The sequence below is a fragment of the Argopecten irradians genome, chromosome 6, assembly GCF_041381155.1.
Source record: "Argopecten irradians isolate NY chromosome 6, Ai_NY, whole genome shotgun sequence".
NCBI lineage: Eukaryota > Metazoa > Mollusca > Bivalvia > Pectinida > Pectinidae > Argopecten > Argopecten irradians.
The window spans coordinates 6334728-6590452 of NC_091139.1; the positions used below are offsets into that span (position 1 = coordinate 6334728).

Sequence of the window (255725 nt, forward strand, 5' to 3'; positions counted from 1 at the left end):
TGCACCAGACATTTATCTGTTATGATGTCTGAAGTCTGGTGTCAGGGCCAGAGCATCTCGGGGCTAGTCCAAGCCAATTATGTATTCATTACACAATTCAAGTAAGCTTAAATTTCAATACTCAAAAAAATTTGTAGTGTATCATGGTCCTAACCATTCGCTGTCGAGATTGTATGTGATTGGAACCCCTGGAGGATGAGGATAGGTCCTACCAGCTGAGTTAATAAGGTTTTACTACTATTTATAAGATATCCAATGGGAAAATGGACGTTGCAAATATAAAATCCTGTTTTCAATTTAGACTTGAGGATTTACACTGGAAGTTTTCATACATTAAACATATATATGCACCAATTCTACCTGTATATAAAAATCACTAACTTAGAGTATCTGGACAAAAATAAATAATAATCGTATATAGATATAGGAATAGAGATCATGGCATAAAAAATGTTATCTAGTCATAAAATGCATCATAATTTGGACATAAATTACCTCATAATATGGACATAAAATTATTGCAATCTGGACATGAAGTACATAAAAGGGAATCGGGACATAAAAATACAATGTAACCTGGAAGTAAAATCTACTGTATTGCAATTAGGACAATCTTCATTGAAATCTGGACATGAACACAAGCCCATTGAAATCTGGACATGAACACAAGCCAAGCATACACAGATCATTGTTTTGAAACGCATCTTAATCTGGACCAAAAATATATCGAAATCTGGCCATTAATACCGGGGTAAATCGGAAAATAAAATATATGTACTATATTCAAACCTGGATAGAAAATATATTGAAATGTAAAGAAATTATATATTGATATTTAATTTTTTTGCAAGAAGGCGTTCGAATTTTATTTACCAGGTACATGTAGATCTACACTGTCCTCCAAAAGTTCTGTTGCATACGGTATATTAGAATTTCCTCCCAATTTATCTCTAGGCAACTAATGAGTTAGAGTAGATAATTAATTTGGTAAATAATATATACCGATGTCTGTATTAACAAGATTTACATATTTCTGCATTTAATGTATATCTGTAAAAATGCACGCGTAACAGAACCTTTTGAGGGCAGTGTATATTTTAAGGCATCCTCTATACTCCGAGGCTTCCGATCACTTACGATCTCTACACCCCTAGGCTATCTCCAAAGAACTTTGTCTGGGACCATGTCAGATCATTTAAGTCTCAATTTAACAGAAGGCAGCTCAGGGGAATAAATCTGAACCAACCACAGGCCTGCAACAAAAACTATCTTTGAAGAATACAGAGAGCAACGCAGTCAATCACAGTGTTCTTTTCATGTACATCAAATAACTAAATTGCCTGTTCTGTTCTGTTGCCCCCCAGTTAAAGTGAACAGTCGGGCAAGGATGGCTAAAGTCGGTAAAAATGGTGTGAATGTATCCAGTATAATTTCTTATGAAATGGAAAAATAAAATCTCTCGTCAAAATCTGTCTGCGTACGAAGAAATTAATTTGAAGAATGGGAATTCTAAAACGTCCTCCCGACTCACTATGTCCGTGGTTACATTTCCACACAGCCTCGCTTTCAATGCTTTCAACTTTTCTTTACTTTTATGGTCATTTGAACAGTCTGGCAAGGATGGCTTAAGTCGGTAAAAATGGTGTGAATGTAGCCAGTATAATTTCTTATGAAATGGAAAAATAAAATCTCTCGTCAAAATCTGTCTGCGTACGAAGAAATTAATTTAAAGTATGGGAATTCTAAAACGTCCTCCCGGCTCACTATGTCCGTGGTTACATTTCCACACAGCCTCGCTTTCAATGCTTTCAACTTTTCTTTACTTTTATGGTCAGAACTGGGAAACTAAGCAGAACTTGACTGTCGTATTAATTTGTGAAAACTTTTGGAAGGCCAATGAACGCATTTAGACTGGTTTTCTTTGCCCGACTATTCACTTTAAATTACTGTGAGAAAGTCCAGGGATGTAGAGATCGTATGTGATCGGAACCCCTGGAGTATCAGAGATGGAGGGATAGTTGTTATAACTGTAGTGATAAGTACACGAAGTTCATACCTGTACTTCTGGCAAATTAACTCGATGCATAGATTTCCTTTAAAGACTACAGAGAGAGAGAGAGAGAGCGATGCCAAACTTTAAAGCCACAGTCAACCTCAGTGTACCGTTGTACGGCTCTTTTGACAAAACCCCTGGAGTATTGAGGGTGGTTTAAATGAAGATCGGTATTTATTATTAAATTAAATCCTTTTACATTTGAGCATTTAACAACTACTAAGATAACTGCACAGATTTAGAACTATCTATTAATTAGATTTTTAAAGCACTATTTGATAGCCATTCTACATAATAATAATATATGTTCTGTATGCCCCGTGGTAGACTTCTCCCAAAGAAATAAAATGTTCTGGTTTATCCATGACATGGATAGCAAAACATTTGTTTAAGATTAAAAAAAACCACACCAGCAAGTCTGCGCATTCATAGTTTCAAACCAAAAGGCAACAACTCTTACAGGGAATGTAAAATTCAAAGTTACAAGAGGCAAACGTTTCAAATTTCAATGTAAAACATAATTAGACACAAGAATGGCTTGTGTGGATGTGGCACTCAACTCATTGAGGTTCAAAGTAATATACAAATACTGAGTAGATCCGGCATCACCATTTCCGGACCTAATAATGGAAGTCATAATTATTTAAGGATTATTAACTTGAATAGATTTTTTATGTTATGGAGATATAAACAATAGTGAGTACACTCACAGATTTTTGTGTTATATCTCCATAACATAAAAAAATCTATTCAAATTAATCCTTATAATTCAATTTAACAAGCAAAATTGAATTATTTCTCGTATAAAGACAAAATTGCCAGTTCAATCAAGATTACATTTTGATTTTCATTGTAAAATATCAGCGACCGGTTACAACAGAATCTAGCCCATTTAGATACTTGTCTATTTGTTGCTGTATATCTCTTTGCGGTTTTGTCCTGTTGATGTGTGAGGCGATGAAAGCGACGATTCCAACGACATACACACAGATTGTCGCCACAACGAACCACATCGCCCCTAAACTATCGTATCCCAAGTCCTGTGCTGTGTGATCGACATCGGTCATGGCAGTTGTATAATTAACAGTTTCCATGGTTACTGAAAAGAAATAAATCATATCAAATAATTGTCTTTATCCAATGATTCCTACAGGTCCATAATAATGCCGCTTATCAATGTCATGACCTTGAACAAAGTGGCAATGTCGATGATAATAAGGGCATTGTGGGTCCTCACCAATGTACACAGATTGGACAAATTTGCATATTTCTGTGACATATTGTTATCAATAAGAGCTGTTTGAGAACTGCAAAGTTCGCCTCTGGAATTTTGTTGATTTAAAACAAAATACAGCAATGTCATTATATAACTTAACATTTTAGTTCATAATGCCCCTTGAAATCTTCAAAATTCGACATTTTCTCCCTTAAATCCCAATCACCACAATTATAATACAAAAAAAGATTGCAGAAATCAATGTCAGTTGTGACAGATTTAAACAGTATAACAGCACTTGCACCAAAACTTTTACCTTGCTATTCCGGCCCATTGGGCCTCTTGGAATAAAAAAAAATGATTTCCAACGCCGACGCCAAGGTGATTCCATAAACCCCCTATCTTAGAGAGAGGAGAAATAAGAGCTGTTTGAGAACAGCAAAGCTCGCCTCTGGAATTTTGTCATCCTCGATATTCCAGGGGTTCCGATCACTTACGATCTCTACACCCCTGGACTATCTCATAGTAAAACTGGAGGCAACAGAATAGAACAGGTAATGTAGTCATTTGATGTACATCAAAAGAACCGTATAACGGTACAATGTGGTTGACTGTGTGGCTTTGATGTTAGGCGTCGCTCTCTCTGTAGTCTTCAAAGGAAATCTTTGCTGGCCTGCGATTGGTCAAATGTTTTCAGCTGAGCTGCCTTTAATTTCACTATGAGATAGTCCAGGGGTGTAGAGATCGTAAGTGATCGGAACCCCTGGAGTATCGAGGATGGAATTTTGTTGATGTAATTCAGATTCCTTCTAATTTACCAGTACTCTCTTATAAAATTATAGGGATTTCGTTTCATTGTATCGTCTTCTATACGATTCCGAATTTGCATATTACAGAGTTATCTGCACTTGCGGGTAAGTATTGATTGTGGCATCATGTATTTGGGAGCGTAACGTCATACTTTTTGGAGAAAATGACGTGAATTGCGTTCACAAAATAATGACGTTACAATCGATACCTACCTGCAAGGTAATAGGCAATGACGGAATATCACTGCTGTTATTTCCAAACAGTTAGCGTCGATCCGACAAGGGGAATAATAAAATCAGTATGACTGTCACTTTTCGCAAATTATCGGTCATTTTTTGGTCATTCTCAAACACATGGGTTCAAAATCCAGTGAAGTAAAATCAATCCTGAATGTTTCATCTGGATTTCACTTAGATTCAAAGTGTTTTAAAATATCCCAAAAAGTTGAGAAATTGCGAAAAGGAGACAGTCACTATGCATGTTCTGAACTTACCAGTATATAATAAATTACTCTCCAGTGCTCGGGAAACAGTTTAAGTTCTATGGTTGCAGCTCTTCAATCTTGAATGAAATTGCAAAGTAAAACAAAAGATAAAATTGTACAGGAACATGTAAGATTCGGTGACACACCATTCATGGTTACAAGTATAAATCATGTGAGTTTTCATAGCAGTGTTTCACTGCCTACCCGAGTATACATTGAGCAGAAATCGACAGGTGAGTAGTGTTCTCATAAAAGAATAATCAACTTGTCAATCAATCACTTATGAATCCTGCATCAATCACTTATGAATCCTGCATGGATTGAAACCAAATTTGGCCAGTAACATCCTTGAGGGAAGGGAACAGATTTTGTATAAACTTTGGCTTTGACCCCCGGGGGTAGGCTGGGAGGGGTCCAATAGGGAAATAAGATGTAAATCTTAAATTTCTTCAGAAAAGAAACAACGATCCTGTAATCAGAACATTACTTGGCATTACAATAATCAGGTGAGCGATACAGGCCCCTGGGCCTCTTATTTTTTTAAAGTCCACACAGAAATATTTACCACATGAGCTTATACACTTATTTATGATTTTGAGATAGCAATTAACATAATATATCGTGTTAATAATATTATTAATAATATATATAATATATAATATTATATAATAATATTAATCGTGTATACAGAAGTCTAATTAACACAAAAAATAATATAAAATAATTTATTTTGCCTTTAGGTCATGCGCAATCAATACTTCATTCCATATAGGATATAATGCCACGGAATTTTTTCGGGATGCAATTTTTTTTTATATTTTTAACTTGAAGTAAAATTAGAAGCTCAAACTTTTCAACGACGGTAATGGTGTAAAGTAAGTAACTTTTGTAACTGAAAAAAAATACTAAATCGTCTGCTGCTGTTTTTGACAGTGAAAAAATACCATTTGTCAGCAGTGGAGCATCTTTAAACATTAAATCCGTGACGCTATTACAAAAAAGGTACTCATAGTATTGCTATAACGAAAAAATAGCGTAGTTAGTAAGTAAAATCATTTTATGAAACATGCAATTGTATTACTATTTTTGCTGACATATAAACTATACCACATACCTGTAGTTCTCTGACAGCCTTCGGTCTATTGAATGGTCTATCAGTTCATGAAGCTAACTTAAGCATCCATCGTTACGTTGCCATGGTGATCAGCTGTTCCCGAAATTGACGCATTAATTACAAATGTACAATTCCGTACCTTTTATAACTTTGACTGGCATGTGACAAAAATTAATGTTTTTTACGTCGACCAATTAACACTGCTACAGCTGTGTCAATCGTCAGTCGCTAAAAAAATTACAGAAGAGAAAAATCAAGCACAAAATATCAAGGATTTATAAATTCTTGAAAATGTGTTTGAATAAGAAGTCATCAAACATTTAGGTTTAAATAAAAAGAGCATCCGAAAACTGACAATGAAAAACGTTATTTAATCTTTATGCTTCAACGATATTCATTTTTTTTCTTTGCTTGAGGTATTGTATTTGGACACGCTTTAGTAAGTGAAATTGCAGTTTATAACTAATTAGAGAGAACGTGTTTTCAGACGACCCGGTTTGGCCCTTTATTATAGGAAAAAGAATTGCTGCCTGAAACACCGTAATCCGATATTAACATGTTTGATTGCCATGAGTGGTGACCTTATTCATATGCGCAAAAAACGCGTTTTGATTTGTCTAAATTTGGTAATTTAAAACTTTTTTCCATGTTGGTTTCAACTGTAATAAACACACTGCTAATTTCAGCAAACACGCGTACGGCCACATGATTTACCAGCCACGTGGACGCACCTATTGGACATGTGACTGAGAAAACATTCCACAGTCTTCAGCGAAAGGGGAGACTGAAAAATACCCTTTTGCTTCTTAAAATAATGATGTCACTTACAGTTTATCGCAACTTGTTTCATTCCATTTACACATTGACCTTTCATCGTAATAAATTACGATGAAAGGTCAGCATTTTCTATTGCCATTGGTCCAAAGAGTGGTAGGAAGCATCACAACAAAAAAACCACTGGATCCACCAATGGAATCACAACAAACATTAATACTCTGGCATTTCTTTGGTGACTGTGATAAATACATGAAACATCCTTTATACCATTATGAAGAATGTTTCAGAATATTATCACCTTGACCCTTTGTTTGGCAACGATGACCTTAAACGGACAATTTAGTCTCACAGTACATATTTCGGAAACAAACCAGTTCTAATAGAAATTAGATTAGCTGGTTCACAGTGATATGCCAGAAAAAAACAACTCTGTATTGAAATGTATGTGAAATGTTCAAACTCGCTTACTGTCCGCCATTACACATAGTGCTGTTTTTTTTAGTATGACAGCTTATAATTGCCGACCTTTATCCTATCATAACATTTTTTAAATTTGTTTATCACACAGTCGACACGTTTTCTAGCGAAAAATATTGTTGTACAGTTGTCCTCCGGAAGGAGGAAATATATATAATTTAAAAGAGTACGAAAATGTAAAATCCATCTTGAACAAAATATATTTTACACCCAACATAATCCCATATATATGCAATATGCCATGTACATGTAAAATGACTTTATGAATTATCTTAGATCGCGGAATGAAAATTTTTTGAGTTTTTTTCTTTGAAGTTATGAAAACAAAACCATGCCATCTATCCCTAATGAATTAAACTTGTCATACATGCTGTTGATTTTTCCCCCCAATATGCATAGTTTCGTCATCATGGACTGATCGTTACTGTAACATAGCTCGTGCTCGCAAACGCACGTGTACCTATTCAAGGTGATCTGTCAAGTACGTAAGCCTTCGGAAATGAAAAGGAGGATATCATTTTAACCTTTTTGCGGCCACTCATTGATAAGTAAAATATTTCCAGTTGCACATTGTAAACTACCCAAAACATCAGCTGTGTATCTGGGCTCATGATAATATCTGAGATCATATGGTGAAGTTGGAATTTCCATTGTAACCAAACTTATATTATAGTAATGATAATTTTGAAGTTTCTGCCTACGAAGCCTGGATTTGTGAGTTTCAGTTTAGATAACAGCTAATATATTGTAGAAGTTACTCTTATCAGCAGAATTATTTTTTACTGTCAACAGCAGAGCAAAGGCTAACTAGATCAGTTTTATTTTTGCGTGGTCTTTGAAGCGCCTATTCTTGTACAGCACTAAAGGCCAACTACCTTTCTGGAGCAAAACATAAAGGCTTCTCAGAAACAATAACACTCAGAAAATATATACCGATGGCCTAAGATGAGGTCACAATACCAATCATATGTTATATTTCCTGCGTAATATATAATATGATAACAGCGTGGAGTCATTTCGCTGTTTTGCCGTCAAGCGCAGTTATAGTCAACTACCGCGCGGTATTTAGGACGACGGCGGGAAACATAAGACGACCCGCGTTATTAAAATTAACATTTCATTAATTTCCATTGACATTTGTTTCGGAAAGGTAGTGAGCCTTTAACCACCGAACATAAAATTGAATTGTGCCAATATAAGCAAATTCATAGTATAATGCCAATTACATTTCTGAAACAAAAAAGACAATAACAACATAAGAAACTTAATATCGATGGCCTAGGATGTACAACACTAAACAAATGCAATATTCTTTGTGTAATCCATGTTTTCTGAGAAATGAGGTAACAAGAGTCATCAACAAAGGATACGAGGACAGACGAGGAACCAGGGACCATGGATGAAAGACAACTTAAATCTGATGATGGTGGGCTGAAAATCTAAAGTCGTTTCGAAAGGTAGATGGCCTTTATTTATTCAACTGAAGAAATTCTTTTGTTGGTAACATGTAACAGGTTTCCAGCTATCTTATACATAACAATTCATTCAACAGGACAAAAGGAATAAGACAGAAAAATACCATTTTAACATATTTTTTATTCAAATGCAACAATATAACAGTAATAGCATGGTCTACTTCACTCTACAGTAGAATTCAGTTCATCCACAGGCGTTTGGCTCTATACATATTTCTCTCCCTATATATGTAATACTGTGACACAGTACAGTATTACATATTATTTAAGATAGAGAAAATGTCGATAGAGCCAAACACCTGTGGTTCATCAGCTGTCGACACATACCACACAAAATACAGTGTCTTCAATAAGGACCACTATGACCAATTAAGATTTTTAAAGTGCGGTCTTTCTTCTTTAACTATTTCACCCCTAAAAATGTATAATGGACTGTTCCAACCTTTGAATTAGAAGAGTTGAAATGGCTTTTAGGGTGAGTTAGGGGTAATGATGAGTTAATAGCAAAAAGTAATCACAAAAAGTCATGATTTTTGGAGGAATTATGACATTGTTATGTGTAATATCAATTTCATGAATTCTGAGAGAATAAAATCCAGTCTAGTTTCGTCCTCATAATCATTATTTATGATATTACCTGAGGATATCAATCCTTCAAATATTTTATAAGAAATCGTCCAATACGATATCATATTGCTAAGGAGCTAAGAAACGATTATTTCTCTCATTGAGCAATTGATCACAGGAAATGCAATTTTAGTGTTGAATTCAAAAGTTTCAATGGAAAGCACTTTCATTTTGTCTTGGTAGGACAACATCCTCTTACTACAAACACAGGGCCTTGATACAATTCTGCATATTATTGTTAATGTGAAAATTTTGTGAATGTATGAACTGTGTAGCTAAAAGTACGAAAGTACATGTATATCTATTGTGAAAATAACACCCCCACAAAAGGTTTATGCTTGCAAATTACTAAATGAAGCACGGAAATTTCCACTTTTACATTACATGTTTACCATATCTAACCCAATAATTCAGACATAAAACTGGTGTTAGCCAATAATCATATTTATTTGCTCAGGATTTTGTTTTTGTAAGCATTAAGTTTTTTTTAATTTTGATTGTTCCATTAAAAGAATGGATGTCATTCTTACGTGTAGTAATAGAATTTGACATTGGTAAACTACTTTTACATACAAGAGCACTTAAAATGTCAAATATGGCATATATTACATGTATTAGTTCAGATTCTGCATCAAAACCCTGTGATTACCATATCTTAGCACTATGAGTATACATAATTGTCAGACAAAACGTCAGTTTCTATATTTCTTCAAAACACTTTTTAAATCACATATTCCTCAGATACCAATTATTCAATAATTACTACCCTGTTTTGTGTGATTTATGAAAATACAATTACCATGATTCCTTCATGCTTGACCCAAATTGAAACAAATCTGATGTAAATCTCTGAAAATTCAATCAACTAAGGAAACCCTATATAACTATATATATATAAAATAATCAAATAGAAATCTGATTTAGGATGTTCGATGACTCGGAAAGAAAAGCATATCTAACCAAATTTTTCTCCTAGATTTTTCACAAAAAATTGTTGAAATCTGAACCAATTGGGTGATTAAAAAAAAAAAAAAAAATTCAAGTCTTTTATTGACCCAATCTTATCAAAATTAGACTTCACTACGATACTCTACGTTACGCTCCAATACAAGATCTAACGATGACCTCTGGCCTCGAATCGGAACATCTCGGGACGTAGTATTATCAGTTTACACTTCGGAATGAATCAACCACACCAAAGATTCCGTAGACGACACACTGATTGGCTAACCATAGGGGTCATGCTGAGGTGACCCCGAACGGGGCATTGTTAGATCTTGTATTGGAGCGTAATGTAGAGTATCGTAGTGGAGCGGAATTACAAGTCTAATTTTAATTAGATTGTTATTGACCACTCTTGTACTATTTTTATTATTGCACTTTGATAACAAAGAAAACCTGCTGTACAATGCATTTCAATCCACTGTGTGTGTTTTTTATTCCATATGAAAAGATATACCTCATTCAGCACTTTCAAAATATACACGTCTTAGAATTCAACATATTATATTCTGTCCTAAATATGTCTCAATGCCCTTATCATAATGTGGATATTAAGCCTTCAGTACTGAGAGTTATCTCCCCATTGAAGAGTTCCGATTGAAAGAAAAAGAAGTGGTGATGATAGTCACACACTTACCATTATCCTCCCTGAACGGATATACATGTAATTACAGGACTTAATTAAGCAGGATGTCCAGACTAATTAGGAACTTGGACAAAAATAAAATATCCCAATGAACTGGGACTGCATGTTTACATTACTGGCCATATTTCTTCTTCATTGCAACATACATTTCTTCTCACCTCACATTCACACACAAAAACAATATGGTATTACTTGTTAAGTTATTTCCCTTGAAAAACTCTTGTAAGTATATAGAGAAATCTGGTGTCCTACTTAATTTTGTCTACCTCCAGAACTTCAAGACAAATACTTATGACTTGTGGAGATATATATAGGCCATATACATAAAAGGATTAAAACACAAATAATAGTAGACTTCATCACTTCATTAGCAAGTCTATTTACAACCCCTGTAATCTAATTTATAATGAAAAAAAAAAAAAAAAAAAATTCAAAATGATATTTTGAAATAAGGTAATGTAAGGTTACTGTAAAACAACTTTCTTTTGTCTGCAATTTATTTTTGCGAATATCGTGATCCAAATAAATTCGTGAAAGTTTATCTCTGAGAACTGACATTTACATCATTGATAATGATAGGAATGTCCAGTCATATTTAAAAATCGGAAAATGTTAATCTACGCGAACTTGTTTTGGAAATGGAAATCGCGAAATTAAGTATCCACGAAAGAAAGTTGATTTACAGTATCCATGATTTGTATCCTTATATCCTTGTAATATTCTCTCGGGTCATACCACACCGTACACACTGCCCGGGGTCATCTTCATTCTACTCAACTGAAATATCTCATACCTGGTGTATGATACATCTTCAATTTTACTTATCTGGAGCATTTCAAGCCTCTTCAATTCTATTTATCTTCATATTTCATACTACAATGCACTTACTCGCTACTCACCTACACCATTTCATGCCTCTTCAATTTTACTATGTAAAAAATTTCATCCTTAGTCATTTCATTCATCGAAAACGTTCCAAACTCTTCATCACCTCTTATCTTAAACAATTAACTGCTATTGATTCTTCATCGCTAATTCAATCTAAAACATTTCACACTTTTTCATCGCTACTCATCTAAAACTCTGAAACATTTCATACTTTTTCATCGCTACTCATTTAAAACTCTGAAACATTTCATACCTTTACATTTCATTTATCGAAAACATTTCAAATCTCTTCATCACTTCTTATCTAAAATAATTTTCTGGTACTTATTCTTCATCGCTAATTCAATCTGAAACATTTCATACTTTTCATCGCTACTCATCTGAAACTCTGAAATATTTCATACCTATTAGCTATTTCTCCTAGCTTAAAATTTTCTTATACTTCATTGCTACTTATCTCAAGGCTTAGATGATTTCTCGGCACCAAACACACAACATCTATTTCAGCATGAACTATGCAGTATCATATCACAGTCTAAGGTCAAATCAGATTCATGTACATAATCATGCTCTTGAACTTTATATGAATGTCATCAACATAAAAGGCAGAAACCTTAACACTTATATCGTTTATACACCGGAACAATGTGCAGAATAAAGGGACTGCATGTCAGCACTATTTTGTGTTAATATAGAAGTTGATTGTGGCAGATCTCAGTGAGCTGGTAAGCAACAACTTTGTGGCATATCTCAGTAAGCTGGTAAGCCACAACTTTATGGCGGATCTCAGTGAGCTGGTAGGCTACAACTTTGCGGCATATCTCAGTAAGCTGGTAAGCCACAACTTTATGGCGGATCTCAGTGAGCTGGTAGGCTACAACTTTGCGGCAGATCTCAGTGAGCCGGTAAACCACAACTTTGTAGCAGATCTCAGGGAGCTGGTCAGACACAACTTTGTGGCAGATCTCAGTATGCCGGTAAGCCACAACTTTGTAGCAGATCTCCGGGAGCTGGTCAGCCACAACTTTGTGGCAAATCTCAGTGAGCTGGTAAGCCACAACTTTGTGGCAAATCTCAGTGAGCTGGTCAAACACTCCATAGTACCAAATCTCAGTGAGCTGGTCTGACACAACTTCATGACGGATCTCAGTAAGCTGGAAAGCCAATGCACAGAAAGCAAGCCGGCAATTTAAAATAGTAGACCAGTGGAATTAGGCCGAGGCTAAAATCCCGTTTGTTGGGCTGGTACCATTGGTCAGGGGCATGCATGACTGGAAGTGTGGGGCAATCAGATCTGCTATCTTCTCTCTATCACTCTGTCAAAATACAAAATAATTAACATATTAAAATGTTATCTATCTCTGGAGCAATCAATTAAAAATCAGACATCAATAGATCAAAATGTAATTAATCTCTTGAGATCTCAAATAAAATACAAAGTCATCAAAATCTATCAAAATGTAATTAATCTCTTGAGAACTCAATTAAAACCACAAAACCATAAACTTGTAATTATTTATTTAAATCAGATTAAATTCTCAGTCTATTGGCTGATGGAAGAAAATTCCTAACACAAGTACAGATAAGAATTCAAAAAGACTTGCTTGTTTGAATCTAATCCATAAATTAATGTGCTTTGAAAGATGTGTTCTCATAAAAGCAAACAAATATATATAAGTAAAGCTTGACACATTTAGCTTAAGATGTGCTTATTTGGTAGCCAAGTGCATCCTGCAGCAAGCAAATTTTACAAATGATCTGAACTATACGAGTATGCATTTTCATTACTGATCTAATGCCTTAGACCTATCAGATGAAACGGTTAAACTTACCTCATTTATAAAACCATATTGCACAAGTTCTTGGGCCAAAATCTGTGAGTTGTCCTCAGACGTAACTTCAGCTTGTAATTTGCGATTTATTTTATCGTCCATTTTTAATATAAGTGTCAACATGAAATTTGAACTATCATCCACTTTTTTCATTTCACATTTCATATTCATCACAAGTCTCTGTTCGATATCCATTCGTTCCGTGTCCTCCAATTTCTCTGATTCTGTCACCTCTGGAGTCTTGGCGCGTGGTCGGGAAGGTCGAGGACGTTTCAAGGTGAAGGCAGTCAATGGGTATATACCGTTCCTGAAATAAAATTGGAACAATTTGCTAGCTTTTTTTAAGGTGCTGTCCTGTGAAAAATATCGGTCATTTAACATCGGATGATCTTCCCACTAGTAGCAGGCAGCACATTTGTGTTGGCTGAATAAAATTTTTTTCATGGAAACAATTTCCATTTCAAAACAAAAGAAGTTACTTGGATTTGGAAAAGAAAGTTGGTTAACATTATTGGGTAAGGAATAACTATATGTACAAATGTATTGTATTTCGAATTTGTCCCTTTTGTTATTACTGTGCAGTCCTCAGAGTCTTTAATAACTGATCTTAAAGACGTTAACTACAACATGGTACATATTCGCCGTAATTAGCACCCCTCCCCTTTTCTGGATAAGGAGTTTTAGTTGTATAAACACCCCCATCCCATGAATTTAACAATGTTTTACAACACACCATGCCTCAAACATCAGCATTGTGTCCATATTACATAACTCACTAGTCATTTACATGTAAATAATGACATACCGTAATAATGCGTCTCATAGGTTAAAAGGCATGTTTACTGTTACAGATTAATGTACCTTGAGTACAGAAAGAGTTAAAATATTGCTTATTTTTTTCCATCTACCACTTACATCTTAGTTCACAAATAAGGGTCCCCTATGTTACAAGTTGGGTGCTAATTACAGGGAATACGATAAGTATTAGTTGTCTGTGATAGATATCCTTTCCAATGAAATTGGAAAATGTTTCGTTGACTTACCGTACATCTTCTAAAAATTTCTCCATCTCTAGGGGTGGACACTGGGACAACCTGTAGACAAGCAAAATGAGAGCTACACAACTACCATATCACACAAGGAAAGAGCAACAACTTCCATCTCATATAGTATATAATGAGATTCTAATCTCATCAGTTCGAACGTGTATACATTGTAATTCAAAGATGTCTTATTGGTTGGGTCCTATTATTGTACATTTTTGTAACTGCTTGAATCCAGTTTTTATCACAAGTCTTTAGATACTACATAATAAGTGAATACATTATGAATATGTTTTCCCTGTAAAGGGTTCACCAGAAACTTACTTATAATAGAGAGGCTCTCGCTCGTCACTGTGTTTGATCTCCGCTATCACCCGGTTTGGTTCCAGCTTCTTTATATTTGCTTCATCTGACAGATTTTCAGGAAGAATTGCTGCAAAGTAGAAAAACATTCATAGTCTACAATGCCACAATAAGTACACCTGTATTGATAATGATAAACTATGGAAAGGGCAAGGGTCCAACTATACAAGGGGTCAGAGGACACAACACAAATATACCACAGTCTCTCAAAACACGCACCTTGCGCTTCACATACCCAAGCCATAATATAACCATATACATGGGAGGCAGTCCTTACATGACCCTGGCTGTTAATAGGACTTTAATGTAATCAAACAAACAAACAAGACAGTGATACAATGTAGGTACTAACTGAATGATATACTGACGTCATCCTCAATTCTCTAGGGGTTACTATCACTGTTGTTAGATCCACCCCTGTACTCTGTCATAACAAACCTGAAGGCATTAGGAGTAAAGTCTAACCAAGCAGTGGCAATCATAGGCCTGTACAGAGACCTCTTTTGAAGATTTCAGAAAGCAAACTTAACTTCAACTCTATTTAAGATTTCAGAAAGCAAACTTAACTTCAACTCTATTTAAGATTTCAGAGAGCAAACTTAACTTCAACTCTTTTGAAGATTTCAGAGAGCAAACTTAATTTCAACTCTTTTGAAGATTTCAGAAAGCAAACTTTGCTGGCTGCAGATAACTTTATTCCCCGTGTAATATTGTTAACATTGTATAGATTGTTGAAATACTCTTATATAAAAACACTGCGGAATCATTAAATCCTAATATATATATGCTTAACTGCATTACTTACAGAGACTGTTTACAAATGTATGTGCTGCTAGCAGCTGGAGTGAGTGAACCTCAAACAGAACAGCATGGAATAGTAGTTCTCGAGCTGATGGTCGCAAACCTCCGTCTCTCTGTATACACTTGGAAATGAAATCCTGGGAAGTAAAATTAATATTTTTTTTATTATGTCAATGAATATTGAGAAGCAATATTTGCATATTATGACAAAATGGTGATGACAACGAAGGAAAATTTAAGTTGAGTAAAAGAAACTACTGTATTGACATAATATGAGGTGCGTGCGGGATAAAACAAATTGTTATATGTGTATACAAATTACTCATTTGTTGAAAAGACTAAGGTAAGTGGCAATTCACGGTGGTAATGTATTGTAATCTGATTAGGAGATGAATTGGTTCGAAACCAAACCTTTTCATGCAGTAGTGTGCACTGGCCCTACAACAGACATTTATCTGTCTATAATGTCTAAGTCTGGTGTCAGGGACGCGCTCTGGCCTTACACAAGACATTTATCTGCCATAATGTCTAAGTCTGGTGTCAGGGCCAGAGTACCTCTGGCTAGCCCTCCCACTCCTCCTCCCTGCCACAACCCCAACATGGGTAAACACCCTAATACTTACCCTTTGTAGACTGTTATCTAAGGATTCTAAGGTACTCTTAACACTCTCCTCACTGATGTGATTACCACCGCCATCACCTCCATTTCCTTGGATTCCAAGAGCAGCGATCTACAAAGCATTTTAGAATTAGGTGATAAGGGGAGATAATTTTCAAAGGAAGTTCTATTATCTTTCCAAATATTGCTATTTTCAGGAACATGTTTTTGTTAGATTTTATCCTAAAACTGTATTTTTTACTGTTTACCAGAAAATCATATTTTAAATAGGTTTGTCTTAATTACATAGATAATTCCATAATAATTTCTTGGAGAGGGCTTATAATATTATAGGCTTAGTCTGTTGCCCAATCCTATTGATTATTATCGACAAAATTGGTTGAAATGAAATAGATAATTCCAGATGATTACTGCAAACGTGGACATTTTCATGAGTGCTTAATTCTGCGACTTGCAAGCATAAAACTTTCAGGGTTTTATTTTCGCAATAGATGCACTTTTTCACTTTTAACAAATAAGTTTATACATGTACAGAATCTTACACAGGGAGTAAATTTTCCCGATAAAGTGATCTTCCATATAAATTAGCTAAAATTTCTCCCTCGTGTAAATGTCAACGTTTAGAGTGCATATCCAATGAACTCACCTCCAGAGCACACATTCCAAAGGAATATATATCTATAGCAGTTCCAAAGTTTTCTGAAACAAAAACAGCTGGCAAATTACTATCAAACCTAAATCAAAATATTCTTAGCATTGAATAGATAGAAAAAATATTTCCTTTTAAATTACTCAATATTTTTTGAAAGACATACCAAAGAAAAATTTCATATAAGACAATACATTTTGTTTTTTCTTTTAATCATTCTAACATCAGTATAAATGGTGTTAATATACCCAGTATAATTTCTTATGAAATAAAAAAATAAAATTTCCTGTCAAAATCGCTCTGCATGCAAAAAAGTTAATTTATATTATAGGAATCCTAACATGTCCTCCCGGCTGGCTATGTCCGTGTTAACATTTCCACGCAGCCTCGCTTTCAAAGATTTATTTTTAGAAATGTGCTAAATTTACAAAGGGTTTTTCCATCATTTCAAAAGTCAAAACTGGACATCGTTGGCAGAACTGGACCATTGTTTTGATATGCAAAGACTTTTAAAAGACCCATGAATGCATTTAGACTGGTTATCTTAAACCGACTACTCACTTTAACTGTTTTATACTACATAATATGACAATGGCAATGACTGCAGTCCTAGGCCCTACCTCCGTATTCTGGAGCCACACAATGCATGTTACGGATATCTTTTCTGTAGGTCTTCACGTGGTGCATAGCATCTGGAGCCACTGAAACATTCAAACATTAGCAATGAGAATGATGATCTCATCTTCATAAGAACATGTGCCCGCGATTGACTGCATTAAGTCACAAACAATCAGTTACAACCCCTTCAGCAAAGTCTTAACATAGTATATATGGACATAGAGTATTTAGTGGTATCTTTGTCAGAACTAGTAAGACACTTGAATCACATGCACTACAGCATACAATGCAAATGGTGACAGACACCAATTTTAGAAGTCATTTTTCTTTCATAAGACAATTACAATCTTTCTTCTTATTTTTAATGTTACAACTGTATATTTGTTGAATGTTGAGATTTTTTTAATTACCTGATCCAATTTTGATCAGCCCATTGTGCTGTATGAAAATGGTATCGCACGTCAAGTTACCATGGATAACTGGTGGTGTACAGGAATGTAGGTAACTGTAAACAATAACAAATATATAGTCAAGTACCCAGAAATGTAGGTAACTATAAACAAAACAAATATATAGTCAAGTACCCAGAAATGTAGGTAACTGTAAACAATAACAAATATATAGTCAAGTACACAGAAATGTAGGTAAACTGTAAACAAAAACAAATATATAGTCAAGTACACAGAAATGTAGGTAACTGTAAACAATAACAAATATATAGTCAAGTACACAGAAATGTAGGTAACTTGTAAACAATAACAAATATATAGTCATGTACACAGAAATGTAGGTAACTGTAAACAATAACAAATACTAGTCAAGTACCATGAAGGTAACTGTAAACAATAACAAATACATAGTCAAGTACACAGAAATGTAGGTAACTGTAAAACAATAACAAATATAGTAGTCAAGTACACAGAAATGTAGGTAACTGTAAACAATAACAAATACGTAGTCAAGTACACAGGAAATGTAGGTAACTGTAAACAATAACAAATACATAGTCAAAGTACCCAGAAATGTAGGTAACTGTAAACAATAACAAATATGATAGTCAAGTACACAGAAATGTAGGTAACTGTAAACAATAACAAATATGTAGTCAAGTACACAGAAATGTAGGTAACTGTAAACAATAACAAATATATGTAGTCAAGTACACAGGAAATGTAGGTAACTGTTAAACAATAACAAATACGTAGTCAAAGTACACACAAAGAAATGTAGGTAACAACTGTATGTAGGTAACTGTCAAGTACAGTCAAGAATACACCAGAAATGAAAAATGTAGGTAGGTTCTGTAAACAATAACTGTAAACAATGTTATTCAATAACAAAATATATAGTCAAGTACACAGAAAGTGTAGGTAAACTGTACGTAGTAACAGATTATGTAGGTAACTGTAAACAAGTAACAGAATATTGTAGACAAGTACACAGAAAATGCAGGTAACTGTAAACAATAAAAAATAACAGAAATGTAAGGGTAACAATAAGATTAACAGCAGAAAGAATGTGTAAATTACCTTATCCTCAGAAGTGTTAATTAAATAAATCAGAATTAACAGATTTTTCAATATTTTACCTTAAAGCAGAAAGGATCTGTGTACACCATCTCTTCCAAGCCTGAAATGGTACAGTCAAAAAATCTGTTACATGAAACCTCCACAATTATGAATGAACTACATACTAACAACTGTATATCATATCATATAATATAATATGAAAATCGTCTCTTCACCTTCTTAATAAATTCAGTGAAAATAATTAAAGTTTCCTTTTCATAACCATCTCAGCTTGTTTTATCAAATACATTTTATGTTATAATTATGAAATGTGTCAAGACATTTAGAATGAAGTAATTCAGGGTATGAAATATTTACCAAGAACTTCAACAAGAAGTTTTGATAACTTACTTTTAACTGGAATGTTTTGTTGTTCTTCTTTGTTTTCTTCAGGAACTGCTTTAAAGAGCCTGATGACATGTACTCTGTTATAAATATCACCTGTAACAACAATGTCAATAATATAGTGTTATTCAGTATATAAATAGAGGATCTTACATGTGTTATGAAATTTATCAAACAAGTTTCATTTCAACAAATTTTATTGCAAATAATATGCAAATGGATTTGGCAACTGGAAAAGTCTATATTAGCCATCTCCAGAAAATCTCAAACAAGTTCAATAATTTAACATGCAAAAAGTCATTTGGCGAGTGCCATATCAATTTTTTTAAACAAGTTTGATAAATTTCATATCACATAGTCAGGAGTGTAAGATTCTATTAATCACATCACTTTTATTCATAGAAATGTAACTAAAACTTTAAAATTTTGTCTCTATATAAAACAGTACAAATACTGCTCTGATGTGACGTTTCCGTCTACTGAGACAATCATGCGACGTTATATATCTAGATAATGATGTCAAAACTACAAGTGATGTCATAATAGTGTTAACATATCTTACGATATTTATGACATGGTCATATGACATGGCTGGATAGGCCAGTTATGTAATACATTTTTCAGTACTCTAAAAAGATCAGCCTTATGCTATTACATATACTTCTTTGGAGATTCAATTCTACAATCCTATAATCTGACTACAATGATTTATTAAATTTTTGTTAATTTTGAAAATGTTGACAACTTTCAATTTCACACTCAAGCCCCAAAGATGACACAAATCAGTATTTTGTCTGACGGTTGTAGCAGTTCAAAACATAATTTACAAATTCATGAAAGTTTCTATTTAAGTGAAAAGAATCCAATTGAAACATTTTCTGGTTAATAAACAAGTTGAACTCACTCTTGGCTTTCCATCTTTATTGTCCGTCCAGTACTTATGAAACTTGACAATGTTTGGATGGTCAAGTTGTATGAGATTATCAAATACTTGTCCAATCTTTTCCTGTAACATAAAAGAAAATACATTGTAATACCATTAAATAATGCATTAATATAATCATCTAGTTTATGTTGTCTCCGTATCCTTTTTAAGCACAGCACTTTTTTATAAGTCCATGCCAATTATTCAAAGGTACCCCTTTTTTATCTGAAAAGCATCCCATTTATGGACCAACCAGTGCAAATCTCATGACATGAATTTGTTAACCTTCTTCAATCAATTATTCAGTACATCTGATCTCATTCCCACTGCATCTTTCAGTTCCATGTTTATAGACAAGTGGAGATCTAGATGATCTCACTGATCATGAGCCATTAACTTCTAGCTTTTAATGTGTCAAATAACAAGACTCAGAAAACTTAAAAGTTATATTCAGACTCCATTATTTAAGGGGCCTGTACATGTACTTTCTAAAGGAGGAAAATGCATTTTTCTATCTTGAAAGATTTCGGATTCTTTCCTTTATCCGTATTTGAAAATATATATGCACATAAAATTGCCAAAATATAGTGATATTTGGCACAAATATATCTCCAAAACTTCACTGGACACTCATTTAATAAATTCAAACAACGAAAATGAAAGCTACCTCCTGTGCTTTGAGATTCCTGTTTTCAGAGAACTGGACTTCATTCCATACCACCTCCACGCCTTCTTCTGTATCCATGGCCAGGAATGCATTGTCAATGCTGGGCACATCACGCTGCTCAACCTAAAAGTATCAAATGACAAGAAAAACTTAATCCAAATGGCTCTTTACAATGTTCTAACCAGGGTAAAAATATCATATTTATTAAATCTTTCAAATTTATTGGTTTTAAAAGAATAAAGTAACCTTTATGCGAAGTTTCTTTGAATTAGGACCAGCAAGATTAAAGATGCTCCACCGCTGACAAATGGTATTTTTTCACTATAAAAACAGGAGCAGACGATTTAGTATTTTTCTTCAGTTACAAAAGTTACTTACTTTAACCATTACCATTATTGAAAAGTTTGAGCTTTAATTTTACTTCAAGTTCAAAATATGAAAAATAATTAATTGCATCCCGAAAAAATTCCGTTATCTTTATGGAATGAAGTACTGATTGCGCATGCACCAAAGGCGAAATAAATTATTTCATTTTTGTGTTAATTAGGCATATATATACACGATTAAACACCAATTAATGTTCAAATGATTAATATAATTTATGCTCTGTCGGCGGTGGAGCATCTTTAACAGTTCAAATAATTACAGCATTTGATTTAATTAGTGCCCCTCATCCTTTCCGGAGACCCCCTCTAATGGAGAAGGAATTGAAGATATGAAATGACCCCATCTAATGGATTAAATGATGTGTTAAAACTGTATAATGTTTATAACATTGGCATTGTTTTGCATATTATGAAATTCATGTTATTATATTTGCATTTACTCTTTCATACTGTGTAGTAATGTATGTATTGTAATTAATCTTGCCCCGGAAATTTTGGAGAAAATGTCCATGGTGTTGTGTGCTTATTTATTGAATTCGAACATGCTAAGGTAAGTGCAATCATTCAAACTGACTTAGAAATAATCTTATGAATTATTTAAAGCCTGCAACAAGATTTTATTTTGACATTGCAATCTTGAGTGAAAGTGCAACAAACCATCATTATGTTGCTGATGAAGGTCAGCATCCAGAAAATTTATTTTGAATTTAAAATACTTTTCATATATCACTGTATTGAAAATTTGAATTTTGTAACGTACATTTGTCTCAGCCAAATGAGCAAACGATCGAGATTAAACGTCAACATATCGACATGCATTTGCTTATAGCTACACATGCACATGTGTAAGAAAATGGCGTCAGGTTGAAGCCATGCTTTCATATTTTCACACTGGGTCGTGTTTGGGAATTCGGTCAGTATTGATATTGATGCGACGATAGTTTGATAATATTTCATAAATTAATACAAGAATTAACTGCATTAAAACATTGTAGCAAGTATTTTTGTATCCAGAACAAAATACGAAACTTTGCAGTTAATCATTTTAAAATGACTGTGTAAACAAAACAAATGGCAGCCGAAAAGTAAAACATGGTTTCTCCAACTGATCATGAACTACAGGTATGTTACGTTCACAATTAAACATATTTGAAATGGCAAATGCCTTAAGTAGATGTTTTAGGTAATGATTGTATTGAATTAGAATCCAAGACTGCAGAACGTGTTCACCATGCCGGTTTGAAGTGAAAACAGTGTCTACATGGAAACATATATCAGTGTATTTGGTCAAAAATAAAATTCAATTAAATATAAGCACTGTCCACAATTCTTAATTCTTAAATAATTAAAATAAATAACCTGTGAATTAACTTGAACTAAATGACAGAAATAAACAACAAAAACAGTTGTTTACTACGTGATTTTTCTTTGCCAATAAAACAAATAAAAAACATTCCCGGAACACAATCATTTCGGTGACATTTTTAATTACCCCATTCTTCAAATCCCCCATCCAATGGAAAAATAGGTGGGGGTCTTATTTTCAGACATCCCCCTAAGTCTGGAAATTTGTCAAAATAGGTGGGGGTCTTATTTGCGGTGAAATACGGTAATAGGAAATTTATTGTGAAGAAAGAACGTCAATATCGAGTGTTGACTGTATAGTCGACAACAGGGAAAGGATGAGGTAAAATCCTGTCGTAGAGTCGATAACAGGGAAAGGAGGGGTTAAAATCCTGTTGACTGTCAACTATAGAAGTCGTCTATATAATCCACAACAGTACAGAAAGAGTTAACATTTGAATCACAATGCAGTAATTTCTCAAAGGAAAGAAGGCATAGCATATGTAGGTTTACCGTGACGGATTATATTTTTTTTAATGTGCCATTATTAGTATGGAAAGATTGAAAACATAGTATTTTTTCATCTTTAAGTTACGTTTTGGTTTCCTATACAGAGGACTCCACATAATCGAATAACGGTTATTTGAATATTTCGGTTATTTGCATAAAATTCTGCGGTCCCGATTTTTTCCTTCTTTATCTTTGTTTTTCAACTCCGTGTATTTGCATAGACTTTTACATGACCTCCGGTTATTTGAATCAAATATTTGGGAAATTCTAAAAATAAAATCGAATAATTTTCAATTTTGCAATTTATTTTTAGCGAAATTCGACGATATTAGTTTCAAGATACTTCGCTTTTACTTGAAATCATCATGGTGACAGATTAACGTTATCGTATGGCTCGTTATTTTATGCATGAATCTGCAAAGGTATTCGACGCTGTTACGATTTACATCAGCAGCGGTTGATCATAACTTTAGTATAATCACTGACTCAAACATCTAATTAAAGCATTTGCACTTTCAAATATGTTTATTTATTAACGTAAAGTACCTTAGTTTGCGATCGGTTGGAGAAACTATGCTTCCTTACAACAATCGCCATTCATGAGTAGTCTCGTTCAACCAGAGTCTTGTTGACTACGACAGACATGTGCGAATCAAGCGTCTCGTTGAACGAGACATAAAAGCATGCAAAGTCGGCATGCAATGACTACCGCAAGTTTCGTACAGTATGTAGGATACAAAAGATACTTGCTACGTTGTTTCATTGCTACTTGAATATGCATTAATTTCTGAAATGTTATCAAGCTATTCGCCGTATAGATCAACAATACAGAGAGAATTCTCAAAACACATTTAGGTCCAGTGAACGCATGGCTTCATCACCTGCCGCCATTTTCGAATTCATACACATGTGTAAAAACAACACTACTAGTTGATCGGCACTTTGAAGTTTAATCACGATCGTAAGTTCATTTTGCCAGGCAAATGTACGTAAATTTGTTTATTAGACCTATTTAGGTTCAGAATTGTAGACACAAATTCAATCCTGTTTAGTTATTGCATTTGATATCGATCGTTTAGCTGTTTCTCAAATATTCACGTGTCGATCTAACGTAAACAAGAATCTAATATTGGAATATTTTTTTGTTATTAAACAATTAAAATCGATTTACAACTTCGAAAATAATAACTTGTTGTTCGTTTTAAGTGTAAATAATTTACGTATTTATCAAGTTAACGAAACGATATCTATTTGCCTGTTCACATACATATGTGCGAGGTCAAACGAAGGTGCAAAATGTCATCACCGCCTATTCGAATACTCCGGTTATTTGCATATTTTCTTCTGGAAAATGACTTATTCAAATAAACGGAATCCTCTGTATTTACCGGTAATATATTGTTACATTTTTTAAATGCTCTTGGTGCTAAATACAGCAAATACAGTAAGTTAAAATTCAACATTCATCCATGCTGTATATTTCATATATGTTTGTTGGAACTAAATCTGCTTGAATCTAAATGATACACTAGCTAGAGACAATGGTATTTCATGAAATTATATATATTTATTATTTCAGCATCCCTTCAGATTTTTTTCAAGTGCGCTGGGTGCTTATTATGTCAAATACAGTATCTGTCTATATATTTTTAAATTAACTAGAAACTCTACAATTCATCAATGTTTTTGAAATTTTGACACTTAGGTAATTGGTTATACAAACAAAGATCTGGTGGAGTGAGTAGAATAAGATCTTTAATTAACGGCTTGTGATCATGCATGGGTTGTACTGAAATGTACTGGGAAATATAAGAGCCAAATACACAATATTACTGTATCATTCATGCATCCCCATGTCATGATCATAATAACTGTGAAGCAATATTGTATCAAAATGCAACTATCAAGAAAGATTAGAAATAAGCATAAGGATTGAATACGTAAAAGAAGACAATTTGGATAGGCTAAAATGTAAAATTCATCAATAAAGCCCATATATCAACGAACTTCTTTTACATGCTCGAGTTATTTCCCTTACATCGTCGAGACCATTTCATACAAATAAACATGCAAACCTCTTCGCGTCGTTTTTGCCAACGACCACATGGACTTTCTTCTAAAACCTCGCTTTCATCCTCAGACTCATCAGCACTATCTGATTTAGCAGGGTTTTCTGGATCAACCTCTGCCATTTTGACAACTGAGGGGCACTTCCTCAACTGTCAAGATTTACCAATCATGCGAGAATGGTGGAATGTGATTGGTCATAATACCAATATGGTCGTTTAATTTTCCTTCTAATCGTTATTTACATTATTAAAACTACATGTGTAACAGATAAATAAATATTTTGTTCAAACATCATCAAAGTAACTTTATATTGGGTATTTTCTTTCAAATATCGTCCAATACACGATACGAGAATATTTGCTGCTTAGATGATGTCACGTGAGTCCATTCGACAAACCGCGAAATACACACATGTAGGGTTTTAGCATACACGTAAACTTAAGTGGAATCACACAGTGTCTGCCTTAAACATGGGTGTGTATCTGTCTACTCCAAACACAGATAAAGATTCTACTGATCAAGAATGCAGCAATTTCACTTACGGAGCGTCATCGATGCAGGGATGGCGAATGTCTCAAGAGGTATCACAATGACAACACATTTTCCTTGTAGAGGTGCTCCTACACGGATAATGGTGTTTACTCGTTGCTTTGTGTTTTCATTTTTGACCAGCCGTTTAATTATGCACTTCTTCATGTATCAAAATTCTACAATTGTATCAATAAACCCTCTATTTGGAATCGTGACAACCATGCCAAGTGACCTCTAGCAGTGGTAAGCTTCATGGAATTTCCCATGGGTAGTTACCTAAAGTTGGTATCATAGACTAGCTATTGAAGCATAGCTGTGATGTCATCATGATCTATGGTCATAGCATGAGATATAGTCTGAGACGAGATCTACTACTTTCACCTTTTAGTTATATACCTTTGACTGTGGAATAGTTTAAAAGAATATCAAGAATTCTACAGGAAAAGGTAAACTATTCAGAATTCCACGGTTGATGTGAAGTGTCTGTGAACATAAAAGTTCTCAGCAGCTACTTGTTTTAATGCGCAATTGGCATTAAATCGAAAAATAACATGTAATGATTTACTTTATATCCATGCATTCACATTTATTGAATTCATTCCTTACCTATGAAGGGAAAATTCATTAATGTCCAACTTTTGGCAAGCTTTGGGTTGAAAGTTCACAAATTATTCCACGGGTTGTGATTTTGTTGTCACACCCTCTTAGATAGGGAAAGTTCTTTTATTTAATAGATTCAGAAATATAGGTTAGTTTTCTTGATAACTAGATATCCCAGCATAATTCTGTGAGTGGCCCAGTGGTTAAGGTGACCTGGCTTAAAAACCCTCGCTAGATTGTGAGTTTGAATTCCAGGTACTGGCTCATTGGATTTGTCAGTGGTTTTTTCTCCAGGAACTCCCAACTTTCCTCTTCCTCCCTAACCTGGCACTTCCTTAAATGACTCTGGTTGTTAATAGAAAGTTAGATCAATCAAACTAAGTCAGGCTGTGACTGCAACTACCTATTTCCATTTGAAAAGAAATAACAGTTCCTTGATCATGACACGTGATGTTTCTGTATTTTTAAGTCCTTTTTAAATTGTCAAAAATGTTTATCATTTTAAAGACCTTTGTAACTGTTACCACTGGACCAGACTGTTGTGTGGTTCCTATAGTGAAACAAGAAATAACAAGATTACTTCACTTCACAGTTTAATGTTGAGAACAGGGACTGGTCCAAAGTTTGGTACAGATGTTTTGGAATCAACTGGAGTTACCTCCCTTGACCAATAAAATCTATATCTCTCCACAAAAATATAATGTGGGGTCTTTTTTTAAAATAGCAATAAGTAAAAGCCCACCTTAGCATATAGCTTATAATATCCATCAAACAATTTCATTTTACACTTTTCAAGAAGATACTGGTAATGGCTAATTAAGATTCCTTTGTCAAATGGACTAAACAGAAGAACATGCCATGATATCGCATGGCAATAATGTTTAGATTTATTAGGTGTATTTAATTTAATTTTTGCTCTTTTAACAGGATGCCCACAATTGTATTCCAAACTTTGATGGAAATAGTACATCATTCTTTGCTGTATATGATGGCCACGGAGGTATGTTATACTAACTGACTTTGTTTATACAGGGATCTCTATACCGTTGATCTCTGTTAACTCAACTCATATTCTGTAAAACTCATTTGTGTCAAACACACTTGAATCAAGCACATTGGACAATGTTTTGTTAGCTGGTCCCAATTATTTTTTTCTTTCTGTACTAAATTGGTGAAAATACTCTGTTTGATTAAATTTAAATTTTAGAAGACTGATTTATCTTCAAACCATGTATGTTTTTCTCAAATGAAGATGTGTATATCCAGGGATTTTTTTCAGCCTGATTTGTGGCCGAATTTTGGCCCCATTCCCCATGGCAAAACCTCTTAATTTTTCCCAATTCAAGCATTAAATTTCCCAAAATCAAATTTTATTGAAGACTATCCAAAAACATTGCATGAACTTAGTTGGCTAAGGCTTTAAATATTTGTGAATTGGCTTCAGAAAAGTACATAAACTACACTAGAAATAAAAAGTCTTATTTGTTATGCTTTATTTCATATTTAATAATTTTCCCCAAAATCCAGGTTTTGTCGCATATTTTCCCAAATTCAAAGCCAGGGGCCCCATTCCCAAAGGAGTGAGAAAAAGCTCTGATATTCTTCTGTACATGTACATGCTTGGTTTTACAGTTGAAGAAAATACTAAGTACAATTTCAGGTGCTGAAGTTGCGCAGTATTGCGCAGAGCATTTCCCCGGGTACTTAAAAACACTTGACAAGTTCAAGAACAAGGAAATTGGTCCTGCCCTGGAGGAAGCCTTCCTGGGTTTTGACAGCCATTTGCTGACAGATGAAGTTCAGAAAGCTCTCAAAGTGTCGGCTGGGTTAGATGATGTCCTTGATGATGACGAAGGTATAAATTCCATGATTCAATTATATGCACAATTTGAAAATAAATATTTCATTTGTCCTACACTTTCATTTCACCATCAATTCATATTTGAATATAGATGTTTCTGTAAAAGACATCCATGTACCCGGTTCTTCCATTATACCAAATAGGCTATTTCATAGGGTGTAGGATTACAGTTAAACCTTCATTAGTGTCCACCTCTGTATAAAGAACACCTGCCTAATAAGACCTTTTCTAGGGTCATGGGCTGTAGGATTACAGTTAAACCTTCATTAGTGCCCACCTCTGTATAAAGAACACCTGCCTAATAAGACCTTTTCTAGGGTCCCTGGGACTGTAATGACCAAGTGGTTAAGATGTCTCGACATATTACCACCAGCCTGGTTGAGAGTCTGAATCCCATGTGGGTCAGTTGCTAGGAACTGATCGCTGGTCGTTGGTTTTTCTCCAGGTACTCCAACTTTCTTCCACTGACCCTGGCTGTTAATAGGATGTTAAACTAACAAACTCAAATCTAGAGTCCCAAATGACCAATTTCAATACTTTAAAAGTTTACCTGTGTAAAGATAACTTGGCTATAAGAACTATTTTCCTCTGTCCCTTGGAAGGTCTTTATAGACAGGTTTGACTTTACTTGTATTGCTGACAAATATTTGAATAAAGCAGCTGGTACAGGTATCACAGGTAATATATTTATTCAGCTGCTGGTTTCTTAAGAAGGTGTTTGTTTGTACATATTTATTGTAACAGAGTTTGTGAATATTTTGACGATGTTCATTGTAACAGAGTGTGTGAATATTTTAACAATATTCATTATAACATAGTTAGTGAATACTTTCACGATGTTCATTGTAATAGAGTTTGTGAATACTTTGACGATGTTCATTGTAACAGAGTGTGTGAATATTTTTACAATATTCATTATAACAGAGTTTGTGAATACTTTCACAATGTTCATTGTAACAGAGTTTTTGAATACTTTCACGATGTTCATTGTAACAGAGTTTGTTGATACTTTGACGATGTTCATTATAACAGAGTTTGTGAATACTTTGACAGTGCATATCTTTATATTTTCTAACAGAGAAGGCACGACAGAAGAATGAAGCCGAGATGCTGAGGCAGGAAGCGGACATGCCAATAGAGGAATTAATGGCACAGTATGAAGGTGCTGGCACGCCTGCAGAAATAAAAAATCTTAGAAAGAAAAAACAAATTAATTCACCAATGATCCGCGCCAAGAGGCCTATGTTTGGTCAAGGAGATGAGGAGGAGGAAAGTGATATAAAAGACAATGTGCCACTGGACGGGTCTGTCATCCCGCTTAGGGCCACAGCTGACATCCAGGAAAAGCTGGCAAACGGTCATGCAGAAAATGAGAATAACTTAAACAGAGAAAAAGAACAGAGTGACATTCTACAGAAAGCCCAAGGAGGTATATCGGCGTCTTCTGGTAGTAATGTCAGGAAGATGGAGTGTGATAGTGTGGTTAAAACAGACGAGGAGTCAGTAGAAATTCCGGCTCAGCAGGCCGAGTCATCAGAGGCTTGCTCTTCATCTGTGTTATCGTCATCTTCATCGTCATCTAGTGGGGGACAATCGGTACAAAATGCGAGTGTTTCTAGCACGGACAATAACCAAGAGGCAGTGTCTAGTAAACGCGAGGTCGAGGAATCGGCAGAGGCAGATAGCACATCTCAAGAAACAGGAGTAGCTAAAGTTGGTGGGTCGTCTAGTCAAAACAGCGAGGTGGACGAGAAACCATCGTCCACTCACGCATCAGATGGTAGCGTGGATGGATCAGCAGGATCTACACAGGTCAGCAATGGAGGAGGCTCAGCCAGTTCTGCTCAGGTAAAGAGTTGTCTGGCTTAATACACAGTATATCTGATTTGACCATTTCTCAATAGTTCACTGGCTAAATTTTCGCATGAAAACAACCGACTTTACATTATATATTGAACACTTGTTCAAATTGACATTGCTCTATTGTCTGTTCCTCTAGCTGTTGATATCCTTAGTGTGTCCTTTCCTGGATAGTTGTCTATTTTCAGTTTGACCCTGGAAATTAGATCAGGTCTCGATTTCACGGAACAAAAGTGACGACATAAGTCAAAACTAACTTGAGTTATTAATATTATGTAATATATGTTAATAATTTCAGACTTAAGTTGTTTTTTTTACTTAAGTTTGTTTTGAGAAATGGGGGCCTGGTGTTTTGTTTAACCATCCAACTCCTACATAAGAATCCACTTACAAGTTTTGGGTATGGACAAAGAAAAAAATGATATTTTATTGAGTTATTCATATGATTTTACATTGCCAGAATAATGCTGGAGGATCATCATCGTCATCATCATCGGGAGGAGGAAAGAAACAAGGCAAGAGCAAGCACTTGGAGGATATAGAAAGTGAGGAAGAAGAATTAGATGAAGAAGACAGCGAAGATGAAGATGTAGAATTCAACAGGTATATTACCTGTCATTTGAACAAATATTTTATTGTTTTGTGTGTGATCTTATCAACATTTAAAATTAAAAAAAAAATATAAGAAACTACACTGGATATATATATTTGTAATTTGTATTCAAACTTGATTAACTCGAAGTCAGTAAAACCATGGTTCAACTTTTTAAATTGTGTTAAAAAAGTGTAGCTGAAAAAATTGTAATAAAGTGTAGCTGAAAAAATTGTAATAAAGTGTAGCTGAAAAAATTGTAATAATTTGACTAAGACTAATAATAGAAATCAAATTAAACAGGCTCTTATGATTAAAATGAATTTGAGCTCACTGAAACCCTGAAGACACATTTGAATCCTTCTATTCATGAGCTGGAACAGTCCATTATGGAATTTTAGGGGTGAATGAGTAACCAATATCTCATTTACACTTGTGTACATTAAATAGTTACTGCTTGGTAAAGTATCATCTGATAATATTCTAGTCTTTTCCTCTGAAATCATTCATGATTTGTTGATTTAACATTTCAGTAGTGACGAGGAAGATGATGAGAGTGATGATAGCGAGGAAAGCGATGAAGAAGAAGATGAAGACGATGACATGCTATACCCAGTTGGCAATGAGCAAAACAATGATGAGGTATATTTAGATTTTTGATCTGCATAATAGACTTGGATTCCAATAGGTTTTGTAATACAGAGGACTCCACATAATCGAATAACGGTTATTCGAATATTTCGGTTATTTGCATAAAATTCTGCGGTCCCGATTTTTTCCTTCTTTATCTTTGTTTTTCAACTCCGTGTATTTGCATAGACTTTTACATGACCTCCGGTTATTTGAATAAAATATTTGGGAAATTCAAAAAATAAAATCGAATATTTTTCAATTTTGCAATGTATTTTTAGCGAAATTCTCCGATATATGTTTCAAGATACTTCGCTTTTACTAGAAATCATCCTGGTAACAGATTAACGTTATAGTATGGCTTGTTATTTTATGCATGAATCTGCAAAGGTATTAGACGCTGTTACGATTTACATCAGCACCGGTTAATTATAACTTTAGTATAATCACTGACTCAAACATCTAATTAAACCATTTGCACTTTCAAATATGTTTATTTATTAACGTAACATACCTTAGTTCGCGATCGGTTGGAGAAACCATGCTTCCTTAAAACAATCCCCATTCATGAGTAGTCTCGTTCAACCAGAGTCTTATTGACTACGACAGACATGTGCGTATCCAGAGTCTTATTGACTACGACAGACATGTGCGTATCAAGCGTCTCGTTGAACGAGACATAAAAGCATGCAAAGTCGGCGTACAATGACTACCGCAAATTTCGTACAGTATGTAAGCTTAGGATACAAAAGATACTTGCTACGTTGATTGTTTCATTGCTACTTGAATATGAATTAATTTCTGAAATGTTATCAAGCTATTCGCCGTACAGATCAACAATACAGGGAGAATTCTCAAAAGACATTTAGACTTTGAAGTTTAATCACGATCGTAAGTTCATTTTGCCAGGCAAATGTACGCAAATTTGTTTATTATTTAGGTTCAGAATTGTAGACACAAGTCCAATCCTGTTTAGTAGAATCTGATTGCATTTGATATCGATCGTTTAGCTGTTTCTCAAATATTCACGTGTCGATCTAACGTAAACAAGAATCTAATATTGGAATATTTTTTGTTATTAAACAATTAAAATCGATTTACAACTTCGAAAATAATTACTTGTGGTTCGTTTTAAGTGTAAATAATTTACGTATTTATCAAGTAAACGAAACGATATTTATTTGCCTATTCACATACATATGTGTGGGGTCAAACGGAGGTGCAAAATGTCATCTCCGCCTATTCGAATACTCCGGTTATTTGCATATTTTCTTCTGGAAAATGACCTATGCAAGTAAGCGGAATCCTCTGTAATTCCATTAACTTGGTTTCATTGCACAGCAAAACCTTAATTGAAAATAAACTTTGAATTTGTTCCTTGGTCAAAACTTACCAGATCTAGTCATGGGTAGCCTGGCATTGGGGCATCCTCAATACTCCAGGGGTTACTTTCATTATTGTTACATCCACCCCATAGTAAATCTGGATGCAAGTCAGGAGAAAAAAACTGACCAATCACAGGCATGCAAAGATTGCAGGGACAGTGATGCCCAACTTCAAAGCAACAGTCAACCACAGTGTACCATTATTTGATTCTTTTAATGTACATTAAAGAAAATCTCTGTAGATCTGTGATTGGTCAGTTATGTCCTCATGAACTGCCTTCAGGTTTACTATGAGATAGTCCAGGGTTGGATTTAACGACCGTGAAAGTAACATATGGAGTATCGAAGATGTTCAGGGCCCATCAGTGACCTTGAAGACACCAAACGGTTATTTGATTCTTTTGATGTACATCTTTTACTTTTCCCTACTGAAGTGCTACAGGTATACCATACTTGAAGTTGAAGTTCACATTGATCTTAAATATGGAATAAGGAAAATTTGAATATTTAATACCGTCACAGATTATTAACTTGTTAAGAGCGTTACCTTCACAGATTATTAACTTGTTAAGAGCGTTACCTTCACAGTCTATTAACTAGAAAATTTTGTTTTCCCAGCCTGGCTTCTGTAGTGGCTGTACAGCCGTTGTGGCTGTGATCCACGATAAGGAAGTCGTGGTGGCCAACGCTGGAGACTCCCGCTGTATACTGTGTAGGGATGGCAAGGCTCTGGACCTTTCCTTCGATCACAAACCGGAGGACGATATAGAACGGAACAGGATAGTGGCAGCAGGGGGGAAAGTCACGAGTGATGGACGAGTGAATGGGGGACTGAATCTCTCCAGAGCCATCGGTAAATATATCCTAGGGTTTTTTTTATCTGTTAGAATACACCCAGCGATGCACAAACGTTTACCGATCTATATGCCTCGCTGATGTCTTTGTGAATTCTTATTTGCATGTTACAGAGTTATCTGCTCTTTGGAGTAAGAATTGATTGTCGTGTCATTAGTTTGTTTGGGAAATGATGTCATGTTTAGGGGTATTTCTTCCTTTAAAACATGCTTGATGTTCTGCCCTTTCAGTCCTTCATAATGATTTGAAATAAAACTATTGAATACACCATCACATTAGAACAGCGTAGACTAGAAAATATTTATTATTTCTAGGTGATCACTTTTATAAAAGAAACAAAGAGAAAGATGCCAAGGAGCAGATGATCACTGCCCTACCAGATCTCCAGACGGCTACTCTACAGGAGACCGACCAGTTCATGGTGCTGGCCTGTGATGGTATCTGGTAAGAACTCTAAATATGAAATGGACAGGGCTGGGGAAATGTACTCGTCTGCTCGCCCAGACTAGTGGATTTGGCCGTCAGACAAGTGAATGTTGATAGCACATTTGTCCATTGGACGAATTAAACATTCTGATACTGATTATGACCTGGACCTTATATAATGTAAATCTTGTTTATCACTCAATATATAGGTGACAATTAACTGAATACAGCTTAAACAACACATAATATATGCACATATGCTTAATTATCAGAAAAATATTGAGGGCAAGTGAAAATAACATTCTGCAAGTAAATTTTAAAAGGAGCACTCACATTTTAAATTTTTTCCACAGCTCTGATGGGAAGATGATAGTGTTACATATGTCTTGTCGTCAGTTTAAGACTTGAGTATTTTAAAGAGGCACCATATTAATGCCCTACAGATCATTCTTGTTCACTTATGACTACAAATCTATCGTAATAGTGTGTAGATATAGGAAAAAAATATTGGAAAAAAAATTTCCTTGACTTATCCATTGACATTCTTAGAATCACTTTATTTGTCCCCCGCGAAACGCGTTTGCGGGGGATATTGATTTGGGCTCTGTCCGTCCGTCCGTCCGTCCGTGCGTGCGTCCGTCCGTCCGTCCGAGTATCGTTTCCGGGCTATAACTCCTAAACCGTTCAACTTGGCTACACGAAACTTTCTGTACATGTTAGGCTAGTGCTCTAGTTGTGCCTTTTGCTAATGGGAACCTTTCATTTTCGATACTTTTTCTGTTACCATGGAAACTTATTCAAAAATACCATATTATTAAAGTTTCCTTTCTATTCCGGGCTATAACTCGAAAACCGTTCAACTTGGCTACACGAAACTTTCTGTACATGTTAGGCTAGTGCTCTAGTTGTGCCTTTTTTCTAATGGGAACCTTTCATTTTCAATGCTTTTTCTGTTACCATGGAAACTTATTAAAAAATACCATATTATTAAAGTTTCCTTTCTATTCCGGGCTATAACTCGAAAACCGTTCAACTTGGCTACACGAAACTTTCTGTACATGTTAGGCTAGTGCTCTAGTTGTGCCTTTTGCTAATGGGAACCTTTCATTTTCGATACTTTTTCTGTTACCATGGAAACTTATTCAAAAATACCATATTATTAAAGTTTCCTTTCTATTCCGGGCTATAACTCGAAAACCGTTCAACTTGGCTACACGAAACTTTCTGTACATGTTAGGCTAGTGCTCTAGTTGTGCCTTTTTCTAATGGGAACCTTCCATTTTCAATACTTTTTCTGTTACCATGGAAATTTATTAAAAAATACCATATTATTAAAGTTTCCTTTCTATTCCGGGCTATAATCGAAACCATTCAACTTTCTGTACATGTTAGGCTAGTGCTCTAGTTGTGCCTTTTGCTAATGGGAACCTTTCATTTTCGATACTTTTTCTGTTACTTTTAAATGTCATGTTACTGGAGAGCGGATATATTGTTGTATGAATTTATTCAAGGACAATTTACTAAGCTCTGTTCAAATAGTTAAACCTACATGGATGACAATATCAAAATTTAAACTCTTAGTTACAATGAGCTTTATTTATTTTATGTTTGAGCTTTCATACACAACTGGGCGCGGGGGATCCATTGACATTCTTAGAATCACTTTATTTGTTAAATGTAACAAACCTGTTTGCAGGCTTCATCTTATAAATATTTTTTTCTTGTTTCACAGGAACTACATGACTAGCCAAGAAGTTGTGGACTTTGTTTCGGAGAGGTTAAAGGATCCAGAGAAAAAGAAAAAACCTTCAATCATTTGTGGAGAGGTATATTGTTTATGCCAATCAATTATATATTTCCCAATTCTGTCGACAGGTTTACCTCTCATCTTATCTCAGTAGGATCATAATAAAACTTCACTTTTTCAAATATTCCTGTAAACGAGTCTGAAAGGGAAATGTCTGGGATCAACTCAAATCATTTTGAGATGATAGGTTCAGCATGATATTTGTGGACATTCTAAAGCCAATAATAGCACAATTTCTTGTTCATTATATTGGCAAGTTTTCTTATTTTCAATTACCGAGGAGAAGCACAAAATAACCCTGAAAGTGATACGATCGAAAAGGAATATATATTTCATGTAGAGAAAACTTTGTCCAAATCAAGTTCTAATGACAGAAAAGGTAAATAAATGTTAAAGATTTTTGTCAAGGAATCTCTAATACTGGCTCCTTGTGCTTACATTCTTCGTCTTTCAGTCAGAGTTCTCTAAAATAAACTAATTTTGGTGAATACAATGTACCGTATTTGGTCCAGGGCACTTAGTTTAAATTTGGAATAACCTTTCAGAAAAAGGTACGCAAAAAAAACCATCAATCAATTTGGAAAAGAAATCAATAAAGACACCTATTAAAACAATTTTCCTATTATAGTCTGCATTAAATTCAATGTAAGTGAAATTGAGATCTTAACAAAGATGGGGGACACAAAGATGGGGGTGCTTATTGTGTTAAATACAGTATGTGTATATGTTTATGCTTGATGATTCTATCTTTTTACATTAAATATTTTTGCCTTAACAGATTTTTGACTACTGCCTCGCACCAAATACACTTGGAGATGGAACTGGCTGTGACAACATGACCTGTATTATTGTAACTTTCGACCAGATGTGGAACAATAATCAAAACAAGCGTGCCGCTGACCAGCTCGATGGACAGCCAGAAAAGCGCGCCAAGGTGGAGCAGACATGAACCACGGGAGCCACTTCTCTGACAGCTTTATAATAGGCAGTCTTATCCTCATGTATAAAGCAATCTTGATGATAACAGCCTGTTCAAAACTGCACAATTTTATCCATGTTTTTATGGATGAAATAAATCTGTTGTGTAAGATATTTTAACAAGATATAGAAGACGTTAAAATGTTAGTGTACTTGTCACATCTGAACGGCAACATGGATTGATTTGTGTTCATTTTTCATGTTGATGTCTTCAGTTTGATTGCCTTGATTGGTTGTTTTGGAGGCACTAGGAACAACCGTCTTGTCGATGAGTTGTGTACAAGAAGCCGTATGCTCCACATATGTCGTAAGGTTTTATGTTTTATGAAAATTGTTTTTTATGCTCTAATGTTGAAGACAGCATATTAAAATATTTAAGGGATATCAGACAATTTTTAAAAATGATATTTCAATGATTTTGTACATTGGTTAGACATAAATGAATTAAGAATTTACACAGGGGAAGACTCGCATATAATACGTAGGGATTCAAGCACAAGAAAAGAGGTCACATGTGAGTTTAACTCCATTGTCCGTTTGTGCTTCATAACTTTGGACATTGTGGAGAGTTTGTGATTTGAATATCTGACCCAGAACGTTTGGGATACAAGCTATCTACAGAGATTGGTCATCATGAAGCGATTCTGTCACATGACCTGGCTAAATTGGTTCCACATCTGCAACACAGACAGAACTTGAATGGGAATAAATAGCCTGAATGTGACTATGAGGAGTTGACTAGTCCAGTGTGTTGTTGCTATAGAGATGTGATCTTAAAAAAACAGATCTGGAGAATCAGATCTTATATTTAAACAGAAAAATACGAACTCCAAATTAATTTTGGTAAGGTCCTTGTACTGTAATTACATAAGTCATGCAATGTTCTTGCATTCACTCTTTCTATTGTATGAAGACGTGAAGACTTTGTTACTAAATGCTGTTAATAGTTTTGTCCTTGTCAGTGACTGACCTGCACTTATTGGTAAATTCTTTTCCTGTAATAGTTTATGCTTGATGCCGTTTTGGATTATTTCAACACACCAATGGAAATACTGGTTGATTAACAATTACCGGACATCCTAAATTCAGTGTTGTACACTATACTTAAAGTGATATTACTGTCCAGTCGATGATGAAACACAAAGTTCTGATACTATGTTACTTATCATTGTCTGATCAATATGTGTAGTGGACTGGAACTTCTAAAAAAAAACCTGATCAACAATTGAAGGCATGAAATATAAACATGTAAAGATCATCAATCCAGTCTTATAATACACTTGTAAATTGATAGTATATCTAGTTTCAGGTTGATGCCTCTATGATACAATTATCAACCATTAGATTTGTTATTTCCCACTTGCGACCAAAGTTGGTGTGTTTGGAGAAGTTGAGGTCTGTTTAACGTGCATAGTTAGTCTCTAGGTATTCCATACACTGTACCCATATAGCTATGAATGACCTTTGGAGTTCCATTTGCTCCCCACTTTAACAACCTAGTGAGTCCTACATGAATCCTGGTTGTCCATTGGACAATAAAAGTAGCATTTATAAACCAATGAAACATTTTCGGATGAATTGGTAGTATTAAAGATGAGGTTTATCAAAATTCCCCTTAGAATAATTGTTCTTAGTTTTATTTTAGTATTTGATTTTTGTTCTGATAGCATTGAAAACAAATTCAATTTAAAAAAAAAAAAAAAAAAAAAAAAAAAAGGATGGTCGGTAAAAATAATATTAAGTTATGTTTTTGTGAAACAAATATCTTAAAGTGAATTGTCGGGCAAAGAAAACCAGTCTTAATGTGTTCGTTGGCCTTCCAAAAATCCTTTCATATCAAAACGATGGTCAAGTTCTGCTTACGTTTCCAGTTTTGACCATTGGAAAGCCCCATGTAGATTTAGTACAATTCTAAAAATAACTCTTTGAAAGCTAAGCTACGTGGAAATGCCAACACGGACATAGCCAGCCGGGAGGACATATTAGGATTTCTATAATATAAATTAACTTTTTCACATGCAGAACAATTTTGATAGGATTTTTTTTTTTTTTTTTTTTTTTTTCCATTTCATAAGAAATTATACTGGCTGTATTTAACACCACTTTTACCGATTTTAACCTTCCATAGACTGAGTATTCACTTTAAAGTTATAATCCATCAGCATTGGTATTTAGAGCCAGTATGAAGTTATTTATACCACTATTCCGTCTTTGCATATTACAGAGTTAGCTCCCTTGCGGGTAGGTATCGATTGTTACATCATTATTTTGTAAGTGCAATTTACGTCGTTTTCTCCGAAACGTATGACGTTACACTCGCAAGTGCAGATAACTCTGTAATATGCAAATTCGGAATAACATATTTGGGTGTCCAGAGTAAGTTACTTTAGTCCTTATTGGTTGTTCACATCCAATGTGATCAGAGTTTTAATTTCCAGCTTTCTTATGCTATAAAGGCTTCTTGTTGCTTTGATAACTGTTTTCATTTTACGACACCTTTGTAAAATGTGTGGCCGTGGTGGCGGAGTGGTTTAGATGTCTTGATGCATGACCACAAGCCCTCCACCTCTTTGTCCGAGTTTGAATCCCAAGTGGGGCAGTTGCCAGGTAATGACTGCTGGTCGATGGTTTTTCTCCAGGTACTCTGGCTTTCCTCCACCAATAAACCTGACATGTCATTACATGATCCTGGCTGTAAATAGGACGTTAAACTTACAAAACCCAAATGCTTGTTAATTGTTTACATTATCATGTATAAGGTTTTTGCCAAGAGACAAACATTGCTCAGACCTTCAATATTACGCTGAACTATAAATATTTTAATGCGATTAATGAGTAATCGTGAAAATAAATCACATAAAACGTGTTCCAAATACAGGAAAATTAGAACCAAATATGTCTTGATCACGAAATTGTGAAAAAAATTGCTATCCATGAAAACGTAAAATTAAAGGCAGCGAAAATAAGTTAGTAAGGAGTTCATTTCAGACTGTTTAGAATATTCTGCTATACATGTATTGTTAAAAGTGCTGTTTATAATTTCTGTATATATTGGTACACATAGCAAGCAGAACCTGCAAAGTCTGAGGTATTATGAAAATCCGTCATAAGTTCATGTACATTAAAATTTTATTAACAGTTTGATAATTATATGATTAGAGTAAGGATTCATTGTGAAATTTATAATATTAGAAGTTACTTTTGTCATGGTAACTTCCTTTTTTTGGGGGGGGGTGATTATAGGTACCTGTAGAATAACTTGTTGCTTATGAATTCAAAGCTTTTGTCTTATCAGCATTTCTAAATGTTTCTCTGCTTTGTTAATTTATTCGTGTTTTTCATATGAATTATGAGCACTGTTTTAATTTTGTTCATTACTGAACTGTTTTATAACTGTTGCAACCATTCTGGACAAATTATTATCAGTTAACAGTATTGAAGTGGTTTAAAACCATCATGTTATAATATAATGTTACTTGACAACACTTATATAGTGTTTTGTAATTGATTGTCAGTAAGTTCTGAAGTAGGTCTAATAAAATTGATTTGGAGTCTCAAAATATTGTTATACTTCTTGTTTTTAGCTAAGTATTCTAACTTATAACCACTTGCTCTCCACCTGGGTTCTGAAATTGAATCCCAAATGTGGCCATTGCCAGGGCCCAGTTTCATCATCGTTCTTTAACTTTAAGAAACCCCTTAAGAGAAAAAATCTTCTGTAATGCTTTCACATCTTTAATTTTATGTTGGACTGTGCTATCTTAAGAACTAGAAGAGTCCATATGTGTCTTTGGGGTACAACTTGCTACTCCTGGAATATACTATCCAATCTTAGTAACATTTGCGCTTTTGGTGTTGACTTTATTAAGAACCCACAATGAGAGTTTTGCTGTATGCTACACTTATCAGCTCTTCTGCTTCTGAGAGAGCTCTTCCATATCAACATGTACCATTAGCTGGAATCACTGGGAGCCAACTGAATGAAAATAGATGTTTGAAAAAATATTAAAAAATCGGGATATTTACTATAAAACAGAGAAAAAAAAATCACATGACTGTCATATATACTCATCAGTCCATCCACCAAATACAAAAAAAATGTACGACAACATCTATTTTCATTAACTTGGCCTCGTGTCTTACTACCTCTTAGAGTTATGACCTTTTGTTCAAATTACCTCTAAAATTTCAAGTGAGTTTCCTGCCTAGATACTAGTAACTTAGGAATCCAATGAGGTGTTGATACATAGTACAGGAGATATTTGATGGTCATTTAATTTTTGTCACTGTGTCAAACAGATAATTGTCAAAAATAGACAGTACTAGTATTATCTTAACAACGGTCCAAAGGACCGAGGTGAGCTTATGGGATACCGCAGCGTCCGGCGTCCGTCGTCCGTCAACAATCGACTTCTTCTCCATAACCGCTGGTCGGATTTCAACAAAATTTGACTGGTAGCATCCTTATGGGCTACTAACTGAAAATTGTACAAATGATGGGGCTGACCCCCGGGGGCCTGAGGGGCGGGGTCAAAAGGGGCCAATTTGGCTATTTCCATATAAACGACTTCTTCTCTGAAACTAAGCATGGTATAGCACCCATAATGCAATGGTAGCATCCTTATAGGGTGGGGATTCAAAATTGTGCAAATGATAGGGCTGACCCCCCGGGGGCCTGAGGGGCGGGGTCAAAAGGGGTCAATTTGGCTATTTCCATATAAACGACTTCTTCTCTGAAACTAAGCATGGTATAGCACCCATAATACAATGGTAGCATCCTTATAGTGTGGGGATTCAAAATTGTGCAAATGATAGGGCTGACCCCCCGGGGGCCTGAGGGGCGGGGTCAAAAGGGGTCAATTTGGCTATTTCCATATAAATGACTTCTTCTCTGCAACTAAGCATGGTATAGCACCCATAATGCAATGGTAGCATCCTTATAGGGTGGGGATTCCAAATTGTGCAAATGATAGGGCTGACCCCCCGGGGGCCTGAGGGGCGGGGTCAAAAGGGGTCAATTTCCATATAAATGACTTTTTCTCTGCAACTTAACATGGGATTACGCTTATAATGTAATGGTTACATCCTTATAGGGTTTGGATTCAAAATTTTGCAAATGATGGGGCTGACCCTTCCGGGGGCCTGAAGGGTTGGGTCAAAAAGGGTTATTTTAGCTATTTCCATATAAACGACTTCTTCTCTGCAACTAAGAAAGGAAGAGCACTTATAATGCAATGGTAGCATCCTTATAGGGTTGGGATTGAAATTGTACAAATGATAGGGCTGACCCCCGGGGCCTTAGGCGGCAATAGATGCGAGGTCAAAAAGGTCAATTAGGCTACTACTTTCATATAAATTACTTTGTTTCTGAACCTATGTATTGGATAGCATATTTGTATGGTATCAATAGCATCATTGTATGGTTGTGATTCAAATTAAACTTTGGGGGTCAATTTTGCTTATTTTTCTGATTGTCAGAGTCTTGTGATAATTACTAACAAAAAATCAGGTGAGCGATACAGGCCCTCTGGGCCTCTTGTATTATCTTAACAACGGCCCAATGGGCCTGAATCGCTCTACTGCTATCCGGTACCTTAGAATCATGGTGCATACAATATGAATGACCCAGGTAATATCAGGTGTCTAGACCTCTTGGTTCTTAATAATTTAAAGATTTTAGACTATTTAACACATGTGACCTTGAATGAATGTCAATGTCATTGATTTGAACAAACTTAGCACTTCATCCTGGCATGCCATAGGCCGAATATGAGGTCTCTAGGCCTTTTGTTATTAAAGAGTCATTTTAAGATTTTCGCCTATTTGACCCCTGTGACCTTAAAAGGTCAAGGTCATTCACTTGAACAAACTTGTAGCTCTTCATTCCAGCATGCCGCAGGCCCAATAATAGGTCTCTTGGTTATGAAGAAGTCGTTATAATATATTTCAGTCTATTTGCCCCTGTAACCTTGAATGAAGGTCAAGGTCATTCATTTAAACAAACTTTGTAGGCCTTCATCCCAGCATACCGAAGGCCCAATATCTTCCGATTCATTTGTCTTCTTACTTCAATAGTGCATTTCCTTCCGTTCCATCTGTTCAAACAAAATCATAAATATTTTCAAAAAATCCCCTTATAACCTTTTTGTTAGTCAAAATCCGATTTTTATTTTGAACACACTGTTTAGTCACGTGCTAGTATAAGATGTCTTTGCACAGCATTGGTCAGCCAAATGTAGAATGTTGCGAAAATAACAATCTAATTAAAATTTGATGTTCATTATCTACTTCGTACACTCCGTGTTCGTACGGAGTGTCAGCGTAGATAATGAACATCGAATTTTAGTTAGATTGCGAAAATAATTGGTAAACTTACAGTTAAATTGTAACGTACTTCCATGCATCTGCATAACTATATAATTACTGATGTTAGATGTTAATCAACTTTTACTAATATTTGTCGATTCAGAGGCCTGGGAATTCGTTACAGTTCGTATTCTACATACAAATTTTACCGACTCCTAAAACAACTCAAAATGGTCTATGGGTCCAAAAAGATATACTGTACCTATTTCTCAGACCCCTGGAGTTGAATCTGGTTTTAAAAGGTGTTGTTTAATTTCACTAGCACTCGCTCCCTTGGCCAAACATTGTAAAGACCTCACTGATGAATGACATGTTTTCTCTATCAAAAACAGGAGCAGACGAATTTGTAGTTTTCTTCAGATACAAAAGACGAATTTGTAGTATTGATTAAGATTAAAATTCAGTTAATGATGAGATTTTAACATAGACTTTTTTCAAACAAACCATGTTTTGATAACTTCTCTATTTCATAGATAAAATATGACAAAAATATTTCTGGCAGCGGTGGGATTCGAACCCACGCCTCAATGAGACTGGTGCCTAAAACCAGCGCCTTAGACCGCTCGGCCACGCTACCTCTGCATCATTATTGAAGATTATATAACAGGAGATTTATTAATATCCTATATATAGAACTTCGACTGATTATTAGTTATTGATGTATAAACTACATACACTAATAACGTCCCATGTGTATGATGTGTTCACCATGTACAGTATGTGTATACATGTATTATGGTAACTGTATAATACTTTGCCATATTAATGTATTTTGACGGATGTCAATGTTGATGTCAGTAAAGATTGGTTTGTTAAAGTACAGCGTAAAATGTAAATCGTAGTATTTCAAGGAGCAAAGTGCAGATAAACTTATAATATAAATGCAAACACGTGACATAGTTTATTCGTGCTCGTCAGATTGAACGCCCGTTAACATCTTCAGAACGCTACTCGTCCTAAACAGCTAAACGGATTTTAACCAGAACTGACCAGAAAACACCAATGGGTGAATGTTGACTCTGACTCCCTAGATCAGGATGCTAGTTAGTCCGCTAAACCTGCCTATATTATTAGCCTAATATATCAGTCTTTTTTTTTTTTTTTTAAGTCGTAGGCAGGTTAAGCGGACTAGATTGTAGTGTCTAATGGGGAAATTTGAGGAAAATTGATTTTGAATAACACATTCCCTCTCGTTTGGATCGAGGGGGGTTGATTCTACTGGATTTTTGGCAAGAATATTCCTGATTACACATATTTCGCATAAAAGGTGACTATAACCATTCTCCATGGCAACCGGTTAGTGCCATGTCAAAACATCGCTATGTCGACCTACGCTTTCTCGACTTAGGTCGACAACGAGATCGCGACAACTCGATGGTGACGGGACGACAATGCCACGACGACATGGCGATATTACTCGTGATATTGCTCTGTCCCCGTCGAGATATTTCGCGGAAATATCGATATTACGATATGGCACTAATCGCCAACCATACTCCTCCGCCCTGTATAGTTCCGGGAGAGGGCTAATAACCTGTGGCTAATAACGGGATGCAGAGAGTCGCTAATGTCACGATACATATATGGCAGCGAAGGGAAATATCGTATAAAAAAGAAACGTGTTTTACTATCATTTCCTATTACCACTATAGGCAATATATAGCCTATCTATGTTTGTGCTATTTTTACCTATATTGATTGTACATCTATTCAATTTTAGGGTGCAATGTTTTATGAAATCGATGTTGGCTCATCCGAACGAAATTGACGCATGGTCGTGAGTTATCTTGGATTGTACACCGCCCTTTTGATCAAGCAGAAAAGTTCACCATTTTTGGAATCAATTTGCATTTACAGCAAACATAGTGGACTAGAAAAGGTTGCTCACGGCTTCAGGTGGGAGCCTTGTCTGGTTCCAGTGGCGTTCTGCCAATCCGAACGGTTTAAATAATGCCATGTCTCCTGTTGGACAGGGGTAAAAGAGTATTATACGCCCGGCCTGGTGATCATAAAGGGAATTCATGTGTTTAAAATGTCGTGAAACAGCTTTTTGTTATCTTTTCTAACTTGAAAGTGAAACGCCTCGGTATTTTGTTACCTATTTTGGTTATGTACATAAAATAACAAACGAAATCAAACAAAGGACGGTAGATCACAGGGTTTTGATGCTACAGACGCCTATGTAATAGAACAAAAGCTATAGAAACAAAAGCCTGTGGTAAGACAATAGCTAGTCCTACAATGTATTCGTTATATAGACTGTCAACGGTAACTTATGTAATACATACTGTCTTTATTGGTCGACCGTAAGTCATGCGTTAAATTTGACTCCAATACTGTTCGTTATGTTAATTCACCAAACAGAAATTCATCTGAACATCGTCTAACCAAGATCTAACTACAGAACAAATCGATTTTACATGCATATTACGTGTAAGTGTGCGGTGATCATGAAAGTGCTTTTAGAAACACAGTCGTTGTGTCTTTTTGCGATAGCGGAAACTTTTGTCTACTTCATAAAGTGGGGTCACACTGCAGTGAACTGTCGAAGACACCAATACATACGTGCGTTAACAGCCAATCACACTGAGAATTTAAAATGTAAGTTATCAATGCTTTATATGTTTTTTTTATGGACAGACAGTATCTAATTATAAGGTTCACAAGATCGATTCATCCAAATTTTATGTAATTATACCACAATTTGAAAAATGTCACAATAAACGATAGAGATTGTAAAAGGAATGGAATGGACTCTGGAATGGAAACATATGTACTTCATTGGAGACTGATAGGATCGGTTTATCACATAAAAATGGACAGATCACAATCTACAATAAAATTCGTCCGAAGAGGCGCCGATCGGCATTAAACCACGTGACTCATTTTCATCGTAGCTTGATATGTCATTTCGGATTACGAACTGATGGACATTGCCAAATAAAGGCGCGTGTCACAACTATTTGGATAATGACGAGCACAAGAATGTGGTACGTGTATCATACACAATCACAAATATAACGATTAGTTCCTGTCCACAATGTATGACATTGGATCCACAGGCTTTTGATATATATATATATACACGTGTGATACTGTGTCATACTGTGAGGTGTTCATATACATATATCTGTAGAGTCAAAACCCTTATGTAGGCTAAAAAAGGAAGAGTTTGGTTCATATTTAATATGCATAAGTAGCATACTCTTGTATGATGACCAACCCAATTATGTGCAAAATCAACCATGTTTATGTGTCCTGAGGGAACAGAAAGGCGTGCTAAATTATTTGGAATTTTGCCTTCCTTTTTGTGTTATATGAATAGAAAGATATGGTTCATATTCAGTCTGCACCATTCTTGAGCAATCAGAGTGAAAGGGGACATATTTTACATACGCTATATAGGTCTGGGCTCCTAGGGGCCGGAGAAGCGGGCCCAAAAGGGAATACAGGTTTCAGTAGGTTTTGATTAACCTGAAGCCTTCTAAAGACATTGCGACAAACCATGTCATGACCACCGGAAGCCAAAAGGGAGAGCTCAATAGCGAAAATACGATAAATTCTTTAAAAAAACATAAGGATAAACATCTACAGTTAAAGTACACTTTTCGAGAGAAAAAGCATATCGCTGAAGCTGTAATTGGATTAAAAAAGAAACGAATTGAGTCCAATTAAGACGAAAATGGCATCACAAGATGTGTAATTTTGATAACTCGGTACAACCATAAGGTTTATTCCAGAGTGCATTTTGAAGCCTTCCTAGCTATAGAAGAAAAAAAGTTCAATGATGTTGAAGCTGTCAACAGCTAGTTTAAAATTACTGTAGTAATATCTTTACTGTTCCATGATGATTATAGAGATCTGACTGGGCAGGTTACAGCAGCTGCTGAAAGTGTCCAATTACATTTGTTAGCTTTACATTTAGTGCCTTTTTACAAGGTGAAGAAATAACTTATCTAAGCACCTGAAATTGTAGACCAGTCTCGCTATAAACGAGTGTGCTAGGGGAGGCGTATGCCCGGGTCTACATGGTAAATAACACGTGCAATAAAACGTGCGTTTGTAGTAACGCACTTAACACACAGGTAAACAATTATAAATATTTATAGTTAATCATTTACAAATATTTATAGTGCATTCCACACAAAACCTTTTGAAAATGCGTGTAAAGTAAAATAAGGTGTAATTTGCAAAGGAAATCAAGAAAGTAAAGAAGAAAAATAAACCCAATTGTTGTCTTTCTTTATAACGCGAAGATCATTGATGATTCGATGATGTTGAAAGACCAGTCATTAGGAGAGCAATTTAATTTCATCTTGTATAGGTCTTGTAGGTGGTGCAGCCAATATTTAACCTATATCTAGTTGTGCTTGGCTTCATCAGTTACCGTCCAGGTTATAGTAGCCAGGGTCATTCAAGGACGTGTCAGATTAAGATCGTGGAGGAAAGCCGTAGTACCCGGCGGAGAAACCATCAACCAGCGGTCAGTACTTTAGCAACTATATCCTACATGGAATTCGAACCCGCGCCCCACAGATGTGGAGGGTTTGTGGTTGTATTTGTACTGTTTTTTTTACATGTGTTTCTTGGATATATTCTACTTGTGTTTCATTGTGATAGCGTGACTCTCAGATGTTCGATACTTGTCAAAATATAGCGCAAATATGTATCTGTCAAAATAATCGTAGGCAAAAAGGTTTATTGATAAAAATATTTATGATTTCTTACATAAATCATCTTTTAAATTTAACCGTTTACATAATTTAACCGTCATTAACAAATAAAGATACAAGTTGTATATTTGTATGTTACTGTGGTGATTTGAAATATTTTAGATGACATGTTCTAAATCATCATACACGTGTATCCCTGATGTCCTCGAACTTTCATTTTGATTACCAGGTACACGTGGTTTTATGTCGAAATTCTGCTAGTTTCGTTCCTATTAGCCCAGTTTAGCCATGACGTAGTACTTGTGTGCACCTTAGCTTTGCGCCTATGAGTTATCGGCACGGGGAACCCCCAACAACCGAGACTACAGTTGTGTGTTGGTTATGGCGGTGTACTATGATGGTACTCTCGCTAAATATCAGGTGTTTTAACGACAACGATTTAGGAATATGATATTTATTTCTTGAGAGGAAACCTTGTACGGATTATGTACCTGGATAATACGTTCGTCGCCACAAACGACAAATTACAGGTACGTATACTTGTACCTGCTTTGTGTTGTTCAGTCACAAATCGATACTGCAGTGTATTCAAGAGGTATTTTTAGGTTCCGGGATGGCATTTACGACCCATTAATTAACTGTAAACTAATTAAGTATGCACCACAGTTCAGAAAATCTGATTGTGCAATTTTCTAGTTTACTAGCTCTATGCTGCAACAGGTAAGTTAGTAAATCACTTATTGTCTTTACAGGTAGATCGATACTACATGATTACCTCCCTTTGCTGGGTTTACCCAGCTAGCTAGGTCTGTGCCAAAAAAGCCAACACAAGAAATTTCCAAATTCCAAAATGGAAGTTACCAGTTATGATCGTAAGTGCTAAAGCAGGTAAAACTCAGGAATTTCAACATGGCTATGCAATGATTTATCAGAAAGATCAAATATATATATATATTTTTTTTATTTTAAGGTGGATCTGTGTAGAATTATAGAATACAGTAATGTATTATTAACAGCTATTTTGAGATTTATTTATGTTTTTTTTTGTAAAATTCAATCTTAATGCTTTTTTTTTGTGTCATGATAAAATTCTTTATTTTTTTTAAAGTACATAGGACATCATTGGAGGTCAATTAGTAGTCAGGAATTGATAGTTATATTGGGTAGTTTTATCAAAAAGTCATAGACACAATTATATATTAGTTTACAATTCATGAATGTATATGTGTTATTAATTTCACATTTGAGATATCAATTTTAGATGATTTCACCATACAGTATATTGTAAGCACTAATTTAGTACAGTCTGTGTTGGCCCAAATCCAATATTTTAATGTTCTGTACAATTTTGTACAAGATACTTTATGTGACATTCAAAGTGCTGACAGATGTTGCTAAATATGACTGAACCACATTTTCATAATATACATCATTTATTAGCAAGGTTTTAATTTGTTTTGAGGCCTGACTTATACTAGTTCCATTGATCTTATTCAGAATTAAATCAGTTTCAAAACCAACAAGAGTCAATTTTAGGTACAGCCTATGTTAATTTGCTTGTTGGTTTAACATATATTTTATTCAATGAAGAAATGTACAATACTAGAAAATATCAACATATTAAGATACAATGATGAGGAAACAAGTACTAGCGTACTTAGTGACAGTCCTTCCCCAGTATGGCTTGTTGGCTTTTCATATATGTAGGGCAATGGAAGTTTCATCAAAGGAATGACCTTGACTGCATGCTTTGGGGGTCATAGGGACATGTACAATTCCAATACACATGGTTAAGATATTGAGCAACTGGCTGTCCATTAATTAGCACACTTGGATGACTTATGACTGTTTTCTCTAGGTTTGTGCAAATCAATGACCTTGACCTTTTATTTTGTTGACAAGGTTAAGATTTTTCTTCTACCCTGATCTTACGTAAAGCAAAATAAAAAAAAAAAAAAAAAAAATCATGTTTGGTCAATTAAATTTTTCAGTACATATGTCCTCAAATGTCAATTTTCCTTATTGTTGTGTACTTTAAGATAAACTCAAGGTATGCTTATATTACTAAGCAAGAAAATCATAGGCTATACTGTACAACCATATTAGAATTCATTATATCTATTCATAGTTCATGTACATGATTTCAGATCTATAATTTACTTAGAGATTTCTGTCTGGTGTCTCTCCTTACTGACTGTTGTGTGCTTGTGCTCAATTTTCATTCTCTGGAGGCATATGCTGTTACTTGTATTTTTTCAGATTTTTTCGTATAAGTTATGAACCTCGATACCAATTACTGTATTTGCTGTAATTAGCACCCAGGGGGGCTTGAAAAATTAAAACAAAAGGGGTGCTTATTAGGGAATCAAAGTGCAAGTTGTGGAAGAAAAACCTCTAAAACAGTCAGTCATATTTTAACTCTTTCCGTATACATAATATATATCCATGAGAGCAGGGGGGAGGGGGGGGGGGGGCGTAACTTCAGTTGTATTTCATATTAGAAGAGGGGAGGAACGCTTATAGGAGGAGGGGCAATAGTTAGGACAAACACGGTAGATGAAGTAACTCAAAGTGCATCAATGCAAAGCTCATAATTGATGCAAAACAAGGAAAAATAACTCAAAATGAAATATGTTTGCGGAAGGAAAATGGCAAATTAATACGCAGAAACCTGTCTTAAAACAGACTAGTATAAGTCTACATTTCAGAGACAGCTATTGATTGTTCCATATAATTGTTAATAACTGTAGAATATCGGTTTACTACGACTATAATGCTAAATGTCACAATACTACTCATCTGACAGTAAAGAGAGATATCTTTAAATTGTTTCTACAAATATAACTTCCCACAGGAGAGCTCATGATATTGATATTAAGAGTAATGCTTGTCGTTGTCAGAAAAAATTGCTGAGTTGCGCTTTTCATAAGACAAATACCGATAGACAGTTTGATTGATGTATGCAGCTTCCTGTACCGATCATCCTTCCTGTACCGATCATCCTTCCTGTACTGATCATCCTTCCTGTACTGATCATCCTTCCTGTACTGATCATCCTTCCTGTACCGATCATCCTTCCTGTACTGATCATCCTTCTGTACTGTACTGATCATCCTTCCTGTACTGATCCATCCTTCCTGTACTGATCATCCTTCCTGTACCGATCATCCTTCCTGTACTGATCATCCTTCCTGTACCGATCATCCTTCCTGTACTGATCATCCTTCCTGTACCGATCATCCTTCCTGTACCGATCATCCTTCCTGTACTGATCATCCTTCCTGTACTGATCATCCTTCCTGTACCAATCATCCTTCCTGTACTGATCATCCTTCCTGTACCGATCATCCTTCCTGTACTGATCATCCTTCCTGTACTGATCATCCTTCCTGTACTGATCATCCTTCCTGTACCGATCATCCTTCCTGTACCAATCATCCTTCCTGTACTGATCATCCTTCCTGTACCGATCATCCTTCCTGTACTGATCATCCTTCCTGTACCGATCATCCTTCCTGTACTGATCATCCTTCCTGTACCGATCATCCTTCCTGTACCGATCATCCTTCCTGTACTGATCATCCTTCCTGTACTGATCATCCTTCCTGTACCGATCATCCTTCCTGTACTGATCATCCTTCCTGTACCGATCATCCTTCCTGTACTGATCATTCTTTCTGTACCCATCATCCTTCCTGTACTGATCTTCCTTCCTGTACTGATCATCCTTCCTGTACCATCATCCTTCATGTACCCATCATCCTTCCTCTGTACCGATCATCCTTCCTGTACCGATCATCCTTCCTGTACTGATCATCCTTCCTGTACCAATCATCCTTCCTGCACTGATCATCCTTTGTACCGATCATCCTTCCTGTACTGATCATCCTTCCTGTACTGATCATCCTTCCTGTACCAATCATCCTTCCTGCACTGATCATCCTTGTACCGATCATCCTTCCTGTACTGATCATCCTTCCTGTACTGATCATCCTTCCTGTACTGATCATCCTTCCTGTACCGATCAATCCTTCTGTACTGATCATCCTTTCTGTACTGATCATCCTTCCTGTACTATCATCCTTCCTGTACCGATCATCCTTCCTGTACTGATCATCCTTCCTGTACCGATCATCTTTCCTGTACTGATCATCCTTCCTGTACTGATCATCCTACCTGTACTGATCATCCTTCCTGTACCCATCATCCTTCCTGTACCGATCATCCTTCCTGTACCAATCATCCTTCCTGTACCAATCATCCTTCCTGTACTGATCATCCTTCCTGTACCGATCATCCTTCCTGTACCGATCATCCTTTCTGTACTATCATCCTTCCTGTACCGATCATCCTTCCTGTACTGATCATCCTTCCTGTACCAATGCAATCATCCTTCCTGTACCGATCATCCTTCCTGTACCGATCATCCTTCCTGTACGATCATCCTTCCTGTACCGATCATCCTTCCTGTACTGATCATCCTTCCTGTACTGATCATCCTTCCTGTACTGATCATCCTTCCTGTACTGATCATCCTTCCTGTACCGATCATCCTTCCTGTACCGATCATCCTTCCTGTACCGATCATCCTTCCTGTACTGATCATCCTTCCTGTACTGATCATCCTTCCTGTACTGATCATCCTTCCTGTACCGATCATCCTTCCTGTACCGATCATCCTTCCTGTACCGATCATCCTTCCTGTACTGATCATCCTTCCTGTACTGATCATCCTTCCTGTACTGATCATCCTTCCTGTACTGATCATCCTTCCTGTACTGATCATCCTTCCTGTACCGATCATCCTTTCTGTACCGATCATTCTTCCTGTACCGATCATCTTTCCTGTACTGATCATCCCGATCATCCTTCCTGTACTGATCATCCTTCCTGTACTGATCATCCTTCCTGTACTGATCATCCTTCCTGTACCGATCATCCTTCCTGTACCGATCATCCTTCCTGTACTGATCATCCTTCCTGTACTGATCATCCTTCCTGTACTGATCATCCTTCCTGTACTGATCATCCTTCCTGTACTGATCATCCTTCCTGTACCCATCATCCTTTCTGTACTGATCATCCTTCCTGTACTGATCATCCTTCCTGTACCCATCATCCTTCCTGTACTGATCATCCCGGCTGTACTGATCATCCTTCCTGTACTGATCATCCTTCCTGTACTGATCATCCTTCCTGTACCGATCATCCTTCCTGTACCGATCATCCTTCCTGTACTGATCATCCTTCCTGTACTGATCATCCTTCCTGAACCGATCATCCTTCCTGTACCGATCATCCTTCCTGTACCGATTATCCTTCCTCTACCGATCATCCTTCCTGTACTGATCATTCTTTGTACCGATCATCCTTCCTGTACTGATCATCCTTCCTGTACTGATCATCCTTCCTGTACCTGATCATCCTTCCTGTACCGATCATCCTTCCTTCGATCATCCTTCCTGTACCAATCATCCTTCCTGTACTGATCATCCTTTGTACCGATCATCCTTCCTGTACCGATCATCCTTCCTGTACTGATCATCCTTCCTGTACTGATCATCCTTCCTGTACCGATCATCCTTCCTGTACTGATCATCCTTCCTGTACTGATCATCCTTCCTGTACCGATCATCCTTCCTGTACCGATCATCCTTCCTGTACCGATCATCCTTCCTGTACCGATCATCCTTCCTGTACTGATCATCCTTCCTGTACCGATCATCCTTCCTGTACTGATCATCCTTCCTGTACTGATCATCCTTCCTGTACCGATCATCCTTCCTGTACCGATCATCCTTCCTGTACTGATCATCCTTCCTGTACCGATCATTCTTCCTGTACTGATCATCCTTCCTGTACCGATCATCCATCCTTTACCGATCATCCTTCCTGTACTGATCATCCTTCCTGTACTGATCATCCTTCCTGTACCGATCATCCTTCCTGTACTGATCATCCTTCCTGTACTGATCATCCTTCCTGTACTGATCATCCTTCCTGTACCGATCATTCTTCCTGTACTGATCATCCTTCCTGTACCGATCATCCATCCTTTACCGATCATCCTTCCTGTACCGATCTTCCTACCCTTTTACTTCCATAAACTCATTCTTTCGCTATATGCCTTCAGTTACCCAATTTTTACCCTTTTCCTTTCCAGCAATGTTCCGAATCAATGTACCGTATTCGACCCAATAAACACTCAGAGCAGAAGAAATGTTTAATAGAAACATTAAGTCAGAAACATTTCAGAAAATTATTGCACCGAATAAACAATTGATCAATTTATATAAGAAATCATATACAGGAATTTCCACAGTTCTCATAGTGAAATTATTGGGAGCCTCAAAACAAGGGAGGGGTACTTATTGGGTCGAATTGGTGTTTGTTAAATGTCTGCCGTACAATCAAAGTTTGTTATCCACGTTTCCATGTCTAAACTCTCTATGTCTGTTGCAATATTCTAAACATTATTTCATGTTTACAAGTACGTTCTCTCACTCGTATTGATCCTATTGGTTTTATTATTATTGTCAGTCGTATATATTGTCACCAATGATATGCCAAGCCATGTGCGTATTATTGCCAATCTTTCAAGCCTTGCGTATTATCGCAAATCTTTCAAGCCTTGCATATTATCGCCAATCTTTCAAGCCTTGCATATTATCGCCAATCTTTCAAGCCTTGCATATTATCGCCAATCTTTCAAGCCTTGCATATTACGCAATCTTTCAAGCCTTGCATATTATAGCGCCAATCTTTCAAGCCTTGCATATTAGCGCCAATCTTTCAAGCCTTGCGTATTATCGCAAATCTTTCAAGCCTTGCATATTAGCGCCAATCTTTCAAGCCTTGCGTATTATCGCCAATCTTTCAAGCCTTGCATATTATCGCCAATCTTTCAAGCCTTGCATATTATCGCCAATCTTTCAAGCCTTGCATATTATCGCCAATCTTTCAAGCCTTGCATATTAGCGCCAATCTTTCAAGCCTTGCGTATTATCGCAAATCTTTCAAGCCTTGCATCTTAGCGCCAATCTTTCAAGCCTTGCATATTAGCGCCAATCTTTCAAGCCTTGCGTATTATCGCAAATCTTTCAAGCCTTGCATATTAGCGCCAATCTTTCAAGCCTTGCATATTATCGCCAATCTTTCAAGCCTTGCATATAATCGCCAATCTTTCAAGTCTTGCATATTATTGCCAATTTTTCAAGCCTTGCATATTATCGCCAATCTTTCAAGCCTTTTCAAGCCTTGCATATTTTAGCCAATCTTTCAAGCCCTCTGCATTCTAAAGGATATATCAAAAGTGTTTTACTATCATCAATGAGCCAAGCCTTCTGCAATGTCACCAAGATGCTAAGCCTTCTGCATTGCTGCCAATGTGCCAAGCCTTAATTCTGCATTTTTACCAATGGGCCATGCCTTTAGCATCTTAATTCAAAGTGCCAAGCCTTAATTCTGCATTGTTGCCAATGTTTTAGCCTTCAGCATCTTAGTCAATGTGCCAAGTCTTTTGAAATATCTTCATTTTGCCAAACTTAATTTCTACATTTGCTGCTATTTTGACAAGCCATAGTTTTGTATATTCGCCAATGTACCAAAACTTTTGCATAGTCACCAATGTGCCAATCTGTTTTCTTTGTCGCCAATTTAACCAATCCTTTGAATTGTAACCAATGTGCAATGTTGTCTTTCACATTTTTGCAAGTGTTCCAACTGTCTTACACTGTGGCCAATACAACATAAGATCTCTGTATTCTTTTGCTGTGGATTTGCAGTCTTTGTCTTCTTTTTCTCTTAAGGAAAAAAATGATAAATCCCTAAACCTGCCATAGCCACCAATACTATATCTGACCCAATAAGTGCACAGGACGCTTAAGAATGGAAGAAAATAAGGCGGTGCTTAATAAAAACGAATTTGGACTTGCCATTCATAAAATTATTCTTCAAAATAAGCCATATATCAATTTGTAAAAGAAATCAGTAAGGATCGAAACCAACACTTTTTTCATCTTTCAGTTTGCATTTAAATTCGAACTAAATGATATTGAAGCTTAAAAAAGGGAGAGGGGCCGGAGTTTATGGGGATAGGGGCCGGAGTTTATGGGGATAGGGGCACTTATTGTGTTGACTACTGTATCTGGTAAATACTACCTGCTTCATAATTATTAGTCCATGTTCTTGGGGTCACAACATACCAATTTCAACACAATTTCTGAGTATTTATTCTTTGTTCCTTGCAAAGTCTTTATAGACAGGTTTAACTTATATGTTCTATCTTGCAGAAAATCGATATCTGAAGTCTTCCATTATATACCACTTAAACTGTAATTTACCTTATCTATGGCACAGATGTGGGTAGCTTACTCAACGCCAGTTTGTTTGTTGTGCGTAGAGGTGTCTGTCTGTAAAACAAGTGATCAGGCTGTCATCGGTGGGATTTATCATTTATCTCGTGATTTCTGGAAGGTGATATATCTGTTCTAGGTAGCAGTTTATTAAATACCTGAGTTGGGAGTCTTACACCAGTCAACATATAGCAGGGGTTCAGGCTACCTTCACCACAGACCACCACACCCACATATAGACTGTATATCATGGGAATACAGAGGTCAGAGGAATACAATAGAATTGTATTTTAAATTTTTACATTATTAAAAAATTCTGTTAGCTAGGAGTTGTTTGTAATCCTCTAGTGATCCCACCTATACATCTTCTAATGTTCTTATCATACCCACCACACCCATCTCTACATGTCCCCCCGCAACATAAACAAGTGTAAAAGTTAAAAATGTAGGTGTCTGAGCCCTATAATACCATAATCAATGCCGTGAACAATACAGTATTTAACCTAATCAGCGCCCCATCCTTATAAACGCCCTTCGTCTTTTTTTAGGCTTTAATTTCACTTACTGTGAATTAAATGCAGACTGAAAATATGAAAACTTTGTTGGTTTTCTTACTGTCTGTGTGATTTCTTTTGCAAATGGATTTACGGCTTAATTTTTAAAATAATATTTTGAGCCTTGGGTGCTTATTTGGTCGAATTAACTATTTTCTGATTTATTCAACTGACGTACATGGTACTACAATACCATTTTTCTTTAATTATAGCTTTAGATTTACAGTGAGAAATCCACGAGGCCTTGAAATACATGGTATATTATTATAGGACGAGATCTAGAGACACTGCAATCTATTTTTAGAATCATAATTTACCTTCAATCATAAGGCTTTTTTTTGAGAGGATGTTTTCCAAATTTCAGTTTTACCTTTACAAGTTCAGTTATAATCTGCACTTGAGAAATTTTCTATTACTGTACTGTATTTAGCATAAATGTCCCCATATTTTCCATATGTATCGGATTTACTCCATATAAGTATTGACAAAGGATGCTTTCATATATTCTCTATGGTATAGATCTAGCAAAACGACCTATAATCTTTTAGGTTAAGTGCCCTTCAAGCACCTGTCTCATTACCATATCAGCATTTAAATAAGGATGGAGGCAAATCCTTTAAATCCTTTATTTACGTCGTAACAATTGAAATCGTCCTGAACTATTCAATCAAATAGGCATCACCACAGCAATACAAGGAAATAAGTGTGAAACCATGAAATTTCATATATATTCTGTTTTGATTGATCTTTATTTCTGAGTACAAATAAACCACAGGTATGAGCTGTTCGATCCATCCTAACCAATGGTGAGGAGTCGCGGTGACCAAGTGGTTAATTCGATGGGAGTTGGAAACTCTGAAGTTGTACTGACTCGAAGTTGCTGGTTTTTCTCTGGTTACTCTGGATTTCCTTCACCTCGTTAACCTGACATGTCCTCGAAATATCCTGTATGTTAATAGGATCTAAAACATAATAAACCTTAACAAATTTCAAAGGAACATCCATTGATTCTTATATTACAAAATGTATTAGAAACATTTGAAGATTTTAAAATAATTTTTTCTTTTACACTTTTCTGTGCTTTATTTTTATTTTTGTTTGTTCTTGTAATTCAGTTTATGCACCCTCCATGAAATGGAAAAGGATGGGTAACATGTTATCTTGTTCAATCAATGTTATCAGATAAGTATCCCCCCCCCCCTATCCTGTGTCATGTCATGTCCCATTCTGTCCTGTTGCTTCCCTGTCATGTCAGATGAGTGTCCTGCATTATCCTGTGTCGTGTCATGTCTCATTCTGTCCTGTCGCATACCTGTCATGTCAGATGAGTGTCCTGCATTGTCCTGTGTCGTGTCATGTCTCATTCTGTCCTGTCGCATACCTGTCATGTCAGATGAGTGTCCTGCATTGTCCTGTGTCGTGTCATGTCTCATTCTGTCCTGTCGCATACCTGTCATGTCAGATGAGTGTCCTGCATTGTCCTGTGTCGTGTCATGTCCCATTCTGTCCTATCGCATACCTATCATGTCAGATGAGTGTCCTGCATTGTCCTGTGTCTTGTCATGTCCCATTCTGTCCTGTCGCATACCTATCATGTCAGATGAGTGTCCTGCATTGTCCTGTGTCATGTCATGTCCCATTCTGTCCTGTCACATACCTGTCATGTCAGATGAGTGTCCTGCATTGTCCTGTGTCATGTCATGTCTCATTCTGTTCTGTCACATACCTGTCATGTCAGATGAGTGTCCTGCATTGTCCTGTGTCATGTCATGTCTCATTCTGTTCTGTCACATACCTGTCATGTCAGATGAGTGTCCTACGTTATCCTGTGTCGTGTCATGTCTCATTCTGTTCTGTCACATACCTGTCATGTCAGATGAGTGTCCTGCATTGTCCTGTGTCATGTCATGTCCCATTCTGTCCTGTCACATACCTGTCATGTCAGATGAGTGTCCTGCATTGTCCCGTGTCATGTCATGTCCCATTCTGTCCTATCGCATACCTGTCATGTCAGATGAGTGTCCTGCATTGTACCGTGTCATGTCATGTCCCATTCTGTCCTATCGCATACCTGTAATGTCAGATGAGTGTGTGGTATTGTCCTGTGTCATGTCATGTCCCATTCTGTCCTATCGCATACCTGTCATGTCAGATGAGTGTCCTGCATTGTCCTGTGTCATGTCATGTCCCATTCTGTCCTATCGCATACCTGTCATGTCAGATGAGTGTCCTGCATTGTCCTGTGTCATGTCATGTCTCATTCTGTTCTGTCACATACCTGTCATGTCAGATGAGTGTCCTGCATTGTCCTGTGTCGTGTCATGTCCCATTCTGTCCTGTCACATACCTGTCATGTCAGATGAGTGTCCTGCATTGTCCCGTGTCATGTCATGTCCCATTCTGTCCTATCGCATACCTGTCATGTCAGATAAGTGTCCTGCATTGTCCTGTGTCATTACATGTCCCATTCTGTCCTGTCGCATACCTGTCATGTCAGATGAGTGTCCTGCATTGTCCTGTGTCATTACATGTCCCATTCTGTCCTGTCGCATACCTGTCATGTCAGATAAGTGTCCTGCATTGTCCTGTGTCATTACATGTCCCATTCTGTCCTGTCGCATACCTGTCATGTCAGATAAGTGTCCTGCATTGTCCTGTGTCATTACATGTCCCATTCTGTCCTGTCGCATACCTGTCATGTCAGATAAGTGTCCTGCATTGTCCCGTGTCATGTCATGTCCCATTCTGTCCTATCGCATACCTGTCATGTCAGATAAGTGTCCTGCATTGTCCTGTGTCATGTCATGTCTCATTCTGTTCTGTCACATACCTGTCATGTCAGATGAGTGTCCTGCATTGTCCTGTGTCGTGTCATGTCCCATTCTGTCCTGTCGCATACCTGTCATGTCAGATGAGTGTCCTGCATTGTCCCGTGTCATGTCATGTCCCATTCTGTCCTGTCGCATACCTGTCATGTCAGATGAGTGTGTGGTATTGTCCTGTGTCATGTCATGTCCCATTCTGTCCTGTCACATACCAGTCATGTCAGATGAGTGTCCTGCGTTATCCTGTGTCATGTCAAGTTTCATTCTGTCCTGTTGCTTCCCTGTCATGTCAGATGAGTGTCCTGCATTGTCCTGTGTCGTGTCATGTCCCATTCTGTCCTGTCGCATACCTTTCATGTCAGATGAGTGTCCTGCATTGTCCTGTGTCATGTCATGTCTCATTCTGTCCTATCATATACCTTTCATGTCAGATGAGTGTCCTGCATTGTCCTGTGTCATGTCATGTCTCATTCTGTCCTGTTGCTTCCCTGTCATGTCAGATGAGTGTCCTGCATTGTCCTGTGTCGTGTCATGTCCCATTCTGTCCTGTTGCTTCCCTGTCATGTCAGATGAGTGTCCTGCATTGTCCTGTGTCGTGTCAAGTCTCATTTTGTCCTGTCGCATACCTGTCATGTCAGATGAGTGTCCTGCATTGTCCTGTTTTCGTGTCATGTCTCATCCTGTTCTGTCACATACCTGTCATGTCAGATGAGTGTCCTGCATTGTCCTGTGTCGTGTCAAGTCTCATTCTGTCCTGTCGCATACCTGTCATGTCAGATGAGTGTCCTGCATTATCCTGTGTCGTGTCATGTCTCATTCTGTCCTGTCGCATACCTGTCATGTCAGATGAGTGTCCTGCATTGTCCTGTGTCATGTCAAGTCTCATTCTGTCCTGTCGCATACCTGTCATGTCAGATGAGTGTCCTGCATTGTCCTGTGTCATTTCATGTCCCATTCTGTCCTGTCGCATACCTGTCATGTCAGATGAGTGTCCTGCATTGTCCTGTGTTGTGTCATGTCCCATTCTGTCCTGTCGCATACCTGTCATGTCAGATGAGTGTCCTGCATTGTCCTGTGTCGTGTCAAGTCTCATTCTGTCCTGTCGCATACCTGTCATGTCAGATGAGTGTCCTGCATTGTCCTGTGTCGTGTCATGTCTCATTCTGTCCTGTCGCATACCTGTCATGTCAGATGAGTGTCCTGCATTGTCCTGTGTCGTGTCATGTCTCATTCTGTCCTGTCACATACCTGTCATGTCAGATAATTGCCTGCATTGTCCTGTGTCGTGTCATGTCTCATTCTGTTCTGTCACATACCTGTCATGTCAGATAATTGCCTGCATTGTCCTGTGTCGTGTCATGTCTCATTCTGTCCTGTCACATACCTGTCATTTCAGATAAGTGTCCTGCATTGTCCTGTGTCATGTCATTTCCCATTCTGTCCTGTCACATGCCTGTCAGATAAGTGTCCTGTATCGTCCCGTAGGTGCAGGAACATTTAGGTATGACTTATAGAGACAGGTCTGGTTTTCAGGAAACATAAAACTTTAGGACAAATACAGATTTAGAAAACTTAAATCAAAAAGAACGAATGTACAACGTTTGCAATAGTAACTTCCTTGTTGGCTAATTCATCTTTAGTTTTACTATCAGAATCTAATATATATAGTGCAAAAAGTATTTTTTGATTGATCACGGACGTATATTATACATCCCACACAAATAAGGAACTTTCTTTCTCTCCTCATTCAGGTCTGTGATATTTTATATCCTGTGTATGTTGCTGTTTTCTGCACTGTGTGGGTGTGCTCTCGACTGTAGACTAATGTGACAAGCTTTATAAATATTTATAGATCTTAGATTTCAAGTGAATAACAGGTTTGAATGACAGGTGGCTTCAGAAATCAGATCACATTACAAAAGGATATTAAAATGAAATTTAACAGTGAATTTTTCTTACCTGGCCGTCAACAGTGCAAGTCATCGCAGTATTTATATAACAAAGGATGTTTCAATTCCTGTTTCTTGTCTAATTTACACAATTACAACTGATTGTATTCTGTCTTGGATGCTAACGTAGGGACAGGATAGGAATTTGAGACACAAGACTTGGTAAGTCTGACTTAAAAATGTTAGAAATGAATGGAAGGATGATATCATGCAAGTATGTGTTGCCTTTGTCCCTATATGCCCTGCCACATTCCTATTCAGTGTAAATGATATCACTAAGGGGAGATAATATCATATCCTGGAAAGTTTTAGGAAAACACTGTTTTTTCTGAGTTGTGTTAACGTATTCGACCCAATAAGCGCCCAGGGCGTTTACAAAATTGAAAATAGAAAATGTGGTTTATAAGACGAAATTATTGGCAAATCTATACAGTTTTGGTCTTATGCCTGGGCAATTGACATGGAGCCTCAAAAATGATAGAGTCGTTTATTTAAGCAATAAACTGTTACCAGATTGGACATACAGTTGATATGAAGCCCATCCGGAAGGAAGATAAATAGAATGGCGCCCGTTAGGGCGCCATGAATATTTATCTTTCGGACGGATGGGCTTCATATCAACTGTATGTCCAATCTGGTAACAGTTTATTACTTATATTTCCATTACGATCCTTCGAATTCAAAACTACACACGTATATCCTTTAAATTTCCCGCTTGCGCTAGTGTTGACGCCGCCAAGTTCAATAGACGGAACAGCAATAGCATCAACTTCTGAATATAGTTCAACACAAAATGGTTTGAAACAAGCGAACAAATGAAAATTATGCGATGACGTTTTTTTTTTATACAAGTGATTTTGTCAACACGATAATACTATTAGATTTCATAGACTACACAACTTTAAAACCACTTTTGAAATTATTTGACCGTTATGTATAGGCGTAAGTATACATTGAATACATTGTCAGTGACGCGGCGGAAACGTTAGATATTCATACGCTTGACCAGATTGGAGTTCATAGCCAGATATTGCCCATCTGATTTAACATAGATTAAACGGGAAACTGAAAGTAGAATGGAAATATAGGGACATGAGCGCTTATTGGGGCGAATACGGTAACTTCCTTGGTGGTATAATGATCAAAGCAGGTAATTTGATTTCAAAACTTATCATTTTCATCACATTACTAACACAGATAAAATGGTTGCTCAAACGTACTTTATGTTGCATGAATTGCATTAGGCAAACCAGAAGCAAGCTATGCATTAGTACAATAGCAAAAATAACCAAAATATAAGATTTTGATTGAAATGGCCGTTTTATTAAAATGACATGAAAAACAACAATTGTTACAAACTTTGTATCAAGTACACGTGTAAGAATGCCCTGGGCGCTTATTGGGTCGAATACGGTAACACAACTCAGAAAAAAACAGTATTTTGACATAGCAATTACCTAACTATTGTAGGTGAGGCGACAAAAACCGCCAAAATCAGTACTTTTCATGAGGGCTAAATTTTTGTGATTTTCATTTTTTGACCTGCAGCAATAAAAAATATGTCTCATCGAAATTTGAACTGTATGAACATACACTACAGAACTCTGGTTACAGCATTAAATTATTTTGAAAAATAACAATAGACATATTTTCAAAATATTTCAAGTTTTTTAATCAAAACAGAACAAAGCAATATCCCTTTAAATTTGTAATGAAATGCAACTGTTTCGATTATTCACACTAAGCACAAAGCAGAAGTTGATGGTCCAAAAATCAGCTAGAATAATTTTGAAAATTAATTGGAATTGTGCAAATTAATGACCTTGATCTTTATCCAAGGTCAAAGAGGTAAATTGTGTTAAGAACTTTAAAAATGTCTTCTTATTCTGTGGTCAAGAAACCTATACATCCAACATATTGGGCATGTAGCATGCTGGGAAAAACGGCTGCCAATTACGCCTGTGCAAATGAATAGCCTTGACTTTCATTCAAGGTCACACATGGTTTGACCTTCATTAAATGTAACAGGCCATGTTAGAAGAAGTTATTTTAGGAACATTTATAGTAAATGATACAAGACTTAACATTTCTCTTGTTTCAAGCTGTCATTTTGGATTCAAATGGTACTCTTTTTCAAGTTATTCTTTCAATTCCATTCGGCCCGGCTCCTTAGGAGCATTCTCGAACGACTTATTTGATCTCTGTTGATCAAAAAAAAAAATTTTCTTGACAAGTTTTATTAACTCATCAACTCTAATGTCATATATTTGAATTAATTCTGGAATTTGATGTGATCTGTTTATGTCAGTCAGTGCATTGTTTAGTATTTCAATGTCCTGTTTACAGTATAAAATATGTGTAGTTATGTACGTTTGTTCTCCTTTTTCATGTTGAAAATATACAAGTTTTGTGCGTTAACTTTCCCACCATATATATATAGACAGTATGATATATGGGAGTATTCACTGAACCATTACATGATCAGCACAAATCTTTAATAAAAAATCTTAATGGCTTGGGATAAGCTCAATTTATAAATATAATATGTGATAGACCTCAAAAGATACTAGATACAATGTGTTTGGAAGAAGTTTCTCACATTTACATATCATTTGGTCACTATTTATTTCTTTAGGTGTATTTCAATATTACGGTGATTTGATTTGAACAATACTAGAAATACAACATTGGACTGATCTGTAATTTCACAAAATGAAAAACAACTTAATTCATACGTGTATGATCTTTAAATATTTTATTTCATATGGCATTCTTAAGTTCAGTGCAAGCCAATTGATTCTCAAAGAAAAAACATTAAATATGGCTCCTATTCACATATCCATGTGTAATAAAAAGTCAATAGAAGTATTTGCTCTGAACGGTGAAAGGCTTAAGAACCGTGCATTTAGCAAGTGTACAGTAATACTGCTAGGTTAGCAGGAATGTTTGTGGAAGATATGTCGCTGTGAACAATTTAACATCTCATCGTAAAGGTAAGAATGTCATTAACAGGTGTACAAAACTTATGTAAAGACATTTTTACAAAATAAGGATTTTTGTGTTTCATTTCAGGATTCTGTAACCTAATATATTTCCTGTAATTGTTTTGCATGTGCATTGTAATTTGAAAATTTGTTTATTTAAGCATTATTCTCAATATCTTTTGGGGTTATGAAAGTCATAGACAAAATACGGAAGGACATTCTTCATAGACGCTAAATGAAGAAGAATGTCCGTCCGTTTTTTGTCTATGACCTTATAACCCTAAAAGATATTGAGAATAATGCTTATAAAATTTAATTCAGATAACTCTATTAGGTACTAATTAGGCATAATTATTGTGATTTTACTTACTTTTACAATAAAACAAAAGGAGTTGAGGCACATTGATATCTTCTCCAATAATTCAGTTTTGCCAATGACTGTGACGCTTTTAAAATTCCCCGCGAAACCGTTCTGTATGTATATATGACGTCATAATACGTGGCGTACCATTCTTTCGGTCTATGGAGAAATAACCTCAATGACCTAACCAATAGAAATGAGTGTAACATATGAAATTGAATTATGAATGAATATTGAAAATATGTCATAAACATACAGATGATTGATATATTACATATACATGAGATAGCGCTCTATGACTTGTAATAAACGTTATAATTGTACATCTATTTTTAGATTTAAGTGGCACCGCATTTATAGTACATTTGGGTGTCAGAATCATAGATTTGTTGTCCTGAAGAAGCCCTTTACACGGGCGAAACCAGTAGACGGAAAATAAAACTACAAAACTAACCACACTGAAGCTGTTGTGAATGTCATATCACCTTTTGATTTTGAAAAAAATAATAGCGATAGTTTAAAAAAAATTTAAGGCATCATTTTTCTCCATTCTATGGTAACAATTGCAAGTCCTTGGAAACTTGTTATCCTATTTACGTAAAAGTTAGAGGGATTGTTTTCCTGTTGTTTTGGAGAAATGACATGTTGCATGAAATCAATGAACTTTGACCTGACCAGGTAAACGTTTTCTAGGTTTCTTCCGGCTCGATTAGCAAACAATCTTTGGTTTTGCTGTCATCTCTATTTTCAGTGCAGAGCTATGTCTGAAACCTTATCATCCGGCTGCAATCTAAAGAAAAAAACTAGATTGTAGGTTTACATGCGCTTTTTAATATATTCTGTATCAGTAGATTTATCTGAAGCTCAGTGTTCTAAACTAGAGACAACGTAATTTTTAGAACTTCCTGATCTTTGTTAGGAAGGAGTTGTTATTTGATAAGAGTGTTTGTGAGTGTTGCTCACATGCTGTTATTTTCAGCATACTGTAACGGGTATTGATGTCATTATCAGAGGAGGATGTACTGTGTACATTGTTCAGCACACATGTTATTTAACTGTTCAATAATATCATATGTGTATATATATCGATCAATAAATTTGATCATTGAATAAACAGATTTTGAAAAGCATCTGGGATTTCTCAGCTAGTACCTCACAGCAGTAAAGTGGGTTAGTGGGAGAAGCTGGGTTCGGTGAGTGGGGCAGTGCAACTGGGGGAGAAGAAGAGATTGGGTGGGAGAGAAGGTGAGATGTGGTGGGGAGAAGGTGGTTAGGGGTTAGGTGATTGGGGCATGGGCCTTAGAAGGCAAGATGGGTTGGGGGAGAAGGCAAGATAGGGTGAGGGAGTAATAAAATCTGTTACCTGTAAGTGATCGAGATCGGGTTATCTCAGTTGAGGGCTAAGATTTTGTAACATAATCCCAACCGAGGCTTGAGAGTTTGACGTCACATGCGCGGACTGTTACATGAATGGCGTAAAATTCCGCCAAAATTCGCGTAAAGGTACCAGACAGATCGGACGGATAGAAAAATCTAGCACCGGGTATCAAGTGAGATTTCCCTGTCCGAGGTGGAGAAAAGGTAAGATGGGGTGGGGGAGAAGGAGAGATGGGGTCGGGGAGAAGGTAAGATGGGGTGGGGAGAGAAGGTACCGTAAGATGGGGGGGGGAGAAGGTAAGATGGGGTGGGGGAGAAGGAGAGATGGGGTCGGGGAGAAGGTAAGATGGGGTCGGGGAGAAGGTAAGATGGGGTCAGGGAGAAGGTAAGATGGGGTCGGGGAGAAAGTAAGATGGGTGGGGGGAGAAGGTGAGATGGGGTGAGGGAGAAGGTAAGATGGGGTGGGGGAGAAGGTAAGATGGGGTGGGGGAGAAGGAGAGATGGGGTCAGGGAGAAGGTAAGATGGGGTCGGGGAGAAAGTAAGATTGGGGTGGAGAGAAGGTGAGATGGGGTGAGGGAGAAGGTAAGATGGGGTGGGGGAGAAGGAGAGATGGGGTCAGGGAGAAGGTAAGATGGGGTCAGGGAGAAGGTAAGATGGGGTCGGGGAGAAAGTAAGATGGGGTGGGGAGAAGGTAAGATGGGGTCAGGGAGAAGGTAAGATGGGGTGGGGGAGAAGGTAAGATTGGGGTGGGGGAGAAGGAGAGATGGGGTCAGGGAGAAGGTAAGATGGGGTCGGGGAGAAAGTAAGATTGGGGTGGAGAGAAGGTGAGATGGGGTGAGGGAGAAGGTAAGAATGGGGTGGGGGAGAAGGAGAGATGGGGTCAGGGAGAAGGTAAGATGGGGTCGGGGAGAAAGTAAGATTGGGTGGAGAGAAGGTAAGATGGGGTGAGGGAGAAGGTAAGGTGGGGGAGAAGGAGAGATGGGGTGGGAAAGAAGGAATGATGGGGTAAGGAGAAGGAGAATGGGGATAGGGGAGAAGGTAAGATGGGGTCGAGGAGAAGGTAAGATGGGGTGGGGGAAAGAGAAGGAATGATGGGGTGAGGAGAAGGTAAGATGGGGTGGAAAAGAAGGAATGATGGGGTGGGGAGAAGAAGAGATGGGGTGGGGAGAAGTAAGATGGGGTGGGGAGAAGGTAAGATGGGGTGGGGGAGAAGGTAAGATGGGGTGGGGGAGAAGGTAAGATGGGGTGAGGGAGAAGGTAAGATGGGGTGGGGGAGAAGGTAAGATGGGGTGGGGGAGAAGGTAAGATGGGGTGGGGGAGAAGGTAAGATGGGGTGAGGGAGAAGGTAAGATGGGGTGAGGGAGAAGGTAAGATGGGGTGGGGGAGAAGGTAAGATGGGGTGGGGGAGAAGGTAAGATGGGGTGAGGGAGAAGGTAAGATGGGGTGAGGGAGAAGGTGAGATGGGGTGAGGGAGAAGGTAAGATGGGGTGAGGGAGAAGGAATGATGGGGTGAGGGAGAAGGTAAGATGGGGTGGAAAAGAAGGAATGATGGGGTGAGGGAGAAGGTAAGATGGGGTGGGGAGAAGGAATGATGGGGTGAGGGAGAAGGTAAGATGGGTGTGGGGAGAAGGAATGATGGGGTGAGGGGAGAAGGTAAGATGGGGTCGAGGAGAAGGTAAGATGGGGTGGAAAAGAAGGAATGATGGGGTGGGGAGAAGGTAAGATGGGGTGGGGAAAAGAAGGAATGATGGGGTGAGGGAGAAGGTAAGATGGGGTGGGGGAGAAGGTAAGATGGGGTGGAAAAGAAGGAATGATGGGGTGAGGGAGAAGGTAAGATGGGGTGGAAAAGAAGGAATGATGGGGTGAGGGAGAAGGTAAGATGGGGTCGAGGAGAAGGTAAGATGGGGTGGGGGAGAAGGAAAGATGGGGTGAGGGAGAAGGTAAGATGGGGTGGAAAAGAAGGAATGATGGGGTGAGGGAGAAGGTAAGATGGGGTCGAGGAGAAGGTAAGATGGGGTGGAAAAGAAGGAATGATGGGGTGAGGGAGAAGGTAAGATGGGGTGGGGGAGAAGGAGAGATGGGGTGGAAAAGAAGGAATGATGGGGTGAGGGAGAAGGTAAGATGGGGTGGGGGAGAAGGTAAGATGGGGGGAAAAGAAGGAATGATGGGGTGAGGGAGAAGGTAAGATGGGGTGGAAAAGAAGGTAATGATGGGGTGGGGGAGAAGGTAAGATGGGGTCGAGGAGAAGGTAAGATGGGGTGGAAAAGAAGGAAAGATGGGGTGAGGGAGAAGGATGGGTGGGGAGAGAAGGTAAGAGTGGGGGGAGGAGAAGGTAAGATGGGGTGGGGGGAGAAGGAAGATGGGGTCAGGGAGAAGGTAAGATGGGGTCAGGGAGAAGGTAAGATGGGGTCGGGGAGAAAGTAAGATGGGGTGGGAGAAGGTAAGATGGGGTCGGGGAGAAGGTAAGATGGGGAAGGGGGGTGGGGAGAAGGAAGATGGGTGGGAGGAAGATGGGGTGGGGGAGAAGGTAAGATTGGGTGGGGGAGAAGGTAAGATGGGGTGGGGGAGAAGGAGAGATGGGGTCAGGGAGAAGGTAAGATGGGGTCGGGGAGAAAGTAAGATTGGGTGGAGAGAAGGTGAGATGGGGTGAGGGAGAAGGTAAGATGGGGTGGGGGAGAAGGGAAGATGGGGTCAGGGAGAAGGTAAGATGGGGTCGGGGAGAAGGTAAGATTGGGGGGGAGAGAAGGTGAGATGGGGTGAGGGAGAAGGTAAGATGGGGGAGAAGGAGAGATGGGGTGGGAAAGAAGGAAGATGGGGTAAGGAGAAGGAGAAGGGATAGGGGAGAAGGTAAGATGGGGTCGGGGAGAAGGTAAGATGGGGTGGAAAGAAGGAATGATGGGGTGGGGGAGAAGGTAATAAGATGGGGTGGGGGAGAAGAAGAGATGGGGTGGAAAAGAAGGAATGATGGGATGATGGAGTTTAACAAGACTGTGCTGGTACATGTTTAATGTGATCTCTTGTTTGTATCTTTAACCATCACTTGGTCCTTCCTAAATTTTGTCATTGAGTTGAGTGTTCGTTCCAGTTAAGAAGGCTAGAGATGAGTTTATATTCTGTCTCGTGGCCGAGACACACCATAGTCGATAAAAGTGATACTTTTTACTCTTGCTTATTGCTCAGCAATAAACGGAATGGGACAACTAGTTTGCCTGTTATGTGTATAATGTGACTGGGTGGGGTGTGATGTTTGATGTTTTTTATGGTGACATGCTTAAGTGTCTTATCACCATAAAAGGGCAAAAATGTCACTATTAAAAAGAGAAACATCTACAAATTTACTGCAGCCTCCCAAAACATACAGACATTTACACACAACACATTATATACAGCGGAGGCCATTATATACAGCGGAGGCCATTCTTAATGAATAACATAAGCTTAAATGGCATCTAGCCCAATTAATTAATTAATCTGAAAACTTCTTGAAACTCTGAATGTTTGGTTAGAATTTCTTCGAATCTGAAGCCATTTTGAAAATCTGAAATGAAATCAAGAAATAGTGTATACCAATTAATTCTAAAGAGTATGCCACAGGTATGATTGAGCATCTAAATGAGATTTTATTTAAAGGCCCATTACCTTTCCGGAGCAAAAAATAAAGGTTTCTTAAAAAACATTAATAACACCAGAAAATGCATACCGATGATCTAAAATAAGGTTACGACACCAAACATATGCAAGATTGCCTGTGTTATATATGAAAACAGTGGAGAGTCAATTTGCTGTTTTGCCGTCTGGCGCAGTGATAGTCAACTACCGCGCGGTATTTAGGACGACGGCGGGAAACATAAAACGACCCGCGTTAAGAAAATTAACATTTTATTAATTTTAATCAAAACGTTCAGAAGGTGATGATAAATGTAGTATTAACGGTAAGTTAATAATTTTTAGGACTCTACAAAATTATCGATCTTGTTTTACATTCCCATTTTAAAAATTAAAAGCCATTTCGGAAAGGTAGTGGGCCTTTAAATGAATGAAAGACAATTAATTTTGAAAAGTGACACTTATTTGAAAGTAATTATTCAACAATATTCGTGCATTTATGTAACACCATGATGCCATTTTTATGTCAATCAATATCAATATTGATGCAAATTTTTGTGTTGCCTGGAAAGAGCAGACTGTTGCCTGCAAAAACAGTACCGATATCTGTCGATGGCATCAATTGGTTTCTATGAGACAACTCAAGTTCTCTCTCAAACTGCATAAAAACCTTTCTTATCAAAAGTGCTTCCCTGGCATTGTTAACGTTCAGACACAAAGGTCACAAAATGTTATGCAAAATAGAAAATCAATTTCTTTCTGATTCCTTGGGGTCTTTTGCCAGAATCACTTGCTTTGGATTGTATGTTAGGTCAGAAGGTCGAAGGTCAAGGTAACTGTTATTAAAAATAGAAAATATTTCCCTCTTAACATCAATTTATTTGGATTCATTGTTTTCTCAAGATTTCTGACCAAACCTCGGTTTCTACAAACCTTCAAATGGAAATGGTGCTACAGCTTTACACAAGATCATAGCTCTGACATAGTAAACCAATGAAATCTCAGTAAGGACCAAAGTATGTGTATTAAAAAAATGTTTTAACTGACAATAGAATCCAGTGAAAAAAAATTGATTCAGAAATAAAAACAATGCTGTTTTAATTGAGGAAAAAAAGCATGGAGAATGCTATTAGATTGAAACGTTTCTCTTGTTGATTACCGTAACTTCCGATGGAGGAAGATACTGGAGCCAACATAACAAGGCTTTGTTCCCATCGACCAATCAAATTGGGGATACTTTATAACAGATGGGAGAGTTTAATGGACCCATTTTGGAGCCCGATAAAAGTTGCTGATAAGCATTTTGTAACATGTTTTAGCAAAACACAAACAACATTAGGGACATTTTGTAATATTCTTGGCCAGTAGGGATGGGAATACATTGTCATGGGTGATTACCTTTTAACATATACACCGAATTATAAATAAAATCTAAGTACCGTAGAAAGTAGTTAATACACTATACATATATACTCCTGTCTCTAAACTTGTCAACATTTTATATACAACTGTAGACACATTGCCGTATATGTAAAATTGGGCCGTTTTTAGTTATTCCCTTTAACCTCTGTGATCGAGGCTAAACGCAATCAATAAAAATTGCGTTATTAAATATGAAAGTTTTATAGATATATGTTTCTTATTTCCTGACATTTTTAAACTTGATGTTAACTGAGATATCAAAATTTATTAAAAGTTACATAGAATTGTAGCAATGATTTTTCTAAATTGATATTAAATATTTTAGAAAAGCCTGTTGCTTGCAAAAGAAAATCAAGGGTAATGTATGACAATATTTTATTTCAAATTTACCGTCAAACTTCTTGTATATGCAGGATGGATGTAAAGTAAAACCTGACATAACGCCCACCTCTGTATAAAGACCACCTGCCTAATAAAGACCACTTTTCTAGGGTTCCAATTAACCCAATATCAAAAAAATTCAACCTGTGTATAAAGACCACCTTGGTATAAAGATCACCTTTCTCTGTCCCTTGAGTGGTCTCTATAGACAGGCTTGACTGTACATAATATTATCCTTTATGTCCATATGATTGGAAAAAATTAAAATTTCATTCTTCCTTCCTTTGTTCTGGATCTTGATTTTATTCATCCCTGAAATTTCATAATGGACTTGTTTTGTCTTTTGTTTAGAAGAGCCTAAATGTGTCTTCAGGGGTGATTGAGTTAATCCTGGATATGCCTATAGTATAGATCCAAATCATATAGCATCTTATGTAAGTGTTCGTTTCATATGAGATTTTAGGTGGCAAGTCCTTGCGAGCAAAAATTAAAACTTGAAGACAAGTTTTATAAAAAAAAACCTTTATGAATTGAACACCAGTTGTAAAACTACCTACACTTTGAAGAATTTCACCATCAAAATTGCTGCAGGTTATATCATACCAGCGACATGCGAAAATATTACATGAGCTTGATATCACTGACTGCAGACGGATTATGTAATAAAAGCATATATGCACGTATATAGAACTTTTATAGTGCAATATTAGATTATTTTCTGAATATGACAGCTAAATAGATCCGAATGATTATTATACTATTATTATTATGATGTCAACTGTGGTGTCGTATATTGGTAACCTGAGTATATTTTGTCGGCAGAATCGGATTATTGAAATGAACAGAAATTATTTCTCATATGTATAGACAAATTGGCTTTGGGATTTGGGGTAAGGCCATAGTTATGTTTTTCTGTGTTTTTCGTTTACATGTTTGTATAACCTATAAATAATTTTTAGTAATTTAATAAAGCAGTAAACAAATTATTCAGCAGAGAAATTATAATGCTTCCTTCCTTCTGCAAAGATCTATAAAAATAAATCCCTCTAAATTAGATCATTCCATTTAAGGTAATCTTTTGTTTGAAACAATGTACATATCAACTTGAACTCCATTTTTTCAGCTAAAAAAATTATGTACTTGCTTATGTGTTTTTCTGAATTGCTGGCTGGTAGATTTCAAAAAATCAAAAAGACGAAAAACAAAAAACAACACAACAGTAGCTTTATATTTAGTTTAAGTTCGGAACAACAACCATATTATTGATTTATAGAACTAGAGTCAAACCTTATATCCTGAGGTTGATAAGACTTCGGTAAAGTTTTGAGTTTTCTGGTGGGGCTGCCGTGGCTAAGTTGTTTAAGTACCCAGCACATCACCACTAGCCCTCTACCTCTTGATAGTGAGTTCGAAACCTACGCATGACAGTGTCAGGTACTGACTGTTGGTTGGTGCTTTTTCTCTGGGTACTCCGGCTTCACTCTACTTTCATAACCTGAGACATTCTTAAATGACTTTGATACCACAATAGGATGTAAATAAACAAAAAACAAATCAAATCACCTGAAAATTATGTTTAATTACTTTAAGTGCATAAAGTCAGGATTATGTACAAATGTTACACAAAATCTGTTTCTACAATTAGTTTTTTTCCAAAAAGAAAAAAAATTAAAAAAAAATCAAGGTTTTATTTTCTTTTTTTGTTCTTAATAGTCAAGGTCATTCACTAATGAGAACATGGCAGGTTTAGGGGGTAAAGGAAAGCTGGAGTACCCAGAGAAAAATCACAGAGTTGTGGTGCAACTGCCTCACATGGGATTCAAGTTCACAACCCAGAGGTGGAGGACTAGTGGTAATATGGCAAAATGTCTAACCTTGGTCTCTGCCCCACTGCTTCCTTAATTCCCTCCTAGCAAAAAATGTTGAAATTAAGTAATAGTTAATTACATGTGTGTTTGATAATACATATTTGTTAATGTTATTGTTCTTGTGGTAGGAACCTTATACATGTGTCTCTCAGAATTGATTTTTACTTGACAGAAACAATATCTGCTGTGACGTCCTCTATAAAATGATGTGAGCGTGCTGCCTAAAGACACAGTACTGGATGAGAAACACGTGGATGGAGAGTTATTATGGAGCGAGGGGAACTTCTCGTAGTCGTCCTGTTTCTGGTCTGTTGTCAGGGCGACAAAGCCGAACCAAAATGTCTATCCGATGGCGATATCTCAAGTAAGTTTTTAATTGTCAAATTTTAAAAGCATTAACATTTCGTTTTGAAAGTTGTCTTTCTTTCAATCAGAGTGCACTATTTTACCAGAATGTATATATATATACCAGATATGTGCATGTAACATTGTTAAGTGTTGTGGTATTATGTAATTTGTGAAAAACCTCAAGAATATTTGATGGGTCGATGTATTATAAGACATACCGTGAGAGTTGGTGGGTAACAAAATTTCGTGATTTTTACATTAAAAACTTCCTGGATCAAAATTTCACAAGCTAGTAACAAGAGTATAAATTATTCAACAGATATATTTTTCACAGATTTAATTTCTGCATCCTCAATTATGTTCCATTTATTTCCGTTTATTTTCAGTTCTCTGAATTACTGACTATCAAGTGAATTATTTTTTTATCGTTTTGGTTTTAAAAACCATTAATTCTTTTTCACCATGTTACAAGGTCGTTTTAGGTTAGGATATTTGATACATGTATACAGGAAAGCCTGTTTTGTGTTGTACTTTTGAAACGGATGGTCAGGTTTTTGTGTTAGAGCTAAAATTTAAATTAGTACCAGGAATTCTTATAAACGCAGTCTGACTGCAGGTAAAGTTACAAATTACAAAAAATCGCCATCTTTTATTCATTTTTGTTTTCAATGTGAACCCGTGCAGTTTTAGTAATTCAAAGGACACTTTTTATATACCCACTATATTCGCTGTGTAATATTGTATACAATGCTGATGTTATTAGCATCACACAGTTGTGAAATATCGTTAAATCCACAGGATGGGGGGGTGGGCATTTATGTATTTCAACTCCTCTAGAACGAGGGGAGGGACAACAGAGAGGGGAGGGGCACATATGTATTTCAACTCCTCCAGAAGAGGGGAGGGGCACATATGTATTTCAACTCCTCCAGAAGAGGGGAGGGGCACATATGTATTTCAACTCCTCCAGAAGAGGGGAGGGGCACATATGTATTTCAACTCCTCCAGAAGAGGGGAGGGGAGGGGTGGTCTTATGTATTTCAACTCCTCCAGAAGAGGGGAGGGGCACATATGTATTTCAACTCCTCCAGAAGAGGGGAGGGGCACTTATGTATTTCAACTCCTCCAGAAGAGGGGAGGGGCACATATGTATTTCAACTCCTTCAGAAGAGGGGAGGGGCACATATGTATTTCAACTCTTCCATGAAAGTGGAGGGGCACATATGTATTTCAACTCCTCCAGAAGAGTGGAGGGGCACTTATAGAGGAAGGAGGTGCCAATTACAGTGAATACGGTATATATCTGATGGGATCACTTGTAAATTGATATATGAACCAGTTCAAAATGAAAATAAAAAATTCCTAAAGTAGTATATTTCCCTTTTATTTAATTGCCCTTACCCCTATTCATAGGATAAATCAACAGAATTATTTTGTTAATTATGTTATTTGTGATAGTACAATGACACTCAGGGCTTCTAATGACTTTTACACTAGAAAATCAATATTATAGTTGGAGGAAAATAGCTTGGGGACTTTGATGCCATGTTAGATTTCTGAAGGAAAATTGATAAAGTTATTGCTGGGGTATATAAATAACACAGGAACATGACTGAAAATGATCCTCACAACGTCAATACAAACTACAATACAGGGTACTGGAATGCATTCAGGGAACAGCTTTAGTGTCTGTAATGCAAACAACAAACACACAAATGTGATGTTAAATAATTATATCGTGGTATTATGTTAATATATTTTTCATTTTAATTTGAAACTAAGAATACCATATAGTTGGTTATTTTCATGGAACAGAATTTTCACAATTTGATCTAAAAATGAGAAAATCACATGTTACAGTTAGCGGCTTAAAATATTCATGACATGGATTTAAGGGTATAGATATAATTCAGCCATTTTTCTATATTTCGCAGATCAAATTTTTACGATCCTAGCAATGTCTCCCATAATCGAGAAAATATTGTTTACGTGAAAATAACCAGCTACATGGTACCATATTTAAATGATGTTTTAAATTTATCAAGTGCAATTCTGCATAATGAAACCAAGTATGAAAATACTCTAGGACCGCGGTGGCGGAAAGGTTAAGATGTACCGACATATTACCCCAAGCCCTCCACCTCTGGGATGCGGGTTCGAATCCAAAGTGGTGCCTTGCCAGGTACTGACTGCTGGTCCGTGGTTTTTCTCCGGGTACTCTGGCTTTCCTCCACCAACAAACCTGGCACGTCCTTACATGACCCTGGCTGTTAATAGGACGTTAAACTAATAAGACCAAACCAAACCAAACCATGAAAATTCATTTTCAGCATCTATAATGCAACAACAGACACAAATGTGATTTGCTAATACTGTTGTTTTGTAAAAGTATTTATCTTTCTTAATTTGATATTGGGATAGCATATTTAGAAAATGATACTTAATTTTACAAAGTGCATCTCTGTCATGGTGAAATATGAAAAATATCTTGCCACAAGGTAAACAAATACTGAATTTTGTTTGTTCTCAAAATTATTTTTCGACAAAATCTGAATGGCGATCATTTAGCAGGAAGTTAACAAATATCTCATGCTTCGTTGCACATGCCCTAATTATAGACCGTATGCATACTATCACAATATTGTCAACGTTAGTGCACAAATGTTTACGAATTAACCAGAGATTAAAGCTTTCAATTATTCTGCTTAAATTGCTTTATTTTCCTTTAATACCAATGAAATGGAACTTTAATGCATCTTGGGGGAGGCTTACTTCACATAATTACAATCTGAATGAACCTTAATTGTAGAGGGAACAGCCGACTGCTTTAAATTAATGAGGGATCTTAATGAAGCAAAAAAGCTTTTGATATTTTATTGGAATTTTTTCCGGTGTTTAAAATCAACAAGATTTTCTCCCCCCCCCTCTCATTATAAACCAGCTAGTGTAGCACCTGGCTGATTTCTTGGTGTATAATTATGGTACTGGATAATCCCTACTTATAGTCAAGAGCCTAACTCGATTTGCTCTCTTCTATTTCTAGAATATAACTTCCGTTCACTCGACTGTAGCTCTTCTGCTACTGGAAGCTCTTCTTTCTATAAGCTGAAACACCTTCTAAAAAACCTCTCTTCTTAGAGGAGAACAAATCGAGTTGAGTTCCAATTTAGCTGAGAGTGAAATATTCATTTAAGTTGGTGGTTGATTTTACTGGTTAAGTTCATTCTTTTGACTTCACTTTTTAAAAATACATTGAGTTATGTTCCTGCAGATTTTTTTCTCAGAATTTCATGTTCACGAAGAATTTTTAGCCCACCATCTATTATTCAAATCGCCTTTTATCCGTCAACAATCAACTTCTTCTTCATAACCACTCGTTGGAATTTAACAAATTTTGACTGGTTGCATCCTTATGTGGTGCTGATTGAAAACTGTACAAATGGTCCGCGTGAATTTCTGAGGGACTGAGGGGCGGGGCAAAAAAGTCTATTTGCCTATTTTCTTATAAATTACTTCTTTCCTGAAACAAAGTATGGAATAACATTCATATTTCAATATTAGTGTCCTTATGGGTAGGGGATTAAACATTATACAAAATGTTGGGGCTGAGACACCCTGGGAGCCTATGGGGTGGGACTAAAAGTGTCAATTTGGTTATTTTCATATAAACATAAGAACACACATATTGCAATAGTAGCATCCTTATTGAGTGTGGATTCAAAATTATACAAATGGTGGGCCAGACCCCCCCAGGGGCCTGAGGGGTGGAGCCAAAATTAAGGAGTCAATATGGCGATTTCACATAATTTTTTCTCTGAAAATTAACATTGAATAACACTCATAGTCATATGATTTGGATAGTATCATTAAATGGAGGGGATTCAAAATTAAACAAAATTATGGGGTTAATTTGCTATTTTAATTGTAAGACTTTTTGTGATGCAGTAGTTACTGAAAACACAGATGAGCTATACAGGCCCTCTGGGCCTTTCTCTAGGCCTCTTGTTCCATTGTCCTGTCCTTTATTTAAAAGAACATGTAATGAACTTACAGCAATGCTTGATGTACTTCAGTAACCTGGCACAAGGAACAATATATGAACAAAGATTTAAAAATGAAAGAAAAATAAAGAAAGACACACAAAAATTTTTTTAGTTACTTGTTTTCTTTTTTAAAAACCACTCTTAAATTTTATTCAAAACCTCATTGAATTGTTCATGAACGCTTTTAAGAAGTATACATATACACTTAACAATTTAAAGCAACATTTATACCAGATTATAATTACTCTCAGTACACCATTATATCATCTTAAACCAGCTTCATCTTTCCATTTTGGTGTTTTTTGATGCTGAAGCATGAGCTGGATATCTATAACACTGCATGGCTATCATGTATACATGTATACAGTGCTTCCATGTAGTAAATTACAATTAGATTTTAATCTATTTTTGTTTTGCCTGCAAAATCTTGAACCTTGCGACAGTTGTAGTTGACCGATGCTAGAACTTGGATCGATTCTATGGTATTCTTATTGATTATTATCTCTTTTATTTTAAAGTGTGCAGACAATATATTTCTCTGCATTTTAGTTAAAACAATGTTCTTCTAAAATCTTAAAAGACTCTTGAAAGACTTAATAAGCATGTTTGGTGAACACATTTCATGAGAAGTTCTATGTATGCCAGGTTGTCATTGATAGGTAATTGGATGGATATTTTTTGACCATCTGTATATAAGAATCGATAGACCTCCATTGATCATTAGAATCCCCTGTGCTAACGCACTTCATGTAAGAATCCCCTGTGCTAATGCACTCCATGTTAGAATCCCCTGTGCTATATATTGCACTCCATGTTAGAATCCCCTGTGCTAATGCACTTCATGTTAGAATCCCCTGTGCTAATGCACTCTATGTTAGAATCCCCTGTGCTAATGCACTCCATGTTAGAATCCCCTGTGCTAATGCAATCCATGTTAGAATCCCCTGTGCTAATGCACTCCATGTTAGAATCCCTGTGCTATATATTGCGCACTCCATGTTAGAATCCCCTGTGCTAATGCACTTCATGTTAGAATCCCCTGTGCTAATGCACTCTATGTTAGAATCCCCTGTGCTAATGCACTCAATGTTAGAATCCCCTGTGCTAATGCAATCCATGTTAGAATCCCCTGTGCTAATGCACTCCATGTTAGAATCCCCTGTGCTAATGCACTCCATGTTAGAATTTCCTGTGCTAATGCACTCCATGTTAGAATTTCCAGTGCTAATGCACTTCATGTTAGAATCCCCTGTGCTAATGCACTCCATGTTAGAATTTCCTGTGCTAATGCACTTCATGTTAGAATCCCCTGTGCTAATGCACTCCAATGATGTTAAAATCCCCTTTGATTAATTTAATCTCTAGTAAAGTAGCTACTAGTTTCCCCTGTGACAAGTCACTAGTTTTTAGAGTCCCTTTTGATAATTCATCAATTATTGGAGTGAAAAGATATTTGAGTCTCCTGAAACTAGCCACTAGTTGTTAGATTCCCTGTATATTTAGTCATTAGATATTGGAATTGAGTGTGATTATCTACATTGTACAACATATTAGAGTCCCCTGTGATTAGTCACTAGTTATTAGAGTCCCCTGTGATTTGTCATTAGTATAGGAGTCCCCTGTGATATAGTACCAAATATTAGAATGCATTTTCATAAACTCTACTTATCAAGTCCCCTGTGATTAGCCAGTTAGTTATTAGAGTCCCCTGTTATTAATCTCTAGTTAAAAGAATGATTAAGACTGAACTTTTTAAACTGTTGATTTAAGCCTTCTATTATTTGATATTCCAATTAATAGTCAAGTTCATTGTCCTTTTGGTATTTAGCTGATAGAGACGATTTCCATTAGAATTTCTGCAAAAATCTTAATATTTGAGTCTACCTAGTATTAACTTACATGTAATTATAGAGTCCTAGAGTATAATTTACAACATGATCTCTCATAGATCTGCTAATGGATATTTTAAATTTCTTTAGATATTATCATGAAAATATATACCTACGACATACCGCTTCCTCTTCTAGCTGCAAATTAGAAGAAAAATTATTAATGGATGATACATTCATTTCATATCATTAGAAGAACACTTGATGCGTGTTTCAGAAAAAGGCGTAACCCCTGAAGATCCATTTGTGTATATTGGCGAGTACTTTAACCTATACTGCACAGTGTCATCAACACCGCAACTTCCTAAAAATTCAATGCTGATATTCGTGACGAAGCGCGATGACGGAAATGAGGAAGAAGTTGAAAACACTATTTTGATCCACACTGACTCAACACTAACCATAGCGATAAATGAAACTATCACTACACCAATTAAAATGACCTCAAAGTCCCTGAACTACCGATGCAGGCTTCACTGTGACACAGGCTTCGAGGAAGTCGGATATCAGTATGTTACGATCGATAGTAAGGAATTCCTTTTTATTTCTTTTTGTTGGCTTTTGCTTCTTTTTGTTACTTTTCTTTTTGTTCTAACATGCTAACATTACATAAATTATAATTCATAACTCGATACCTCTACTGACGCTTACAGATATAGGTCAAAGTTCATAGGTCAAACAATAATTGTGCAGTTAAACCTGCTATAGAATCATGCATCTCTATAAAAAGGATACTTGTCTATAAAGGACATTTATATAAGAGACATGCTCATCGATGTCATTTGATGAAATTTACTATATATAATTGACCTCTGAATAAGGGTTTTTTTTGCTCTGACCTTTAATTGTCTTTATTAGACAGGTTTGATTGTATAACATAATGTCCCTTATCAGAATAAATTAAAGAGAACTCTTTGAAACATATTTCTTGGAGACAGGACATTTCTAAATTGCTCTACTTCTCGAACTCTTCTGTGAGAAATTTTTTTGAAAAAGACTTCAAAATATCCTGGTAAGTAGTTATGCTTGATTGAATATTGCCCTTTGAACTTTGACCTGTATTTTCTGGGTTGCTTTGTGTTGTTTGCATGGAAGGTTATTATTAGATAGAAAAATTCCACAAGGTCTACCCCGATTGGTCCATAGAAGACATGTGATAAAATTTTAGAATATCAACCTGGATTGGTCTATATCAGACGGTACAATTCTACAAGGTCAACCCTGATTGGTCCATAGAGGACATGTGATAAAATTTCAAGATACAAACCTTGATTGGTCTATATCAGACCTTTCAATTCCACAAGATCAATCCCGATTGGTCCGTATTAGACAGTAAAACTCACCTGCACGTTGATTGGTCAACCAGAACTGATAGGTCCATAGCTGCATAAATCGTGCAAGTAGGTAACAATTTCCTACTGCATCAAATATAACTAGAATTGGTTCATTAATTGCAGTAATCTTCGACTACATCAAAGTACTTTATGTATAATAAAAACATACAATTTCAGTAACCGTGGTGATTTTTCCTAACTTGCTCATGTCAATTTGTGTGTACATATAACATAAGTATAAGCTGGTCTCTTATAGATCTGAGTTATAGTTCTTGAACCATTTACTGAACCATATCCTTTGAACTTTAAAAAATTTTTATTTGGTAACAAAAATCTATGTAAAGGAACTTTAAAAAACAAAAGAGAAATAGAAACGATATACTGAAGATTTACATGTAAGCAGTTTAAATTCCATGGTAGTTTGAAAGGTACCCTAGCCTTTCACTTAAAACTTAAACTAGTGTTCTCAGGTTCGAATCCCGTTCTGGCCGCCGTAGTTTCTCCTCTCTCCTGTTACACACAATTAGATAAACAATTCTTAACACATGCATGCAACATCCCATCCATAATTGACTGTTTTCTGTGTGAATGAATTACTGACAATATAACTGGTATATATAAAATAAACGTTCCTTGTTGATGCGGTTGTTTATTAAGTCATCCAAACTCCTCACAGTTTTCTTTGATCTAACAAGATTTATGGAGTGTGATAATGTTATTGTGTTCGTTTTATTGCTAAAAATACACAAACAAATACTTTAAAATATACCAGAAAATATAGCACTTAGGCATAAATGGCTACTTTCAATAGAATAATTTGGAAGTGAAAGGCAACTTCAAATGTTACAATGATTTAAATTACCTGTTAAATTTTATGTGCTATGTTACTGCTTGCCTTTCTTAAGATAATTTTAATATTATTTAGTATAGTCAACAACCCCAAAGTTAAAGCCATTGCAGACTCTTATTGTGCGTGAAATAATGCTTCATGTCTGAACTACAGTATACTTCAGTAAAATATTTAAGTCGGATGCTGTAGTCTGCTTCCCTTTACGCATCATATTTTTGCAAAAAACACTTCAAAATTCAAGAAAAATTTCTATTGTTTGTTAATTAAACGGTTATTTTCTGCCTGCACTCTTTCCCAACACATCAAAGTATTTGTGTTTGACCTCTTTAGGTCAAAGGTCACCAGAGTACACTTGCACTTTTGCTTTCTGGCCAGGTCGACCAAAGACTCCGGATTCCCTTTCTTGTGTGAACTATAACTGGGAGAGCCTCACCTGCCGCCTATCCTACGGAACAGACTACCGCAGCAGTAAAATCAACATCACTTGGGAGTGGACAGTGTAAGTATATACAGTAACCTTGAACATGGTCAGTGTCAAGGTCATGCACATGTCAAAGTTGGGCATGATCTGCCACTGGTCAGGTTCCAGATCAGATTCAATTCTCATTACCATATGAAAGTGATATGGTAATGAATTTAGCTTATTCACCCTTGTATATACATTTGAGCTCTTTTGATTCAAAGGATGGAACAGTTCATTATTTATATTCGGGGGGGAAGGGGGTGTGTGTGTGTGCTGAGTTAATTAATAAAAAGCTCATGTAATCAGCTATAGGGACATAGAGACTATGAATTTAATTAAATAAATGACCTTGACCTAGCTAATTATTAATATCTTTGTCCTCTTTCAATCATTAGAACGCAAAAGAGCATTATGATAATCATTAACTTTGTGACTGAGATGAATTTCACAGTATTTGTTTAACTAAATGACCTAGATTTGCTTCTGAAGCAGTAGAACTCAATGTATTGAAATAAAACAATTATTTGAAAAATCTTATGAAAAATCTTATGCCAAATAGGTCCCTTGTTATCTGAACAGAATAGAAATGACAGAATTAGATGTCTTGCTCGTGTTGACATTTCAGGGGACAATTTTGGGAAAGATGTCCGTCACTGAACACCACTTCAGCTGAAGCTATATGTACATGGTCGACTGCTCAGGTCGGAGAACATGCTTTCCGAATCAACATCACGAACCATCAGCGACCTTTAGACAAACCTGTCTCTAATTTTTTCAAAATCAATCCTCCTGGTAAGATTGAATATGTTGTTCCCTGTCCATGAAATGTGTCATGTTGGTTTCTCAAAAAAAGTCAGAAAATTTACATTGTAAGCTTTTTTCATACCAATTTGAATAAAATTCTAAAAAGTATATTGATGACATGAATTGAAATATCAATCAAAACAGTCATGTTTTTAGATCATGTGGAAATTTTTGCTTGATTTATTGCGATTGCCTTTGTCAGGTTGTGCATCCCAAGCGAAGAACATTCTCTTTTCAATACCCGTACAAAATTGTAATAAACTGGACATTTTTCATCAGAAACCCGTACAAAATTGTAATAAACTGGACATTTTTCATCAGAAATACATAATAATGCTTCTATATTATGATTGGATACTGAGTTTGTGTAAAAGAATTACCTTGACCTTTATTTACTGGGGTCAAATAAGTTTAAGAATATTTAAAAAGGGCTCCTCAATAACAAAGATACCCAGAAACCAGGTATTGGATATGTATTGTAGTAACTTGCATTAAGTGAATGACTTTGAAGATCAATCAGGATTGCAGGGGTCAGATATGCTTAAGGTTTTAAAGGAATATGTATTTTACTTGTTGCATACTGAGATGAAGGGTTGCTATGTTTGTTGAAATTAATGATAACAGCTTTCATTGAAAAAAAAGATATGTGAAATTGAATAATTAACTACAATGTATATTGAACAGGAGGTTACTTTCTGTTTGATTCTTACCATTGACCTTGGATTTTTTACAGTTAAACCTGCGAAGGTAACAGACATCAGTTACATAGCTAATGGTACCTTTGCCAGTCTCAGCTGGAGCCAAAGCAGTGGCAGTAAGAATCTACTCTACACACTACGTTACTGCTCTCGCTGGGATGCATGTAAGGTAAGGTTAAAGGTCAACATTGAAAGTCAGAGGTCAACACCCATCTGGGATATCTGTAAGGTAAGGTTAAAGGTCAACATTGAAAGTCAGAGGTCAACACCCATCTGGGATATCTGTAAGGTAAGGTTAAAGGTCAACATTGAAAGTCAGAGGTCAACATCTATCTTGGATATCTGTAAGGTAAGGTTAAAGGTCAACATTGAAAGTCAGAGGTCAATATCCATCTGGGATACTTGAAATGTAAGTTTAAAGGTCAACATTGAAAGTCAGAGGTCAACATCCATTTGGGATATCTGTAAGGTAAGGTTAAAGGTCAACATTGAAAGTCAGAGGTCAATATCCATCTGGGATACCTGTAAGGTAAGGTCAAAGGTCACAATAACAGGTAGAGGTCAACATCCATCTGGGATATCTGTAAGGTAGGTTAAAGGTCAACATTGAAAGTCAGAGGTCAATATCCATCTGGGATACCTGAAATGTAAGTTTAAAGGTCAACATTGAAAGTCAGAGGTCAACATCCATTTGGGATATCTGTAAGGTAAGGTTAGAGGTCAACATTGAAAAGTCAGAGGTCAACATCCATCTGGGATATATCTAAGGTAAGGTTAAAGGTCAACATTTAAAGTCAGAGGTCAACATCGATCTGGGATATATCTAAGGTAGGTTAAAGGTCAACATTGAAAGTCAGAGGTCAACATCAATCTGGGATATCTGTAAGGTAGGTTAAAGGTCAACATTGAAAGTCAGAGGTCAACATCCATTTGAGATATCTGTAAGGTAAGGTTAAAGGGCAACATTGTAAGTCAGAGGTCAACGTCTATCTGGGATACCTGTTATGTAGGTTAAAGCTCCATATTGAAAGTAAGAGGTCAACATTCCTCTGGAATATCTGTAAGGTAGGTTAAAGGTCAACATTGAAGGTCAGAGGTCTAGATTTCTCTGCAATATTTGTAAGGAAAGGTTAAACATCAACATTGAAAGCCAGAGGTTAACATCTTGTTTGTGATAATGTGAAGTGAGAGGTAATCATCTTGCTAGGATACCTATAAGGTCAAATCTGAGATTCTTGTAAGGTAAGGTCAAAGGTCACAATAACAGGTTGATGTCATTGTCAAAGTTTATAATAGTTCATGTATATATGGTCTTAAATGAGTGTTTATTGCATATGAGATTTTATGAAACAAGTCTTAGATGTTTATATTTTTACAAGGATAGTTGTAAAAGCTGTACAACTTATTAGCAATTCTGCAACATGTGCCATTATAAGCCTTAGAGTCAAAGTTTTTATCTGAAATGGTTTGGTGTTCTGACAGGAAGTGGAAAGTAAACCAAAGAAGGTTGTTCTGTACCAGCTGGTACCAGACACCGAATACAACGTCAGTATCATAGCTCAGTCGGTCTATAACAACAGTGTATTGGGATACTGCAGCAGTCCAGCAGATGTCCACTTCAAAACTCAACCCCAAGGTACGATGTTACTCCGTCAAGATTTATTCCTCAAAGAGAATATATTTATTGCGTCTTTGCATATTGCAGAGTTAGCTCCCTTGCGGTAGGTATCGATTATTACGTCATTATTTTGTGAGCGCAATTCACGTCGTTTTCTCAGGAAAATATGACGTTACGCTCGCAAACACATGACGTCACGATCAATACCTACCTGCAAGGGCAGATAACTCTGTAATATGCAAATACAGAATACATTGTTTGAGTATGATGTTCAGACACAGGGTAAAACACTAAGATTTTGGTTTTTACCGGGTATTTATACCCAAGTTGTAGAGCATTATAGAAATGATATCACATTTAAACATAGGGTATAAAACTAAAGATTTAACTTCAAAATTTCTGATTAGTAGAAAATATTTCTACTGATAATACTATTCAGACACATGGTATCGATTCTACACAAGGGAAGTTTTAAACAAATAGAAAATAAAGTCAAACGTTCAAATTGTGTCAGACCATTGAAAAACTAATTGGACTTAACTGTCAAACCTGTATAAAGCAGCCACTGAAGAGACTGTCAAAACATGGCCACCCAGCTAGATAGATGGCTGATTAAGTTCACCCCAAAGTCACAAGAAAGAACAATGATTCTATGAATTTACAGTTGTAATGTTGCAAGTTACACACCTGCCTTAGTGACCCCCTCTGTATAAAGACCACCTGCTTAATAAGACCACTTTTTTTATAGATCTCAAATGTTCATTTGCATTACAATTTAACCTGTGTATAAAGACCACCTGGCTATAAAGACTTTTTTCCGTTGTCCCCTGGGTGGTCTTTATAGACAGGTTTGACCATATCTAGCAATACACTTACCATTTATTGGGTTGTATATAGTCCCCTAAACCTGCCTATAGTATTATTGCCTATATGCCTATAGTATTATTGCCTATATATATATATCAGGCAATTTTTTTTTAAAAGCTATATAGGCAGATTTAGCGGACTAATTAGGTCATAGAACAACTAATCATACTGTTCCTACAGCATGAATAGATACATTTTACATCTAGATCTTTTTAAAGATATAAACAATAATTTTTGTTTGTCATTAACATTTCATTGTCCTTATATGGCCTTTGATCTTACTATTTCCCTGTGCTTTTCCAGTTCCTCTGTACAACCCCAAGATACAGCCTGGATTCTACGAGAGCATCAACAGTACTTCTATAATTCTGTATTGGAAGGTATGTTGAGCTTATAATTATATACCTGAAATTCTATTCAGTTGTTGCAGACTATTCATTCTTTTTGTATATTTCTGATCTATCAGAGTTACTTAACTTTCTTTCACTTTGTCATTACTGACGGAGTAAAACAAAGGGAAGCAACTCAAGCAGATCAGAACGTTTCATATATTTCGCTTTACATTCATTCAACCCTAAAGACAGTTTTAGACTAATCTTAATCAAAGAATAGACCAGTCCATTATGAATTTTCAGGGGTGAATAAGTTAATAAGGTTCAACTGTAGTGGTATTGATCTCTAAATCCACCTGATATCCATGTGTGATATTCTTCACATATGTCAATACCTGGAGCACTTTTCATTGGCTGGAAATCCTTTGTGATGTCATGACCTGATGTCAGTAAATAATGACATTTCATCAGGATATCATGACAAAATGGCTGCATCCACTGGATAATTGTAACAGTACATTTTGACATAGAGATTCTTCAAAATGTAGGTTATTTTATTTATCTGAAAAAAATATCTTATTTGTATTGAGACATTTCATATGAGATTTTATGAAACTCATCTCGAAGATCATGTTTTGCTCGCCTGTGAATGCTTGCGAACTTAAAAACTTTGAAAATGCTTGTTTTATAAAATCTCAAATGAAATGGTCACTCATTCAAGATCCAGTATATATTTGTGACTTGTATTATTAACATTTTGATTTTTGTTGAACAGAACATCCCAGAGAGAGTACAGAATGGTCCTATCCAACTCTACAACGCCAGTAGCTATCTCCTGGAAAACGACACACAAATTCTGATGGCCCCAAAAATTTACTCTACAGTGAAACACACGAATACCTCCGAGAATTATCTAATTATACATGGGTTGTGTACAGTTTGTACATATCGTGTTGAGCTGGCTTTGAAGAATGTAAAAGGATACTCTCTGAATGATTCATCCCAACTTTATCTTCTTCCTCTGAACCAAAGTAAGTATATAACCTCAATGCTTATGATATGGGCCATTTAAGTGATCAGGACGTTTTAGACAGATTATGTCATGATATCAAAATATCATTGAGCACAAGATAAGGCCAAACGTTGATGAGGTATCTTCGTGTCGGCAAAGTTGTCAATTGTTGATTTAATTGTTTTTCTTTGCGTCAGTACAGTATATTGTAAAACAACTTTGTGGTGACTTACTGGTAATTTGGCATTTTCTGATCCCAAACAACATTTTCACAGGGATTTGATTTACAGGTAAATCATTCTATTTCACTTGTAGTTAAATATTTTTTGTGGTGATTTATTTTCGTGTATTCTAATTGCCTGTGAAATATGCAAACAAAAAAAAGTTAAATATTTTTGGTGGTGTTTTATTTTCGTTAAATATTTTTGGTGGTGTTTTATTTTCGTGAATTCTAAGTGCATATGCAAAAATAAATCACGTAGAAAAATAATACCCGTACCTCTTTTCTCTACAGGGCCTGTTGTAAAACACATAGGAAAGTTTACGGTGGAAGCGCTGAATGAGACTTATGTGCGAATTATGTGGCGAGACCAATCCCAGACCTTCGCACCAACCGTCAGATTCATCACCAACTACAGCATTGTCTGGTGTCGCCGTCAAAAACTTTCTGACCTTTGTAAGGTAAAGTAATTCAAATCAGATAATGATTGCTATGGCAACGGATAGTAGGAACGTAGCCCTTGGGAGGAGGGGATAATTAAGTTATTTATTTTATATCCATGGTGACGGATTACTAAAACTTGACCTTTTACGGTTTTACATAGCACCTTCTGTCCTTTGAATGACCATTTACTGCCGTTCTATCATAAGATTGCACGATTGTGTTACAGTACTAGTGTATCGACTCACTGTAGTAGATTATATCGCTACATGGTACAGGTGAAGTGTCTATGTAACACGCATTGTGATTGGCTGAAGTGTGTATATAAATAAACGTTACACAATGCAACCTATTTGTGCAATCGGGACGTTGTAAGTACGTCGAAACAATTACAAATGTTCATAGATAAACATCTGAAAAATTAATATTTGTAAAATAGAAGTTTTACGCTGTAAAAATAAATAACGCTGATATATAGAATTCGCGCTGTAATATACATGACTGTTGGGTGTTTTTTTCCGTAGTACACCTAGCACATGTGACGAACTTGACTGACAGAGTTTCCTGAAATAGCTGTTGTAAATATATAAATAAGATGATTGAAAAAAAAAATCAAACATGGAAAGAGATAACACACAATCAGGTTATACTAGCTGTAGAAGAATACATAATATTGATTTAAACATGATAATACTGGTACCGTTAATGAATAAATATGAAGGTCAAGAAGAAAGTATCTGCTAAAACAACTGTTCAGTTTCATAATTATAGTAAGGTATATTTAAAATGTCAATTTAACTCTGAATTTGAACTTTATACTGAATAAAAAAGTTTGGAAGTACTAAAAATCGTCGATCGCCAAGCTGCCAACGCGTGCATATTATAAGTTACCGGTAAGTTACATGTGTGTTTGCACATGTGTAACGTTACGTTACTATTTTAATCTCTCGCTAAAATTGCGCCAAAATTAGAAGTGGTTCAACCGATCACAGCCAAAATTAGAAGCGGTCCTCAACCGATCATATGTCGACATGTCAAAGCCACGAACCGATCTAAAAGTACGCGAAAGGGTAGTGAAAATGTACAATGATGGCATGGGGTGTCCTATGGAAATATATCTAAAGCGGGCATCGTTTTTAAGTCACCTGCCGGAGGAAACATCGCAAAGTGGAGGATGTCGCGAGGGAGACAGCGATGGTTTTGACTGTGTCACCATCAATGGTTCTATTCTAGGTCATGACACCAAACAAAGGTCAGTGAATAGTAGTTGTTTAAATTGGTCGAAGAAAATGAGACCACCATGGCTGCAATTTTTCCTTTATTTTATTGTTACACCAGGCATTCAGTAACAGGTAGCGATTGTTTAAGCTCTTCAGTAATTTAGATCAACTGTCACAATCACGGCAATGCGGGTTATCATGATTGAAGTCCAGTAAAAGAACAATTAGGTTAATTCACAAAAATAAGTAATTTATAATTGAGGTCATTTACACCTGCAAATTTAGACTTTGAGGTAATCAAACATTGAAGTAATTTGAGGTCACATCAGATTAGTAATTTGAAGGTCACAGATTAGTAATTTGAGGTCACAGATTAGGAATTCGAAGTCACACATTTGTAATTTGAGGTCACACATAAGTAATTCAAAGTCACACAGTAGTAATTTGAGGTCACACATTAGTAATTTGAGGTCACAGATTAGTAATTTGAGGTCACAGATTGGTAATTCTAGGTCACACATTAGTAATTTGAGGTCACAGATTAGTCATTTGAGGTCACACATAAGTAATTTGAGGTCACACATTAGTAATTTGAGGTCACACATAGTAATTTGAGGTCACAGATTAGTAATTTGAGGTCACACATAGTAATTTGAGGTCACAGATTAGTAATTTGAGGTCACACATTAGTAATTTGAGGTCACAGATTAGTAATTTGAGGTCACACATTAGTAATTTGAGTCACGATTAGTAATTTGAGGTCACAGATTAGTCATTTGAGGTCACACATAAGTAATTTGAGGTCACACATTAGTAATTTTAGGTCACACATTAGTAATTTGAGGTCACAGATTAGTAATTGGAGGTCACACATTAGTAATTTGAAGTCACTGATAAGTAATTTGAAGTCACATTTAAGTAATTTGAAGTCATAGATTAGTAATCTGAAGTCACAGATTAGTAATTTGAGGTCACACATTAGAAATTTGAAGTCACAGATTAATAATTTGAGTTCACACATTAGTAGTTTGAGGTCACACATTAGTAATTTGAAGTCACAGATAAGTAATTTGAAGTCACAGATTAGTAATTCGAGGTCACACATTAGTAATCTATATAAGGCCATGGATTAGGAATGAAACTTTCATTGTACAGGAGATGAGCTCTGTTATTGAGAATACCTGTTCATTATATCAAAGGTGACAGAAATATTATAAATATCAAATCTATTTACTTAATGAAGATTACTGGGTATCTATAAATATTAAAAATTTCAAAATCTATTTACTTTATGAATGTTACTGGGTATCTATAATCATTGTTTAAGTGTACTGATTTTCTAAAATATCTTGTTAGATATCTGAGATTCTGTCAAGGATGAATTAGTCTCATTAAAAGAAAACATCTTTTGAAAAAAAGAAATACACAGCACTTTACATTCCTTCATTCATAATCTTCGTTTTTTTTTTTTGAAGAATTGTTTTAAAAAGATTTTGTGAAAATATATGCAGTGGGTCTCCGATAATTTGGATGCCAATAGTCTGGAAAACTCACAATCCGAACTCAAAATTTGTAACCTGACAGTTTAAGCTTGGAACGAAGGTGTTCGGAATATCGAGGGTCCACTTTTTGTAATCTTGCATTGATTAAGAATACGACCCTGAGAGGTCTCACTTACTGAACATTCTTTGAAATAAGTAACTGTCAGAATAAATATGGATAAATATTTCAATATTTTGAACACCAGGGGGAGCTACAGGACAAGGTCGTGCGTAAAACCGTGAATGAGCTGGAGGTCAATTTGACAGAATCTTTCCGGGACTACCGATTTGGGATGTCAGTAGAAGTCCAGACAACTAAAGGTTTACTGGTCAGCAGTGGAATTGTCTGGGGCACGTCTGTACCCTACCTTAAATATGGAGGTATGGTCTAACAATTTGGTATCATTCACCCAGAGTATAAGGGTAAAACAATATGTCGTTAGGGAATGCAAGTCCTGGTTATTAATGGTCGTTAACATTAGTAAATATCAAATATCTTAGTTTGAAAAATGTTTTTTTTCGGGAGATATATTTAAATTTGCTTGAAGAAAAAAACCTGGTTTAAAGATCCTCAGATTCTATGCTATATGAAAAAAGATAAAAGAGTTTCTATGATTTTATTATCTCACTCACCCCAGAGACACATTTAAAATCTTCTAAATCTGAGACTAGACCAGTTCTTTATGAAATATATGAAAAAAGATAAAGAGTTTCTATGATTTTATTATCTCACTCACCCCAGAGACACTTTTAAAATCTTCTAAATCTGAGACTAGACCAGTTCATTATGAAATTTCTGCTGTGACTGAGTTAATAAATTTTGATGAAGACTTTTTTATGTACCAATATCATAATTATAAAAAAAAAATATCATTTTTTTATTGTTTAAAGACTATTGAATTTCAGTGCTGGTCGGTTACATGTATTTAATAAAAAGAAAATTCTTCCGCAATTGATCCTTAATGTTATATAAGCCATATATCAAGTGTTACTATCAATTGTTTTACAGTACCAAAATATGCACCTCCTGATGTAGAGACCTTCCTCATGGAGCCTAACGGTTTTAACATGACATGGGGTCCGTATGAGGGGAACTCCCCAGATCATGGTGAGGCTGTGGCCTACCAGGTTACCTATTGTAGTAAACAAAACTGTACAGGTAAGTCTGCAATGTCGTTTGCTCATATTTCAGATTTTAGTAATGATAAGTAATTTCTATTTTGCATTGACTGTGAAAGTGTCGTCTGCTCGTATTTCAGATTTCAGTAATGATAAATTAACTGAAGTAATTTTTATTTTGCATTGACTGCTCGTATTTCAGATTTCAGTTTTTATTTTGCATTAGTTGCGAAACAAGTTATTAAACTTATACAAATCATTTTGATGGCCTAAATAAAAGCTTGCAAGGGAAGGAAAAATCAGAGTGCTCTGAAAAAAACCTCACGTGATCAGGCAGGGAACCCCTGATTTTTTTCACATTCACGATGGGGATCAAGCGCTGGCTATGTGAAAGGGTAGTGGCTTAACATTACACCAACCCTATTTCAATTTGATCATGGAACAAGCTTGGAGTCCCACCTTTAAATTTATATGTACATGTATACTTTCATGGCAAGAGAAGACAACAATAGTTATGCTATAATGATCTTCATAATCTCTCTTCTGGTGGCATCAAATCAAAATGGTGCCACAGTGAAAAATACCCATGGTGTTTGTAAGGTGTGTTTAATGTAGCTACAATATGCAGTATTATTTTGATTTTTGTTGAGTCTTCTATGACAATTGTCTTATCATTTCTGTAAATGAGATTTACCGTATTCAACCCAATAAGCGCCCAGGGCGTTTAAAAAAATTAAAAAATATGAAAAGGTGCTAATAAGACGAAATTATTGCAAATCTAGACAGTAGTTTGTAGTTTTGGTCTTTATTTATGCGTGGACAATTGAAATCGAGGCCTCAAAAAGGGGGAGGGCGCTTATAGGGACATGGGCGCTTATTGGGTCGAATACGGTGAATCGCACGAGACTGAAGGATATGGGAAAACCAGGTTCAGATATTAAGGATACAGATTTTATTCCTGGCTTAATGACACTGTTTGTCTGTGGTGTTACATTTATTTTATTGTTTTTCAGCTGTAAACATTACTGCCAGTTACAGCATGATTAAGTTTACGGTAACATCACTGACCCCAGGCTCCTACAACTGTACCGTCCGTGGTGTATTCCATGGGGGTTACGGACCAATGAGCACTTCCTCTAAATTAGTCGTGGGGTCAACAGGGAATGTCGCAGCCTCTGTTTCAGGTAGGAATCATTGATTAGGGGCTTATTCCGTCATCGCAAATTACAGAGTTACCTCCCTTTCGGGTAGGTATCTATTGTGATGTCATCATTTTATGAGTAACTAATGTCGTTTTTTCTGAAAAGTATGATGTTAACCTCTGAAACACAGGACGTCACAATCAATATCTATTTCCCACAAGGGTAGATAACTCTGTAATATGCAAATACAGAATTAAGCAATGCAAAATACACTTTCTCTCAAAACTTTAATTCTTTTGAATTTTTAATTAAGTCATTCACTCTAAAATACATATTTGAACCCTTTCAAATCTGTAACAGGTTCAGTCCATTTTGTAATTTCGGGGATGGATGTGTTGATTAAACGATATTTGACAATAAAAAAATGTAATTGCTGTTTTAACCAATTTTGATCTTATGGTAGCATTACTGGATGAAAAAATGATTATTTTAATGAATTCTATGCTGAAAGAATTAATTTTAGGTGAAATTTCTGGATTTCATATATATGGCAAACAGGTGAACTTACCAAAAATTCTTTGCATTCTCTCACTCATTACTCATTATGTAAATTATACATATGACAACAAAATTGTAACCAGCTAGTGAATGATATGGGTACTATGGGCCTCTTGATTTCTGTCGACAGGTGAAGAAGACAATCCTATAGGTATTATTATTGGAGCCGTCCTGGGTGCTCTCCTCCTGTTGATCATCATCTTTCTGGTTGTATGTAAAGTCAGGTAAGTTTAGTGGACAGACAATAAGATGTGATATTAAGCAGAATATGACATTAACCAGCATGACATTAAGTGGTTTCCACTGTATTACAAAGAATGATACAGAATTCTGGTACAGAATGGAAGTGTATCACCCAGGTATACTCTAGGTATCTACTGACTCAAAGGACTATAATCTATACATAGATTTGGTGCATCAAGAGAATATGATATTAACCAGAATATGACATTATCCAACATGATGTTAAAAAGTTTCCAATGTATTACAAAGAATGATACAGATTTCTTGTACAGACTGGAAGTCTATCACCCTGGTATACTCTAGGTATCTACTGACTCAAAGCACTATACTTAATCTATACATAGATTGGGTGCTTCAAGAAAATGTGATATTAAGCAGAATATGACATTAACCAGCATGACATTAGGTGGTTTCCACAGTATTACAAAGAATGATACAGAATTCTGGTACAGAATGGAAGTGTATCACCCTGGTATATTCTAGGTATCTACTGACTCAAAGGACTATACTAAATATATACATAGATTGGGTGCTTCAAGAAAATGTGATATTAAGCAGAATATGACATTAACCAACAGGACAAGTGTAGGATCCACTGTGTTACTGCAATTTTTAGTTAGGCTATAGAATTAAAATTGGTGAGATCAGTATTTATGAAGGTTTTAGGTTATAGGAGGGTAACTGTAAGGTTAATTAAGCTCAAATGCCACAAAATTCAATCAAAGTCAGATACAGTTTCAAACTTTTTAAGTCATATTAATGTGTCCTTTGAGGTCAACCTCAAATATTATCAAGTTTGGGAAAGTTTGGCAAAACCATGTAAAATTAAAGGTTTTTAAAGATAGGTAATGTTAAAAGTCAAGTAAGTATGTACAAAGTTTATACATATCATTTTGTTTTATTTTCCAGGAAAATTAATCACAAAGCCTACATGGCTACAAAAGAGATTGAGGTACCGGAGGTGGACAAAGAGAAAGTAAGTATCATCACAACCTGGTTAATGTAGGTGGTCACTACTGTAAACTAAATTTCTTTTGTGTGCGATTTATTTTCGCATCATAGTAAATTCATGGAAGTTTATCTCTGTGAATTGACATCTTCGACAGTTCTTGCCCTATTAAATTGAAGAATATTTCCTTTTAATTTTAATCTGCAAAACTAAATCCCCACGAAAATATTTTGAAACAAAAATTGTAAAATGAAATAGCCGCGAAAAAAAGTTGGATTACAGTAAATGAAAGATCTTAACATTTTTTTGGAGGTCAAAGTGGTCAAATGTGTTAAAATAGATATTGCTACTACTTCAGTCAAGATCACAAAGGGACATAGCAAAAATGTCCTTTATAGACAGTTGTCCTTTATTTAGAGGTCAATTATGTAGTAAATTGCACCAAATGGGGTTGATGAGTCGGTCCTTTATAGATAGGTGTCCTTTATATAGAGTTGTCCTTTATAGACAGGTGTCCTTTATTTAGAGGTCAATTATGTAGTAAATTGCACCAAATGGGGTTGATGAGTCGGTCCTTTATAGACAGGTGTCCTTTATAAAGAGGTGTCCTTTGTAGACATGTGACCTTTATATAGAGGTGGTCTTTATAGACAGGTGTCCTTTATACAGAGGTGTCGTTTGTAGACAGGTGGCCTTTATATAGAGGTGTCCTTTATAGACAGGTCGCCTTTTTATAGAGGTGCCCTTTGTAGACAGGTGACCTTTATATAGAGGTGTCCTTTATTAACAGGTTTGATTGTATTTATCAGAAAGTAGGTATCATTCTCCAGGAAAAGTTAAAATCATTTATTCTTTGTTTTAGACAAGTGGTCAGTTTCAAGGAAACAGTATAGGCCCTAATGTGGTGGTGGACAGCGGCAAGTACTCGTCTGATGGAGATCCTACCAAGGTCGCGTTACTACCCCAGAAAGACTTCTCCAACCTTCAGATCCGAAAGACAGAGCCTTCTAAAACACCCCTTATACAACCAGATACAACCCAACATTCCAGTTCTGTGAAAAATAATGTCTACAAACAAAATGACAACAGTACGTTGAACTCTGAAGTCACCAGTGGGATAGGCTCCGGGTTGTCGAGTGACACTGGTCAGACGTTTGACTCCGGACAGACGTGTCCACAAAGTGAGCCAAATCAGACACCTGACCACATTAGGGGTCATCCCGACCAGAGTGGTGGTCAGTCGTGTAGTGTGGACGATAGTTATCGACGGCCAACATTTGCGGATAGTTCAGGGGATTCACTGTATAAACCAATGATTCAGGGCTCGGTAGAGTCCTATACAAGTACACACCCGACCATTTCATAGAAGTTAACAGACAGTAATACTGCAGCGTAACTCTAAGTGGTGATATGTACGCAGAAAGGATCGTAGCTGTATATTTGTATGTGTATAAATTCTTGTGAGTACATGTATATGAGTGTAGTAAAATGTAATTATGTTAGAAAGAGAAAAAATAAGATGCCATGTTAAGTCTTTCAAAAAATACCTTCAAAATGTTGAACAAATATATTTCTCAAAGAAAGAGTTGGGATCGTAAATTTTCCAGAATACAGGCCCTTGAACAAATTGTGTCAGAATACAGGCCCATGAACAAATTTTGCAAGAATACAGGCCCTTGAACAAATTTGCCAGAATACAGGCCCATGACCAAATTTTGCCAGAATACAGGCCTATGAACAAATTTTGCCAGAATACAGGTCCATGAACAAATTGTGAAAAAATACATGCCTCAGAAATTTAGTTTTTGTGATGTGCAGGTCATTTAGTAGTAAACCCAATTCAATGGTTAGTGAGGTATACAACAACAGAACTTTGAACACACAGAAAGTGAGCGAATTTTGCAACCTTTTCTAGGATAGTCTTTGGATAATGTAGATTAAGAAGTATGTATGATGTATATTTATTACTTACTGATCATGATGTGTTTAATTATTCCATATTTGCATATTACATAGTTATCTGCCCTTGTGGGTAGGAATTGATTGTGATGTCATATGTTTACGAGCATAACATCATATTTTTAAGAGAATACAACATGAATTTAGCACACAAAATAATGATGTCACAATTTATACCTATTCCCAAGGGCAGATAACTCTGTACTATGGAAAGCACAGAAAAAATAGTCAAATGCCAATCATGGGAAAGGTTGGAATATTGTTTATTCTCTGCATGTTAGAAATTCTGATTTATCTTTCATTCGTGTAAAATTAGATATGTATACAGAAATATGAAATAAACTTTGATGAGTGATGAACTTTTCATTGGTATTTTTCCATATTGCAAACTTTGAATATATAGATTATAATTAATATAGAGAAAGCATTCCTCAGTTTTGTTTCATTGATTTGTGTAAACTATATGTGTCTATAATTATGTTGTGTATGTAATAGGTTGTACATTTTCAGCCATGAGTTATCATTTAGTACATGAAATAAGCCTTCTTGTATAAAAGCTTCACAGCTTATAAATCACTGTGTGATTATTTATAATGACAATAGATTGTTTGTTGACAAGGGTTTGTTCATAAGAGGCTTATTTGTTAAGAGAGCTCATTTTGAGACAAAACTTATTTGTTGATATGGCTTATTCGTTGATAAGGGCTTCTTGAGAGGCTTCTTTGATGATAGGAGCTTATCTGTTGACAAGGCATAACGGTTAACAAGGTCTTGCTCAGGTTTGTTTGTTGACTAGGCCTTCTTTGATCATAGGGGCTTATTTGTGGATGAATATGCCAAAATTGTATGTAATATATATGTACATACAAAAAGACCTCTTTTTAATATAGTGTAGCGTGTAATACTAAGAATATTGTCTTTTTATAGTGTTAAATGATATGTCTGTACCTGAAGTTTAGATCTAATTATTTACATGTGGTGCAAGCATTTGTGTTACAAGGTACTAGATCTGTCAACAAGTCTACACTCATAAATATCACGACTGTAAAGGTTTAATTGTCCACATTTTTGTGTGCTCCGTTTTTCAATCTGCCATATGTCTGTTTTGAGTTGACATAAAACTTGTACTCAGTTTTGAGTATGTTGTTCACGTTTACATTGTGATTTTTTAAGTTTTGTGTCTGTAACGTCCATTTCAAGGTCACATTTACATTTTGTTGTATATGGATCTTTGTCTGTTGTTGTATTTTCAACTAAGATTTACTCTGGTTCAGGACTATATTATACCCTCTATACCAGACTTGTATAGGTACATAAGTAAAATACATAAATAATATATAAAACCTTATACAAAATTATGGTTTTCTATGATGTTGTTTCGTAATCAAAAAAAATTTCTGATTTTTCTAATGACTATCTAATTTATTCTGAAACGAGTTAATACTAATTAGCTGATGATACTACATGTTCTGGCAGTTCATTCCAAAAAGTTACAGTTCCGATCGAGAAATAGATCTTTCTGAGTTCTTTTATTGAGGCCGCTATAAAGGCTTTACAACTTTACAACATAATTATATGTGAAGTTATATTTGTAAGTTTTATCTTATTGTAGCATTGAATATTATATTCTTATCTATAGAATTTTTAGGAAGTCACTCTAAAATTTATAGTATCACCGGATTACTTAAAGCTATTAAAACACTCAATGAAGGAGAAATTGATGGCTTCTTTACGTAACATGTAAGAAAGGCCTGTAATCCGTGCCATTCTCAGTTATTATGTGGATCCATCAAGATGTCTGCTCAAATCATAATATCAGTTGTCTGCCAGCTATCTGGTAAGGTTGCTACATAAATTTTGATGTACCTATATTGAATGAGCTGGTATCAAACCATTATAACTGATGCTGTGTGGTTACATTATTTTAGATAAGCCAGCCGTATATAAAGACAATATGTTGGAATCTTCTGTTGGGGCAGCAGCAATCTAATTAAAATTAGAACTTCTATGTCGCTCTCCATACCGTCCGCCGGTACAGAGAGCGACATAGAAGTTCTAATTTTAATTAGATTGGGGGCAGCAGTGGCCGTGTGGTTATGATATCTCAACATTTACCACAAGCCCCGACCTCTGGGTTGCGAGTTCAAATCCCATGTGGGGCAGTTGCGGTCAGTGGCTTTTCTCAAGTTACTCTGGCTTTTCTCCACCAACAAACCTGGCATGTCCTTGCATGACCCTGGTTGTTAATAGGATGTTAAACTAATAAGACCATGGAATCTTGTAATGTTGGTTAAAATCATAAAAATAAGTTGACTTTCTTTATCTTTGTACTCCCAAACCTTTTGAAGATGGTAATTATCTTTTTATGGATCATTAAGAATGATTGGGCAATATTTCAATATGTATATATGTAAAGCACTCAAAAATCTCAAAATATCACGGTTGCTATGGTAATGGCATTAGCTGGTTGCTCTGGTATGCTATTTTGCAGTTTGCAAATAATGCAGCCTGCATTAATGCTGGTTTGTATCTGACTTGTTGCTTTCCAAAACAAATCAAATACTCTCACTTTTTGTTGTTATCATTTGTATCTGTGAACATTGTTTTTTCATTTTCATTTTGAAAAAAACTACTTTTGTTGTGAATCTGTCGAGAGTGAACTCTACCTCTGAAACAATTGTAGAAAGCTGAGGAACACTTCACATTTACATATAATAAAATTTTGTAAACCATATTAATTCATGTGTATATGTTGTATGAATTCTTGTAGATAATATGATATACCGTAATCGACCCAGTAAGCACCCCGATCCCTATAAGCTGCCCTCTTCCCTTTTTGAAGCATCAATATTACTATAACCTCAAATTATTTTTTTAATTAAAATGCAGACCGAAAATATGAAAACCAAGTTTCTTTATTTGATTTCTTTTGCAAATTTATTTATGACTTACTTTGTTCAATATTTTTGTGAAAGGATAGTCCAAATTTGGTCATATTATACACCTTTTATTTCCTTCATTATTTGTAGCTCCTCTGTGCTTATTTGGTCAAATACGGTACATTGGATAATAGTATTGTATGCCATCCTTTGTATTTATGATAAAAATGTGTTAACTACAATAAATGATGAAATCCCTACACACATTATTTTTGTGAGATAGACTTTTACTCATTATACCTTTAAAAAATTTGAAGTGAATTACGCCGAAATTTCTTTAAACAACAGTATGTTTTGTGTATTATGAAAAAAATGATAATCAGAAAGTTGCAAAGTTGATGTGTGAAAGTAAAGCAAAAATTACAAAATGCAAAACATAACTGTTATAAAGCTTACAAACTTCAGTATATTTATTTTTTCTAATTTTCATCATAAAAAATGTGGCCAGTACGTACAAGTAATGTGATTTTTTGACATACTGGTAGACGCTTGCTAAAAGTGAAATGGAAATGTACGAATAGTATATTTATCTACATCAGCATTTTTAATTATTTACAACATTAATAAGGGCCAAAAATACACCTTGTCAAAACATTTGCATAAATACTGCATTGTTAATAATGTATCATTATAACATATATATTTTGTATAAGTATGACAAGAGAGTTACCTCCCTTCATTATTTTTGTAGTACCCATAGATATATAATATATTGTCGTCAGTTTACATCTTTTTATTAATTTCATGATAATTTTTCTGTCTTATTTTCTTATAATTTCTGAAAATTTAGCATTATTTTTTTTAACTTAAAATAAACAGAAATTCTCAAGTCATACATGCAAGATGGAGGGAGGTGAGCTATACCACAGGGACCTGGCACGATTTTTTTTAACTAACAGTCTACATATATATTATAAACTATAATATATATATGTACACTGTTGGTTAAAAATTTTTGTGCCAGGTCCCTGTGAGCTATACTGTGTACTTATTTTTAGTTCTGCAGATGTTGACGTCTAAATCATTCACAATTGTAAAGAAATGAAATTGTTTAGAACAAACCTATCATCATCATCATAAAGCATGGTGTCCTTGGTTGTAACAGCCATCCGTTAGTGACTGATAGTACTTTACTGTAGTGACTATGTTTTACATGCTTTCGTACTGTGATAGAACCGTATCATGGTGTAGACTGTTTTATACGATGTTGAAAGGATTTCAATAAAATGTCTTATTGTAGAATTAATTTGTTTCTTAATTTTTATTTTCTTGGTAACAATCCTGCAGCAAATCGATAGCGAAATCAGTCCGCCAGCATTTTGTTGTGACTGTAAACAACCACACTTCAGTCGGCCGATTTCCGAGTATTGTACGTATATTTTTATCTTTATTATTTTCATCAATATTATATCGTAAACATTTTAGTGATTTTCGATGTAAATTTACAAAGCATGTTGTGATAAACAATTTTGAATTAAAATTTTACGATGAACATGCATCTGATATGTAATTATTTTCATCTTTAATATATTTTCATTGCATATTTTATCTTTTAAATACTTTTTACAGTGATTTGGTTGATGTATAACTTAACAAAACTGGCAAGTAAAACTAACGATTTTCACATGTGAATCACGACGTAATCATGCAAAAACATGGTCAGATTTTGGTTTTTCGTCCACGGATAAGCCACACTGATGTATAAGCCGCACTACCGATTTTCAGGGAAAAAAGTAGCGGCTTATACTCCGGAAAATACGGTAGGTCATCTTGGATGAAGTCTCAAGTAATCTAGCTTTTCTAATCGCCTTTTGTCCGTTGTCGTCCGTCGTGCATCGTCCGTTGTATGTCCGTAAACTATTTACATTTTTGACTTATCCAAAACCACTGAAGCAATTTCAATGAAATGTTGCACAAACCTTCTAAGGCATAAGGCCAATCAAAATTGTGAACTATATGACCCTTTCCCAGGGGACTGTGGGAGGGGCCCAAAGGGGTAAAATTGACTAAAATTTCAAAAATCTTCTTCTCCACATTACCATGTATAGACATTAAAATATCTATCAGTGTCATTTAAAATTGAGGTTTTGGTTAATAGACTTGTTCAACTTTAGTTTTATTAAACAACCCCTTATTCATTTAAATACTCTAAGTGCCCTGGGCACTTATTAGGTATATACATGTATTGGCAAAATGATAATGCACAAATAAAAGGAAAAATATTAAAAGTGTTTATTTGCAAATATAATGTGAGATGTACATCTGCTTGTATACGATATCCTTAATCTGTTTACAATTTTTTACATCAAAAGATGCCCGTCTGTTTACAATTTTTTACATCAAAAGATGCCTAATGCGGGCTATCTGCTGATGCAGGCTATCTGTGGAAACTATTACCAAATTTGAAAAAAATGCGGGCTATATATTGTAAACTATTTCAATTATACAGAAAATAGCTCTTACTATTTACTATTTTCATATAAGTTATTTATTTCTTATTTCCAAACAAAAAAACATGCTATTGATAACTTTGGATATCTTTAAAAAAAAACCACCACATTCAGGGTCTAAATGAAATCAATTTAACTGATAGACTCGCATGCTATTAGTTCACACTACATATGTACTGTACTTCCAAGTATTACATTGACATATAACCCGCTGGCAATCATCTGCCGATGCAAGTTATCTGGAGTTTATTTTACAAAATCATAGATAAATGCATGAATTGCTATATGCCGGTGTGGGTAATAGGCAAGAAATTACACATGTACAGTTTATGTATTAGTGTTTGTGTAATTCTTAATACAGTGAGGTAGTTATGTTTCATTTCAAAATATCTAATTAAATATTCAATTTGCAGCAGGTAAAGCCTACATATGCCCTCTCCACAAGATAACTATATGTATACATGTATACCTGTATACAGTGTAAATTGTCTAAACCGGATGTCACTAGGTCCAGCATATTTGGCTGGTATACACAGGTTCTTAAATACCACTTACAATAATGCCAAAATATGCAATCCAATTTATGACGTCACAATGAATTTACAACCAATGAAAAAACTCTAGGTCATATATGTAAAAATATTACATGATATCAGGAGGATCATGTGATACCTGGGGTAAATGGCTCTATGTCACAGTTATAGGTACCGTTAGGTTATTTATCATTAAAAAGTTGATATTCCTGATATTTCCATGTACATACATGATGAAGTCTGAATATCAATTTATAAACAACATGTCCGTTAAACTATTTACATTTTCGACTTCTCCAAAACCACTGAAGCAATTTCAATGAAATGTTGCACAAACCTTCTAAGGCATAAGGCCAATCAAAATTGTGAAGTATATGACCCCTTCCCAGGGGACTGTGGGAGGGGCCCAAGGGGGTAAAATTGACTAAAATTTCAAAAATCTTCTTCTCCACATTACCATGTATAGACATTAAAATATCTATCAGTGTCATTTAAAATTGAGGTTTTGGTTAAAAGACTAGTTCAACTTTAGTTTTATTAAACAACACCTTATTCATTTAAATTTTTTAAGTGCCCTGGGCACTTATTAGGTATATACATGTATTGGCAAAATGATAATGCACAAATAAAAGGAAAAATATTAAAAGTGTTTATTTGCAAATATAATGTGGGATGTACATCTGCTTGTATACGATATCCTTAATCTGTTTACCATCATTTCCTGTGTATTGCCCGTGGGCTATACAATTTTTTACATCAAAAGATGCCTAATGCGGGCTATCTGCTGATGCAGGCTATCTGTGGAAACTATTACCAAATTTGAAAAAAATGCGGGCTATATGTTGTAAACTATTTCAATTATATAGAAAATAGCTCATGTAACCCTCTTACTATTTACTATTTCATATAAGTTATTTATTTCTTATTTTCAAACAAAAAAACATGCTATTGATAACTTTGGATATCTTAAAAAAAAAAACCACATTCCCCTTTCTAAATGAAATCAATTTAACTGATAGACTCGCATGCTATTAGTTCACACTACATATGTACTGTACTTCCAAGTATTACATCGACATATAACCCGCTGGCAATCATCTGCCGATGCAAGTTATCTGGAGTTTATTTTACAAAATCATAGATAAATGCATGAATTTGCTATATGCCGGTGTGGGTAATAGGCAAGAAATTACACATGTACAGTTTATGTATTAGTGTTTGTGTAATTCTTAATACAGTGAGGTAGTTATGTTTCATTTCAAAATATCTAATTAAATATTCAATTTGCAGCAGGTAAAGCCTACATATGCCCTCTCCACAAGATAACTATATGTATACATGTATACCTGTATACAGTGTAAATTGTCTAAACCGGATGTCACTAGGTCCAGCATATTTGGCTGGTATACACAGGTTCTTAAATACCATACAATAATGCCAGAATACGCAATCCAATTCATGACGTCGCAATGAACTCACAACCAATGAAAAAACTCTAGGTCATATATGTAAAAATATTACATGATATCAGGAGGATCATGTGATACCTGGGGTAAATGGCTCTATGTCACAGTTATAGGTACCGTTAGGTTATTTGTCATTAAAAAGTCTGATATTCCTGATATTTCCATGTACATACATGATGAAGTCTGAATATCAATTTATAAACAACACAATAAATTTGGTAAACTATGACAATAGGAGATCCATAGCATGTGTAAAAATTCTAATGCTGAGTGCTTATTTAATACATTGCACATATATATCATTAAACATAAACAATCTCTGTAAAAAATGTTGCATGTAAATTATTATTATATCTACATGTATGCATATATGCTATTACTTCTGTATCAAAAAATATAATGTGCCTTCAGGAAAACTTTGCTAGCCAAGAGTATTCAGTCCGATGCTCTCCCTGCAGAGAGGGCATCGAACATTTTTGGACTGAATACCTTTGGCTAGCAAACTTGCCCTTCAGGGGTAACTTTCGGAACTGCATGAAAAACAAATGAAAAAAAAAGACAAGATTACATACAAATACAAATGTTCTACTAAAAAACCAAGTGATAAATGGTCCTGAACTAAGTATTTAGGTGTGATTTGAGGTAGAAGGTCCAAAATAAACATGTGCAGCATGAGAAAGCCCTATTATAAATATATGTAACATGCAGGCACTTTTTTACATTATTTTCCTCATGTATAGCAGTACCTGTAATTGGTTTAACAGCGTCACATGTCCGTGAAAAATATCGAGTATCCCTTTCGGAATCCACTTCCTTCCATTTTCCTTGTCGAATATCCCTCTCGGAACCTCTCGAGTGTTTTCATACCAATTATTATAAGACAAAAGGAAATGTCTGGACGTCTGGCTTACGTACATGTCTAATGCGCTTATTAATCAGAATGGAATTTCTCTGCATCTTCGGGGTTAATTGATTTACCTACATCTATGTGATGGTAGCTAGCTAGGGGATTATTAGGGCCCCACATCAAAATTCAGGTGCCCCATAGTAATAAGGTTTTCTGTCTGTCTATGTTTCTTTTGTACAATTATAATGATAAGAAATGGAGTATTTTCTGAAATTGGATAGGATTCTAAGAATTTGATACCAGCTAGATATGTTGTGTAGTAATTGGGGCTAATCAAATTGAAAATGGCTGCTGAGTGGATTTCAAAATGGCTGCTCACGATTTCAAAATAGAAAACAATGAAAGCTTAACATTAAAGGATGTGTAGTATCGTGCATTTCACCTGTAAATGCGAAATAAGTCCCTGTGAAAATGTGAAATTAAGTTGCCACGAAAGAAGTTGATTTACAGGAATGACGTTGGGCCTTCTCCATCTGTTATTACCAAATGTAATTATAAAGTAAAACATTTTTCAAGGAGGCACGCTTACAACAAGTTCATGGCTATAACATACTAATTTTCATTCCCTGTCATCGGCCACGGCGCCGACTGGTTATGATGTGTCGACATATTACCAAAAGCCTCCAACCTCTAAGTCACGAGTTTGAATTCCATGTTTGGCAGTTGCCAGGTACTGACTGCTGGTTGGTAGTTTTTCTCCGGGTACTCCGGCTTTCCAACACCAACAAACCCGTCATATCCTTACATGATCACAGAGGATATTAAACTAATAAAACCCAAACCCTCATTCCCCGTCACGATTATTTGAAACATGTTTATAATGAACTAGGTTTCAATGAAGTAATTTCTCTGGTCCCCAGCGGTCTGTTATAACCACGTTTTACTGAAGTATATGATCATGATAGATAATTCACTATGACATAATTATTAATTTATCAGCATGTTAGTAACAAATCAAATACCGTTTTTGACCCAATAAGTGCCCATGTCCCTACAAGCACTCCTCCCCCTTTTTGGGCGCTTATTGGGTCGAGTACGGTATTCATATCTTAATATATATAAATGCTCCTAAAGAATAATCTAAAAAAATAAATAAATAACACATGTGTATATGTAACAGTATTAGTGTATTAGTATACCATATATATAACAAATGTACACAGATAAACAGGGGTGACAGGTGTCCCTCACAGCGATGGTTTGATAAGTCTGGCGTCTGGCGGCATTATTTCTCGTCTGTGATGGTTCCTACCACCGCAATGGCATCTATTTCTACCTTGGCTCCCTGCAGCATGAGAAAAATGGTACAATTGACACAGCAGACCAGTAAGTGATGCAACTAATAAATCAACATAAACCCCAAACAAAAATATCTGTTTAGCGTTAAAATGGCAAAAAAATAGGGTCTAGATTTTAAAAAAAAAAAAATTTTTTTAGTGTCTTTCACTTTAAAGAAATGGCCAGAACCAGAGTCTGAGATCAAAATCCAGACTTTTAAATTTTTTTCGAAGAAAAGTGGGAAAAAAAATTAGGGTCGGGGTTAAAAATTAGGATTGGTCGGGTAACCCTAAACAGACATTTTTTTTGGCCTTATCACATACTGTAACTGGCCTGTCCAGCCATGTCATTAATATCGTAAGACACATGTGTATTAACACTATTATGACATATAGTTTTGACATGAAATTTATCAAACTCATTAAATAATTTGATATGCCATGAAACTTTGCCACTCATTTATTAAAGATCATCTATATCTGATACAGTAAATATACAAAAAAAAATATGAAAAAATATACAAACCCGAGGAAGAGCTGCTACCTGTACCAAAGCCCTTGCTGGGAAATTTGCTGAGAAATCTGAAATTATGAACAAAGTTACATTGGAGGATTTTTGAAAGCTATACCATGATACTGGGCATGGTTTATTGAAATCACCCCAGCTTTAAAGGCCCAATCCCTCTCCAGAGCAAAATTCATATGTTTCTAAAAAGCATTAATAACATAAGAAAATATATATTGATGGCTTAAGATGAGGTAACAACATGCAGCTTATGCAGGATATCCTACGTAATATATGATAACAGTTGGGTTTCATTTCGCTAATTTGCCTTCTGGTGCAATGATAATCAACTACCGCGAGGTATATAGGAAGACGGCGGGAAACATAAGACGACCCGCGTTATGAAAATTAACATTTTATTTATTTGAATTAAATTGTTCAGAAGGTGATGATAAGTGTAGTATTAACAATAAGTTGATAACTTTTGCAACTCTAAAAAATCATCGATCTCGTTTCTACATTCCCAATTTAAAAAATAAAAGCCGTTTCGGAAAGGTAGTGACCCTTTAAATATTTACATACAATGACTTTAACGACACCATGAACTTGACTATTTTAATCAATCGAGCGTATCTTCATTATGATACTTGCTGCTCTTAAATCCTCCAATATAAAGCAGTGAAACTCATTTCAAGAGTTGTGTTTTTAAATCACACCTGTAACCAGTCTACATATACATCCATGAGATACAATATTACCTAATGTCAAAAGATACATCACTCACTGGCCATAACTTCGCTAGCCAAAGGCATTTAGTATGATCGTAACTCTCCCTGAAACTAGGGTAGGGTTTCAGGGAAGGTATGATACTGAATACCCTTAGACAGCGAATTAAAAGTTACATCACCTGAAGATACAACTAACTGAACTGTTCACAATACTAAATATTGATACAATATCATTAAGAAATGGCCAAACTGCCAAAATAAGGAAGATATTGACTCACGTTTAGCATATTCTGTGTTTACTGCTGTAAAGTCGTTGATGTCTTCAACCATCACTGTAGCTTTGACATCTGAAACGAACCATTAGATATTGGAATAAACTATCATGAATCTGATAGTGATACATATTTCAAAATATTTTTTGGTGCTTTATAGATTTTTTTTAAAGTACCGTAACATTGTATTATATTAACATTTTCACTGCAGTCACACTATATTATGTAACCTTACCGAGTGCAGTTTGCAGCGCGCTTCATGAAATTTGCCTCTGTCCAGTTGGCATTCATATTTTCTATGAATGCTAACTGAAAGACGTTACATGCTTAGATAATTATTATACATGTGTTTACAAAAATGTTTTACTTGCACAATAAATTATTGTACTATAACCAAAACAAGAGAGTCCAAAATGTAAGGAAATAAATTTGTTTACCATTATCAAATGAAGCCCCAGCAGCCTCCAATATGGCTCCCATATTTTTCATGACCTGAAATAGCATCATGTCCAGTAAGGTAAGCAAAAAAATGTGAAGAAGAAACAACATGCACAATGTAAAACCATAAACTACTCCTATTTCCCAGTACACTTGTGCTGTCACTCTCAACCTGATCCCCTGAATTTGAAGTACTAAATACTTGGTATCTACCTATAATCAAAATATTCACTGTCTTTCGATGTAAGAGTTCTACAGAAAGTTTGTGCATCCTCATCATCATCAAGTCAGATTTATATTTTCATCTACATATAACTGCATGCCATCAGGGGGCCAAATTACATGTGTACCCCTAACACCCCCCCCCCCCCCAATTTTCTTGTAACATATAAAATCTGGAAAAGGAAACAAAGGAAAAGGTGGCTATATCTTAATTGTTCCCATATATAGATAATGCACAACATTTGCACTGTATAAATATTATTGCGACCAAGTTTCATTGAAATACCTCCAGTAGTTTACAAAGAGTAGCCTAGTTTTAATTGTTTTTTAGGGGCCACAAGTTTGAAAAAGGAGGTATTTTTTCCGATATAGACTACGCACATCTACCTAGTACACTGGGTACTCAGTATAATGCCAACAATTTCCATGTTATAATAAATCAATGGTTATGCAACTTGAATTGACACAAGTGACCTACCTGCTGTGTCTCTGGGACAACTCCGCCTTCTACCATTACACCTGATGTTGGATTTAATCCAATCTGTCCCGATATATACAGTGTCTCGCCTACACGCACTGCTTGACTGTCAAGGTTTAAAACAAGATATTCTTATGAGTTAAACAGTCTGTCTTAATACAACATATACTGTATAATGTAATCTAACATATTTCAGAAATACCTTTTCTTGAAAAACAAGTCATCAAAAATTTTGATTTTAGTATTCCTATTTTGAAACAGTGTTTGATGATTTACATAAGCCACATATCTACATCTTATTCTGGTGGTATGGACGGAGTTCCAATCCATTATAGTTCTAGGGAAAAAAGAGTATTAATATGTCTGTGTGTATAGAGGTGTGTATGTCTTGTGAGGCGGGTTGTAAGGCAGAACTTCATTTCCAAATCAAAAATTTCATCTTCAGCCGTCACATCCTGCTTTATATTACAAAGGAAGCTATCGATCCAGTTGTTAACCTTATCACCGACTCCTTCTACTTTAATCCAAGAATAAATATTAGAATGTCAATTTGGAGACATATTGATCAAAATACCTCTAACATTAACTTTTACTTCAGCTTGTGACGTCCTGTTTCTCCCACCGTTCACTGATTTGTCACCGGTTTTAGCTGTGGGAGATTTGTCTGTCACCCTAGGGTATGATAGATTGCCCGCACTAACCTTTTGAACTTGAAGACAATTACGTGATGTCATGACTTCATGCGGTGTGACTGTGGCATGCATTGTCGATATCATCAATATTGATGTGCAGACGGCGGAAAAATGTTCATATCGCGGTGACAATGCTTCTTTTTAGGCTATTATCTCTTCTTTTTCTTTTGCATATGGAAGAAAAAGAATCATTCCTTACCCATGAAGGTGTGACAACAAAATTGTAACATGTCCAATCCAGTAGTGTTGTCGGATAATATCCTGGTATTAGTTTCTAAATTGTAAATCTGAAATTGTATAAATGCGCACATGTTGATTATGCATCACTTGAATAAAGTCAACCATGTTGTTCAGTTTAAAAGCTGTTGTGCAGTGAAGATTTCTGCTTGTTATTCTGCTTGTTAGAAGACTAACAAGCTAATTCCATGCGTGTACTAGGCCTACAGCATGAAACAAAAATCACAACCCGAGGGGGAATTCCTGAATGTCCAACCCTTGGCAAGCCATGGGTCAGACGTTCATGAATTACTCCTCGGGTTGTGATTTCGTTGTCACACTCTCTAGGTAGGGAAAGATTCTATCAATTCATATTAAATACACTAGAACCACAGGCGTCTGAAAGTGAAAGTAGGTTAGACGAAAGTAGGTTAGTACCTGTATGAGCCAATCGCTGCAGGAGCGTTGGAAGTCTGGATGATTTTTCTCACAATTCCAGCCATTCTGATATGGAAAAATATTTGAGCAAGCCTATCACACGTCACGGGACTATTTGTGCAAACCCACAACCAACACGACCTTCGACACGACACGACTTCTGCAGACGAATTTTTTCCTTTTTTTTTGTCTTTCAATATTGAAGAGTTCCACTAAAATCCAATATGTCTGCGCCCATTGAACAAACGTGGAGCAGAAGTAGTCGGCGCTGTTTTGTACTTTGAACAGTCATATATGAAGATTTGGCATATAAATTATGGTAATATTTTCTTAAATGTTTAATGTAGTAGTTAAGAACAGGCACATACTTACTGTCAGTGCATAATACAGTACACAAGTGATTGATGCTATCTAAAAGCATCTTCATGAATCAATTGCTAACGTAAAAACTCCAAGATTCACAACAGTTTTAGAATAATATTTAAAGTATAAAAACAGACGACAACATAGAAATATCTGCGCCATTTTAGATGTTTTACTTGAAAAAAAGCTGTAGTAAAATTATCAAAAAGGAAATTCATCATAACAAACAGGTTGGGCACAACCTAATCCCTATTGAGATTCCTCCTCTAGACTCTTTTATATTCGGACGTCTGATAGATGTCTCTCGTCCGACGAGAGACATCTATCAGACATCCTAATATAAAAGAGTCTAGAGGAGGAATCTCAATAGGGATTAAGCACAACCCTGCACATGGGTAATAGTAGAGGTAATAGTTACCCATTTGAGTAACAGTTCCTTGTTTGTATTAATCAATACGTTACCCAAATGAGTAATTCTGTGAAAAGAAAACACATAATGTTGTTTTAAAAATCAGTATCAAAAAAGGGCGTCATAATTTTTAGAATGTCCTACAACTGTCGATCTAAGACTCTATGTTTTTGTGGGTGAAATATCAACTTCTGTTGTCTAACTTTGTTGTAAGATGACAATTTAGGTGCTCTCCATTGACTACAGTGTATAGCCATCAGGGAAATTCAGTACTCAAATGGGTAAGTGTTACCCATGACTGCAGGGTTGTGCCCAACCTGACAAAACGTATCGCTATTAGTTTAGGCCTACAATTATAAAAAGAGACTGAAATAATCAGTATAAAAATTCTGTAGTTTTGTCAAAAACCCACTTTTTATCACTCAAAGTCAATATTTTGTGTATGCTTATTGCAAGTTAATTGCCATCAGCAGAAGAAATACAGGCAGAAATATCTTGTTATGATAGGATGCAAAATGACAATAGGAATAACAATTAATCTGGAGGTTTCGAGATCCCAAAACGATGTGGGTAAAGAACAATTAACCTTTGATTAAAGTCACCATTCGGTGATTGACATCATAATCATGTACTGAAATGTGGGACTAATTGACGGTAAATCATATTAAATCCATGTCATTATGGAATCTTGAAACTTCCATATTAAAGATATGTTAAGGTGTTAAGAATATATAGCTTTAGTATTTACTTGCGTACTGTATTATGGCCACTGACTGTAATTTAATTAGCTACAAAATAATACTATTCATGCATAATAGTTTTTTCGTGGTTGTGCAGCCAGTTTTTGAATGGGTGACCGCTACATTGTGTATTCCCTTAACATATGTATACATTATATTTTTACTTAAGCATTGATGTTACTATTTTTTAACTTCATAGGAGTATGAAAGAAATTTTGTTTGCAAACTGTGTGAATCAGAGTAGAGGATTCTCACAAAAGTTTGCAAACAATTTTTTTTTCATAACCCTATGAAGTTAAAAAAATAGTTACATCAATGCTTACAATTAATTTTTCAGACTACTTGATAACATAAAGTTTGTTTAAATTTGCCAATCAGAGTGTTGGATTTAGTATGAAAACAAATAAAAATTAATTATTTACCTATGAGGCATATAGCAGTGATATCATACAATCTGTACATTTATACACTTAAAATACTAATATGGTGCAATACACATTATGTTGAAAGTTTTATCTATATTATGATTATTCTCTTTGTTTCCTTTTGTTCAAAAACATTGTGTAATGGGCAATATTCATTATAGATATGTAATTTATTGCAATAGATAATTTGTTAAAGTTTAAATTTTGTATACAGATGGCCTATCAGAATTTTAAAGGAACCAAGCGTAAAAGGGAGGCTGAAGATGATATACTTCGACAGGCACCTAGAGGTAAATGAGAGATGTCATGAGATGAAAAATGTTAAGAATAATAAAAGAATTCTTATGCCTTAAGAGAAGTTTACACAACTTTAGTACCTTTATATTATAGATAAATGGAATCAGGATAAACTTCATATATCTGCTCATTATAATTATGTTGGTATATACCTTCCATACATTTTGATTCATTTTCAATATTCAAATGATTCATTTGGTTTTTAAAAATCACAAGTATTAGAATATTTTATATGCTTTTTCATATGGTTATACATGTCGTTGTATAAAATATCAGATTTTTAGAGAACATACATTTTTTTAACAGAGATACATGTGGTTGAATATGTGGAGAATCGAGCATCGGAGATTAAAGCTCTGCAGAAGTATCTGGGGGAGTCCAGGGGAAACCGACTGGTCATGCAGCTTCTCCCGAAAGGTCTAAGACGACGAGCCCTCAGTCACAACATCAAACGACTGCCAAGGAGACTCCGCGAGGCAGCTAAAAAAGAAGTATGTCGCAGAACAATCATAAGAATGAGTTTTTACTTCATCGGCTATAGCTATTACAAATGTGTCAAGTTCAGTTTGTTGAACTTTTTCAAAACCTTATACCCAAATTATTTCAATAATTTTTGATGAAGTCCACAAAATAATGAAATGTTAGAAAAATGGAAGATGTTTCCATATAATGTGTTTGCTATAATGTAACTCCTAGAACTTAATATGTACCTACTGTATTCACTGTAATTAGTTCCCGGGGCGCTTAAATAATTGTAACAAGGGGGGGGGGGGGGCGCTTAGTAGTAAACTAAAATGTAACTTGTAAGCGAATAGATCGCCATATTTTAAACCTTTCTGTACTCATGACACATTAATCTGTTTCAGTAAACATATACCTGTCATTTAACCTTTGAGATGCATTATTATGTCGTGAGTCACATGGAAAAGTCTCACAAGTGCATATAATATGGGATAAAATGCTGATGTTAGAGGTATTACATGTTGTAAATCATTGTTATATCCATGGAAAGGAGGTATATATATAACTTCAACTCTTCTCTAGAAAAAGGGGGAGGGGCGCTAATTTCGGTGAATGGTATATGGAAATTCGACAAGTGTGTGTATAAGCATTAGAATGTTTTGAATGTAACAGTTAAATGAAACAATGGTCAACATTGTAACACTACACTACTCTGCACTTACCTCCGACAATGAAAGAAACATAATACTATAATACTTTTTCCACTAGTATTCCAACCAGAATACAACAACCCGAAGGAAACCTCCAAGTCGTAAGTTTCGTCGCCGACCGAAAAATCTACTGGAAGAATACAACAGAAGGCAGAGAAAACATGTCTGGTTAGAGACACACATATGGCACGCCAAACGATTCAAAATGGAGGAAAAGTGGGGATATAAGATTCCGCTGCAGCCGACTGATAAAAGCAAAAGGGCATGCTACAGATCAACTAAACATCACTGTCTTATCCAGGTAAAATATTGACCACAACCGGTTATTTATAACTCATATTCAAAGGTGCCTATTACATACTTGTATATTACAGAGTTATCTGTCTTTGCAATCAGGCGTTTATTGTTGCTGCATTTAGTTTGTGTCGAAATTTTATTTGAGAAATATGATGTTATGCTCAAAGATATTTGACGTAAGAATACATACCTTCCTGCAAGAGCAGATGACCCTTTCTTTTAGACTAGAACACTCTTATTTAAAAGCACATGTCCCTGATGTTATGTTAGTTTATCAATAACCAATGTGTTCCTTGATGTTATTATCAAAATATTGGTAGTTACTATACCACATTTGTTCCTTGATGTGACGTTGAAATATCAATAGTCCATCATTCCTTATTAAAATAAAATGATTGCCATGCTTTTGATTGTGATTGTTGGTGTGTTGTTTCAGGACCATTCATACATGTGCTGTATAGAGTTAAGAGGGCCAGAGAATCAACTATTGGATGGTTTGAGTCACATGACCAATAAATCTACAGGTAAAATATATATGGCTTATTATTTATACTGTCAAGAAGTTTCTATGATTTCTTAAGCAAGATTGATTGATTTTGTGTCTTGAACAGCCATAGTGATTAAAAAAGATTGAGCTCACCGTTATCAGATGGTTTTCTAATTTAAATTGTCATTTGTGGTCGGTATTTGGCTACATATACTATTTTATACTATATACTCTTTTTGTCCAATTCCAGGTCAAACTTTTGCCGCGAAAGGCTGCTTGTCTGGGCTTAGGGAAGGTCACACAATGTTGTACTCCTGTGATAGCTATCCACTCGGGGCTATTGGTTGTGCCTCGTTTCTATGGAAACCTATGACAGGAAGTGATGTCACATCGACAAGGCAGTTATGGATATGGGTCCACCCTGGTTGTCATAGGGAGGTCTGCAAGAACCTGGAGATGTCTTTTCAAGACAGGGAAATGGAGATTGAAACAGAAACAAACAATACAGAAGTTTCTGAAAATACAGAAAATGGAAATGCTGACCAATTGAAGAACAATGAAGCAAAGACGAATGTCAGCTCAGAAAATTGCAATTTATTGGAAAACAGCACTACAGAACCAAGTTCAAATTTAAAGAACTTGCCAAAACAAGAGACTGGCAGTGAGAAAAGTCTCGTGACATGGAAGATGAAAGTTGGTGCGGTAGAGATGGAGTCCCTGAAGGATCGTCTGGTGCGATTCTGTCTGACTGGTCCAGGATCACAGGCAGTTCTATCACAAACACTACAGGTAAACTCTACTGACCTACTGACCTATCCATCAAGTAACTATTTTTAGAAAAATTGTGTTTCCTCTGTTGTCTAGGGTATGCATATCCTATCCTGTCTTTCAGTCTTTCAACATTTATTTTACGGTACAACCATTTCTCAGGAAGTGTCGAAAGCTGAAGGGATCTTTCTCCTTCATAATTGGTTATGTAGGTACCATTTGGTCTGTATATGTATAAACCAAAAACTTGGAGCCGACGGAAATAAATTATGGTTGACAGGCTGTCATCTTGGATCTTGACTACTGATAATACATACCACTATTCTCTAATGCCACTAAATGGAACTTATAGTTAAGTTTCTCTGATCTTATGTTATTCAGGAGTCAACTGATAGGTTTCTTTGATTTTGAGTCAAATGGAAATATGATAATGGTGTGTTACTACTTTATCTCAAAAAAGTTATAGATAGATCAAGAAAACCTTTTTCAATGCTCGAGATTATTTGTACAAGCCATGTTTCATGCCATTCTCGATACTCCAGGGTTACTATTACTGATATGATATCCACCTCTGGACTATCTCATAATAAAACTGGAGGCAGCCCAGGAGAAAAAATCTGAACTTATCACAGCCCTGCAGAGATTTCCTTTCCTTGGAAGACCACAGACACCAAATTTCAAAGCCACACAGTCAACCACAGTGTACCGTTAAATAGCTCTTTTGCTGTTCATCAAAGGACTAAAATACCCGTTCTGATCGCTGCCTCCAGTTTTTCTATGAAATAGTCCAGGGATAAATATAACATCAGTTACAGTAAATCCTTGGTGTATTGGTGTGTGTTCATGCAGGTATCCATGTTTTGTTCTGAAATTTAAAGTTTGTTCATAACTTTACAGGTAGCAGACATCATACCAGAAGGAAGCAAGGACTTATGGTGGCAGCAGTACTACAGCAAGGATCACATGGCTATTGGTCATACCCAGCAGAGACAGTTCTGGAACGAGGTCACCAAGTGCAGATCTCCAGGGGAGGTAACTCCCCACTTGGTGTTGGGCTTGACAGTGAGAGATCCGAGGATACTGATGCCTGATATCAGAACGAAGGCAAAGGAAAATCAGGACGGTAAGGATGTCACATGGAAGGAGGTTAATACATTGTTGTCATACATGACTGCAATGTGATATAGTTTTATGTTGATATTATTGTTTTTTATCCTATTGGTGCTCAATATTGCTATTATGGAAATACCCCCATGTAGTGCTGAATTGTTTTTCTTTCTTTCTTTTCTTTCTTTCTTTCTTTCTTTCTTTCTTTCTTTCTTTCTTTTCTTTCTTTCTTTCTTTCTTTTTTTTCTTTCTTTCTTTCTTTCTTTCATTCTTTCTTTCTTCTTTCTTTCTTTCTTTCTTCTTTCTTTCTTTCTAACATTCTTTCTTTCTTTTTTTCTAACATTCTTTCTTTCTTTCAAATTTTTTTTCATGTTTAAATATTCTTAGGAATGTGGTACAGTTTTATGCTTACATTGTATGTTATTGTTGTTTTTAATATTTTTTTTGCTAAACCAAAACGCAGACAATTTATATGTACGAATACGTATACAAATGTATGGTACATGTACTTATCAGTGGAACATTGTGTAGTGTATAGCATGACATTTTGTGTACTTTGTTTGTGGTTTGTGGCCAAATGATAAAAATACATGTACATATATGAAAATAACAAAACCTAACTCATTCCAAATTCTAAATAATAATTAATGTTAATATTTGTATCCAAAAATGCTGTGTCATACAGTTATTTATTAATAAATTATTTGATTATTTCACAGATACCAAAACGTAGTTTATTTCTAGGCTGCATAATATGACTTATTATTGATTACAGTGGACACTGACCTTAGTGTAATGTCTGAAGCTCCTGTGCCGGACGTCTCCATGTCAGCCATTTGGGACCAAAACTTGAGATCCGTTGTCAAGGAAACCAAAATGACAGACCATCAACTCAACCAGCTCAAGTCTGACCATCTGATACCAGGTAAGTTTTTAAAGGTCAGTCACTACATTCATACAAAACTAGCAGGTGGGCCCTCGATTGTCCGAACACTTTCGTCCTCTGATCAGACAGCCGATTCCATCTACGTGGTAAATAGGTAAATTTGTTCCATGGTAGTTCTTTTTGGGTAGTGAGTATTCTGATTAAGTGATGTCCGAATTATCGAGGTAAACTATATATATATACAGTGTGAATGCCATCTCAGTCACTCTAATAATCCCTCAGGAATTTTAGTTTGGTTCCTAACATCCTATAGTCTGGGGAACTTGACATGATTGTGTATTTGAAATGTTTTCTTACATTTGAATAGATGATGAATTTAGAGAATGTCAATATTCAAAGCGAAGGATATACCGGTACATTCCATTATCACGAGTATGACTCTTCAAATTTTTATCCTATGGTCTTCATTTTAACTTTTTCAACAAAATGTTTTGAAAATTTTGCAGGAACTCCGCTAGAATTGGGCGCAAAGGAGTCGAAAATTCCCATAATTCTTATCCAGAATCCAGGGGTAAGGTCAAAGTCTAAAGGTCAAAGTGGAACAGCTCCAAGTTATGGCTGTGGATGGGACATTGTGATTCCAGCAGGATGGAGCATGGCATTCTGGGTAGCATTTAATTACAGATGTGCACGGGCAGGTGGTCTACTGGAATCAGAAAGTCTGGCTCACGAGCAAGGAGTTCTCCACTTTCCACAGGGCTACCCTGATACCGCAGTAGGGAGAGAGGATGAGAGGAGAGTTCAAAACGAGTTACTGGGTACATACAACAAGAAACCACCGGCCAAGCGTCCTAACTACACCAAGCTGGGCATACACTGTCCATTCCAATTCCCTTGGGGAAATCTTGTAAAACAGTGGGCAAGGAAAGAAGGGATGGAAGGCGAGTGTAATCAAGCTGAAGGTGACTTTTACGTGTTGAGAAACAAGACAATGTTGAAGGAAATGAGTAAAGTTATAAGTGGTGCGACAAATAAAAAGCTGACAAATGAAAACAAGGAAAGTCTGTTTAAAAACATGGTTTCCATGCTGAGTACGAATGACCAAGTTCTGAGTTTCGGAAGTACAAACCCAAACTGTCTGGTACCTGTAGAGATTGCAATGGTTACCCGGGGTTGTCCAGAGAGATTCGCCGACATATCCATTCCAACACAAGAAGATTTGGCTCAACTTGTATCTGACCCCAAATCCGGTGGTCCGATGGAAAAGGTGCACAAAGATAAATCAACAAAGGAAAAGAAAGCGGAAAAGAAAACCAAGAAAAAAGGCAAGAAACAAACAGTGAACAAAAATTGTGGGAAAAGTCCAACAGATTCAATGGAGATTTCTCACACAGATGGAAATGAAGCCTCTTCTGCTATTCAGAGTGAACTTCCTAAAGTCCAGGAAATCAATGTTGACCTGATCGATAGTAGCAGTCGGTCTGTGATTGGGTATATAAAGGAAGGTGGCTTTATGCTGGGAGTAGGGACTGGAAGGGGCCTAGGGTTTGTCACTATGCTAGGCTTGTTAAAACTGTTGGACAGTGTGCCACATCAATTGCCTTGTACAGTGCTTGTACGGAACCCAACGTCATATCAGTACAGATATGCCAACCTTCATATTCTTCATTAAAAGATTAAACATATTATATTGTGTCTTCTTATCTATTCATCTCTGATGCATTTCTTTTTTCTGAAAATGTTTTTGTATTATTCGCATTATTAGAGTTACAGAATATATTAAGGAGTAAAAGTTATAAGCTGTTACAAAATGATACCAAGCACATACATAAATATTAGACTATATCTAATTTGCTTGTAACTTTTGTTTTTGAATGATCTATGCCTTTTTCTCTCTTGCCTAAGTTAAATTTAGCAGCCAGTATACTAAGTTTAGAAAGGGTAAAGTTCAACTTGTCTGCTGCTGTACTTCAACTAAAACTGAAGATAAATGTAACAGTGTTTAGTATTGGTCTATAAAAATCTGTTATAATTAGTTTTCTGATGAACTGTAATGCTCAAAGAAATAAAGAATACAAACGAATTGTCTATACAGGTACACTTTATAGCTAATTTTAAGTTTCACCAGTGTGCCCATGGGCATAAGAGCATATTGTATTAAACAATGGAAAGCATTGTTTTCATAAAAGTCAACAGGCATTGACTAATTATAAGATCAATTCAGTTGTTTCAGGGAGTATGTCCTCAGATTTCCAATGAACTTGTTGTTTTAGGAAACAATCAGAAGTCAATGAATTCTGTTTGATATTCCCAGTAACTGTTCTTTTTACCTGTACAGTCAACCAAGATTTATCTGTTTAGCTCAGAAGCATAAGTCACATTTTTGCTTTAAAAAATCCTGAAATTATATACTTAATTCATTTTCATATATTTAACATGCATTGCATTGTAAATGAAAATTATAAATATAAGAAAAATTACACTGCTGCAGATTTCCGCATTCTCACTAGAAGAATCGAGAATTAGCAATCAGGTTTAAAATACAAATGTATCTACTTGTTATGTAAATAACATGCAAAATGCAGGTTATTGATTAACCACATACGAAAAATGCACATGGTCGTTTCTAAGACACACCAGTTTAAAAAGCATGATGTGGGACGGGTGTAAACTTGAAACTAAATTAGCAGTTTAACTAAATCCAATGAAACTATTTTATATAACTGGTCTTGGGATGCTATCAAATCGTAAAAAGGAAAAATTGAAAGTATTGTGATAGAAGATAAAATTTAATAAATCAACTAAATATGTAATCGAATGTAATTGAAAGTAATTTCAATTACTTTTTGTAAAGTAATTGATTGTAATCGATTACAGGTCAATGGTACCTGTAATCGATTATTAATCGCTGTATAATCGATTAAAGCATTTTCTCCCAAGTAATCGATTATTAATTAATTACATTTTTAGGTCATCTGACCCGAAGGGTCAGGATGACCTATAGTCATCATGCTTCGTCCGTCGTCGTGCGCCGTGCGTCGTCCGCCGTCCGCCGTCCGCCGTGCGCCGTCCGCCGTCCGTAAACTTTTTCACATTTCAATCTTCTTCTCAAGTTTGACCAGTGGGATTGAGCTGAAACTTACATGAAATGATCCTGACATGGTCCCGACAAAGTGTTGTTATTTTTCGGGTCGATCCGAAATCCAAGATGGCCGCCACATCCACCATCTTGAAAACACATTTTGAACTTCTTCTCAAGTTCTACCAGTGCGATTTGGCTGAGACTTGCATGAAATGATCCTGACATGGTCCCGACAAAGTGTTGTTATTTTTTGGGTCGATCCGAAATCCAAGATGGCCGCCACAGCCGCCATCTTGAAAACACATTTTGAACTTCTTCTCAAGTTCTACAAGTGCGATTTGGCTGAAACTTGCATAAAAATGATCCTGACATGGTCCCGACAAAGTGTTGTTATTTTTCGGGTCGATCCGAAATCCAAGATGGCCGCCACAGCCGCCATCTTGAAAACACATTTTGAACTTCTTCTCAAGTTCTACCGGTGCGATTTGGCTGAAACTTGCATGAAATGATCCTGACACAGTCCCGACAAAGTGTTGTTATTTTTCGGGTTGATCCGAAATCCAAGATGGCCGCCACAGCCGCCATCTTGAAAACACATTTTGAACTTCTTCTCAAGTTCTAATAGTGCGATTTGGCTGAAACTTGCATGAAATGATCCTGACATGGTTCCGACAAAGTGTTGTTATTTTTCGGGTCGATCCGAAATCAAAGATGGCCGCCACAGCCGCCATCTTGAAAACACATTTTGAACTTCTTCTCAAGTTCTACCGGTGCGATTTGGCTGAAACTTGCATGAAATGATCCTGACATAGTCCCGACAAAGTGTTGTTATTTTTCGGGTTGATCCGAAAATCCAAGATGGCCGCCACAGCTGCCATCTTGAAAACACATTTTGAACTTCATCTCAAGTTCTACCGGTTCGATTTGGCTGAAACTTGCATGAAATGATCCTGACATGGTTCCGACAAAGTGTTGTTACATCTCTGGTTGATCCCCAGTCGAAGATGGCAACCATGACACTATATCTAATAAATTTCCTATATGATTATTGCCAAGGTACTCAGATGACCGTTAAGGCCCATGGGCCTCTTGTTAAGTAATTGTGCCCATGCCTGCTTGCCTTGGAAGAGAAGGTTCATTTGAAAGTTTATTAGATTGATCTTTAAAAACTTAAACTATGGTATGTACCTTCCAGATTAGGCCAAAAAAAAAATTATGTCTGTTTAGGGTTACATTGGCAAAATTAGTGTCTTCACTCTAAGATAATGGCTGAAACCAAAGTCTGAGATTGAAATCACGACTTATAATTTTTTTTCGTAGAAAAGTGAAAAGAAAAATTAGGGTCGGGGGTTAAAAATTTATATATTTTTTGGCCTTATAATCTTTCATTCAAAGAGTAGACTCCAGGTTACAGGTATGCCTTCATTCCAGTAACGGTACTTTAGATTTAGCCACAGTATAGAAATTTCCTGTCAGGATGGCAATCTTATAGATTTAGTATCATGTACCCTGTTGGTTAACAAAGGGCTGCAGTGGTTGAGTTACCACTGTAGTCTCTCACATTAAAAACAAGGTGAGACATTTACCAAGTTAGACAGTTGGTCAGTGGTTTTTATTCAGGTACTCAGGATGTTAATTATAGGATGTTAATTATAAGGACAAACACACATCACTTATGAGTTATATGTAGCCCATTTTCAGTCTGTGACTCTGTTCATTTGGACTAGTAAAATCCCAAATTTTAGTACCAGTAGTCTGGTTATTTAATTACTATTCCAAATTAAATATATATACAGTAGTCTTGCTTCAGCACTTCAGTCGTCATCACTTTAAGATTTTTTTACCCAAAATACAGTCTGAATAGATGCATTCATGAACACAAAATCTCACAAAATGATTCATTCAGAATGAAATAATCGCATACAGAATACAGTGTGTTGAAAATTCAATTGACCATCGTTATTGTGAATAGAGCATTTTGTTCTGATTTTAATTGGGTGAAGAACCACTGGTCCAATCGGACTATTTCATTTTAATTGGCACTAGTCCGGCCGTAAAATTACTGGGTACTAGTCGTGGGCATCGGACTAGTACTTAAAGTTGCAGCTGCATTTTAAAGTTTCCATTGACCAGGATTTTGTTTTAGGATTTTCTGCCAAATGCTGAAAGTGACAGTTACACTGTAACACATTAGTTTATGAACAGCTTCCCAAATCTAGTTGTGTCTATAAGAATGCTCCTCACCTATACAGTAAACAAACTTCCTTAGCATGCAATTCATTTCTGCAAATTTTGTGATCAAGGTAAATTACCGTATTCCACCCAATAAGCGCCCCTTCCCCTTTTTGAGGCCTCAATTTCAATTGCATAAATAAGGACCAAAATTACATAAAACGGTATAGATTTGCAATAATTTCGACTTATTAGCACCTTTTCATTTTTATCAATTTTTTAAGCGCCCTTTGCAATAATTTCGACTTATTAGCACCTTTTCATTTTTATCAATTTTTTAAGCGCCCTGGGCGCTTATTGGGTCGAATACGGTAGGTAATAGGTTATCTCCACATATTGAATGTTTTCCATCTTCCAAGTTCATATTGAAAGGTATTACATTCCATTTTAAATCTAAGACACCTAATATGTGAAAATGCTCTAAAATCAAAATAATGCCATTTATTAGGCGCAAAAGAAAGCTTGTTTGCAGTAAAAGTGTGATAGAATAAACTCAACCCCTGTTGTTGTTGATGAAAATAACAAAAACAAGAGCTTGGCCCTGAACACATAGTGTTTATTGGTACAAAAAGAGAACAAAAGAATGATTACACAGAGACCCAGAATCATTACTTTGTCTACAATTTTATATATAATCATTCCTATCCTTTTCAGAGTAACAGATTGGAAACAATCAAATTTGACAATTAGGAAGAAATAATGTTATCTCTAATAAATAACAATGGAAAACAAACAAAACTCCTTATTTCATTCCAGCTGTACATTTTTCAGATTCCACTAATGAACATGATTAACTATGTAGAACAAGTGTATTAGCTAGCATGTCTGAACAGTTCTGAGACATTTACTGATCAAGATTTTAATGATCTGAACAACATTATACACACACTGATTTGTAGAATGACTAGGTTAATGTGTACTATATACTATTAAGAGGAGCCGGAAAAAAATGCACGGCCAGACCATAGTTCGAACCCAGAACCTTAAAACACTAGCCCAACTGATGAAGCTTAACTGGTAACTGGAGATTGACCCCATCCAGAACCATTAGACCAAAAAAAAAAAAAATGTCTGTTTAGGGTTACCTGATCGACCCTAATTTTTTACCCCTGACCCCATTTTTTTTTTCTTCAAATTTTTTTTTTTTTTAAAGTTGGGATTTTGACTCTGGTTCTGGCCATCATTTTAGAGTGAAAGACACTAAAAAAAAATTTTTTTTTCAAACCCTCCCTTCTGACCCTGTTTTTTTTGCCAATCTAACTCTAATCAGACATTTTCTATTTGCCTTACAAATGTACTTACCCTTTATGGACTAAAAGTCATGAAAGACAGAAGCCTCAAACATTAATTATACAATAGGTGATTAGCTTTGATAAGAACGGTATATATAATATACTGTGAATATGGATATTTTCCTGCGTGGATATTTTCGCTAAGTCATCTTTCAAACTGTTTGTGGCGTGACAATTTTCACGCCATGCTTCTGTAATCACAAATATATATTTCCTTGTGTGAATATACATAAATGTATTCGCGTAGATTTAATGAAAGTGAAATAAGCGAGAAATTCCATGCTGTGAATAATTCCACTTTTACAGTCTACATTTCTGGATGGAGATAACACTTTGAACAGGCTTCCATGATTGATCAAAACAACATGTATACAATTCACAGGAATGTGTGTTTAACACGATATTTTATATCTATATCAACATCATAATGATTACCAAGCACGAACAATGAGTCGCTGGTATACTCAAACTGAAACAGTGTATGGAACTCCAATTTTGTCATTCTCTCCTAAGCCTATAATAAAAACTTAATGATAAAAAGTGTGATTTTCTTTTATCCATGAAACTTTAAATACCATCTATAAAGGCAATTTGCAATTTTTCAAAATCTTAAGTATCAAAACTGGGATTTTTAAGAAATCTGTAAACAACATGATCGAATCTGTATACCGGTACATGTACCTGAACAGGGCAAACCATCGTTGTGGATAAAAATGCAAAAGAATTTTCATCGTTTGCATCCTTCACAATAAATACAAACTGGTCAAATTTGACAGGATCAAAGACAGCCATTTTGTTTATGCCATTATGTAACTTCATTATTTTGTAAAGGTATCAAAATTATTACAATTAAAATACTGATAAAAAGGTATTCTGACCTATCAGAGTTGCCTCCCTTTATTTCACTCGGCCGGAACAGACAAGTGAAGCTATGGTATCTCTGATTGGTCGGACGGAGAAAAAAAGAAGTTCTAAGGTAACCAAAACTTAACCCCCCCCCCCCCATCCATCCTTCTTTTCTGTCTCAACTACATTAATACAGCACAAAAAAATAATAAACAAGTTTAGTTTCAGAATGGAAATACAGGCATTTGTACCTCCCATTGAAATGTTTTTAATGATGACACTCTATATAGAAATCTACATACTGCATAATAAGAAATATTTGTGTTGTGGGTTATTATTTTGTGGTTTATTTTGTGAGTAGAATATTTACATGGTTAACTGGTAAGAAAACAATCGCAGTATTTTGTACAGTTAGTTTCGTTGCACAAAGTACTGCGAGAAAATCAGTATCTGTGGTTTTAACTGCAACCATGAAAGTTATGAATGTTTCTACACATAACATATTTCTTGAAAATGCCTTAACCTGTAATTGACACAGCTGGATAAACAGGTGCATAGATTTTCATTCAAATTAATAAAGTGTATAAAAGATTTTACAAGGCATTTAGAAAACAGAGCAAAGACGTGGAAAATATACATGGAGATCTAATAATAGCAATCTCGTCTTACTTAAAGCTTAGCATTAAATTGAGTCAACAGGCATACCATATACTACATGTACTAGATATCTACAATGAGAGTGTGTCACAAGTGTTATGCTGAGTGTCAAAATAAGGCATCCCTAGATATTGTCATGCTTTTTGTGAGGATTCCCCGAGGTAAAAATGGGTCCTAGTTTATAAATGAATAGATATATACGTCGCTATATGACTTCCCAAAAGTCGCCGAGCACTCTTAAGAATCTCCAATCACTAATACTTTTAATGAGTAAAGGAAAAGTTTCGCCTGTGGAAGTCCAGATAGACCATACATTTAAAAAAAAAAAGGGCCTTTTGATCAGAGGGTCAGTACATACCCACAGACACATCCCTGTAGTATCTATCCAAATCAATTCTGCATTACAGAGTTATTTGCCCTTGCAGGTAAGTATTGATTGTAACATCACGTTTTTGTTGGTAAAATATTATTATTTTTTGCCAACAAAATATTGATGTCGCACTTTATACCCTCCTATAAGCTATGTAAAGATAAAAAATGAAAGTATGGACCATTCAATTAATCATAATATCTAGCATATTTAACCCAAAAAGCATCTAATATCAATGGTACATAAAATCAAGCATTACATGTCCTTGGTCAGTTCCCACAAGCAATCAAAATACAACAATGATTCAAATAAATTACAAACAAAGCTATTAAAACAGAGGAGTAGGATGGTTGTTTATCGGGGCTAGTTATAACTCACAGCCACAAAAATTGCCAAAATATATTATTCTGTTTTTGTATATTACAGAGTTACCTGTCCTGGTGCATAGGTTTTGATGGTGACATCATGTGTTTGCAGGCGTAACATCACACTTTTTGGAGAAAACAATGTGAATTTCGTTTACCAAATAATGATGTCACAATGGACACCAACCAGCAAGGGGGGTAACTCTTTAATATGCAAAGACAGAATAAACAACAATTAACTCAAATAATGCAGATACATTAGCAGTAATTACTATTAATTAAAGCATTAAATTTTAAAATAAAATATTAATTCTTTATTTCGTTATTTTCAATGAAATTGTGCATCCAGACAATATGTTTGGTGATTTTCTAAAGTTCTTTTTTGGCTTTATATTTAAGATGACAAAAGTTAAGCTTAATCTAAATATTAAATATTCACCTGTTTGACCACAAACATCACATTGATAAGTATTTACATCGACAGTCAGGTAGACAAACGACTTTCAAAAATATGACAAAAAACATGCGCATCTTTTTGATTCATTCACACATTTCTTCCTGTTAGACACATTGCTGATTTTTGGTGTTAAGTTATCTTCTGGTTGATAGTATTGACAATTTGTATGTTTTGTATTTGTATATTACAAAGTTGTCTCCCCTTGTGGGTAGGTATTGATTGTGACGTGGTGTGTTCGAAGGCAAAATATCATACTTTTGATACAATGACATGAATTTCGATCACAAATTTATGTCACAATGCGATACCTATACCCACAAGGGAAACAAGCAACTCTGAAATATGCAGAGATGGAAAAACAAAGACGAGACATCAAAATTACAATGTACATAAGTGTGTTGATATCAACTTTAACAATGCATTTATATGTACTTCCCTTATACATACCAACAGATCCTTTTGTAAAACACTTGCTTTCCACACTTTGGTGTATACTTGTGGTAACACGGAGGATCCTGCTTGAAATTTTTTTTTTATTTCCAGAAAACTTATCAAAAGGCTGTAAGTGAAACCATACTCAACTTCCAGCATATTAACTGATTGTCAACATATCATTAGTTCTCCAACCTAAACTACTTGACAACATTAGCTCTATGCCCTCTAAACAACAAGTTTACTTCTAAAGAGATCAGATACGTAGTGTGAAGTTTTGCATGATATATTCCATGTGAAGTTTTGTTGCATCCCTGGCAGTTTCACCACGACAACATGAGTAACCCCTCAGATACATGTGCTGAACACCGAGACATATAGATGAGTCCTTGTAGTACACTCTCCCACAGTTATATAACTAGCTAGGTTGTCATTCCCGAGGGATCACGGATTCCAAGAAAGCCTTTATATCCTGCATTTCCTGAAATAACAATAAACAGGTGAACATGTACTTACAGGTGATAAATATAAGATCTTAATAGATGAGTTTTCATTCCATATGATAAATAGTATTACACAAGTATAACACAAGTATTACACCCATTGGTATGAAAGAAAGTCTCATACAACACAAGTATATTGTATGGGATAAACCAGTGTTACACCAGTATTACACCAGTATTACACTCGTAGATATGAGACATACAACACAAGTATATTGTTTGGGATAAACCAGTATTACACCAGTACTACACAAGTATTACACCCGTAGGTATGAGAGATAAGCTTCATATGACACAAGTATATTGTATTGGATAAACCAGTATTACACTAGTATTACACCAGTATTACACCCATAGGTATGAGAGATAAGCCTCATACACACAAATATATTGCATCGGATAAACCAGTATGACCAGGTATGAGAGAGAGTTCTATATATATGAAGGTTGGTTTTTACCTGTGGACAGGAAGAATGCCCCATTTCAGGATAGGCCTTAAAGGTGACTTTGGCCGCTTTACTCTCCAGGATCTGACTGGTCATCTGACCATAGGGGAAGGATACCAATGGGTCAGCTTGACCGTGACCTTGAAACACTTTCATATCTTTAAGATGTTTACTTATTTCTATCTGAAACACAAGAAAATTGTAATATCCATATTATTTTTGTTGAACACTGAGAGATAAGAGTTATTATATTATAATAATACATCTGCTATTAAGGAGTGATTCTGTAATAACGTGGGGCAAATCAGTGTTAACACAAAGGGGTTTGATCTGCTTTGTTCCTCTATGGAAAAGTCAGGTTTTGGTAGAGGAGGATAAAAACTTGAGGCTAGAGTCAATAACTGTAACTGTCCAATGTAGAAATGAACTCATTCACCCCTGAAGAAAACTTTAGGCTCTCCTAAATCAAAGACTAGACTAGTCCATTATTAACTTTAAGGGGTGATAAGTTCATTATTAAGAAGCACCTTAAACTGTTTGTGGTGGCAGCCCTTTAGAGGTATATCTGTAGGTACAGACAGTACAGTCAAACTTGTGTATAACAATAACACAGACAAAGACTGATGGTCTTGGAAGCCATTAAAAGTGGTCTTTACACAGATTAATTTGTGTTGATATTCGCCATCTGCGACCCCGAGAAAGTAGTCTTATTAAGTAGGTGGCCATTATACAGAAGTTGTCATCGTTTTGATTTACTGTAATGTAAAAATGTTGTCATTATACTGAGGTGGTCAATACACAGAGGTGGTGACAGGTCATTATACAGAGTTGTCACTAGGGTACTAAGGCAGGTTTTACTACCCTGTGCAGTTAGTCTATGTAAGCATGTGGTCCTTATACAGAGGTGGTCTCTTAGACAAGTGGTCATTATACAGAGGTGGCCACTAAGACAGTTGATCATTATACAGAGGTGGTCAATAAGACAGGTGGTCATTAATGTGAAATCATTTTTTTCGTTGGGTTCAATTTTGGTGGAATAAAAAAAAATCAATATTTTCGTTGGGATTTAAATTCGTGGGAGGACGTTACAAGGTATATCCTATTTTGTGTGTACGTTCATATGTGTGCTTTGAATTGGATTAATTTTTGTGGGGATGCAATTTCATTGATTCATACCAAAAAAAAAAAAAACATGAATACTATAAACCCCCATAAAAATTAATGATTTTTCCAGTATACATGATGATGTACTTACCTCAGAATTTTCGCCTGTAAACTTGCTATGAAGCGGTAGCCATGTGCTGAGTCCTACTAGCCCTGCCAGTTGTATATTTGATGTCAAGGCAGTATACAAAGCTACAGCTCCCCCTTGAGAAAATCCTCCTATAAATACCTTATCTGTTCCTATACTTTTCCCTTCTTCTAATATTAAATTTTTCACTGAAATGAAAATGAATAATGTCACGAATAAAAAAATAAATAATTAAATATCATTCCCAATACTGTAAACCAACTTTCTGTCATGTACTTTTTATTTTCATGAATTTCACGACCAAGGTATTTTGCGAAAGTTTATCTCTGTGAATTGATTTCTTAGAGAATCCGCCAAGTTTAATTTCCGCAAAAATATTTTGAAATGAAAATCGCGAAATTTAGAAGCCATGAAAAAAATTAGGTTTATAGTAATTGATTATCTACTTCCATAGGATAATTCTTTTTTAATAATTTTGGATGATAAACTAGGAAATAAAAACATTTAAGAAAGTTAAAACTTTACCATTTAATTGTAAAGATTGAAAAAGTATAATTCATCCATTTTTCAATTTTATAGGATTAAAATTTTGCAGCATATCAATTTCATAAAAAAACAATCTCTGCAACAATAACCAGCCATATGGAAAACAATAGGCCCAGGGGCCATAATATCAATGACAGAGACAATCAATGGCTACGTGGATCAGATGACCTTATATACACATACATAATGGTTAGCTAAGCATTCATTTAAAATAACAAGAGGTTCAGCTATGTCATACTTTCAAAAGACAAGCAACAATCTCAGTTTTTTGGCCTAAAACGGCTAAAATCAGCTTTTGAAGGAGAAAATGTCAAGCTATCGATTTCTAAATGTTGTGTGTCTTATTCAAATGGGATTACACACTGTAAGACAGCATAAATACTTAAAAACAGAAACTACTGTAAAAGTCATTGACATAAAAATTGCATCATACACATGTATCTGCAAGTTTGAACCTTATATCCACAAACTAATACCATATTCAACCCAATAAGAACCCAGGCCATTTCAATTTTCAAAACAAGAGGCCCAGAGGGCCTGTATCGCTCACCTGGTTTTTTGTTAGTAATTATCACAAGACTCAGACAATTAGAAAAATAAGCAAAATTGACTCCCAAAGTTTAATTTTGAATCACAACCATACAATGATGCTATTGATACCATACAAATATGCTATCCAATACATAGGTTCAGAGACAAAGTAATTTATATGAAAATAGCAGCCTAATTGACCTTTTGACCTCGCATCTATTGCCGTCTAAGACCCCGGGGGTCAGCCCTATCATTTGTACAATTTCAAATCCCAACCCTATAAGGATGCTACCATTGAATTATAAGTGCTCTTCCATTCTTAGTTGCAGAGAAGAAGTCGTTTATATGGAAATAGCTAAATTAACCCCTTTTGACCCCACCCTTCAGGCCCCCGGGGGGTCAGCCCCATCATTTGCAAAATTTTGAATCCAAACCCTATAAGGATGTAACCATTGCATTATGAGCGTAATCCCATGTTAAGTTGCAGAGAAAAAGTCATTTATATGGAAATTGACCACTTTTGACCCCGCCCCTCAGGCCCCCGGGGGGTCAGCCCTATCATTTGCACAATTTTGAATTCCCACACTATAAGGATACTACCATTGTATTATGGGTGCTATACCGTGCTTAGTTTCAGAGAAGAAGTCGTTTATATTGAAATAGCCAAATTGGCCACGTTCGACCCCGCCCCTCAGGCCCCCTGGGGGTCAGCCCCATCATTTGCACAATTTTGAATCCCCACCCTATAAAGATGCTACCATTGCATTATGGGTGCTATACCATGCTTAGTTTCAGAGAAGAAGTCGTTTATAATGGAAATAGCCAAATTGGCCCCTTTTGACCCCGCCCCTCAGGCCCCCCGGGGGTCAGCCACATCATTTGTACAATTTTGAATCCCCAACCTATAAAGATACTACCATTGCATTATGAGTGCTATCTCATGCTTAGTTTCAGAGAAGAAGTCGTTTATATGGAAATAGCCAAATTGACCCCATTTGACCCCGCCCCTCAGGCCCCCCGGGGTCAGCCCCATCATTTGTACAATTTTGAATCCCCACCCTATAACGATACTACCATTGCATTATGAGTGCTATCTCATGCTTAGTTTCAGAGAAGAAGTCGTTTATATGGAAATAGCCAAATTGACCCCATTTGACCCCGCCCCTCAGGCCCCCGGGGGTCAGCCCCATCATTTGTACAATTTTGAATCCCCACCCTATAAGGATGCTACCATTGCATTATGGGTGCTATCCCATGCTTGGTTTCAGAGAAGAAGTCGTTTATATGGAAATAGCCAAATTGACCCCTTTTGACCCCGCCCCTCAGGCCCCCGGGGGGTCAGCCACATCATTTGTACAATTTTTAATCCCTACCCTATAACGATACTACCATTGCATTATGAGTGCTATCTCATGCTTAGTTTCAGAGAAGAAGTCGTTTATATGGAAATAGCCAAATTGACCCCATTTGACCCCGCCCCTCAGGCCCCCGGGGGGTCAGCCCTATCATTTGTACAATTTTGAATCCCCACCCTATAAGGATGCTACCATTGCATTATGGGTGCTATCCCATGCTTGGTTTCAGAGAAGAAGTCGTTTATATGGAAATAGCCAAATGGACCCCATTTGACCCCGCCCCTCAGGCCCCCAGGGGGTCAGCCCCATCATTTGTACAATTTTGAATCCCCACCCTATAAGGATGCTACCATTGCATTATGGGTGCTATCCCATGCTTGGTTTCAGAGAAGAAGTCGTTTATATGGAAATAGCCAAATTGACCCCTTTTGGCCCCGCCCCTCAGGCCCCTGGGGGGTCAGCCCCATCATTTGTACAATTTTCAGTTAGTAGCCCATAAGGATGCTACCAGCCAAATTTTGTTGAAATCCGACCAGCGGTTATCGAGAAGAAGTCGATTGTTGACGGACGGACGGACGGACGGACGACGGACGGACGACGACGACGGACGACGGACGACGACGACGGACGCCGGACGCCACGGTATGGCATAAGCTCACCTTGGTCCTTCGGACCAGGTGAGCTAAAAATGAAAAGATGTTGATGTGACAAAATCATTGGAAATCTATACAGTTTTATGTAGTTTATGTTATTAATGCCTTGGCAATTGAAATCGTGGCCACAAAAAGGGTGAGGGGTGCTTATAGGGACATGGGCGCTTACTGAATTGAATACGGTACTGTGTAAGCTTTCCCTACTACTTACAATCTTGTGATGCTTTCTTTATTCCTTCTTCGTCCTGCTTAGCATTAGGACTTAACGCAAATATATCAAACCTGTAACAGAAATGATACACATTACAGAAAAACAAGCTCATTCCTAAAATTGATACTCCATCCTTCCTGATATATTGTAGATTAATGTTTTCTCATAGCGAGATATATGAAGGACCCATGGCCACATTTCTGCTTTTTGACATGAAAAAAACAAGAATCCAGTGGCATCTTCTAAAAAAAAAAAAAAATAAAAAAAAAAAATCAGTACTTATCTTTACATGTATTTCTGACAAAAAGCAGATCTTTTGCGTTACATATATTTTCCTGAATTTCGTTGGCAAGAATAGTTTGATCTGCGGGAAACATCATGACAACCCGCCATGATTTGAAATAAAAATTTACCTGAAAGCAAGTCGACGACATTTTTATAGTATAACAACAGCTAAATATTTGAAAATTAGTCTTAAATATCCAACATTATTCTGATTGCTTAAACAACCCTGCACTGCGTTATCCGGTACACAGGAGATTCTGATTCCTATTAACTAAATACTAAGTCGTGCTTGCATGAATTCTTGACTGTTTCTTGTTGTTTTTCAATTCAGGGACACTCATTTAATATAAACAATTAGGGACAACAATTATCAACTTAAATCAAATCAATTGGCATTTTTATATACAAATGACATTATATAAGTCTAAAGTTGGTAGATTGTGAATCACAAAAATCATGGGCATTTCTGAAGATAATTTATCAATGGCTTATTATGTCTTGATTGGTCTTATGTGATTATAGCTTTTACAACGAACATGTAAACTATCTGAAGCTTGATGCAGAAGTGTACCTTACCCAAGAAGGCAAGTAGGCCATATGGCCACCCCCCCATCTTTTTTTAATGTGAACTTTCCTGTATCGCTTCTTTGAAAGTTAGCATAGAATTATTGTATTATAATAGATATTATTACGCCCGTACAGCTTACAAATGGTATTGTTATGACATTAACCAAGTATAGTTAATAAATACAGATGACCATGCGTACAACCTGAAATATGCACAACCTCCTTCTACCTTGATTTGAGGACCACTACTTATCTATATCCTCTAAGAATTGCCGACTATTATAAAACTGAAAGTTATTTTTCATTTAATTTTCTTTTGCAAACGGATTTTATGGCTGGCTTGCGGGAGTAGTTAACTTTATAGGAATACGGTTATTGACGAAATCACTCATTTACTATCTAAAAACATACGAATTGCACTTTTCTATAACTAATTCATCTATTTCAAACGTATCAAATACTCATTTGTAGATATATAAACAGACTTTTAAGATACTTGATGATATAACGAGTGATTACTTAGACAATAAGATCCGTCGGGTGAGAAAAGCAGAACAGTCCACAGCTATATATGGAATAAACAAGCAGAGTCGGGGGGAGAAAACCACGAGCGCAATCGAGGAAGCTTGCAAGAAGAGGAAATCTGATTTCTATGGGTTGTATATTAAAGCAAAAATCATAGGCTCACGTTGTCAGGACATATTAACAACATCTTATATTGGTTTGATAAACTTTAGGCTTGAGCAAATCCTTGGGCTGCGAGCCATGTTTCCGCACGTAAATAAGAGGTATTAACAGATAGCATCTGTCGAGACAGTCAATGCAATGTGTGAAATTCTTTCGAATGATCACTGCACCTAAATCTTAATAAATCTACATTATATGAGTTTCTGTATTTTATACTACCTAAATTTCCACTAAATATTCATTATATAAAAATTAATTTTATTAGCAATATGTTGACATTTTAAATAAATTTACTGAAATGGTTTGATTACATACAATATATGTGTGCGGGCGACTGACTTACTGGGCCCCAGATCGCGGCGCGATTATGACGTCCGCGTCGACATAAATGTCGTTATTAAAGTTACGCAACAGTTTTTAGCCAAAAGTCTCCACCACCTTTAATGTTGCGGATAACGGATCTCAATAAACTACGCATTTTCTTTAAAGCCCGCTTTTTATGTATAAATTTAACTACCTGTGGACAGTATCAATACCATATTCATTAAAGGGTAGACTGGTGAGTATCAGGGATCAGTATATACATTGTAGGGTACTTTTCTAACAAAATAAAATACAAATATATAATCTTTTAGAGCTTGCAAACAGGAACATTAGAAAAAAAAATATTGTGAGATTGTTTTCTCTTGCGTTGGTAGAAATAACAATTGAATATATTCATGGCAAATCAATCAAAGATAAGAATGAAACAAATGTCTGTTTTTTTCACTCAATATCAGTTTCGACTGAAATTCCAATATGCCACATGTCAGGGGATCCGGACAAATATATTTATAAATAGAATCTAATACAAGTGTTTTAACATTTTCAAATCTTATCTAGCAATATTGTTTTCTTCACGGATATTCTGGAAATTCCACAGGCTTTGCTCTTTCACAAGTTTGATAATATTTTGCAATACGTCGGAAACAAATTTAATATAAAAATATCGAAAATCAATGTACTAAAAGTTCACTGAAATTATACCGAATACATTGATTTTAATGTAGCAAAACATTTCACCAGTACAAGAAACTTGAAAAGCAAACAACGGATGTTGTTTTAAAAAGCCCAAAATAAAGGGCAGAAAAGTGTGTTAGAAGTATTTCCTTCTGAATTCGTAAAGAGGGACAAGAAAGCATGATTTTATCAGGCGAGAAATTGGATTTCTGTAGATGAACCACAGGTGTATGGTTTTACTCTTTACATTGTATACATATGTATATTCCGAGTAAATAGAGAATAGAACAAAAATATGTAACAGAACCAAACCACCTCGTGGATGATCCTGTTATTTTGTTATGAGTATAAGTTAAGTTTCTGATCAGTGCAAATGAATGTCTATTTTCTGGTAGATCCTAAGCAACAGATGATAACAAGGGAAACTGTGGTAATTTATAGTGGACGTTAGGGAGAGTTCCGTATTTATGCTTTGGACAATCCCCTTCCGATATAGGCTTAAGATGTATTTCCCCCTGGCATGCAATTTTTAGCCATTTTTGCCTGTCCTCCGGACGGACACCGGACATGGCCGGCCGGTGGGACGGACGGGACTCTCAGACAGCATCGGGGACGTGCCGAAACTTTTTTAATTCGAAGTTAGAATATTCCCGTGGTCCCGTAGAATATCTGTTAATCGACGCGGCAATCACATCGCCCGACATTTGGGCCGGGCCTGGGGTAACAAGTGTCCTTCGTTTGTCCGTAAATCAACTCAAGGAGATTAATCAATATACTATGCTCCCAGTGATTAGGCCAGCTATCGCCGGGGAAATCATTTGCATTTTCAGATCGCCATAACCACCCCTCCTTTTAATGTCGAACAAATTTTTTTGACCGTGGTTGTTCCAGGGTCCGGAAATGGCCCGACGATCCATTGTGACCAATAGCATTTAAGTGTTTGTTGTACTTTATACAGTAACAATGATGCAGGGAGTAGTTCAGCGGGCAGAAGATGATTTATATACACTGTAACTGTGCTACACGTTATTTGTGTGGATCCGATAGCACCCCAACCCCACCGCAGTCCTCGTCAAATTCCACTCTCCTAGGGCTTAAATCTTAGGGTGATAACATTATTTTTCCTTTCATTCTACATCATCTAGAAAGAGCTTTATGTAGAAAAAAACCCTTTTAGAAACCACAGGGGTGTGAGAATTAGTTACAATTTATATCATTTTTTTTATCTGTGTACCAGAGTGTACATATATTGGTTTTAGGGGTCTTATAATCAAGGTAAAAAAAAAACTGTGGAACTTCTGATCCAGAGCATTAGGACCTCTATATAGTGATCTATTGGCACTGTGGTGGGTTCAAATTGATATAAACTGTTACTAATTATCAGAACCCTCTGTTTGAAACGTTTTTTTCGTCTTTTTTTTCAATCGTGTGTATTGCAATTTCTCTTAACGTTTTTTATCTGAAATATTTATAAAGTAGAACTCTAAACAATAGGTTTATAAGATATATTGAAAGGAAAGAGTTTGAAATGTAAATGCGATCAATCGTTTCTTAAATTTGATCACTCCATCCACAGGTTTTTGTTTTATGTGCCATAATGGGTCAGTATACTAAATCCAGTAGTATATCTACATGATATAAAATTTAAATTGTGTGAATCGGAGAAACTACGAACACTTCCTTGATTCACAGTTTATGAAATCTAAATAGTTGACTTAAAACACACATTTAACAGGAAAAAAACCAGTAAAAGAATACATCGTTTTAATGTTTTAAATGTTGATCTGATTAAAAAACACAACTGTTATTAAACTGAATTGCCTTTGTTTACCATAATAACCTCCTTCCCCACCACCATTTCCGAGTGCTATACATGTATTATTGTGGCCACTTTGCTCGATCACCGAGTGCATGTATGAAACTGTCCACGTCATATCGTTTAAAAAACCATTAACAAACCAGCTCACTATAATCAGATTAAGAACAACTGATACAAAAACAAGATGGATCTTGAACTGTATAGATATAACAAGTATATATATAAATCCGTATAATTAGGTCACCTGAGACGAAGTCTCAAGTGACCTATTCTAATCGCCTTTTGTCCGTCGTCGTCCGTCGTCCGTCGTGCGTCGTGCGTCGTTCGTCCGTCGTGCGTCGTGCGTCGTATGTCCGTAAACAATTTACATTTTGACTTTCTTCTCAAAAACCACTGAAGCAAATTCAATGAAATTTTGCACAAAACCTTCTCAAGGCATAAGGCCAATCACAAAATTGTGAATTATATGGTCCACCAACTCCTGGGGGCTCGTGGGAGGGGCCAATAAGAGGTTAAATTGACTATAATTTCAAAAATCTATTCTTCTCCACTCACAGATGTGATGGAATACAAATTTACTCTTCATAGATAGAAAAGGTCCTAAAGGTCCTTTACAAACAATTGTGAATTATTATGACCCTGGAGGTCTCAGGTTTCCCCTTAGGGGGAGGGGGTTAGAGTTTAACTATAGTTTATATAATGGGGAAAACACATTTTTTGAGCATTATTTGGTCATTTGTAAAAGGAAATGAGTCAAATGTTAATCAGAATCTTAGCCTCCTATGATATTTTGGTCATTGAATTCCTATTAATCAAATTTTCCCATGGCTGACTCCCAGGGGCCTTATGGGGGGCTGGGGACATAAAGAGGGAGTCAAATAAGCTAGAAAACTGCTACAAATAAATCTTCTTCTGAATTTCTCTCGAAAACTGGTACGAATACTATATACTCTTCATAGATGGAAATGGATTTTAAGGTCCTTTACAAAATATCATGATGTATTATTTCATGACCTCTGGGTCTTGGTGTTCTCCCCTGGGCTCACCCCAGCAGGGGGTCAAGTTTACTATAGTTTATATAGGAAAAAACACAATTTATGAATGTTTATTTGCTTATTTTTCATAGGAAATATTAGTCAAAATCTGGGTTAGAATTATTAGCTCTGAGATAGACATTTTATCGTCATATCCATATTGGTCTGGCCGACTCCCAGGGGCCTGTCAGGGGACGGGCAAATAAAAGGGGTCAAATAGGCTAAAACTTCAAAAATCTTCCTTCTGAATTCACAGATTTGATGGAAACTAAATACTCTTCATAGATTGGACAGATGTTAAGGCCCTTTTACTAAAATTGTGAATTTCATGGGCCTGGGATCTCAAGATTTTACCCCTGGGGAGGGGGTCAAATTTTACTATATTCTATATAGGGAAAAACACATTTTTGAGTATTATTTGATCATTTGTAATAGGAAATGAGTCAAATATTGTCAGAATTATCCGTATAAGATGGCCATTGAATCCTATTAACCAATTTTTAACATAACTGACCCCAGGGGCCTTAGGGGGCGGGGTCAAAATGGGGTCAAATAGGCTATAACTTCAAAAATCTTCTTCTGAAATCCTGGAAATGGTAGAATACACTTACTCTTCATAGATGGAAAGGTCTTGAGGTCCTTTACAAAAATTGTGAATTATATGACCCTGGGGTCTCAGCAGGTTTCCCCCTGGGGAGGGGGTTAAGTTCACTATAGTTTATATAGGGAAAACACATTTTTGAGTATTATTTGATCATTTGTAATAGGAAATGAGTCAAATATTGTTCAGAATTACCCGTATGAGATGGCCATTGAATCCTATTAACCAATTTTCCATAACTGACCCCCAGGGGCCTTTTTTTTTAGGGGTGGGGTCAAAAGGGGTCAAATAGGCTATAAACTACAAAAATCTTCTTCTGAAATCCTGGAAATGGTAGAATCACATACTCATAGATGGAAAGGTCTTGAGGTCCTTTACAAAAATTGTGAATTATATGACCCTGGGGTCTCACGTTTCCCCCGGGGGAGGGGGTCAAGTTTACTAGGGAAAACACATTTATGAGCATTTTTTGCTCAATTTTCATAGGGAAATGAGTCGAACTTGTTTAGAATTATTAGCCTGAGATAACATTTTTAATATCATATCTATATTGGTCCTGGTCAATACCCCTCGGGCAGAGGAGCGGGGCCAAAAGGGGCAAATAGGCTAAAACTTTAAAAATTTTCTTCTTAAATACTGGAAATGGTAGAACCAAATACTCTTCTTAGATGGACAGGTCTTAAGGTGTTTTATGAAAATTGTGAATTATATGACCCATCACGTTTTCCCCTGGGGAGGGGGTCAAGTTTACTATAGTTTATATAGGGAAAACACATTTATGAGCATTTTTTGCTCAATTTTCATAGGAAATGAGTCAAACTTGTTTAGAATTATTAGCCTGAGATAACATTTAAATATTATATCTATATTGGTCCTGGTCAACCCCCTCAGGGCACAGGGGCGGGGCCAAAAGGGGCAAATAGGCTAAAACTTTAAAAATCTTCTTCTTAAATACTGGAAATGGTAGAATCAAATACTCGTCATAAAAAAGGCAGGTCTTAAGGTGTTTTATGAAATTGTGAATTATATGACCCTTGGGTCTCAGGTTTCCCCCTGGGGAGGGGGGTAAGTTTACTGTAGATTATAAAGGGAAAAGACATTTTTGAGCATTATTTAGTCATTATAATAGGTAAATTAGTCAATTGTAGTCAGAATTATCCCCTATGTGATGACCATTGAATCTTATTACCAAATTTTCTATGACTGATCCCAATGGGGCCTTAGGGGCGGGGACCCAAAACGGGTCAAATAGGCTAAAACTTCAAAAATCTTCTTCTGAAATTCTGGAACTGGTAGAATCAAATACTCTGCATAGATTGAAAGGTCTTAAAGTCCTTTACAAAAATTGTGAATTTCATGGCCCTGGGGTCCCATGTTTCCCTGGGGAAGAGGGGGTCAAGTTTACTTTAGTTTTATATAGGAAAAAAACATTTATGAACATTATTTGCCTATTTTTTCATAGGAAATTAGTCAAACTGGGTTAGAATTATTAGTCTGAGATAGCATTTTTAACATCATATCCATATTGGTCCTGGGCCGACCCCCAGGGGCCCAGAGGGGTGGGGCCAAAAGGGGTCAAAATGGATAACATTTCAAAAAATCTTTCTTCTGATTTCACAGATTTGATGGAACCAAATAATCTTCATAGATTAAAAAGTCAAATTTATAAAATCACTGACTGACTTCAAGGGCCTGATGGGCAAATATATAGTGTTTATATGCATGTCTTTGTTTCATTTGTATCTGAACACAGGTGACCGTTAAGGCCCATGGGCCTCTTGTTGTATATATATTATATGCCGTATTGTGGATGAGATAGAACGACATTATTCCGGTCATATGGAAAGGAACATGGGGAATTGAAAAATATATTACTGATTTCCAATGTAATCAGCACTACACGACGGATGTTTAGACATGTACAATGTGGTGTGGTCGAGGTTGTGATGTCCGCTAAAGGAGTTCGGACGGGTTCGGGCTCGAATTCACACTAGTAACATTAGTTTGAGAAACATCATCTAATCCGAATTCGATGTTTCAGTACATTAGTCCTTTTTTATTTGATCAATTATTCCACATTCAATTTAGGTTTGTCGGTTTGATTTACATCATCTACTAGGACTTCGTCATATCTACCTAAGCATCAATGAGGCACATAACGCATGCAGGTGCAATCGATAGCTAAAAGATGGTTGTTGCATAAAGGTGTTAATCTATTTTGACTCCTTCAGTATTTATATAGGTCACTCCCATTAGATTGATATTCGTTTTCCAACATTCTAGTTAATTGAATCTGGATGCATATACATGTAAACTTTAATCAAATGCACAGATTCCTTCTGACTTTTTAAATACGAACATACAAATCAATATCATTGCATGAAATTTTCCTCGTGAAGTTGTTCTTTTGGCAGTTGCTGTGGAACCATGAATATTAAAAAAAAATATCATATTTGATTTATTAATGGTATCATTGTCGAACCATGAATATCTCTACCAACGAAAACATTTTAAAATTCCAAACCATGAAAACTAAATCACACGCGAAAATATTTTGTTACACATAGCACGCAGTGTTTCACCCCGTCACATCGTAGAATTAGATTGTTACATGTACGTGTCACAGATTATCTTGTAGTTTCATGTAACACTGATCGAGCTAAACTTTTTTTAAAAATAAATTACAGGTGTTAAAGACCAGTCCAAAGCATAGTCATATGCACCTGTATGTAACGTCATTGGCAGCCTTGTGACATGACGTCAATGTTCATGACGTGATGATTTGACGTCGCTAATTTTGTCATTAATGAATCTACTTGTTGCCTCATTCAAAGTCGCATATCTCTTAAATGCTTTATCCTACGGCTTTGATATTTTGTAAACGTGATCTACACACCATGAAGTAAATAAAAATGTGAAAAAATGAAAATGTGATTTTTCCTCATCTGGGCCCATTTTGTCAGTCGCTGTCACATATATGTATTTTGGATAGGTAAAAACATTAAAATTACTTACCCAGTATCCCCTAGACCGTGTAGGAAAATCAACTGTAACATAAAAGTAACAGACAATAAATACATGTACAATACCATATTCTACCATATAAATGTCCTTTTTGATGTCACTTTACTAAGTAACACCTCCCCCTTTTTAACACATCGGGCCGCGGTGGCCGAGTGGTTAAGATGTACAGACATATAACCACATGCCCTCCACCTCTGGGTCGCGAGTTCGAATTATATGTGGGGCAGTTGTCAGGTACTGACCGCTGGTCAGTGGTTTTTCTCCGGGTACTCTGGCTTTCCTCCACCAACAAACCTGACACGTCCTTAAATGACCCTGGCTGTTAATAGGACGTTAACTAACTAATCAAACCAAATTTTAACACATCATCTTAAAGATGCTCCACCGCCGACAGAGCATAAATGATGTTAATCATTTGAACAATAATCGGTATATAATCGTGTATATATATGCCTAATTAACACAAAAAATAATATAAAATAATTTATTTCTCCTTTGGTGCATGCACCATCCGTACTTCATTCCATTTAAGATATAGTGTCACAGAATTTTTTCGGGATGTGATTAATTATTTTTCATGTTTTTAACTTGAAGTAAAATTAGAAGCTCAAACTTTTCAATGGTGGTAATGGTGTAAAGTAAGTAACTTTTGTAACTGGAGAAAAAAATACTAAATCGTCTGATCCTGTTTTTTATGGTGAAAAATACCATTCGTCAGCGGTGGAGCATCTTTAACTTGACTTTTAGATAGTTACTGTATTTTTGCACGTATAGTGCGCAGGTATGTTTTTGAGATGTTTTTGAGATCTATTTTAAAAAAAAAAATTATAAAAAAAAAAATCCCAGTTTTTGTATCTTCGTTCAAAACGTTTTGCATTACCTCCAAACACTCTTGAAGAACAAAATCAAACGGTTCTTATTGTATTTCCCTTGCGAATATTAATTTGTGACTAGAGTTGTGGAAAAGCTTGTGAAATGTCTTAAATGGACAGGTGTTATATTTATTGGTATAATTGGACACTTTAACCACATGGTCATTAAAATTGCACATTACTGCATCATTAGTGAATGATTGAAAATTCTTCAGATAAATCCTGAGTTATATATCAGAGAGTACTGCAACTTTCATCAAGCTTAATTTTGTAGCAACTTGAACTTCAACAGACAAATATGATTAAAAACTTGAATAGAGAAAAATTAAAGAGACAGACAATTTCACCCATGGGACTTCATTAAACTAATAAGAGAAAAGAAAACGAAAGAGACTTAAGTATCTCCATTCTACAGTATGTCAATTGATTGCTCCAGTAATTTGCTACCATGTATACTGTACTAATTGTAAAGGAGACACAGTATATTTCGAGCACCTGCCACCTCAACCTGTTGCTTTTACCCATGCGTCCCTATATTGGATCAATACATACAAGTACTGGACACAAATCATGTCTGACCATTAATGTTATAATGAGTGTTTCTCCATCACACGTCAGAATTGCTGACAGGAGACGACATTTAATTATCATCAGTTTTTCATACAATACTACAGAAATGACCTCTTGCAATACTGAGACCGCAGTTTTCAGTACAATATAGAAATGACCTCGTGCAATACGTATACAGAGACCGCATTTTTCAGTACAATAAAGAAATGACCTCGTGCAAAACAGAGACTGCAGTTTTTCGTACGATACAGAAATGATCTTGTGCAATTCTGATTCTAGTTCTGATTGAAGACAGATATATGGAAGCTTTAGAATCAAACTCTCCCAATTCTTATCACACATTTAACACCTCCCAATTCTAGTCACACATTCAACCCCTCCCAATTCTTATAACACATTCAACTCCTCCCAGTTCTCGTCACACATTCGTACCCCTCCCAATTCTAGCCACACATCAAACACATGTATGGAATCTTCAGATTCAACTCCTCCCAATTCTAGTCACACATGAGACAGATGTATGGAAGATCTTTAGATTCAACCCTTCCCAATTCTAGTCACACATGAGACAGATGTATGGAAGATCTTTAGATTCAACCCTTCCCAATTCTAATCACACATTCAACTCCTCCAAATTCTAGTTACACATAGACAGATGTATGGATGATCTTTAGATTCAACCCTTCCTAATTATAATCACACATTCAACCCCTCCCAATTCTAGTCACACATTATACAGAATATAAAGAAGCTTTACTAGTCACACATTTAACCCCTCCCAATTCTAGTCACACATTCAACCCCTCCCAATTCTAGTCACACATTAGACATATATAAGGAAGCTTTACTAGTCACACATTTAACCCCTCCCAATTCTAGTCACATGTTAGACAGATGATATATATAGAAGCTTCAGATATAACCCCCTCAATACAGACTCTATTGGTTGTCAATCAACCCACCCTCAGGATCTGTACTAAAATAAGCCCAATACAATAATCATGGCCAATAGAAGCATATCAGAAAATCAATACCCCAAACAAGATGCTGTTTTTCTCAAGACAGATGGTTTGACTTCTGGTACTCAAGGCCAGAGATTTGTAGAAGGAAAATAGATAGTCCCAGAAAACAATGATCAAGTGCACTATCACACAGACTTAGTCATGACAATAATCGTTATTAGAAATAAGGGGGAAATGGGTAGGGTGTCTTTTATTGACTTTGTAACTTTAGGGGTGGATATGGTGGTAAGCGTGGAATATCCATCGCAGGCACTTAAAAGTAATGTCTTAGAGCTCGAGGAGTATAATGCTATATGAAGCACTATTGTATGGTATTAACGTTAAACCGTACTGATTGTAGACAAAATGTCTATGCTTCCCCGATACAATCTTATAGTTATAGTATAGGCAATGGGTCAGAATGAATTTTTATCAAAATCTTGTAGACGTTTCTAAACAAATATTATAGCAGGAAAAGAATTACAAAATAAAATATTCTTAAATTCAAACAAAAAAGTTAAGTTCAGTAACTTCTTAAAATCAAACAATATCATTATTCAGCTCAAAAAAACCTTAAGATTAAACAACAAAATTTAAGCTAATGGACTAAAAAAAAAACTAAAAAAAAATTGCTCTGGAAGTCTCCTACTTACAGTATTATAAACCATAAAACATTAATCTCCTAACAATTTGATTTTCAATCCAAAAGGACAAAAAAAGACTTTATACTCTTTACTGCAATTCATCAGTGTATGAACAAAATCTCCTTTTTTAAAACTGCGATTCAATAGTGTATGAACAAATCTTCAGTGTACCTTTTGATTCCTAAAATAATCAATATTCATGAAGTGCGTTTCTAAGAAACAGACTCACATTTCCCAGAAACCGACATTTCAGGACCAGCTGTGTTCTTGCTGTGATGTCTAGATCTCCTCTAATTACAGTAATTGCCATGTCAGGAAACTGTTTTGTGTTGTGTAAGCTAGGACTGATCTCCGATACGTCAGTATATAAGTTCAGAAAGGTTATATGCACCACTGATGAGTTCATTTTCACTCCTAAAGTACACTTTAAAAATCCCGATATAGCATGCTGACAAGACTAATTGAGTTTGATCATGGTATAAATATCTATATGTCTGGCCTAAAACAAAATGATACGTATTATGACACAGCTTTTAATTTATTGAACTCAAAACAGGAAGTTCTGTAATTAAAGGATTTTAATTTTGCATTTTAAATCTGACAGCTTTTTCATAGCAATAAAATTCAACAATTTAGAGCCATAGCATTCTACTGTACCTATTTCCTTTATATACTTTTGCAGGGATTCATTTTCACATCAGTAAAACATGTCTATAAAGACAACCCAAGAGACAACGGACAAAGGGAAAATGGTCTTTATCGCCAGGTGGTCTTTTAACACAGGTTGTGATGTGCTGGAATTGGTCATTTTGAACCCTAGAAAAGTGGTCTTATTAAGCAGGTGGTCTTTATACAGAGGTGGTCGCTAAGGCAGGTATACTGTATTTCCCATTGCTGGAATTGGTCATCTAGTGGGACCCTAGAAAAGTGGTCTTATTTTTAAAACAAGTGGTCATCACACAGAGGTGGTCCTTAAGTAAGGTTTACTCTCATTGCTAGTAAAATATGCAAAATTCAACCACACACAAAAATATGCTGGTTTACACTAGTCTTTTTTTTATTACTAATACATTTAAGTAATGCATATGTGTAACTTTTTATTATGCTTGGAAATGAGCATTTGCCGTACTCTACTGCAAGAGATGTTTTCGTCGATACACCATATTATACTGGACACACAGAGTGCCAATACTCTGAGCACTGAGGCTGAAGCATTCAACCAACATTGATTCTAAGCTAGCTTGATCTCAAATCAACTTATCAAACACCACTGATACCGAGTCAATAGGTTTATAACTAGAGTGTAAATACATACAAAAGGATTCCTATGACAGGCAGATGTATAACAGCCATAAGAGAGACCAAGTCCCTATCCATTTTATAGAATCGACACTATCGCCAATAACAAACGGACAAACACTACACACACAATGTTCTATACGTTCAGTGTACAAATATTGAAACATTTTTGCTGCATATTGAGGTCTGCAGTAAATACTGATAGCTACTTGATCTTTTCCTGTTTAATATTGCAAATAATGAATAGTGCATGAATGGAAAATATGGACCAATATAAACCAATCAATAAGGGGCTGCCAATCATGTGCTTTAATTGTTTACCTAGGCCTACAGACAGATCTATAGATAAAGAAATCACATGACAGGTATCTTTGCCCCCCCCCCCCCCCTTCCCCCATCCCATCATCCTGATCCCCACATACCCAAATACAGTCAATATTAAAGCAAAAACACAACATTGTTACAATTACCCTTCATGATTTATCTGACTACCATTGCAAAAATCACAATTCCATATCCTAAGAGATTTTTCGAAGTGCAACATTTGGCTTTTACACGCTCTTGTTCTAATTGCATTACCATCTTTCATGTGTAGGGAGATTATTTTTAAATATTACAAGATTTCAGTTTTAAGTTCAGGTCTTTATAAGCATTGGGGTACCATTATCATGATGGGAGACTGATCTAGAGATTACCTTAAACAATTACCGTATTCGACCTAATAAGCGCCCAGGGCGTTTAAAAAATTAAAAAGGTGCTAATAAGACATAGTTACTGCGAATCTAGACAGTTTTGTGTAGTTTTGGTCTTTATTTATGCGTGGGCAATTGAAATCAAGGCTTCAAAAAGCGGGAGGGGCATTTATAGGGACATGGGCGCTAATTGGGTGGAATACGGTAAGCACACTACATGCTTTAAAGCTGCTGGTTATTCTCGTTTTCAAAAACGAAAAATCAAATTTCAACTATTCAAGCTTTTAGCAATTTTACTAAATTAATTACAGTGTACGTATTTCAAAGATCAATTTTTTTCACCAAAAAAAGGCCCTGAAAAATCATGAAAATATTCTCATGAAAAATTAAATAACCAGTTCTATATGGTCATCATATCAGAACTGTGTATGTAATTTATACTATCATACAATGTAAGGGCTGTAATACAGTTGTCAGAGAAGCCATATGATTACTAAGGCTAAAAGATTCTGCCAAGTCTATTTCCTCAGCTGAATGGAGCATTCGACCCGTCAGTCAAACAGTGCTTCCTTCCATTCTTCCTTCCATTCTCCTTATCGATTGGCATGAGAGGTGTAATACAATCAGCTGTTTGTTCCTGGCTTAATGCAAGTGATCAGAGTCCATCCAAATACACAGTCATCACTATTAGTTCACTCTGTGATGATTTTAGCATATTTAACTAAGTACTGAATCTTGAATTGTAAGGACTTCTCGTAAAACTAATATAGGTCTCGTACATTTAATTGGATAACATTTTCTGACAATGGAATCATGTAAAGCTCTCTATTGGGGATAACTCTTAAGTCAATTACCAGTCAGGAGTACACAGGACCTGGTTGCTCTGTAATGTCATTAAGTTCATTGATCATCCGCAGCTAACATTAGCAAGCTTGCATATTAATATCTGTCCAGTATTCTGACATAACATATGAACATTTTCTCCAGGCAGTTTAATACACCATAACAGGATGCATATGTACAGTATATAGTCAATTGTTTACTTGCGGGCCAGGTGAGCTAAAAATGAAATTTTAGAGGTTTTAAATTTTACAATCTAGCTTTCAGGATATATCTATTATACAAATAGTATATATATGATATAGAGGATTTCACATGAGTAGTTATGTGATATGAAATTTATCAAACAAGTTCAATAATTTAATATGTCACGAGCCTTCAGGCGAGTGACACATCATATTATTTAACGCGTATACTTGAAATAATGACTTTAACAAACGGTCGAATCGGTTGTTCCAAATAAACGAAAACGGCCCAGCTGGTAAAGCAGTAGACCAGTTAGTCCAAGGTTACAGGTTCGATCCTGGATGGCAGCAGACTACTCTCACCCTCTTACATTTAACTTGTCTTTCGAAAATCTCATAAACTCTAGAGATACACCATATTGACTGGTAGTAAGTATTATATTTCTCTATTGCTCTTAAAAAGCTATAGGAATCAGACACAGCCATGAGCTATAATCTTGACATTTCTACAGCATCCAATATCTTCAGCAATGTGGTAGAAATTACTATCCTGGGTATCATTCTGGATCCTATATAAATACACACTGAAGTCTCTGTTCTATAAAATGGCACTGATTGCTATATAAACAGTAGTTTTGAAAGTCCATATATCTGGTTGTCTTGACATTTCAGAGATGTATGCAGCATAGCTACTAGTACTAATCATGATCAATGTATATTGTTTTTTCGTTCCATGACATAAACTGAAGTAGATTTGAACATCAATCCATCTTTAGGCTTCTGTTTCCAACCTCCTAAATTTTATATACAAGTTTTATTTTATTTTGGAAACAAAAACAAACATTTGGTTCTTAGTGAAAATCCTCTAACTTTCATCACTATATAACCAGTTCAGATTTCATACCCTTAACAACAAACTGTTATTAAATTTGAGCCAGGGATCAATCTAGGAAAACTAAATATTGTATCTCTTTATCAAAATATGGAAAATATTGGATGAAATTTTGGGGAATTCAACGGTCAAAAACATATCATAAAACTAGATGTGGTGGCACATGAGCTTTAAGCAATTATATATGAGTATCATCTGAGTTTCATTAACATAGGTATCTTTTTGTTGATTATGGTAAAGTTTTATTTCATTTTTCAACAACTGCAAGAAAAGTTATGCTAATCATATTGGCTGGTCTAAATAGGGTCTAAATGGGGGGAAAAATCAGATTAATATAATTACATACTTGGGAACTCCATGGAAGGTTTAAGGGTCATGGCAGGGTCAATCGTCATAGCTAGGTGACCCATCCACCTAACTGGGGAATCAAACCCCCAGACACCTTCAAGTTAGTAAAAGGTACATGTACCAGGCAAAGCTGTTAGAATGGTTTTCTTTTGTTTAAAGAAGAGACACAATACTGCTTACATTAATGTTTTACAGTTTGCTAGCAAACATCTGACTTAATTTCTATGAAAGCATAGTAATTTGTATGCAGACGTTATATTTAGCTACTGAAAAACATATTAATACCTGCATCATGATTTTTTGGGGATAAAAAATTTCCATATCTTATCAACTATTTCCTCTATAATTTCTCCTTGGTCTCCTTTACCATTCTGAATTTCCTTAATCATGCAAGATACATTTGGAAGTGATTTACCCGGTATCTGTTTGTTTAATCTGTTATCTTCATTGATTTTTTAAAAATCTGCAACACAGACAGATATAAAACATATAGGTACAGGACCATTGACCATAGATAACCCCATCCTCGATACTCCAGGGGTTCCTATCACTTACGATCTCTACACCCCTGGACTATCTCATAGTGAAATTGAAGGCAGCTCAGCGGAAAAAACATTTGACCAATCGAGGGCTAGCAAAGATTCCCTTTGAAGACTCAGAGAGGGCGACGCATAATATCAAAGCCACATAGTCAACCACAGTGTACCGTTATACGGCTCTTTTGATGAACATCAAACGACTAACTAACGTGTTCTATTCTGTTGCTCCAGTTTCACTATGAGATAGTCCGGGTGTAGAGATCGTAAGTGATCGGAACCCCTGGAATATCGAGGATGACCACAGATAACCCATCAAATGTATATACTCTTTGGTACATGTGTATTTTATCTTTGCTGCCTCGTGTTATGAACAAACACTGTGGACATTACATGGAGAGTTTTGTTAATGATAACACAGCCACTGAAAGGCAACAAGATCTAGTCGATAAAACCTGTGCAGTTCAACTTCCCCTTTGTGATAATGCTTCTAACCCTCACACTCATTAGACCAGTACTGGTGCTCTCCTGTAGAAAGGGTAAGCTCTCAGAAAACAGCATAGTTAAATCAATTAGACCAATTTGTAGAAGGCTTAACCCTGCAATCCATTCCATTTACTCAAGCAGCACCATGTCATGTACATGTCAACATCTGTTATCACCAGTGTGGGTTATGTTCCAAAAAACGATCCACATAGAATCTAATCCGGATTTTTCAAAGATGCGTTACCACAGATATTTATGCTTAATATTTTTATTTTCTGCATATATTTTTTATGTTATAAAAGTTATGAAATTTATGCTTCATTTTCATTTTCTGCAAATACACCAGGTATTTCTTTTTTCATTGCAAATACACCAGGTATTTCTTTTTTCATTGTTTTTCACCTTTGATATACAATACCAAATTTATCAAATACCGGTATCTCGCAACTTTAAGTTATTGAAAGCTGGAAATAGAAGAAAATTCATAAACTACCACTATAAATTCTATAAAGGTTTTTGAAATCGAAAATAAGAATTGGTAACAGGTCTTTGCATGAAATCATTTACCTTGATATTTATGTCACTAAGAAAACTAATTAGGAATGATACTATTAGCCATACAAAAATAAGATTGAATTGCCTGTCTATGTATAAAGTACAGACTTCTCATTATTTTTATGCATCCTAAAATGAAACTGGGATACAGATATACTGGTAATGCTAATTTGATGGACTTTTAATGTTTTTCTTAATTCAATATACTCTTGAATCTTTTTTCTAAGATTACTGTATCCTATATAGAAATCAAAGTACTGAAAGTACTAAATGGCTCGGTCTCAATGATTGGAGAATATATTTCTAAAGTCAACACTTTTTTTTGGACAATAAGAAATAAATTTTGCTAGTGTTCCTTCCAGTTTGGACTTTTGAGGATTCCTTGGACACGAAGGTGTTAAATAAGAAAAACACATACTAAACTCTTGGGAGCCCATTCTAATATTTCCTACGATGTTATATGCCAAATGATTTTATAGCATCTTAAACTTTTCCTTGTTCTTCTCATCAATTTCCTGGGACCAAAGTATCAGTTAACAAGTATTGTTTTGCAGCAGAGACAGACAAGAGGCATATTTTTTCTATGCCAAAATGTTTTAAATATAGAATATGTCAGTCCTCTAGAAGCCTTATTAATATAGTCATAACCATTTCTGAATGAATTGGTCAATTGGTCTACTTTTTAACAAGTTTTTTGTAAATATTCTTTGTAAAACAGCAAGTTGATTGATATATCCAAACATGATTTAAACTAGCTCTGGATAACAATATCTTAAACATCTAACACAGCCATTTAAAAAACGTCTCTAGGTCTATTTTCATGTAAAGTATACATTATGCCAAAAAGTAATCATTCTACATTTTTATTCCAATATCAATTGGGTATCTTGTTAGCTCACCATAGACCATGAAATTATTTATTTTGTTTGTTTGTTTGATTAATTAACGTCCTATTAACAGCTATGGTCATGTAAGGACGGCCTCCCATGTATGCGGTGTGTTGCCGTGTATGTTGTGCGAGGTGCGTGTTTTGGGAGACTGCCGCGGTAAATTCATGTTATGTCTTCTTGTATTGTGGAACTATTGCCCTTTTTATAGTGCTATATCACTGAAGCATGCCGCCTCGAAGACACCAAGCAACACACACCCCACCCGGTCACATTTTAACTGACAACGGGCGAACCAGTCGTCCCACTCCCCGTTTGATGAGCGCTAAGCAGGAGCAGAAACTACCACTTTTAAAGACTTCGGTGTGTCTCGGCCAGGGGACAGAACCCAGAGCCTTCCTCACAGGGGCGAACGCTCAACGCAAGGCCAAAAAGTGAGGCGGTGCCAAAGGAGGCATTATAAAAGATAAAGTCAGTTAGGAAGAAAAGAAAAGATAAGATCCTAAATTTAGTCGCCTTTTACGATCATGCAATAGGGGCAGCAGGTACAGTTCTAACGCCCTACCTGCAGGGCTGAATTATATTTAATACACTTTCTTAACTTGAAGGAAATTACAAATGATTTTTTTCTACAATATTTGTATTTTCAAATCCCCCATACTTCTGATGAGTATAATAAAAACTGGCATTTTAAGTGACTAATATTTTCAGTTTAAAAATCAACAGGAAGAGATACTTTCCTCTTGTTTTTTTAAAAATAGTAGACACGGATTTAATTGTTTGTTCAGCAGTTTTTCCTTTTCTTAAAAACGCTAATCATTAATGTTAAAAATATACCTAGATATGTATAACCCTAGCCTTCTTAATCAAAATATTTCTATATCCCATTACGTAAACTGGTGTTGTTGGGCCAATTTACGTGTTTGAGAATATTGCAACTACTTTAATCTTTCTGATATTAGTTATAATTTCCCATGTAATGCAATATTGTTCAAATCCGTTTTAACATTTTTTGTAGAACAGTGTCATTCGGCATATAAAATGATAAAAAGTTTGGGATACATTTCACACTATATTCTGTAAATAATTTGTCAATAGTTGTCAGACAATTAACATTCTTTTTTTCCGCCAGATAAGATTCCCAAGGTAGATTGAAAATAGGAAAGGAGATATAAATAAGGTACCATACTGTGCATGTATATGTTCAATGTAATTAGACAATGTAAAAGCTGATCTTGCAGAATTGCCTTACAGCGTTATAATAAATTCAGTATGTCTCATTGCATTGGATGTAATCGATTTTAAGGGCAGTTTCATGTGGTGACCGAAAAAGGAAAAATTACCACTTTCAGAGTGATCAGAGAAGATTGATAGTCAAGGAGGGAAAACATAAGACAACCTAGTGTTATGCAAATTAATATTTAATTTATTTTGAATAAATTGTGTCGAAGATGATGATTAGTGTATTATTAACCATAATCTAAATATGTTTTCTAAAAATATTAACAACTAATGTCATATTGTGTTATAAATTTAATGTTTTATTTATTCTTTTTATTTCAAGCATGTACATGTCATAAAAATAAACAAATACCAAGTATATGCTTAAATCATATTAAAGTAAAATTCACAAATCACAACACTAATGTGTATTGTATATATGGAATGAAGATGATGATGGTAATTATTTGGATCAAAAATGTTTACAACATTAAAATGTATTATATATATGGAATTTGAATATCATGATAGTAATTATTTTCAGATCAAAAACTATTACAGTATTAAGCTACCACAGTTGAGAATTATTTCTTTCATTTTTTTTCACACAATTTTTCTCCTGGACTGGTTCCAATTGAAATGATACTTGCATGTAGAACATTCTGTAAAAACATAAGGAAACAATAAATGTATTAACAGAGTAATTACTGAAAAGGCTAATATCATATAATTAAACTTTTTTTTATAAATAACAATACCAGTTTTAGAGTAAATATTATTTGAATTTTATTTCCTGTTCAACATTCTGAAACAAAATGGTAAACACATGATCACTAAAAGACAAATTGTGGCAATTTATAATACTATATTTGGTAAATGTTACTTGATGCGAGACTGAATGGACTTTCTAAATGACAACACACATTGCAAAGACAAATATATGGAAGATATTCTTGAAGTAAGACGTAAGGAATCAGCAGAGAGTACGGAACAAAATACAGAACTGAAACAAAGCGATTTTGTGGCATCCTGTTAATCAAATAAAAATTAAACGAATTATTATCAAAACAGTCATCATTTTTCTTTCTATGTCTCGACATTTTGGAGAATTCACAAAACACTCCCAAAGTCTACTTGATGCCATAATATAGGTATTGATATTAGAATCATTGATGATTATGATGCAATGATATACATATTATACAGTTGTTTCTGATATTAGCTGTATGTCGTATATAAAATGCCCTGAAAGTTTTATGTCGCGGAAAAAATGCCCTTTTTTTGCCCAGCGCCCTGCCCTTTTCAAATCCTAGCTGGAACACTGTGTTGTTCTTTAGTCCCTCTGTTCTTTAGAGTTTTGTCCTTCATAAATTGATTGTAATACAGCAGTTGTCATATAATGTATCTGATAATGTGCACAAAGAAGTATAAGTATACGCATAAGTTTATTTTTGCCGAGTAAAAAGTTCAAAGAACTAGTATTGTTCATACCCAAAGATGTAATCTGCACTAAAAACAGTGATCGTGTAGGTTTTTGTGTGATTGCATTTGTAAGATTGTGCCAGGTGGTAGAGAGTTTTTAGTTCCGCTCGAGTGATCACACAATGCAAGTGAGAATCGGGAGTATGTTTATGTAAGTTTTAATTGCTAATCTCTGATGATTATTGATAAAAATATAACTCAGGATAATTGCTAAACAATTTAACAGCTGTCTTCACGTTTGTTGTAGATTGAAACAGCTTTTTAAGTGCCGTTCTACGTAGAATTATGAAAAAGAAAATCGGCATTTTCATCGATCTAACAAAATGTAGTAGTCCAAAATAATATCATTTTCGAACATTTTATGTATGATTTTTTGTCATATCGGACCAAAATTTTACTTCGTTAATTACGTAGTTTACTGAATATGTTATATATATTATCAGAAAAACGTCAAGTTCCTGTAGGCCTACATGTGATGAAAGAGGCTAAAATGTTTTTAGTGGCAACCTCTAAACGTGCTTAATATGTAAATGTGTATCTGATAATGTATATCATGTGCTTATAAAATTGTCGATAATTATGGATGGTGGTAAATATTCATACCTTATTAACTGCCGTAAATTGGAAGATTACGCCACCTTGGACATTTAGAAATAATGTTCATCGTCTGTCATGCGCTATTTGATCAGTTGAACAAAGTTTATCTTAAATTTTCTTAGAGTTGTCTTTCTTCCATTGTGGATTTACACGTAACTGTTACATGTGGCATAACGCAGCCAGTGATAAACAAATATCCATTTCGTCCTGAAATTAATTTGCTCCCCGAACTAATATGATTCAAAATACAAAAATCATTATTGTAACAATTTTGATGTTTGAGGTGAAACATTGATTTCATTTTTTCCGTTGCGGTATAATTGTCACTAGTAGGGACTAAACGCGTGGGGCGAAGCGAAGCATTTTCGGGACGAAACGTCTTCATGCATTGTAAACAACATTTTCGGGACAAAAAGTCTAGAAACATTGTAAACAATTCAAGTGAAAATTTTCCAATCTAAGATCATTTTGATAGTGTATATGGTAAGGATATGAAAGTAACTTTCATATTCAAAATTTGCTATTTAAAATTCCCGGTAAAATCAAAGTTGTTGAATACACTGCCGCTAGGAGCGCTAGTATCTGCGAGCAATTTCTAAGCCAATCATATTGAGGAAATTGACTGTAAAGAGAATTTTGCAACCACGATCACAATGGCAAGGTGACCCTCGCCAAAAAAACAAGAGAAATTTAGCCAGGGTTTTATTTTCTTCACAATATACCGGGTATCTCATATAATAAACAGTTTACGTTACATGCGTATTACACTGTCAAACCTAGAGAATACCTAAAGGGACAAATATGTCTTATAGACAGGTTGGTGGCTTTTCTCTGGTAAATCTGGCTTTCTTTAACTCTTGAACTTGTCCTTAAATGACCTTAGTTGTTAAAAGTTGTTAAAAGGATATGTTACACCAATCAATTGTTTTGGTTTTATTAGTTTAACATCCTAATAACAACCCGGGTCATTTAAGGATGTGCCAGGTTTGTTGGTGGAGGAAAGCCAGAGTACCCAGAGAAAAACCACCAACCAGCTGTCAGTACCTGGCAACTGCCCCAAATGGGATTCGAACTTGCGACCTAGAGTCGAGGTGAAGGGCTTGTGGCTATGGTAACATGTCGGGACATCTTAAGCACTCAGCCACCGCGGCCCCCAAAAGCCAATCAGAACAAGACGGAACACGACTAGACTTTACACTTACACCTCATATTCCATTGATCAAAACTGGAGGGGGGGTCTTATTTGCAGTGCAATATGGTAGGGTATCTCCTTATCCCTTATCTGTTGCTAAAATGTAGTAATAATATAAATGCGTAATATCACACTTGCAATTTTGCCTTTTCTCCGACACAACAAAATAAACTTGTCTCCATATCATTCTTAAACAACTTTGTTCCATCATTAATTATACACACAACCTTAACATAGAAAACAATGATACTATATAGATAGTTGATTTTACTCCTAAGTAAACACAGCATTACTTTGGTGTCTTTGAAATATTTATACTGCTGGCTGCAGGTGTGAGAAAACCTCTAACAAACATGCCGGTGGCTTTGTCTGCGGTTTAACGTCTGCTACTAAGCTTGCGGTAAGCTTTAAAGTAGAAATATTGTACTCAAAGGTAACATTATCCGAAGCAAACTTTCTGTCTTCTGTGTTTTAAATTCTCACATCTAATAAAATTGGTTACAGTACTAGGGCTATAGGCAATATGACAATGTGTAAAGCTTGATGTTTAGTTCTGCGTGCTCATTTATGTTTGACAAATATAAAAGATTAATTTAAATTAAAGAATCTCTTTGTTTTCAATGCTAAAATTAACAAAATGTAATTCAAATAAGCTTAATTCCTCTTAATGAATTCCTAATGGTACCTGCATTTGTTACCCTTCTTATGAAGATATACGCAATTAAAAAAATTCTACACACATGTAGTGTACATTCACCTTCTCAGAGAGTTAACAGGTGAATCTAGCTGAAAACCAGGGGAGATAATACTACATCTCATAACACAAATTATATTTTTCAAAATAATGTCAAAAATAATTAAAGTCATAATGTTTGGCAGATTGGTATGCTGTTCACACAACTTTTAAAACATTTTTATGCACTATGAGTGAATGAGCACATGCCAAAATTGTTGTTTATTAAAAAGAGACACAAGTAATATAAACTTTTCACATATACAGTGGACCCTCGATAATCCGGACACCTTCGTTCCTAGCCTAAACCATCCAGATTACAAGTTTTCCGGACTGCCGAATTCCGTGTTCTTAGTCAATTAAATTGGCACATACAGTTTACTCCCCTTGACCTTGTAATCGATGATAGGCTTTTATGTACTATACGTGTATCATAATTAATACTTCGTTTGTTATGATTTATAGGTATTTTTATATCATTACGTTAAAAATATTGAATAAACGTATTTCTTCTTCAATATACGAAACCTAAAGCCATTGTTAATTATGTACTATGTATGCATATAGCTACGTATCCCACTCTTGATCTATCGTACGGCAAATTGCCTAACAAAGGATCAATATCATCTACGTTCTTGGCATAAAAAAACTATGATAACAAATAGTTGTGAACATTTTATGAACTCATATAATTGTTATTTAGTATAGTGTGTGTTTTTAATGACCATTTCTACAAGTCTTTGCTTTCTGACTTACAGACGTTTGTAACAACCACGCGCCCGTTCACGTCCATTCTCGGCCCCCATCGGCTGTCAAGCTATCGCTGTTACCGTACTGACAGAGTGAAATGAAGGGAAGTAACTCTGATGGATGAGAATGGTTCACGTCTAACTTCGTGCACAATGTCACAAACGTGTAAATGGCATATGCCGTAGCCTTTATATCTTATACCATAGGCGATGAATTCGAATAGATTCACATACATTTAAAATTCGTATTAATTTTGTGAGTATTATCTCACTTTATTGTATCCGATACTCATAGCGATATATTCTGCATGCGAAACAAGTAAGGTATCTACAGCATACGTACCCGTACCCAAGCTCAAACTGCATGTTTAAAAGCGTGTGGCTAAACATATATTGCGTATCTCAATAATAACACTGAAGTTTGATCTCCTATAGAAAACCAATGAACCGTTACATGACTGCATGTACCCGTGTGAAAGGTGTTCAGGTAAACGCCCGTGGCTATAATCTGGCAGCCGTCGTTATGACAACACACTCAGTGTCAAGTGATTGTGTGTATTGTACACATGACTGTAGCTGGCCTTGGATTTTCTCGGCACGTGGCGACAACAAATTGTCCGGATTATTGCGGGAATATATTAACGAAAATGACATTCCGTTCCCAAAATGGAGTTCCGGATTCGGAATACGAATTTCCGGACTAGTGAGTATAAATAACGTTACGGAAATCCGTTCCCTGACATTTCCGTTCGGATTGTGAGTTTTCCGGACAACCGGCGTCCGGATTATCGCGGGTCCACTGTAAATCATTCATAAGGATATAATGAATTAAAGGATTTCAGGCCATATGATCTAATATTTTCAGCACATTTTCTGAGAAATTCATTCATCAAAATCCAAGGTGGATCAACTTTGTTGTTTTTCGGACAAACGGCCCAAAAATGTAATGTAAATAACAACTATACAGAGTAAGGGAAGCCTATAGCTACTTATGATCCCGTTTATAAATCAAGATGGCTACCTCGTTTTTTCTGAACAGTAGTTCTAAAATGCAATTTGCATAATTAAGTACAGACCAAGAAAAGCCTACATATAAAATTGGTAAAAACTTCCTGTTGTACTTTTTGAGATCTAGTGGTAAAAGATAATTGTAGTGGAATTGCACTGTGTCGATCTGACATCGTTGGCCAGGTATACGTAGCACAATCCGAGTTCAAGCCCTGGTTTGACCGCTATATTTTCTTCGCTCCTCTTGCAAAACTGGTGAGCTTGCAATTGACAACCACACTATTTCAAGCATTGACTAGTGAGAGTCTTCAGGAAAGACATGAAGAAAGGAGGGAGGAGACTAGTGAATCAAAATTGGGCAGGGTCAATCATTGGTGACAAGGTAGCTCAATGGGTGGAGCATATAGGCCTGGCTAGTGCATGAAGGGTCCCTGGTTCGAACCTTGGGCTAGCTGGCTGCATGTGCATTTTTCCGCTTCTCTGATAACATACAGTCAACCCTGCTCTAAGTAACAACTGCCTGTATAACGACCACCTGTCTATAATGACCAGTTTTATACTCGCTGTGAGTTTTTTACTTTATATTGACAATGTGCATAATAACCACTTGTTTAATGTGGCTGACAACCGGTGATTTTAGCCTTGTCAAAGTTGTATAACGACTGGTCGCTAAGACCAACTTTTTAAGTTGTATCATGGACCTTTCATGGTCATGTAATAATCCTGATTGGCCATGAATGAGGAAAGAGGTTGCAGAAGTATGCAGTAAGAGCGAAGCTTTTTCGAAGCTCTGTTCCAGTAACATATATGTAGGCAAAAGTACATACTGTGATCAATGACCTAGCTGCATGCATGGATGGCTAAAATTGTTTCGTACTTCTGGTTTAACCTGTTCTGGTTTGTGCGTTGCTCCGGTACTGATATCCGCAGTAAATATATCTAACTAATGCAAATTGTATTAACAGGAGTAATCTAATATTTCTTTTTTTTTTTAAATAAAAACAATAACATGTTTGAAAATTTAAAGCTATAGATCTAGAATGCAGTCAAAATATCCATCAAGCGAAGATGAGCAGAATGAATCATGACGTCACATCACGTCAACAAATGGCATGAAATCATAGGATTCACATACGTGGCACCCCTGGCCTGTTGCACTGCATAGGCACAGAAAATCAATGTCCAGATCTGAATCATTGAGTTCTGTTTAAATTAAAAGTGTTATTGCTAGAAAATTATTGTATCATAGGACTACTTTAAAGTATGTCCTTTTACTTTTAAATTGCGTCTTCTAATATATTGAAATAGAAAAGAAAATAAACAAGTAGAGCTTCGCTCTTCCCATGCCGTGCATGATTTCTAATAGTATGAATTTAAGGCCAAAAAAAAATTATGTATGTTTCAGGTACCCCTACCTACCCTAGTTTTTACCTCCGACCCTACCTATTTTATCACATTTTTCCAAAACAAAAATGTAGTGTGTGAAGTTTTCAATTAAGATTTTTATGCTGGCTTTAAGTTTATCCAGATAAAATTCAATTATAGTAATGAGAAATAAAAGACTTCTAGCCAGCCTAAAGCCTGAAAGACAAATTACTTTGTAATGTAGTAATAAAGCAACTCAACCCCTCCCCCACCTCTCCTAAAAATAATAAATTAAAAAATAAAATAAATTCCCGACCGACTTACCCTATTTTTTTCAGTCATGTAACCTGAAACATGCATATAATTTTTTTGGCCTAAGGCAAGACTCAGAAAAGCGCAAGTACATGAAAAAAAATGTAAATATATATAGTTTGGATTATAATCTCAGAACAAGATTAAAACTGTGTAAACTTGTAGTCCGCTAATTGTTTTTTTTGTTTTCATAAAAAAAATTGTGTCTAGTTGTCGTGATTTACTACCGTTTATGGGTAGTTTCCCCTCAAGTAATGAATTCCCCTCTGGCCTAAAATCCCCCTGAAAATTTGAACATTCCCTTCATTGAAGCTAAAAATGACAGTTTTTTGTAACATTATTTCCCCTGTGATTTATTTTTGTTAACTTTTGTTCAGCTACTGATTTATCATACAGCTATTGCATGCATATTTTATTATAAACTCAAACTTTTAATTATTGAGGTTAAAATGTCTTTTTTTATTAAATCTATAAAAAAAATGTTTTACAGCTCTTTTTCGTCAAAAGGAATATAATTTTGACATATATTATCAGAGGAGTCAAATTCCCCTATATTGCTATTGACCCCTGCTTTGGCACCAAGCTTCCTGACATCATGGCTGACAGTGTCGTGTGTTTGACAACACACAGACAGCGTTTCATTTTGACCAGTACATTTATTGTATTGTTCTTGTCTTTGTGTAGTTCTTTAAAACTACTTACAGTAATTCTTAAGTGTATCCTGATGATACATGAACGTTTTGCCTCAGAAAATTTCAAACCTCGTTGTGCTCATTAAAACATTGGTGCCTGCATGGAGGTGCAAGACTTTTCCACGGGATACCATTTCAAAGTCCAAGGCTATTAGGGGTACTGAAAATGTATTTGATTCTATATGCTCACACACGTGTTGTGGTTTAGAGCTTCGCTCTACACGCCCTTTGGCCGAGCAGAGAGCTGCGCTTTTATTATAATAATATGTACCGCAGCCTACGAAAACAAAGTCATCCACACACCGAAACACATAGCATAAATAGAAAACCAACCTAAATAGACCCTGGCTTTTAATAGATGTTACCAAACCAAATGGTAACTTCAGTTGAATTTGTGTTATTAGGCCTATAAGATGTCAAGATGCACGAGTTCATTATCAGCTGTTTTATTGTAGACATTTGTAGTACAGCTGTAAAAGATGGTGAAGCAAGAATACATAATTAAAGGCCTGTGTCATTGACGCTACCTCGAAGAAAAGTAACCCGCAGCGTATTATCGACTTCTAGGTACGTGACATTAGCCTGCACCCGGAGACAGGGAGAAACTAAACTACTCACCGTTGCTCTGTGAGCTGCTCGAGGGGGGATCACGACTGGACTGGCCATGCTGCTAGACGAACTGTTGCCCATGCACCAATAGCATATGCCTACGCCAATAAAAAGAACGATAGGTGAAATAAGTCCGAGATACTTTAGCTTCGCCAATTCTGTCGTTTTGCTGACAGTATTTTTGTTCCGATCGATGCATGAAATGACTTTCCCTTCCAGTTGCCGGATGTTGTGGTAATCGTTCTGCCTCAACTACGCATGCGCACTTTGAATTTCTTTGCTTGATGCATTTATCAGAATGTACATATTAAATATTCATACGGAACGCATCCAAGATTTTTTTTTTCTTCTAAATTGTAAACTGTACCCAAGAAACCGGCGTAATCATGTTTAAAAAAACCACTCAATCATTGTCCTTATTTGTAGCAAAAATGTCAAAAATATATTTCTGTTATTTGTAAATTTTTGATACACGAATTTGAAGAAAAAAAGAAACATTTTTGCTGTCATTTTTTTAAATGTTTGCGTCTTATACACTGAAGAGTCAAAATTTTACACAATTTGACGCATTTTTGCTTCAAAGGTTTATTCAAATCGCAAGTGTGCTGATTTTTTTTAACTATAATAATGTTTGCTGTAAATTTATTTGCTTATTGGCTTTTTATTTAACATTTTAGTGAAGTTATTTTAACATAAAAAGCTGAAAATATGAAATATTGTTATAATGCAAAAAACTGATAGTTTGTCTTATACTAAAAAGTTGATTATACGGAACATGTATATTTGCTAAACTTTTTCTACTTCAGATTTCAAACTGATTTTATTGTCCAGCAAATTAAAGGTTCATCCTTTCACATAGAACGAATATACGTACCCGGCCTACTATACCTTTCGGCCGGGTACGAATTGGTCCCTATGTGTCGTAGTGGAGCACTGCCTCCGAAAATCACTCGGGCATAGTTTTCTATACTTTTTTGTAGGTTTCCAATTATTTTATGCGTATACATGCATTTACATATCATTTTTGTCCAAAACAAGCATAACTACCATTCTTAATATCTACCGTACCGCTCACAAGACGTCAAATTCACAATTTGTGGACTTGCCGTATAAATTCTCTTCAGAAAGACCTTCATATGTATTATGTAAAAAAAAAAAAGCCTCGATGAGAATTCGATATTTTATGTGGTTCAGTTTAATTGCCTAATAGGTAAGCGATATCAAATAAGTACGACAAAAATGCAAACAAACGTTTTATAATGGTTTGCATAATCATTACCTTGCTCCATTAGCAGTAATAGGCACCAATTGTAGCTCTAAAGACGACACCATTTTCTGTCAAAAAGTCTTTTGAGCTACAATATTGCAGCTACCTTTCACAGTATGTAGATAGCCTCTCACAGAAGGTCTCTACGGTACATAAAATCGAAGTTTTTGACTGTGTGTAACTTTGATTTTTGCGACGAAAACAATGGTTTTAACAGAGATTTAGATAGAAAATGTTCTTAGTTTTGTTAATTTTGCAAAAAGTTATAATACTTATCAGACAATCAATAAGAAACTACTTCATAGTTTGTCGTATGTGTAACAGGAGAGGAGAAAATGTAGCGGCCAGACCGGGATTCGAACCCGGGACCCTCAGAACACTAGCCGAGTGCTCTACCGACTGAGTTACCTGGTCACTGATGATAGACCCAGTCCAATCCCGCTACATATGTATGGGGAAAAAACCCAATGAAATTCTGGTAAAATAGCATTGTGTCCAACAACTCTATCTTTAACAAACATGGAAGGTACGCGGACATGGATTACGCCCATCGATACCAACTACTATATATATGCTAGATCTGTTGGTCCAGAATCCAGTGCTTAAACCTAATCTGTCTATTTTGCACATACAAAACAAAATACACCACATTAATCGATCGAAATAGATTGGCGCGATTCCTCATATAATTTACATTTAATGCCTGCAATTGGAAAAGATTAATACATTTTAGTTAAAACAATATTTTATTCAAAGTTAGACAATACATGTAGAATACAATTTAATGATGTACATTAGGATTTGGTAACAAGCTTTAAGCTTATGTAAAACCATCTCCTTACTCCTTATTGATAAACAACAGTGTTACTATCCGGGTACTGATCCAGATTTCCATAATCATTTACAATTGTGCACAGAAATAGCATATACTATGTCATTTAACTGGAATGGTTATAGACAGAAAATATATACATTGTATCTCGAGCCACTGGGGTGGTAAACCTACATGTAGTAAAGGAACAAAATTAACACAGTTTGGTTCTAAATATGCAAAATAAACACATTATAAAAGTGTCATCGTCCATGAATGTACACTATACCCAGGTAAGTGTTCAATAGACAACATTGGCTAAACTTTCAGAAATGAGAACATAATGGAATTTTCGGAAGTAAATAGAGACATATATTGGTAAAATTTGAAGAAGAAGTTCGAGTGAAGTCGCAGAGAGAGAGAGAGACTACAGTAGATTTTATCTCCGATTTAAGACAAAACCACACATATTAAAATTAATACCATAATATGATCATGGAATTAAAATTGTTTCAGTAGAAAATCCAATCTGGTCATAACCAGCTCTTCAATACGGTTACGCTTCATAGCGTAAGCGTACGTATTGAAGAGCTGGTTTTAATCAGTTTGTAGAAAATCAAAATGACAGAGACGATTTCAAAGTGGAACCTACATGTACATAATGCAAATGGATGTAGCTTTGTTGAAGTCGTTGTACATGATCTTCGGAATTTGTTCGAAGACGGATACTATTTTGGAACATCAGATACCATTCACGTTAATGTAAACTCCAAAATAGTCTCCACATAAATTACAAAATGCATGTTTTGCTCAAGATCTATACCTGTTGTTCTAATAAGGATCAGAATAAATTTATATAACCGATTTTCAAATGAAAGCCGCAGAAAAATAAAAAGGGAAAACAGATAAATAATGACATTATTGTAAAAAAAATCAAGATGGGCGAACATATTTTTAAAATTCCATTACTGAATTTAAATTATCTATATTTGTTTCGATTTAATTTTGCGGTCGATTCCGTAAGATAGCACAACACTTTATTGAAAAATCCAGAGAAGACCCGGAGGTATTAGTTTTGGTGCGAGCACCTGTCACTCGCGATCGACATCTGCTAGTGAAATGTAGAGGCTTTCAAGGATGCTCGCAATGATGATGTGACAAAAACCTGGAATGGATACCACCGAGTACACGCAAACAACCGCGGCGACAGCTCATTCGTCGCTGACACATTTACAGGTATGCATATGACATGCTGTTGTCGAGAAATATTTTCACGCCTAGTATACAATAATCGATGGGATGAGACGAAGCCTGTGATTTAATTTTCACACTGGCGTTGGTGTTATCCAAACACAGCACATACACGTGTATGCATGATGTTCCTGACCTGATTTTGCTTTCTAAATTATTTTGCTACAGTATTCAATTGTTTTAATTTAAATCTCTTAAATTTAGATTAAAAAAATAAATAAATAAAAATAAATGAAAGTTGACAGTGACAAAATAATTAACAGTTTTGGAATGGATTTATCTAGAGACCCTGCATGTATTGCAAGAATGTTAAATATATGTATTGATGTGGGCAGTGTGTTTTAAATGAATGAGGTTTTAAAATGCACTTTATACCTTTTTGAAATTTATATGCTTGAAATCAGAAGCTGAATGGATAAAAGACTGACAATTTTTAATGCAACTAGAACATGTGTTTAATAATGTTAATTTGCTATGAAACTTCACTGTAAATCACATTAGATAATTAGTCCATTTCTGGAAACAGATCCAATAATGCCCAGGTATTCCGATTTTGCTTATTACAGAGTTATCTGCACTTGTGGGTAGGTATTGATTGTGACGTCATGTGTTTGGGAGCGTCAGGTCATGCTTTTAGGAGAAAATGATGTGAATTGCACTCACGAAATAATGACTTACAATCGATACCTACCCGCAAGGGAGCTAACTCTGTCATATGCAAAGACGGAATAGCTATTACTGTGACCTATAATTGTGACTTTTGACCTAATTAAATCAAAGTGGAGATACGTGTATGAATGTACTACCTTTGTTACCATACCTTTGTCTTGACACAATTGTTAGCTATTCACTTAAATTATTGCGACATACAATGTGTTTTTATTATTTATCTATAAAACTTCTTGTTGCACAGCATCACAAAAACTATGATAAAATTTTAATAATACATTGTGCCAAATGAGAGAAGATTTAAAACAGTTCAGTACATTATTTAGTATAGTAAGTTCCAATTATCAATTACCCTTCTTGCAAAAGTGCCTTGTGTATTATGTATTATTACTGTGAAATGCATTATTAGTTTTAATATCAGGGTTTTGAGATCCCAAAACAATGTGGGTTATAAGTACTATTTACAGTCGATTAGTCCCACCTTCTGTTGATTATGACGTAAAAAAATCATGTCAAATGACAACGTCTCAATCACCGGAAGATGGAACTAATCGACGGTAAATAGTACTTTACCCGCATCATTTTGGGATCTCAAAACCTCCGTATTAAATCAAAGTAAAGGTATGAATGCTGTGCTTGGATGGACACTTACAAACTGAGTCATTAAGAAAAGAAGTCACTTTGGTGATCAAGACATATTATATCAGAGTATGACCGGTAGGTTTTGGTATGTTAGCAGTCATCTTGGTTGGTGATGATTATTTGTAATGGGGAAGACACTGAAGCTGTAAATTCAGTTCTACTCGTTTTATTATCCTTTTGTTGGTGTATCATTATAACAGTCGGATGTTATATTGTATTTCAACTCCATGCTCACTTGTTCACTTCCTTTAACTTCCTTGACTGCTGTTACTCCATCCTTGACAAATCAACCTGGGGAATTATTACTCTCTATCCATTCTGACTCTGTCACTCTGTCATTCCACCCTGATGTTCTGATATGTTCTCCCTGATCTGATAATGACCTGATGTTCGGATCTGTTCTTTTAGTGATTTGTTTAATATTCTAGAGACTGGTAGCCAGTTTACATGACCACTTTCTATCACTCTCCCTATATCCTCACACTCTTGTCGGTAGATACCTCAGTGACCTGACAGACACTTTCTCACACTCCTGACCCCTTTGAGTCCTAATGACCCTATGTGTGGTCCTGGTCATCTAAACTGCTGTAACAATGAACTATAGCCTATATTCTATTTTTAATTGCTCTCTCTCTAGTTTCCCAATCTTTCTCACAAGCCACATTTTTCAATTGTCTTAGTACCATCACATCGTTAAAGCTTGGAAGACTTATATTTCTAATGTGCATTGAAGTTGATCATTAAACCTTGAAATTACCATGTAATCACATGTTTCACAATATGGTTAAACTGAGTTCCTGCATGCATGTTTGCATGCATTCAATTTTCGATTTTCCTATACACGTATGTATTACTTGTGTTTTGTTTTACGAATTATGCACTTTATATAAAGACTTACATGAATATGGAAATTATGTGTGTCCTTCTACAGACCGCGCTGTCAATACCCATAGTTCAATAGGATTTGTCTGAGGTTGATTATAACCTGTCTAAGGTAATATGAATTTTCCTTGACACCAAGCCCCTGAGAGCGAGGTCTAGTGAAAATAATCAATGTCTGTGACCAGAGGGTGATGACAATTACAAAAGATATGGGAGTCTCCATTCATATGTTATGTATAACATAACAATGTTATATGCTCGAAAATCATCACTATCATCAAGTTTGGTATAGCTTAAAACCAAAATGGTAGACATAACTGTAAAAAGTCCAAATTACTTTTCCTTCCTTCCTTCCTGTCATCATTAGTCTCCTGCTAGTAACCAAGGATGAGAGAGAGAAGGATCAACTCTACGATTGTTACAAATACTTGATATGTGGGTCCACCTACTAGTAGATGTGACAAATGCAATGTGCCACGTACCAAATCACAGTCACAATGACCTACATTCTGACCTTTGATCTTGCTTTAAAAATAAAAGGTTGAACATGTTCATTCAAATAATTTTGGCAATAGATTTGCTTGATTACTGTCAATGTAGGTTTGCTGGACCATTAAATGCATTAAAAAACTTTATAAACAGGTTGGAGGGTAATTAAATTTATCTATGATTGAATCAGGTTGATATTTCATTATATTCAGTAGCAATAAATGTCAGCTGAGGTTACAAGGCAGGACCGTAACATTCAAGTAAATATCACTATAGTTTCTATACTATATAACTATAGTTGCTAAGAGTAAGTGAGGCCACTAATAGCTGAGCAAAGACATATTTTATTTTTAGAGACTGAAGTATGGTGAAATTTATTAAAATATGTTTTTTAAAATACATGTTTAGCCATGTCATACATAAGGCCATCATGCATATGTCATAAATATCATAAGACACATGTACATTTCTAAATACATTTGTATAATAATATTGTGACATCATATATTGCTATGATGTCATAATCAATATGTGATGTTGCATGAGTGTCTCGATAAAAAGAAATGTCAGATTTTCGGTGGTTTTTTTTAGATCTTGAGGTTGCATTTGAGATTTAAAAGTTTTTCTTATATTGTAAAACAATGTTTTCCTTATACTGTAAAACAACTTTGATTCGCGTGCGATTTACTTTAACAAATTTCACGATACAAGTAATTTTGCAAAAGTTAAAATTTCCACAAATTGATTTACATCATCTATATTGACATGAATTAGCATTCAATTGTAAATTCTGCGAATGTTAATCTTCGAAAACTTGTCTTGAAATCAAAATCGCAAAATTTAGTAGTCGCAAAAGAAAGTTGGTTAATATTACAGTATATTTCCATAGATAACATTTATGTGATGAATAGAGAATCTTCTGCTCATGGCTATATAGCTGCAATATTGTAGCTCAAAAGAGCTACCCGGCCGAAAGGTATAGTAGGCCGGGTACGTATATTCGTTCTAATGGCTATATAATATGAAATTTATTAAACTGGTTCATATTACTTGTTTAATAAATATATACCATAGCACTAAGCAGGAAAGATCAGTCTGTCTGGAAATGCATGTAAATACAATAGGTAAAAGATATTGATTACATCTTATTAATTTTTAAATAGATTTCATATGCATAACAAATTAAATGGGAAAAAAAATTGCCACACATATTAAGGTACATAAATACTAAGTACAGAATACCTATATATCGATCTACCAAATAACACACCTGTTGAACCGGTAATATATAATCATGCAATACACAACATCTGTCTAAAATTTGGTGTATAGACATATTTCATTCCCTACAGGTGAGATTTCAATTCAGTTCAATAGGCATAGAATATAGGTTTTATATTTAAAGTGTTTACCGGTATATACTGAATAACTTAAGAAATAACTGGCAGGATATCAGGGAGAGAGGATGGTTTTATACTTGTGAAATGTTCCTAAATACGGAAAATGAAGATGGAAACTGAGACAAATCCTTGGTGGAGATTTGATATTGAGGTAGTGAGAACAAAACCATCCTACATAAAAAATGTCAGATGCGGATATTCTTGATCAAGAGATTTATAGTAACTTGAAAGATTTGAGATGAGTTTTGTGTCATCAGAAGAGATCTAGTGTTGGTTGTGCTGCGATGGACATTTTTTGAAATATAGAAATCGACTGTATCTATAGTACAGATATAGCGGTATACAATACAGAATGAGTTAATAACATCGACTTTTGATTTTTGTGTACTATCTATCTAAGGAGTTCTGTCTTTTCTGTATTTCCAGAATTTATTGGCAGGATGTCTGCTCGCCATCGGAGGCAACCTCCTCATCAGTGTGTCACTGAATCTCCAGGTTGGTAGCAAAATTTTTTAATATCCTTACTACATATAAGGGGCATAATTTTACTTGCATCCATCCCATCCTCTCCTCTTCTGATTTTATGCCCTTGCTATATGTAATGGGGAGTTGGAGGGGGGGGGGCATATATATATTTTACTTGTATCTGTCCCCAGTGATTTTTGTATATAAGAGGCCTTTACCTATTACTAAATTTTTCCTTCCTTGAAATGCATAAATTTAGCAGAGGTTTTTCTTTAATTTGGAAAATATTTACATAAAATTGGAAAAAATAATAAAATTGGAAAAAATACAGCAACATTTCTGTAGGGGAAGGGGCAGGGGCATAATTTTGGCCCAAAATGCACTAAAAAAAAAATCACTGGTCCCATCCCATCCTCTCCTGTCCTGACAAATATCCTAATTTGATATACGTTGAGGAAGCTAGAGTATGTTCTATATGAAGTGTAATAAGATATGCCCTTTATGTCAGATAGTGTTCAGTGCATCAATACCACCTACCAGACATTTGAATGCTATCCAATATATGCTTCATACGAGATGTTTCCGACCTATTCTTGCCAGAAGATAAATAACGCAACTCTTCCGTCAAGTGTTAATACTTGTATAAATACTTAATAAGGACAGGGGGATAGTGTTTAGGTGTTATTACTGGTATAGGTGAAGGCAGACATTGATTTTCTGTGTTTATATTAGTGGGGGCTTTTAATATAATCAGATTTAGACAAACAATGATCTTGTAAAAGCGGTTAAAGAATCAATTTGTTTCAAATGGCAAGTACATTTGTCTTGCATACAAAGAATAACTGAACTTTGGTTGGTCCTCTGGGAAGGGACTTAATTTTGTAGAGGTGTGATCTATATGTATCTATTTTAGTTTCCATGGTAACAATGAAATTAAGTTTTCAACAATAAAGGGAAAGAGATTATTGTGAAAGAAATTACAATGGTAACTATATGTATGATGAAAGAACATTTCAAAATTGGAAAGTATATTGTCGGAGAAGTTACTATATGCTAATTAAACACAAAATATCTGGTATAAAAATTTGATATGATTAAATCTTGTAAAGCAGTTATTGTTCAATTTTTTTCAAACATTTCTCTCATTTTGTGTATTGTTTTGGAAGAAACGTAATTTTGTGGTGGTATCTAGTCCTCACAGGAGCATTTGGCATGGATAAAGTTTCTGTCATTATGGCGCAATGAAAATGCATCAAAACAACAGATTTTTCGCCATTGTGCTAAAGCATGTGAGAAAAATAATCAAGCAGGGGTCTTTCAGATCGATAGGGATATTTCCAACCTTGTGAAAGATTTTGGCTGTTAAGAATCGGCTAGTCTCGGGTTGACCATATGCATGTATAGTCAAAATCTTAAACTGAGATGGAGATGACAGACCCATGTAAGATTCTAGTAAACCCTTTAATTTTCATCTGAGCTTTATCAAAGGAATTGTATTACAGTACACTGTAGTTGACTGTTGCCTTGAAGTTGGGCATCACTCTCTCTGTAATCTTATAAGGAAGTCTCTGCAGGCCTGTGATAGGTTTTTTTCCCCTGAACTGTATGGAGGATAGATGTAGTGTTACCCACATCCTTCCCCGCCCTGTCTTTCTTGGCCTACCCCTTTTCTGCTTTAATATATATGAGACGACAAGATTTATGTCTATACATTTCTAGTTTTATGACAAATAGTTTATATTTTTTACAGAAATATGCCCACGTAAGAAATGAACTTCGAGTGGATGCCATACATTACACAAAAGACCCTCTGTGGTGGGTCGGGGTGGTACTGATGGGCCTCGGTGAGATAGGAAACTTCTCTGCCTATGGATTTGCTCCTGCCTCATTAGTTGCACCTCTTGGCACTACCACCGTTATTGGTAAGTGTTTAAAAATTTTCAATACCAGAATTTCGATATCTCAAAATGAAGTAGGTAAAGTACAATTTACCGTCGATTAGTCCCACCATCTGGTGATTATGACGTCATCATTTGACCAGAAGGTGGGACTAATTGACAGTAAATTGTACTTTACCCACATCATTTTGGGATCTGAAAACCTGGTATTGATAATTTTTTGATAAGATTATAGTCAGTTATTTTTGCTTGCATGATATTTTTGTGGTTTCGTGGGACACTGATAAGATTGCAAAGACATTGTATGTGAAATATTGAAAAATGGTTGATTTATATATACACAGTAGCTGAAAGCTAGGACTAGTAGATCACAAAGAAAAAAAATTTACAACCACTGAAATTTTTAATTTCTCATTTTTAGCTAAATTAGTGAAAAATTTCCTGCATAAATACCAAACTAAACAGTATGTATCAAAAATATTAAGCAAAATATCATGAGGAGCTTGTCATATCTCACTCAAGATTTTAAACCGACATATATTTCTGGTTCAGACTTGAGATGGCTATGTGAGAATTACTCAATTCAAAGTCAGGTCTGCCTATAAAGACCTAAAACGCAACCAGGAAAAAACCAACTAGACTTTATAATCAAATGATCTTTATACACAAGGCAAACAGTGTTGAAATTGACTATTTGGATCCTAAAAAAACAGTGGTCTTATTAGACAGGTAGTCTTTATACAGAGGTAGTCACTAAGACCTTGGTAACTGACATGAAACATGGGGAGGGGGTATTGTATTACATACATTGTTACTCTGTGTTCAAAAATATGAATGGCTGGAGGAGAAAACAAACTTACTTCTGTTTTCCATTCAATGAATTATTAACTATATAAACTGTTATGTGTGGGAGGAAAATCATCAATTTGTTTATTCGGTGTAGAGATCACTTATATATATATAGCACTTCACTGATACTTTCTCATGCAATGGGAAACTTTCTTTTTCTTCATCATAAGATAATCACTATTCAGATTTGCTTCAGGAGATTCTTGCAAATAGATCTATATAGTCTACATATATCATTATGAATTGTCCCCATGTATATTATTTAACTACATAGTTGACTGGCATCGGGTATATGGCATAATGTGTTTATTGTATTCAGGGAGAAGTAATCATTTGTGTCGTCGTACCCCAGTACGTCGTCTGACCTCCTTTTGTGGTTTTTATTTTAATGTGGCTCAAAAAAGTATGATGTAGAGACATCTATGTTCTGAACTAGCTTGTTTAAGGAGAGAGGGCTCAAATAAGATACCATTGACCAAAAAGATCAAATTTTACAATTATGGACTTTTAAGAAGGTTGATCCAGGATTTATGAACCTTCGGTAAACAATTTTTATCATCACCAGACCTGTTCTAAACACTAATACAACCAAGTCAGGGACGTGCCACAATTGTTATACTTTTGACATTGCACAGTTTTATGACGTGCCTTTTTACTGATTTGCATATTATGATGGAAAAAAATGTGAATAAACATTGTGTTTGTGATATCATGCATAGTCATTGTGACATCATAATGTCCAAATTTTGTGACACTATTCTGTACATGTGAGAAGATCAGAATCACAAATTCATCACATGGGATGAGACAAACATGTCATAATTAATCTAGTTAATACTCGAGCATTAATAAGTGTAAACATACACACTGTATTCGACCTAATAAGCGCACGTGTCCCTATAAGCGCCCCTTTCCCTTTTTGAAGCCTCAATTTCAATTGCCCAGGCATAAATTAAGACCAAAACGATACAAAAATGTATAGATTTGCAATACAATTTCGTTCTATTAACACCTTTTAATTCTTTTCAATTTGTATACGCCCTGGGCGCTTGTTGGGTCGAATACGGTAATGTATGTTTGTTTGATAACACTCGTGGCAGGTCCTGCGGTGGCCGAATGGTAAAGATGTCCCAACATGTTTCCACAAGCTCATTACCTTTAGGTTTCAAGTTCGAATCCCATTTGGGACAGTTGTCAGGTACTGGTTGCTGGTTTTTCTCTGGGTACTCTCACTACTCTGGCTTTTCCCCACCAACAAACCTGGCACATCCATAAATTACCCTGACTGTTAATACTTCAATTTCACTTACATCAAATTGGTTATACCCTGAGAATATTTACAATTGTTTTAGGAATATAAGCTCCATGCAAGATTTCCAGCTAAAATGTCACGACCAGTATCTTATTTAATCTTTATTTCTAATTGATCTATGGCTTACATTTGTGAAAGGTAAGTCCATATTAGGTTCTAATATGTGCTCCCTTGTATTAGCGCCCCGGGTGCATTAGGTCGAATACGGTAAGTGTACATCCTGTCTATCCCAACTGGTGTCAGACATATTTGATCTGTGGTCTCATCCGCTCTTATTTACTGTGATTCCACAAAAGGGATTGCCATCACTGCTAGATCTCACATCCGGGCTTGTTCTAAATCAAAGAGCAGACATAAGCAATTGTTTCTTACTAATCATTTTATTCGCATCTGCCATTTCTTCAACTGACAAATCCTGGAAATAGAATTAGCTAATAGAAGTATATGGAGAAAATTTCATTTGGAGATTTGACCTAATCATTGCTTGAATTTCATTTAAAGCTTTGTATTGCATCAAAGTATTGATCGGTGTTAAAATTAAGGCTCAGGTGTTTGTTTAGTGTGACAGAGATTCTGCCTGATCGATATAGATACAAATGGCCGTCATGAGATCCCTTCCTGTTTTTAGCCTAACTATTGTTCAAGAGCAGATCTTATAGAGCTCACGCTCAGAATTAATTACCTACCTCCCACCTGATGTCCAAAGTACTCACACCGCACGGGCAGGGGCCGTCTATTTCTGTTGGATTTTTATTAAAAAAAGACCTACCAGGTATTTCATGTGTTTGATAACTATACATCATTGTTGTCATCAATAATGTCAAAATATTGACTTCATGACTACCCTGGATGTAGATGACAATCTAAATAACAATAATTAGGTTGAACACTATTATAATCAAGAATAGAGCTACAGGCTGTTTATTGATTTTAACAAAGAAAAGAGCTTCAAGTAATTATTGATAATTTCTTCATCTAGATCTACAAGTTATTACCATATCTGACCCTGTAAGACTATTTAATCTCGTCTCTATAAGCGCACTTCTTCCTCTTTTGAAACCTTAGTTTCAGTAATCTGACGCTTTAAGACTATTTAATCTCGTCTCTATAATCGCACTTCTTCCTCTTTTGAAATCTTAGTTTCAGTAATCTTAATTAAATACAGACTGAAAATATGAAAACCAATTATTTCTGTATTTGATTTCTTTTGCCAATTGATTTATGGCTTACTATTATATTATAAAAGGGTATAGTCCAAATGTGGTCCTACTAGCTAGGCGCCCTGGGCACTCTTTGGATCAAATACAATATTGATAATTTTACCCAAGAATAGAACTTAATAGGTAATTATTGAGAATTTCTTCACAAGATGAGATAATATATTGGACCAGTGTATCGGTCACGACACATACAGATCTAGGGATGTTTGGCTCTGATGTCTGAATATTTGATTGGATATCTTGTATAGTGATACATATCAGAAACCATCTAGACAGAAAGAAGGATTTGCAATACATACCATATATATTATTAGACCTATGGGAAATAAAAGTAGCTTCTAATCAGCCTAAACATATTGTAAATGGGTTCACCATGACATAAGGATCAAGTATTAGTCCTAATTAAATGCAAAGTAACGCTTAAGTACAGTAAAGTACAAAAATTAGTTGTATCTTTCCGCATTATATATTTTGAGCCTGAAATATGATTTTGCAAATTGTATTTCATGTTGTTAGCATAGCAATCATTTCAAATTCCTAAATTGATCACTTGCAAACCTATTAAAAATCAATTTTATGCTGAAATTTGATTGGCCAATATATAAAAGTTTGCAGTACATGTACATTATTATAACCATTGGAATTTCAAATTTGATTTTACATTGTGTAGGCTGAGTGTTCAGTTCACCTGTGTATTAAGACCACCCAAGGGATAGAGAAAATGGACTTAATTAAGAGCCAGTGGTCTCTATACACAGGTTGTATTGTGTTAAATTTGGTCATTTTGAACCAAAGAAGAGTGAGTGGTCTTACTAGACAGGTAGTCTTTATACAGAGGTGGTTGCTTAGACAGGTTTCATTGTATTAGTTGTTAGTGTGGATACAAAATTGACTATAGATGATAGTAACTTATATAGATAGTGTACTTCAACTTAATTTCTTAAAGAAAACATTCAGAGGATTTATGTTGCCAGTATTTCATATATGGATAGGGGCCTTTTGCCTTTGCCCATCAAATTCATTGACCTATTCTAATTTCTTGACACTAATTCTCAATAAGTAAGAAGCCTAGAAACCTGATAATTTGGTCCTGTAGCATCCTAGAATGATGGCTACCAAGTTTGCTCAAATGAATGACCTTGACCTTCATTCAAGTTCGCAGCAGCCAAGTAGGCTGCAATCCAGAAATGACTTCTAGACAATATTTGGTAACGTTAGAGACCTGACATCAGGCCTATAGCATGGATGAAGTTCCTGACTCTCTTACTTTTAAGGTCACAGAGGTCAAATATCTGAAACCAATATCCGAATAAGTAAAAGGCTTAAAGTACTCCGAAATGAGGCTTTTAGTATGCTGAACGAAGCACTTTCAATGTCAAAGTTGTTAAGTGTATCAGAAACTAGCAACTTCTACTGAAAAGTATACAATGTGTTAAGTGATAGTCAAAGAACATTAAATTTTGATATTTTGTATTTTATCCAAAATGTTTTTCGTCTTTTCTTCTGTTGTTTAGGTTCATTGGCTTCATATTGTAGACACAGTCTTGTGGGTATTTTTGTTAGGGATAACAACAGATATATATATATATATAGGTCAAAAAAATGATAGATATTCACCAAAAGAAATCTCATTTGGGTATTCATTGACATTAAAGAGCTAAGGTCTATTCAGAATCTCAGATAAGGTTACCATAGCGACGTTTTATATAGGCCTTTGGTAACCAACATAGTGTGTCTATATTTGGTATCGAGGGGATTGGTCTTATTGAAATAAATGGTACCAGCAGGAAATGTTTACATGCTTTATAGAAATAATGTGAACAAACATCAGTACTGTGATTCCAGAAGTTTTGATGTTTTAAATTTGAGTAAATTAATGATAGTCACATGTTAGGGTAGTGCATGTCACAGAAATTTGAACTAAAAGAATTTGCTAATTACAGAACAGGCACACACAATATGAGTACCACAAAATATATATATATCTTAATACGTTTTTCGTTCATTGAATTTAAGAAATATTTTCTGCTCTTCTTGGTAGATATTGATTATCATATCATCAGTTTCTGTTCAAAATATTGACATTATGCTCACAAATATGTGACGTCACAATGATTAACTTATTACACAATATAAGCAAATAACTAGTAATGCATGACAACTGAACTGTTTCCTCAATACAATCTTACCTTGGAAACTAAAGACTTCAGATATGATCATATTTACAGTTATATTAGCCAATATTACGTTATAGCATGTTTTACTTTCTGACATTATAGATTTGAGATATAAATTATCCCTGTAGGTGGTGTTTATACAGAGGTGGTCACTAAGGCAGGTGGTCTTTATACAGAGGTGGTCACTAAGGCAGGTGGTTGTTATACAGAGGTGGTCACGAAGGCAGGTGGTCTTTATACAGAGGTGGTCAAGAAGGCAGGTGGACTTTATACAGAGGTGGTCACTAAGGCAGGTGGTCGTTATACAGAGGTGGTCACTGAGGCAGATTTCACTGAACTTTCCTTTTAATTTTGTATAACTATTACTGGCATCCTTGCATGTCCACATTTCGTACCAAAGCAAGGGTATAGCTAATACCTTACCATAGACATAGACAAGGCTGTGCCTGACTACACTACCAAACGATGGATCGAGTTATCCAGTCATCACTAATAGGATTAATGGGAAAGGCATTGTAATGGGTCTACACCGGATATTAGGAAATAGCTCCACAACAAGCCAGGCCACTAGGACAGTTAAACCTTGTGTCACCACTAAACAAGTCTATCTGTCACAGTATACCCTAATGTCCCCATCAAACAGTCTATCTGTCACAGTATACCCTGGTGTCAACACCAAACCAGTCTATCTGTCACAGTACCTGGTGTCACACAACATTATCTGTAGTATACCTGGTGTCACACCAAACCAGTCTATCTGTCACAGTATACCCTGGTGTCACACACACAAACCAGTCTATCTGTCACAGTATACCCTGGTGTCACCACCACCAAACCAGTCTATCTGTCACAGTATACCCTGGTGTCACCACCAAACCAGTCTATCTGTCACAGTATACCCTGGTGTCACCACCAAACCAGTCTATCTGTCACAGTATACCCTGGTGTCACCACCAAACCAGTCTATCTGTCACAGTATACCCTGGTGTCACCACCAAACCAGTCTATCTGTCACAGTATACCCTGGTGTCACCACCAAACCAGTCTATCTGTCACAGTATACCCTGGTGTCACCACCAAACCAGTCTATCTGTCACAGTATACCCTGGGTATACCCTGGTGTCACCACCAAACCAGTCTATCTGTCACAGTATACCCTGGTGTCACCACCAAACCAGTCTATCTGTCACAGTATACCCTGGTGTCACCACCAAACCAGTCTATCTGTCACAGTATACCCTGGTGTCACCACCAAACCAGTCTATCTGTCACAGTATACCCTGGTGTCACCACCAAACCAGTCTATCTGTCACAGTATACCCTGGTGTCACAACCAGTTCTCACAGTATACTTGTCACCCCACCAGTCTATCTGTCACAGTATACCCTGGTGTCACCACCAAACCAGTCTATCTGTCACAGTATACCCTGGTGTCACCACCAACCAGTCTATCTGTCACAGTATACCCTGTGTCACCACCAAACCAGTCTATCTGTCACAGTATACCCTGGTGTCCACCAACACCAGTCTTCTGTCACAGTATACCTGTGTCACCCCAAACCAGTCTATCTGTCACAGTATACCCTGGTGTCACCACCAAACCAGTCTATCTGTCACAGTATCTGTCACAGTATATCTGTCACAGTATACCCTGGTGTCACCACCAAACCAGTCTATCTGTCACAGTATACCCTGGTGTCACCACCAAACCAGTCTATCTGTCACAGTATACCCTGGTGTCACCACCAAACCAGTCTATCTGTCACAGTATACCCTGGTGTCACCACCAAACCAGTCTATCTGTCACAGTATACCCTGGTGTCACCAATAAACCAGTCTATCTGTCACAGTATACCCTGGTGTCACCACTAAACCAGTCTATCTGTCACAGTATACCCTGGTGTCACCACTAAACCAGTCTATCTGTCACAGTATACCCTGGTGTCATCCCTGTCACAGTATACCCTGGTGTCACCACCAAACCAGTCTATCTGTCACAGTATACCCTGGTGTCACCACCAAACCAGTCTATCTGTCACAGTATACCCTGGTGTCACCACCAAACCAGTCTATCTGTCACAGTATACCCTGGTGTCACCACCAAACCAGTCTATCTGTCACAGTATACCCTGGTGTCACCACCAAACCAGTCTCTCTATCTGTCACAGTATACCCTGGTGTCACCACCAAACCAGTCTATCTGTCACAGTATACCTTGTGTCACCACCAAACCAGTCTATCTGTCAGTATACCTGTGTCACACCAAACATCTATCTTCACAGTATACCATGGTGTCACTACCACCAACCATCTATCTGTCACAGTATACCCTGGTGTCACCACCAAACCAGTCTATCTGTCACAGTACCCTGGTGTCACCACCAAACCAGTCTATCTGTCACAGTTTACCCTGGTGTCATCACCAAACCAGTCTATCCACAAACCAGTCTATGTGTCACCACCAAACAGTACAGTATACCCTGGTGTCACCACACTAAACCAGTCTATCTATCACATTTTACCCTGGTGTCACCACCAAACCAGTCTATCTGTCACAGTATACCCTGGTGTCACCACCAAACCAGTCTATCTGTCACAGTATACCCTGGTGTCACCACTAAACCAGTCTATCTGTCACAGTATACCCTGGTGTCACCACTAAACCAGTCTATCTGTCACAGTATACCCTGGTGTCACCACTAAACCAGTCTATCTGTCAAAGTATACCCTGGTGTCACCACTCATTCAGTCTTTCTGTCATGGTGTCACCACTAAACTAGCCTATCTGTCACAGAGATGTGGTACCCTGGTCACCAGGATGGTGTAATCTTGTGAGGCCTCATCTCCAACTCGTTTGTCACCGACAGAGACAGCACTATTGGATGAAGCCATTAACAATTAGTGATGATCAGAAATGTCTGTTGGTGGCATTAACACAGCTGAATGGTGTGCCATCTGATAAAAGTCATGTGGTTATATAGGATCAAATTTCCAGAGAATGTTAGTTGGTTCATTACAATTTTATGTTTAACAAGGTTTAGTCAATAATCAGTAATACAGATATGGTTTTGATAATTGAATCCTGTTGGAGCATGACAGTGATGAGTTCCGTGCTGATTAAGCGGTATTGTATTTGCAGATTAATATTGTACCATTCGCAGAATAAACATCTCAAAGAGATTTTGTCAAATAGTGTGTGTAGAATTTTCCCAATTAACAAATCTGAATTAATCAATACATTATTTTAGAACTTTAAAAATTTGATGCTGTGTATTTTTGTGTGGTCTGCCTGACAACAGACTATATGAACAGATTCATATGTTTCTTTCTGATAGAAGAATCAATGTAAAACCTGTTGCAGCAATCACCTCTGTATAATGACCACCTGCTCAATAAGACCAAATTATTTAATTACAAATCATCAATTTTTATACCATGTGACTTGTGTATAAAGACAACATGCTTACTGAGACAACATTCTTTGAGTTTCAAATTGCCAACTTTAAGACAAATTGACCTGAAGACTGCTAAGCTATAAAGACTATGTTTACTGGGTACTTAAGATATATAGACTGCATGTCTTAATGAAGAATCAAGAGAGAAAAATATTTATTTTATCCTTTTGAATAACTTCAAAAATTAGCCTTAGCAATTGCAACCACCTCTGTATAAAGACCACCTTATCAATAAGACCACTTTCTTTGGGTCAAATATGGCCAATATCTACACTACTCGACCTGTCTATAATACCACTTTGCTGTAAAGACTGTTTTCCCCCATTATTTGGTGTTCTTTATAGACAGGTTTGACTGTATTTTATATCTTAATTATTGAAGAATCAAGAGAGAAAAATATTTTTTTGATCCATTTGAATATCTTCAAAAACCTACTTTAGCAACCACCTCTGTATAAAGACCATCTCCTCAATAAGACCACTTTATGTAGGTCTAAAACGGCCAATAGCAATACAATTTAACATCTGTATAAAGACAACTTAGCTTTAAAGACATTTCTTTCCTTTGTTTGTTTGGTGGTCTTTATAGACAGGTTTGACTGCATATGTAACAATATTCCAGTGAAAAAGAGGTTGTAATATATTGTATTCCTTCATCTTAGTATGTTTTGGTTAAAATCCTGTATTCATGTAGCAATGCCAAAGGCTTTGAACTGACGACTAGCAGACTTAATATAAAAGTGTTGTGGTGATGAGAGACCCTCTGTCAAAGATCCTTACAGCACCTTATCATACACTACAGTTGAGAGTTTCTAATGAGCGATTCCGTGTCTTCGAGGCATGCTTCAGTTATTTTATCACCAGTATACTTAAAGATATAAAAGTTTTTCTTAATTAGAAAGTCTACATCTTCCTGCAGGCAATTTATCTACTGCTAGAAAGAGTGTTGCTCATTTGAAGTTTGATCCAAAGCTTTTGAAAGCAAACATTATTGCATTTCCTTCAGAGAGTACAGCTTGTTTGTTCAAGCAGAGTTAATGGAATCCAATGCATGCATTGAAAACATTTAAATGCATCGCCTCAAATAATTTGGCATCAAAGTAACATCTCTGTTTTATTGTTTTTTTATTTCCAGCTAACCTCTTCCTTGCTGCAATATTCCTTAAAGAAAAGATCCGAGCCGAAAATCTTTTTGGTGAGTTGATGATTTAGTCTCGTTGTTTTTTGAAGCACAATGATCGAATCAAGGCTACATGAAATGTATAAACAGGGGGGATAATTTATGAAACAGGGGAAGTAACTACTGTTTAAAATTCAACTTGCTTCATTTGGCATAATAAGTGACCAGGGCAAATTTTAAAATTAAAAAAAAGGATAGGGATTGTTAATGAAATATTATTTCTGGAAGTTTCTCTGGAAGTTTCTAAAAAACCTGAAATATTTGAGGTTGTTGTTTCTTAAAGTAGCTAAAGAAAAAATGTGTATTGATAACTAAAGAACGATGAAAAAATAATGGGTGAGATAACTATATTGACTGAAACAAAACTGCTAGCACTAAAACAAAGGTGATTTCTGAAGCTAACCTTTTACCACTGTAGGCATAATGGACTCGTCCAGATCAATGCTTGGTAGAGTCTAATTTTAATGAAAATGTTTAAAATTCATACTAAAACTGAATCCATAAAGATATTTCAAAATTACAGTGTAGATAGGTGAGATAATTACCTTACACCATGTGCTTGTGGGATTCTTTTTGACAATTTTGCTTTGACACAATACAAATGATGTCAAAATTTTACAGCAAGGGCAGATAACTCATAATGACCTAGAATTGAAACTATATATTGCGCTATAAAAACCGATAGGATAAATGACACACTCAAATAGAGACAATCAATGTTGTGTATATGATTTGAAGAAAAATTAATCCATTAGAGACATCAATGTTGTGTATATGATATTAGAAGAAAATTAATCCATTAAACATATTTCATGTTATCAAGTAGTCTGAAAATTTAATTATAAGCATTGATGTAACTATTTTTTAACTTCATAGGGTTATGAAATCATTTTTTGTTTGCAAACCTTTGTGAGAATTCGCAGATTCACACAGTTTGCAAACAAAATTTCTTTCATACCCCTATGAAGTTAAAAATTAGTAACATTGATGCTTAATTGAAACTGTTTTATATTGAAGGTTCTGCCATGGCCGTAATTGGTGCTTTCCTCATCGTCACATTTTCATCAAAGGTTTGTATGTCCACTTAAAAATTCTGCTGCTTTCATCAAACTTCGTGCTATATAGCACTCTAAACTCGTGGGGTCAAAATTTTGCATTTTCCATACAGGGTATAATAGCTAGGATTAAATTTAGTATAACACTATAAAAAGGGCAAAAGTTCTACTATACAAGAAGACACAACACAAATATACCACAGTCTCCCAAAAAACACACCCGCACTTCATACACGCAACACACTGTATACATGGGAAGCCGTCCTTACATGACCCTGGCTGTTAATAGGACATTTAATCAAACAAACAAACATTAAATTTTGTGGTTCATTGATTCCAAGAATTCTTTGGTCTATTGTTCTTAGGTAAGTTAATGAGTTTCTGAATATTGCACTGCAGTGTTTAGAATTTTAGGATTGCAGTAAAAACATAAAATTAAAGCAAAAACAATCCACCTGCGAAATTTACCTACTATACTGTACATGAACCTGTATAATATATCATTCTCATGATTTTAACTTTACGCTTTTTCTGCTGGAATATTTCAATTAATATGATTGCAATAATTGTATTTTAATGATTATTTTACAATAATTGCAAAAGTGATGAGATCATCATTTCACTAAACTATTTAAAAATCATGTACAATTGCTCTAAAACTTGATTGCTTCCTCAAAGGATATTTACATTATTTGATTGGAATCCTAGAATGAATATCCCGAAATCAAATTAATGTAATACAACTTCAACTTAAAGAAATATTGGTTCACGATAGCCATACATCATAGAATGATATGGGTAACTCCAACTTTACATAAAGTTTATGAATATGACAAATATAGACATGACAATTAAAGTCAGTCTTGTGTCGGAATGTAGGAGAAATTCCTGACATTTCTAATCTGTTATTGCTTGAACATCATAATGCAGCACATCATCAATAATTGGATTGATCGAGTCTTATTATTTCAGTTTAAATTGGCCCCCAAGGGTTCATTTAACTTCAGTACAGCACTAATTATATAATAATGTATTGTCTATAAAATTATCAATATTATAATACATTTCAGTAACCCAAAAATCATATACCATATTCGACCCAATAAGCGCCCAGGGGGTTTAAAAATAAAGAAAAAATTGAAAAGGTGCTTAATAAGACAAAATTATTGCAATCCTATACAGTTATGGTCTTTATTTATGCCCTAAGCCCCTTGCAATGGAAATTCAGGCCCCAAAATGGGGAGGAGAGCTTATAGGGACATGGGTGCTTATTGGGTGGAATAAGGTACATGGATGTGGCTTTATTAGCTCTAATAATTTTGATTGAGATATTATTGAGGCTTCAATCAGTGCAGTAAGGAGAGTTTTATAGATTTTTTACGACAGTGATCCTGGAACAAAGATAGCCAACATTCCATATACACAGAATTTACAGAGATAATTGGATTTCTCAGAAAGAGCAAGTGATTACCTTCTTATAGAGCTTTTTAAGCATTCCTAAAATAGATCCAAGTGTTTGAGTTGGTCCAATTACTATCTGGTTCTATACACTCACAGAATATTCTATAAATGTACTGTATTTATTCAATTAGTCTTAAATGATGAAAAATGTCATACATCTGACGTGTGGTAATATTGACAAATAATTCAACCTACTTTCTACCTATTTCACAATGTTACAAAAACAGTAAAATTAGTCACATTAAATGATATTAATACATATAAAAATAATAACAGTGATAATGTGCTGAAAAATCTATAAACAGCATGCAAACATAATTCTGTTACAATGTACTGAAAAATCCATGAATGTCACTGTATTAAATTGTAACAAATTACAGTTACCACGTACTGCATATATATATGTAAACAAAATTATGAAATGTAATTAAAACGATCTATAGCAGAGTGGTTAAGATGTCCCAACTTTACATCACAATGCTCCATCTTGAAACCTATTTGAAGCATTTGTCAGGCAGTTGCCAGGTACTGACCGCTGGTTGGTGGTTGCTCTTCGAGTACTCCGGCTTTCCTCCACCAACAAACCTAGTACGTCCTTACATGACCCTGGCTGTTATTAGGACGTTAAACTGATAAACATGAAGCATTTGTCAAGTACTATTTGTAGGTCAGTGATCTTTTTCTGTGTATCTGGCTTTCTTCTACCAGAAATATCTGTCACATTCATAAATTACCATTTCTGGTGATAGAAATGAAACAACAAAAATTTGAAGGATCTGGTTTCAAATTTTAGTTACCTGTACAGTAAAGCACATACTGTATTCGATCCAATGAATGCCCAGGGCGTTTAAAAAAAATGAAAAAGTGCTAATAAGATGAAATTATTGCAAATCTATACAGTTTTTTGTCTTTATTTATGCCTGGGCAATTGAAATCAAGGGCTCAAAAATGGGCAGGGGTGTTTACAGGGACATGGGCGCTTATTGGGTCGAATACGGTATATAACATACAAGCTGGTTATAACAAATTCAAAAGTTAAACTGTAATATTTTTCATTCACTGTCGGGGTTCCTATGTAAATAATGTATTATGCTTATAAGGAAGTAATTTTCTTGGTCCCCAGAGGTTTGTTATAACCACGTTTTACCACACAGTTATGACATACAGTGCTAAGCTAACAATAAGCTATGATGTTGGTAATTAATTAATCAATCAATTGTGGTGTTGTAGACGGAGACAGTACGAGACGGAGAGCAGCTCAACTCTGCTGTCACGCAGGTGTCTTTCATAGTTTATATCGTAAGTATATTCCATATCACAGAGTTATCCTTATACAAGGGTGCATAGAGTATTGTCCACTAAGGCAGGGTTTACATATTTATCAATTATGGACCTTTATTGAGGTCGATATGGTGTTATATTGCCTGAGTAGATTAAATAATGACCGAGTGCGTAGCCCGAAGTCATTATTTACAGAGAATTTACTTTGCACTAATAATTACTATGTGACCTTGTGAACACAATAACTTCAGTAAATGTAAAACAAGCTTAATGAAGACTAATATTGGAATGATCTCGGACGAGTTTAAAAATCAGCATGATTTGACTGTAATTTACAAAGTTATTGCCCTTTGCACTGATAATTATTATTAACCCTTGTGAACACGATAACGTGAGTACTGGGTAAATACAAACTGAGCTTAATCAAACTTTTTATGTAGACTAATGTTGGAAAGATCTCGTACGAGTTCAAAAATCAGTTTAATTCGGCAGTAATTTACGGAGTTATTGCCCTTTGCACTAATAATTACTATTAGACCTTGTAAATACGATAATTTGAATAAATATGCACAGTATAAAATTTTCATTTACAGTGTATGGAGCTTGTATTTCTGGTTGTGTTACGGTATAAACTTTATTTTTTCAGTGTATGGTGCTAGTATTACTGCTTGTGTTACTGTATAAACTTTTTATTTACAGTGTATGGAGCTTGTATTTCTGGTTGTGTTACAGTATAAACTTTATTTTTTTAGTGTATGGAGCTAGTATTCCTGGTTGTGTTGTTTCTGATCCTGTACTGGCTGGAGATAAGAAAGGTTGTGGTGTATCTCCTCATAGCCTCTGTTATAGGTAAGTCTTGAACATATGTGTGGAGGATTGAGGAAAATCTATCAGTACCCGTATCAGTTTTCCCTTTTTCCTGTTTTCCCTGCAGGACTTCTTGGTCTTTTATCCTTTTACATTGAATATAACATAAACGATTGCTGTGCAGCATGATTTGCTTTAAGTTTTAAAAGATTTGACTTGGAGTTTACCATTTTGTACGGTAATCTATTGAACATACCGTATTCAACGCAATAAGCGCCCAGGGTGTTCAAAAATTTGACAAAAATGACAAAATTATTGAAAACCTATACAGTTTTGGACAAGAAAATTAAAAATTGTGGCCTCAAAAGGGTGAGGGGTGCCTATTGAGTAGATTACGGTACATGTATTTCACATTAAATGTAGACGTGGATGTGGCGCAGTGGTAGAAGGTGCAGGTATGTTTGGCTAGGCTATTGGGTGCCGTAGATCGTGAATTCGAGGCCCGTATAGGGCACAAGCCAATAAATTGTCATGCTTTGTTAAATTGTGTTTCTTTGATATTTAACATTAAATATACCTATACATTTGTACCAGTAATATGAAGTCAGGGTAATAGAGAAATGTGTCACATGTTATTTATTTCTAAAATTTATGATATATAAAGATGTTAAATGTGTGGATCAGTTTTGGTAGCCTTATCTATATCACATTGTCATTTCAGCTTCCTTTACCGTCATATGTGCCAAAGGTTTGTCGGGAATGATCCAGCTGTCGTTCGCTGGCAACTCCCAGTTTGGCCATCCCATAATGTACGCCATGGCCATTATCATGATTCTCACTGCTGTAATACAGGTCAAGTAAGTTACAACTTTTTAAATAGCATGGAGGAGAAATTGTTTTTGGAAGAGGTTATGTCAAACGTCATGCAAATTTTTAGGTCACCAGAGAAGAAAGTGAAAGAAAGATGAAAGAAAAAAGAGAAAAAAAAAAAACAAATATGTAACCTTGCCCAAATTTCTTGAAATAATTTATTAATAAGTCAAAAACAGACTTCAGTCAAATATTTTTATTAAAGTTAATTACATAATGAAGTAACTTAACTTTTTTTACTTAAGTTCAGGGCCTCTTGTTTCAAGAAATCTGGGCCTGATGCAAAGAGCCAATAAGCTAATGACAGTTATGCCATGATGTGTAATTCGCCACATTTGTCATTCATTGATTTGTACATTACCTTTTCATTTAAGTTCAACGAATTTTGAAGAAAAAAAATAAGAGTAGAATCAACTTATCTGAACAACTTCATCTTTTCTTAGAATTATTTACGCTTATTATATGTTAGCTTCTCTTAGGTATGGGGTTTTAATTTTGTGCAATTGGTTCGCTGACCCATGGGGCGTGAGATACAGGTAAAAAGGGGTCCATTTGGTTATACATTTGTACTCCTTCTCGGAAAGTAGAGGTTCTAAATTGTACAAATAACTGGGATGGCACTTAAATCAGAGCCAAAAACTATCATATTATGAACAATTTCATTTCTGAAAATTGTAACTGGATATATGGTATATGTATATGTGTAATATATTATAATGCTTTTAATTTTCTTTGGGCATATATTTTGCTGAAACTGCTGAAAGAGTGATCAATCCAATCGCTTTTCGCCTTTGTCACTATTTCATTTAAAAAAAAACAACACTTTGCTTTAATGTACCAGCCTTTCTAGAAACTATTTTGTATACCAAATCTACACCAAATTGCATCAAACTTTTGACTTGTCAGAGCGTTCCATAGCTAAAGTATTGATTTTGTCATGGAGCTACAATCTGGTTTGTCTGAACTGATGACATATAACTATGTGATTTCTGTCCACTGAGTGTATAAGACTGCATTTGGTAGTAGTATACTGTCACAATTATATAGAAATCTGGATGTTAAAAGAATTTTGGTATTCAAACAGTCAAACTTTTCTATAAAGACCTGCAGCCAAGGGACAGAGGAACAAGAGGCCCAGAGGGCCTGTATCACTCACCTGGTTATTGTAATGCCAAGTAATGTTCTGATTACAGGATCATTGTTTCTTTTCTGAAGGGGGAGTAAAGCCAAAATTTATACAAACTCTGTTCCCCTTCCCCCAAGGATGTTTCTGGCCAATTTTGGTTACATTCCATGCAGAACTGTATGACTAGTAGCAATTGAAAGAAATGTTGATGGACGGACGGACAATGGACGCCACGCCATGACATAAGCTCACTGAGCTAAAAATGGACTTTGTAGACAGGTAGTCTTTATGCACAGGTTGACTTTATAGCGAAGTGGTATTTATATACAGGTTTAAATGTAGTGAATTTGGTCAATCAATACCCTAAACAGTCTAATTAAGCAAGTTGCTATGGCAGGTTGTACTATACAGACACCTGTCTAATAAGACACCTTTCTGTCTGTCCCTTTGGATATCTCATTTCACAGGCTTGACTGTATTTTAATTGTTAGTTTTGCTCCACTCATGTTAATAAATTTGTTTGTATGAAATATTATGTTGTCTTAATTAATTCCAAAACCATCAAACATAATGTGTAATTACATTTAACCTGGTCGCTAAACTGGAGTAATAAACATCTGTCGATAAAAATGTCCTAAATTAAAAGAAGAAAAAAAAACACGAAATGACATGGATGCGGTAATCTACAAACTAATAAGTCGTCCTCTGATGAATTCCCAACACATTATACCCTACAAGCTGACAGCTAATTGGCTGAAGTCAACCTGTTGCCTTATAAGATGGCAACACAGACAGTAATCTGTCTATTCGGAATGTTTACTTTCTATGTGAGTGTCAAGATTTCCACATGTGTGGTTCCCAAAAGAAGTATATGTCGGATTTGTCTAGAAACAAATTTTTTTCACACCTTGGTTTATTTTACTTCCCTTTTCCTTTAACTTTGACGATTTAAACACAAACAGCTAACAGTACATGTAGTAATCCTGCCATGTGCCATGTCGGTTGCTGGGAACATTGATACCTGTCAAATTGGACATATAATCTAACCACAGGAGACACTCTCCTTTAACAGCAATATTGAAATGTCATAGATCAGGCTAAAGATCCATCAGCATAGATCTGTATGATGACACCGCATCGATGAGATGAAGATGTTGGCCGAGGTCACTTCCTGATTCTGAAAGAAATGGTGATGTGAAGATTTCATCCTTCTTAAATGGTAATTAAAAAAAGTAGCTTGATTAGTATTGTTTCTGTGTTTTTACAAACAGAGAGGATTTGATTTGTTTCAGGTTTCTGAATGAAGCCATGAAGAGTTTTGAGTCGACAGTTGTGGTACCAACCAACTTTGTATTCTTCACCATTAGTGCAATCGTAGCAGGTAAGTCAAGAACAAGGGGTAGTGGTTAGTGTGTCTGACATATATAGCAGGTAAGTCAAGGATAAGGGGTAGTGGTTAATGTGTCTGACATATATAGCAGGTAAGTCAAGGACAAGGGGTATTGGTTAGTGTGTCTGACATATGAAATAGGTAAGTCAAGGATAAGAGGTAGTGGTTAATGTGTTTGACATATATAGCAGGTAAGTCAAGGACAAGGGGTATTGGTTAGTGTGTCTGACATATAAAATAGGTAAGTCAAGGACAAGGGGTAGTGGTTAGTGTGTCTGACATATATAGCAGGTAAGTCAAGGATAAGGGGTAGTGGTTAATGTGTCTGACATATATAGCAGGTAAGTCAAGGACAAGGGGTAGTGGCCTGCATGGTTAGTGTGTCTGACATATATAGTCGGTAAGTCAAGGACAAGGGGTAGTGGTTAGTGTGTCTGACATATAAAATAGGTAAGTCAAGGACAAGGGGTAGTGGTTAGTGTGTCTGACATATATAGCAGGTAAGTCAAGGATAAGAGGTAGTGGTTAATGTGTAAGTCAAGGACAAGGGGTAGTGGTTAGTGTGTCTGACATATATAGCAGGTAAGTCAAGGACAAGGGGTAGTGGTTAGTGTGTCTGACATATATAATAGGTAAGTCAAGGATAAGGGGTGGTGGTTAGTGTGTCTGACATATATAAACGGTAAGTCACGATCAAGGGGTAGTGGTTAGTGTGTCTGACATATATAATAGGTAGGTCAAGGACAAGGGGTAGTGGTTAGTGTGTCTGACATATATAACAGGTAAGTCAAGAACAAGGGGTAGTGGTAAGTGTGTCTGACATATATAACAGGTAAGTCAAGAACAAGGGGTAGTGGTTAATGTGTCTGACATATATAACAGGTAAGTCAAGGACAAGGGGTAGTGGTTAATATGTCTGACATATATAACAGGTAAGTCAAGGACAAGGGTAGTGGTTAGTGTGTCTGACATATATAGCAGGTAAGTCAAGGACAAAGGGTAGTGGTTAGTGTGTCTGAGATATATAGCAGGTAAGTCAAGGACAAGGGGTAGTGGTGAGTGTGTCTGAGATATGAGATAATTTTCATGTTAAAAGATTAAAATGAAAAACTGTCAAACTTATTTTGTACACTTTCTATTTCAGGGATAGTATTTTATAAGGAGTTCTGGGGGCTGAATGGACTGGAGATCTGTATGTTCTTGGTCGGGTATGTAAAACATCTGTATACACAAGTACATAGAACAGTTACAGCATTATACAAATTATGATATCTGTACAACAAATAATGATAACACATACATCTACAACAGTTGATGATAGCATCTATACAAACATAATGATTACATGCTATGATAGCATTTCATAGAATTGAGGACATCATTGCTTTTTTGCACCATGTTTTCATCACCACGGTACTGCCACTAGCCACAAACATTGACATGATGTAACGTTTTGCCTGACAGGTGTTTGATGTCGTTCGTGGGCGTTTACTTCATCACGATGAACAGAAGCCCCGAGAGTGAGTCTGAGTCGGCGGGTGTTATATCTGATACTGCCTCCGTTGACAGTAAACAGCAGGTCACAGCTAATATATTTCCTGGTAGGTAACAGCAACATCCATAATGGGCAAGTAGATTACAAGAATAAATCTGGAAAAATCATTCAAGTCATTTTACCTTGAGCTCTTATATTCTCAAAGTCACTACAAAGCTATTTAAATACAAGCATACATATTCTTCTAAAAAATCCAAGGGCTTCAGGTCATTATATTTGAACAGAAGCAATATTGTATAAGAATGACTATGAAGTTAATTCAGGTGAATGACCTTGACCTCAAAGTCACAGGTGTTGAATGGCTTTTGATTGATATGATATTGAAATGAGAAATTTCTAAGCAATTATATTTTATTTATCGGCCTGATAAGATCAGTTTGTTAATGATTTCATTTTCATTTTCAATTTCAATTTCATTTTAAAAAGCCTGGTTGTTAGCCACAGTGAATGTCGGTGAGGTCCAGCCAAAAGGAGACATCCAACATCTCAGTGATAACGACAGAGCTCCGTTTTTATCACCTCTACCAGAGGAGAGTTCTACTTCCTTAGACACGTTGTCGAGCCACGAGGACTCCCCAGTACACTCTAAGCCGCCCACATCTTACGGAGCTACAGGGTGATAGAACCTATAGATACAATAAAGTACAGTGAGATGTATAAAAGAGTATATATTTTAATATATTGATAGCTATAATATACATTTATAAATTGTTTTGTTGTGTCTGATAGTTAATTAGGAAATGTGAAAATCAACAAATGTTTTAGCTGTGGAAAATACCTGGGTTGGCAGCTTTAGTGTGATGTGTCATATTGAAAGTGATCAATTTATCAATATTTAGACAGTAGATATAATTGTGAAGTATTTGATGTTGTTTTAATTTGTTCCAAAAAATTGTATTATTGATATATGTACATGCCAAAATATTTAGTAGTCACTACTATCCTAGCTAGTTATTATCTAGCACAATTCATACATTAGACATGAATGTTTTGTATTTTCAATTTGTGAAGCAGAAGAAAATAATTTTGAATCTCTAGAAAACTTTATTACACTTTTTTATGATTATTTGTTTTCCACCTGTAATAATACTACTTCTTGCCAACCTTAGATTAGGAGAAGATTTGAGATCTCAACCCTTCAGTTAATTAATCACTTATGAGTTTATGAGAAATTTTATTGTATGCACAAAGAAGTTTGGCAGTCTTGATTCCATAGTAACTATTAATAAAGAAATGACACTGTAAGTTGAGGAAGACATGGAGTAGCTGCAATATTGTAGTTCTAAAGACTTTTCAGCTGATATTGTTGTTGTCTTTAGGTATTTATATTCGTTCGATACATGGAGGTGATTGTTGCTAGGGACTATACTACACAGACATGATTGTTGTGAAGGACAACACTACATGGAGGTGATGGTTACTAGGGACAACACTACATGGAGGTGATTGTTACTAGGGACAACATTACATGGAGGTGATGGTTACTAGGGACAACACTACATGGAGGTGATTGTTACTAGGGACAACACTACATGGAGGTGATTGTTACTAGGGACAACATTACATGGAGGTGATGGGTACTAGGGACAACACTACATGGAGGTGATTGTTACTAGGGACAACACTACATGGAGGTGATTGTTACTAGGGACAACACTACATGGAGGTGATTGTTACTAGGGACAACACTACATGGAGGTGATTGTTACTAGGGACAACATTACATGGAGGTGATGGTTACTAGGGACAACACTACATGGAGGTGATTGTTACTAGGGACAACACTACATGGAGGTGATGGTTTCTAGGGACAACACTACATGGAGGTGATTGTTACTAGGGACAACACTACATGGAGATGATCGTTGCTAGGGACAACATTACATGGAGGTGGTTGTTGCTAGGGACAACACTACATGGAGGTGGTTGTTGCTAGGGACAACACTACATGGAGGTGATGGTTACTAGGGACAACACTACATGGAGGTGATGGTTACTAGGGACAACACTACATGGAGGTGATGGTTACTAGGGACAACATCACATGGAGATGATGGTTACTAGGGACATTACATTGACTATTGTTTTTAGAAACGTTCTATAAATTGATGTAGTAAGGTAAACATATCTTCTAGACCATATTTATTTAGAATTATACATTATAATACATTTATAGTTGAGGGTTTTGTTGTTGTTTTTAATTACTATATTAATATTACCATATGGTATTGTATTGTATTTATACATTAAGTATTGTTTATATACTATGTGATTGTATTCTTTGTGTCTTGATAAAGGGGCAGATTGCTTTTAATTGCCTCCACAATGTGACAAATCATGTTAACACAGTGTATTTACTTATTTGTCCCATAGAAATCAATATACAAAAAATGTAGTATATATGTTTAAGCAGATGTCCTATGTATATAAAGCTAATGCATTGTAATCATGATTTCCATGTGGTGCATTTCAATTTGTATTTATTTTTGCTACTTGCTAAATGCTCATTTTACAAGTATTTTGTTTTTCTTTCTTTTTTTGTTTTTCATATCTTACATTGATAACTGTTCCTTACCTTTGCTCAAAAAAGTTTTACATGTTTCTCCTACTGTTAATGTAAAGAAATCCCTATTCACATAGAAAATTATACATATTAAGTAATGTACATATCTCTGCTATTTACATGTATACATTTTCCTGTTTATGAATATATGGGTAGTATAACTTGTCTTAATTGGATGTCACCGATATCAGCATATGTGGCCAACATACACAGTTTCTGAATTACACAGGTTTTAATCACTACAGATTAAGAAGTGAAATCCAATACAATCAAGCCAGAATAGAGATATCCAGATTGGACAATGGTCGGTTTTGACAGGTTATACTGTACATAAGATATTTTTTTTTGTATTGATTTGTTACAAGGTGTAAGTATAGTGTATGTGTATCCAAAGTACAGTGGATTTTAATATCAATGACTCATTCTTTTGTTAAAATTCAAAAGTCAGATGAATTTTATTCTTATTTACATACAAAATAACATTCCACAGATCTGGCTTCTAGATCATGAAACAAAATGTCTTAGTTTAGACCTAGCCAATCACAGATGATGTAATGAAAAGGTACGCCATTGTTGATTGGCTAAGCAAAAACTTAAGACAAAGATATCCTATATTAAAATGTCAATGTTTGATACATCCCACACTTATTAAAACACACATGTCCAGTGATTGTTTTACAAATGTACACATTGAGATCTAGTATTTGTCATCAGTTTGGAATTGAGTCTTTTCTCCTGTAGTATGTTGGAATCTGTAGAATCTCTTTTACAAGATTGATCAGATAAACCTGTTATGTTATATGACCAAACTAGTTAGTGATAGTGAGGAATCGTTGACAAGTTGTTAAGTGAGTGCTATCGAAATTCAGGATTCAGAATTTTTGTCACATAATGGCATTCAAGTACATCTATAATACATAAATTTTCAATTTGAACAAATAGTCAGAAGTTTGATTAATGGATGATTATATATTATATGATCTTAGGTTTTCAGAACTTTATGCATTACATGTATCTCCGAGCAACACTCCATGTAAGATGGAAAGTGAATTCTAAGATTCTTTTTACTAGATGGCTTAGTTAAAGTACCCCTGGTATTAGTAACACATTCCATTATTCTGCCATGATTTTATTATATATATCTTTTGTACCATTTTTTTATTTTCCTGTCCGTCCACGTACCTCTTTCACTTGCCAGTATCATCCGTAAATATCGTCCAACGGATCATTAGAACCATATAACAGGGTTGTGTTCGTCTTAACATTAGCGTAGTTTTCAGCATTGGGTCGTGGATTCATTCAGGGTGCTTGTTCATGTTATACAGATAAGGAAAGTTTTTAAAGAGGATGTATTCATCAAGATCCTTTTCAAAATATATATCCATGCGGATGAGCTATTGTGGATTGTCTCCCCTGAATGTTTTTCTCTTCATCCAATAAATTAAGGATGAGGATTTATGTCCCAGGTGATTTGGATAATGCGGTGGAATTATCTCCCCTGAATTGTTTTTCTTCTGACTTTAGAGTCACAAATGGCAACCAACATGCAAAAAACTTTATTTATAGTTTAGTTTGCAATGGCAGCATGAAAATCATGTGCATTTAATTTTTTTATTTATATACATAAGCGTTACACATTAACTTGAATGAGCTCGACCCTTCTTTAGTTAGTTAGACTGCAGACACTATGAGATTATCAAACTCGCCTGTAAACTCCTGGTGGTTTTGGTTCACAACTGAATCTCATTTAAGAATTAACATTGCATTTAGTTTGCTTTATGATACATGTATATGCTTTAAATTAACTTTAATTCAGTTATTCTTGTGAAAGAAATCCACCTACTCTCAATCTGATTAAGATACAGATCCTTACTATCAAGCTGTTTCATAAAGGATCTGACAACATCCCATTAGGGGTCATGTTCTGGTGACCTTTTGAATTGGCCTATCAAGTTGCTACTTCCAGAATCTTGAAAGTGAATCTAAGGGGACAAAATTATTTGTAAGAGCTGTCAGAATCATTTTTGTGTCATCTTGTAATCATCTCGCCCAAATGGAGGAAAATTTAATTATAAAGGTTACCAGATTGTGACTCTTGACAAGACGTTGTCAGATCTTCTATATAACAGAGTAATAATAAGATCTGTATACCGTATTCGCCGTAATTAGTGTCCCTCCCCCTATAAGCGCCCCTCCCCTTTTCTGGAGAAGAGTTGAAGTTGTATAAACATCCACATCCCATGGATTTAAGGATGTTTTACAACATGTGATGCCTCTATGATGCCTCTAACATCAGCATTGTAATTCATATTAAATGAACTTGCAAGTCTTTTACATGTAAATCACAACATAATAAATTATAATGCGACTCAAAGGATAAAAAGCATTGGCATGTTTACTGTTACAGATCAATGAAGCGTGAGTTCAGATATATTTGAAATATGACTGATTTTTTTACGTCCATAATTTACATTTTGGTTCATTAATAAGTGCCCTCCCCTTTGTTACAATTATTTTAGCTCTCTGGGCGCTAATTACGACGAATACGATACCAATCAGATTGACCTACCCCAAACCCAATTTTATCCATTATGATGTTATACCATGTATTATACAAGCAATTTCTATATATAGTGCAATAGATTTTTGTTATATGCTTATATATATATACTCTTCATGTTGTAGGGTTAATAGTTCCTTTACTTGTTACTGCTTTATCCAAATATTATACCATACTCGACCCAATAAGCGACCATGTCCCTATAAACGCCCCTCCCCATTTTGAGGCCTCAATTTCACTTACATTGACAGGCTATGAAAAACATCCATGTCTCCTTATTTGATTTATTTTGTAAGTTGATTAATATCTTAGCCTGCACATTAATTTTGAGAAATCTTAGCTCAAAATTGGTCTTGTTAAGCACCATTTTTATTTTCAATTTGTAACAGCTTTGGGCGCTTACTGGGTCAAATACGGTTCTTCAATATAGCTTGAGAGGTATATTTGTAAATGTTATTTTTTAGCTGTTGAGAAAAAAAAACAATTATTATACAATATAGGTAATTAATAAATTAAATGTATGTTATATATGGTTACAGTTTGAATGTCTGTTATATGTTACGTGGATTGAATTCTAACACAAGTTTGTTTATAATGTTTCCCTATTCAGTGAAAGGAGACATTTTGTACAATAGTGATGTTTTTCTACTTTTCCCGCTCTGCTTTTTGTGATAATATCTCGTCCACACCATTACTTCTGAACCATTAAACATGTAGTATGATGTTTATTGTATGTTTAAACACGTAACCATTATAGCTAGAAAATTATTCCCAATATCTTCTACTTTTCTCTCTTATGGCCATATGTAGATTGAATTTATACACAACATTTGACATTGACACCAATGAAAGACTCCAGTACAATAACATCAAAGGATCTTACATCAGTTAGCTAAAGTCATTTTCGTGATTTTCCAGTTCTTATTCTGCTTTGAAATATAGCCCGCTATAGTCTGTTTCATAAAACTTCATAAAATAGTAAACTTCATGAAAAGAGTCTTAATCATCAATAACTGGTGCTATGTGCCCTTATTAGGTTATTATGCTGCCAGTTCCACCAATTAAACTGACCACCAGTATTGTATAACTGTGACTAGAAATAGCAATGACAAATTTTCAAGTTTAGAGGGTATGATGTGTAAAATTCTGGAGGAATAGAACTTGAGCCAGGCTATAAAAATATTGTACAGGTACATATATAAAGTTTAAGTCTTGTTAAAATATTTTAGAAACTTTTTGAAGGCAAGGGGTCATCGGAATCATCAATAGGTGTATGATACATGCAGGCCCATTTGGCCTGTTGTCAAATCCTTCAATACATGGGTTTCCAGATGCCAAAACGACTTGAGTAAAGTACTATTTACCGTCGATTAGTCCCACCTTCTGGTGATTATGACGTCGTCATTTGACATGATTTTCGGTGACGTCATAATCACCGGAAGGTGGGACTAATAGACGATAAATAGTACTTTACCCACGTCGTTTTGGGATCTCGAAACCCCCGTATTGTAAAAGATTTATGACAAGTTCAATACTGTTTCAAAACAACTTCTGACTTGTAATATTTTCTTTTAAAGAATTTCATAACAGATGGTTGTAAGTGTGTGTAATAAATGTTACAAAGTTACATATAATTATTTTATTGTCTTTGAATTTAAATAAATTATATTGTATACAAATGGATCTTTATTGTATATATTTTGCTCATCTTTACGACATTGTGACACTTCAGACTCAGTATAAACATGATATTGCTGATCAAACTTTTGATAGAAATGTTGAAGTCCAATTGATAGATAATTTGACAATAAAACTTGCTTTGTGACTAGGTTACAACGGTTGGGTTGTTGAAAAGAGTTTCATATGAAAATGGGAAAACTCAGGACTATGATTCATTATGATTTAGGCCATGATGTTGATGTTCTCATGTAAGTACTGTAATTATGTACAGATTTTGATGATGTGACACCAATGTTTTGATTTGGTGATAAAACTGTTGTAGTGTGGATAGACAATTATTTTCAGCACAATCTGTACAAATATTTGGATTCAAACAGGTCCATAGGCCTTGACAATGCCTTATTGGTAATAATAATAATAATAAAATCTTTTATTTAACCAGGGTTACATATTTAGACAAGTCTAATTTACAATATGGCCCTGCATCAATATATACAGTTATCACAGACAACAGTTTAATACAGACAATACCTTAATTAAAAAGGCATATACATTCATTATCAACATGTAAATATGGTTGCTTTCTAAAATATTGGTAGAAAGTATAAAACTAAAATTGTGAAAATACATCCTTTAAATATTTTGTTTAAAAACAGCAACACTGGGAGCATTTCTAATATCTTTGTTCAATCCATTTAGTACATTGGAACAAGTGTAAACAAATGAACGCTTAAAATAACTTGTTCTAGCATTAGGAATATAAAAATTATTTGAAATTGAAGATCTTGTATTTCTCATACTAACATCCTTAATATAGGTAAACATGTTACTGAAGACACTAGGAGTATCCCCATGTAAAATTTTGTAAGCAAGAACAGCTTTCCTAAAAATAAAATAGTTTTCTATTGGCAGCCACTTCAACTGAGTAAAAAGTACTTTGGATGGTGTTAAAATATCTCTAACATTAAGTAAAACTCTTGCTGCTCTTTTTTGTAGCTTGCACAATTTATGAATATAAGATTTGTTACTGGCCTCACTCCAAACAACAGAGCAATATATAAATTGTGGAAAAACTATACTTTGGTAGACTTTTTTTCAGAACATCATTTGACATAAATGGCCTTAGCCTTTTCAGAACACCAATCTTTTTTGAGACTTTCTTTGATACATAGTCAATATGGTCTTTCCATGAAAGACAACGGTCAACAAAAACTCCAAGGAGTTTTGCACAATGTACAGATTCAATATGAAAATCATTTATATTTAAATTCAACTCTCGGCATTTGGATAACCTCTGTGCTGATCCAATCATCATGCACTGGGTTTTGTTCAAATTCAGACTGAGTTTGTTTTCTCTCATCCACTTGAGTGTACAATGTAAATCATCTTTCATTTGTGCCTCTAAAAGATCTACTGACTTATTTCTCACACTTTGTGAGGTATCATCGGCATACATAATTACAGTAGAATGTTCAAGACATTTAGGATAATCATTTATATTCAAAATAAACAGCAGTGGCCCAAGTATTGAACCCTGTGGTACTCTGCAATTTATTGGTATAAAATTACCTAACTGAAACCAATGAATATCTCGGTTATATGCAGGCATGTCATGCAAACTCACACAAACAGTTGACCACTTGCAGATGTGCATTGATGATACCTCCTCCATTATAAGTGGCCCACGACCACTTGTTTTGCTTGTGTAAGTTATAATTATGGAGTATACATGTAGGAGGATATGTGCAAGAGTTGTTTCTTAGCTGCAGTCCTATATAAGCCTGCATCAGAACTTCATGTACTGGATCTTACAATATAATTGCATTCACTATATGAACACGTCTGCTGTCTGTCACCAGATTGACCTGGTCAGCATACGATGCATTCATGCAGTCAATGATGTTAGCGCTTTTCAGTACAAAATTGCTGATGCATACCAGTACATATAATTACGACCTTGTCTCTTGTCTTTTTTGTAGCTCTAAGTCTATAGAGAGGCTCAATTAACTCCCATGTAAGTCTTGAACTGAAAATTCACAAATGTCATAAATAATTCCCGTACACATATGCTGCTATGGGAAATTGAAGAGTTTGCAATTGTATGGCATTGATGGATGTTCATAGCGTTCCATGTATCCTCATGGTTTGTTCCTTCAACTATTTCCTGTGCACACGGTATACCATGAGATAGTAATTATGACCATATATGGACCTGTATGCGTATTTCTTTGATTCATTTTACTGATCATTAGGAACAATGGTTTTGGGCCTGTTTTGAACTAAAAGTGCAATTCCGGACTCTGTCTCCGCCCATGCCAAGTATAGTTCGTGAAAAATTCAAATTCGTGACTATGCGTTCCAGTGTCAAAACCAATTGAGGCCACTAATTATGAAATGTCTATCAAGGGCTATTAGAGCTTCATAATGAAGTATATCCAGCGTAGTCCTTGTTAATGACATCTAGTCAGGGACATCAAAGTGGCGTGTGCCCGGGCATATTTTGGCGGGAAAACTAGCAAACTACCAAATATACACTAGAAAAGGGTGAAATCCTAATAGCAACGTTGTGGCGAACTAAATAGATTTAAATTAATCAATTATATAAAGATTCTTAAAGAAAATCATCTCAGGCGTTTTGGTATAAAAACAGTTACCCTTAATTTCCGAATGACTATAATAAGTCTAGTTTGTAAAAGTTCCAATTATAGTCAAAAGGTCCTTTGGGTCATATAAGTTAATGTTTCGCCACATTCTAATATGCAGACATTTTTAAAGATACCAAGTCAGTTCAAACAATAATCTAATTCAATGTATCTCGTGCTCCATTGGGTTTATCATCTCGTAAACGAAACAAAGTAAGAAGTCAATCCTAAAATAAGGGAAGTAATTCGAAGACATGAGCCAACTCCCAAAGTGTAACGCGTTGATTACTAGTAAGTATTAAAAGACAAATGCAAACTAAAAATTAACCTGACAGCATGCCATGTCCTCGCAATAATATATTAACAGAATATTACCAAGAGTAGACATGTTTTTTTTTTTTTAAATATCTTGATGAAAACAAAATGCGTGCGTTGTGCATAGACTAGCAATGCCTAAATTTGTTTCTAATTCTAGATACAGACGAATTTTGAATTTCATAATTATAAGGATTTAATTTTATATGGGGATACAAACTGCCGGGTCCTTGTTTGTAGTTTAACTTGCCATGCAACGTGTATGTACAGTATATGCAACGTGTATGTACAGTATATGAAGATATAATTATATGACCAAGTTTGAGCAGAATCACACGAACTCAGCTGTTGAACATATAATATACGGTGTTATTTAAATATTGTATGATCTGGTTTTAAAATTCAATTGTCAATGATTCACTCCTATTGAAACGTGACAAATTAATATTTAGTCTTTTCTTGATATTGACCTAATTAACAGCTACCTAATCACGTGTTCTATACAATCAAAATAATTCGCTATTCACTCAACAGCCCCCACAAAGGCGATTCTATTTAAAGAGACAAACGCCGTCCGGATCTTGTATGGAACCACACCTCATTACACACAAGACATACCGGATAACTATCGTATCGGCTAATACACACTAAATGGGTATGAGATAGCGGGTGTAAGCCATTCACGAGTATGTGTTTTAGGCTTTGATCAATGGTAAGGTTATCTCACAAACGAGGTGAAGACAGTTAGATCTGTGACATCATAATACGTAACTGTATTGGGTTTCTAGCTTATACACATCCGACATTTGCTTACACAGATGACGTTTAGTCTAAACCATAGTACGATCCGGGAAAAGGAACTAAACTTTTGTTTTATTTTAGATAGCATATGATGGCATTCTACTCTGTTTTCTGATTCGGTAGGATGTTTTTCCCCCATTCTTTAACGTATATTAACTCCATCCAGTTCCATCCGAGGGATAGTGCATTCTTGTACACTCTTGTCAACACGACTTTGTGGATTGGGCGATATACATTGTATATAGAAATATCCTTCCTGAAGGTCGGTATGCATGCTATGATGGTGGCCAATTAAGAACTTTGACGTTGCTGAGCCTTCAGGTCCAAAAGTCATAATTCTTAGTAGCAAAGCGCTTCACTCGTTACGATGGCAACATATAACTGTGAGCGATACAGTAGCATGCAATCGTTGTCTAAAACCTCTATCTAACCAGAAACATATATACATAGAGATTGAAAACTCCTTCTTTGTCTTTGTTGACAGGCAGAGGTGTATTCTTTTAAACATGATATCTTTGCATAAACACAAAGTTTAAACATTATATTATGGTTTGATGTGATCAGTTTTCCCGATTGATGTTATTTAATATGATTTTTGAAAGAATGAAAATAAGCAATTTTACCTGATTTTTCGAAAATCAGGCATTCAAAACCGGAAGTATAAGTTAAATATTATTTTTTTCTATCCAAAATCGTACTCAGACCATCTGAAAATTACTGAACTTTTACAACATATCAAAGTTATTCTTTTATATTCAACTATTTAAGAGTTTATCTTAAAACCCCTAAGCACATATAGAGGTACATCTGCCAATCGTAAAATTGGAGGAGTTGCCAATCTCTATGTCAATATGTTTCTGATCTAACTTAACCGAAAATTCACGAAAACTGACTAATGAACATCACACATGAACAGCCCATATCACTGTGTCTGCTCGTCAGATATAGAGGGTAAAATGTTGCACCTTATTAAAAGTATGTCAAGAATCCGTCTGTTTGAGTCCCTCCGCGGTCGAATATTTCAACTCCTTGACTTATGCCCTGTGCACTTTTGACTGCTAGCTTCTTTAATTTGTCCTCTATCCAGTAGAGGTATTCTCGATTTTGTGAGTTTCTGTAAAGCTCTTTTCCTTTCCATTATGTTCCGCCCTGACTGTTCAACACCTTGCACACAACCTCGATTTCGATATTGTGAATCCGCTTTATTAAGACGATGATCACTCTTTTCTCATTTTGCCGTAGTTAGTTCTGTCATTCTCCGTTGTCCTTAGAACATTCTCAAAGTTTCCCGCTGATGAATACTATTAAAACCAATTATACCGCTCAGCTAATTAAAGAAACCTCTCATTGGTTTGATCGGTTGAGCAGCAAAGGCCTCCAATGACACATAAAATCGAAAGCGCACGCAACCAGTTCCTCTAGAAAGTCACCAAGTACGACATATCGTTGCATTGGCTAGCGAAAAAAAACTATGTAGCCATGCAGCCTAGTGTATTTCCGATTGACTAAGATTAACTCAGTAAAGATTTCCATGCCTGGTTTCAATTCATATTTTATACTTGAAAACAAAATTGCACACTATAGAGCCGTTCTTTAATTAAATACAGAATGGCATGTTTTCATCTACAGTTGAATCTTATGTTCAGATTAAGTTCTGGGCAGGGGGATTCAAACGCGATAGAACGTCTTTAGAAGATAACGCCAGGTCTGGACTCCCACTGGATACTACCGACGAAGAAATGTGTAAGAAAGTTCGGGATTTGGTAAAGTCTGGTAGGTGGAAGAGCCAGCACAGACATTGGGCATTTCACATGATAGCGTTAAGAACAACTATCTTGTATCTTGCATGGAATTTTAGGTAAATAAGCAAGCTTACAACCCGTTGGTTCTATACCTATCAGTGATAAGCAAATGACAACCAGAGCATCAGGGATGCATCGTGCAGGTCAAACGATATGGTTATGTTTATTGTCTAATGAGTGTTGGTTATACATGGGTTCATAAAATTATGAGCCATAGAATAAAACTCAGAAACGTCACCGTGTATTTATTATAGACATGTCCTGAGTCCACGATGTCAAAGATCTTAACGTTCAAGACGCAAGCAAGCAGGCACTGGCAAGGTGGTGGGGCAAGCAAGCAAGCGCTGGCAAGGTGGTGGCACAAGAAACAATCCGCTGGCGAAGGTGGTGGCGCAAGCAACTATCCACTGGCAAAGGCGTTGGCACAAGCAACCATCCGCTGGCCAAGGTGGTGGCGCAAGCAAGCAAGCAAGCAAGCGCTGGCAAGGTGGTGGCGCTTGCTTGCTTGGTTGCTTGTGCCAACGCCTTTGCCAGCGGATAGTTGCTTGCGCCACCACCTTTGCCAGCGGATTGTTTCTTGCGCCACCACCTTGCCAGCGAATTGTTTCATGCGCCACCACCTTTGCCAGCGGATGGTTGCTTACGCCACCACCTTCGCCAGCGCTTGCTTAAATACAATGATCCGTAACCAGAAACATACAAAAGAGATTGGCTATATCCGCCATTTTACAATCAGCAAAGTAGACCCTGTACCCCGTATGTGTTTAGAGGCATCCTCGATACTCCAGGGGTTCCGATCACATACGATCTTTTCACCCCTGGACTATATCATAGTAGAACTGGAGGCAACAGAACAGGGTAGGTATTTTATTCTTTTTATCTACATCAACATACTGTTGACTGTGTGGCTTTGAAGTTGGGCGCCACTCTCTCTGTTTGTCTTTAAAAAAAAGTTTTAGTAGGCCTGTGATTGGTTCAGATTTGTTCCTCTGAGCTTCCTTCGGTTTTACTATGAAATAGTCCAGGGGTGTAGAGACCGTAAGTGATCGGAACCCCTAGAGGATGGTCTAGGGGTTCAAAATCTACTCCTTACACATAGGAGAATCAATCATTTCGGTAAAATTGTGTCACAATTTTCGGAAGAAAAAAAATGGCTTTAATATATTAGATCGATTAAAAGAAACTGCACTTTTGGTTTTGAATGTATGATTTTCGAGAGGACAAAATAGATAAAATTGCATATTTCACTGCTTGCAAAAAATAATATTCAAATATCTTGATAAACTTAAAAGTAGTCAGCCAAGAAAAAAATGCCTATAAATCAGAGTTCCTTCTGCATTCAACACACCCTCGATATTCCATGGGTTACTATCACTGACGTTATATCCATCCCTGGACTATATCATAGTGAAAGTGGAGGCAACTCTAACACATACAATTTGATCAATATAATGGTACACTACACAGGCGCGCATTGAGTTTTAGATGTCTTGGTAATAGTGATAATTTATTATTACCAAAACATGCTATCATATAATTATATTTTATTCTGCAAATGACTGTCGTACGCTGTGTCGGTCTTGGTCGCTCTCTGTAATCTTCCAAGTAATTCTCTTAAGGCCTGCGATTGGTCAGTTGTTTTTTTTCTCCTGAACTGCCTTCAGTTTTACTATGAGATATATAGTCCAGGTGTGGATATAACGTCAGTGATAGTAACCGGCCTAGAAGTATTGAGGATGGCATTTTCCGGAATATATGAACAGTGCTCTAAACCGTCTTTTATAGTTGCGCGCTCGATTGTTTGATTTGAATGATAATGTTGTATGTAGCATGAACAGTAATATATATTTGCAAATGACTTTGTTCTATCTTTCTGGTATTTAAAAGTTCTGTAAAGCTACAGATATACGCTCTGTATTTTGATAAGCTTGTCTCCGATGGTTTCACGAATCAACTTGTTTTCACGTCGCCATTTATAGATCATGTGACTAAATTTTGGATTGACCAATCGGTGCTACAGATTTTGATCACATGGTCGGCAACCACCATAGTTTACAATATGTCCGACGGAAGGTGACACACACTGGCTTTGTGAAAGGTTTGAATAACATTTCAGCGCATGATTTCTTTAACGGAAATGGAACATTACAAATAGTGATCGTGTGAAATCTATCCAACAATCCTAGGTATGTAGAACTAATTGGTGTTTGTGTCAGGTAGTAAAACAGCACACTTTATGTGAGTTTCAGACGCTGTCAATCTCGGTCAATCGCCACACGTTTATTTAGGTATAGCCTAGTCTCGACCTTTTGGCTAGCGTGGTTGTTTACTAGAGGGTCGTTTCATGTAAGAACAATGGCATTTGTTCTTTTATATATCGCGCCATGCCGCTATCGTAAAATAAAAGGGAATAACGGCATGAATATCCTACATACTTTGTACGTTGTGTATTGTGAAAAACTCAGAGGTCGGTGCCTGTTATGGATGATTACAAATGAAAGGAATACCGGCCGGTATACTCCAAAAAGTCATTGTTCATATTGTTGGTTTTGTTTATGGGCAGTCAGCCGGTGTTAGTAAATAGAAGTTTGGTATGAAATATATGGTGCTGCCAAAATATAAAATTACATGTAGATCCACGATATAAAATGAATTTAATTAAACAGTGTACAAACGTATTAAGTCTTTTACTTCTAATGTATAAGGGTTCGTCACTGTCTCTTTACATTACTAAACACCACGTGAGACGCCAATGAACTGGGAATAAAAAACATTGTTCTCAACAAATACATGTACTTGTCTTATTGAGTCAAATAAAACACCAGTAAAGCTTACCTGATAATAAGTTTCACATCATCTAATCCTTGCTTTAAGGACGGGATATTTAGAAGAAATGATGTAACTTTTCATTAAAAAATTGCGACATTTCATGAAACGACAGTCCACTTAAAAAAAATAAGGCAGTAACCCTCGCACCCAAAAGCTACATCAAAGGTTGCGCCGATGGATATTGCTCACGTTGCGGTCAGTGCACAAACACAAAATGCTCATAATGTTTTTATCCAAAACCCAGAGTGATCTACATTCTTGGCTGGGCCTAATGTTTTCAGTTAAATTCTGTGAAACATTGAATAACTGTTAAAAAATCTTGCCATTGGAAGGATTGTGGTATCTACTGTAAGCTTTAAATTTGCTTAATATTCTTTATCATACATATTTTTACATCCTGATCTGCAGATCATTTTCTTGTTCACAAATTACACCATTGCTGATTATTTCCATTTGTGTTCATAGGATGGTCAAGTCATAAATTTCAAATATATTAATTTGATCAAGCATGCATCAAGCTACTTAGTTCTCTACTATAAACTGGCAACAAGTTCTCACCATTATAATTCTCGCTTCACCGTTATAATTCTCGTTACTGTATGTGTATTTGTAGGATTGTATACTCAAATTTTCATGCAAATATTGAGTCATATAATGATAAAGGACATTACAAAGAAAAGTGCAATCAAACTGCATGTTTATGTATATATATTTAATCAGTACATGTACATGAACTGTAGAATGTGTTAAATTCATTACATTTTATTCTGGATGTGATTGATTATATATCATACATACGTACATGTATAGCATAGATAAGAAACATAGAAATCTAAAAACACTAAGCATGAATCCTTTCTGTGATTGATATGTACTGGGCTCATGCTAGCCATTCTCATTTGTTAGTAACAACACTATCTGACTAATGCAAAGTTGCAAAAAATGCGAAAGTTTTTCTTCATTCACCCAATATCCAATCATGCTAACACGAGCTCCAACATCGGTGACATTTTTATGCAGAATTTAATTTCAATCCAGTTTCACTCCTGTTGCTTATCGACGACTTTTTCCTTACATGCTTTCGCTGTATACCCTCTTTTTTCAGTTACGATGCTCTCAGAGTGATGCTCTCAGAGCAAGTCTAAAACAGTTGATAAGTTAAGCAGTTATGGTACCATACATGTTTTAATATTGAAGGAATGTCAAGTAAGACACGACGGAGTGTGGTCTAACAAATGATCAGGATTTGTATGTATATGTGCTTTTCAATTCATGCATAGGCCTACAATACGGTACATTACATTATTAAGTGTTTCCTAAGTGATTTAAATGTTTTGCATAAAGAAATGCTGCAAATTCACAATTTGCTAAATAAAATTCTTATTTACTAAAGAGAACACCCATTTTCACAACTTTTGCGAAGCAAACTGGAAAGCTAGCGTGAGCCCAGATTCAACAAACATTAAGTTAATTAAGAGAAACAAAAAATAAAACAACAGTATTGATATTATTACAATTATTAAACATGTTTATGCAACTAATATATACCTGTATAAATATACAATGATGACAGCTGGTAGTATAAAGCAAATAATATAATATGTATGTAACTTTATGTATTGATTTCAAAAGAGTCTCAAACCTAAGATATGTGTACCTCTTTCAATTTGATAAATCTGTGACCGGGCATAGAATTCTATACAATGCACTTCAACTTGCATAATTTGTCAGAGGCAAATCTGTTAAACCATTGTGGCTCCCGATGTATGCAAATAGATTTCAACAGCAGTGTGGTGTACATATATCACCTAAAGCTCAAGGTACATCTTAATATGACATATTGTATTTATGTAAATATGGTTTGACAATACAAATTTTCTTTATGCTGTTTTACATATATCTAAGCTGGGGTTTCATTATCTTTCAGGAGAGGCAGTACAATTGCAATTTCAGGGGGTACTTTTCTATATACCATCTGTATGCTTTTTTATGTAGTTCAGCCCAAATACGGCGGTCCCACAGCTAGGTTCAACCTGCAAAAAGTACCGGGTACCACCTGATATTGAAACCCCTGTCTAATGGTCAACTTCTAAAACTTAAAAAAAGTGTAAAGGTCGAAAATAAATTGTGACAATTGAATTAACATACAGCTTGTGTGTGTTAATCATATACACTGGTAATATAAGGTTGAAGTTATACTTTTTATGAAGAGAAAGGTACAGTATTGATTTATCAGAAGTTACATGTAATAAATAAAATATATTTGAAAGTGCAAATGCTTTAATTAGATGTTTGAGTCAGTGATGATACTAAAGTAATACTTTTGCAGATTCATGCATAAAATAACAAGCAAACGATAACGTTAATCTGTCACCATACTGATTTCTAGTGAAAGCTATACTGAAAATACATTGCAAAATTGAAAAATATTCGATTTTATTTCAAGAATTTCCCAGATATTTTAATTGAATAACCAGAGGTCATGTAAAAAGTTGATTAAAATACATGAAGTTGAAAAACCATGATAAAGAAGGAAAAAATCGGGACCGCAGAATTTTATACAAATAACCGACTTATTTGAATAACCGTTATTCGATTAAGTGGAGTCCTCTGTATGTGAGTAATTAACATTGCACTTGTAGAGAGTTGCATGAGAACATTGTCTATTTGGTGGTTTCATTGGTGGGCAAACTTCATTGATTAAGCTTTGTGAGAAAATATGAGGTACTGTATAGCATCATGTAATTACTATCTGTATGAAGCTGATGTAAGAAGTATTGATTGCTGGAGAATTATTCTTAGTGTAATGCTTGGAGGGAAATTCCTTACTGGAAATTGATGAAAGATTTTTATTGAATTCTACATATACTTCGGTATATACATGCTCATCGATATAGTAATGAAATGTTTAGAAACATTAATATGGAAGAGTCATATTCTAGTTTATTTTTTGGTGAAAAAAAGGATGAAACATAAATAAAGACGTTAAGAAATATCTAAAAGACATTTTTTCTTTTATTGATCAATTCCCAGAATGCCAGCAGTGAGTAAGTGATATGCAGGATGTCGGAGTTCCGAGTTGGAGGACTTTTCTTTACCTCCAAGTTTGACTCTGGTAACCTGTCTCGTGTGGAGAAGGTGTATAGAGATGAGGATGAAGAAGGAGGAGGTGGTAAGTTATCTCCCCTGTCAGGACCCAGTTTCATCAATATTTCTTAATTCTAAGAAATTCCTTAACTTAAGATTCTCCATAGAAAAGCATTACAGAAGTTAAAGAAAATTCCTTAGCTTTGAATTTTTTCCGTAACTCCTGTAATGGTTTTCTATGGAGAATTTTAGTCAAGGAATTCCTTAAATTTAACAAATACCCTTAACTCATTATAACATATATATTAATAAAATTATATAACATATAACATATATATATATACTATAAATGTATCTGCCCTAACAGGTGCCCATATTTTTTTTTTTTTTTTTTGGGGGGGGGGGGGGGGGGGGGGGGGTTATAAAAAAGTTTGGTCTAGAGTGAGAACTTAACTGACCAAAATGCATGTCCAGAATTGTTATTTGCAATATATATAGCCATTAAGTATCTGTTAATTTCAAAGGATGGTTTTCAACAATTCAAAAATTTGAACATTTTTTGCAACCAATCTCCATTTCCAATGTGAAACTGTGGCATTAAAAGAATTATAATAGATTAGCTTTTATGCCATGGAGATGTTTCTTTAAAAGTTCATTAATGAAGTTTTCATCATCACAGATAGTTGGGCACACATCTGTTTTCTTGTGTATTAGGCAATTGATAGTAGTACACTGTCACTATAAAATATCCATACAATGATAAATGAAACAATAGTAATGTAACAGAAAGATGCTCCAGCGCTGACAAATAGTATTTTTTTCACTATCATAAGCAGGAGCAGATGATTAAGTATTTTTCTTCGGTAACAAAAGTTACTTACTTAACACCATTACCACCATTGAAAAGTTTAAGCTTCTAGTTTTATTTCAAGTTAAAAATATGAAAAATAATTTATTGCATCCCGAAAAAAATATGTGGCACTATATCCTATATGGAATGAAGTGCTGATTGCACATGCACCAAAAACTAAATAAATCATTTTCTATTATTTTTTGTGCTAATTATACATATATATATACACGATTACACACCAATTATTGTTCAAATGATGAATGTCATATATGCTCTGTCGGCAGTGGAGCATCTTTAAGTAAACATTAATTAAATATTTCAGGTGGGTTTTATGGAGAACCAAAACCGGACTATGAATTCAATGTATGGACCAAACCTGATTGTGCAGAAACTGAATTCGAAAATGGAAACAGGTGACAAATAACATTTATAATCTTTTGTTTAAGACTGAAGTGGTCTGAGCTCAGATTTTATGGTTTAAAACAATTACTTCCTTACTGCAATATTAATCTTGAAAAAACATATTGTGTTTTTTTTTTCAATCATCAAATGACCTATTTCTTCTTACCAGTGTACAAAAGCAAGAGATATTTTGAACTTTACAATGTTTTTGAAGTTAATCAATCAGTAAAGCAAAATAAAAAAATGTTTTCCATGTGACTTACGGAACTCATTATTTTCTGAACTCGCCTTGAAAAGTCCTACATAAATGGCTGGTTACCTGTCAAGAAGAACCCACTTTTGACATTTGCAGAATACACATATAGCTTTAATATAAATTTTATAAATTTGGTTAATTTGAAATAGGTTTCCTTTCCACTCATTTCGTATTTGATTTGGATAATAATGATAATTAAAACAAGATATCTAACCAGTGAATGTAAAGATTCCAGCCAAAATTAAATTAAAAGTTTAGATTAAAAAGACCACATTTATAGATTGTGTACTGAGAATCTTTATATAAGCAATAGGTACTTAGGCCAAAACAAAAATATGTCTGTTCAAGGTTACCCGACCGACCCTATTTTTTTACCCCTGACCCTAATTTTTTTCCCCACTTTTCTACGAAAAAAATATATTAAAAAGTCGGGATTTTGATCTCAAACTCCGGTTACGGCCATCATTTCAGAGTAAAAGGCACTAAAAATTAATTTTTTTTTAAAAAGATCCTCCCGACCGACCCTATATTTTTGCCAATGTAACCCTAAACAGACAAATTTTTTTTGGCCTTATCAACCTAAAGAAAAAAATCAGAAACATCTTACTTACTAATTAAGAATACTTCTTTCAGGTCATGGTTCTACTTTGGGATACGAGGATGGAATCCCAACAGGCTTATCAAGATCAATATCATGAACTTGAATCGGCAGGGCAAATTGTACAGCCAAGGTCATGCCCCCTTCACACGGACACTCCCAGGGAAACCACGCTGGGATCGAATCCGGGACAAACCCACATATGAAGTAATTAATGTTGTGATTTAATATTAACTCAACAGACATAGTAATGTTTCCATTTAAAAAGTAGCATATAGTAATGATCAATTGAATAGATTGTAATTTTTTTTCCTTTAAGATATTATCATTTAATGTGTAAAACAAATTATGGGAAGTACTATATTTCAGATTTATATATTAATAGGTAGTTTACAGTCAAACATATTTTGTCAGAACCACCTAAAGTACCAAGATGAAATAGACTTTATAGCTAAGTGGCCTTTTTACACAGGTCTTATTAAGGAGATTGTCTTAATATAAAGGTGGTCACTAAGGCAAGTTTTACTGTACTGTATACATATTTAACCATTTAGTTTTAAAGCCGATTCATAACATGTCTCTATGAATATAAAACTATTGTAAAACTAATCATAATTTTCCATGCATGGTTAAGATGGACGTTTCTATTTCAGACGGTGGATGGTCAGTTCATTCTAACCTTCACCTACAGATTCCTGGACTTGAAGGGAGCTACGGCCTACTTTGCGTTTTGTTTTCCGTGGTCTTATACAGAGACCCAAGAACAACTTGATCAGCTGGACACAAGATTTGCAGACGCCAAAAATCTTACCTCAAAAAGGTTTGTTATTACGTGGTGAAGAGATAGTTTGTTTGTTTATGTTGCTATTATTTAGGAATAGTCATATCTTGTCCTATCTGAACATCTCAATGTGTCTTGACATTTTAACACTAGCTCTACACCTGTCGGTTAGAAGATGTACCGTATCCGGCCTAATAAGCGCTCTAAACCCTATAAGCGCCTCTCCCCTTTAGACTTACAATTACGTCAAATTAAATACAGACTGAAAATACAATTACGTCAAATTAAATACAGACTGAAAATACAATTACATCAAATTAAATACAGCTGAATATACAATTACGTCAAATTAAATGCAGACTGAAAATATTTAAAATTGTATTGTTTTCCTTACTGGTTTCTTTTGCAAAATGATTTATTGCTTACTCTGTAAAATACGGTAACTTTATGAAAACTAGTCCAAATTTGTTTATATGAAGGTAAAATGTGTCTGTTGATTTGATGATTTCCAGCAACCCAGACAGCATTTACTACCACAGAGAACTTCTTTGTAAGTCTTTAGACAATCTACGCATTGAGCTAGTAACCATTTCATCTTGCCATGGTATAGTTGATGAAGAAGAGCCTCGCTTTGACAGTAATCTCTTCCCAGATAAAGACGTACCAAGACCTAAAAAATTCCGGGGCAAACGGGTAAGTAGGAGGCTGTTCCGTATTTTGTTTGTGGCATCATTTATGATGTAATTATGGGTTATGTCTACTGACTAGTGAAAATAATGATATTGGTCTTGTCAATGACATTCAAGGAAAGTTTTACGAAGGTACTTTTCAAGGAAAGTTTGATGAAAGTACTTTTTTCCAGTTATATAACCAATTATGGCCACCTAGTAAACCCTCAATTCAGAAACAATCGTTTCTCAGGTTTGAATATTTGTGGTAGAATTGTTTGTATTTGGAATTTTTTTAAAATGTCAATTTTCATAGTAAATATAACTGAAACTTATTTTGGGAACTGATAACAGATAACATTACAATATGCTGTGATTTCTCTGGGTACTCCAGTTTTTCTCCACCTCTCAAACCTGGCTCATTCTTAAATGAATCTGGCTGTTAATAGGATGTGATAATAATAATAATAATAACATTGTGCTATTTAATAATATTAATAATAACATTGTGCTATGTAAGTTGGTGTTTTCTTATTTAGTTTGTATTTGTACAGGAAAACCTGTAAAGCAGTATAGAACATTCACATAAAAATTTTTAAACAGTATTAATATCTCGTTTGTACAGGTATACCTGTTAAGTAGCAGAGTGCATCCAGGAGAAACTCCTGCCAGTTACGTTTTTAACGGTTTCCTTGACCTGATTTTAAGAGAAAATGACCCACGTGCCAAAGCCCTTCGCAAGCAGTTTGTTTTTAAAATGATTCCGCTGTTGAATCCCGATGGAGTACAGAGGGGACACTACCGGACAGATCAGCGCGGTGTGAACCTCAATAGACTTTATCTCGACCCCGACATCAACCTTCACCCATCCATTTATGCATCAAAGAGTATTTTAGTGTATCATCATATAAAAAATCGCGTAATTAAGGAAGGTGATAAATTAGACATTAAAGTAACATTCCCAGGGTCTTACATTGTGTCTTCTAGTCCGGATATTCCGAAATATTCACCCCCGTCTGCGAAACACTCGAAACGGCCTCCGAAGGAGGAACACAGTCAAGGGGACTCGCAAACAACTTCTGGTGCTAAATCCAAGGGGGATTATAATACTAACAACAATCACAGTGTTCTAAATGGCGGACGTTCTAGTGTTGAAAATTCTCTTCAGACTAAGGAAAATTCTTGGGTGACTGAAAATCATGATGGTGGCTTATTGCCTCCTAAAATGAAAGTAGAAAAGCTTAATCTGGCTGGCCTAGATGGGACGGATACGTCCCTGTATGGAGATAATACTGTGCCTGCCGATATATCTGTGGACGATCATGGTCGTGCCTCTTCTTCATGTAGTAGTATACTTAGTAATGCTACAATTCAAGACCGCAGAACAGTTGACAGTGAACTGAGGCTGCGACTCTCCGAGTTAAACATGTCCGACGACAACTGTCGTGGGAAGTTATCTCACATGAGTATGTTGACAATGAGTGTAGGATTAAATGACTCAGACAACGAGGATCCTAACACCGAACATCTGGGTAATGAGGGTTCGGAGGACGAGGGTGACTTCACGCCGGCAATGATGACCCGTACAAACTCTCCGCATCTTTCTTCTCCTTGTTTACGAGAAATTCCTCCTCAGGAAAGTGGTATTGCCTTTTATGTTGACTTACACGGTCATGCCTCTAAAAGAGGATGCTTCATCTATGGGAATTATTTTGAAAATGAAGATACTCAGGTAAGAACACTACAGTTGATGTGATTATCACCTATATTTATTAATCTGGGTCTAATATCAGATCTAATTGGTTGCGCTAGCTTTGTTTAAAAGGCCAAAGACTTGGATATATAATTTGATTATTTGTTTGTGTTGATTGAAAAAATTTAATCAGAGATAAGGTTGTAAAATATGTATGTCATGATACTAAGGTTTGAGTAATACATATGATCATAGGGAGGGTTGTGATACACGTGTGATCATAGGGAGGGTTGTGATACACATGTGATCATAGGGAGGGTTGTGATACACATGTGATCATAGGGAGGGTTGTGATACATGTGTTATCATAGGGAGGGTTGTGATACACATGTGATCATAGGGAGGGTTGTGATACATGTGTGATCATAGGGAGGGTTGTGATACACATGTGATCATAGGGAGGGTTGTGATACACATGTGATCATAGGGAGGGTTGTGATACACATGTGATCATAGGGAGGGTTGTGATACACATGTGATCATAGGGAGGGTTGTGATACACATGTGATCATAGGGAGGGTTGTGATACACGTGTGATCATAGGGAGGGTTGTGTGATACATGTGTTATCATAGGGAGGGTTGTGATACACATGTGATCATAGGGAGGGTTGTGATACACATGTGATCATAGGGAGGGTTGTGATACACATGTGATCATAGGGAGGGTTGTGATACACATGTGATCATAGGGAGGGTTGTGATACATGTGTGATCATAGGGAGGGTTGTGATACACATGTGATCATAGGGAGGGTTGTGATACACATGTGATCATAGGGAGGGTTGTGATACACATGTGATCATAGGGAGGGTTGTGATACACATGTTATCATAGGGAGGGTTGTGATACACATGTGATCATAGGGAGGGTTGTGATACACATGTGATCATAGGGAGGGTTGTGATACACATGTGATCATAGGGAGGGTTGTGATACACATGTGATCATAGGGAGGGTTGTGATACACATGTGATCATAGGGAGGGTTGTGATACACATGTGATCATAGGGAGGGTTGTGATACACATGTGATCATAGGGAGGGTTGTGATACACATGTGATCATAGGGAGGGTTGTGATACACATGTGATCATAGGGAGGGTTGTGATACACATGTGATCATAGGGAGAGTTGTGATACACATGTGATCACATGGAGTGTTGTGTACACGTGTGATCATAGGGAGAGTTGTGATACACATGTGATCATAGGGAGGGTTGTGATACACATGTGATCATAGGGAGGGTTGTGATACACATGTGATCATAGGGAGGGTTGTGATACACATGTGATCATAGGGAGAGTTGTGATACACATGTGTGATCATAGGGAGGGTTGTGATACACATGTGATCATAGGGAGGGTTGTGATACACATGTGATCATAGGGAGGGTTGTGATACACATGTGATCATAGGGAGGGTTGTGATACACATGTGATCATAGGGAGGGTTGTGATACACATGTGATCATAGGGAGGGTTGTGATACACGTGTGATCATAGGGAGGGTTGTGATACACATGTGATCATAGGGAGGGTTGTGATACACATGTGATCATAGGGAGGGTTGTGATACACGTGTGATCATAGGGAGGGTTGTGATACACATGTGATCATAGGGAGGGTTGTGATACACATGTGATCATAGGGAGGGTTGTGATACACATGTGATCATAGGGAGGGTTGTGATATACATGTGATCATTTATAGGGAGGGTTGTGATATACATGTGATCATAGGGAGGGTTGTGATATACATGTGATCATAGGGAGGGTTGTGATACACATGTGATCATAGTGAGTCATAGGGAGGGTTGTGATACACATGTGATCATAGGGAGGGTTGTGATACACATGTGATCATAGGGAGGGTTGTGATACACATGTGATCATAGGGAGGGTTGTGATACACAGGGTTGTGATCATGTGATCAATATAGGGAGAGTTGTGATACACATGTGATCATAGGGAGGGTTGTGATATACATGTGATCATTTATAGGGAGGGTTGTGATACACATGTGATCATAGGGAGAGTTGTGATATACATGTGATCATAGGGAGGGTTGTGATACACATGTGATCATAGGGAGGGTTGTGATACACATGTGATCATAGGGAGGGTTGTGATACACATGTGATCATAGGGAGGGTTGTGATACACATGTGATCATAGGGAGGGTTGTGATACACATGTGATCATAGGGAGGGTTGTGATACACATGTGATCATAGGGAGGGTTGTGATATACATGTGATCATAGGGAGGGTTGTGATACACATGTGATCATAGGGAGGGTTGTGATACACATGTGATCATAGGGAGGGTTGTGATACACATGTGATCATAGGGAGGGTTGTGATACACATGTGATCATAGGGAGGGTTGTGATATACACATGTGATCATAGGGAGGGTTGTGATACACATGTGATCATAGGGAGGTGTGTTGTGATATACACGTGTGTGTTATCATAGGGAGGGTTGTGATACATGTGTTATCATAGGGAGGGTTGTGATACACATGTGATCATAGGGAGGGTTGTGATACACATGTGTTATCATAGGGAGGGTTGTGATATACATGTGATTATCAAAGGGAGGGTTGTGATACACATGTGATCATAGGGAGGGTTGTGATACACATGTGATCATAGGGAGAGTTGTGATACACATGTGATCATAGGGAGGGTTGTGATACACATGTGATCATAGGGAGTGTTGTGATACACGTGTGATCATAGGGAGAGTTGTGATATACGTGTTATCAAAGGGAGGGTTGTGATACACATGTGATCATAGGGAGGGTTGTGATACACATGTTATCATAGGGAGGGTTGTGATACACATGTGATCATAGGGAGGGTTGTGATACACATGTGATCATAGGGAGGGTTGTGATACACATGTGATCATAGGGAGGGTTGTGATACACATGTGATCATAGGGAGGGTTGTGATACACATGTGATCATAGGGAGAGTTGTGATATACGTGTTATCATAGGGAGGGTTGTGATACACATGTGATCATAGGGAGGGTTGTGATACACGTGTGATCATAGGGAGGGTTGTGATACACATGTGATCATAGGGAGGGTTGTGATACACATGTGATCATAGGAGGAGGGTTGTGATACACATGTGATCATAGGGAGGGTTGTGATACACATGTGATCATAGGGAGGGTTGTGATACACATGTGATCATAGGGAGGGTTGTGATATACACATGTGATCATATGGAGGGCTGTGATACACATTTGATATACATGTGATCATAGGGAGGGTTGTGATACACATGTGATCATAGGGAGGGTTGTGATACACATGTGATCATAGGGAGGGTTGTGATACACATGTGATCATAGGGAGGGTTGTGATACACATGTGATCATAGGGAGGGTTGTGATACACATGTGATCATAGGGAGGGTTGTGATACACATGTGATCATAGGGAGGGTTGTGATACACATGTGATCATAGGGAGGGTTGTGATACACATGTGATCATAGGGAGGGTTGTGATACACACATGTGATCATAGGGAGGGTTGTGATACACATGTGATATACATGTGATATACATGTGATCATAGGGAGGGTTGTGATACACATGTGATCATAGGGAGGGTTGTGATACACATGTGATCATAGGGAGGGTTGTGATACACATGTGATCATAGGGAGGGTTGTGATACACATGTGATCATAGGGAGGGTTGTGATATACATGTGATCATAGGGAGGGTTGTGATACACATGTGATCATAGGGAGGGTTGTGATACACATGTGATCATAGGGAGGGTTGGTGATTTACATGTGTTCATTATAAAGGGAGGGTTGTGATACACATGTGATCATAGGGAGGGTTGTGATATACATGTGATCATAGGGAGGGTTGTGATAAATACACATGTGATCATAGGGGAGGTGATTGTTCATAAGGGAGGGTGATACACATGTGTATCATAGGGAGGTTGTGATACACATGTGATCATAGGGAGGGTTGTGATACACATGTGATCATAGGGAGGGTTGTGATACACATGTGATCATAGGGAGGGTTGTGATACACATGTGATCATAGGGGAGGGTTGTGATATACACATGTGATCATAGGGAGGGTTGTGATACATGTGATCATAGGGAGGGTTGTGATATACATGTGATCATAGGGAGGGTTGTGATACACATGTGATCATAGGGAGGGTTGTGATACACATGTGATACACATGAGGATAGGGAGGGTTGTGATACACATGTGATCATAGGGAGGGTTGTGATATACATGTGTGATCATAGGGAGGGTTTGTGATACACATGTGATCACATGGAGTGTTGTGACTCATGTGATCATAGGAGAGGTTGTGACCTACACATGTGATCAATAGGGAGGGTTGTGATACACGTGTGATCATAGGGAGGGTTGTGATACACATGTGTATCATGTGGGATGGGTTGTGATACATATGTGTGATCATAGTGAGGGTTGTGATACACATGTGATCATAGGGGAGGGTTGTGATATACGTGATTACAAAAGGGTGCGATACATAGTGGATGAGGGTGTTGTGATTATACAAGTGTGATCATAGGGAGGGTTGTGATACACATTGTTATCATAGGGAGGGTTGTGATACACATGTGATCATAGGGAGGGTTGTGTGATACACATGTGATCATACTGATTAGGGGAGGGTTGTGATACACATGTGTTATCAAAGGGAGGGTTGTGATTACACATGTGATCATAGGGGAGGGTTGTGATTACACGTTAATCATAGGGATGGGTTGTGATTACACATGTGATCATAGGGAGGGTTGTGATATACATGTGTGATCATAGGGGAGGGTTGTGATATATGTTTGTGATCATAGGGAGGGTTGTGATACACATGTGATCATAGGGGGAGGGTTGTGATACACTATGTGATCATAGGGAGGGTTTGTGATACAACATGTTATCATATGGGTAGAGGGTTGTGATACACATGGTGATCATAGGGAGGGTTGTGATATACGTGTTATCACACATGTGATCATAGGGAGGGTTGTGATACAACATGTTATCATAGGGAGGGTTGTGATTACAACATGTTGATCAACTAGGGATGTGATACTCATCTGTGATCAAGGAGGGTTGTGATACACATGTGATCAGTAGGGAGGGTTGTGATATACATGTGATCATAGGGAGGGTTGTGTTATACACGTGTGATCATAGGGAGGGTTGTGTGATACACATGTGATCATAGGGAGGGTTTGTGATACACATGTGATCATCACGGGGAGGGTTGTGATACACATGTGATCATAGGGAGGGTTGTGATACACATTGATATATCATAGGGAGGGTTGTGATACACGTGTGATCATAGGGAGGGTTGTGATACACATGTGATCAATGTGATATAGGGAGGGTTGTGATACACATGTGATCATAGGGAGGGTTGTGATAGTACATGTGTGATCATAGGGAGGGTTGTGATACACATGTGTTCATAGGGAGGGTTGTGATACACATGTGATCATAGGAGGGTTACTGTGATACACATGTGATCATAGGGAGGGTTGTGATACACATGTGATCATAGGGAGGGTTGTGATACAACATGTGATCATAGGGAGGGTTCGTGTTTGATACACATGTGATCATAGGGAGGGTTGTGATATTGTGATCACATGTGATCATATGGGGAGGGTTGTGATATACATGTGATCATAGGGAGGGTTGTGATCAACACATAGGGAGGGTTGTGATCATGGGGAGGGTTGTGATACACATGTGATCATGAGGGAGGGTTGTGATACACATGTGATCATAGGGAGGGTTTGTGATACACATGTGTCATTTATAGGGAGGGTTGTGATACACATGTGATCATTCATAGGGAGGGTTGTGATACACATGTGATCATAGGGAGGGTTGTGATACACATGTGATCATAGGGAGGGTTGTTGATACACATGTGATCATTCATAGGGAGAGGTGTGATATACATGTGTTCATCATTAGGGAGGGTTTTGTGATACACATGTGATCTTAGGGAGGGTTATGATACACATGTGATCATAGGGAGGGTTGTGATACACATGTGATCATAGGGAGGGTTTTGTGATACACAGTGTGATCATTCATAGGGAGGGTTGTTGATACACACTGTGATCATTCATAGAGAGGGTTGTGATACATGTGTTTTATCAAAGGGAGGGTTGTGATATACATGTGATCATTAGGGGAGGGTTGTGATACAGGTGTGTATCATAGGGAGGGTTGTGATACACCTTGTGATCATCAAAGGCGGAGGGTTGTGATACAAACTGTGATTCATAGGGAGGGGTTGTGATACATGTGTGATAATAGGGGAGGGTTGTGATACACGTGTGATCATAGAGGAGGGTTGTGATATACATGTGTTATCATAGGGAGGGTTGTGATACACAAGTGAAATGTGATCATAGGGAGGGGTTGTGATACACCGTTGTGATTCATAGGGAGGGTTGTGATTATACATGTTATCCATCATAGGGAGGGTTGTGAAAGTACACATGTGGATCATAGGAGAGGGTTGTGATACACATGTGTGATCATAGGGAGAGGTTGTGATACATCGTGTGATCATAGGGAGGGTTGTGATACACATGTGATCATAAGGGAGAGGTTGTGATACAACTGTTTTCAAAGGGAGGGTTGTGATACATGTGTTATCATAGGGGAGGGTTGTGATACACGTGTGGATCATAGGGAGGGGGTTGTGATACTACATGTGATATCATAGGGAGAGTTGTGATACAACATGTGATCATAGGGAGGGTTGTGATACACATGTGATCATAGGGAGGGTTGTGATATACATGTAGGTGTTATCATGTGATCTTAGGAGGGTTGTGATACACATGTGATCATAGGAGAGGTTGTGATACACTGTGAATCATCATAGGCGAGGGTTTGTGATTTACACATGTGATCATAGGGAGGGTGTCTGAATACACATGTGATCATAGGAAGGGTTGTGATATACATGATGATGATCATGGGAGTGGTTTGTGATATACATGTGATCATAGGGAGGGTTGTGATATACATGTGTTATCAAAGGGAGGGTTGTGATACACATGTTATCATAGGGAGGGTTGTGATATATGTGTGATCATAGGAGGGTTGTGATACAGTGTATCAAAGGGATGGTTGTGATACATGTGTTATCCCATAGGGAGGGTTGTGATACACGTGTGATCATAGGGAGGGTTGTGATACACATGTGATCATAGGGAGGGTTGTGATATACATCAAAGGAGGGTTGTGATATCACAATGTTATCGATAGGGAGGGTTGTGATATTACACATGTGATCATAGGGAGGGTTGTGATATACATGTGTTTTCATAGGGAGGTTTGTGATTACACATGTGATCATCAAAGGGAGGGTTGTGATACACATGTGATACATAGGGAGGGTTGTGATACATGTGTTATCATAGGGGAGGGTTGTGTGATACATGTGATCAAAGGGAAGGGTTGTGATCAAGTGTTTGATCCATATGGGAGGGTTGTGATACACATGTGATCATAGGGAGGAGTTGTGATACACATGTGATCATATGGGAGGGTTGTGATATCACAAGTGATCATAGGGAGAGTTGTGAATACATGTGTTTATCATAGGGAGTGTTGTGATATACATGTGTTCATTCATAGGGAGGGGTTGTGATTCATTGTGATCATAAGGAGGGTTTGAGATACACATGTGATCATAGGGAGGGTTGTGATACATTTGTGTTATCAAAGGGGAGGGTTGTGATACATGTATATCATAGGGAGGGTTGTGATACACATGTGATCATCTAGGGAGGGTTGATGATACACAATGTGATCATGCAGGGAGGGTTGTGATACACATGTGTATCATAGGGATGGGTTGTGGATACACATGTGATCATAGGGAGGGTTGTGATAACACATGTGAATCATAGGAGGGTTGTGATACACATGTGATCATAGGGATGGGTTGTGATATACATGTGTGTTATCATAGGGAGGGTTGTGATACACATGTGATCGATGAGGGAGGGGTTGTGATACACATGTGATCATAGGGATGGGTTGTGATACACATGTGATCATTAGGGAGAGTTTGTGATACACATGTGATCATAGGGAGTGTGTTGTGATACACATGTGATCATAGGGAGGGTTGTGATACACAAGTGATTCATTTCAAAGGGAGGGTTTTGATACACATGTGATCATAGGGAGGGTTGTGATACACATGTGATCATAGGGAGGGTTTGTGATATCACATGTGATCAATAGGGAGTGGTTGTGAATACACATGTGATCATAGGGGAGGGTTGTGCATACACCATGTGATCAAGGGAGGGTGTGTGATACACATGTTATCATAGGGAGGGTTGTGATACACATGTGATCAACGCATGTGAGGGAGGGTTGTGATACACAGTGTAGATCATAGGGAGTAGGTAGTGATATACCGATGTAGGATCATAGGGAGGGTTGTGATACACATGTGATCATAGGGAGGGTTGTGATACACATGTGATCATAGGGAGGTTGTGATACACGTGTGATCATAGGGAAGGGTTGTGATATACATGTGATCATAGGGAGGGTTGTGATACACATGTGTTCATAGGGAGGGTTGTGATACACATGTGATCATAGGGGAAGGTTGTGATACACATGTGATCATAGGGAGGGTTGTGATATACATGTGAATCATAGGGAGGGTTGTTTGATACACATGTGATTCATAGGGAGGGTTGTGGATACACATGTGAATCATACTAGGAGGGTTTGTGATATACATGTGATCATTTATAGGGAGGGTTGTGATATACATGTGATCATCAGGAGAGTGGATGTGATATACATTGTGATCATAGGGAGAAGTTAGTTGATATACAACGTGTGATCATAGGGAGGGTATGTGATACACATGATGATCATAGGGAGGGGGTTGTGATACACATGATGATCATAGGGAGGGTTGTGATACACATGTATGATCATAGGGAGGGTTGTGAATACACATGTGATCATAGGGAGGGTTTGTGATATACACATGTGATCATAGGGAGGGTTGTGATACACGATGATGATCATAGGAGGTTGTGATACACATGTGATCATAGGGAGGGTTGTGTGATACACATGTGATCATAGGGAGGGTTGTGATACACACATGTGATCAAAGGGAGGGATGTGATACACATGTGATCAAAGGGAGTGGTTGTGATACACATAGAGGGTTGTTAATCATAGGGAGGGTTGAGATACACATGTGATCATAGGGAGGGTTGTGATACACATATGTGATCATAGGGAGGTTGTGATATACATGTGATCATGCGTAGGGAGGGTTGTGATACACATTGTGATCACATAGGGATGAGGTTGTGATACACATGTGATCATTGAGGGAGGGTTGTGATACACATGTGATCATAGGGAGGGTTTGTGATACACATGTGATCATAGGAGAGGGTTGTGATACACATGTGATCATAGGGAGGGTTGTGATACACGTGTATCATAGGGAGGGTTGTGATACACATGTGATCATAGGGAGGGTTGTGATACACATGTGATCATAGGGAGGGTTGTGATACACATGTGACATAGGGAGGGTGAGATACACATTGATCATAGGGTGAGGAGTTGTGATACACATGTGATCATCAAAGGGAGGTTGTGATACACATGTTGATCATAGGGAGGGTTGTGATACACATGTGATCATAGGGAGGTGGTTGTGGAATATAGTTGTGATAAACACGTGTGATCATAGGGAGGGTTGTGGATACACATGTGATCATAGGGAGGGGTTCGATACGAATCGGCGTATAATCATAGGGAGGGTTGTGATACTACATGTAGTAATCATAGGGAGGGTTGTGATACACATGTGATCTTTAGGATAGGGAGGTGTATACACATGTGAACATTGAAGGAGTGTTTGTGATACACATGAGTTATCATAGGGAGGTTGTGAAATACCCATTTGATACACATGTGATCATAGGAGGGTTGTGATACAACAGTGTTGATCTAAAAGGGAGGGTTGTGATACATGTGTGATCATAGGGAGGGTTGTGATACACATGTGATCATAGGGAGGGTTGTGATATACATGTGATCACCATAAGGGAGGGATTGTGATACACATGTCATCAAACGGGAGGGTTGTGATCCACATGTGTGATACATAGGGAGAGGCTGTGATAACACTGTGATCATAGGGAGGGTTGTGATACACATGTGATCATAGGGAGGGCTGTGGGGGGGTTGTGATACACATGTGATCATAGGGAGGGTTGTGATACAAGGATGGTTGTGATACAAATGTATCATAGGTAGGGATGTGATAGACACAGTGATCATAGGGATGGTTGTGATACACATGTGATCATAAGGGATTGTTGTGATACACATGTGATCATAGTGAGGGTTGTGATACACAATAGGTAGGGTTGTGACCTGTGATCATAGGGAGGGTTGTGATACACCATGTGTATCATAGCGAGGGCTGAGGATACACACATGGTGATCATAGGGAGGGTTGTGATACACGATCATCAGGGAGGGTATCATTGATCAACTTAGGGATGGGTTTTGGAAACACATGTTGATCATAGTAGGAGGGTTGTGATACACATATGATCATAGGGAGGGTTGTGATACACCTGTGATCATAGGGAGTGTTGTGATACACATGTGATCATAGGGAGAGTTGTGATACACATGTGATCATAGGGAGGGTTGTGATACACATGTGATCATAGGGAGGGTTGTGATACACATGTGATCATAGGGAGGGTTGTGATACACTTGTGATCCATAGGGAGGGTTGTGATACACATGTGATCATCCAGGGAGGGTTGTGATACACATGTGATCATAGGGAGGGGTTGTGATACACATGTGATCATAGGGAGGGGTTGTGATACACATGTGATCATCAGTGGAAGGGGTGTGAAACATGTGTGATACACATGTGATCATCATAGGGAGGGTTGTGATGACACATGTGATCATTAGGGAGAAGTTGTGATACACATGTAGATCATAGGGAGGGTTGTGATACACATGTGATCATAGGAGGGTTGTGATACACATGGTGATCATGAAGGGAGGGTTGTGATACACATGTGATTCATAGGGAGGGTTTGTGATACAAGTGTGATCATAGGGGAGGGTTGTGTGATACACATGTGATCATTAGGAGGGTTGTGATACACACGATGTGATCATAGGGAGGGTTGTGAATACACGTGTGATCATAGGGAGAGAGTTGTGATACACATGTGATCATAGGGAGGGTTGTGATACACATGTGATCATCGGGAGGGTTGTGATACACGTTGGTGATCATAGGGAGGGTTGTGATACACATGTGATCAAAGGGAGGTTGTGATACACATATGATCATAGGGAGGGTTGTGATTTATACACATGTGATCATAGGAGAGGGTTGTGATACACATGTGATCATAGGGAGGGTTGTGATACACATGTTGATCATAGGGAGGGTTGTGATACACACATGTGATCATAGGGAGGGTGATTGTGATACATTGGTGTGATCATCATGGATGGGTTGTGATACACATGTGATCATAAGGAGGGTTGTGATACACATGTGGATCATAGTGGAGAGTTTTGTGATACACATGTGATCAATAGGGAGGGTTGTGATACACTTGTGATCATAGGGAGGGTTATGATACAACATGTGATCAAAGGGAGGGTTGTGAAACACAAGTGATCATAAGGGAGGGTTGTAAACACATGACACATGTGATCATAAGGGAGGGTATGTGAAACATTGAACATGGCTGTGTGATCATAGGGAGGGTTGTGATTACACATGTGAATCATAGGGAGGGGTTGTGTATGACACATGTGATCATAGGGAGGGTTGTGATACACATTGTGATCATATAGGAGGGTTGTGATACACATGTGATCATAGGGAGAGTTGTGATACACATGTTGATCATAGGGAGGGTTATGTGAGTACACGAATATGATCATAGGGATGGATTTGTGGATACACATGTTATCAAAGGGAGGGTTGTGGATACACATGTGAATCATAGGGAGGGTTGTGATATACATGTGTGATCATAGGGAGTAGGGTTGTGAATACACATGTTAGATCATAGGGAGGGATGTGATACACATGAGTTAACAAAGGGATGGTTTTGTGATACACATGTGAATCATAGGGAGGGTTTTGTGATACACATGTGATCATTAGGAGAGTTGTTGATACGACATGTGATCATTCATAGGGAGGGTTTGTGATACACATGTGAACATGAGGGAAGTGCTATTGATACATATGTGATCATAGGGAGGGTTGGTGATACACATGTAGAGATCAAAGAGTGAGGGATTGTGATACACATGTGATCATAGGGTTGTGGGGATCATAGGGAGGGTTTGTGATACCACGAATGTGATCATAGGGAGGTTGTGATACACATGTGATCATAGGGAGGGTTATGATACACATGTGATTCATCAGGGGAGGTTTTGTGATACACATGTGATCATAGGGAGGGTTTTGTGATACACATGTGATCATAGGGATGGTTGTGATACACCTGTGATCATAGGGATGGGTTGTGATACACAATGTTATCATAGAGGGAGGGTTGTGATACACATGTGATTCATAGGGGAGGGTTGTGATACACGTGTGATCATAGGGAGGGTTGTGATAACACATGTGATCATAGGGAGGGTTGTGATATCACATTGATCAATATGGGAAGGGTTGTGATCAGAGGGTACAATGTGGATCATAGGGAAGATTGTGGATTATACTCGTCGAAATTCAGATGGAATGCTACTTATGTGACCATAAACTAGGGTTTGTACGGCTCAATATATGTTACTAGTATGTCAATGTCACTTAGAAACTAAAGACGCAAAACACAATTGTTATTAATATGGTAATTATAGAATAAAAGAATAAGCTCCATGACATGCGTAAATATTTTGGGGGAAATTCCATCTTATCGCTGAAGTTATAATGAGATGTCACTTAATTGAGTAAATCTTGATAATAATTGCTTTCCGGTAGACAATAATGCTGTTTCAAAGCTGATATTCCTTGAACACCGGCCCATTTGATTTCACACGGTCTGTAATTTTCAGTGGAAGCGGAAACATGTATACAAAACCAAGATAAAGAGAGGACGGCCATGTCCGAAGGAGGGCAGTGGGAAGGGTGGCTATATACAAAGCTCTGGGCAGCATACACAGGTACTTATAACAGTGTTTTTTATACTAGCTCACTTCGCCATGATAATCATTTATGGTTTTAAATAAATGTTAACTTCCTGTATTGTATTTCAAATTGATATTGTTTTCAAAATAAGGGTATTTGGAAAAGACCCGTTTGAACAATAATCTGAATGCAGGCCTTTATGATCGTTTTTCAGCAGTTGCTATATGGTTAGGGCAAGGCATGACTTTGGTGGGGGAGCAGCTTTTCATAACAACTATAAAAATACCAACCCATCTGGTAGTTCAATAAATGTATTCCATTTAGTTAACCCATTTAGGGCTCAGTCAGCTTTAAAAAAGCAATTCAGGCGTATTTTGCAGTAGTTAATGGCCCTTTGTATGTGGCGGATAATTCTAAATGTGACTTTGGCATTGGTCTATATCAACATGTATGGAAACAAGTTTTCACAAGTTTTCATTTGCCTCTTTTCGGTGGACATAAAATTTGAAGAGTAATAGCCTACCGACATTCAAGGGAAATAAACATTGATATTCTCATTCATTTCCTTCTTCCAATAACTATAATTTATATTATACTTGATCGCAAAAATCGCTTATTTATTTAAATCAATGGGTTAAAAAGACTTTGACTTCGAACAAATATTTGAAAGGTTTAATGATGTAGGAGTGATACATTGAAGTGTTATAGTAGAGTAAAAATTTTGGAGTGCTAATATTGAGATTGACTATTTGAAGTTTCAGTGATGTATTTTGATTCTAACTAACATTATCTCCTTTGTGTTGTCTAATTTCAGTATATACGTGTGTGATTGAAACTATAAACACCGGGTCTGATGTGTAAAATCCCTGGTCCCTATAGCCAGCGGAACCGGAGACGACGGCAGAGCAACGCCGTACCCCCAATGGCGGCCCTTACCCTCCCAGATACACACAGGCAACACTTTTAGGAGGTGCGCACAACTATGAGTAAGCATTTTTTCAAAATTTACAATTTATGCATATTAATGTGTCAAAGTGTTAACAGGTAATTATCCTTATAAAGTAATAGTTGTATGTGATATTTCGTGTATAATATGATAATTTATTATGAACAGTTCTATTGATAAATATAATTGAACCGACTGATAAAATGTATAAAGATTCCTAATTAAAATGAAACTAATAGAAAAGATATGAAAGTGATTTCCATTGTTTAAGGTTTTGTCATTGTTCGTCGGCTATTTAGCACTAAACTCTTGTGTGGCAATAACTGTAATTTATTCGGCAGTAGAAAAATTGTCCCTCTACCCATACATTGATTTTAATGCTGACAACCATTGACAATGTTTTTTTTCAAAACGAAATTGGAATGAATCAAATAATACAGATAGGGAGATTTTTTTTTTCAACATTTGTTCCAGCCCCAAAAAGAACCTGTGGCAAAATTACAACTATAGCAGCAACATAATACAAGTTCTACAGTAAATATGTAAGTGTTGTAATAATGACATTGTTTGTTAGGTCGGGCTCTACGGCGCTCGTGTCTATCTGCTGCCCTGGATTACACAGATTTCCAACCCCTGGTCCCAGGCTTTAACCTGTGTCAGAGATGAACATTGTACAAGGTTGTCCCGAGAGAGCGTAAAACGCTACTTTAAGAGGCATGCGTGGAGGACCACGAAACCCTAGGAATCCCTCCCAGTCCCTTTCTTTCTCAAAAAACAGTTGAGGTAACCATAATTAAAGTTTTATCACCATCAGAAATGCCAATAGACGTAGCACACTTTCTCTAGGTTTAGAGGTAATTACAGTAATATCCAGATAATAGCTTGAAGAAATTTAAAGAAGCTGCAATGACACCGCCGATATAGAATTAAGTATTAATTATTTTCTGTACCGTTTCAAAAGTTTGCTATGCTTAACCAACATTACCCTTACCACAGCCAACCATTGAGAAAGTTAGAGCTTTCTAATTTCACAACGAAGAAAATAAGAAAAAATTTATTCGTCATCCCGCAAAAATACCATGGCACTAGATGTGGTATAAGTAAGGAAGTACTGATGGCAGCATTTCACACAAAAGCAAAAATGAACTAAGTCATATCATTTTTGTGTTAATTAGAACAAATTTATTCAAGATTAATCTCCATATATAGCTGAAAATGAAGAATCTCGTTTTAAGCTACTGTCGGCAGTGGAGGCAATCTTTAATTAGGTACAAAATACTTTGCGGAAAGGCGGAAATGTAATTTCCTGTAGAAAAGGCATAGCAGTGTACAGAAGACCATTTATAAAATCTATTGATATTATAGACGGATATCTATACATATATATATGTTTTGGCCAAACTAAGAATGGAATGCGATACATCATAGTGATATCACCAATGTAGCCGAACAAGTTTTTAATTTCCATTCTTTATTCTCCAACATTGTTACAACAACAACATAAAACAATAACCGACCTAAATCTTACAAACCAACGACGAGAGGCTGAGACCTTTGCGGACGACACCTTCCTGCTCCGTAATTAACTCTGTGGAATCTGTACACAAGAAATAACCAAACTCTTGTCTTCACGTTGTAATCGTCGCGATAGGCCAGAGCTCACAGAACCAGAAGAGGTAGCTTGGTACCTGTCGCTCGAGCATAAAGAATCTATATCGTATACAACAGAATTAAAATTTTTATGTTTTACTGTTTAGTGCAGTAAGATGGTTTTCTTGAGGTAATATTTAACCCCTGCTTTCACAGAAACGGGGGGGGGGGGGACATTAATTCGGGGTCTGTTCCGTTTGGTATGTTCGCTTGGTTTACCGTGCAAAAATAACTGCTCACAAGTTTCTAATGCGATATTATTTTGTATAAAAAAAAACTTGGTAAAATGGTTTAAATGGTCTCTGGGCGGGTCCTTGTGGGGGCCCAAGGTTCGATAGAAGCATCACTTTCCTTGGACCCCTACATTGACAGAAGTTATGGGCCTTTGATTAAAGAAAGCATTGGGGATATAAATATTCCATCGAATTTACTCTGTTTTCAATAATATTTTACTAACTGTTATTGGTAGGCGTGCAAATATTAGAATAATATTGGGATAATAAATTGATGATTGGTTGGTGCACAGAACAATAAGCATGTCGAAGGGTGCAACCTTGTCCAATCACATGGGGTTTTCTCCCCTCATGCACATACATTCAGGCCATCCGAAAGAGCGATTTGCATATCTTGTTTTTGTGGCAATCGATGTAAAATAGATAAAGTTGTTTATTATTAATCCATTTCATTTGGTTAAACCCAGCTCGGACATTAATTATACACTAGATCCAAACTTAATAAATAGGGATGGATATTTTTCCCATGATTGTTTCATGAATTATCAGTTATGATGACAGTCAAACAAATGGGAAGGGAAATATGCAAGATACATCCTAGTTTGTGTATATGAATTTTTGAGTATGACCTCCTTGTCCATATTGACAAATTTCCTAGTTTAGTCACTTCTGCCTTCTCCAAACAGTCAGTTTACTTTTCTGGTCTTTAGGTCCTAGGAACTTCCTCTTTTGTCCACAGCTACCAGACCTACTGTTTGTACCACAACAAAAGATGCGAGGGACGTGGACCGAACGTAAACCAACTTTTGTATCTAAATACGTCACGGGTTCCTGTCGGTCATAAGGCCAAGTAGCTCGGGGGCAGTTGTGGGTCAGCTGTCCGGTCTCACCTTTGACCATGAAACCAACGCATCAGGGAGTAACAATGACGTGAAAAAGTGATGCGGGTCAGATGTCGGCTGAATGCTTTACCAGTCGTTTTAGTCCAGGGCGGACGGAAAAAGTTACAGCCATTTACGTATTCACGTTTTTAAACGCTAGTAAGACTGTATTCTTGAGAACCAATGGGAAAAATTAATTAGACTATAGGCTAAAGCCATATCAAAATTTCATACGAAATTGAAAACTATTGTCACTGTCATGTATCCGTACAAATATAATTTAATTTATAGGTAAACAAATTTTTACTTATTATTGAATTATTTATATATATATATCGTATTTTGACACACCCAATAAATGCTGTGATGGGTGTTTAAAGATTGAAAAAAAAATGAGGTTACAATTTAATATTGACCATAAAAATTTGAGTGCTTTTTGGGTTTAAATACGGTATAAATGTTATAATTAACTGGATAAGTATTAAATTATTGCCAAATGTAAAGGGGCCATAACCAATTTGGAAAAGAAATTCAAAAAACAGAAGAAACCGACACCCCAGATTTCTAATTGTCAGTTGTACATCTGACTCAACGGAGCCAGTTAAATTGATGGCCTCAAAAAGGGGGATGGGACGCTTTATTGGTGTTCAAATACGGTATTGTCTCTCTGTTATTTTTAGGAGGATAAAACTAAAATGTAATATAAAATATCTCTTAATGGTATCTGATCTATACCAGAAAGTAAATAGGTTTTTTGCGTTTTACATTTTAGTTGGCAATAGCAAAGGAAGTCAGGGAACCTCCCAGAGTCGGGGAAAAAAATCCCATTACCTTACAGCTCTGTGAAACCAGGCTGTAAAAATGGGGGGGACGTTTTCAGTCCTCCCCAAGATTTACCTCCCCTCTAGGGTTACCAAGGATGGACGCTGTGGATCACGGTATGGTCAACGGTCAAACATTTTGCAAGCTTTTATCCAATGAAGAAGGGCAAATGCTGAACAGGTTTGCCATCAGAAACTCTCCACGCCAATTCCATAGTAGGGATGGACTTTTGGTGCCGGGAGCCCATCTTCCCGTGGGAAAAAAAAAACCCCACACGCACCTAGTAACCTGTACAGCCCTAAAATAACATGGCGTTCAGAACCCTACCACAAACAAATAACATGGTGCACAGTGCCAGGAGTCCTGGCACAGTATAGGACCCTCCCTCCTCTCTAAAGGGCAGGCCAAGCATCCATCGTTTCCAGTATCCCTGGGCTAAACTTTCTCAGGGGCAACGGGGGGACCAAAAACCTTGGCCAACAGGACGAGGACGGCGACATGGGGTCCCCCTCCCCACAACCACCCGGACCCACAACCAGCTGACAAATACAACGGCCGGTGGGAACATAACAAGTGGGTAATAGACAAGTAAGGACTACTTATCAATAGGAAATGTGATGGTTCTAATTGGCATAAAATAGGATTACGGAATGTAGTTAGTTGTATAGCCATTTATTTTCAGCAGTCACAAATTTTTTTTTTGTTTTCGATTTTCATTTATATAAACCAAAATACAAATTTTGAGATTTTGCCTAGAAAAGTACATATGGCTTTACCCTTTTATTATTCACGGTCAAAATAATGTTTGGTGACAAAATGTGGGAAGTAAATCATTTCCATCAAAAACTTACCTGCTAATACAACAATTTCCAAATTAAAAACTAAAGAAAGAAGATATGTTTTTAAAAGAAAATTGGGACAATTCTTTAGAGAATGAGATTTAGATTAAAAAACGCAAAATCCAATTATGATGACAATTATTTGTATACATAATACACTTATGAATGATATTTCGATCTTTAAGTTTACTTTGAATATTAACATTAAGAAGTCTAGTTGACAATGTTAAGTGCTGTATTGAATAAGAAATTTTTATCAAAAATTTGATGTTTTACATAAATATGATTATTCATAAAAAACAACAGCGAATCCCCAAAGCGCCTAGAGGAGTCGCGCGGCCGCCGATACATGTTACCTGAAGAGGCAGAAACCCAAGTCCCAAGATTTGGGAAGTGCAGGAAACAAGGGACACAACACCTGGCAGGCCGGTGTATGGCTTGAATTGTCCAGTAGTGAAGCTAGATCTGGTAGGCGTAGACGCCGCAAATCCTTTGAGGGAAGGTCAATCAGATCGCACATCATTCTCCGATGAGACTGGCGGCCAAGTGAAAATAATTACTCGGTTGCATGGGGGCACATTGGGGGCTAGGTGCTTAGGTTAGGGGTTGGTGGTGGTAATGAACGAGGTGTCAGTCTGAAGAAAGTAAATGTATAAAAAGAAATTAGTTTTTTCCTTTTCGATTGAAGGAGGTGTGGTGCAGCTATACTATTATTTGCCGTAAATTTGCATCCCCCCCCTCCCCTCTTCTGGAAAAGGAGTTGAAGTTGGTTTAAGCACCCTCCATCCCATTGATTTAACATAGTTATTATACATTGTGTGATTCTTTTCTTTTAAACATCATGCATTGTGAACTCAGTGAGCCCTTTCACATGTGAATCATGACCCACTGTAACAAATGGCCTTTCAGAGTACAAAAGACTAGGAGTTTCTTCCCCCCACAACCATTTTCAATTCCCTTTAGCATGACAATACTCTTGTTCAACATTTGTTTAAGTATGATAAGGAAAATTGGTAGGTCACATTGAGGTCAATGTTCATGATAAATAGGATTATAGAATGTAGATAAGTTTACTTGATATTCATTTAGAAGTCTAGTTGACAATGTTAAGTGCTGTAGAATAAGAAATTTTATCAAAAATTTGAGTTTTACATAAAAATAATTTCATACAACAGCGAATCCCCAAAGCGCCGTCGCCGATACATGTACCTGAAGAGGAGAAACCCAAGTCCCAAGATGGGAAGTGCAGGAAACAAGGGACAACACCGGCAGCCGGGTATGGCTGAATTGTCCAGTAGTGAAGCTAGATCTGGTAGGCGTAGACGCCGCAAATCTTTGAGGAAGGTTAATCAGTCGCCATCCTCCGATGAGACTGGCGGCCAAGGTAATTACTCGGTTCATGCTGGCTATGGGTAGAGCATTTACTAGGGTGGTGGTGGTAAGGACGAGTGTGTCTACATTGGAAGAAAGTAAAAACAAGATTAGTTCCTGTTGATTGAAGGTGATGGTGTAGCTATACTGTATTTGCCGTAATTTGCACCCCCTCCCTTCTACAGGAGAAGGAATTGAAGTTGTTTAAGCACCCTCCATCCCATTGATTTAACATAGTTTTACAATGTGTAATTCTTCTAACATCAGCTAGTATCCCACATAACTTGAACTAGTGAGCCTTTCACATGTGAATCACGACTCAAAGGTTAAAAGGCATATGCATGTTTTCTGTAACAGAGTAATGTGCCAGGAGTACAGAAAGAGTTCAATATGGCTGAGTTTCTTCACCCACAACATTTTCAATTCCCTTTAGCATCCCACTCCCCCCTTGTTCACATTTGTTTAAGTACGCTAATATGGCAAATATGGTAGGTCACATTGAGGTCAATGAAAGTATAGTTTGGTGACGATGATAGATTGATTACTGGGTAGTCACATCATATAGAGTATACGAGTGGATATTTATAGATATATGTGAAGAGAAAATGAATTCACTTCGGGGGGAAAGTTGGAGGTGTTGTTTCAGTGTGGTGCATGGCAAGGAAAATGAATTGAAAAGAAATTTATGCATTCTGGTATTAGATTCATTGCTTTACATTTGCTTGCCAGATACCTAGGGTTTTGCATGATGAAATATAGTTTTATTGCATGTTGTTTTGTATGTACATATTCCTACCTATCACGATATAAGACTGATAGCCAGTGTTTCTGTACTGTATCAGAATGAAGGTCAATAATTATAGTTTTGATAAATGTTTTAAAGAGTCTTCAGACTTGAGCTGGATTTTGGGGCTAGCATCCATCATTATTAGCTCATTACATACAGCTATGTCTGTATGCTTTATGAAAAAAACTTTTAACATTTGCTTTACTGGTTTGCAATCCAAGAAAAATAAGAATGAAAAAAGAAAAGAATATATATGCAAAATCTGATTATACTACAGGTAATATGTGACGAATAAAACAGTTTTTGTATGCCAGATTTCACTTTTTCCTTAAGAAAAAAAAATTAAAATTGGTGCTTCAGGGCCTATTTTTGATAGTTTTGTCATGAAAACTGACTATAATTGTTGAACCATTGTCGGAAACCCACGAGTCACTGCTCTACATTTACTCTACGTAGAGCAGTGACTCATGGGTTTCCGACGATGTTGTTGAACTTGGTTGTGTCATGTGTTAAATTGTGAGCTCCCACAGCAATTTATACTTTGAAATATAAAATATAAAACTTAAACAGCAATTAGTACTTTTTGCTCACTAAGCACAGTACTTATGACAACCTCAGTTTCTGCATTAAGGTTTAACAATTTTTGTTTTATTATATATGGCATAATTAACCACGTAAGTTCTCAAACACGAGTGTTGTATTATTTACTTTCAGTTATGTTAGGGCTTGCAGCAGGCAAGTACAGACTATAAGTCACTGTAGTTAATGCTATGTAAAGTTGGCCATGCTAACATCAACAGGTGCTTGGCTTACCAAATAACGGTTACCATAGTGTCAGCTATATGTTTGGTAGTTGTTTCTGTAGATATTAACCACATAACCAGATATACCATGTCTCTAGGATAGATAGTGCTATGGGAAACTATTATAGATATATCCTTGGTAATATAGTAATAAAGCAAATTTCGTAATTATATTTGGGTTGAACCTTTTTAACTAACCTGGGTCTATGAGCTTGTGTAATCAGATAAGTTTTCAATCAGAACCGAACAAAGTTATGAACAGAACAAATATTATGAAAAATTTATTTTGATTTCAATTTTCTACCATTCTTATATTGAGGCACTTACAAGCTTCACAGAGATCAAATTTGCGGTTGCTAGGGGAAACTCAATCTATTGCATATGTAGAGTGGTTGCTAGGGAAAAGCTAAATCTATTATGCATAGTATGGTTGCTAAGGAAAAGCTTAATAGATCGCATATAGAATGGTAGCTAGGAAAACCTGAAAACATCGCACATAATATGGTTGTTAGAGAATACCAGAATATACTGCATATATGGTTATTATAGACACATACTGCAAATATGCATTGGCACATTAGAGAAACATTGTTGTACTATATTATGTTTCTCAGTCACAAATTACTTAGCTATATTAATTGTGAACCTTAGTCTGTTCCATTGATATAAGATATCTCAATTCTTGTGTCCAAGTTATGATGACCACCACTGGTCAAGCCTTCTGCTGTCCAGCAAATCTCTTTTGTAGATCTAATTATCTATATACAGAAATTCATGGTAGTGCTTTTGATAAGAAAATCTTATTAATTATTTGCAATCTTGTTTAAAAAACTACTAATACCTTGTGTGTCTTTCTTACAACGCTTTCTAGGAAGGCCTCATTTTAATTGCACTTTGAGTCAAGTTCATTATCTTGAGATCCTATTTCTTGAAAACCCCTTCAATTCAAAATAAGTTGATGGTGAAATTGCGAAGCTTATATACAAAATATTGCTAGTTGCTTGTATTGATTTCTTGGATTTTGGCAATACTGTATTAGATTTGGCTGTATTGTAAAAGTGATACAATTAAATTACACGCATTCTCATCGATTGAGTAGGGTGCACAGCTTTTTAGCAATGAAGGTTACATCTTGTAGATCTATAGGCCTTACCATACTCTATGTATACTTTTTTGCTGAACCAAGTACAACTCACAGGCCTACAGCAGCTGGTGTGTCAAAGGATCTCAGCTATTCTGGTTAGACTCTTCGTCATCCTCAATTTACAATCACATACCTGGTATGCCTGAAGTATATGTGTATCTAGAAAACTGTGTGATCGTAATCCTAGAAAACTGTGTGTGTGATGTAATCCAGAAAACTGTGTGTGATGTAATCCTAGAAAACAGTGTGTGTGATCGTAATCCTAGAAAACTGTGTGTGTGTGATCGTAATCCAAGAAAACTGTGTGTGCGATCGTAATCCAAGAAAACTGTGTGCAATCATAATCCTAGAAAACAGTGTGTGTGATCGTAATCCTTGGAGATTGAGGATAACTCTTTATTGCTAGGTAGGGATATACAATTTATTCCTTGTGAGGTGTAAAACCTAACACTCTACTGGAACTGGGTTGTCCATCTGTCTGTCCGTCTGTAGACACAACTTTGTCTGGCGAACTTCTCCCTGAACTACTTAACAGATTTAGATAAAATTTGGTACACATAACCCTTACATAAAGGGGAGTTGAGTAAACTATATAGGGTTCTATAATGTCCCTTATTAATGGAGTTATACTAAACTGGTACAGTGGGGGTTGTTAGTTATCCACTCTGGCGATAGTTCTAGTTGTCTTTTGAGGGTGGAACTTATCCTTCTCCTTCATAAGAAAGAGTATATCTCTATGATGTAAAATAGGAACTTGAATGTATTTGCTGAACATGTATACTTTCTTCTTCCTGGTTTGGCCATTTAAGACACCATTTTTACCATGTATCAAATATCATGTTACAATTGTGAAATGTCAATTCGGCTTTCTCTAATAAACTAGTATGATGCACAAGTTTATTTCCCTGGACAAGCCTACCTGACACAGGAACACATGTATATATATATGAGAAATATGACATTTACATAGTGTTACTGTATATGAACTCATTCACCCCTTAAGACACATTTGAACTTTTCCAATTCAAATGTTGGAATAGTCCATTATGAATTTTCAGGGGTGAATGAGTTAATGACAATACTGCACCAGAGACTGACCACTATAGATTAGTAAAGTCATTAATACATTTCCTAAAATGTGAGAGTGTCATAAGAACGAACAAGGAACATTGTTTGTAATTTAAGTGTATAAAAACAATAACAGAGTTTTGTTTATTGTGATTTTGTGTTAATTTTTTTCTCATGAGTTATAATGCAGGTTGTGTTTTGTAATATCACAAGCATTTTTTTTCTGTGATTTTGACGTTTAATATTTTTGTTTGTATTAATAATTTAGTGCATTTGTTGTGTAGTTTGGAGGATGGCTTATTTACTGATCTGCAGTAGCTATGCCAGGATGTTGGATTTTTGTATGAATGTAGTGAAAAATAATACCCAACAATGTAGTTTTTAGTTTTGCTTTTTTGTTTGTTGAGGGAATTTGTTAATGAAAGTATGCTGATGTTCAGCGTTATTTTTTTTCTTCATAATTTATTTGTGGATTTTTTTTTTTTAATTTTACATTTTAAAAACAATTCATAGTAAATTCAATATGATTTTTATTCAACATATATCTGAACATTTCATTGACTATGCTATGATGATGACTGAAATTTGCTACAATGAAGTTTATTATAATATATGTATTCTAACAATAATGCTTAATTCATTCAAAACCTTACTAAACGAAGTTGGAATTGAAGAAGAGACTCTCGAATCGGGAGATTTGAGAAAAATGATTATATCAAATTTTAGAAGGAATAAATGTTTATGCAAATTGAATTATAGTCTTGAAACTGTCACAGCAGTGGAGATTTTTTCAGTTATTTAAAAAAACTTATTTTGTACTTTTTTGATCACCTGCAGTCGTTTGATTCTAAAGCACAGACTGTTGGTTTTGATTTTAATAAGTTGCATCTTTTTGCACATACAGTGGACTTCGGTTTAAATAGTGCTGGTGGTGGAAATGGCAGCACTCTGGATGCAGCCAACATGAAAGTGTCGCCAAGGTAACACCTTCTAGAGCCTGACGTGTTACTGGACACGGAACTCCTGTATCAAAGTTACCTCCCCTTGTCTGTCAGTAGTTACCATATTGTAGATAATAATCAACACCTTAAGGATGTATTCGCTAATCCTGATTGATCCCTCATTCAGTAATTCTTGTATAAATGAATCAAATCCATAGACCCATTCACCCCTGTAGACACATTTAGGCTTTTCTAAATTAAAGACTAGGCCAGTCCATTATGAAATTTTAGGGGTCAATTAGTTAATCGGCTAATCTGCCAAACCAACCTATATATGTTTATGTGACAATGTTATGTGAGATCTTGTTATATCTATTCTACATTTAATCAAAACCAAATTAAAAAAAAAGGCTTTCTGCCATCTGCTTGCTAAACAATCCAAACTTATGACCGTGGAGGCTGTGATGGGAGCAATATGTGCCATAGAAAGATGTTAGGGTAGAGAGGGATTAAATAGACAATGTCTACTGCCCAATCTCTATTATATCAATTAATAAGCCACCTTATAACACATTTGTAAAGCAGTAATTCTCCATTAATATTACATATATCCACACCATCAAGGGGAGGTAACTTCTGTTCCTTGATGTATCATTTGTACGATCTGTGCTGTTCCCATTGCATACACTGAATATTTCTAGAAATAATCATTCTGTACAGCTAGTTTAGATATCCCATTGCTAATCATACAGCTAGTTTATATACCTCAATGCTAACTGTAAAACTAGTTTACCCCTATATATCCCAATGCTAACAGTATAGCTAGTTTAGATATCTCAATGCATATTGTACAGCTAGTTTAGATATCTCAATGCATATCGTACAGCTAGTTTAGATATCCCATTTCTAATCTTAAAACTAGTTTAGATATCCCATAGCTAATCGTACAGCTAGTTTAGATATCCCATTGCTAATCGTACAGCTAGTTTAGATATTCCATTGCTAACTGTACAGCTAGTTTAGATATCCCATTGCTAATCGTACAGCTAGTTTAGATATTCCATTGCTAACTGTACAGCTAGTTTAGATATCCCAATGCTAATTGTAAATCTTATCTCATAAGAAAGTTAATACAATATAGCAGTAGGTTTGGCTTAATATCAGTTATTAACTCATTCATCCCTGAAGACACATTTGAACTCTTCTAATACAAAGCCTGGAAGAGTTCATTATGAACTTTCAGGGGTGAATGAATCATATTATTCAGTAATTTTCTTAGGTACAGGCTCCTATCATACAAATCTTTCAAACTGATGTTGAATAGTGTTATCACATTTTTGTTGTTCACAAGTTGCTGCTGTATACAAGTCTGTTTCTGTTTGCGTTGTCTTGAACAAGTGTGTTTCTTTTCTGGTTCAGAATTCACCCAAGCTATGACACTGCTGTTCATTTGTCTCCCTAAAAATTGGTTTAACCAATTCATCCCTGAAATTCCAAAATGGACTGATCCAGCCTTTGAACTAGAAGAATCTAAATGCGTCTTCAGGGGTGAATAGGTTAATACACATGAGTTTGTTTTTCTTGGATTTGATTGCTGTGAATTCTATGCAAGATTATTACAAGGGTATACACTACTGTATACCTTTCACCAAGATACAACCAATATTCATGCTCAATAATGAGTTTTCATCAAGTTCTGATTTATGAACTAATATTCAGTTATGCAGAAGAGCGCTACCTAGTATATTCTGTCTCTGCATATTAAAGAGTTATCTGCCCTTGTGGATAGATTGATTAATTGTGACATGTATTCGTGAATTTAACATACTCAGTAAAATATTTTTCAGAGAAAATGACATAATTTTGTTCACAAAATGATAACATCACAATGCGATACCTTCCCAGCAAGGGAGATAACTGTAATATGCAAGACGGAATAAAACTTGTAATGCTGTTTTGAGGATGGAATAGAATGGGATGTGCAATGTTGAAATGATTTACAATTATCTGTACATAGTTTTGTAATAGCCAGTTAGTAAAATATGTTTTGATATCAAATCAGAAATTGGTTACAACCGAGCTATCATAATCAACATGGTACCTATATATATGGCTTCATGACTATAATTAAGTTTGGTGTATGCACTTTTTTAATAGGAGTACCAAATTTTAGTGTATGAGCTGTGTTTTATGGTAGTACAAACGTATGATTGATTTATTGTGTATATTACAGAGTTATCTGCCTTTATGTATACCGTACCGTAGGTATTGATTGTGACGTCATGTGTTTGCGAGCATAACGTCATACCTTTCGTAGAAATAATGACGTCACAATGATTTCCTTCCTGCAAGGGAGCTAACTCTGTAGTATGCAAAGAGGGAATTATAGAGCTTGTAGTGGGAAAGTCAGCCTTCCCTCTTTAAGATGTTGATATGAAGGGGACATCCTCCGATGTCGGTTATTTACCATCAAATGTACCGTGTATTTATCCTCGCATCACAATGTAATCACATGTTATTGTCTTGTGACAGGATCATATCGCTGACTATGGTAGGTAACCTCGGCTGTATGCACCAGGCTTCTTAAGTACAACACTTTCTGATTTCATGCTGGGTCCTGATGTCAGTATCAAACCATACCTAGTATTTCACATACCCTACATATTTTTACGGGAATCGTGTTTTTGAGATTAATGCAGGACATTGACATTGTCCCAGAAATTTTAAATAAAAAAAATTGAATAAAATTTACAATGATATGAGTTCAATTTGTTGGAAATGATATTTTTGTTGTTAAGAGAAATCACAATGTTTTTGGACCGACAGGGCTTTTATGTCATGATTAACTTACATAAGAATCTATGAAGTGAAATCACTGAAACTGTTGTACAATGCTGTCTTGCATGAACAGTTCCTTATGTATGGGATATGTGTATAATACATATAAGGAACATATATGCATGGATCACCATTATATTTTGTAACCATGTGGCGAGTTTTCCTCTCACAGGATTGGTTTTCATTTTACTGGTGTACAACAATGCTTATTCTCTTGCTTTTTTGTGCAAAGATGTGAAATTTTATTCAAGTGACTTTTTTTTTTGGTTTTTGATTTTTTTTTTTTTTGCTCCTGTGCCTGGTCTATTTAAAAGACTAGCTGTTGGCCTTGTGCCATTGCTCAACAACCGTCGCCCATCCAATAATTCTCTTTCAAAGCTTGATAGACATTAGACCAGTCTTGGTTTGCACTCGACCTATTTGTTAAAAAGTCTAAAAAGTCATCAGGATATAGCTGACGTACTAGAGTTATCTGCCCCTGGTAATAGCGGAGTTATCTGCTCCTGGTATTAGGTGTTCATTATTTATGGACTGCGGTGCCCAAGTGCACAAGGTGTCACACATTCTACCTATAGCCTTCCACCTTTGGTTCGCGAATTGAAACTCACTTGTGCCTGTTGAAAACCACTGACTGTAGCTTGGTGATTTTTCTCTGGGTAATCTGTATATACTCATCTCACAAGTAAATATAAAAGATACAACACTAAAGTTCATCTGTATAGGTTTTAGCCATGACCTTGTTAATGATATTTCTGACAGACAGTATTAATTTACCGCCATATAATTGTGGGTGAGCTTTTTGGGTCCATGGGTTTCTAACACTTGTTTAATTTACTGATATCCAAGGAATGACATTTAGTAGTGAATAACATTCCAGATATTAATATTAATATCTTTTATCCAAATATGTGTATTGTTATTTATTAAAAATCTAATTTTTAGAGTGATTTTTAATCAATTGTCGTATAATTTCTATTGTGTTTCTGCAATGAAATGTGTTTGTTTTATTAGAGTCTTCCTCCTATTGGGAAAAGATCAATTGTAAGAATTTTCCTTTGTTTTGTTTCGATTTAATTTAGATTTATAGATATACATATGTACATATGCATGGGTTTTATATACCTGTATATATATAAATTTTATTTTCTAGTCCAGCACAATGCTTATGTGTGGATTCATCATGTACATACCTATATTTAGAATAATTTATAATAAATTAACACATATTTGTATAACACAGTATTTACTCTAAATCAAAAGTTGGCTTTTGATGCACATGTCCTTCTTTGAGTATGTGTGCTTGAATATTGCAGAATCTGTCATTCTATGCATTTACAACAAATTTCTCTCTAGTATTGTCTGATGATTGGTAAATAGAGATAACATGATTTATGTAGTTTTTTCCATTACTGGAGTATAGATTAATTGCATATTCTGTTTTTGAATATTACAGAGTTATCTGCCCTTGTAGGTATCCATTGTAATGTCATTATTTCACGAGTAAAAATGTCAATTTTACAGGAAAAATATGACGTTTCGCTCTCAAAATAATTTCATCACAATCAATACCTACACACATGGGCAGATAACTCTGTAATGTGAAAATACAGAATATTTAGATGCTGAAAATGTAAATCTATATATAATTGCAAAAGGGAGAAAATCAAAGTAGAAAAGTTGTGTAGGTTTGTGTATGTCAGCAGTCACTACAGAATTTTTTTAGACCCATAATTAACTTATGTGAAGTTGACATGCTGCCCTCAACACATCTGATTAAGTTTCAAAAGCTATACCCAGCAAGTATTTTTATATTGAACAGAATGCTCAGTCAGGTACCCAGAAGCCATTGCGAGTGGCTTCGTCGCAGCAGAATGCTACTTCACGATGTCTCGGAGTGTTTGAAGTTCGTGGGGATGAGAAAAAGACTGCTATACTTATGAAACAATTTTCAAAAGCACCAGCTCAAAAGTCGAGTGTAAGATTTCTGCTGCCATCACTTAACAGATTTAACAGAAGCGGCTGTCTGGCTTCGATGACGTGCTGAACTTGGATTTGTGCATGACATTATCATTGACTCTAATGCCAGACGCCAAGAATCATGACAAAACATGACAAGATTCCATCAGAATGTCTTCATCAAAACTCATTCATCAGTTGGTGTGGCTTTGTATGCATGTTGGTTCGGATACTAGCAGACACTACCATGTGTGCTCACCAAACATTACTTGTGATATTACCTGGCTAATTAGCTCAATAAAACAGAACAAGGAATTCTTGTGTAGGAAGGTGCAAATTAAGTCTAGTATTAGGAAGTCTGAATGGGTCAATGGAATTCTGGTGTTACTAGGGCAAGGGCTAATAGAATCTAGTGTCTAGGGGGTCAAGGGTAATCGGTTAGACTAATAGAATCTAGTGTCTAGGGGGTCAAGGGAAATATAGTATCGAATAGACTAATAGAATCTAGTGTCTAGGGGGTCAAGGGAAATATAGTATTGAATAGACTAATAGAATCTAGTGTCTAGGGGGTCAAGGGAAATATAGTATCGGTTAGACTAATAGAATCTAGTGTCTAGGGGGTCAAGGGAAATATAGTATTGGATAGACTTATATAATCTAGTGTCTAGGGGGTCAAGTGAAATATATTATTGAATACAAATAGAATCTAGTGTCTAGGAGGTCAAGGGAAATATATTATTGAATACTAATAGAAACAAGTGTCTAGGGGTCAAGGGAAATATAGTATAATCTAGTGTCTAGGGGGTCAAGGGAAATATAGTATTGAATACTAATATAATCTATTGTCTAGGGGGTCAACGGAAATATAGTATATAATCTAGTGTCTAGGGGGTCAAGGGAAATATAGTATCGGTTAGAATAATATAATCTAGTGTCTAGGGGGTCAAGTGAAATATATTATTGAATACTAATAGAATCTAGTGTCTAGGAGGTCAAGGGAAATATATTATTGAATACTCATAGAAACAAGTGTCTAGGGGTCAAGGAAATAATAGTGTATAATCTAGTGTCTAGGGGGTCAAGGGAAATATAGTATGGAATACTAATAGAATCTAGTGTCTAGGGGGTCAAGGGAAATATAGTATTGAATAGACCAATAGAATCTAGTTTCTACGGGGTCAAGGGAAATATAGTATTGAATAGAGCAATAGAATCTAGTGTCTAGGGGGTCAAGGGAAATAAAGTATGGAATAGACTAATAGAATCTAGTGTCTAGGGGGTCAAGGGAAATAAAGTATGGAATAGACTAATATAATCTAGTGTCTAGGGGGTCAAGGGAAATATAGTATGGAATAGACTTATAGAATCTAGTGTCTAGGAGGTCAAGGGAAATATAGTATTGAATACACTAATAGAATCTAGTGTCTAGGGGGTCAAGGGAAATATAGTATCGGTTAGACCAATAGAATCTAGTGTCTATGGGGTCAAGGGTAATATAGTATGGAATACACTAATAGAATCTAGTTTCTAGGGGGTCAAGGGAAATATAGTATGGAATACACTAATAGAATCTAGTGTCTACGGGGTCAAGGGAAATATAGTATGGAATAGACTAATAGAATCTAGTTTCTAGGGGATCAAGGGAAATATAGTATGGAATACACTAATAGAATCTAGTTTCTAGGGGATCAAGGGAAATATAGTATGGAATACACTAAAAGAATCTTGTGTCTACGGGGTCAAGGGAAATATAGTATGGAATAGACTTATAGAATCTAGTTTTTAGGGGGTCAAGGGAAATATAGTATGGAATAGACTAATAGAATCTAGTGTCTAGGGGGTCAAGGGAAATATAGTATTGGATAGACATATAGAATCTAGTGTCTACGGGGTCAAGGGAAATATAGTATCGGTTAGAATAATATAATCTAGTGTCTAGGAGGTCAAGGGAAATATATTATTGAATACTAATAGAAACAAGTGTCTAGGGGTCAAGGGAAATATAGTATTGAATAGACATATAGAATCTAGTGTCTATGGGGTCAAGGGAAATATATTATTGAATACAAATAGAATCTAGTGTCTAGGAGGTCAAGGGAAATATATTATTGAATACTAATAGAAACAAGTGTCTAGGGGTCAAGGGAAATATAGTATGGAATAGACTTAAAGAATCTAGTGTTTAGGGAGTCAAGGGAAATATAGTATTGGATAGACTTATATAATCTAGTGTCTAGGGGGTCAAGTGAAATATATTATTGAATACAAATAGAATCTAGTGTCTAGGAGGTCAAGGGAAATATATTATTGAATACTAATAGAATCTAGTGTCTAGGAGGTCAAGGGAAATATATTATTGAATACTCATAGAAACAAGTGTCTAGGGGTCAAGGGAAATATAGTATAATCTAGTGTCTAGGGGGTCAAGGGAAATATAGTATGGAATACTAATAGAATCTAGTGTCTAGGGGGTCAAGGGAAATATAGTATTGAATACACTAATAGAATCTAGTGTCTAGGGGGTCAAGGGAAATATAGTATTGAATAGACTAATAGAATCTAGTGTCTAGGGGGTCAAGGGAAATATAGTATTGAATAGACTAATAGAATCTAGTGTCTAGGGGGTCAAGGGAAATATAGTATCGAATACACTAATAGAATCTAGTGTCTAGGGGGTCAAGGGAAATATAGTATGGAATAGACTTATAGAATCTAGTGTCTAGGAGGTCAAGGGAAATATAGTATTGAATACACTAATAGAATCTAGTGTCTAGGGGGTCAAGGGAAATATAGTATTGAATAGACTAATAGAATCTAGTGTCTAGGGGGTCAAGGGTAATATAGTATGGAATACACTAATAGAATCTAGTTTCTAGGGGGTCAAGGGAAATATAGTATGGAATACACTAATAGAATCTAGTGTCTACGGGGTCAAGGGAAATATAGTATGGAATAGACTAATAGAATCTAGCTTCTAGGGGATCAAGGGAAATATAGTATGGAATACACTAATAGAATCTAGTTTCTAGGGGATCAAGGGAAATATAGTATGGAATACACTAATAGAATCTTGTGTCTACGGGGTCAAGGGAAATATAGTATGGAATAGACTTATAGAATCTAGTTTTTAGGGGGTCAAGGGAAATATAGTATGGAATAGACTAATAGAATCTAGTGTCTAGGGGGTCAAGGGAAATATAGTATTGGATAGACATATAGAATCTAGTGTCTACGGGGTCAAGGGAAATATAGTATCGGTTAGAATAATATAATCTAGTGTCTAGGAGGTCAAGGGAAATATATTATTGAATACTAATAGAAACAAGTGTCTAGGGGTCAAGGGAAATATAGTATTGAATAGACATATAGAATCTAGTGTCTAGGGGGTCAAGGGAAATATAGTATGGAATAGACTTAAAGAATCTAGTGTTTAGGGAGTCAAGGGAAATATAGTATGGAATAGACTTATAGAATCTAGTGTCTAGGGGGTCAAGGGAAATATAGTATGGAATAGACTAATATAATCTAGTGTCTAGGGGGTCAAGGGAAATATAGTATTGAATAGACTTAAAGAATCTTGTGTTTAGGGAGTCAAGGGTAATATAGTATGGAATAGACTAATAGAATCTTGTGTCTAGGGGGTCAAGGGAAATAATGTATGGAATAGACTAATGGAATCTAGTGTCTAGTGGGTCAAGGGAAATATAGTATTGAATAGACTAATAGAATCTAGTGTTTAGGGAGTCAAGGGTAATATAGTATGGAATAGACTAATAGAATCTTGTGTCTAGGGGGTCAAGGGAAATAATGTATGGAATAGACTAATAGAATCTAGTGTCTAGGAGGTCAAGGGAAATATAGTATGGAAAACACTAATAGAATCGAGTATCTACGGGGTCAAGGGAAATGTAGTATGGAATACACTAATAGAATCTAGTGTCTAGGAGGTCAAGGGAAATATAGTATTGAATAGACTAATAGAATCTAGTGTCTAGGGGGTCAAGGGAAATATAGTATTGAATAGACTAATAGAATCTAGTGTCTAGGGGGTCAAGGGAAATATAGTATTGAATAGACTAATAGAATCTAGTGTCTAGGGGGTCAAGGGAAATATAGTATCGAATAGACTAATAGAATCTAGTGTCTAGGGGGTCAAGGGAAATATAGTATGGAATAGACTTATAGAATCTAGTGTTTAGGGGGTCAAGGGTAATATAGTTTAGAATACACTAATAGAATCTAGTGTCTAGGGGGTCAAGGGAAATATAGTATTGAATAGACTTATAGAATCTAGTGTCTAGGGGGTCAAGGGAAATATAGTATGGAATAGACTTATAGAATCTAGTGTTAAAACTGCCAAGATTGGGTGGCTGTTTTAGGGACTATATAGCATATATCTTAAGAGCTAAATGCACCAAGGTTATATATATATTTGGGATAAAGATAAGTCTAGTGTTTTGAGCAGGCAAGCAAGTCCGGTGTCAGATGATGGAAATCATATATTCAAGGGGTCAAGTGAAGTAGCTGTAAAGTCAACAATCTGCAAAATATTTAGCGATGAAATTGAACTTTCAAGGACAATTAAAGAAAGTTTTACTTGGTATTAAGTCTGGGGACATAATGCTCTAGAAAACCATTAAGTTAATTTGATAAAACAATCCAGAAAATGTGAAATTCTAATCTTAGTCACACAATGAAAATTGTGAGTGATGTGGATGTTATCACATGAGCATTGCCGTCTGATTCTATTTAAGGATGTGTGTTAGGTCTGTGATCTACAACTCTGTCAGTGTGAAATACTGGTGACATTGTATGGTTGAGATGATGTGTGACTTTCTTTGCTGTGCATGTGTTTTAATCCAGTCTGAATCTAAGCAGAACCGTACCAATCAACAGACAATTCTGTTTTAATTATATTTGGTACATCAATTGATGAGAAATGTGAAAAATGTACAGACTTATCCTTGTATGATATATAACATTTCCATAGACCTCCTTGTCTTAACCAAACAAAACTTCAACATCAAACATAAACTCAATCACCCCTGAAATTTATAATCAACTGTTCCAGCTTTAGTTTTGGGAGATGTCAAATGAGTCTTCAGGGGTTATTGAGTTGAAGACAACTGAGTACAGTTCAATACAATTTTGTAATAAAAATTGAAAGTTTATGCAACTTTGTGCGGAGAATGGGTTTCTAGTTTCCTAACATGACTATGATTTAAAGTTCAATGAAGTTTTAAGATAAACATATACCTAGATACTTTTGAACGGTTTTTAGTAGGGCAGAGGGGATTCTTTCTTTGCTTATTTCTGTTTCTATTACAACATATAATCTTTTAGCATACTTCATTTACAATTTATAGCCTAGCATTATATAATGGTATTTTTAAAGATCTGCAATTATACCACTCTCAACTAATTTCAAATATGTCACTCCTTTTGATACATTCACACTGATGGAAAACTTTTAACTTTAGAAGATGCACCACCGCTGACAAATGGTATTTTTTTCTCTATCAAAAACAGGTGCAGACGATTAAGTATTTTTCTTCGGTTGCAGAATATATTTATTTTACACAATTACCACCATTGAAAAGTGTGAGCTTCTAATTTTAGTTCGAAATACAAATATCTAAAGTAATTAATTGCATCAGGAAAAAATTCTGTGGCACTATGTTCTATACAGAATGAAGTACTGATTGTGCATGCACTGAGAGCACATTAAATTATTCTAAACTATTTTTTGTGTAAAATAGACATATATACATGAATACAGGATTATTCACCAATTATTGTTCAAATGATGAGTATCGTTTATGCTCTGTTTGTGGTGGAGCATCTTTAATGGTAATTTAATACATGTTTATGTAAACAACAACATAAAAAAAAATCAATAAAAAGGACCTGTTTTAGAATTGTGAAAAATTCATTTTGTTTTTTAGACAGTCCAAGATGATATTTATGCACTTATATACATTAATGTGTGAAGTTATTTTTATCCTTGAAGTTCTGTATTTAAGATTTGCTGTAAATAATGTTGTTAATAAGTTGTTCTTGAATGTTAATTATTATGACCCTGTTGTATACTGCAGGGCATATAACCTCCAAACCATTCTGTCCAATTTGAATGTAAAATGAAGACAGATTTTTTATTTCATTTATTTTTTTCTTTCTGTCTTTTATGATTTTCTCAAGTTTGTTATTTTGTGCTTTGGTTCAGCAATAACCTCAGGTTAGAAAATATATCCTCTAAACTATGTGTGTCTTTTCTTACAGCAGACACAACAACAATTTACTCGACAACACAGACATTCCGATCACCCTTAGGGACCTACCAGGGAATGACCGAAGCCGCTTCAACTCCGCAAGAGTAAGTTCAAATATATAACTATACGCCCTCGAGAAAATAACTCTTTCCAGATCTTCGCCCTCGAGAAAATAACCCTTTCCAGGGAGACAATTATACCGAACAAAATTAGGAACAGCGTTGTCATCGTTGGTCAATTTCCGGTCATGTGCGGGGCTTCCAAGGGTTATTTCCCTGGGGTTATTTCCCTCAGGGATTATTTCCCTCGTCTTCCAATTCCGGGGAAATATCTAACTTATTCAATGTCATGTGATCAAGTTTAATCCAATCAGAACATTCTAAATGAAAGAGAGGTATAATGATAGTTTTTATATTCTGGAAATGATTTCAAAAGCTCCAAACCACAAAAGAATGTGATCACAAATAATATACAATTATGGCCCTCTGTTGAGGGATACATCTAGAATTGTCTCCTTGGAAAGAGTTGTTTTATCGAGGATGAAGCCCGGGAGAAAATAACTCTTGCCAGGGAGACTTTTCTAGATGTATCCCGACACATAGGGACATAATTATTTTACAATACCAAACGAAATTAAAAGAAAAAAAATCTCTGGTACACAAACTCATTTGTCAGGCTGTAATAAAATAAGCAACAACGTTGCCAATGTCGGTTGAGGTCGTAAATGATGTCAACATCTAGTCACGTGCAGAGTTTCCAAAGGGTTATTTCCTTCAGGGGTTATTTCCCAGGTTATTCCCCTCAGAGATTATTTCCATGGGGTAATTTCCCTCGCCTTCCAATTCCGATGAAATATTTAAATTAGTCAATGTCATGTGATCAAGTTTAATCCAATAAGAACATTCAAAAATAAAATGAAAGTGAGGGATAATAATCGATGTTATACAGTAACTGAGAGTTTTAGAAGTATATAATTTTTTTAATGATTTTCCAAAAATGCAAAATTTTCAATTTAAGTCGTTAAATGTAGAGAAATAAGATCTATGTAAAGAACATATTAGATGTGATAATGAGTATATGTATCTTTTGTTCTAGGCTACACCCAGTCCAATGATGTACGATTACAAAAGGCTGACCCAGTCCTCGAAGGCTCAGAGACATCACCAGGCTCCCAGTAAACTTACCGTGTTCTGGATAGACTAGTGATGTTTAGTTAGGCGGAATATCAACGTTCAGATAGACTGAATATAATATCAACATTTAGATAGACTTAATATAAATGTCAACGCTTAGATAGACTGAATATAAATATTAACGTTTAGATAGACTGAACATCAATTCTGTAAATAAGCACTTCACATTATCAAATGACCTTGACTACATGATCAAATGACCTTGACTTCATGATCATATGACCTTGACTTCCTAACCTAATGTCATTGAAAGATTGGTCTTATGTCCTTGAATCGACTGACCTCTGTCTGCAATCATCTGACCTTGTGTTGATGACCAACTGACCTTGTCTCTTTGACTCAAATGACCTTGGTCCGCAATCAACTGAAGCCATTTGTCCTTGTCTGACTAACCTTCAGCATCTTGATAAAATGGCCTTTTGTCTACGATCGTCCGACCTGATGTCCAAATTAGCCTGAACTTACCATGACCTTGTATCCTAGATTGATTGGTTACATATTCATGATATCAATGATAAATTCGCCCCATGTGAACCCACTTGTGCCCCTCTTTACCAGATCTATAGATCTTCCTTTCTATTTCTATCTCAAGGTTGAATTCCCTTTCAACTGACTAGTCCTTCACCCACCCCTTGTCCCAGACACTGAGCCTAGCTTCTTTGGATGTCTGACTGGCTGTTCTGACAAACAAGATCATAATGCTTTTTATACTGTAACCCAACTTATTTTCGCGGTGACTTCATTTCATAATTCATACCCAACATTTTCGCGGCGATTTATTTTGGCATTTACTGGTAAAATGCTCCACAGTACTTGCTGTTGAAGTTTTTTGCTGCAATTTATTTTCGCAAATGCTAATAGCCTGTGAAATACGTGAAAATAAATTGCACGCAATAATAATTTGGTTTATAGAATCCGACTACTTGTTACCATTCCATTGATATGTCTAATTTAAATGATGAAAATTTGTCATCAGATGTACATATACGACTCATTTTACGGTAACTTGACCTAAACCATTATTTATTTTTAAATTTCGACGATTTACCATCACAATTACATGTACGCCTGACTTTACTTTTACTGATTTGACCTTAATTATTATTTGTTTTTAAATGTTGACGATTTAGCATTAGAAGTGCATGTACGACTGATTTTACTGTAACCTGGCCTAAATTATTATTTATTTTTAGTATATTTCTGAGTTTTACATTGAATGTACAAACTTTTCTGTGCATACTGTATTTTGTTTTAGCTACTCGCTACAGGTTTAGCCTATTTCAGAATCTCGTTCATTCTTATCGTTTACATGTCTGTACATGTTAGGTTTCTTCTAAAAAGAAACCGATATGTTTATTTCCTGATATTTTTCACTGAATATAAACATATGAAACCAGAGATAGTATGTGTCAATAATTATTGGAGGAAATTCTTGTGGTATAGGTGTCTCCATTTGAATGTTTTCACACATCTCTGCTTGAAGGGTTGATGCATCAACAGATTTTTGTTGAATATACAAATACAAAGTGTACCTATATCTTGACAAATCATAATTTCCAATACCAGCATTTATCAAAAATTTCATGAACTCTAATTGTACCATTATCAGCATTAATCAATGATGTCATGAAATAAATGTTGTTTGATATGTGAACATTAGTTTCGAGATAAAAATGACCTGTCATTAGCATATCAATATTGAATTAAATTCTTTCACCCCTAAAAACACATTTAGGCTCTTCTAAATCAAAGACTAGACCAGTCCATTATGAAAAATTGTACATTGTATTATCAGTAATATTGGAACATCAGCAGCTGTAGTAAAATAATTAATTTGTATTCCTGCCATACTCCATTTTAGATCTTAATTCTTTGATTTTTAACCAGATTTTCTATTAAAATGTCTTAATTCTTTGATTTTTAACCAGATTTTCTGTTAAAATGTACCAACATGGTCCTTGTTACATGTGCTAGATTTGAATATTTAAAGCAAAAATTATGCAAGAGTCACTTTTTATCTAAAAGAAATATTACACCCCTGATCTGTTTACTATAACAAACAGTCACACAACACACATATATTTGGGTAAAAACTAAATATAGCGTCCAGGTTTTAGCATGGTAAATATAATTGACTGTGATATATTGTAAATATCTATGTATTTTGTCACATGACTAGTGTTGTTATTTATTTTGATGCCCTAGTGCTTTGAATTTATAAAAAATATTATATAGGTCTGCATGTATGAACACATTTTATTATTAAATATCATTTTTTATTTTATATGTACAAATGTAATATCATAGTGTAATATCATAGTGGGTTTTTTTTTAACAAGTGTATGTATGTAATGATTTGGCATTAGAATGCAGATATACTTAACAGTTTATAATTTTCATATTTTTACTGGTATTGGGGTGGGATACTGTAGCACTTATTCCAGAACATAGAAATACCAAAGAGTAGATTTAGCAAAAAAATAAATACGTACATGTACCATTCTGGCCTCAAATAGTTAATGAGTTTTATCAAAGATTTTGCCTTGTCAATTTAGTTAATAAGCATTGCTATGATGTTACTATGCAAAATTAAAATTGATAAATCATGTTAGTTAAACATAGAAAAATAGATTTGTTGACATTTTGATAAAAGTATAACTATGAATGCGGTGCTGTATTTATCATCCATTTTGTCCGTCTTTACATCTGGCTAAAGAAGACACAAGTGTGTCCCTCTACTTTACACTTAGAGATGTACAGCATTATTGATCTCGTAAACTTGCCATCAATGATATACATGAACAAAGTAAACTGAGCATTTATCTCCATAGAGTAGAAATAGATTTAATCTATATTATTCAAAAGTAGTCTAGAGTTTTGGTACATCAGATACTGGTTTCAGTATGTGTCAAGCTGATATTCAAATAATCAGTGAATGCAGAAGTGTCGACATTTCACTGTTATATTGTTGTTCAGAAAATTTGGGCATTTTTATTTAAAATTGGGAGAAAATTAGTCAACTCCAGTAAATAGGTTAAATTTTTTTTTATACATGTATAATGCAATATTTCATTTTGAATTGCTATACAATTTTACAATACCTTAATTCACCGAAATGAAGTTGACCAGAAAACAAATATTTTGATGACGCAGTTTTATCACAGTATTGGTTTTGTTTATTATTAAAGGGACAATTCAGTCTATTTCAGAAAAAAACCAGTTCTAATGGGATTAGTTGGTTTTTCTGTGATGCGCCACTGTAGTGAAATCGCTTACTGTCCGCCATTACACATTGTGGTCGGATGTCTTGTATGCGGAACCCTGGCCCTTGCAAGTGTACGGTAGTAAGGAAATTTTTGTCTAGAACTACTCAAATCGCTCTTACAGTAGTGTTAACCTTGTTAGATGCATGTTCTTGTCTAAAAATAATTTCATCAATGTTAGATGCATGTTCTTGTCTAAAAATAATTTCATCAACTCATCAGTGGTTAGTTATTGTATTTGTTGAACGGGCATGACTTTGGCACAGGTATGGGTACAGCGTACATGTTGTACATGCTTAATCGTATTGATCTTTACTTTGTTGCATGCATCGATCAAATGACTTATTTTACACTTTTAAGTATGGAAACACAGTAAGTTTGATAAAAACATTGGGGGGACTTTTTTTTATACAAATTTTATAAAATGCAATCAAACTGTTGCAAAAGTGGATTATTTTCGTCTGGTGCAAGTTGTGAACAAATTTACTCCTCGTCGATTGTTTATGTTGTGTGTGCTGGTAAGCCATATTGCCCCCAAGGTGGTAAAGATCTGAACAATAAATTATTATAAAGTGAAATTTGGTGTTTTTTGCTTTATTTTGGTTGGGCAAGAATCTAATAGCGTCATATGCCAA

General features: G+C 36.0%; 10 protein-coding genes and 1 non-coding gene across 17 annotated transcripts; 5 read left to right on the forward strand and 6 right to left on the reverse strand.

The window, feature by feature from the left end:
* Positions 1–9074: 9074 nt before the first annotated feature.
* Positions 9075–25474, reverse strand: LOC138324809 (nuclear receptor-binding protein-like). Its single transcript, XM_069269980.1, has 14 exons — positions 25315–25474; positions 21000–21122; positions 20312–20413; positions 19414–19503; positions 19083–19123; positions 17905–17999; positions 17497–17577; positions 16874–16926; positions 16232–16339; positions 15613–15745; positions 14769–14877; positions 14445–14495; positions 13402–13708; positions 9075–12885 (listed from the first exon to the last, which is right to left on the reverse strand). The coding sequence occupies exons 1-14, from the start codon at positions 25429–25431 to the stop codon at positions 12781–12783; spliced, it is 1515 nt and encodes a 504-aa protein (XP_069126081.1). The 5' UTR covers positions 25432–25474; the 3' UTR covers positions 9075–12780.
* Positions 25475–25673: 199 nt separating this feature from the next.
* Positions 25674–40394, forward strand: LOC138324810 (protein phosphatase 1G-like). The gene is made up of 10 exons (XM_069269981.1): positions 25674–25890; positions 27368–27440; positions 28101–28295; positions 29380–30149; positions 30622–30764; positions 31287–31395; positions 33387–33621; positions 33938–34067; positions 35782–35875; positions 36635–40394. Exons 1-10 carry the CDS (start codon positions 25780–25782, stop codon positions 36803–36805), a joined length of 2031 nt encoding a protein of 676 aa, XP_069126082.1. The 5' UTR covers positions 25674–25779; the 3' UTR covers positions 36806–40394.
* Positions 40395–43696: 3302 nt separating this feature from the next.
* Trnal-uag (transfer RNA leucine (anticodon UAG)) lies at positions 43697–43777 on the reverse strand. The gene has a single exon. It is a non-coding gene; the product is annotated as a tRNA-Leu (tRNA).
* A 4419-nt stretch (positions 43778–48196) lies between these two features.
* On the forward strand, positions 48197–101386 carry LOC138324812 (uncharacterized). 5 transcript variants are annotated; one of them, XR_011208683.1, is made up of 17 exons: positions 48197–48403; positions 73728–73919; positions 80053–80361; positions 82395–82518; positions 83108–83274; positions 84020–84153; positions 85467–85620; positions 86773–86849; positions 87577–87832; positions 88328–88494; positions 91442–91616; positions 92245–92394; positions 93368–93538; positions 94185–94278; positions 95207–95273; positions 96109–96889; positions 97005–101386. XR_011208683.1 is itself a non-coding variant. In XM_069269982.1 (16 exons), exons 2-16 carry the CDS (start codon positions 73823–73825, stop codon positions 96610–96612), a joined length of 2646 nt encoding a protein of 881 aa, XP_069126083.1. In that variant the 5' UTR covers positions 48197–48403; positions 73728–73822; the 3' UTR covers positions 96613–101386. The 5 variants fall into 5 exon arrangements, 4 of the variants coding, with proteins under 4 accessions (XP_069126083.1, XP_069126086.1, XP_069126084.1 ...); XM_069269982.1 differs by having other exon boundaries at positions 96109–101386; XM_069269983.1 differs by lacking the exon at positions 48197–48403 and adding an exon at positions 48677–48745 and having other exon boundaries at positions 96109–101386.
* On the reverse strand, positions 50983–51937 carry LOC138326169 (trichohyalin-like). Its single transcript, XM_069272296.1, has 2 exons — positions 51648–51937; positions 50983–51604 (listed from the first exon to the last, which is right to left on the reverse strand). Exons 1-2 carry the CDS (start codon positions 51935–51937, stop codon positions 50983–50985), a joined length of 912 nt encoding a protein of 303 aa, XP_069128397.1.
* LOC138326170 (trichohyalin-like) lies at positions 52238–53746 on the reverse strand. Its single transcript, XM_069272297.1, has 2 exons — positions 53376–53746; positions 52238–53177 (listed from the first exon to the last, which is right to left on the reverse strand). Exons 1-2 carry the CDS (start codon positions 53744–53746, stop codon positions 52238–52240), a joined length of 1311 nt encoding a protein of 436 aa, XP_069128398.1.
* A 5222-nt stretch (positions 101387–106608) lies between the features above and the next one.
* LOC138324814 (2-iminobutanoate/2-iminopropanoate deaminase-like) lies at positions 106609–110938 on the reverse strand. Its single transcript, XM_069269987.1, has 6 exons — positions 110767–110938; positions 109421–109526; positions 108720–108774; positions 108289–108357; positions 107304–107359; positions 106609–106785 (listed from the first exon to the last, which is right to left on the reverse strand). Exons 1-6 carry the CDS (start codon positions 110829–110831, stop codon positions 106726–106728), a joined length of 411 nt encoding a protein of 136 aa, XP_069126088.1. The 5' UTR covers positions 110832–110938; the 3' UTR covers positions 106609–106725.
* Positions 110939–110951: 13 nt separating this feature from the next.
* Positions 110952–119402, forward strand: LOC138324813 (ribonucleases P/MRP protein subunit POP1-like). Its single transcript, XM_069269986.1, has 9 exons — positions 110952–111085; positions 112918–112993; positions 113307–113491; positions 114231–114473; positions 114906–114993; positions 115207–115745; positions 116622–116847; positions 117607–117756; positions 118224–119402. The coding sequence occupies exons 1-9, from the start codon at positions 111083–111085 to the stop codon at positions 119387–119389; spliced, it is 2676 nt and encodes an 891-aa protein (XP_069126087.1). The 5' UTR covers positions 110952–111082; the 3' UTR covers positions 119390–119402.
* A 4168-nt stretch (positions 119403–123570) lies between these two features.
* On the reverse strand, positions 123571–164375 carry LOC138326171 (acyl-protein thioesterase 1-like). The gene is made up of 7 exons (XM_069272298.1): positions 164349–164375; positions 161740–161982; positions 141955–141986; positions 132948–133084; positions 129655–129839; positions 128412–128582; positions 123571–127931 (listed from the first exon to the last, which is right to left on the reverse strand). Exons 1-7 carry the CDS (start codon positions 164373–164375, stop codon positions 127881–127883), a joined length of 846 nt encoding a protein of 281 aa, XP_069128399.1. The 3' UTR covers positions 123571–127880.
* A 493-nt stretch (positions 164376–164868) lies between these two features.
* LOC138324815 (NIPA-like protein 2) lies at positions 164869–192993 on the forward strand. 3 transcript variants are annotated; one of them, XM_069269989.1, is made up of 13 exons: positions 164869–165044; positions 169568–169636; positions 171357–171528; positions 181652–181711; positions 182714–182766; positions 185443–185511; positions 186246–186342; positions 187022–187157; positions 189589–189677; positions 190831–190894; positions 191151–191287; positions 191668–191905; positions 192561–192993. In XM_069269989.1, the coding sequence occupies exons 1-12, from the start codon at positions 164979–164981 to the stop codon at positions 191859–191861; spliced, it is 1206 nt and encodes a 401-aa protein (XP_069126090.1). In that variant the 5' UTR covers positions 164869–164978; the 3' UTR covers positions 191862–191905; positions 192561–192993. The 3 variants fall into 3 exon arrangements, with proteins under 3 accessions (XP_069126090.1, XP_069126089.1, XP_069126091.1); XM_069269988.1 differs by having other exon boundaries at positions 191668–192993; XM_069269990.1 differs by lacking the exon at positions 164869–165044 and adding an exon at positions 169163–169292 and having other exon boundaries at positions 191668–192993.
* Positions 192994–205655: 12662 nt separating this feature from the next.
* On the forward strand, positions 205656–253725 carry LOC138326172 (cytosolic carboxypeptidase-like protein 5). Its single transcript, XM_069272300.1, has 15 exons — positions 205656–205790; positions 209467–209605; positions 210696–210786; positions 211665–211836; positions 212283–212449; positions 212923–213103; positions 213704–214810; positions 232569–232651; positions 234633–234841; positions 236330–236350; positions 239535–239610; positions 242104–242122; positions 244229–244384; positions 250645–250738; positions 251730–253725. The coding sequence occupies exons 2-14, from the start codon at positions 209497–209499 to the stop codon at positions 250693–250695; spliced, it is 2442 nt and encodes an 813-aa protein (XP_069128401.1). The 5' UTR covers positions 205656–205790; positions 209467–209496; the 3' UTR covers positions 250696–250738; positions 251730–253725.
* Positions 253726–255725: the final 2000 nt, after the last annotated feature.

What these genes read in the sequence shown, in the direction of transcription:
- LOC138324809 (XM_069269980.1), bottom strand. Translation starts at nt 25,431, where the DNA reads ATGGCAGAGGTTGATCCAGAAAACCCTGCTAAATCAGATAGTGCTGAT. An exon ending in GGCAAAAACGACGCGAAGAG is followed by an intron (nt 21,123 to 25,314) that starts GTTTGCATGTTT and finishes TGATACTTTTAG; the next exon opens with GTTGAGCAGCGTGATGTGCC. An exon ending in AATATGGTTTTATAAATGAG is followed by an intron (nt 12,886 to 13,401) that starts GTAAGTTTAACC and finishes GTATTTTGACAG; the next exon opens with AGTGATAGAGAGAAGATAGC.
- LOC138324812 (XM_069269982.1), top strand. Translation starts at nt 73,823, where the DNA reads ATGGAGCGAGGGGAACTTCTCGTAGTCGTCCTGTTTCTGGTCTGTTGT. An exon ending in AACTTTCTGACCTTTGTAAG is followed by an intron (nt 88,495 to 91,441) that starts GTAAAGTAATTC and finishes TTTGAACACCAG; the next exon opens with GGGGAGCTACAGGACAAGGT. An exon ending in ACCCTACCTTAAATATGGAG is followed by an intron (nt 91,617 to 92,244) that starts GTATGGTCTAAC and finishes ATTGTTTTACAG; the next exon opens with TACCAAAATATGCACCTCCT.
- LOC138324814 (XM_069269987.1), bottom strand. Translation starts at nt 110,831, where the DNA reads ATGGCTGGAATTGTGAGAAAAATCATCCAGACTTCCAACGCTCCTGCA. An exon ending in TGGGGCTTCATTTGATAATG is followed by an intron (nt 108,358 to 108,719) that starts GTAAACAAATTT and finishes GGTTCGTTTCAG; the next exon opens with ATGTCAAAGCTACAGTGATG. An exon ending in AAACACAGAATATGCTAAAC is followed by an intron (nt 107,360 to 108,288) that starts GTGAGTCAATAT and finishes TCATAATTTCAG; the next exon opens with ATTTCTCAGCAAATTTCCCA.
- LOC138324810 (XM_069269981.1), top strand. Translation starts at nt 25,780, where the DNA reads ATGGGTGTGTATCTGTCTACTCCAAACACAGATAAAGATTCTACTGAT. An exon ending in TGTCCTTGATGATGACGAAG is followed by an intron (nt 28,296 to 29,379) that starts GTATAAATTCCA and finishes ATTTTCTAACAG; the next exon opens with AGAAGGCACGACAGAAGAAT. An exon ending in GAAGATGTAGAATTCAACAG is followed by an intron (nt 30,765 to 31,286) that starts GTATATTACCTG and finishes TTAACATTTCAG; the next exon opens with TAGTGACGAGGAAGATGATG.
- LOC138326170 (XM_069272297.1), bottom strand. Translation starts at nt 53,746, where the DNA reads ATGGATGATCGGTACAGGAAGGATGATCAGTACAGGAAGAATGATCGG. An exon ending in CGGTACAGGAAGGATGATCG is followed by an intron (nt 53,178 to 53,375) that starts GTACAAAGGATG and finishes TAATCGGTACAG; the next exon opens with GAAGGATGATCGGTACAGGA.
- LOC138326172 (XM_069272300.1), top strand. Translation starts at nt 209,497, where the DNA reads ATGTCGGAGTTCCGAGTTGGAGGACTTTTCTTTACCTCCAAGTTTGAC. An exon ending in AAAAATCTTACCTCAAAAAG is followed by an intron (nt 212,450 to 212,922) that starts GTTTGTTATTAC and finishes GATGATTTCCAG; the next exon opens with CAACCCAGACAGCATTTACT. An exon ending in AAAAATTCCGGGGCAAACGG is followed by an intron (nt 213,104 to 213,703) that starts GTAAGTAGGAGG and finishes TCGTTTGTACAG; the next exon opens with GTATACCTGTTAAGTAGCAG.
- LOC138324815 (XM_069269988.1), top strand. Translation starts at nt 164,979, where the DNA reads ATGGATACCACCGAGTACACGCAAACAACCGCGGCGACAGCTCATTCG. An exon ending in ACTGCTGTAATACAGGTCAA is followed by an intron (nt 187,158 to 189,588) that starts GTAAGTTACAAC and finishes GATTTGTTTCAG; the next exon opens with GTTTCTGAATGAAGCCATGA. An exon ending in CATTAGTGCAATCGTAGCAG is followed by an intron (nt 189,678 to 190,830) that starts GTAAGTCAAGAA and finishes TTTCTATTTCAG; the next exon opens with GGATAGTATTTTATAAGGAG.
- LOC138324813 (XM_069269986.1), top strand. An exon ending in GCGAGGCAGCTAAAAAAGAA is followed by an intron (nt 113,492 to 114,230) that starts GTATGTCGCAGA and finishes TTTTTCCACTAG; the next exon opens with TATTCCAACCAGAATACAAC. An exon ending in CATGACCAATAAATCTACAG is followed by an intron (nt 114,994 to 115,206) that starts GTAAAATATATA and finishes GTCCAATTCCAG; the next exon opens with GTCAAACTTTTGCCGCGAAA.
- LOC138326169 (XM_069272296.1), bottom strand. Translation starts at nt 51,937, where the DNA reads ATGATCAGTACAGAAAGGATGATCAGTACAGAAGGATTGATCGGTACA. An exon ending in CGGTACAGGAAGGATGATCG is followed by an intron (nt 51,605 to 51,647) that starts GTACAGAGGAAG and finishes ATGATGGTACAG; the next exon opens with GAAGGATGATCAGTACAGGA.
- LOC138326171 (XM_069272298.1), bottom strand. Translation starts at nt 164,375, where the DNA reads ATGAAGCGTAACCGTATTGAAGAGCTG. An exon ending in GAGCAGCTCACAGAGCAACG is followed by an intron (nt 141,987 to 161,739) that starts GTGAGTAGTTTA and finishes TTTATGTTACAG; the next exon opens with TTGATTTTCCTACACGGTCT. An exon ending in CACGGTCTAGGGGATACTGG is followed by an intron (nt 133,085 to 141,954) that starts GTAAGTAATTTT and finishes ACAATATATCAG; the next exon opens with GAAGGATGGAGTATCAATTT.